General features: G+C 40.3%; 2 protein-coding genes and 1 non-coding gene across 7 annotated transcripts; 1 reads left to right on the top strand and 2 right to left on the bottom strand.

The window, feature by feature from the left end:
• The first annotated feature begins 6,719 nt into the window (after positions 1-6,719).
• On the top strand, positions 6,720-69,987 carry ppp4r3b (protein phosphatase 4, regulatory subunit 3B). Its single transcript, XM_043696022.2, has 16 exons — positions 6,720-7,169; positions 7,499-7,554; positions 7,897-7,995; positions 17,822-18,445; positions 27,535-27,612; positions 27,692-27,808; positions 34,066-34,182; positions 40,851-40,982; positions 42,353-42,458; positions 46,034-46,078; positions 47,894-48,052; positions 54,413-54,582; positions 54,723-54,865; positions 57,099-57,286; positions 60,369-60,574; positions 61,011-69,987. The coding sequence occupies exons 1-16, from the start codon at positions 7,028-7,030 to the stop codon at positions 61,104-61,106; spliced, it is 2,478 nt and encodes an 825-aa protein (XP_043551957.1). The 5' UTR covers positions 6,720-7,027; the 3' UTR covers positions 61,107-69,987.
• Positions 69,988-104,188: 34,201 nt separating this feature from the next.
• cfap36 (cilia and flagella associated protein 36) lies at positions 104,189-237,293 on the bottom strand. Of its 5 annotated transcripts, none has more exons than XR_015758453.1 (12): positions 237,080-237,293; positions 236,734-236,798; positions 210,469-210,570; positions 189,212-189,326; positions 182,168-182,255; positions 174,486-174,657; positions 154,385-154,459; positions 140,354-140,456; positions 136,692-136,864; positions 129,663-129,821; positions 105,287-105,393; positions 104,189-104,635 (listed from the first exon to the last, which is right to left on the bottom strand). XR_015758453.1 is itself a non-coding variant. In XM_043696015.2 (11 exons), the coding sequence occupies exons 1-11, from the start codon at positions 237,276-237,278 to the stop codon at positions 104,552-104,554; spliced, it is 1,335 nt and encodes a 444-aa protein (XP_043551950.2). In that variant the 5' UTR covers positions 237,279-237,293; the 3' UTR covers positions 104,189-104,551. The 5 variants fall into 5 exon arrangements, 3 of the variants coding, with proteins under 3 accessions (XP_043551950.2, XP_087847522.1, XP_087847523.1); XR_006312539.2 differs by having other exon boundaries at positions 105,294-105,393; XM_043696015.2 differs by lacking the exon at positions 105,287-105,393.
• LOC122553295 (U6 spliceosomal RNA) lies at positions 180,141-180,248 on the bottom strand. The gene has a single exon (XR_006312675.1). It is a non-coding gene; the product is annotated as a U6 spliceosomal RNA (small nuclear RNA).
• Positions 237,294-238,897: the final 1,604 nt, after the last annotated feature.

The following is a 238,897-nucleotide window of genomic DNA, read 5'->3' as shown; positions in this document are numbered from 1 at the left end:
AAGCAAGGGTGAATAGAGGAAAAAGTTTTTTCACACAGTGAGTAGTTAGGGTATGGAATGTACTCACTGGAAGAATGGTAGAAGCAAGTATAATTGAAGTATTTAACAGGACCCTGGATGATTATGTGAAGAAAAATAATGTGCAAAGGTATGGGGGAAAAGCAGGACATTGGCACTAAGTAATCATGCTAATTTGAAGAGTTTGTGCAGGCTTGACAGTTTGACTAGCATTCTACAGCATAAAACTAGCATTCTACAGCATATGATTCTGTAACTGAAAACATATCTGCCCCTCATTCACAGGCATTGTATGGTTCTTCTGAAGTATTAATCAATACTCTGAATTCTCCCAGATGTATCACTAATTTCTTCATTTTAAACTTGAGAAAAAGGCATAACACCCACAAAGCAAATTCTGTCACTTACATATTTGCAACATTTCGGCTGAGAATTTAAATCCAATGTAAGATGTTGACTGATGTTTTGTGAAATGCATAATGAATTTAGAAGAGAATAATGTAACTGAGCAAATTGATTTCATTATTATAATTCTGGCTCTGGTTAGATGCATTTTCTCTTGCTCTGTCCAAAGGATTATTCCTTTAAGCAAATCCTTGTTCAAAAGAACCAAAGTAATTTTCACGAAATCATGAGATTGCTTTAATCTTGGAATTCCCTAACAATTGGATAAAAAAGTCCAGCTGCTGGACATTGTCAACTTTGTCAAATGAGGTTTAATAGGAAATTGAAATGATCAGAATCATCAAGCACAGCAGATCTCACACAATTAGAAAATGATACTTGCAGATGCTATTCAAAAACAATACCATTTGGAAAATACAATTTTGCTTTCCACTGTTTTACATTTGTGTTATAAAGATTTGCATCAATTGACTAATCTTTTACTTCACGTCACCAATCCTAATAACTAACATGAACTGAATAAAAGTAAACCATTCAGGAAGCAGTAAATGTCAAGTGTCTGATCCCAACTGATCTTAACTCTGGTTTTGTCAGATCCCAGGGTAATATCTGGCTTGAGAGATCATAATTTTGTTCTTTATCGACCATGGAGATCAACTACTGGAAACATTCACTTGAGTCTGCAAATGTATGCAGAAATGTTCGCCCATTAAAAAAAAATCTGATTTTCCTGGACAGAAGAGGGAACAAGGAAGATTCTACTGAGTACCAACTGTTCTGGTTCTTTTGCCTCAACTTGATTTTGTAGCCTTGAGGGTAATTCCCTCCTTAAGGATATCATGGATCACCTGGACTGCAGCAGTTCAATAGGCATCTTACCCACCACCTTCTCAAGGGCAACTAGGGATGGGAAATATATGCTGGCAAGCGAATGACACCCACATACTATGAATGAATAAATAAAAATATCATTACACTGCTCAGGAAGAGAAACAGTGAAACTTATCAAAACTTAGTCAATGTTACAACTTCAACATTGAGCTGTGTTTCATGATCAAATTATCCTTTCAAAAAATATATAATGAAAGTGTACTACAATATGATACAATCAAAGTCCAGCTAAGAGGAAGTAGTGCCTTCTCTATAAACAATGACGACATTTGATTTTGATACAACAGTCCAAAGACAATTATTCCATCCAATATCATAGAATCTGGGCGATGTTACTAAGCCTAGTCCACATATTCCGGTTGATAAAGTACAATTTGAGATCAAGTTCAGTGGATAATAGTGAAGGCAAATTGCTGATCAGATGTTATTTTCCAAGGAATGGAGTTTAAAAATAGGGAGATCTTACAAAAGCTATGTAAGGCACTAGGCAGGCCACAACCGGACGACTGTGAACAATTTTGGTTCCCTTATCTAAGGACAGATATACAGTACTGGCATTAGAAGCAGTCCAGAGAAAGTTCATTCATGTAAAGACTGATTATAAATGTTTATTTTTAATTTTCAGTAGTTTTGGCTGTGGATTGTAGTATAAAAATGGCTATTTTAAAAACAAAAGATTGTGGAAGGGATTTCTCAACTTTTGAAAGCAAACTGTTTCTCATAATTTTGTAAACCTTATTCAGATAACCCCTCAGCATCCTTTGCTTCAAAGAAAACAAACCCAGCCTATTTAGTCTTTCTTTATAACTGAGACTATTCATCCCAGCACTTGGTGAATCTCCCTTGTACCCTCTTCATCCTTCTGATAGCATGGCGACCAGAACTGTACACAATATTCCATCTCTGGCCAAGCCCATGTTTATAAATTTGTAATAAGACTTCTTTGTTCCTATATTCTATACCCTTGCTAATGAAGGCAAATATCCTGTATGGAGGAGAAAGTAAGGACTGCAGATGCTGGAGATCAGAGCTGAAAATGTGTTGCTGGAAAAGCGCAGCAGGTCAGGCAGCATCCAAGGAACAGGAGAATCGATGTTTCGGGCATAAGCCCTTCTTCAGGAATGAGGAAAGTGTGTCCAGCAGGCTAAGATAAAAGGTAGGGAGGAGGGACTTGGGGAAGGGGCATTGGAAATGCGATAGGTGGAAGGAGGTCAAGGTGAGGTTGATAGGCCGGAGTGGGATGGGGGCGGAGAGGTCAGGAAGAAAATTGCAGGTTAGGAAGGCGGTGCTGAGTTCGAGGGATTTGACTGAGACAAGGTGGGGGGAGGAGAAATGAGGAAACTGGAGAAATCTGAGTTCATCTCTTGTAGTTGGAGGGTTCCTAGGTGGAAGATGAGACGCTCTTCCTCCAACCATCGTGTTGCTATGGTCTGGTGATGGAGGAGTCCAAGGACCTGCATGTCCTTGGTGGAGTGGGAGGGGGAGTTGAAGTGCTGAGCCACGGGGTGGTTGGGTTGATTGGTTCGGGTGTCCCAGAGGTGTTCTCTGAAACGTTCCGCAAGTAGGCGGCCTGTCTCCCCAATATAGAGGAGGCCACATCGGGTGCAGCGGATGCAATAAATGATGTGTGGAGGCGCAGGTGAATTTGTGGCGGATATGGAAATATCCCTCGGGGCGGTTTTGGAACTGGTCCTCCTGAGAGCAGATGCGGCGGAGATGAAGGAATTGGGAATATGGGATGGCGTTTTTACAGGGGGCAGGGTGGGAGGAGGTGTAGTCTAGGTAGCTGTGGGAGTCGGTCGGTTAAACCAGTTCCAAAACCGTACAACCCAGATGGCCTCCTTCTTCAAAGACCGCAATTACCCCCCAGACGTGGTCGACGATGCCCTCCACTGCATCTCCTCCACTTCCCGCTCCTCCGCCCTTGAGCACCACCCCTCCAACCGCCACCAGGACAGAACCCCACTGGTCCTCACCTACCACCCCACCAACCTCCATATACAGCGTATCATCCGCTGTCATTTCCGCCACCTCCAAACGGACCCCACCACCAGGGATATATTTCCCTCCCCTCCCCTATCAGCGTTCCGAAAAGACCACTCCCTCAGTGACTCTCTCGTCAGGTCCACACCCCCCACCAACCCAACCTCCACTCCCGGCACCTTCCCCTGCAACCGCAAGAAATGCAAAACTTGCGCCCACACCTCCCCCCTTACTTCCCTCCAAGGCCCCAAGGGATACTTCCATATCCGCCACAAATTCACCTGCGCCTCCACACGTCATTTATTGCATCCGCTGCACCCGATGTGGCCTCCTCTATATTGGGGAGACAGGCCGCCTACTTGCGGAACGTTTCAGAGAACACCTCTGGGACACCCGAACCAACCAACCCAACTACCCCGTGGCTCAGCACTTCAACTCCCCCTCCCACTCCACCAAGGACATACAGGTCCTTGGACTCCTCCATCGCCAGACCATAGCAACACGACGGTTGGAGGAAGAGCGCCTCATCTTCCGCCTAGGAACCCTCCAACCACAAGGGATGAACTCAGATTTCTCCAGTTTCCTCATTTCCTCTCCCCCCACCTTGTCTCAGTTAAATCCCTCGAACTCCACCGCCTTCCTAACCTGCAATCTTCTTCCTCACCTCGACCTCCTTCCACCTATCGCATTTCCAACGCCCCTCCCCCAAGTCCCTCTTCCCTACCTTTTATCTTAGCCTGCTGGACACACTTTCCTCATTCCTGAAGAAGGGCTTATGCCCGAAACGTCGATTCTTCTGTTCCTTGGATGCTGCCTGACCTGCTGCGCTTTTCCAGCAACACATTTTCAGCACAAATATCTTGTATGCCTTCTTCACTGAGTTAGTGGGAAACCTGGGCCTGTCAATGTGCAGAATTTTTGATCTGGGGAGGATTTGATGAGAGAGCCATATCCACAGATTTTGTTCCACTGACAATTTCTCCCTCCTGTTATTTTTCATGTAAATGAATGTTGAAAATGCTCGCTCACAGAGGTATTTTGTTGCAAAAATGGCAAGAGTACAGCAATAGGTTTAGAGATTGTCATTCAGCCAAAACACATATTACCCAGCTCTCCAAATTTTCTAGTCTAATGAAACCTATCCTGAATCAAGCAAATTTTGGAAAGTTAGCATCAATGCATGTATTAGTATGTTAGTTCTTTTAAGAGTTTAGGATAAAGTCCATCTGGACCTGGAGGCTTGTCAACTCATTGCTCTTTTAATTTGCTTAGTACTGCTTGCCTATGATTGGAATTTTACAACATTCCTCTCTTCCTTCAACCTCACAATTTACAGCTGTTGCTGGGATAATATTTATTTCCTCTGCAGAGAAGACATGAGTAAAATATTGTTCATATCATCTATTATTTTCTATTATGTACTATTAACTCCTAATTCTCACTCTCTGGTGACACTCAACTTATTTATTCTTTTCTTTTTTGAATACGTCCAGAAATCCCTTACCTTTATTCTGAGCTAACCTCCTCCTTACTCTAATTTCTTTCTCTTAATTAACCTTTAGTTATTCTGTGCTATTCTTTATATTTTGACCAATCATCTGATCTGACACTCAGCTTTCCACACTTACCTTTTTCCCTCAAGTTAGATGCTTTGCTTAATTTATGTTTGCCACAAATAGTGGATCCATCTCTTAGATTTTTTCTTTAAATTAAGGATATACCTAATCTGGGTATTTGAGGTATTCCCTTAAATGTTTGCCACCGCATCACTGTTGATCTACCTTTTAGCCTAGAATGCCAGTTCACATCAGCTGGTCCAGTTTTATATCCATGTAGTGCCCTTATTTAGGTTTAAAATACTGGCCTTCAGATTCAACTTCTCCCTTTCAAATTGGAAATAAAATTCAATCATCTTGTGGTTGCTGCTCTGAGAAATGTCTTTATTCTGATGTTATTAATTAATCTTGTCACAAGAAAAAATATTGGTTGCATGTGGTAAAGAGACAGCAATAATCATGGGTGATCTTTACCAGTCATCCTCATCTATCCCAACTTGTGACATCACTAACCCTGCATGCTCTATGCACTGCCAATTCATTCATTCAGAAAACGTTCCCACCTGCATCAGCTGTGCCACCCACTTTCATTTTCCATAATGCTGTTTCTCTTGCATTCCATGTGGAAAACTGCCCTAAATAAACAGCCAACATGAAAGGTGTTCTGCCTGTTAATCAGCTCCTCACTCATTTTGAGCAGAAGATCCTGACACTGCCTGTCCAGACAGGGCCTGGACTAGTATTGGACTTGTTGTGCTAAGCTATCCCCGTTGACTGGATTGAGGCCTGCTAACAACCATGACTAGTTTCCTGGTTTTGTGTCTGCAAGGCAGCAGTAATGTGACCTTGTCTGAGAGGGCAATATGCAAAAGGCAAGGGAGGGCAGGGATTTTGCAAGCATGTAGGTGGGCTCAAAGTGATATGACAGTAAGTGAAGAGCAGTTCTGGATCAGTGGTGCTGGAAGAGCACAGCAATTCAGGCAGCATCCGAGGACAAGCAAAATCGATGTTTCGGGCAAAAGCCCTTCATCAGGTTTTATTCCTGATGAAGGGCTTTAGCCCGAAACGTCGATTTTGCCTGTCCTCGGATGCTGCCTGAATTGCTGTGCTCTTCCAGCACCACTGATCCAGAATCTGGTTTCCAGCATCTGCAGTCATTGTTTTTACCTCAGTAAGAGCCCAGAGATATAGTCTGGTTCAGTTTATGGCTTTGATATATGCACCTGAGGGTAAGATTTCCTTGCAGCAGCATTACAATTATAGTTGCCAGTGCAGCAATGATGACTGTGAAACTATTGTCAATTGTTGAAAAAAAATCTAGTTTTCTAATGCCCTTGAGGGAAGGAAACTACACATCTTGTGGTTGACTCTTAACTGCCCTCTGGGCAATTATGGATGGGCAATAAATGCTGGCCTAGCCAGTGACACCCTCATCCTGTTAATGAATTTTTAAAAAGACTTTGGAGGAGGGAAAGAAAACTGCAGCCCCTGGAGAAAACGCATGCAAACTTTATACGTCACCCAGGGCAGAATTAAACCCAGGTCCCTTGTGCTGTGAGGCAGAATAGCCATTGTGCCGCCCCAAGCATCACTTGAAGCTTGTGGAGATGAATTGAGAGACTTGGAATATTTCCAGTTCGTGTATGAGCAATCCAAATCCAAAAATCCCCAAGCCGAATGGAAAGTGCCAAAGAAGTTCCCTTGTTCACCGGGAGCGTAACTGGTTTGGCCCCTTTAAGACAGTATGACAAACAGACTGCTATCTCTTTAAGTGTTAGTGACGTCAGTGTTTTGCGTGTGGACGCTGTGGCCCTGCGCTTGAGACTGGGGAACCCTGTACGTCGATTGAATGCCCGGATCGGGTTACAAGATGGCGGATGTTGTTCTGTGGTGAGGGCAATCGTTGAGGGGGAAAAGGAAGGCAGGCGGGCCTGGCCTACCTATCCAACATTAACCATTTCGCATTTAATGTGTTTTTCTTCCTTCCTTCTCCGTCACGGTCCTTTATTTATTTTTAATAACATGCCGCACGAGTCTTTACTAGCGTTTTTTAACGTTGTAAAATCACGGCGGTGACGGTGTAGAAAAAGAAAAGCGAAAGACTGAGAACGACGGCTGTGGCCCTCAGATAAAAAAAAAGCCAAGGAGAGATAAAGAAGCAGAGGGAGGTAAAGATGTCGGATACGCGGAGGAGGGTGAAAGTGTACACACTGAACGAGGACCGACAATGGGACGACCGGGGCACGGGGCATGTGTCTTCGACCTATGTCGATCGCCTGAATGGAATGTCCTTGTTGGTCCGGGCCGAGTCCGACGGTAAGAGGGGAACAGCTTCGGGCCGGATCGTGTCTGTATCTGTAATTGCATTCTCTTTTGTAGAATAAACTACCAGCTGGTTTGAAAGAAAAAAAAGCCTCCCCTTTTTGTTATGTTCCGAGGCGTTGTTTTGAGACACTAATTACGAGTTTCCAAATGACCCTGAATGAAATATGAGGCAAACGTTGTAATTGTGGAGAGTCCAGGAAATTGTGCCAATGTGACGTGCTGGAACGAGGAGGTGTAGATTTAAATAATATTTATTATAGAGGCTAATGTGTGTAGGACAGGTGGAAAATATGCTCATTCTTTGTGTTTCGTTCTACTAGGTTCGCTTCTACTGGAATCGAAAATCAATCCGAATACCGCTTACCAGAAGCAGCAAGTAAGCTCTGTGAACTATTGCACAAATTCAGATTTTTTTTTCACTTTTTATGCGTAGAGGGGAAGATGATAATTGGGAGCTACATTAAGGAATATTTTATAATTAAAATCATGTGCAGATATGCAGACTCAGTTGAGTTGTTTAGAGTTTTTGCTTATTTTTATTCATACAGTAATGGGTTCTAAGTGTGTTTAGTTTATTTCATTTTCTAAGGATGTAGCAAAGGAAAATCAATAGCATCCAGGTTGCTCACTGCATTTTGAATTGATTGATTTATGAAATATTATCTAAAGTATTTGCAGATGAACAATCAGTTATGATTTTGATCTTATTGTAAAACAGGATACGCTGATTGTTTGGTCAGAAGCAGACAATTACGATTTGGCACTCAGTTTCCAAGAAAAAGCTGGATGTGATGAAATCTGGGAGAAAATTTGTCAGGTACTGTTTACACTAAATTAACTGGTTATAGAATCCTAGAGATGTACAGCATGGAATCAAGCTCTTTGGTCCAACTCATCTATGCCAACCAGATATCCTAAATTAGTCTAGTCCCATTTGCTGCCACTTGGCCCATATCCCTCTAAATCCATCCAGATGCCTTTTAAATGTTGTAATTGTACCAGCCTCCCCACTTCCTCTGGCACATCATTCCATAGCTTCTGAATGACAAAGTTGCCCTTGGGTCCCTTTCAAATCTTTCCCCTGTCACCCTAAACTGATGCCCTTTAGTTTTGGACTCTCCCACCCAGGGAAAACACCATGTCTGCTTACCCTATCCACCTCTCTCATGATTTTATAAACCTCCATAAAGTCATCCCTCAGCCTCCGTGCTCCAGGGCAAACAGCTGCAGCTTATTCAGCCTCACCCTATAGCTCAAACCTCCAACCCCGGCAGCATTCTTGTGAAGAGACATGAGTTAAGCCATTTCAATTTGTGCTTTGTTTCAGAAATTGGAAGCTTGCAAACAACCTTTAAACAGATTGACATGGTGTATGTTGGGTGTTTTTGTTTAACCCAGTGCATAAAATCAGTAACATTAAGAGAAGGGTATTTACCTGTCATTTTTCTCGTTATTTGTAAAAACTGCATTATTGGAAGATTGCTATTTAATGGAAGATCTGTTGCATGGCCAAATATATTTCTAAACAATACCCACAGTTTAGAATGCTAAATATATTTTAACGTTCAAATTGGTATGGAAAGCAATTTTAAATAGAGTCATAGGGTTGTACAGCATGGAAGCAGACTTTTTGGTCCAATTTGTCCAAAGTGACTAGAAATCCCAGATTAATCTAGTCCCATTTGGCCTGTAAACTCTTCCTATTCATGTACCCATTCAGTTGCCTTTTAAATGTTGTAATTGTACCAGCCGCCATCACTTCTTCTGGCAGCTCATTTCATACATGCACCACTCTGGTGAAAAAAGTTGCCTCTTAGTCCCCTTTTAAATCTTTCCCCTTTCACCTTAAACCTATGCCCTCCAGTTTTGGACTTCCCAACCTTGAAGAAGACTATCTTGGCTCTTCACTCTATCCATACTCCTTCATGATTTTATAAACCTCCTGTAAGGTCTTCCTTGCCAGTGGTATCCACATTCTTAAACAGTTTAATTTTTTTGTCAAACATTGGCATTTTTTTAAATTTGAGAATGCCATCAGTTCCTGCTTTGCAATGTTAAGTGCACTTAAATTCTTTGGATATGAAGCACTTTGAGACCATGGTTGATTGCAAAAAGCACTAATAAATGTAAGTCTTCCATGTTAACTATGATACTTTGCAGGTAATTAAAAGTTTATTCTGCCAAACTATTAACTGCCATAGTTTTTACAATGATTAATAATCAGCATTGATTCTAAGTGTGCTAAATGAAAAGTTGAATTTTGATTTTCATTGGTGTTCCATTGTCTTAAAAACTTATGCAAATTTGTTTGGAGTTCTCCACTGGAAAATATTTAATTGTACATACTCATTTATCTTCCATGCTATTGGATACAATAAGGTAGAGAATATGGTATCACTATTTCTGTTGCACACTTCTGATGTTTCTCTCAGCCATCTTCTTCAACATTTTTCAGGTAGGAATTGGTGGTTGGTGTGGTGGATGAGGAACCAGTTATGGCCACAAGGTTGCTCATAATGTGGGTTTTCAACAAAAGTATTGCGCTCAGCTTCCATGCCATCTACTCTTCCTGTCCCTTCTTGTCACACTGATCCACTGATGTTTCACATTATTTATAACTTCTTTCTATCAGCATGTCACTGCGGTATAGCTTCCTCACCACCACCACACAAGCACAGTCATTTGCTGTCTGCTTATTTCATAAAACAATCGCACTCATAGCTCTGCAATGCTTTTTTTCAGAATGTGGGAAAACGTGAAGAATCTTTTGAGATTTATGCAAAATCTGATGATTAGGTTGTTTGTTTGCACTTCCATGCATTTTTTCAGTTAAATAGGTGCATTTGATTTATAATGGGGGAGGAGCTAACAAAATTTGGGCTTTATACACTCAGTTTTGTCCTTTTCACTCTTGCTGATGGATTTAAATGACCAGTTTTTGTTCAGATTTTTAATTTCTGTTCAAGCCAATGCATCTCTAGTTTATCAAATAACTTATCTAGGCAATAACTTTATATCTCTGATTTCATCTTAGTAAATCTTCATTGTACCACCTTAAAGGACTTCAGTTTATCTATAATAGTGTCCAAAACTTGTTGCTGTACTTCAGTTATGGCCTAACTATTTTTCATCATCATTAATACTGTTATATTCAGTGGCCCTATAAAACTAATGAGGATCATAATGCAGCACAATTCTGTAGATAACAATGTGCAGGTCTAAGTTATTTGAAATATAAATTACTTGCACCATAAATGCAATCAAACAGTGCAGTTCTTAGCAACGTGGTTCTTGTTTGTTCAAGATTGCCAGATTGTATTACAATTGGAGAAGATAACATGAAGATTGAGCCTACCCTCTTGAGTAGACCACTAGTAATCGGATTGCTGAGCTGTTTGCAATTAGGATGCAACTGCTTAATTTATGTAAATCCTTTAACCAAAAAAGTTAACCATTATTTAATATTAAATTTCAAAATTAGTCTCAACATAATGGTAGCAAGTTCAACTGTGCAGTCGATTTTTGTTCCATCTTTTATCTTTTGGTTTTTAAAAATGTGTTTCAGTGGAGTTCTCATATCTTTTTCAAAAAAAACACAAACTAAAAAGAATTGATCTGAATTCACTGTTTTCAGTCAAATTCAACTGTTAATAGTTGGTTGTTTGCTAAAGCTGGTTATTCCAGTACTTTTTTTTATATATATACTACTCATTGTAATGAGACTACACTACTCTACAGTGGACCTCTTTTCTCTCTGTCCACTGCATATTTAATTCACACAACCGATGGAGTATGTTTTCGCCTCAGACCACTTTTGTTTATGTGTTGGCATAGAAACCTCAGTGTACACAAGAGTTGTCAACAAAATGCTTTCAAAAACTTGGTTACATTCCGAACTTTCTTTTAAAAGAATGTTTAGTTGGTTTGTCCCCAATGTTATTGCTGTCCCCATGTCACCTACTCTAATCACATTTTCCAATTCTTATCAAAGCATGCTTCTTATTTGTGAAGTTTGGGAGGTATTAATTCCTTGTTGACTTGTTGTGATTAACTCTAATAGCTACTGAATTTTCAATCCTCTTGATGGCCATTCATTGACAGTGGAAATAACACAGCTCATTTTGAACACTTCTTTTCCTTTTAATCTCCCATTTAGTGAATGTAGATCTGTTTTTTAAAGTTTCTCATTTAGAAGGTATGCTGTCACCTTAATGTAATCGTAATAAAACAGCATTCGAATCTCCTCCTTTAGTGACCTTTTGATAAGATGTGTAGGACACTTTACAACAATCCAATTGTAGTTTGTCTCCTATTGTACATAACTCATCATTACCAATGCTATCATCTTCAGAGCCTTGTATAAAATAGACTTAAGTTATGCAGTTCTTAACCTTGCTGTGCCGTTCTAGCTAGATGGATTGTAAATTGTATTCCTGTTATAAGTTTTATGATATGCAATCTTGATTTCACAATCTTCGTAACTACTTGTATGGCAGACTGTTCCTATGCTCCTTTGAGAACTCTGCCATGTAGTCAGTTTTGTGCATGCTAATTCACTTTCTGTAGTCAAGCTAGTAATTTGGCAGTTTGGTTATATTGTTAAGTCATTTAGTTATGTTTATGAAGAAAGTGTTGCATTTATGGGTGGTGACTTTATTTCAAAGTGTCCTTGAAATTACGTCCATGGGTGGGAGTGGTGAAATAGAAAAGGAAGCAAATTGCTCATATATTAAATCATAGGATGTTATAAAGTGAGCATTTTTTACCCAGGACTTTTTATTTCTTTTTAAGAGGACAGTATATTTTAATTGTAAGGTATGCTACAAAAGCTGACTGCGATAGCAAGTTTGGCTAAATGTAATAACAGTAGTCTCATGGTAGATGTACGTTGATTGAATAAAGTCTGTCTGAAGTTTTGTTATAAACATGTCTTCTCGAAGAAGTAAACAAGTCTTCTGTGGTATTGTTTGATCTTGAAAAAAATATCTGAAACAGTGCTGCAAATAATGAGGAATGATGCATTTGCTTGTCTAAACTGAACAATAATACTTAAAATGTTGAAACCATGGAATAAAAGGGAAAAATGGCAGCGAGGATTTCGGTTTACCTGAGTTACAGTAGTGGTCAACGATTGTATTTTGGACTGGAGGAAAGAGTACCAAGGTATTGATACTAAGACCACTATATGTAATATACATAATATAAGTATATATATATTAATACCCTAGATGCAGTTTCAAAATTTGGATATAGTCAGGATGATGGATAGAGTGGACCCATTTCACATGTAAGTTAATGCAGAGGAATGTGATGTGGTATATTTTGGTAATAAGAATGGGGAGCGGCAACATAAAATAAAAGACACAGTTCCGAAGGGATTGCATAAGTAGCAAAACCCGAGGATGAAAATGCACCAATTTATTAGTAGCAAGGCAGGTTCAGAAAGTTTAATAAATATATGGGGTGCTGGATTTTATGAATAGAAGTCCAGTGTGGAAATTGAAAATTTAACTTAAGCTTTCTGTTTACAAACATTCAAAAGACTCTTTCTTTTGCAAATAGTTGACAAGTGCATGAATTCACATGTACTTTTAATATTATCCATCAATATAGTCCTACCTGAGGTGCTACTTTAGCCAAGACAGGTTGGAAAGTTTCAAGGAAATTTCTTTTTTAACTGTCCCCTCAAATGTGATTCTGTATCTTTACCTATCACTCTGTGGACCTTTACACGGAATTTGTAATTCATTGAGTTTGACCTCTTTTCTGGACTTGGATATTCACACGTTTGGCAAAAGGTATATTTTGTTCCAAGTTGAGGGGAAAAAGATATTCCTTACTAGGTGTTAAATGTTTGCACAGAAGATCTTACATTTGTGGGTGCACATTGAGCAGTTAGTCAAGACCGTTACCTGTGTTGCATTAAAAAGTCCTGTTTGGTAACTGAGACTTGTCCAAGAAGAAGCTTCATTCCCTCTGCTTTTGATTTTATTTCTACTCCCTTTTTATTTTTCTAATCAACCTGTTCAGAGAAATTACTGCACACCTCTAAAACAGATGGGGTTTTACCCAGACACCTCAGTCAAGGGGTAGATACACTATGACTCCATCACAAGAGGACCCCTGCCAAACTCAAACTTCTCTGCATGAAGAACAATAGATTCCAAAACAGATTCAGAGTTTATTTCACTAATATTCAAGTTATAATCCATTCAAATTTTAAGACCACTTATAGAGTCATAGAGATGTACAGCATGGAAACAGATCCATGCCAACCAGATATCCCAACCCAATCTAGTCCCACCTGCCAGCACCTGGCCCATATCCCTCCAAACCCTTCCTATTCATATACCCATCCAAATGCCTCTTAAATGTTGCAATTGTACCAACCTCCACCATTTCCTCATGCAGCTCATTCCATACACGTGCCGCCCTCTGCGTGAAAAAGTTGCCCCTTAGGTCTCTTTTATATCTTTCCCCTCTCACCCTAAAACTATGCCCTCTAGTTCTGGAAATCCCCAATGCCAGGGAAAAGACTTTGTCTATTTATCCTATCCATGCCCCTCATAATTTTGTAAACTTCTATAAGGTCACCCCTCAGCCACAGATGCTCCAGGGAAAACAGCCCCAGCCTGTTCAGCCTCTTCCTGTAGCTCAGATCCTCCAACCCTGGCAACATCCTTGTAAATCTTTTCTGAACCCTTTCAAGTTTCATAACATCTTTCCGATAGGAAGGAAACCAGAATTGGGATGCAGCTTGTGACAATCTGCATCCCTATTCAGACTGTTGTTATTGCATTTAGCTATCAGACTTGGATTATGCTGTCACAATAGTCTATTGTGGTATACCTTGAAAATTTACTGTCCTCTTAATAAAAATCCTGGGTGAGAAATGCTCATGTTAAAAACATCCAGTGATTTGATAGATGGTGAACTTGCATCATTTTCTATTTCATCATTCCCACCCTCATGGGTGTAATTTCAAGGACACTTTTCATCACCATAAAACCACATACAAATGCGTTACTTCCAACATAAAGATAACTGTAAATGACTAGCAATATAATCAAACCACCAAATTATTAGTTTGACAGCAGAAAGTGAATTAGTATACACAGGATTTATATAGCCTCCATGGCAGAATTTCCTATGCTTTGCATTGAAGGATGGTTCCACATAATTATCAATGCAATAAAAGTCCTCAGTTAAAATTGAGATTCACTGTTAAAACTCTATATTCTGTAGATTCTTACTTGTAGAAAAAATAAATATTAAAACATTATACCATCTTGTATTGAAATATTTCACACAGCTGTACTGGCAAATGGAATACCTTTTTAAAAATTTTGAAAGCATTGAGGAAAAATGAAAGTTCTTGCTACAATATCTTCTGTTTGTAGAAAATCCTGTTTCCTGAACTTGCCTTATCCACCTGGTTGCTACATACCATTCCCTCTTACCCCAACCCATCTTCTTTCTAAATCTTCCACTCGGTGGCTTTCACACTTGCCAATTCCTTCCTGGTTATCTGTTCTGGAGGCAAAGCTCCAGTGTTGCGGAGGTTTGAATCCTAAAACTTTAGAAGTGCTGAGCGGGAGGGTTTACAATCCATTTTTTTCAAATGCTCCTACTTGCTGTTAGTAAGGATTCAGAAGAAGAGCATTGAGACAGGATCAACTTTGAATTTTTTGTTTTAAAAACATGGACTATACATGCCTAGCTGGGAATTCTACAGCTTTGAATCTTACCTGGATCTTGAAAGGGAGCACAAATCTAAGAGGGGCAAGTAGTGAGAAGGATCGAAAAGTGTGGCACTGGAAACGCATGGCAGGTCAGGCAGCATCCAAGGAGCAGGAGAGTCGATGTTTTGGGCATTAGCGCTTGTCACATCCCTGCTGAAGAGCTTATGCCCAAAGCATCAACTCACCTGCTCCTTGGATGCTGTCTGACCTGATGTGCTTTTCTAGCGCCACACTTTTCAATTATGATCTCCAGCATCTGCAGTCCTCGCTTTCTCCCAAGTGGTGAGACAGGGAATGAGAGGCATGGGGAGAGGCCACTACAAAAATGCAGCAATCAAATCTTATAGAAAACAACATTAAATTTAACCTAATGCCACTCAAAAGACTAAGGGCCTCATTAACTTATCAATATTATCCCCATTAAACGTTCTTTTAATTTTAAAAGACCTTGCTGTTTGACGACAGTTATTAGTGACACAAATGACGGCTCCTCCGAGTATCTTAAAATTTGATCCAGACATGCATCATTTTGCATGCTTCAAAGCTGTGATTATCTAACTCACCAGTGTGAAATCCCTTGCTAATACTAGCACTTTTGCCTGTCATCTTCCTCTTGCCCCAATCCTAATTTTCAAAATACTGTCACTTACTCAAGGGAAACTCAAGTTATTATAGCTGGCAAACTTTGTGTACACTGCCAGTTATTAATGGTATATATAGAATGAAAATCTGAGGCTCAAAGCTTCAAAATTCCTAGAAAAGTATGTAGTATGTTGCAATTTTGGCACCTACAATTTTGAAATTTTCATTTTTGGGATTTGAATTAGTGTTTGCTCTTGTTTTTATGGAATGCGTGCACTATTAAATTTTTGTTGTGTGAGGTGCTGGAAAAGCACAGTACATCAGGCAGCATCCAAGGAGCAGGAGAATCAACTTTTTGGGTATAAGCCCTTCATCAGGAATGGAGTCCATATGGGATCAGTCGGTTCCGTAGGCAGGCATTGAGGAAGGAGGTGTGGTTATGATAGTGAGTCTGATTTAGGACGTGGCTGAAGAGGTTCAGGGCAGAGGAGATGACCGAGGGTTTGGGGGGAAGGAGGTGAGGGAGGTGCAGTGACAGAGAGACTCACTCGCATCCTTGTAGAGAGAGAGTAGGAGAACTTCTTCAAGATAGGCATCCTTGGAAGAGACTTCGCAGCCAGGTTGAAATCAACTAGGAGAAGGTGAGGACTGCAGATGCTGTAGATCAGAATCGAGAGTGTGGTGCTGGAAAAGCACAACAGATCAGACAACATCCAAGGAGCAGGAGAATCAACATTTCGGACATAAGCCCTTCATCAGGAATGAGGCTTGTGGACTGACAGATAAATAACCACACTCTTGACTCTGATCTCCAGTCATCATGTTCTCCCCATTAAGTTTTTGCATGGTAACAAGTGCATGATAACTTGAAGGGGCCAACTTATGTACAGCCTGCGTGGAAATTTCCAGACTATTGCACAGTTACATGGCTCTAGACCTGCTAGACTGCTTACCTGTTATATTAATGCAATCTGGTAGAGAACAATTTTATAGTTTTGCAGTCACAATGAAAAAATATTGCCAGAACTTATACCATTGAAGTCATAATTTTCTTTTAGCTGCCTTTGAACCTCCCCAAAGTGCAGGAGTGAAGTAGGTCTATAAATGTTTCAAGTCTTTCTTTTTGAGATGTGCAGTAAATGCTGTTACACCCAATTGGGCTGTGAGCTTGCATTGAGGATTGGTTAATGGACAAAAACTGGAATAAACAACTGACGTTTTGGTTCATAGACTGTAATTAGTGTTTCAGCTGTTTATAGTTTTCGCTGACTTTTTTGGGGGTCAAGTGTAATATATATTTACATTTGGTGGTTCAGTTAAGTGCAAAAATAAGATTTAGGAGGATGCAGAGGCTGCAAAATAATTTATACAAGTGAATATTTAAGAATGTAGCAGATGATTATGATGTTGAAAACATGAAGTTACCAATGCAAGGAAGATAAACATTATGCAGAAGGATCTGGTTTCCTGTGTATAAATCAAAGTAAATATGCATAAACAGCAAGCAGTTAGGGAACTAAATAGTATTATAATTCAATCCTTTTCTCTTGAAATCTAAAAGTAAAGGAATCAATAATTGCTATTACATTGGGCTTTGGTAAGACCACACCGAAAATGCTGTGTACAGGTTGGTTCACCAAACAAAAGGGAGCTTTTCCTAAGTTCACGAGACTGATTGCTTGACAGAGATCAGATTTTTTGATACTAAATGCTCAAGGCCAAAGTGATTTTTGGGTCAGAAGATAACCATGCATCTAATAGCAAAATAGGTTGGGATATCATTTGGCTTATTATTACTGCTGCTCTCTTTTTCTGATATCAGATGTGATTGAGTTTGTCATTTGAGCGGCATGCAAAGCTATTTAAAAGAAAAGCCTTGCTAGGTGGTTTATACCTTGCATTTTTGTTGGCATTTTGCTATAGTATGGTATTGTAAACATATGTTAACTGTTAAGGTGTGCTGTGCTCTAGCCAGTCAACTTTTGTGGACTGTACAAATGACCGTGGACGACAACATAGCAATGTACTGGTTATTTTAAATTAAATCATCTAATGACAAAAACCTGTCGTCTAAGTATAAAGCATCTGAGATTGCTGTACATGGTCTATTGTATTAACATTTTGAGAAATTGCTTATAATTTCTTTGAAAAGAAACATTGTTAAATATTATAAAAATCCTGCATACTTTGATCTTAATTGCCCCTAAGCATTCTTTCTGACAGGTTTGGAATGAACAATAGATAAATGTTAAATACATTTAATTTGCAGGTTGCAGTAATAGGATAAATCTCAACTGAACCATTTATTGGCATTCACAGGTGCAGGGACGAGACCCATCGCTAGATATCACTCAGGACATCATTGATGAGTCTGAAGAGGAGCGATTTGAAGAAATGCCTGAAACTACTCATACAGTTGATCTTCCACCATGTGAACTAAACAAACTGGAAGAGATTGCTGACTTGGTAACCTCAGTTCTCTCCTCTCCTATTCGCAGAGAGAAGTTGGCACTGGCTTTGGAAAATGAGGGCTATATTAAAAAACTGTTGCAGCTATTTCAAGTTTGTGAGGACCTGGAGAACACAGAAGGTCTACATCACTTGTATGAAATTATCAGAGGAATTTTGTTCCTCAATAAAGCAGCACTGTTTGAAGTAATGTTTTCAGATGAGTGCATTATGGACGTGGTGGGGTGTTTGGAATATGATCCTTCCTTACCTCATCCCAGAAAACACAGAGAATTTTTGACCAAAACAGCCAAATTTAAAGAGGTTATACCTATCACTGACACTGAACTGAAGCAAAAAATTCATCAAACATACCGGGTGCAATATATCCAGGATATAATTTTGCCTACCCCATCTGTATTTGAGGAAAACTTCCTATCCACGCTAACGTCATTTATATTCTTCAATAAAGTGGAGATTGTTAGCATGTTGCAGGTGAGTTAATTTTCAGCGATATTAACAATTTGATTTGCAGATTTAATGTCTCATCTATAGCAAGATTGGACCTTGCTCTGGATTCAGACAGAGAAGCCAGCATGTTCCCCCTTATGTAAAGGAATAAAGTACGCTTTGGAAATGAAAGATGATCGTGCAATAAAAACGGAACTTTATTTTTGCTACCTTTATGCTCTGAGTGATTTATGCCTTACCTCCTGTTGAGATTTGTTTACATTAACTTTCCTCTACTAACATAGTTGGAGTGTTTCAGAGCAATGTTTCCTGGTTGCTAGTCAAGTTAGATTTGGGAAATTTTGAGCTATGGATGTGTATCAAAAATTGATTCAATCCAAATGTATTTGACATTAAAAGGTTTTACAATGGAAAATGCAGTTCCAGCAGCCTGTCTTGAATTGTACCTTATTTGGGTGAGACCAGAAACTAGTGTAGGTTACAAGCAGGCTTTATATATGAATGAAAAGTAGATAGCTGAAACATTTAAAACTTTTTTTTTAACAGATCCTGAATTATCTGGGTAGTTTTTTTTTATTTTAGGTTTCCAGAATTTGTTGGGTTTTTTTGTCCATTTTTGTTTTTCCTTTCTAACATTACCTGGCTGAAACTTGAATTTCCTTTCCAGGAACAAATTTACTTTTTAGTGCGCAACTTCACCACACAGTCTAGCAGCATCGATGGAGTGAGAAGTAGAATTGGCATTTAGAGTGCGATGTGACTTCTTCAGAGGAAAACTCGCAATGGACTCAAAGCTAACACCTGTTTCTTTCTCTACGATGCTGCCCAAATACACTAAGTTTCTCCACAATTTTCTGATTGTTTCAGATTTCCAGCATCTACAGTATTTTGGTTTTATTGATTGTTTTAATGCTAAGTTTGTTTGTTTAATGGTGTTGTTAATGCCTACCCTATCTAAATGCTCTTAATTTGATTTCCATGTCAGTTTAAAAGTGTGCAGTAGTTGAATGAATTTCCTAACCTTCATGTTGACGCAGATGATGGGAGTCTGATTCTATATACAGGATGCACATTTAGTGTGATGGAAAGTTTTAAAAAAAAACTGATAATGTAGCCTAATTAGGATGAGTTGTACGACCCTGTTGAAATCTAGCTACTGGTAGCTATGCTTGGGAACATCTTAATTTGTAGAGGATGTGAACAGCAAGAAGTACATTAGAGTAATCATATCTATAGTGATGAGCATACTGGTGAAAGACATATATATTAACCTAAGTGCATAGTTACAAAGTAAAATGCAACCATTGATGAGACCACAGTTTATGTTGGGGGCTTAAATAATATTTTTGTTCTTCTTGATGAGTCAGATGATCTGCAGTTTTCAATGACTTTGTATCAGAAAGGTTGCCTGACTATGGAGCTGCATCAGGTGATAAGAAATTTTAGGTGTTGTCAGCATTCACAGAACAGCATGGTGACTCAGTGGTCAGCACTACTGCCTCACAGCACCAGGGACCTGGGTTCAGTTTTCCTTTGGGCGACTGCGTGGAGTTTGCACAATATCCCCATGTCTGCATGTGTTTGCTCCACAGTTCAAAGATGGCTGTGTTAAATTACCCATAGTGTGTAGGCTATGTGGATTAGCCATAGGAAATGCAGGGATAGAGAAGGGGGATGAGTCTGGGTGGGGTGCTCTTCAAAGAGTTGGTGTGGATCTGTTGGGCTGAATGGCCTGTTTCCATACTGTAAGGATTCTATCATCTATGACATGTATCGAACACTCAGCAACAAACAGGTTGAACCAGACCATGTGAAACACTGGTGTCCTTTTCAATTCATACTTTAATATCGCATCTCATTTCTTATCCATCAGAGACCACGTGGTATTAAGTACACTCTATGAATACTCTAATGCGTTCCCATTTTCTGTGAACTGTAATCTATCCAAAATGCAATTATATTTACCTTGCCCTTTCTTGCTGTTATGCAGGTGACTTGATCAAGAAAAAAAGTATAACTGGCTGTGATGCCAGTCTTTAAAATTTAAAAGCATATTTGTTATAGAATGTGGATTTCGTTGGTTAAGTCAATCCATAATTGCTCTTGAGAAAGGCAATTAGAGATGAACCACTGTGGTACTTGAGGGTTTAGGAAGAAAGTTTCTGGATGGTGTATGGCTGGAGGGCAACTTGCAAGTGATGGTTTTCCCATGTATCTCGTGTCCTTCACCAAGTTGTAGAGTTTGCTTGTTTGCAAGGTACATTTGATGAATTTGCTGCAGTGTATTGTGTTTATTGTACACTGCTGCTACTGTCAGGTTGTTGGTGTGACACCTAATTTTGGCACAAGCCCTCAGATCTTAAAGCCAGCTTTGCAGGGTTGATTGGGAAGGGTTGTTTTTGTTTCTGGTACTTAAGCTGATGCTGGCTGGTCGGTCCATTTTAATCCTTTTAGGAAATATTTCAGTGGTTTAGTACAATTAAATACCTTTCTGGGCTAATTCAGAAGGCATGAGAGAGTAAGGTGCATGAGTGTTGGTCGGGAGTCGCATAGGCCTGATTAAGTAAAGACAATAGATTTCCATGGAAATATTTTAACCAGATGTCTGTACTGATTGATAATGGTTTCACGGTCATCCTTGGACTAGGGTTAATTCCAAATTTTTAATAGAATAAATTTAACAATGGGATTTGGACCCTTGTCGCCAGATCATTTGCCTGAGCCTCTCCATTACTGGTTGAGTTCAATCATTTCAACACTGCCTCCCCTTAAATTTCCAGAACCTGCAGCTCAAGCAAACATAGAGATGGTCAGAGGTCATAATCTTGCTGCTCATGGTGAGGCTATGTTGAACATTCGTTGTCTTAGGTAGTGTCTTCAAAGAACAGTGCAGCACAGGATCAGACCCACCTCACCAAGCCTGCAATGACACATGCCCTTCTAAACTAAAAACCTCTTGTTTCTGCATGGTCAGTATCTCTCTATTCTCCGCCTATTCATATATCTGTCAAGATCCCTCTTAAACGTCACTTTTTTTAATGTGCTTCAACCACCACCTTACCAGCAAATTCCAGGCACTTTACACCCTCTGTAAATTAAAAAAAAAGCACTTGTCTCTCATATCTCCTCTGAACTTTCCACCTTTACTTTAAACCTATGTCCCCAAGTAATTGACATTTCTACTCTGGGAAAAGACTCAGACTATCCATTCTATCCTTGCCCCTCATAATTTTTCAAACTTCTTTCAGTTTTAATGATTTTTCTTAGTTTTACATCAGAAGATGGGCATAATAGCAGTGAAACAATGGGATCAATTTGGGGTGATTATCTATAAATATCTGACCAGGATTGTTACATTTTATTCCATTTGTTTGACTGTGATTTTCTTTATCCACATTTGTGTTGTCAGCAGGCATATGGAACATTGACTAACAACCAAAAATGGACTAAAGCACATTTGTATGTTTCAATAAGGTTGCAACTCAGACTTCTATATTCCAATAATTACAATACAATCTACTCAACCTCTCCTTGCAAGACAGCCTCTCCATAGCAGATATGAGCTTAGTCAATCTTCTCTGGACTGCCTCCAATGCAAGCGTCCTGTATATTCCCTTAGATTCACAGTATTCCACCTGTGGTCTGACTAGTGCCTTACATAAGACAGGAACAGGATTAGGTTGTTTGCTCCATCAAGTCTATGCCTCTATTTGATCATGGCTGTGTTTCTCAACCCCCGTTCTCCTACCTCTGGTATAATTTTAGCAAAATCTCTTGTTTTATTATTTACTTTTAAAAATAGCACCCACATTTTTAAAACAAGAGGGCTACATACACCAAGAACGGCAGTTCACATTTTATATACGCTGCATCAGTCGGCCAGTATTTTAGATGGATGTGAATATAGGAAGTGTAGTTGGTAAGTTTGCAAATGGCGCCAAAATTGGTGGTATCGTCGATAGTGAAGAAGGTTATCTAAGAGTACAGAGATTTTGATTAACTGAGCCAGTGGGCAGAGAGTGGAAGATAGAGTTTAATTTGGATAAATGTGAGGTGTTACATTTTGTTAAGAGGAGCAACAGCAGGACTTGTACAGTTGGTGGTAGGGCTGTGCGAAGTGCTGTCGAGCAGAGACACCTCGGGGTTCAGGTAGACAGGTTGGTAAAGAAGGCATTTTTGGCACATTTGCTTTCATTGGTCTGACCATTGAGTATATTAGTTGGGATGTCACTTTGCAGATGTATAGGGTGTTGGTGAGGCCACTTTTAGAGTACTGTGAACAGTTCTGATCACCTTTCTATAGGAAGGGTATTACTAAATTGGAAAAGGTGCAGAAAAGATTTGCAAGGATGTTAGCAGGACATGGTGAATAGCAAAATCTTTTGCCTAGGGTAGGGGAGTTCAAAACTAAATGTAAAATGGACTTGAGGGGCAACCTTTTCACACAGGATGGTTCCTATGTGGAATGCACTGCCAGAGGAAGTGGTACATATTGCAGCATTGAAAAGTCATTTGGGCAAGTGCACAAATAGGTAAGGTTTAAAGTATTATGGGCCAAACACAGGCAAATGGGACTAGTTTAGTTGAGGAAACCTGATCAACGTGGACATATTGGACTGAAGGGCTAGCTTCCATGCTATATGACTATTGGTATCAGTCAAAGAACCACAAATTGGGGAGCAGTATTTGGACTATCCTGTCTCTGAATGCTCTTTGAAAAAGCTGTGAACTTTATCCTGCTGTCTTGCCGCTTGCCTGTATTTCTGTTTGTACTTTTCAAATTTCCTTCTTTTAAATGTTATAATTGTATTAGACTCCACCACTTCCTCTGGCAGCTTATTCCATACATGCATCATCCCCTCCATGAAAAAGTTGCCCCGTAGGTTCCTTTTATATCTTTCCCCTCTCACCTTAAACTAATGCCCTCTGGTCCTGGACTCCCTCTCCCTGGGGAAGAGACCTTGTCTATTTATCCTGTGCATGCCCCTCATGATTTTATAAACCTCTAGAACATCAATCTCAGCCTCCTGTGCTCCAGTGAAGAAAGGTCCCAGGCTATTCAGCCCCTTCCAAAAGCCCAAACCATGCAACCCTGGCATCATCTTGTATCTGTGAGGTAGACAGCAATAATAGTTGAAGGTGACGATTTATAAAACTTTACCTATATGGCAAATAATTAATATGTTTGTACCTTTTCTGAGTAATTGAATATTAACATGTCACGTCAGTGAGTTGGACTCTTGGTTGCTTTTACAATGATATAGAGCAGACGCTAGAAAGTGGACACGTTTCTCTATGCATTCAACCTTCTAAATTTAACACATTTTCAATGTAAGCTGAGTTCAGCTCTTTTATTTTCAGAAATGGTAACATCAGGTGAACTAGAAAAGCACTAAGGTCAGTATGATTAGTAATGCTGCTATTACTTCCAGACTGATCTGTCTTGCATTCAAGATTAGAGTAGTGCTGGAAAAGCACAGCAGGTCAGGCAGTATCCAAGGAGCAGGAAAATCGACATTTCAGGCAAAAGCCCTTCATCGGGGATTCCTGGTAAAGGTCTTTTGCCCAAAGCGTCAATTTTCCTGCTCCTCAGATGCTACCTGACCTGCTGTGCTTTTCCAGCACGACTCTAATCTCCAGCTTCTGCAGTTAAGAAACTTTGAAACAGTTCGCAAGATTTATTTAATTCTAAACTTAGTTAGCTTTGCACCTTTCTTAAGTTAGCATTTAATTAACTGGCAAATATCTATCAAACATTTTGATTTGTATTCATTTCTACATTGGAAAGATGCAATGTCTGTCATATCCTCTAAGATTGGTAGTTCCTATCATGGTATCAATATGTTGCCTTTTATACAACTTAATTTTGTTTCAGTTTTATGGAATTTCATTGTATGTTGTTTTACGAAGATGTTGCTGCGTTTGAGTTATAAAGCAAGCCTAATAAGTTGGGACGTTTTTCACTGGAGCATAGGAGACTGAGAGGTGACCTTTTAGAGGTTTATAAAATCATGATGGGTATCTTTTCCAAAGGTTGGGGGATTTCAAGAGTAGGGGTGCATATTTTTAAGCTGAGAGGAGAGAGGTTTTAAAAAGACATGGGGGCAATTTTTTTACACACTGTGGGTAATGTGGAATGAATTTCCTGAGGACGTGGAGGGTGCAGGCATTTGGATAACTACATGAATACGAAAGGTTTAGAGGAATATGGGCTAGGAACAAGCAAATGGGACTAGTTCAGTTTGGGATTATGTTAGGCATGGACTGGTTGGAACAAAGGGTCTGTTTCCATGCTGTGGTTGTGAAACTTTGAAATTCTCTGTGCCAGAGGATTGTGGATGCTACATTATGTTCATGTAGAGCAAGAGTGGAGAATTGAAATAGAATACCAACCATGATCATCATGAATGACAAAGCACTCCTAAGAAGCCATATAGTCTGCCTCTTATTATTTTCAATCTCCTTAAATTCTTGGACTTATCCAGTTCAGCATAAAATCCCACTTGGTGTATTTTTCTAAATTGTTCTTATCTTTAGTTCAGTAGTCAATACAGCATAAAGAAAGGCTGTTTAGTCCATTGATTCCTTGCTCTCCTGAGGAGCAATTCACGTAATTGTCACTCACTTGCCCTCTCCCACATTCCCAGTACATTCCCCTTTCAGATATTTGTATTTAGAAAATGTTGAAATGTATAGGCAAAAACCATATTGAATCTAATCTTGATTGAGGGAGTGGAAAGATTAACTAATATAGCTGGTGAACATTTGGAGAATGATCACGGCAGTTATTTAGGAGTGTTCTGTTCGGCCTAAATGTTCTCAATAAGGAAAAAGGCCTCAACAGATTAAAAAGTGCACCAGTCGAGAAAAATTGGTAAATAAGAGTACAAATAATGAGATATGTAAGCAAGACATGATGAGGTATACACACAATTTTAAAAATACTTCTGAGAAACCTAGGCAAAAATAATTTTATGCATAATCTATGAACAAGGTCAAATAAAGATGAACATTAAATAGAAGTAATATTAAATTATCATTTTACCTAAGTTTCCAGAATGTACAAATAAATGGACATTAGAGAAGGAAATGGCCAATTTGATATCTCGATATGGCAGTAGTGTTGAAGAAAAATTAATATAATTGATGGCACCCTGTTCCATCAATGCTGGCAAAACTGGGAGATCAAATATCAAGAGGTTCTAACAATCTTCAGATCTTCTTTCATATGTAAATTTTGTCAGAATGTCAAGGGGTTTGTATTGTCTGATTTTAACTTTGGGTAAGCTTCTGCCACATAGAATCCAGGCTAGAAATACTGGTTAATTAAGGACAATCTTCATGAATTTGTGACAGCTAAATTACATCTGAGAAATTGAGCAAAACTCCTGATTTTGTTTTGATGGAAATACCATGTTTATCGGAATATAATTTTTAAATGCGTCTAAGGTTGCTTTTGGATTAAATTAATGCAAACTATAAAAGAGTGCAACAGTCTAACTGAAAAGATGATTTGAAGTCAGAAGAGTGGTAACTAACGTATCTTCAGACTATTAAGATCTAAATGATGGCCTGCAAATATCAATTTTTAGATCAGTGACCATTGTATTTGTGGTTTACTGAGAAGTGGATGGGCTGCCTGCAGGTGGATAAATAAGTTAGTCATGACGTTTATATCGGAGAAGTAAGTCATTTCGCTCCAAATTTGTATCAACCGAAGGAAAATGTACCACTCCCTACTTCCCAGTTATTGGTGGTTGTACTTCATGTTGCATGTACAATTACTTTTTTACGGATACCTCTGCTATCCATTGATACAGTAAGTTATTCTTTTCCAAACGCGCACACATATCTGTTAAAGTATGTGATATGTTGGAAAGACTGAAAAACGTGGAGGAAAGCAAGTCAGCCATCCTATCCATATGAATGCCAAAAATAGTAAAGAAATGGCCCAAGTCCATAAAAATGATTTTAGGTTTGAATATGAATCGAAAGAAGATAAATTCTGGATACTCCTCCAGCTGCATATTGTCAGATCAACAATAGTAAATAATATTAGAAAGAAAATTACAATTTCATGGGGAATTAGCATCAAATCTGGAAAGGTGGGAGGTATTCTACAAAATGCAATGCCCAAGTGAGGAGTAGGAAAACAAACTAATTCCAGTTTGGAAGGAAAATTGGAAAAATTAAAACAAAGTAGGAAGGTTGAAATAGTTGAGCTTAATAAGTAAAGACAGGGTGCATTAGGAATAAGGACAGTGGAGAAGGCAACACAAGTCGAGCAAAAATGCTCAAGAAAGTGTTAAATACAGGGAAAAAAGGTGGAGTGTGTGTACTGCAGTGATCAGGATGGAAGGGAAACAAGTTAGACAAGTAAAAGGATCATTAAGCACCCGAAAATGACTGGATTAGTAAAGATGGTATGCTTGCTGTTGAGAATATGTGACAGTGGTGATATGGCTAGAAATGAAAGATAAACAAAAAATTGTTACATTAGTGTGGTGCTAGAACCTTAATTGGACAGAAAGCTACTGACAAATCCAGGATTTTTGGAATAAGAAAATGATGTCATGAAAATTTTAGTTATTGACTGTAACCAGGATGGAATGAATAGAAAAATGAATCCCTAAAATATGTGTAGTGTTTGTTCCTTAAATATGCTTTGTCATTTTAACGCTAATATATTTTTCTTGAGTTGCAGCATCCAAAACTGAGTTCATTACTCTAAGTGGGCTGTAATGAAAGTTCTGTACAACTGAAACATTGCTCCCTTTGGTGTTTCAACCCTTGTGTTCCATTTGCCGTTTGATTACTTTCTGTACCTGAGATTTATGGTCATGGATAACCAAATTACTCTTCCACATTTCCTGAGGTCTTCCCTTGACATACCTGAGAATAATCTAATTTCTTTTTCGGGTGTGTTGAAAAATGTTGATATTAAAAAAAACTAAAAGATACAACGTTCTTAAAAGTTACTTCACATTTGTTGGGGAGCTCAAATAATTGACCTGTTGTGTTTAAACTGTAAATTCACAAGTTATTCAAATATATAGACTTTTATGCTAGCTACAACTGGTAAAATTGAAATACTGAAACTTATTTTTTTACAGGAAGATGAGAAATTTTTGACTGAACTCTTTGCACAGTTAACAGATGAAGCAACGGATGATGACAAAAGGCGTGAATTAGTAAGTTAACTGTTGAATTTCAAAAGTAGTGTATTTGTGTATAATGGTTTACTTCACACTTATTTTCTCTAAAACACAGGTGAACTTCTTTAAGGAATTTTGTGCATTTTCTCAAACACTGCAACCTCAGAACCGTGATGCATTTTTCAAAACGTTGGCGAATTTAGGAATACTTCCAGCCCTTGAAATAGTTCTGGTAAGAATGGACTTTTTTTTTTGGTAGTGATCACTTCATTAAAACATGGAGAAAAGGAAGTATCCATGCAGTTATTTGTTGTCTTTCTCAGAATTGAACCTCTACTCCCCTCATTGTTCAGGTGTTATTTTATCAAAAAAAAATCACTGGGCAATTTTGACTGCTCAGCAGTATATAAGCCTTGATTCCCCTCAATATGTGACTTTTGGTGGTGCCCATATTGATAAGAACATTGGTGTTCCCTAAGAAGAAAGAGGCGAAGATGCTTGCCTCTTTCTTCTTAGAAATTAGGATTGAATATCTTGCTATCTGATCCTTGACTATCACAAAACGTAATTGTGGTCCTTGATTTGAATGTGGAAAAGGCAATTTGTGTTCATACAACTTCACATGGTTCTTTTCAGATGAATGATTGGTTAGATCACAGGAAGCAAAGAATAAAGATATATGTCTATTTCAGATTGGCAACCTGTATTGAGAGGAGTTGCACAGGGATTATTCAGGGTGCTCACAACAATCTATTAATGATTTGGATGAGGGAACCACATATAGGGTATGTAAATTTGGTAAAGAAACACAATTCTAAACTCAAGTTGTTAAGCGGAGATAGTGTCTGCAAAATGATACAGATGGGTTAAATGAGTGGGCAAATGTTTGGAACATGGAGTACAATGTAGGTATGTGTGAACTTGTCCATTTTGGCACATGGAATTGAAAAACAGTGTAGTATTTTAAAATGGGAGAGATTACATATCTTTGTGCAAAGGGATATTGATGTTCTTGTACAGGAATCACAAAGTTACTATGCAAGTACACTAAGAAGTTTATTGCAAAGAGACTGGGATATACAAACAGGGAAGCTTTACTGCAGCTGTGCAGAGAAATGGTGAAACCATATTTGGAGCTCTGTAGCAATTTTGGTCTCATTTGAGAAAAAGATAATTGCTGTACAAATTCAGAAAAGGTTCACTGCCCTCATTTCTGGGGTGATGCGTTTATCTTATGAGAAAAGATTGAATAAGTTTAGGTCTATACCCATTGAAGAGTAGAAGAATGAAAAGTGATTTTGAACTAATAGATCCAGAGGGAACTTGTTAGGGTATCTCCTTTTTTCATGGAAGAGACTCAAATGAGGGTGCATATTTGAAGTGTGAGATCTCCCATAGGGACACATGAGGTTTTTTTCTGAGGGAGTTTAGCATGTGAAATTCTCTTCCTCAGAAGGTTGTGGAAACTGGGCCATTAAATTATTCAAGGCTGAGTTAAATTTTTAATACACGAGTGAGTTGAGAGTTATGGTGTGCAGTCAAAAAGGTGGATCCCTAATCATAACCAAATAAAATGATCTTTTTGAATGGCAGAGCAGTTTCAAAGGGACACTTACTATTTTGCTAGTTACTTGCTGAGGTTTGATCTTTGATTGGTGAGCCCCTCAAGTTTGCTCCTCATTTCTGCAGGTGTTTGCCTTCAGTTTTCTATCAATCACTTGTGAGATAGAAAGAAACTAGGTGATTTAATGCTTTTTTTTAAACTGGAGTGAGATTTTGGGCCTCCAAAATGATCACCAGCATTATGGTGCACAAATAATTTTAGAGCTTCATAGGGAGTGGTATTATTCATTATTTTCCATTGTACTTTTCATTCTTTAGACCAGCAATTTACTTAATTCCAAAATTACTTGTAAATGAGGAGCTGAAGCCCTGAAGTATTGCAGTTTTTGGTTAACTACAAAGATCAAAGAATAGATCATAGCTGCCTTGATCTTCTGGTAGTTTGTATGTAAGCCATCTACTAAGCCATTTCAGCACTCACATGAAGTATTCCTGTGTTGTATTCTTTTTGTCTTTCAGCCAGGAACAATTCGTTGATATCAATTAATTATTTCTCTTCAGTTTTTTTGCATTGTGTTCGCCTCAGAGTTTAGAGATTTTTTCAGCAACTGACAGGGTAATTTGTTTGACATGATGCTTGGGTCCATACATGAATCAGGTTGCAGTATCTGCATTTGGTTGGGCTTTGCCAGTAAGTTGCATCAGTTGTTTTCAATCAAAGTTATAATTTGTACATAAGTTTAACAAGTCGTATTAAAAGACCAAATTGCTAGACAATACTCAAAGGAAAGGTTAATTAAGCTTTGTGCACATTTTCAGTACATGGAAGCAGACTTAGACATTGAATCTGCACAACTTCCTAAAAATATTAAAAGTAGTTATCCCACGTGAGGTAGATTAGATTCAGCAATGGCCTATGAGATAATGCTAATTAAAAATACATAAAGTAGAGCAGGAAGAAATGGTCAGATACAAAAACAGAAATTGCTGGAAAAGCTCAACAGGTCTGGTTGCATCACCGTTGATAAATTGTGGAGCTGATAAAAGCACAGCAGGTCAAGCAACATCAGAGGTGCAGGAGTGTCTGGTCCTGGATTGGAGAGGGGGAAGGGGGCTGAGAAATGGCGGTGGGGGGGTTACTAGGGCTGCAGGAAAGATAGGTGGGATGGCAATAGATGGATGCTGGTAGGAGATGATTGTGATTGGTCAGTGGGAAGGGTAGCAGGACCGAGGAAATGACCATTGAGGTTGCAGTGGGAGAGAGAGACCCACTGAGATCTTTGCAGTGGGAGGGCAAAAACTTCTTCAAAGTGGGCATCCTTTGCAGAGGCTTCCCAGTAAGGTTTTCAGCAACTTGGAAGTAGCGAGGACTGCAGATTGTGGAAAGTCAGATTAGATAAAGGGTAGAGTTGGACAGCAGGTCAAGCAGCATTAGAGGAGCAGTAGAGTTGGCATTTCAGGTTGGGACCTTTCACCAGGGCTGTGAAGGGGGCTGAGAAATAAATACAGGTAGGGTGGAGAGATGGGGGGAAAGATAAGTGGGATGATGGGTGGATGCAGATTGTGATTTGTCAGTGGGAAGGGTGACAAGATGGATGCAATGACCAGGAGATTGCAGTGGGAGAGAGACTCACTGAGATCTTTGCCTGGTAGCATCACTGGACTCAGTGTGAACACTGCTTTCTTATCACAGATACTGCTGTACCTGGTGAGTTTCACCAGCAGGTTTTGTTTCAGATCTCCAGCAACCACAGCTCATTATTTTGTTATAGAAGTGGTTAGGTGATTCCAAAAGTTTGTTTATTTTGAGAGGAAGGAAATACAATTTTGTCATCAGTAAGTGATCTTCAGGATGGAGTTGTATCATTGCGATGGAAGTTTGGGAAACTTAGTATCGTGAGTTTTGGTGAGATCAATAGATATGGCAGAGGACAAATTAGTTTATGCATTGTACATCTTTTTGCATTTAGCATGGATCTCTGCTCTTAGTTCGCACACAATTAATGGGGGCTCTATCTAACTGCTATACATCTAGCTGCTGGAACGCTACTCTTAAAGCTTTATTGCATCAATACTGGTCAGATCAGTTTTTTTGCCTCATCCTAACAGTGTGTTTTAGCAAGAAATGCCACGTTGCACTTTTGCATTACTTGTTTCTATTCCAGTCATTGTTGGGGCTTTTAAGCAAGATCACCAGTTTGCTAAATTATGAGCACTTCTGTGTGAGATTGTGCAAACTTTGTCACCCATTTCCCTTAACAATTGTTTTGAAGCATTAAATGTTTGTGTTCTTACTGAGTCAACTTTATTTCTCAAGTATATTTTGTACATTGTATACTTATGTTCGAACTGTCGCATTTGATGTGGTTGGTCTACAGACTTTTGAACATTTGGATGTATGCTATTACAAACTTTTGTTATGTCAAACCTTGTTAACATTTCTTCAAAAATAATCAATTATTTTCAACATTATTGTACTCAGTAATAGTTTTGTGCTTTGTGGTACAAATTTGTTCAATATTTATGCATTTTTGGCAGAGGTACTGGATGGCACTCGATTCTTTTGTGTGATTTCCTTAACATTTTAGCAGAGGTAATGGCAGCCTGGATGTGCCGTGCCAGTCCTGGATCATGTAGCCAATAAGCTCTGGGGCATATGTTCAAGGATGCTCATCACTGTGAAGATTATCTGTTTTTCTGTACATCGTGGTTTTACACTTGAAATTTGAGTTCAGAAGTTTAAAAAGTATTCCTACTGGTGTTCATTAATGGATTGATCAATAACTGCATCAAGAACTGTGAAGCACCTTGACAAATTTAAAACTAATGGGATATTGATTCTATTTTTGGATCCCTCTTTCTATAATGTGTATATATTAAATCCAGAAAAGCTCAGTGCTTAACAAATTTCTTGAAAAGCTGGATAGCATGTTTGTTAAGAACAGTGTATTAAAGTTAAAGTAGCAAATTAGGATAGTCTAACATTGATGTTGCACTGCTTGATTTATGTCAGTGAGTTGATGTGTTTTGCTGCAAAATGCATTACATTTTCTGCAGTAACATTCAGAAGAACAAATGGTGAAAGTGGAAGTGCTACTCATCTGTTCGAGGAGATCAGTTGATTAAGAAGTCCTGAAAAGCCTTTTGGCAAATGAGCAGAATTGAGTAACTGTTAACATCTGTCAATATGGAATTGAAAATCTGCCTTTCCTTTTAAAATTGTAAGCAATTAAAAATATTTTTACTTCAGGATCATTAGGTTATGCAGGTCCTTTGAGTTATATATTCTCTCCTGTCACTTCATCCAGGGTTTGGAACCATTTAGAGAATCTATATCTGGAGCTCTATCTATATGTATGGATTTCAGTAAGGTATTCAACCAAGTTCCTCATGGTAGACTGGTTAGTAAGGTCAGATCTCATGAAAAACGGGGAGATTAAGCAATCTGGATACTGAACTGCCTCGAAGATAGAAAACAGAAGGTGGTTGTGGAGGGTTGTCTTTCAGACTGGAGGCTTGTGATCAGTGGTGTGCCACAAGGATCGGTGCTGGGCCCACTGATTTTCATCATTTGTATAAATAATTTGGATGTGAACATAGGTATAGTTAGTAACTTTGCAGATGACACCAAAATTAGAGGTGCAGTGGACAGCAAAGAAGGTTACCTGAGTGCAGTGGGATCTTGATCAGATGTGCCACTGGGCAGAGGAGTGGCAGGTGGCATTTAACTTAGAACAATGTGAGGTGCTGTATTTTGGAAAGGCAAATCAGAGCAGGATTTATACACTGGGAAGGTCTTGGGGAGTGTTGCTGCACAAAGAAACCTTGGAGTGCAGGTTCATAGTTGGTTGAAAGTGGAGTCTCAGGGAGATACGATAGTCAAGAAGGCATTCAGTATGCCTTCCTTTATTGGTCAGAGCATTGAGTAAAGGAGTTGGGAGGTCATGTTGCGGCTGTGTAGGACAATGGTTAGGCCACTTTTGGAATATTGTGTGGAATTCTGGTCACCCTTCTACTGGAAGGATGTTGTGAAACCTGAAAGGGTTCAGAAAAGATTTAAGGTTGTTACTAGGGTTGGAGGATTTGAGCTATGCAAAGAGGTTGAATAGGCTGGGCCTATTTCCCTGGAGTGTCATGGGCTGAGGGGTGACCTAGAGGTTTTATAAAATCATGAGCAGCATGGATAGGGTAAAGAGGGTGAGGTCCTTTTCCATGGGGTGGGGGAGTCCAGAACTAGAGGGTATAGGTTTAGGGTGAGAGGGATCTAAGGGGCAAATTTTTCACACAGAGGGTGATGCGTGTATGGAATGAGCTGCCAGAGGGAGTGGTGGAGGCTGATATAATTACAGCATTTAAAAGGCATCTGGATGGGTATATGAATAGGAAGGGTTTAAGAGGGATATGGACCAAATGCTGACAAATGAGACTAGATTAGGTTAGGATATCTGGTCGGCATGGACAAGTTGGACTGAAGCGTCTGTTTCCGTGCTGTACATCTGTATGACTTTATTCTTTTGTATAGTGGTAGTGAGAAGCTGTAGTTGAATTGTTCTTTTTTATTTGTCACATCTTTTCACTTCTAATAGTGGAAATGTTTGACCTTCCACTGTTGTCATGGGGGTGGAAATTATACATTAATGTGTTGCAAATGCTACAGCAGCTGTATCTTAGCTCTTGAATCATGTATGGCAATGTATAGTTGGGATGGTGCACTTTTTTTATTGGGGTGGGTATGTTGCTAACTTTGAAATGCTTCTTTGGTAAATTGTGTTATAAGAATAGTAATTTCTGTTGAATAGGTCACTTCGTATTTTCAGTTCATTTCTGCAATTAGTTTACTTCGTTGTAAGAATGCCCTATTTTTAACTGCTTGGTATGTAATTGTAATTTTCAATTAAATAGTGCATTTATCTTGCTACTTTACAGGGCATGGATGATGCACAGGTGCGAACTGCAGCTACAGACATATTCTCTTATCTAGTAGAATATAGTCCATCAATGGTACGTGAGTTTGTAATGCAGGAAGCTCAGCAGAGTGATGATGTAAGTATTTGTCCATTTGGAAATAAACTAATTCTGTTTCACAGTACAGCTGTAACTACACTAAACTGTTGACTTTCTTTTGGGGTGTTAAATGATTTATCATTTGTCTGTGTATGTTACCTTCACTGCACTTTTTATGTAAGTGAAAGTCACCCATGGTATTTTATGGGGTTAGGAATATCTGGTCAGAATGTCTTCCTGTTGTCCTGTGTAGTGTTTTGTGCAGTCCTTGCATGGGATTTTGTACACTACGTTGGTCTCATTCGATGTAACGGCACGGTTCACTTCTATCGACAAAACCCTAGCCAGAGAAACAATAGCCAAACTACTGGACGTACAGAACAGACAACAAGACGGGGAACCTATCAACAAAGACTGCATACTCAAACTACTGGACCTGTGCCTCACAACACACTTCACATTCAACAACCAAATATATGAACAAATCAACGGCACACCCATCGGCTCACCCATCTCTGGACTCATAGCAGAAGCTGTAATGCAAAGATTAGAACAAACAGTCTTACCGCAAATTCAACCCAAACTCTGGGTCAGTTATGTAGATGACACTTTGTAATAATTAAAAACACAGAAATAGAAAACACACACCTGATCATCAACGTCACACTCACAAGAATCAGATTCACTAGAGAGGAAGAAAAGGACAACCAACTCCCATTCCTGGACGTGATGGTACAGAGAACACCGAACGGATAATTCGCCACAAATGTATACAGGAAAGCCACACACACAGACCAAGTCCTGAACTACGAAAGCAACCACTCCAACACACACATAAGAAGTTGCATCAAGACACTGTTCAAAAGGGCCACAACACACTGCAGCACACCAGAACTGCAAAAAGAGGAAGAAGAACACCTCTACAATGTATTTGCCAAAAACAGATGCCCCTGCAATTTCATCAACAGATGCCTGAGGGAAAGACCACGGAATGAGGACATGCCACAACCCAAAGGACTAGCCACGTTACCATACATCAAGAACATTTCTAAACTGACAGCCAGACTACTACAACCACTAGGACTCATAACAGCACACAAACCAACAGCCACTCTCAGACAACATCTCACCAGGACAAAGGACCCGATACCCAGCATGAGCAAAACCAACATAGTGTACAAAATCCCATACAAGGACTGCACAAAACACTACATAGGACAAACAGGAAGACAGCTAACGATCCGTATCCAGGAACACCAACTAGCCACGAAACGACACGACCAGCTATCCTTAGTAGCCACACACGTAGATGACAAGCAACATGAGTTCAACTGGGACAACACTACTATTATAGGACAAGCCAAACAGAGAACAGCCAGGGAATTCCTAGAGGCATGGCACTCATCCACAGATTCTATCAACAAACACATCGACCTAGACCCAGTATACCGGCCACTGCAGCGGACAGCTGGAACTGACATCTGGAAGCGGCAGAGACAAACCACTATAAATGCCGGAGGAAACATCACAGAAGCGCTTCATAGGAGGCTCCCAAGCACTGAGGATGTCATCTAGACAGGGGACAAAACGTCAGCAACACAAATTCCCAGCTCGGTGAACAGAACTACAACAACGAGCATCCGAGCTACAAATCTTCTCACAAACTTTGAATACTTGTACATGATTCATTGGCATTGTGAAAAATATCTACTCTTAAATTATATTGTCAGGTGCAAGCTAAATTGGAGAAATGCTAGTTTTGACGGTATTAGGCAAGAACTTTCAAAAGCTGATTGGGGCAGATGTTCACAGGTAAAAGGACAGCTGGAAAATGGGAAACCTTCAGAAATGAGATAACGAGAGTGCAGAGACAGTATATTGCTGTTAGGGTGAAAGGAAAGGCCATTAGGTATAGACAATGATGGATGACTAAAGAAATTGAGGGTTGGGTTAAGAAAAAGAAAGAAGCATATGTCAGGTATAGACAGGATAGATCAAGTGAATCCTCAGAGTATAAAGGCAGTAGGAGTATACTTAAGAGGGAAATCAGGAGGGCAAAAAGGGGACATGAGTTAGCTTTGGCAAATAGAGTTAAGGAGAATCCAAAGGATTTTTACAAATACGTTAAGGACAAAAGGGTAACTAGGGAGAGAATAGGGCCTCTCAAAGATCAGCAAGGCGACCTTTGTGTGGAGCCGCAGGCAATGGCAGACATATCAAACAAATATTTTGCATCAGTTTACTGTGGAAAAGGACATGGAAGATATAGAATGTAGGGAAATAGATGGTGACAGAAAAATATCCATATTTCAGAGGAGGAAGTGCTGGATATCTTGAAACACTTAAAGATGAATAAATCCCCAGGATCTGATCAGGTGAATCTTAGAACTCTGTGAGAAGGGATTGCTGGGCCCCTTGCTGAGATATTTGTATCATCGATAGTCACCGATGAGTTGCCAGAAGACTGGAGGTTGGCTAATGTGCCACTATTTAAGAAAGGTGGTAAGGACAAGCCGGGGAACTACAGAACAGTGAGCCTGACATCGGTGGTGGGCAAGTTGTTGGAGGGAATCCTGATGGAGAGAAAGTACATGTATTTCGAAAGGCAAGGACTGATTAGGGATAGTCAACATGGCCTTGTGCATGGGAGGTCATGTCTCACAAACTTGATTGAGTTTTTTGAAGAAGTAACAAAGAGCCAGAGCGGTAGATGTGATCTATACATACTTCGTAAGGCGTTCAACAGGTTCCCCATGGGACACTGATTAGCAAAGTTAGATCACATGGAATACAGGGAGAACTGTAGGGTGGCACGGTGGCTCAATGGTTAGCACTGCTGCCTGACAGCGCCAGGGACCATGGTTCAATTCCCATCTCAAGAAACTGTCTGTGTGGAGTTTGTACATTCTCCCCGTGTCTGCGTGGGTTTCTCCGGGTGCTCCGGTTTCCTACCACAGTCCAAAGACGTGCAGGTTGGGTGAATTGGCCATGCTCTGTGTTAGGTGCATTAGTCAGGGGTAAATGGCTTTGGGTGGGATGCGCTTCGGACGGTCGGTGTGGACTTGTTCGACTGTTTCCACACTGTAGGGAATCTAAGCTAAACTAAAAACTAGCCATTTGGATACAGAACTAGCTCAAAGGTAGAAGACAGAGGGTGGTGGTGGAGGGCTGTTTTTCAGGCTGGAAGCCTGTGACCATTGGAATTCCACAAGGATCGGTCCTGGGTCCACTACTTTCCGTCATTTTATATAAATGACTTGGATGTGAGCACAAGAGGTACAGTTAGTAAGTTTGCAGATGACACCAAAATTGGAAGTGTAGTGGACAGCAAAGAAGGTTACCTGGGATTACAACGGGATCTTGATCAGATGACCCAATGGGCTGAGGAGTGCCAGATGGCGTTTAATTTAGGTAAATGTGAGGTGCTGCATATTGCAAAGCAAATCTTAGCAGGACTTGTACACTTAATGATAAGGTCCTAGGGAGTGTTGCTGAACAAAGAGGCCTTGAAATGCAGGTTCATAGCTCCTTGAAAGTAGAGTCACAGGTAGATAGGATAGTGAAGAAGGTGTTTAGTATGCATTCCTTTATTGGTCAGAGTATTGACTACAGGAGTTGTGGGGGCTGTACAGGTCATTGGTTAGACCACTTTTGGAATATTGTATGCAATTCTGGTCTCTTTCCTATCGGAAGAATGTTGTGAAATTTGAAAGGGTTCAGAAAAGATTTCCAAAGATGTTGTCAGGGTTGGAGGAATTGAACTACAGGGAGAAGTTGAATAGGCTAGGGCTGTTTTGCCTGGAGCGTCCGTGATTATGGGGTGACCTTATCGAGGTTTATAAAATCATGAGGTGCGTGGCTAGAGTAAATAGGCAAGGTCTTTTCCCTGGGGTGGGGGAGTCCAGAACTAGAGGGTATAGGTTTAGGGTGAGGAGGAAAGATATAAAAGTGACGTAAGAGGCAACTTTCTCATGCAGAGAGTGATGCGTGTGTGGAGTGGGCTGCCAGAGGATGTGGTGGAGGCTAGTACAATTTCAGCATTTAAAAGGCATCTGGGAATATGAATAGGAAGGGTTTGGAGGAATATGGGCTGGGTGCTGGTAGGTGGGACTAGATTGGGTTGGAATATCTAGTCGGCATAGGCGAGTTGGACCAAAAGGTCGTCTTCCGTGCTGTACGTCTCTATGACGCGATGACTATAAGTGCTTCTGTTAACAAACAAGTGGTAATATTTGGATGTGTTCACACTTCTGTTCATAAGATTTTGCTATCTAGTTTGTGCATTCATGTCTTAGTGTTTGTCATGTGTCAAATGCTGGGCAGAAACTGCATTGAAGAGTTCCTAGCCTTTTGAAAACTTTCCAGAAGTTAAACTGTTTGTGTGGAAAATTGGTCTGAGACTTCAATATCATTGCAAAAATTTAGAAGACAGAAGCCCAAGCTCTTTTTATAAAATGAGGCTGAATGTTGGTGGTTTACTTTGTGATGTGATAATTGCATCTGATTTTTTCAGTCTTTTGTTGCATTTTGTTTTTTAAAAAAAAGTAAAACCATAGCCCCATTGAACCATTGGACTGCTTTCTGTTTAGAGATTGATGACTGGTGGTGGTTTAACCTGATGATCACCATGCCTTGTGCAAGGGGAACAGGTTGAGAAGGAGAATCATTGATGGTAACCTCTGTCAATGTGGGGATAGAACCCATGCTGTTGTTGTTTTGTGCCACAAATCATGCTGTCCAGCCAGCTGAGCTAACTACATTATCTGTGACTAGTGGTTCTTCAGTTTTTCATGCTTCTGTATTGATATGACTGTAACTTCAAATCACAAAATGTCTCTGTACTAAAGGTTTGCTGACTTTTATGTTCTTATACAGTTATTTTGGTACATGCAGAAGTAACCAGCATATCTGTTGATGATATCAGATTCTCTTAAATTATGTCATTGACCAAATGTCGAATTGTGCTGCATTTTAAATGTAACTCTGTTGCTTTTTAAATGTAATTGTATACATGCTTCAGAAGTATTTTCGATGTAGCTTGGTCACATTAAGACCAGTCTCAAAAGTAATACTTAGATTTATAAAGTGTGTTTCATGACTACTGGACTTCTCAAAGCCCTTTATGATCAATAAAATACCTTTTGAAGCATAGTCACTATTGTAAAGCAACTTGAACCAAGCAGACTTTCTCAAACAAATGTCATAATTACCAGTCCACTGTTTTGTGAAAGGGGTATTACCAAGCCACAGAATAACTAACCTATTCATCACAGTAATGTCAGGATCTTGTAGTTACTTGAAAGGACATTTTCAGACCTCTATTTAACTTCTCATTGAAAAGGCATCATATCTCATAGTATATTACTCCTTCAGTAATGTATTGCAGTCATTGAATGAAAAAATGCTACAGTGCAGCCGGAGACCATTCAGCCCATCAAGTCACTGACCTTTTGAGGAGCACTGCCCCCCCCCCCTCCCCACTCCAACCAAATATCTCCAAATCCCCACAATTTAGCCTTGCCAATCCACCTGAAGTATCAGCTTTGATTTTCATGTTTTGTTAGCGTGCTACCAATTGAGATATAGCTGACAGATCTGAAATTGGATTCCACTTCCTCGTCATATCATGTTGAAATGTTAACTTGATCAGAAAGAGTTCTGATTCCATTCCCTAAAATTCATAATTTAGAGACAATAACAACTGACAAAATAGACATTAATGTTTTACTCTGAAATTCTGTTTATTCAAATGAATGTGTATCATTTGCAATGGAATTTATATTTGAACTTCTGAGATTCAACAAAAGAGCCACATTTCATTTAACTTTTTGCGAGCCCATTTGCAAAAACGTTTCCAAGCCACCCTGGAAGCTGACCAGAGTAATTTACATTTTCATAAACTATTGTCTTCAATCAGGCAAAGTAAGTTTCAATGATGCATTGAATTTACAATGCAGAAGGTGGCCGCCAGTACTTAAGCCACAAACCTCATAACTACTGCATCTAACCCTGTCAGCTCTTTCTTCCTCATGTACTTATCTAGTGTCCCTTTAAATGTCTCAAAGGATTTGATTATCAAATCTAGACATTTGAGAATAATAAAGAAAACAGGATGCTGGATTACTTTATCAAATCATTTTGACTTCAATACCCAGAAAGCTTGGATATAATGCAATGCTGTAACCAAATCATACCTGAAGTAGTGTATATGTGTTCACGATCACAATGATTAAGCTCTAAGGAGACTGCCTGTTCGTGACAGAGGAATCAACTGAGAGATATCCTGAGATTGAGCAGTGAACCCAAAGTACATACGATTTGTAATGGAATAGAAAGAATAGCTCTTGAATAATAATTTTCTGTGCTTAGGGAGTATTTCAAAAGGGCATAGATTTAAAAATTGTGAAAGTGAGGCTTAGGATAAAGTGATAAATTTAAAAATTACAAAACACCAGGATAGTCCAACAGGTTTAATCGAAAGCACAAGCTTTTGAAGCGCTGCTCCTTCATCAGGTTAGTGGGCCAAGATCATTTTAAGAATTGGATGAATATGATTAAAAATGGTTGGTATTTTGGAAGGATGTGATCAAATGAGAAATGTTTCCCGTGTGATTTCAATTAGGGCTTTATTTTGATACTAGCTATCACTTTATGGCAGCTATTTTATTGAATTTAATACTGACCGTTTTTCATTTCTTTCCATACAGGATATTCTTTTAATTAATGTAATCATTGAACAGATGATCTGTGATGCTGATCCTGAGCTTGGTGGAGCAGTTCAGCTAATGGGGCTACTGAGAACTTTAATTGACCCTGAGAATATGTTAGCTACAGCAAATGTAAGACATTTAAAATATTTTAGCAATCTTGGATAATAGAATTGTAAATATGAACACTGTATGCATTTTGGGATAATTTGATTTGCTGTTAGTGACCTTGTGCCTCCAACTGTTTTTCTAAAATTAAAGTTCAAACACATTTACTAATTTGATTTTGAAGATAATAGTACTCATATTAAGAATGCACTTGTATGATATGTTGCTATGTATTTCTATTTTAGAAAATCAATTATTTTAAAAGCAGTTGAGGTTGGTGTTTGAAAGAGCCTTTGAGTCTTAAACTCTTGATTACTCATTTACCTCTTCGCCCGTGTCTTGTTGGCATTATTGATGTACTCCCTTTGCTGAAGCCTGATCCTCCAATTACACCTCTCCACAAAATACCACCTCTTCCAACAACTACCTTTGAACTCTTCACCAGTTATTTCCAATTCACACTTTAGTTTAAATTCCTTTTGTCAGTGTTGCTCATCAAGACTGCTCTGTTACTCCCTGTTCATTCAGTGGAACACAGGAACAGGAGTGGCCTTCAGTCTGATCAAGCATGCTCCACAATTCAGTATATTTTTTAGGTTATATTGATTCACCACTCATTCTTCAAAACTCTAGACAGGCCCAGTTTCCCCAAAGTCTCTCCATTGGACAATCCTGTTACTTTGGGAACAGATATTGCAAACCTCCTTGCACTCCCTCCATGTGAGTAATATTCTCGCTCAGGTATAGGGACTAAAACTGCACACAGTGCTCCAGGTACAATCCAACCAAGATTCTCTACAATTAAATTAAGACATTGTCCTCTTGTGATTAAGGCTAACATACCATTAGACTTCCTAATTGCTTGCTGCACCTTCATGTTAGCCCTCGGCTACTTATCAAATCTTACTTCTCAAAACCCTTGAATCTTAGAAAACAACTTGCAATAGTATAGTCCCTTTAACATAACAGAACATGTTAAACGTACAGCACTGGGTGTTTATTGCTGGAGAAGGCTTAGCAAAGATTAACTTATTACGTGATATAATTCATGTATGTTCATTGAGCCCTAGTTTTTACAGATTACTGATATTTTATCACTACTGTTTCTGCTTTTGATTTTTGAAGGTTTTAAATCTATTTTTCAAATATTTTCCTTACTTGGGAATTGAAGTATTTACAAAGGTTTATCTTATTTGTGTGCTGAACCTCGATTTGAATTCAGAAGTTGGATTGTGCAATTGCATAATATCAAAGTATCGATATTCAATTTTTAAAATTTCAGAACTTCAATAATCTAATAGTTAGGGCGGGTTGGACTGAAGGGTCTGTTTCCATGCTGTACATCTCTATGACTCTATGTAATCTTGTCAGTAATCTAATCTAATCTTTTTTAGAAAACTGAGAAGACTGAGTTCCTTAGCTTTTTTTACAAGCATTGCATGCATGTTCTCAGTGCTCCTTTGCTGGCTAATACCACCGATGAAAAACGCAGTGGTAGAGGTGAGTTTCAAACTCATTCAATAAAGTCCATTTGTGTTTCCTTATGTAAATACTTATGAACTTCAGAATGTTGCTTGTGCCTATACTTCATGACATTTGTTATTTCCTGTGTGATTTGTAGGTGGTGCACTAGTTTTTCCATTTGGACCTCTTGAGCCTTTAGACACATTTTCCAGCCCAGTAATTCTGCCATTTCCCTACTTAAAAACTGGAGTGTTGATTGACACCACTGTCAGCCAATGAATTGGAGGCAAGGTGGGACATATGGCTACCGCATACTTTACATGAATAGCAAAACAATCCAAAATTTCACTTGAGCAAATGAAGCTGTTTGAATAAAAAGAGACTCCGCAGACTGCAGTCAACGGAACTCATTACCTCCTCTCAATAAAAATGCGGCAATTTCTCCAGGTAATTGTGGTACCTGGAGGATAGTTGCATGAGAATTGTCCATCCCAGTCACAAGACATTGCAGCCTCCAGATGTGTTGGAGGAAATAATTCAATCTTCTCTATTCTGTCTGGGAATTGTGGTGCTCAGGTATGCAGTGATTTTAAAACACTTGGGAGTAGATTTTCAACATTCAGTGTAATTAGTGATCGAGGTCAAATGTGCCCGTTTTCAGAAGTGTGCCCTCCACCAAAATTCTTCTCAAACCCATTTCCATACTGTGAGATGCAAACTCTACTGTAAACCTGAAAACAGGCAATACTTTCAAACTAAATTGATAATCTGCAAATATATGGGCATTACTCTGAACTTAGACATCTGAGAAATTCACCATTTTGATTTTAAAAATTAGATCCTTGATTTGTTTGAGTAGTAACTTCGACTAATTGAGTTGAAAATTGATTTATCTGTTGTAACCAGCTTTTTAATCCATGTCAATCCCATCTGCAAAATTTTAAAGTACTGAGCAATTTGCTAGTTATATTAGGGAATTTTAGATGGTTTCTTTAATTTGTTATCAAGTTTTTAAGACTTGGCTAATTATGTTCATTAGTGGCCAAAGGGGCAAGTTTAATTTATAGACCTTCTTCAAAGTCCTACAGGCAAGCTGTTAACAAATTCCAAATGATGATGATTTCTTACTGAGGGTGTGCTTAGTTTTTAGGTGGGCTCAGCTACAGAAGAAGTTGATTTACTTAATTCTTGGAATCTTTTCAATGCTCTGCTGAATTCGTGTGAACAGATCTGTGCAACTGACTAGAAATTCGACCCCTCGGTTTCAGTTGGATACAATTACACAAGACTGTGCGTTGCAACCCCCATGGAAACTGATAACTTATTTGAAAACAGGAACCCCTGCATTACCAACTAAGTTAACTTATGGACAAGATTTCACCATCTAGGATTTGTACTGTAGCTAGTTAATCTAGGATTTGTACTATAACTAGTAGATTAAACATTTGTGAATGAGCTACCAGTTTATTAAGCCTAAAGGATGAGTTAAGATTTTGCATTAATGGACTGACAAATATAGCCTACAAAGTGCTTTTGTTCTCTGTAATACTTCTGAAAAATATGTAGCATCAGATGAATGGTCCCAGTGTCTTTCCTAGCTCTTTTGCAAGCGTTCACCTCTTTTCACTATGCTAGCTTGAAACCTCAGAGTGTCTTTCAGCAGCGTTTCTATATAATCAGCGAAGCACACCTCGGAGTCTCTGTTCCCAGAATTTTCAAGAACCCTATTGGGTTTTTTCCACTTTCTTTTAAACATAAACTGAGCCCTAAAAGCTTTGCAACACACACAGTTTTCTCTGCTTCGTTGTGCACCTTTTGTGCTCTTTACTGCTTGTGTTTCTTCTCTGTGAGCCCCTCGGAAAGGTGTTTAAAGATTGCCACTTAACACTTTGATGGATTTAGATTAGATTACTTAGTGTGGAAACAGGCCCTTCAGCCCAACAAGTCCACACCGCCCCGCCGAAGTGCAACCCACCCATACTCCTACATTTACCCCTTACCTAACACTACGGGCAATTTAGCATGGCCAATTCACCTGACCTGCACATCTTTGGATTTCTTTCTGTTTTTCTCCTATGGCCATCTGGGATCACACAGGCATTACTCTGAATGCAGGTGTTTGAAGAATTCAACATACCTTTCTTAAAAATTCACATTTTTCCTTAAGTTCAATGGATATTTTAAGTATTTTTAAGAGATCAGCATTTGTTACATTTGAGAGCAAATTTGAACATGGAGCTAAACATTTAATTGCAATATCAATATTTTTAGACTCGCATATGGTTCTAAGCAAATTAAATTTAGAAAAGATGAGATTAAAATTATCCATTTAATATCTTATTATAGTACCTTAATTAGCATTTTGCAAAAGTCCCCTAAGTCTGGAATTGGGCAGTTACTTTTCTTGAACCTAGATACCTAGCAATATCTTTCCAGGGCATATTTTACTAGTCTTTAAGCCTGTAGCTGTTTATCCACTTGCCAAATGCTCCTAAATACATACAGAACAACCTCGATTATCTGAACGAGACGGGCAGGGTGTAGTTTGTTCAGATAACTGATGGTAAACAATCGGATCAGGTATCCAAACAAAGGAAGCATTTATGGTACCTTGAGATCTTGTTTGGATAATCCGAAATTCAGATAATTGATGTTCGGATAACTGAAATTGTTCTGTAGCTACCATACGTATTATTGTATATAGAAAATGGTTTGAGGCTTTTCTTATGTATCTCTGCTTGCCCTTCAAAACAGCTGAGCTCTTTAGACTGATTGGTCTATCTTGGTCAAAGGCTCTTCTTCGACCAGTGTCTGTAGAAAAAATGTCCTGAGATTAGGCCGTGGAGCCCATTCCAAAAGTAATATTTGAAAAATCTTTGCTCTTGATGACTTTGCAATGAGAAATGTTAAGATTAGAGCTCAATGTTTAGTAGTGGATTGGTAAATTTACATACCTGTTGTAGAACTTCAGGGTAGATTAAGTATCTTGAATCTTGAGCTTTAGTACATCACTGAATTTATTGCTGTCTTTTCAAAGTAATCTAGATTGACAGATTGTATATCAATCTGGAAGGGAGCAGCAAAAATCCAATGGCCTGGTGTCTTAGCCTTGTTGGCAACTATTAACAAAGTTGGCATAAACAGCACTTGCACATGCTAGTGTTAATTTAAGGATGGAACAATTTATCTGCAGATTTAACATAGCGAGGAGTCTGTTGGCAGTTCTACCCTCATTTGGCACATGAGGCCACTGAAATGATCTAAATGATGGTAGCTCGTTTTTAACTTAAGTAGTTAGTGATGCTTTATTACTGCTGAAAGGTTTTAAGTTGTTTTTTTGGGAAGTATGTTGATTTCTCGAGATGATATTTCAAATTAACAAAATAAATTCAGAGCAATATTAAATTTGCAGTAATTTGGCCTTTACATCACAAGGATTAGAGATATGAAAGTGAAAAATTGAAATAATTTAAACAATAAATACTACAGTGTGGGGACCTTCAGTGTTTTCTAAATTAATGAACTAGGATTGAATAGCTTCCTAATTTAGTATTGAACTGTATTAACAATAAATGTTTTTAACTTTATCCTGTACTTGATTTATTAATTAGATGCAGGAATAGATGAATCCAATAGGAATACTGCTTTTTGTTCTGGTAAGTTTCATGTTTATTTATTGAACTCGTGTATTTTATGTAAGTGAAAGGTGTCTCATCTGGATTTTAAACAGTAAAATTACTGAAAACTCTTGCTTTGTTTTGGAAGAAATGTGTTAAGTACCTGGGTAGCTATTGATGAGCCCACTTGAAAGCAGCTGTTAAACAATCATAATTAGTGATTGCCTTCGTAAAACATCTGTAGATTAATTTTCAATGTAGTTAGTTTTATAGAAAGTAGTTTTCAGCTATTATGCCACCTAGCTCATGTTGGCACTTAAATTTAAACAGCAAGAAATTTGTATTTTGATTTTAAAGCAGTCTTCTGATTTCATGTTTTGTTGGATAGCATGGATTGACTGTAATTAACTGCATTTTGTAGGGATGAGGCCTGATGAGCTGTGTAGAGTTACTGACAGTAACTAGCATGTTTTTGGAGTCCTAATATTTAGCTTCAGTGACTTTGAACAATGTAAGCAAAGAATTATCTAATTGCTCTTCCTCTTGATTGTTATCTTTCACCTGCATGAAAACGTGCTCATGTTTGTGTGGTGCTAGGCAGATCATAGAATGATACGCCATAGGAGGATGCACTTCATGCCTGTGCAAATACTTTGGTTGGCTGTCTTTAATTCTGATTCTTTATCCTTGTACATTATTGTAAATTGGGTATTTCCAAATGTTATTATTGAATCTATTTTCATCCACCTGTTTTGGATAGTGAATTTCAGATCATAGTTTGCTGGGTTTTTTTGAGGAACTTTGGTTCTTCTGTCAATAAACTTACACTTTACATTCTCTGATCACTGAACTTTCTACCACCAACAACAGTCTTCTCATTTATTCTATCAAATTTCCCCTTCACATTCTGCACTCTAAAGGATAAAGTCACAGCAACTGTAACCTCTTCATATGCGTCAGGTCTGCCATTCCTCACTTCATTATAGGAAATCTTTTCTGATTCTTTCCTGTGAACTTAAATATTTTTTTTCGTGTGAGGCCTAGAATTGAACACCATTTTCTAAATGAGGCATCTGGTTTATAAAGGTTTTATGTAACGTTTATGCTTTTCCACAAGCTAATGAAGTCATGTCTTGTATACTTAAACTGCCATTTGAATTTGTCTTGGCATCTTCAAAGATTGTTCACATACTTTCTTGAGTCTCTATCTATTCTTCCTTCAAAATTGTACTATGATCTACTCTTATCATATGATACGTAAAATATGTACTGCTAATCAGACTCTCTTTGAAAAGAATGAAGATGTGTTGAAAAGCATCTAGTACTTCTGAAACTACACTGCAAAAATATCTTTGGGAAAATGGAAGAAAGGAAAATCATGTTGGCATCTTTAATGAGAGCATAGCTTTAATCCTTACTGCATGAAATGCAATCTTAAGCTTAAGTAAGAGTAAAATGTAATTTTCACTTGCCCAACATGTTATGAAGTCAAACAAACTATCTCCTATTGTATCTGTCTAAAACGTATTTGCAAGATGTGTCTTTTCAACTGTTTGAGACTGCCAAAATCCAAATGTGTTCTGACTTTAACTTTAAGGTTAGTTTCTGTTTTGTGACTGCCCTAGTTTCCCACTGAGATCGAACACAGGCAGATGATTTCTTTGAGGATCATATTTTCTTCTAAAGAACAAAGATTTGCATTTCATAAGCCTGGTTCGGTTTTGAACCAAAAGGACAGAGGTTAAATGCAGTTTTAATCTTTTAATCCTTTCACCCTGTTTCTGACTAGTTCTCAAAATGAATCTAAAGATGTTAGCTTCAAATGCATGACAAAGTTTTATCTTTTGGTTTTAGATAACTTCCAGACAGCACAGCTGTTGGCCTTGATTCTAGAGCTACTCACTTTCTGTGTAGAACATCACACATATCACATCAAAAACTACATCATGAACAAAGATTTACTTCGAAGAGTTTTGGTATTGATGAATTCAAAGCATACTTTTCTCGCCTTATGTAAGTGAACACTTCTAAAACTAATTACAGTCTTGGTATTTATTTGTCTTTTGTAGATTCATAGAGACATATAGTGTAGAAACAGGCCTTTCAGCTCACCACATCGATGCTGACCATCTAGATGTTAACCAGTGTTTGCCACTTATTTTGTCTTGTTCTTTAATAGCTTATCAGATTTTCATCTCTTACATTAATTTGAAAAGCAAATTCTATGGCTGTCCAAGATAACTAGGTTACTCAGTCAAAACTATGATTGGAAGTCCCCTTCTAGGCCAGCGTCCTTTTTTCTGTGATATAGCAGTTTTCATAATTCACTCTGATACAGTGGAGATGGCAACTTGTTCCTATTGCCCCCAGAATAGGGTATTCTCTGTACACCTAATAAAGCTAGACTAGGATGCTTTCAAAATAGTCTAAATTTAGAAACAAAAAAGGTTCAAAGAGAATTGGCGGTCATGATACAGAGAACTTTATAATTACTCCATTCCTGCAGAATGTTATGAAAAAGATTAAGAATGGAATGCTTAATCAAGCATAAGAAATTATATTTTAACCATCAGTGCTCAGGTTAGACAGTACCTAAAGAATTTTGAGCAGTTCTGGAACCAAAGCTTAGGACACAATGGCCTTGGTGGATTGATAGATGGAAAAGATCATTTAAATGTCAGGATAAAATATGCATTCAAGGCATGTAGTGGAAAACAACATAGATATTTATAGCTGAATGTAAAATGTTGGATGAAATAAATGTAAGAGGTGCAAAATTCCTAGCGGGACCTTTGCGGCAACCTAGTCAAAATAATAAGGAAGAGCAATTTTTAATGAGGTGTGTGGATGAGAGTAGCGCAGTTGATGCATTTTATATGTTTTTTAGCAAAACCTTTAACAAGGTCCCACATAGAGACTAATAAAGAAGGTGGATAAGAAGCAGCTATTCCCCTTAGTTGAAGGGTCAATAATGAGGGGACATAATTCTGAGATGAAGGACAGGTGGTTTAGAGGGGATATATGAAAAATATCATTGAGGGTGTTATGGATTTGGAGTGCACTGTCTGGAAGAGTAACATCTCATTACTATTAAAAAGGCTGTGGTTGAGCACTTGAAATGTCATACAATCAGTGTTATGGGCCAAATGCTGAAAAGTGGAATTTGCATAGGTAGGTTAGTGCTGACCCAATTGATGAGAGGCTGCTTCTGTTTGTCTGAGACCAAAAAATAATAGTTACCAGATATTTTTGTGACTAAAAGACTGCTTCCATTTTTTTTTGGCACATATCAGTGATGTAGGATTAAATATGGGGGCAAGCTTGAGAAGTTTGCATGTGGTTTTTAAAAAAAAAAGGTGCTTGCTCATGAAGAAGAGTACTGCAACCTGGTCAGGTGGGCAGCAAGTGACAAATGAAATTCAATTCAGAGAATTGTGGTAAATACACCTGCTCTTGACAAACAGTACAAATGTGTATGTCAGAAATGTTCAGGGGAGAAGATAGCCAAACAAGTAAATAATGTGGTTAAGGGAACAGAATTGGAAACAATGAGATATCCAGGTAATATTATGGGGTCCCAGATTTGAATGGTGGAATTTGAATTCATTAGATTCTTAATTCCAGATTTCACTTTAATGATGACCATAGTGTTTTGTTGATTCGTCATTAAAAACCCATGTAATTCACTGATATAGAGACATCGAGATGTACAGCACGGAAACAGACCCTTTGGTCCAACTTGTCCATGCCGACTAGATATCCCAAACCAATCTGTTCCATCTGACAGCACCTGGCCCATATCCCTCCAAACCCTTCTATTCATATTGTCATCCAGATGCCTTTTAAATGTTGCAATTGTACCAGCCTCCACCACTTCCTCTGGCAGTTCATTCCATCCTCTGCGTGAGTATGTTGCCCCATAGGGGTCTCTTTTATATCTTTTCCCCCCCCTCACCTTAAACCTATGTCCTTTCGTTCTGGACTCCCTGACCCCAGGGAAAAGACTTTGTCTATTTATGCTATCCATGCCCCTCATGATTTTATAAATCTCTATAAGGTCACCCCTCAGCCTCCGACGCTCCAGGGAAAACCAGCCCTAGCTTATTAAACCTCTCCCTATAGCTCAAATCCACCAACCCTGGCAACATCCTTGGAAATCTTTTCTGAAAAATTTCACAACATCTTTCCGATAGGAAGGAAACCAGAATTGCACACCATATTCCAAAAATGGCCTAATCAATGTCCTGTACAGACACAACATGACCTCCCAACCCCTGTACTCAATACTCTGACCGATAAAGGAAAGCATACCAAATGCTGCCTTCACTATCCTATCTACTTGCGACTTTACTTTCAAGGAGCTATGAATCTGCAGTCCAAGGTCTCTTTATTCAGCAACTGTCCCTAGGACCTTACCATTAGGTGTATAAGGCTTTCCTTTCCCAAAATGCAACACCTCACATTTATCTAAATTAAACGCCATCTGCCACTCCTCAGCCCATTGGCCCATCAAATCAAGATCCCACTGTAATCCGGGGTAACCTTCTTTGCTGTCCACTGCACCTCCAGTTTTGGTGTTATCTGCAAACTTACTAACCATATGCTCACATCCAAATCATTTATATAAATGACAAAAAGTAGGGAACCCAGCACCAATCCTTGTGGCACTCCACTGGTCACAGGCCTCCAGTCTGAAAAGCAGCCCTCCACCACCACCCTCTGTCTATTATGTTTGAGCCAGTTCTGTATCCAAATAGCTAGTTCTCCCTGTATTCCATGAGATCTAACCTTGCTAACCAGTGTCCCATGGGGAACTTTGTCGAATGCCTTACTTAAGTCCATATAGATCACATCTACCACTCTGGCCTCATCAATCCTCTTTGTTACTTCAAAAAACTCAATGAAGTTTGTGAGACTTGATTTCCCATGCACAAAGCCATGTTGCAGTCCTTGCCTTTCCAAATACATGTACATCCTGTCCCTCAGGATTCCTTCCAACAACTTGCCCACCATCGACGTCAGGTTCACTGGTCTATAGCTCCCTGGCTTGTCCTTACCATCTTTCTTAAATGTTGACACCATTGGACACATTTCTTCATCTGCCTTCCCTGTTAGGCCCCTTGCATTGAAATAAATGCAGTTTAATTTCAGTCCTACCTTTTGTTTGTCCCTGCCTGCCCTATTTGACTTGCTTCTGTTCTCAACTGTACCAGTCTCAGATTGATCTCTTCCCTCACTATCTTCCTGGGTCCCAAACCCATCCACCTCCTCCCCCCCCCCCCAAGATTAAATCCTCCTGAGCAGCTCTAGCAAATCTCCCTGCCAGTATGTTAGTCCCCTTCCAATTTAGGTGCAATCTGTCCTTCTTGTACAGGTCACTTCTACCCCAAAATAGCTTCCAATGTATACTTCAGGAAAGGAAACTTTTGTCATTGCCTGGTCTACATGTGACTCCAGACTCTGCGCAATGTGATTGACCTTTAACTACTGTTTTGACAATTAGGAATGGAAAATAAATGCTGGCCCATTCAATGATAACCTGCATCCTGTAATTGATTTTTTTAAAAAAGGATACTTGTATTAGCTGAGGTAGTATAAAAAGGAAATTATGCTAAAAAGTATATTAGGTTGCAGTTAAAGTAACAGATCTCTCAGAAATTGCGTTGTACTAAAGAGATTAGAGGCCAGTTCTCTGTACTCTGGAATAGAGAATTGTCGCTCTGATTGGATGGGTTGGGTCTGTTTTCTTTGAAACCAGCAAAACTATAAAACAATTGAGGGGCCTACATAGAATGAACAAGTTTTTCTTTTTACCTGAGAATACAAGTCAGTCCCCCATTGAGCTTCGGTTTTACATAATTAGATTGACTAGAGGGGATTGAAATTTTTACTTTCCTCCAGATGTTGGTACTCACTGCTGAAAACGTGGTTGTGGCAGAAGCCCTCACCACTTTTTAAACAGCACCTGGATGCATTTTAAGTGTTGCAAACCACAGGGCTACACAGACTTAAGAGTTGGAATGTGGGATTAAGCTGCGGGACTCATTTTTGGCTGGCACTGTCGCCCAGAGGCCCACTGAAGATGTTACCTATTAGGATGATGAAACGTCTGGAAACAAACCTTCCAGCTCAGCGAGCAAGCCTACATCCACAATGGGCTGTCTCCTGTGTTGTGAATGATGAGTCTTAATGTAGTGGAGTACATCAGAATTATGCCTAGACTCCAAGGATTAAATTAAAATCAGGACTTGACCACAAAAATCAAAAATGACTTACCTGTCTTTCAAATGAGATTGTTTAGGTGGGCGTACAGATCATGTGGCATTATTTGGATGAAGAGTGGGGAGTTACCACTATATTCTGATTAACATTTATGGTTTGTGTTGGAAGGTGTTAAAAGCGCTTTGGTGAGTTGTTCCTGTATATTTTGTGGATGGTATGCACTGCTGCAACTGGGTGTAGGTGGTGGGTAGGTTTCCAATCACTCGATTGCTTTGTGGTGTCAAGCTTCTTCAGTGTTGTTGGAGTTGCACTTATCCAGGCAAGGGCAAATTTCATCAATTTCCTAAGTTAATCTTTATTGATGTGGACAGGAATTGAAGAGTCAGGTCGTGCATAAACTGTAGAATTCCTGGTCTGTAAATTGCCCTTCTAGCCCCAGTATTTGAGGCTAATCCAGTTCAGTTTCTAATCAGTGGTACTTTACAGGAGATATTGAGATATTCAGTGGTGATAATGCCCTCTATGAGGATGGTGCTGAATATTGTTCAAGCATCACTGCGCATCCCACTTGTAACCTTTTATGAAGAAGAGAATATCATTGGTTGGCCAAGGATCTTACCCCACATAGCTGAAGAACTGATGCATTTGTATCTTAGAACTGAGATGTTTGACTTCCAATAACCAAAGCCATTGGAGAGTTTTCTCTCTGTTCTCCACTGATTCCAGTTTTGCAAGGACATTGACGTCATACTCCATCAAATCCTGCCTTGATGTCAAGGGATTCATTCTTGCCTTGCTTCTGGAGTTTAGCTTTTTTGTCCATGTTTTTTTCCAAGGCATTGACTGAGTGACCTTGACAGAATCCAAACTGATAACATTATATGTAAGATCAACAACCGCACAATTCTGACTGCCATTGCTAGCAATGGCAAAGTTCATAATTAATGTTACTGCCTGCTTCACATCAAGTCCCAAATCCAGAGAGAGTTTGTGGGCAGTTTATTGCTGACTAACTGCCATTAGGCAATACCGTTAATCACTGAGCATCATTTTGCTGCTGATAGTGTAAATTGGTTGACATTGTCTTGCCTTTTGTGGACATTCTTGGACATGAAACATTTCTAAGCTAATAATATGTAAACAGAGTTTGAGTTTAAAAAAAAGTGCTATTAATGGAAAAGGGAGGGATGAAGGAAATGTGATTAGATGTTAAGCAAGGTCTTAAAGTTCTTCGCCACTGAAATTGTCCTAAGTGGGCAGCCAGTGATATTGAAATTGTTGCTCATGCTACATGTAGTCAAGAGCAGTTTCCAGCTTTAGAGGTATCGAGCTTAAAGGAATCCTGAGTCATCTGACCCTTGATGTTAAGTAGTCAGAGAATTTAAAAGCTTTGGAGTTGTTAGTAATGGGAGGGCTTTGTGTAATCAGTATATATATGGAAGCTGATCCTGTTAAAGATAATGTTGCTAAAGGTTGTTGTTTAAACAATAAATATCAGGAATCAAGAATGCATTCAAGCTCAATGCATAAACATGTGACTCAGGAAGAGAAATTTGAGTTATGCATTAGTAATAGACTAACCACAACGATGAGGTGCACTAAAGATGCTGAGAAGAAAATGCTGGGAAACAGAAAATAGCATCACACAGGTGAAGAGAGACCGTAACCTAGCAGCCTCAAGAATGTCACAATTTTAGGCTGAATGATGTGCAAGCTGGATCAGAGAAGTACATGCTGAATGTGTAATTGAATGACAATGCTTTTAAGGAACTTTGAGAGAAAAGGCAGTCTGAGAGAAATTGGAAATGAACCTGGGACTGATGGTTTTGAAGGAAGTAAAGATGGGGCAAGTGCTGTAGGATACAGATGATGTTGGTAACCATGAGGCCAAGCAAAAACTGCTCAGGAGCAGATTGTACAAGTAAATGTTAGGTTTTAGAGAGATGCAATTGAAAAGGGAGATTGTGTGCAAAGATAAAAAGTATGGCACACTGGAGACTAAACCTTGAAGGGCTGCTGGGAGGAGTTGAAGTGAATTTTGGTGTAATTGAAGGATTTGACCACAGAGCAAAACAAGCTATATTGGAAGTAGTTGAAACTAGTGAGAAGTACTGAGATCTAAGTAAGCAGTTACTTTTTTTCTGAAAATAGGTGCACTGCGTTTTATGAGGAGGATAATTGGACTAAAGGATGAATTCTATAATCGTTACATCACAAAAGGAAATCTCTTCGAACCAGTTATAAATGCCTTTTTAGATAATGGAACCAGATATAATCTACTTAATTCAGCAATAATTGAACTCTTTGAATTTATCAGAGTGGTAAGTTTCTGTTAGTGTAATAGTTTGTTTTAAAATTTATATTTATAGAAATTCCTCATTAAATCTTCCAAAAGTTACAATTTTCTACCATTCTGAAGTATGTCCTCAATACTTATTTGTTATCATGTTTGTTACTACAGGAGGATATCAAGTCACTTACAACACACATAGTTGACAACTTCTACAAAGCACTGGAACACATAGAATATGTGCAAACATTTAAAGGACTCAAGCTGAGATATGAGCAGGAAAGGGATAGACTTCAAAATCAGAAACTGAACAGGTAGGAGAATCAATTGAAGCTCCTTAATACATGTTCAACTCTATTTCACAGATCATTGCTTAAAAGTGTTGAATCTTAAAAAAAAAAGTTCAAGTTCAATATTTGTGTATACTCTAGTATATGGCTTGTATGATACAAACAGTATATGTTATAAATTATTAGACTTATTCTCACCAGGCATGTAATCAAATATTAGTTTTGAGATTCTCAGACTGTGATCTGACTTGAAGAATAGAACAGAGTTCCCATTTGGAATGGAGAGGAGCTGAAGGTAGGAATAAGAACATGAGCAAAGATTTGTTCAGGGTGTTTTAAACCTGACCAGTTGCAGGTGTAGTATGGAGAAGAATGGTTTGGATTACTGCATTTATGTCAAAGAATATTTGCTAGCTCACAACTCTCAATATGCTATTCTCAGTCAGTGATCTTGCTGGCTGCATGGCAAGCATTTTGTGTTTTGTCAAATTGCCAACTAAATCTATATAAAATCTATATAAACCTGATGTTTGATTGGTAAGTGCCTACTAACCAGTGAATAAAAACATTGTTGTGTAACAATATGCAAAAACAGAATGCTTCCTAATTTAAATTTGTTCATTTCAGTCAGAGCACAGTTCCTGCTGATCTAGGAAGTCCTTAATTTGACAGCAGAGGGCAACGATTAAATGGCAAGGCATATAGTGTTTGTACTTTTAAAACTATATAGCTCAGTTGGAGCTGGGAGAAGGTTATATGTTGAAATTAATTGAGAAAATACTGAGAATGCACAGCTATTGCATATATTGTGAGTTTCATGTGTTGTACTTAAATGTCACAGATTGAATATATTTTAATTTGATACCAAAAGACGGAGATTTTAATGTCACATACTGATTGTCCAGACTTGCAATGAACACTTACGATTTACAACTTGGGACTATTTAACTTATCACTGTTGATTTGCTCCGGTGTTTGCTAATGTTTTGGATTGGTATTCCACAATTTTGGATTGGTGTTGGAGTTGATACCTTGTTCTTGTCAAATGACGATATTTTAAAAATTAAGCACCTTGAACTACCTACAATTTGGTTCCATAAATTAGCAATATGTGCTACAGTGACTTATTAGTAAGGCTTTTTAAATTATATCAGCATAGGGCAATTGATAACACTTTGGTGAAGAATTTTCTCTCTAACTGAAAATGTTCTTATTTGGTGAGGGAAAGTATTTTCATCAGGATTGAATACAGACCTCTGCTGAGATTAATTTTTTATATTTCTTTTCACATTTATATTTAGTTTGTGGAGGAAATGTTTAAGTAACCGCTTCTAGTGTTTACTATTCTGTTTTGGGGAGTTTGTTTTTGGGTGAACATGCCAGATACTGGTCCATGACAGTGCTGTACTGAAATTTAACAGTGTAGGTATTTTATAATAAAAGTCTCGGTAGGGAAATGGACTTCACTATGCACTTATGTTTGTGGAGTTTTCTAAGGAAAATGGGAAGTGTTGGTTTGCATTCCTTTAGATAATGCTGTATTAATATATACAGTATTTACGAAAACTTGTCTTTGACCGGATGTTATAATTGACAGCAAAATTGTATAAAATATTTAAACAAACTTGACAGTGTTGGTGTTCTCTTTACTGGATGAAATTGCAATCTTGTGTAGTATTTCATGCAAATTATGAATTATACATTCGATTTCCAGTTCTATTTATCAATTGATTTCAGCAGAATCAACTTTGGAATGGTTCAGTTGGCTTTCAGGTCAAACCAGCAAGCGTTTCTGCTTCTCAATCTACTTACGAATTTAAGCTGCAAAGTGCTTGTTTGTCAACATCAGGTGAACCAAGGATCAGACTTGGCTCTGATGCCTCCTGTAATAGAATGTTTGCCAACGCATACTGTTTAGGTTCATGCATGAAGTATGACGACTTGGGCAATGTGTCAGAGGGCTGCAGCCATCCACAAAGCCAAGCCAGCTACCAGTAGAGATCAGCACCTTCTGGCGAAGGGAGCAAGGAGGGAAGAGGAGAAGGAGAAAATGATGAAAGGATTGTACGAAGAATAAAATTGGGGCTTGACAATTTGCATAACTCAGGTTAGCTGATGTGACTGTAAAATGTCTGTCTATAAACAATATATATCTACCTCAGTTTGGAAGTCGAAAAGAAATTCAGCATTCCAAATAACAATTTTTTGTTTCCTGTAAAACTTGCTGACCAATGGTTTATAATGTTTTTCAATTCAGTGTACCATCCATATTACGTAATAATCGGTACCGGAGAGATGCACGTGCATTGGAGGAAGATGAAGAGATGTGGTTTAATGAGGATGAGGACGACGAAGAAGGAGAGGCTCTGGTACCGCACGTAGAGAAATCCAAATCAGAGGATGATTATCCAGACAGTTATGGAAAATTTCTGGAAACTAAAAAGGGTACTGTAATTTTCAGCAATTTAGCAATACATTTTTGTTATACCGTACTTGAGTTTTAAAATCTGAATGCTAAATACCAATAGAAAAGGTTGTTGCACATGCTGCTTCTGTGTGCATTTGATTGTCTTGCCGTTTCCAAATCGTTGGTCTTGGACCCTCCACATTGTTAGCAGTATACAGTTAATGTGCTAGTGTTTGAACATTTCCATTTGGTTGTGAATATCTGTCAGCCTGTCACTGTCCATAAATGCTTAGAAATATAAAACCAAAAAAGCAACATGGAGAATTATTGTCCATGAAATTTTAGATATTAAATAGTTGAAGTGTCCTTGGCTTCCAAACTGAATCTTCTATCATATAACTTTCTGCAAATTTACAGAATCATAGAGTCATACATCACGGAAACAGATCCTTCAGTCCATGCCGAACATAGTTCCAAACTAAACCAGTCCAACCTGCCTGGTCCTGAACCATATCCCTCCCAAACCTTTGGCAATGTTAAATAATTGGGAAAGCTCAGTCATTGGTGGCAATTTTAAAAAAACATGTTTTAAAATAAAATAAAATCATATATTTTAAATTTTGAAGTAAAAATCTGTCATTCTAACCTTTTGATAGAAATGCATTCCTATCATATTTTTTGTTTACAAGGTGTTACAGCATGTCTTTGGTATTTCTTGCCTTAAAATCTTTAATCTGAGTAAGTATTAATGCATTATTTTGAATAAGTTGAAGTTATTGAAATATTGCCTCCCGACTGTTTAAATGTCAAAAATCTATGGTACTTAATTGTGCAAGCAGATTAAAAATGGAATTTCTTGCATTATTGATTGTGTGAATCATTAGATTACTGCTGTTTTTGTAACTGACAGAATTTATCTACAATTAAATTTTATTGTCAATATTTGCTGAATTCTTCAGTTTGTGCCCTTGCTAATGGGTTAGCAAGGGAGATTTTGCGAAGTATTCCAAAATAGATAATCAGAGAATGATGTACCATAAACACAGCATGCAGCAGCAAACAAGGCCACATAGTGATCTAGAGAAAAATTGTAAAAAAAGTGCAAGTTATTTTGAATGCATACGGCATGTATAACAAGATGGGTGAATTAATAACACATAAGTAAATGAGCATGATATATTAGGCATTACAGAGACAAGTTACAAAGCAACTATTGCCCACATGACTATTCAAAGGTATTTGAAATTTTAGATCATAAAAGTGGTGGAAATCGAAGTGGTGAGATGGCTCCTTTAGTAAAAGCCAAATCAATTTAGTGAGAATTCATAGTTCAGAGGATAAAAATGTGGAGTTGTTTTGGGTGGAGGCCTTTAAATTCTGTAAAGACTTCTCTGGATTGGAAACTTAAAAAAAACAGCAGAATTCAAGAAGAGAGGGAGATGCACTGCAGTAATTGACATAGGACAATTAATCTAACATCTGACATTGGGGAAAATGCTAGAATCCATTATTGAAGGAGAGAGTATCAGGACATTTAGAAAATCATATCATTATGTTTATTAGGTGACTTTGAAGAAATAAGATTTGATAAAGGGAAACCAAGTAGTAGTTTTGAATTTGGATTGACCAAAGTCATTCGATACAGTTTCATAAAAGCTCTTTGCACAAGATAAGTGCTCAGTGGTTATGATAACAGATTAGTATGGAAAAAGAGTTGGTTAACCAACTGAAAAGTTAGAATAATTTTTAATCAGCTTGTTCAGACAGGGAATGGCACTCCTCTGGGGTAAACCGGACTTAACTCAGACTTTCTGGCCCAGAGACAGGATCTGAATTACAGATACTGCATTATAATGGGTCATTTCAGGTCAGCAAACTCTCAAGCAGATTGCTGCAGGAATCTGTATTGGGTCCTCAATTATTTACTATCAGTCTTGGGTGAAGGGATTTGCCTATATTGTAACCAAATTTGCTGCTGATATAAAGAGAGGTGGGAGGGCAGTCTTCAGGGCAATAGATAGTTCAGTGAGTTGGCACATAAATTTACAAATGTGGGAAGATGGGTTTCACCATCAGAAAAGCAGAATGTTATTGAAATGGGAGAGAAACTTCCAAATGTCCCTGTGCAGAAGAATCTGGGTGTTCATGTTCTTGAAAGATGAGATTATTAAAACACAAGATTCTGATGGGCCTTGATAGGGTAGATGCTGGACAGATGTTTAAGACCAGGGCAAAGAGGAAATTCTTCTCCCCACAGAGCTGTAAAGTGGAGTTAGATTTTTGATTAACAAGGAAGTTGAGGTCACAGTCCAATCAGCCATTATCACATTAAACGATGGAAAAGACTCTGGATATAATGACCACCTCCTCTTAGTTTTATTTTCAAAAATATATTACATTTCCAAGTGTTATAATCAAATTTTATATTTTGTATACTGAAGCGCAAATCATTAATACGTCAAAAAGTGTGGTAATCATAACACTGATCTTTAGGGGAAACCACTGTCCACTTAACCTGAGTCTGAGAAACAAACCGTACATCCAATATACTTTGTATCTTAAGTAAAAACCGAAGAAGCTGGGTTTGCAGAAGCAAAAACAGAAATTGCTGGAAAAGCTCAACAGGTTTGGCAGCATCTTGGGAGAGAAATCAAGAGTTAACATTTCAGGTTGAGTTCTGAGGAAGGGTTACTTGACCTGAAATGTTAACTCTGATTTCTCTCCACTGAAGTTGCCAAACCTGTTAAGCCTTTCCAGCAATTTCTGTATCTCATTTTGTATCCTTCTACAATCTATTGAACTCCACGGGCTATGATTTTGCAAACACACTACTTGAACATCGTACCAGCTACATTACAAAGTTGGTGCAGAGTATTAATTTTTTTTTAAAACGCCCTATGTTTGTGTTCTTATTGAAAGATCTAATTCCAAACTCTCTTTGGGAAAGTCTGCCACTGAATGCAGCCTGCATGTTATGCATGTACCCATGTAAATTTTACCTAGAAAGCCGAGGAGTGCCAATCTATATAGATGCTGACGTATAAAACTTAAGATTACTGTTTAATTGAGATAAACACTTTAATTCGGTGTAATCTGAGCCCTTAAATGTTTTCTTTTTAGCTAAAGAAAGTGAGGACAAGGAAAACCTTCCGAAACGTTCTTCAAGTCCAAGCTTCAAATTTACGTTTTCACATACCTGTGCATCTGGTGCAGCAAATGGAACAAATGGCACTAATAGTAAATCAACGGCAGCTCAGACCGCTCCAGCCAGTTCCACTAGTTCTTCTGCAAAGCATACCAGTTCATCTGCTGCAATGACAGCAAAGGTTTGGGTTACCTTGTGTTCAAATGTCTATTTCAAGTCAGTCTAATGTAGTGTGTTTAATTTTTTTCAAGTATAAATTTGGAATCTGATAATTATTTCTAGACTATGAATTTAGATTCTTGTTTTACATACAGTTGGATGCAAGGATTTGAACTCTTGATCAAACTTGAACAAAATCTCCAGTAGGCTAATTTTGGTAGTACTGTTTTGTTAACTTTTTTTTTGACTTTGCTTTTAATTTTGTGGAACTATTTCAAACAAATGTTTAGCGCAATGTAGTGAAAATGCTATACATGTTGCTGTAGAGTTGTACTGCAACTTAAATTGTGTGTAAATGATCTACTTCAAATTGTGTCCTTGCCAATGATGTTTTAATATGTTTTCAGTAGGAAAGCTACATGCTTCTTTAAAGTTTTGTTTTTCCTGAATTTCTTTAGGGAGGTCTAGTGGGACTTGTAGATTATCCTGATGATGAGGAAGAGGAGGAGGAAGAAGAAGCATCACCAAGAAAACGACCTCGTCTAGGCTCATAATTGACGCATGTGATGGATGACTTCGGGGTCTGATACAATGGTGCATCTGTTCCTTAAGCTTGGGGTCTTAATCAGGAATGGCTGCTTCACTGTGATTACAGAAGATGCAATGCAAGGAGTAGCAAACAGTGTGCCAATGTTTCAACTAGAGGGCTTGAGTTCTGTGTGGCAGCACTATGCCACTGGGGAACTGGACCTCTCTGGAACAAACTTGGAAAGGAAAACCAGCCAATCAGGCTGGCAGGGCTAGCAGTTAGTGAATGGGAACCTGATTGACAGTTTCCCAAATGGGGAAGAGATTCAGATTTGGGGCGGGCTAGGGAAAGCTTGAGCAAGGGAGCAGGAACTGCACAAAAATGATGTTTGGGAATTCTTTGCCAGGAAACAAAAACTGGAATAGGCGTGCGAAGTATCAGTTGAAAATCCTTTCAGTCTGAAATGAATTAGGTGCTGTCCCATGTGTTAATCCTCATTTTTGTTTAGTTTGCCTCCAATTCCAAGTTTTAAATTGGAGAGAAGGAAACCTGTCAAAATCTAAGCAGAGGAATTCAACCTACTACTGGGACCATAATGATGAGACTGCCACCATGTTCACTGGATCTTTGAGCATCCAATGGGCCTGTTAAGCATTTTCTAATCAAAATGGTGAATGGTTGGAAAAGCACAGAAGTATATGCACCTCAGTCATGTGCTGTACTACAGATAGGCTTGTGAAATAGTCTATGTGTAAAAGCTGATGCTGGTGACTGCAGCAAGAGTGGTTTATGAGCAAGACTGTTGCTTTTATCTCATCTACTGTTATATGTTGTGGCAGTTCCCCAGGCCAAAAGTACCACTTAACAAAAACAACATCATCCCAATCTGATTTATATTTTTTTTTGGGTATTTTGTTGCAGGTTAATATTTCATTATAACTGTTAGGCAAGTTTCTTTTAGGGAACACTAATTTTAACAACTGACTGATAGTAACACTGGGGAGTTGTACCAGCTGCAACAAATGAGTCTTAACTAGTCTGCCTTTGCTCAGACAGTCAGTCAGTCATCTCTGTGCAGTAGTTAAGATCTAAGCACAGTAGAAGGCTCAAGTTAGGTTCCAGATGCTTTTATTGCACAGTGTGGTGTTCTGGTTCATTTTTAATACAGTGGTTAACGCAGGTTGTTAAACCAGCTGTAGCCAAATAGCCAACTGGCAATCTGTGTGTTACAAAATGAAATCAAAACTTTTTAAAGCTTTTTTTTTGAAGTCATCTGCATCCCTTGGTATTTTGGAGGTTTTGTAGCTCAACTTAAATATTCTTTGGAAAAAATGGGCCGTCTGTCATGTAGATATGAAGTATAGTTTTTCCATAAAACAGAAGTTTATTTTGTATGGATGAATAACCACCACTGTAACTGTTATTTTACACTGTTTGTATACGTGTTGATATTAATGAAGCAATGTAAGATTCAGGAATTAAAATGTGACCCTGTAATTCCATAAACAGAATGCTGTTGTGTCTATTTTCTGGTAAAGGTCAGAACTTTAATTTTAAAGGTGCTGAATTGTAAACTGAGAATCAACCAATTGATCAATTGAATTGTTTGTTTTAGGGCTTAGTTTTATTTATAGGATTACGCACAATGTTTTAAAAATAAACCAAAGCAGCAACTAAATGTGTCGTGCTAATCAGAGTTGATTTTCAGTTGTCATTTGGGTTAATTAAATTACTGTCTTAATATGGAGTTACTTTGTATAGAAGTGTGTAATTAACATGTATTTTGGTCTTTTTCTCTCATTGACATGTTGACATTCATTGCATTTCGCTTTAGAAGATATACCTGCAACCATGAACCCTTCCCCAAATGAGCATTAAACTTTTAAACTATGCAGAACTACATCAACTTTCCTCCCTCAAACAGATTTACATGTGCTGTACCAAACATTCAGTGTAACAAAAGCTAGAACCTACATATCACCTGCATCCTACCATACAGGTAACTATGTAACTATGTTAGTTTTGAAATGAGTGATTTTTGTGATCAACTGTTGCTGCTTGTGATTTAAATACAAGGTAGAAATTTTTAATCTCTACCTATTCAGCATTTATCTGTTTGATAATTTTAACTTTTTTTTCAAGCAATAATTTGATAATCCAAGATTTTCAATTAGTTTGGGTGAACATGGCATTTTTAACATGTCTCTGTTGTGGTTCTGTTCGCCAAGCTGGGAATTTGTGTTGCAAACGAGCACCCGAGCACCTCCACAACAACGAGCACCCGAGCTACAAATCTTCTCACGTCTACAACACAAATTCCCAGCTCAGCGAACAGAACCACAACAACGAGCACCCAAGCTACAAATCTTCTCAAACTTTTAACATGTCTCTCTTTCCTATCTTCCTGCTATACGTGACTGGAGGACCTATGTGCACTGGCCCTGGTCCATCACAATCTCTTTCACTGAGCCCAGGTGGTATCCCACGCTTGAAAATTCTCGTTAAATTTAGTTCCCCAGGTCAGTCTTTTCTGCCATACCATGTTGCATCTGGTGCTGTCCATTCAGTGCCACTCTGGAAGGGTGTTTCCAGATGAAAAAATGTGCCCTGCCTACCTCAGTTGCTTCTCTTTGTGTTGACCTTTTGGTCCTTTTGACTAGTGTCACACTACTTCACTTGCTAACGTCTTTCAAGTGATTTAACCTTGAATAATTTGAGTTTCTTGGCATCAGTTGAATTTGTCAAGTGGTCAGTAACATCATAGTTTTCAGACGTACAAAAAATAGTTATCATTTAGGTAATGCACTTTATCATTTCCAAAGTAGAATGATTCTCAAGCACCTGTTGCATTGAGAGATTCTGCACACCAGTTGTTGCGGACGCTGCTGTGAACAGCAGTTAAGTAGTAACTATTCAGTTGAATTATAAGCCTGATGTTAGAAATTCCTCTACCTAAGCTGCTTGATTTTGTTGTTTTTCCTGCTGGTGTCACTGACAGTCAGTTGAGTCATCCACATTCCTGTGGGTCTGGAGTCACATCGGTCGGCCCAGCTGAGGATGACAGGTTTACTTTCCTAAAGGACATTAGTGAACAAGATAGATTTTTATGAAAATTAATGTTAGTTTCTCAGTAACTGTTATAATTAGTCCTAGGACTAATTAAATAGGCTTAAATGCAATTCTAACTCATCATGTAGCCAGGTCTGGAATGGAAAAAGTTGAAAGAGAAGAATCCTCATTGCTGTTCTTATTTGGCTAGACTCATTGCAATGTTTCATGAATAGTATTTGGAGGAATTGTAAAAGTTGAGTTGAGCACTGCACTTCCCATTGCATTCCAGTGTAAAACTACTTTTTACATTGATCTTTCAGAATCACTGCACTTTATTGGAGGGATTTTGTGAGCATTGTTTACTTTATAGTTTGTCTTGTTTAAAGCAAGTCAGAATGTTGAAATCTAAGCAGTGATTTGAAATTTTAGCTCTGTTTTTGATTTAGATTTAACAAAATGTTGTGCATAATCCAATTAACCTCAAAGTGTTATAGCCTAAGTACCTGTAATTGTTTTGGGATGTTGTACTATAGTGCTACCTTTTTAGAATTGCCTGTTAAATATTCTTCATTAAATGATTTTATTACTTTTTGCTGTCACAGTGCCAATCTAACAATTGTAGGGATTTTTATTAAATTAAGAATAATTTAATTAAAACAATTTATTAAATTTGAGTAAATTGTTTCATAAACATACCTGAAAGACTCATTACTTTTAAAATTTATGAAAATGTGCATTTACATGTTGCATTTCAAATGTTTGAAAATGCATTATTAGCATGTTGCAGAAAAGATGCACTATTTTTAAAAAATATATAGGATGCTTGCATTTTTTGACAAATAAGTATACTCAATTAGTTATTTTATGGTCTTTCTGATAGTCTTATGAGGCCAAAGATACCTGGTATAATGTGTAGAATATCAGTATAATTTACTATATTGGGTGCTTTTGCATGATTTGTTTTAGGAATCATGGATTTCAAATTTTCCCCTGTGAATGTTTATCCTAGTTCATGTTGCTCAGGAAATTTAGTCAGTAAGTTTACATAGTTAATGGCAACAGTTCATTTGTAAATGCTAATGAGAAAATGTAAAAGTTCTAATTCACAGAAGCAGCAAACTATTCATTTGATTGAAGTCACCTCATCTTTAAGGCACATACACAGTCATAGAGTCATAGAGATGTACAATGTGGAAACAGACTCTTTGGCCCAACTCGTCCATGCTGACCAGATATTCCAACCTAATCCTTTCCTACTTGTCAGTACCTGGCCCATATCCTTCCAAACCCTTCCTATTCATATACCCATCCAGATGCCTTTTAAGCGTTGCAATTGTACAGCCTCCTCCACTTCCTCTGGCAGTTCAGTCCATACATGTACCACCCTCTACGTAAAAAAGTTGTCCCTTGTGTCTCTTTTATATCTTGTTCCTCTCACCCTAAACCTATGCCCTCTAGTCCTCGACTCCCCCAACCCAGGGAAAAGACTATCTATTTTTTGTGGTTCTGTTCACCGAGCTGGGAATTTGTGTTGCAGACGTTTCATCCCCTGTCAAGGTGACATCCTCAGTGCTTGGGAGCCTCCTGTGAAGCGCTTCTGTGATCTTTCCTCCGGCATTTGTAGTGGTTTGAATCTGCCGCTTCCGGTTGTCAGTTCCAGCTGTCCGCTGCAGTGGTCCGACCATGATTTTATAAACTTTTGTGAGGTCACCCCCTCAGCCTCGGACACTCAGGGAAAACAGCCCCAGCCAATTCAGCCTCTCCCTATAGCTCAAATCTTCCAACCCTGGCAATATCTTTGTAAATCTTTTCTGAACTCTTTCAAGTTTCACAATATCCTTCTGATAGGAAGGAGACCAGAATTGCGTGCAGTATTCCAAAAGTGGCCTAACCAATGTCCTGTACAGCTGCAACATGATCTCCCAACTCCTGTACTCAATACTCTGGCCATTAAAGGAAAGCTTACCAAACACCGCCTACACTATCCTTCCTGCATCTCTACTATCAAGTAACTATGAACCTGCACTCCAAGGTATCTTTGTTCAGCAACACTCTCTAGCACCTTACCATTAAGTGTGTATAAGTCTTGCTAAGATTTGCTTTCCCAAAATGCAGCACCTCACATTTATCTAAATTAAACTCCATCTGCTACTCTGCATCCTGAATATGACCTGCATTGCAAGCAAGTTGCAAATATATTGTAGATTCAGCAATCTAAAGTGGGCAATAGTATGAAGCTTGACTCAGGAAAAATCATATTTCTAAACTTGCTATCGGACCCAGTGCACTTCGATGCTGTGTGATATGTTCCTGTCAAGCAGTAATTTAGAGGCACAGAAGCAATACATCGTTCGCTTGGTTGTGTTTAACATTTCCTTCAACAAACTGCTGTCCCAGAGGAAGGTACTTGAATATCTTCCATTATGTACTACTATGAAAAATGTTGTTAAGCCTGAGAAGGTGCAGAAAACATTTGCAAGAATATTGCTGGGACAGTAGGGTTTGGGAGACATTTCTCCTGGAACGTCGAAGGCTAACAAGTAATAAAATCATGAGGGGCATGTTTAGAGTGATTAGCCAAGATCTTTTTCCTCAGATGGGGGAGTCCAAAACTAGAGGGCAGAGGTTTAAAGTGAGGGGGGAGATTTTTAAAAGGATCTGAGGGGCAACATTTTCAGGCAGTAGATAGTGAGTGTATAGAATGAGCTGCCAGAGGATGTGGTGGAGGCAGGTATCATTCTAACAACTAAAAGACATCTAGATAGGTATATGAAAAAGAAAGGTTTAGAGGGATATGGGCCAAATGGGACTAGGTCAGATTAGGTCTGCTCAGTGCAGATGAGTTGAACAAAAAAGTTTGTTCCTGTGCTGTATGTCTGAGAATATGCTTAGTTCATGAACCTTTTTCTAGATTCCAGTAGAGTCTTCAAGTATTGTTACCTGTCACAATTTATATACTTTTGAAAAGTTAATTTCCCTGGTGGAAAATATAATTCTTCACTTAATTATGCCGTTCTCTCGAGTATAATATAATTGAATTTGGAGCAGGTTGTATAATGAGGGAAATGTATATATTTACAATAAGACCAGAAATTCTGAACCACATACCTTCAGGAGTTATGAGGAGACATTATACAAATTAGGCCTTATTTCTCAAGAATTTAGAAGATTAAGGGGTGGGCTGATTGAAGTCTCAAGATATTATCAGGAAAAACATGGTATATAAACTATTTCCACTGGTTGGAGATTCTAGGAGTGGGGGATATAGTCTTAAAATTAGAGCCACACGATTCAAAAGAGATGTTAGGAAATGCACCTACAAGCACAAGCTAGTAGATGATTTGAGACTGTCTTCCATAATTGGCAGTGGATGCTAGATCAGTAGTTGATTATAAATCTGAGAGAGAAATTATTGTTAAGCAAGGTATTGTGGGATATGGGCCAAAGGCAGAAGTGGACCACTGATCTGCCATGATCTCATTGAATAGTGGAGCATGCTCAAGGGACTGAATGGCCTATTCCTGTTTCTACATCCCTAAATGTAATCTTTGGATTTCTGAGTCAAAAGGAAATTGCCTGGCATTGGTTAAGTAAGATGAGGGTTGAGTCTGTGGCTCAAAGATTGGAATGGGAGAAGTGGGTCTTGATTCATGGGCAGTGGCACCAATATCGGAATGAAGGGGAACTGTTTGGATGGTCCTCACTGCAACCATATTAGAACCATAGAGAAGAAAGAATGATTGATAGAACTAGGGCTATAGGGGGTATTTTAAAGTAGATTTGGGGAAAGTCTGAGTTTGAGAGAGGGGATTTGGGAACTGGAGAAAGGACCAGGTGATGACCTGGTCAATATAGGAATGGAGGGCATACGTTCACTGGTGCACTTGTGTGAGTTAATGTCATTGTCCCTTTATAATCATGCTTCCACAGAGTGAAAGGCTGTGTATCAGTAACAAGAAGGATAGATTGATGACCCAACCAATATGGGCTGTGTTTCCTGGCACCTGCGAAAGGCACATTGCACTGGCAGAAAGTTCTGCACAAACGTGTGAAATGCCCAGCAGTAAGAAACATGGATCGCAAAGAAATGCAATAAATATGAGTGAACCGTACAAGTCACTGGCAGGGCATTAACGTTTTGCACATGTGAACTGTGTGTGTTTTTGGGATGTCACAGGATATTTTCAAATAGGTATGATATCCTTTTCTGAAACATGGTTTTGGAGTGAGCACAGCTCGGGTATGAATATTTAAAGCATTACTTGACGTTTTGGAAGGATTGTAAGGAAAGGGGAAGTGGGAAGGCTCTGAATAAGGAAGTTATCAGTTCAAAAGTGATTTTGGTTCAGAGGAAAAGTAGAATCAGTTTGTAGGGAATTTTGTTTTAAAAGAAAAAATCACAATGCTTTATATTACTGCAGAAAAGAAAATAAGGTTATAAATAATGAATAATAGGGGCATGTAAGAAACGTACTACCACAATACTCAAAACAAGTGGGGATGGGGGGGGCACCGAATTCACCCGAAATCGCCCGGGAAAATACAATCGTTGACCACTTAGAGAAAACATTGCCTGGTAAATAAAATCAGTGTGAAACTAATTTGTTGAGGCTGGTAAGTGGATCCATACTGGAAGCACATATTTGTCAAATCTAGTAATGGCAGTTGAAAACTTGTTTACTGAGGTGGACATTTGCCTAACTGTTTCAAAGTGGGGTTTTAAAGTCAGACAATGGGTTTTCAAGGGGGTTAAGAGAGAGACTGCCTAAAAGGGAAGCACTTCAAACCTGCCAAGGAAGGAATACAGCAAACCAAGCTACTGAGGTAACAACTTGCATATTGTAGAATCCTTAGAGTGTGGAAACAGTCCATTCAGCTCATCATGTCCACACCAACCAACCAAAGGGCATCCCATCCAGACCTAACTTCAACCCTGTCCTTGTAACCCTACATTTCCCATGGCTAATCTACCTAACTACATCTGTGAACCATGGGAGGAAGCCCACAAAGACGTTTGGGATAATGTGTAAACGCCACAGAGACTGTCCCTGGTGCTGTAAGGTAACAGTGCTAACCACTGAGTGACCATGCTGTACTATGTTTAAAGCTGTATTTATTCAGGAACAATTCTATGCAGAAGATTATAGTGGATGCTATTGTAATAGGTACTATTGGGAATACATATTTATATTACAAGCTGTGGAAAAAGTGAAAGAAATTGGATGGATAGTTTCGAATTTGGAAATGATTCTTGACCATGTGGTTGTTTAGAAAATGAGGTCAACAGTTAAAATTACCTGTTACTTTTGATTTTGAAGAGATGGGGAAAGCTATTAGAGAGATTTAACTTATCATCCTTAAATACTGGGAAACTTGGCTTTTGGGAAAAAAAGAGGACTATACAAGAGGCCTGTGCTGATGGTTACCTAGCAATCATTTATGATATGTAATTTCTGTTTTCACAAGCCTAAGTGGTCAGTATGGGAGAAATTTAGACTATATGTCTCAGCATCGTTGGTAACCTGAAGGTGTTTACATATTTTTCAATTTTATAAATCTTGAATCTGAACTGTAGTCACTTTCTAAAGACTGAAACCAAGTTGGCTGACAATCTAAACTGAAGATCTTTGATCAGTAAATCTACAGATTTTAGTCAACAAGATACCACGTGAACTGCAGTCAACAATTTTTTTTTACATGCAAGAGTGGGCTTTTGTTTTTTTTAAACTTGATCTCTGCAAGTGTATTTTGGGATTCCAAAGAAATGCAGTTCTATTATAACTTGGTTGTGAACTATTTTGTTATTTTTAGAAGTATTGTTTTAAAATAAAGATGTATTTGAGTTCAACAAAAAACTGGTGCAAGTCTCCCTTCTGTTCTGAATAGTAGTACAAAATGATTGGCCATTTTGGTGATTGAATCAAAACAGCATTCAGATATTCCATCAGGAGTGACACAACCTAATGATGGTGTCATATGTACAATGCAGCAAAGATTAGTGGTAGCCCATGTGATTGTGAAATTGGTCACAGATGTTTTAACTCAATGTATTCTTTGTTTTGACAGAAAACTAGTAATTTTATTTTTGTTTTGAAAACTTCACACATTCAGTAAAAGTGTGAAGGAAAATATAGAACATGAGCATTGGTCCTTAAAGGGGGGGCAAGTAATGTGACCCAAGCAAATGGCAGAGACTTTGAACAAATATTTTGTTTGTTTTCATGATAAAAAAAACAAAGAAAACCTGTAAGATTAATTTTATGGCAGCATGGTGGCTGAGTGGTTAGCATTTCTGCCCCAGAGTGCCAGAGACCTCTAGCCTCAGGCCACTGTCTGTTTGGAGTTAGTACATTTGTCCCTGTGTCTATGTGGGCTTTCTCTGGGTGCTCCGGTTTCCTCCTACAGTCCAAAGATGTGCAGGTTAGGTGAATTGGCCATGCTAAATTTTCGATAATGTTCAGGGATGTGTAGGTTAGGTGCATTAGTCAGGGAAAATGTAGAGTAATTGGATAGGAGAATGTGTCTGGGTGGGTTACTCTTCAGAGGGTTGGTGTGGACTTGTTGGGCTAAATGGCCTGTTTCCACACTATGCAAGAGAGGGAGGAACCTAAAGCAGGTAAAAACAGTGACTGCAGATGCTGGAAACCAGATTCCGGATTAGTGGTGCTGGAAGAGCACAGCAGTTCAGGCAGCATCCAAGGAACAGTGAAATCGACGTTTCGGGCAAAAGCCCTTCATCAGGAATAAAGGCCTTTATTCCTGATGAAGGACTTTTGCCCGAAACGTCGATTTCGCTGCTCCTTGGAAGCTGCCTGAACTGCTGTGCTCTTCCAGCGCCACTAATTCGGAACCTAAAGCAATCACACTGAAAACCTGGCACTACGGGTGAATAAGTCTCCAGGACTCTAATTGCCAGCATGCAAAAGTATTTTTTTAAAGTAGGTAGCTGAAGAAGTAGAGAATGCGTTGTTTGCAAATTTTCAAAATTTCCTTGAGTTTGGAAAGGTTGCAGCAAATTGGAAAACACATTTCATACCATGTTTCAGGAAAGGAAGAGAAAGCATGAAACGAGAATTACCCAGATGTGCTTTTGGGAAATGCTATATTATAATATTGAGATAATAGCAGGACATATATGAAATCATAACCATGTTGACCATGTCCAATTGCAATTTGTGAAAGGAAAACTGGCAAATTTATTATCAGTTAACAGTGGGATAAATGAGGCATTATCAAATTGGCAATTGCTTTGATATCTCAACTATTTATAACCTGCATTAATGATTTGGATGAAAGAACTGAATTGTACTGTAACCAAATTCGCAGGTAGGGTAAAAGGAGTCTATAAAAGGATCTAGTTTGAAATACTTGGCAAAGTATACTTCAGGAAAAACACTTTCTGTTTGGGCAGGCAGAGTAAGAAAGCTATTGAAATGGGGAAGAGAATGTTGCAATACAGTGGGATGTGAGTGTCCTTGTGCATTTTTGTTCATTCATGGGATATAGGCATCACTATCTCGGCCACTATTGCTTATTCCTAATTGCTCTAGAGAAGGCCGCAGTGGGTTGCCATTATTGAATCGCTGGAATCCTTTGGGTGTATGGTCATACACAGTGTTTTTAGAAAGGCTTCCAGGATTTTGACCCAGTAACATTGAAAGCAAAGAAGTTCTATGGAGGAGAACTTTAAGTTGGTGTGCCAGTGTATCTGTTGCCTGTGTGGAGGGAGCAGAAGTTTCAGGTTTAGAAGGTGCTTTTGAAGAATCGTTGGTCAGTTACTATAGTTCATCTTGTGCACCATCAGGGAAGGGGTGAATATTTTTTAGGTGGTGGATGAAATGTCAATCAAGCAGGCTGCTTTGTCCTGGATAGTGTCAAGTTTCCTGAGTGTTATGGAGCTGCACCATCCAGGCAAGTGGAGATCATTCCATCATACTCCTCTCTTGCGTCTGTTGATTGGCATTGGTTAGAAAAAAGATTACTCACTGCAAAATCCTTAGTGACCTGCTGTTGTAGCTGCAGTGTTTTATGGCTAATTCGTACACCGGGCTTTGATGATGGGGGATTCAGTGATGGTGGCATCATTGAATATCATGGAGCAATAGTTAGATACCCCTTTGTTGGAGATGATCACTGTCCTATATGTACTGTGAACACTGTCTGCTCTTTAGTTGATAAATAACAAGCATTTGTCCAGATCTTGCCATATATAGGCAATGGCTACTTCACTATCTTGAGGTGTCACAAATAGTGCTGAACATGGTGTAATCATCAGAAACTATCCCACTTTCTGGCCTTTGAAGCAGGGAAGGTCATTGAAGCAGCTGAAGATGGTCGTGCCGAGGTTAATACTCTGGGGAACTGGGGTTGTTGTCTCTACCTTTTGAGACAGAGACAGAGGATCAAATCTCACCTGCTCCAGAAGTGTGTAATAGCTTCTCTTAACAGGTTGATTAGAAAATATGTAATCTGAGGAGTTAAATAACTCCAGAGAAGCTGGTATCCTGTCATTAAATCACCCTTTATTTACACATGCAGAGTCCTTGATGCTGATCCAGCTCCTTCAGAGCCAGCTCTTGATTGAATAGAAAGTCTGACATGTTTGTTTATATCTGTCAGCCAGGGCTCCCTGTTTGGACCAGGTTAACAACCCCAATCGGGCCATTCATTTGATGAGGTCCAGCTGGCTGAATTCATTGCAATTACTATATCTTCCCACCCCCGGGTCCGAGAACATAGGCTGATTTATTTTTTTGTTGTAGTTCCTCATGGTGCATTTTAGCACCAGGTCAGGTTCCTCCAACTCTGCCTCTGATACGGGTGCCCAGAGCATCTCGGAAGAAATTCAATCTCTTCTTCAGGTGGCAAATGCATCAAGGTGGTGACATCTGCTCAGTCCCACCTCAGATTCTAGGGATTTTTAATGCATGAGAGTGAGGGGGAGCCCCACAAGTTCCAATACAGTCAGAAAGGTTGTTGAGCCAGGCATGCTTTGCTCTCGCACCATTTGTAAGTTTGCAATTTTCATATGGTCCACGTGCTTGTTTAGGATCATTGCCACCTATCTGAATTTTGTACATTACTGGACCTGACCTTACGTGCTGGGCCATTCCCATGGTTCCTACATCAAATGTTGTCTCCTCAAGTAAACTGTCACTTAAAGGAATTTTGTGTCTGGTATTTGCGTTCTTGATGCCATTTCCCTCTTCTGCCCCCTCCTGGTCCAAGAAGATCATATTCTTCTCCCCATTATCAACTTTGCTGAAGCTATCCCTGTAGTTTCATGAGGGGTAGTCCTAACCGAACAGGGACAATTTGGTATCTAGTGAAACTGTAGGCTATTTCTTTAAGCCTGCCTTCAAAGCTTGTACTGTTCTTTCTGCCAGACCATGGGATGATGGATGGTATAGAGCTGTCTTTATTTGTCAAAACACCACTCAACTTCAAGAGATACTCAAACTCCCTGCTGGCCCTTCATCTGTGACCAACACTTCTAGGAGCTCATAAATCGCAAAGGATGTGCACCGATTTTCTATCACTGTCTCTGTGTTTGTCAAATGAGCTCACTAATGACTAAGAACATTGAGCCCATGAAAAGACCTGCACAGTTATTGTGTAATGGAGTCTACGGTTTACCTGGCCAATCCCGTGAATGTGGGGGAGCTGCTGGTGGTCGTTTTTGTCCTATTTGGCACTCTGAGCACTGCTTCACTGCGGTTATGTTTGCATCTGATCCTGACCATCGGGCATAACGTCTTGCCAACATCTTCATTCTGAAGACCTCTGGATGACCCTAGTGGAGTTCAGCCAGTATCTGTTGGCGATCTTTGTTCAGGACAATCACTCTTGCTCAACATAATAATATGTCATCGTTTACTCTGGTCTGTCTAGGTCAGCCCACAGCAAAATCCCAAAGCAAAGCCAAGCAATTAGAATTTCTTCAGGATCCAGGCCAGCAAACCATTGTAGTTGTTGCAGACTTGAGACAACAAAAGAATCACACTATACCTAAACTGAGTAAGAGAATTCATTGGCCGATATCCAGGAGAGTGCACACTCTGCAAAGTCCACCTACATCTGGTTTGGATCAGATAAATCGCTTAGCAACATCCAAATCAGAACTAATAAAACATCTGGTTAAACGGTCATCTAGCTCCAATGGAGGTCAATACCGGTGCATCCATTTCAGTGATCACAGGATGAGTCTTTAACAGATTTTGCTCTGGACTCGAACCCTTAGGTTTGTGAAAGATCTCGGCTAGACTGAGAACCTATACTAGGGAACCTTTATGGTTCTAGTCTCCTTTGAGAAGTACCTGGTTCAATTACCATTGATTGTTGTACAAAGCTCAGGCCCAAGCTTGATGGGGTGTAATTTGTTGAAAGATTCACCCAGATTAGCTCAACATTTTTTTGATTAGAAAGTGGTTGCCTGTTTTAAAAAATTCTCAAGGTCAGGTTCGTAGGAGAGTAGTCTGACACAGAACAAAGGACCAAGAGGCGAGTCTGCTAGAATATGAGCATTTTATTCCCCGCAGCGTCGCCACAACCAGGTCTCATACTTACAACGGGTCTGGCTTATACTCACTCTACATGTTACCGGAACTGGGAGCCGTCAGTTCTCGTAGAGCGGTTGCCAACAACCCACGCTCGGCGGTTAAACGTAACCCCGGAGCAGACTCCCGGGTCTGGCTTATACTCACTCTACATGTTACCGGAACTGGGAGCCGTCAGTTCTCGTAGAGCGGTTGCCAACAACCCACGCTCGGCGGTTAAACGTAACCCCGGAGCAGACTCCCGGGTCTGGCTTATACTCACTCTACATGTTACCGGAACTGGGAGCCGTCAGTTCTCGTAGAGCGGTTGCCAACAACCCACGCTCGGCGGTTAAACGTAACCCCGGAGCAGACTCACCGAACTGGAGACTTTTCCAGCTGATATACTCTTTTCCAGATATGTTACATACAGATAAGAAGATTCACACGGGGAGGTGTGTAATAAGATTCACACGGGACTAAGCAACACCTCCATTCCGGTTAGATTCACACATGTATTGGGACATAATTTTTAACCGTTTCACCACATTCCACTGTTTGGCCCAATACATGTGTTACATTATGATTCACACATGTATTGGGACATAATTTTACACCACATTCCACTGCTTGGCCCAATACATGTGTTACATTATGCTTAATTCAGTTCAATTCGTTTCAGTTAATTTCAGTTCAGTCAATTCAGTGTAGTTCAATTCAGCTCAGTTCAGGTCTGTTCAGTTCAATTCAATTGTGTTCAATTCAGTTCCGTCCATTTCAATTCAATTTAGCTCAGTTCCATTTTGTTCCGTTCAATTTGATTCACTTCAGTTCCACTCAGTTCAGTTCAGTTCAATCCCATTCAATTCTGTTAACTCCGCTTCAGCTTTTTGGACATGCCCACATCCTCCGCTGTACCCCAGGCAAGGGGTTCTTCGGCAGTACTGGGATCCTCTCAAGGGTGGACAGCAGCGACCCTGGGGTTCCTCCGGTCGCCCCCCACCATTTCTCAAACAAACTGCCACGTCATGCCACGGTCCATGCCATCCCGGGACGGTCGGGACCTCCACAGTTTGTTCTTCTGGTTTCTTAGTCTTTTTCCTAAACATTGTTCTGTATCAAAATCTCTCCTCAATTGCGATTGACCCTGCTCGCAGCGCCAAAATGTTTTAAAAAATTCTCAAGGTCAGGTTCGTAGGAGAGTAGTCTGACACAGAACAAACGACCAAGAGGCGAGTCTGCTAGAATATGAGCATTTTATTCCCCGCAGCGTCGCCACAACCAGGTCTCATACTTACAACGGGTCTGGCTTATACTCACTCTACATGTTACCGGAACTGGGAGCCGTCAGTTCTCGTAGAGCGGTTGCCAACAACCCACGCTCGGCGGTTAAACGTAACCCCGGAGCAGACTCCCGGGTCTGGCTTATACTCACTCTACATGTTACCGGAACTGGGAGCCGTCAGTTCTCGTAGAGCGGTTGCCAACAACCCACGCTCGGCGGTTAAACGTAACCCCGGAGCAGACTCACCGAACTGGAGACTTTTCCAGCTGATATACTCTTTTCCAGATATGTTACATACAGATAAGAAGATTCACACGGGGAGGTGTGTAATAAGATTCACACGGGACTAAGCAACACCTCCATTCCGGTTAGATTCACACGTATTGGGACATAATTTTTAACCGTTTCACCACATTGCCTGACCAAAGTCCTAATTAAATACCTAGAGGTTTTTCAGAAAGGTTTACGGACTGTCAAAGGAGCAATGACCACCTTGCATGTTGACCAGAAAGCAATTCCATGATTATGTCAAGGCCCACCCAATGTCATTTGCCTTATGGACAGAAGTACAGGCAGAAATCAAAAAACTAGAAAGCAAAGGAATCATCAAACTAATCTAGTTTGCGGAATGGGCAGTACCAGTTGTATCGATTGTGAAGTCCGATGGGTCAGTTGATATCAGAAGGTCTGTCCCCTAATGGAACCAAAGCTGCCCATTCCACAAAGGCTGCTTGATATCACTGTTGATGAACCCTTAAATCACTTTGCTGATGATAGACAGTAGATTTCTAGGGCAATAACTGGTCAGGCTGCATTTGTTCTGCTTTTGGTGTATTTATCTGAGCAATCTTCCACATTGTTGAATAGATGCCAATGTTGTAGCTGTGCTGAAGCAGTTTGACCAGAAGTGTAGCTGGCTGAAGAGCACAAGTCTTCAGTACTGTTGCTGGAATGTTATCAGGACCCAAAGTCTTTGCATATGCAGTGCCTTCAGCCACTTCTTGAAATAACCGGATTCCCATCAGTGATAAAAGCAACCACAGGAGGAGGGTGAGATTGATCATCCAGTCTACACTTCTGGCTGAAGGCTGATACAAATACTTCAGCTTTGGCTTTTGCACTGATCTTTGAGGATGGAGTATTTGTGAAAACTACACTACCTGTTAGTTTATTTGTCCACCACTAATCACGACTGGATGTGATAGGGTTGCAGAGCCTGGATCTAATTGTTCATTGTGACCCAACTATTTCATACTGCTTCTACCATTTGGCAAGTGTCACAAATCACAAAATATAGTGTAGAAGGAGTAATTAGGAAGACTAATGGAATTAGCCTTTATTGCACAGGCTTTGTGAGATCAGAGTTTTGAAGCAGTTGAACTGTTTTTTTTTAGATCACACCTGGTATACCTGAAATGTAGAAAATAATAGCAAAAGTAGGCCATTTGACCCATTGAGCCTTCTCTGTCATTTATTCATGATCATGGCTGACCTTCTGTTTCATTGCTGTACTCCTGTGCTCAGGGTGGCACAGTGGTTCAGTGGTTAGCACTGCTGCCTCACAGCACCAGGGTCCTAGGTTCAATTCCAGCCTCGGGCAACTGTCTGTGTAGAGTTTGCACATTCTCCCCGTGTCTGCGTGGGTTTCCTCTGGGTGTTTTGGTTTTCTCCCATAGTACAAAGATGTGCAGGTCAGGTGAACTGGCCATGCTGAATTGCCCATAATGCTAGGTGCATTAGTCAGAGGGAAATGGGTCTGGGTGGCTTACTCTTCGGAGGGTCGGTGTGGACTGGTTGGGCTGGAGGGCCTGTTTCCATACTGTAGGGAATTTAATCTGATCTTTTTAAGCCCTTTACTCCCCTGGACTCTGCAAATCCACCTCTTTCTTAAATATATTAGCAACTTGGCCCCATTACCTCATGCAGTAGAGAATTCCATGGGTTCACCACCTTCTGAGCAAAGAAATTTCTCATTTCAATTCTGAATGCTCTTCCCTGTTTACTGAGGCTTGTCCCAAACTAGGGGAACATCATCCCTTCATCAGTCTGTCGAGCCTGTTAAAATTTTCTACATTTTCAGTGAGGTGCCCTCTCATTTTTCTAAATTTCAGTGAATACAGGCCCAGTTGACCCAGTCTCTCCTCATGTGACATATCTGCCAATCCAGGAATCAATTTGATGAATGTTTCCTGCTCTCCCTGTTGGACAAATATATCTTTTCTCAGATGAGGAGATCAAAACTGGACACACAATTCCAAGTGTGTCTCGCCAAATTCTAAGCTGCAGCTTGCTCCTGTATTCAAATCCCCTTGCAATAAAAGCCAATACACCATTTGCTTACTTAACTGTTTGTTCTAGGTACATGTTTGCTTTCAGTGAATGATATACATGATAAAGATATGTCTATTGTTCCATGGTTTGTTTAGAAGTCACACTGGCTTTCAGAATAGATTGCCTCAGAGTCTCAAAGAAACCGCATAGTGAAGATTCGGATGATGATCTTCCTGGAGATGGAGAGTAGGAGGTTCCTTCGTAGTTTCTACAGTTCATTTTGTCTTCTTTCTTGAAAACAGTAGTGATGGCAGCATCTCTGAGATCAGCAGGGATTTCTTCTTTGTCCCAGATTTTCAGGAACAGTTGATGGAGCTGATAAATAAACTGAGCTCCTCCAAATTTGAAAATTTCTACTGGAATTCCATCCAGTCCTGTGGCTTTTTCATTCTGCGTATGTCTAATGGCAATTCAACTTCTGCCACACTGGTGGGAGCCCAAGATCAACTTTGGGGAGTTGGGGATTTTCTCAACACATCCACGGCAACGATTGTTTCACAGTTTGAGATCTTTAAAGTGCACTCTGCAGTGGGGGATGATGCTTTCTCTGTCTCTCAGAAGTATTCAATTCTTACTCCGCACTAGTTTGAGGCCAAGGATGATGGATCCATACACTGCCTCGGTGGCACAGGAGGAACCCGGGGACTGCCTCGGTGGCACAGGAGGAACCCGGGGACTGCCTCGGTGGCACAGGAGGAGCCCGAGGACTGCCTCGGTGGCACAGGAGGAACCCAGGGTGTCATACTTGTTGGCAAGGAGTTGCAGCTTCTTTCTCAGTCTACCACTGTTTCTTGACTTCCATCCTTCTTTGTACTCTGAGTTAGCTGTTCAATGGTTTCTCCTCTTTGCCTTGCTAGTGATATTGTACAGTTGGTTCTGCTATAATGCGCATTACTTCAGCGCCAATTGGCTTTAATGTGATTGACGGGTTTCCACTGTTCCACTGAACTTTCCTTACCTCTATTGGCTATAATGCAATTTTGGCCCCATTAGTTTAAAAGGCAGGGCTATTGCGTGATTTTCTTACAACACAAGATCGTAAAAGAATGGAACTATCGCGTTATTATCAGAACCAACTGTATTATCAACAAGGAGAAGTTTTCTCTTCTGTCAATGAGGTCTTGGATAATGTGGTCATTCTCATTGAAACAGTCTTGGAGTTTCCTGCTTTTGCAACTAATTATTTCTTTACAGCATGAGATAGTGGCTGTCTTCAGCTCTTTCCAGATTTCCTCCAGTCTGTTGAAATGAACTGTTTAAAGATTTTGGGAAAGACACTGTTAGAAGTTTGCTCGTCTGCTTAGCTCTTGAAGTCACTCAATGCTGAGCCTTTTGCTGAATTTCCTTTTCACACTCAGCTGCTTCTGGACACATTTGAGGGACATGGAGGAATGGATGAGCTGGCGGTCTGTCCAATAGTCATCTGCACTGATCATTACTTTGATTAGGACAACATTATTTTGGTCTCTGGACCTTTACCAGTCCATCTATCCATTAAGATCAATGGAGAAATCCTCCAAAACATGGAACATTTCCTCTATCTGGGAAGTTACTTCCTATCATCCAAGGTTAACAATGATGTAGAGATTCGACATTGCATCCAATTTGTAAATGCTGTTTTCAGATGCCTAAAGATGATTCTTTGGAGACAGTGACATCTATCCTGATACCAAGATCCTTGTGAATAAGGCAGCAATCATTCCGACTCTTCTATTTGGCTCTGAAACTTGGACTCCATATTGATGCCTCCTTAATGCCCTTGAGGAGAGTACCATCAGTGTTATTTAAGACAAATGCTCAATATCAGCTGGAAGGATAGGCATACTAACATCAATATCCTTTAAGCAGCCAATAGCACCACTGTCGAGACCATAAGCTTCAAACACCAACTCTGCTGGGCTGGGCGCATGTTTAGGATTGAAAATGTGTTGCTGGAAAAGCGCAGCAGGTCAGGCAGCATCCAGGGAACAGGAGAATCGACGTTTCGGGCATAAGCCCTTCTTCTGGAATGAGGAAAGTTTGTCCAGCAGGCTAAGATAAAAGGTAGGGAGGAGGGACTTGGGGGAGGGGCGTCAGAAATGCAATAGGTGGAAAGAGGTCAAGGTGAGGGTGATAGGTCAGACTGGGGTGGGGGCAGAGAGGGCAGGAAGAAGATTGCAGGTTAGGAAGGCGGTGCTGAGTTTGATGGATTTGACTGAGACAAGGTGGGGGGAGGGGAAATGAGGAAACTGGTGAAATCCGAGTTCATCCCTTGTGGTTGGAGAGTTCCTAGGCGGAAGATGAGGCGCTCTTCCTCCAACCGTCGTGTTGTTGTGGTCTGGCGATGGAGGAGTCCAAAGACCTGCATATCCTTGGTGGAGTGGGAGGGGGAGTTGAAGTGTTGAGCCACAGGGTGGTTGGATTGGTTGGTCTGGGTGTCCCAGAGGTGTTCTCTGAAACGCTCCGCAAGTAGGCGGCCTGTCTCCCCAATATAGAGGAGGCCACATCGGGTGCAGAGGATGCAATAGATGATGTGTGTGGAGGTGCAGGTGAATCTGTGGCAGATATGGAAGTTTCCTTTGGGGCCTTGGAGGGAGGTGAGGGGGGAGGTGTGGGCGCAAGTCTTGCACCTCCTGCGGTTGCAGGGGAAGGTGCCGGGAGTGGAGGTTGGGTTGGTGGGGGGTGTGGATCTGACGAGGGAGTCACGGAGGGAGTGGTCTTTACGGAATGCTGATAGGGGAGGGGAGGGAAATTTATCCTTGGTGGTGGGGTCCGTTTGGAGGTGGCGGAAATGACGGCGGATGATGTGCTGTACATGGAGATTGGTGGGGTGGTAGGTGAGGACCAGTGGCGTTCTGTCCTGGTGGCGGTTGGAGGGGCGGGGCTCAAGGGCGGAGGAGCAGGAAGTGGAAGAGATGCGGTGGAGGGCATCGTCGACCACGTCGGGGGGGGGGGGAATTGCAGTCCTTGAAGGAGGCCATCTGGGTTGTACGTTTTTGGAACTGGTCCTCCTGGGAGCAGATGCGGCGGAGACGAAGGAATTGGGAGAATGGGATGGCGTTTTTACAGGGGGCAGGGTGGGAGGAGGTGTAGTCCAGGTAGCTGTGGGAGTCGGTCGGTTTGTAGTAGATCTCCGTGTTGATTCGGTCGTCTGAGATAGAAATAGAAAGGTCGAGGAAGGGGAGGGAGGAATCTGAGACTGTCCAGGTGAATTTGAGGTCGGGGTGGAAGGTGTTGGTGAAGTGGATGAACTGTTCAACCTCCTCGTGGGAGCACGAGGCGGCGCCGATACAGTCATCGATGTAGCGTATTTTGCTTTTGGGCCTTGGAGGGAGGATCTTCCATATCCGCCACAGATTCACCTGCACCTCCACACACATCATCTATTGCATCCTCTACACCTGATGTGGCCTCCTCTATATTGGGGAGACAGGCCGCCTACTTGCGGAGCGTTTCAGAGAACACCTCTGGGACACCCGGACCAACCAACCCAACCACCCTGTGGCTCAACACTTCAACTCCCCCTCCCACTCCACCAAGGATATGCGGGTCTTTGGACTCCTCCATCGCCAGACCACAACAACACGACGGTTGGAGGAAGAGCGCCTCATCTTCCGCCTAGGAACCCTCCAACCACAAGGGATGAACTCGGATTTCACCAGTTTCCTCATTTCCCCTCCCCCCATCTTGTCTCAGTCAAATCCATCGAACTCAGCACTGCCTTCCTAACCTGCAATCTTCTTCCTGCCCTCTCTGCCCCCAGGAGAAAGTGAGGTCTGCAGATGCTGGAGATCAAAGTTGAAACTTTATTGCTGGAACAGCACAGCAGGTCAGGCAGCATCCAGGGAACAGGAGATTCGACGTTTCGGGCACAGGCCCTTCTTCAGGAATGAAGAAGGGCCTGTGCCCTTCTCTCTGCCCCCACCCCAGTCTGACCTATCACCCTACCTTGACCTCTTTCCACCTATTGCATTTCTGATGCCCCTCCTCCAAGTCCCTCCTCCCTACCTTTTATCTTAGCCTGCTGGACAAACTTTCCTCATTCCAGAAGAAGGGCTTATGCCCGAAACGTCGATTCTCCTGTTCCCTGGATGCTGCCTGACCTGCTGCGCTTTTCCAGCAACACATTTTCAGCTCTGATCTCCAGCATCTGCAGTCCTCGCTTTCTCCACATGTTCAGGATGCCTGTTAAAGCAAATCATCTTTGCCCAGCTCAAGGAAGGCGCTCAAACAAAAGGACAAAGGAAGCATTTCAAAGACTCCCTTCAGGCTTACCTCAAGAAATGCAACATGGATATCAATGCTAGTTAAAAAATTATTAACCATCAACTATAGGCGTTACTACTTCTACCTTAAACACTCATTAATATAAAGGTCAATTTTTACTTTTAAAAACTCAGTAGAAATAGCAAACGTATTGATTACTTGTCCTCTGCTCTACTCAAGCATTGAACCTATAGTTTTCTTGTAATGACACTCTATTTTCTTTTCAAGCTCTGCATTCTTCTGAGTAGAGATTTCTCCTGCAGGTCTAGTTCTCTGTTTACAAAGACAAGATGATGCTGATTTTCCCTGAGTGCTCCTTTCACCCATTCTTCAACTAGGTAAAGTTTTGGTCTCTTTACTTAAAATGGAATACAATTGTTCTGAAAGTCATGCAGAGCTGGTTCACTGGATTATTTCCTTTATAAAGAAGTTGCTTTATGAGGAAGTGTTGGGCCTATATCCAATTGAATTTAGAAAAATGAGATGATCTTATTGAAATGAACAAAATTCTGCGAGAGTAAGACCAAAGTAGTTGCTTCGTCTGTTGGGGAGTTTAGCACCAACGGCACAGTTTTAAGTGGTCTTCTTTTGAAGACTGGAGTGAAGAGGAATTTCTTCTGTAGATCTTTGAGTCTATGGAAATCTCTTCTAGATGAAAGCTATGGAGACTGGTTCACTGAATATATTCAAAGCTGAGTTAGATTGTTGACCAACAAGGGTTTTGGGAGTTCTGGCGGATAGAAAGGAATGTGAAATTAAAATCACAATCAAAATAGTTACGATCTTACAGAATGTAGATCAAACTCAATGGGCTGAATGGCGTGGTCGTATTTCTTATAATCTTAAAAATAGAGTTCAACTGGTCTATGGTCGGAATATTCAGTGGTGTGCAATTTTATTCTCCAAATAGAAACGTACATTCTACAATAAGTCTGAGTTCACAACTTTTTTTTAAAAACAATCATTTTTGACTAGAATAGCCTCAATCCTCAGTTGTGTATTTTTCTAATTGAAGGCTGACTCATATAGGATGTGCAGCACAAAAATAGACAACACTGTCTATGTACAAAACCCTATTCAGTTAGGGAGAAAGCAAGGAACTTGGTAACCTGGCAAAAATAACAGTGAAAATGCAAGAATCCATAAGACTAATGGTTAGAGAACAATTAGAAAATATCACTAAGACATGGGTTTTATGGTAGAAAAAATTGTTTGACAAACTGTTTCAGCGATAGTTTAATTAACAGGGTAAATGAGGACAAAGCTGTATGTAGATTTTCAGGAGACATCTGGTAAGATGCCATGTGTTTTTCTTCTTGTGCTTACTTTGTAGTGAAATATAAAGCATCAACCATATAAAAAATTGGTTAAGTCTAAGGTATGTAGGTTCATTCATTAAAGATTACAGAAGTTGACAGCAGAATTAAAGTTAAACTTGTACACATCTAAGCTCATAGCTTCATCAGTTTGGTTAACATGGTGTATTGCTTCATTTTCCCTCTAATGATGTGTATTGAAACCACAACTACACCCACTTAAAGACATACTGCAATATGTCTTCTTTTACAAATAAATAACTTTGCTTTACAAATAATGGTAACTATTTACAGTGGATGCAAATGCTTGGTTATATATTACAAAGTATCTAGCTAAGAAACTCAGCCTTAAGCATTGTAATAGTCTGTTCATACCTTATATGCCAACACCCTACTCAGTAACTAATATTCGCGTCATCTTGAATTTGCTCAGTGGTCTGATGGAGTTTTAACATTTGATGTTGTTTTGGATTTTACCTTGCATGGCATGGGAGCAGTGAAGTTGCATAATAGTGGTGTATTTGGTGCTTCATTAGTGTTGTTCTCAGTTCCATCTCTCAGTTGCACCATTGTGTGTGATGAACTTGGTTCTGGATAGACCCTTGTCAATTCAGCAGAATGTCAATACATAATTTAAAATGCTGAATCTGAACCAGTTGTCCACTCTTTAAATTTGGCAATCTCTTCACCTGTGTTCCTGTCATGCACACATCCTCCACCCTTTCCTGTTTCTTCAGGTGTAGATTGTTGAAAACGAGATTAATTCATTCACACTGCTCTGAAAAATTCCACTAGTGATGGAATGGTTGCACTTACATGTGTTGGCATAAGGTGTAACATTTGTTGGGACTTTTTTTTGTTTAATATTACACACCATAGTCTGACATTTCTGGTAATGATGCTGTGGGTAGAAATCATTAACTGACACACAAACATAGAGGCATAGCAGTAATGTCACTGGGCAAGTAATCCAGAGTCCTGTGCTCATGTTTTGAAAACATCGATTCAATTCCATACAGCAGACACTGAAATTTAATTTCAGTACAGATCCGGAATAAAAGAAAGCTCAACTAACAGTGACCATGTAACCAATGCACTGTCAAATATCATAAAAACCCATTTGGTTCACTCATGTTCCTTAAGAAAGGAAAACTGCCACCCTGACCTGGTCTGGTTTACATGTGACTCCAGATTCTCAACAGGATGGGTATAATCTTTAGTAATTAATCAAATTGTCATCTGCATTCATTGTAAGCCATATTCACTTGAGATAATTCTACCTTTTATATAACACTGATGTATTTACTGGAACCCTCTAACCAGTAATGTCTCCTCCTAACTTAGTTCTGGTAAAGTCAAATATGGTCGAGTAAATTTGAATTCTCCTTTAAGCATATTAACATTGCGAACTTAAGCATTTATTGTGGGATTTCTACTAATACATTGATCAAATGTTTGTTTTGAAATTTACATTGTTATAACATGGAATTTTTTGTTTTGTGTTTTTTATATGGCTAGTCTTGGCGACATTTGCTGGTAAATATATTTGTACAAAAATAAGTTTTGTCAAATCGGAAATAAGTAGTGGCTGAGCCAATGACTCCCACATTCCGAATGAATTTTAAAAAAGGTTGGATTTTGCAAATTTTATCGGATGACAAAAAGCATGCCAACAAACTGGTGTGTTATGTCACAAAGAGTTCACAGCATCTGTCTGTATGTCTCTCCTGTGGGTCTCAGGACCTGTACTGCCTTCTCTTGGCTGCTTGAACTGGTTGTTGTCTTAAATTCAGTAGCTTTAGTTCCTATAGATATATAAATTCTTCTCTAACTTTAAAATTTCAGCTTTAATTTCCTGGTTTACTTTTCCTGCTAGAATTCCCAGCCCACCTTAACTGCTGCAGCTGCATACTTTTCACTCTATCTTCTTTTCCCACCCCCTCTTTTCTCTCCCACACTCCTTTTCCCCCTTCCTCCACCATCTTTTCCCTCTCCCTCCACCCCTCCTTTGCCCTTTCTTTCTCTTACCTTGTTTCTTCAGTTATAACAGTTGCCTCTCTATCACAGCCTACTTATTTATGACAATTTATTTCGCTAAATGCCCCCATTAATTCTCCTGACTCAAGCTCTTCATTTAATGTTCCTCACTCAAACTCTGTCAGGAAGTGAGAGCACTTGCCTCATTTAGCAAGTGTTCACCTGAGGAGACAGTGAGCCCACCTCTGCCCGTGGCTTCCAGCCCCAGCCTAAACATATTGATGAGGTGACTAGTCACATCCCCTTTCTATTAACCTATCCTGTTAACCCAAGAGGCTTCACTCACCCTCAAGTCCCTCCCAGATCTAAGTTACTTTGCCACCCCTCCTCCCAGCCCCTGGCATATGAGATGACCATATCAGTTGTGGTCATTTACTACTGCCCATGAAGCCAAGATGCTTCTGGCTGAGGACCCGTCCAAATTTACCCCAGCCATACTTGACTATCTCGCTCCCATTGTAATCCTGCTGCCGTCTTAACAATCATCCTGCACCCCTGCCCAGAAACTACAGACTGCAATCCCAATGACAAATCTGCTGGGGCTTAGCCTCATGGCAACAGTTGTACTTGCCAACACCCTCCTTAATTCTTTGGGATGGACCAGATGGACTGCTACTGTGGAAAAGGACATGGAAGGTATTGAATGGAGGGAAATAGATGGTGACATCTTCAAAAATGTCCATATTACAGAGGAGGAAGCACTGGATGTCTTGAAATGCATAAAAGTGGATAAATCCCCAGGACCTGATCAGGTGTACCCTAGAACTCTGTGGGAAGTTAGGGAAGTGATTGCTGGGCCTCTTACTGAGATATTTGTATCATCAATAGTCACAGGTGAGGTGCTAGAAGACTGGAGGTTGGCTAACATGTTGACAGTGTTTAAGAGTGGTAAGGACAAGCCAGGGAACTATAGACCAGTGAGCCTGACGTTGGTGAGGGACAGGATGTACATGTATTTGGAAAGGCAGTGACTGATTAAGGATAGTCAACATGGCTTTGTGAATGGGAAATCATGTCTCACAAACGTGATTGAGTTTTTTGAAGAAGTAACAAAGAGGATTGATGAGGGCAGAGCGGTAGATGTGATCTATATGGACAAGGTTTCCCATGGGAGATTGGTTAGCAAGGTTAGATCTCATGGAATACAGGGAGAACTAGCCATTTGGATACAGAACTGGCTCAAAGGTAGAAGACAGATAGTGGTGGTGGAGGGTTGTTTTTCAGACTGGAGGCCTGTGACCAGTAGAGTGCCAAAAGGATCGGTGCTGGGTCCTTTACTTTTCGGCATTTATATAAATGATTTAGATGTGAGCATAAGAGGTATGGTTAGTAAGTTTGCAGGTGACACCAAAATTGGAGGTGTAGTGGACAGCGAAGTTACCTCAGATTACAACTGGATCTTGATCAGGTGGGCCAATGAGCTGAGAAGTGGCAGATGGAGCTTAATTCAGATAAATGTGTGAGGTGCTGCATTTTGGGAAAGCAAATCTTAGCAGGACTTATACACTCAGTGGTAAGGTGCTAGAGAGTGTTGCTGAACAAAGAGACCATAGAGTACAAGTTCATAGCTCCTTGAAAGTGGAGTCGCAGGTAGATAGGATAGTGAAGAAGGCATTTGGTACGCTTTCCTTTATTGGTCAGAGTACTGAGTACAGGAGTTGGGAGGTCATGTTGTGGTTTACAGGACATTGGTTAGACATCTGTTTGAATATTGCGTGCAATTCTGGTCTTCCTATCGGAAAGATGTTGTGAAACTTGAAAGTGTTCAGAAAAGATTTAGAAGGATGTTGCCAGGGTTGGAGGATTTGAGCTATAGGAAGAGATTGAATAGGCTAGAGCTGTTTTTCCTGGAACATTGGAGGCTGAGGGATGACCTTATAGAGGTTTATAAAATCAGAGGTGCACGTATAGGATAATTAGACAAAGTCTTTTCCGTGGGGTGGGGGAGTCCAGAACTAGAGGGCATAGGTTTAGGCAAAAGTGAGGACTGCAGATGCTGGAGATCAGAGTCTAGATTAGAGTGGTGCTGGAAAAGCGCAACAGGTGAGGCAGCATCCAAGGAGCAGGAAAATCGACATTTCGGGCTAAAGCCCTTCATCAGGAATGAAGGCAGGCAGCCTCCGGGGTGGAGAGATAAATGGGGGGTGGGGGTTGGGGCTGGGGAGAAGGTAGCCAAGAGGACAACAGGTGGATGGAGGTGAGGATGAAGGTGATTGGTCAGAGAGGAGGGTGGAGCGAATAGATGGGAGGGAAGATTGGCAGGTAGGACAGATCATGAAGATGGTGCTGAGCTGGAAGGTTGCAACTGGGGTAAGGTTGGGGGGGCTTGAGGAAACTGGTGAAATCCACATTGATGCCCTGGGGTTGAAGTGTTCCGAGATGGAAGATGAGGCGTTCTTCCTCAGGCGTCAGGTGGTGAGGGATTGACGGTGGAGGAGGCCCAGGACCTGCATGTCCTCGGCAGAGTGGGAGGGGGAGTTGAAATGTTGGGCCACATGGCATTGAGGTTGATTGGTGCGGATGTCCCAGAGATGTTCCCTGAAGCGATCTGCAAGAAGGCGTCCAGTCTCCGCAATGTAAAGGAGACCACATTGGGAGTAACAGATACAATAAATGACATTGGTGGATGTGCAGGTGAAACTTTGGATGTAGAAGGATCCTTTGGGGCCTTGGATGGAGGTGAAGGAGGAGGTGTGGGCGCAGGTTTTGCAATTCCTGTGGTGGCAGGGGAAGGTGCCGGAGGGAGGGTAGGCTGTTGGGGGGCATGGACCTGACCAGGTAGTCACGGAGGGAACGGTGTTTGCGGAAAGGGGTGGGGAGGGAAATATATCCCTGGTGGTGGGGTCCGTTTGGAGGTGGCGGAGATGTCGGCAGATGATGCGGTTTATGTGTTGGTTGGTAGGGTAAGGCATAGGTTTAGGGTGAGAGGGGAAAGATATAAAAGAGACCTAAGGGGCAACCTTTTCACACAGAGGGAGGTACATGTATGGAATGAGTGCCAGAGCAAGTGATGGAGGCTAGTATAAAAGGTATATGAATGGGAAGGGTTTGGAGGGATATGGGCCAGGTGCTGGCAGGTGGGACCAGATTGGGTTGGGATATCTGGTCAGCGTGGATGAGTTGGACAGGAAGTTCTGCTTTCGTGCTGAACACCTCTATGACTCTTTGACTGACGGTGGCCCACCGCCTTGATTGATATGACCAGACACTACGTGCATAGATCCCTGACTGTAGTCTATATATCAACCCCAGAACTTGATGCTATGGAGCCAATGGACTGCCTGTGACCCACTCGCTTTTCTGCAGAGGCACAGAGCCCCTGACCAAAAACACTCAAACCAGACATCTCACTGTGGCCAATTCCTTGGAGTGGTACAGGACACTGATCTTAACTTACTGTGTCTGAACTCCCTGACTAAGGGTGCCACTGTGGGTTTCAATGAGAACTATTCTCCAATGATTTTGAGATGTGGCTTGCTGCTCATGCAGTATGTTTGCTGTGTAAGCTGCTGGCAGGTAAGAATTTGGCGAAGCACACTGCTGGCATGCAAGGTGTGCGCTCCCTAGACTTAGATCTACTTAGCAGGAAGTCAAGCAGCCTGTGCTACTTGGTACAGCAAAGGAAACTGTGAGCTTGCAGGTTGGTACTAAGTAAGTGAGCATTAAGAAACCAAGCAAGCAGCGCTGAAATGTAGTCTAGTCCAGTTAATAAGATGAGTGCCTGTCTCTGTACTATAGTTTATTTGTAACAATATGGAGATCATTCAAAGCAGACAGAAATCTGAATTCACCAGGTACATGCTCTGGCTTCTTTATCGAGTTCTTGCCACATTGAGCTTGATTGGCAAATTTAGTAAAATGGGAGGCTGAATATTAATGAAGTGAGAGGGTTTTTAAGGCATTTTAATAAGTGTGATTCCTTATCAAATTGGCAATTCACTGCTGCCTAGTGAGAATCTCACTACACCACTTGTGAAAAGCATAAAGGTTGGAGCAAGAGCACCTTGATGTTGAGATGGGCCTCACTGAGTTTCTCATTCAATTCTGCTGCATTTCATACCTTAGGTTTCATTGCTGAAACCCCTACAAAATTCTGTCCATAGAAGCTTTTTGGCACAAAAGGGAAAGCCACTTGGCCAACCATGTGTTTGCCAACCAAAAAGAGCTCTTCAGCCTATCCCACTATTCAGCCAATGCCACTTTTGAGCTCTTGGTCCATAACTCTGTAAAATGTGGTATTTCACATGCATATCAGGTATTTTGAGATTTCAATTAAATTCTCTGCCTCTATAACCCTTTCCAGCTTCATATTCATACTACTTTCTGGGTAAATTTCTCAATTTCACTCACATCCTTTTGCAGTTTCTTAAATCCATACCCCATCGTCAATGGTTTTTCTATGGTAAGTAGATCTGATTTATCCATTCCAACCAAACACTTGATTTTTATGTTATAATTTGTATTAAACCTCCCTTCAGCCTCCTCTTTTCCAAAATGAACCCAGTTTATCTCAAAACTAATATTTTCTGTTCCTGGCAACTTTTTTTGTAATTTCTCACTCTTCACCATGCAGTTACCTATTTTTTGTAATGTGCTGACCCTAATTATACCCAGCACTCTGTCTGTAGTCTGACAAAAGTTTTAAATATTTCAAGTACAACTTGCATGCTACTTAACATTGTCTGTTCAGCTAATAAAGTATCCTGTATGCCTTTTTAACCACTTTGTCTACTTGACCTGCTACCTTCAAGGATCTGTGGGCATGCACACAGTTCAGCTACATTTCTCATTATTCTACCATTTATTGTACTTTCCCCTGTCATGCTTGCCCTCCCCAAATGTATTACTCATAATTTTAGACTTAACTGCATTTGCCACCTTGTGTCCCACCTGACCAGTCCACTGATACGTTCCTGGTACATGCAATTACTTCATGACATTTTATCAATTTCAGTAAACACATATGGCCTTTGGTCTTTCCTATTCCTACTAATTCACTATTATTTATTTCAACATTCTAAAGATGGTATCCCATGATTGAGTCTCCCAGACAAAGATTTACCCCAGTATGGTTTTATCAATTTTTACAACTCTCTTACTAACAATCTTGCATTTCTTGAGAGCTTTTCGTGTGAATGAGAGGTATTTTTATATTTTGTTAAGTGTTATTCAAGCAGTTGTGTCAGGAATGTCAAAGTATAAACCGTTCCTGATGCAGCTAACTTTCAAGGTTTTATGGATGTAATTATAGTCAGGTGCAGAGAGTCATAGAGGTGTACAGCATGGAAACAGATCCTTCGGCCCAACCCGTCCATGCCGACCAACTTTCCCAACCCAATCTAGTCCCACCTGCCAGCACCCGGCCCATATCCCTCCAAACCCTTCCTATTCATATACCCATCCAAATGTCTTTTAAATGCTGTAATTGTATCAGCCTCCACCACTTCCTCTGGCAGCTCATTCCATACACGTAACACCCACTGTGTGAAAAAGTTGCCCCATAGGTCTCTTTTATATCTTTCCCCATTTCCCCTAAACCTATGTCCTCTAGTCCTGGACTCCCTTACCCCAGGGAAAAGACTTTGTCTATTTATCTTATCCATGCCCCTCATAATTTTGTAAACCTCTATAAGATCAGCCTCCGACGCTCCAGTGAAAACAGCCCCAGACTATTCAGCTTCTCCCTTTAGCTCAAATCCGCCAACCCTGGCAACATTCTTGTAAATCTCGTTTAGTATCTCCCCCATTTTCTGTGGCTCTACACAAAGGCTGCCTTGCTGATCTTTGAGGGGCCCTATTCTCTCCCTAATTACTCTTTTGTCCTTAACGTATTTGTAAAAACCCTTTGGATTCTCCTTAACTCTATTTGCCAAAGCTATCTCATGTCCCCGTTTTGCCCTCTTAATTTTCCTCTTAAGTATACTCCTATTGCCTTTATACTCTTCTAAGGATTTACTCGATCTCTCCTGTCTGTACCAGACACATGCTTCCTTCTTTTCCCTAACCAAACCCTCAATTTCTTTAGTCATCCAGCATTTCCTTTACCTACCAGCTTTTCCTTTCACCCTACCAGGAATATACTTTCTCTGGATTCTATTATCTGATTTCTGAAGGCTTCCCATTTTCCAGCCGTCCCTTTATCTGCAAACACCTGCCTCCAATCAGCTTGTGAAAGTTCTTGCCTAATACCGTCAAAATTAGCCTTTCTCCGATTTAGAACTTCAACGTTTAGATCTGGTCTATCCTTTTCCATCACTATTTTAAATCTAATAGAATTATGGTCGCGTCTCCAAAGTGTTCCTCCACTGACACCTCAGTCACCTGCCCTGCCTTATTTCCCAAGAGTAGGTCAAGTTTTGCACCTTCTCTAGTAGGTACATCCACATGCTGAATCAGAAGATTTTCTTGTACACAATTAACAATTTCTCTTCATCTAAACGCTTAACACTATGGCAGTCCCAGTCTATGTTTGGCAAGTTAAAATCCCCTGCCATAACCACCCTATTATTCTTACAGACAGCTGAGATCTCCTTACAAGTTCGTTTCTCAATTTCCCTCTGACTATTTGGGGGTGTCTATAATACAATCCCAATCATGTGATCATCATTTCTTATTTCTCAGCTCCACCCAAATAACTTCCCTGAATGTATTTCTGGGAATATCCTCCCACAGCACAGCTGTAATGCTATCCCTTATCAAAAACACCACTCCACCACCTCTTTTGCCTCCCTTTCTATCCTTCCTGTCGCATTTGTATCCCGGAACATTAAGGTGCCAGTCCTGGCCATCCCAAAGCCATATTTCTGTAATTGCTATGATATCCCAGTCCCATGTTTCCAACCATGCCCTGAGTTCATCTGCCTTCCATGTTAGGCCCCTTGCATTGAATTAAATGCAGTTTAATTTATTAGTCCTACCTTGTCCCTTCCTGCCCTGACTGTTTGACTTGCTTCTGTTCTCAACTGTACCAGTTCCCCTTGAACTGCTGCATTTCTTGGAGTGTAAGTATACCCATGGTCCTGTTAGGAAGGGATTTCCAGGGGTTTGACTCCGTGACAGTGAACAAATGGGAATATAGTTCCAAATCAGGATGATGTGTGGCTTGGAGGGAAACCAGATCAGAAAGTTAGAGGGGAAATCAGACTGATTCCTGGGATGGCAGGACTGATGTATGAGGAGAGACTAGATTGGTTAGGATGGTATTCACAGAGTTTAGAAGAATAAGGGGAATTTCACAGGAACCTCTAAAATTTTAACAGAACCAGATAGGATAAATGCAGGAAAGATGCTCCCAATGACTAGGGCGTTCAGACAAGGGGTCACAGAATAAGGATATGGTGTAGGTCATTCATGACTGAGATAAGGAGAAAGGCCTTTCCCAGAGACTGGTGAGCCTATGGAATTTTCTGCCACAGAAAACAACTGAGGCTAAAACATTGGAGTTTGATATAGTACTTGGAACTTAAAAGATCCAAGAGTATGGGGAGAAAGCAGGAACAGGTACTGAATTGGATGATCAGCCATAAACATATTAAATGGTGGAATAGGCTGGAAAGTCAAATGGACTATTCCTGCTTCTATTTTTTATGTTTCCAGTTGGGGGTGTTCCCATGCACCTGCTGCTTCTCTATCTGTGGCGGACTTGGAAAATATCAGAGAACTCTTTGTGAATTATTACACTCTGTCTTGGAGATGGTACATAGTGCTGTGCCAATTGAAGACACAATCTTGGAAGTGGTGCCAATCAAGCAGATTGCTTTATACTGGATGGTGTGGAGCTTCATTAATGTTGTTGGAGTTGCATCCATCCAGGTAAGTGGAGAGCTTTCCAACGCACACCTGACTGCTGCCTTATGGATAGTGGCATAGAGAGACAGGAGACAAATTACATGCCACAGAATTCTCAGCCTCTGGCCTGCTCTTGAAGCCACAGTAACTATATATGGTTGTCCAAGATCAGTTTCTGGTTAATTCCCAGGATATTGAGAGTTAGCAACGGTAATGCCATTAAATGTTGAGGGGAGGTGGTTTGATGCTTTCTTGTTTGAGATGACCACTGCTTTAGTGGCATGAATGTCAGTTGCCACTTATCAGCCAGAGCCTCGATGTTTCCTTGACCTTGCTTCATTTGAACACAAGCTACTTCAGAAGTTGAGATGTTGTGAATAGTACTGTGTATTGTGTAATCAACATTGAACATTCCCATTTCTGACTTTATAATGAAAGGATGGTCATTGATTAATAACTAAAGATGGTTGAGTTTAAGACCCCATCTTGAGAAGCTAATGCAGTGATGTCCTCCAATCTCCAATAACCACAATGAACTTCCTTTGTGTTAGGTTTGACTCCAACAAATGCAGTCTTTTCCCTGATTCCTTTTGTTTCTAGTATTGCTGGATGACCTTGATCTCATACTCAGTGAAATATTGCCTGATGTCAAGGACAGTCACTCTTATCTCACAAGGCCACTTGTTAGCCTTATCGATGATTCCTTCCAATTCTGTGTTGATGATTGAGAATAAGGCAGTAACTAGCTAGGTTAGATTTTTTGTGTTTTTGGTGAGTAAGACATTTCTGGTCAATTTTCCATATCGTTAGGTAATTACCATAGATGTAGCTGGAGGGGTACAGCTTGGTGAGGGGGATCGGCTAATTTCAGAATGTAAATCTTTAATACTATTGCCAGAATGTTGTTAAGACCCATAGCCTTTGCAGTATCCAGTGCCTTCAGATGTTTCATGATATCATGCAGAGGGAATCAAACTGGTTGAAAGCTAACATATGTGATGATGGCACTTGAGAAGGAGGCCAAGATGGATCATCCACTCAGGACTGTGAGCTGAATATGGATGCATGTGCTTCAGTTTTATTATTTCCACTGATGTGTTCAGCTCCCCCAATGTCAAGGATGAGGATATTTGTGAAGCCTCCACCTTCTCGTAGTTAATTACCTATCACTATTCACAACTAGATGTGGCAGGATTGCAGAGCTTAGATTTGATCCATTGGTTGTGGATTGCTTAACACTGTATTTTGCACATGCCTTCCACGGTTTGTCTTGCAAATAGTCCTATGTTGTAACTTCACCAGGTTGACACCTCATTTTAGATATGTCTGGTGCTGTTCCTGGCATGCCCTCATCTACTCTGCCTTGATCCAGGATTGGTCACTAATTTGATGGTTTTCTATGGATTAAACTAATAGAATTTATTAACAAGTGAACTCCATTTTGTATGATTTGATTTTCAGCTGTAGCTCCTTTTGAGGACAGTTGCCTTCTAGCAAGTTCTTGGTTGAAGGGGATATTATTTTCAAATGATCTGTCAAACAGTTATGACAAAGAGAGCAAGGGTGGGTGACATGGGTACAGACTTTTGTGATGGAGCTTGTCATCAGGAGAGTTGTCTTTGTGTGAATCTATTTCTCAGGTTCAATTACCAGATCAGCTCAGGTTACCATGAAGGACTCTACTCCTTAACCTCTCCCCTTGTCTGAGGTATGGTGACCCTCTCTATTGGGAAAGCAGCCATGTGGTCTGATGAGTCTATGGTAACCTTTACCTTACCTGTTGCAGAGACCCAGTTTGCAGCAGTTAGACCAAAATGATAATGTAAAAACCCAGCCCATATTTAGTAAACTCCTGATTTGTTAAGCTGGAAAAATCAACAGTATTTAAAAATTCTGCTAATTTAACAGAACTGATCATAGACACCATAGTATATTGTACAATTTGTTTTTTTTAATTTGAAACAAATTGTTTGAATTAAATTACTTACACTGTGAAAATCTATTAAACACTTGCAAGAGCAATATCAAATACAGCACTATCACAAACGAACTAGTAACTAATGTTATTATGTCAATGTCTCCTGTATCCAATGTATCCCTTAGAACTTAGTTTTGCAAAAAATGCTGCCAGTTGCTTTTGTAGAATATTAACACTCACACTTTATAAAATCTAGGATAAAATAAATACAAAATAACCATGTTAATATAGATGAATGCTTTGTAGCTGTTTACAGGTTTTATTTTTAATAAGCTGTCACATTATGCATTGAAAGTGTAATGTCTATCAATTAGGTGAAATAAAATATACTTACAAATCATAATCAGATGAATACAATTGGTGTATAGCATGGCATACAGTTGTTAAATTATAGATAGGAATATTGCAACAGCAGTTTATGTCTCCTCTCTCAACCAATGCTGCTCTTATTAGTCTTCACTTGTACATCTTGGATAATATCAATGGGTTCCACCCCATTCTGCTGAATCATCTGTCCATATTTTTAACGGCTTCTTTCTGGAACCCTGGACTACCAGCATATAGATGAAATATATCTTCTTTTCTCACCTTCAGTTGCTAGCCTGTAACAAGCTGTAATTCAATGTAGCAAAATGTCACGCTCCATAAATCGCCCAAGTGAACTTTTCCAGTCATACTGTGCAAACTATTAAGACCAAACTGCTCAAATATGAAACATTTAGATGGTTTGATTAAGAAATTACAAATTAATTTTCAATTTTGACAATAATAAAGCAATGTCTAGGTTAGAAGAATAAATGGAACTTTAAACTAAATGGTATCAAGTCCACAGGATAAAGCAAAAAATAAAAGATTATAGACAATGATGTATGGCACTGATTTTTAAAAGATGGTAACTATTTCTTAGATCATATAGAGCAATAGTATAGAAGTCAGGATGCAACTAAAGTAGATTTCTCATTGGATGCTCCCAAAGAAAAATGGAAGTGACAAGAAATTATGGGCCTGCAGACCACAAATTCTATTAATTTCAATAGATAGAATCAAGATCTGTAAGACGGTGATTTCTGACATTTATAAAGGAGGTGTCTGATTAGGTATGCAATCCGACTATTGCCGCAATGTTGCTAAACACAAAGACCCTGAGAAAAAAAACCTACTCTGGCAGAGCCTCACAGCCAACCTGGCAACAACCAATGTCCCAAAGTGACAGAGTGCCCACAGCACTTGGTTCACCCTCAAAGCCAACAGCATCAGCACCTGTTTGGAGACACTCAGCCTCTTGAACAGGAAACATCAAGACGCAGCAACTTGTCAACAATTATTTTAGGGCATTCCTCCATCTTGGTCAAAATAACTTTGCTGAAATCCATAAATTCTTCATTGAAGTTATCAAATCAGATCTGAGCAATCCAGTAGTATGGTGTGTTGTTTAATATTTTCATCAATATAGTGATTTCATTCAGTAGTATTCAGTTTTATGTTTTGGCATCTTGGGATTATTTTTGCATGTCCCCAAAAAAAGTCTGCTTTAGAAACTCAGCTGCGAGTCCACAATGTTTATGTAGCAGGAAGTGCTGTATCTTCCATGCTATGTGGTTTAAGCTAGTTTATTTGTTCATATCTAAAGTCCAAGGGAAGCACGGTGGCTAGTGGTTAGCACTGCTGCCTCACAGCACGAGGGTTTGATTGCAGCCTGAGGTAACTTCTGTGTGGAGTTTGCACATGCTCCCTGCGTGTGCATGAGTTTCCTCCAGGTGCTTCAGTTTGTTCTCACAGTCCAGAGATGTGCAGATGAGGTGGCTTGGCCATGCTAAATTGCTCATAGTGACCAGGGATGTTTAGGTTAGGTAGATTAGCTGTGGGAATTACAGGGTTAGGGCGGGGCTGGGTGAGATGCTCTTTGGAGTGTTGGTGTGGGCTTGATGGGCCAAAAAGCCTGCTTCCACACTGCAGGGATTCTATGATCTATGAATCATGATGTGTAGGGCATTTTCACCATAATCAAAGCCATCTATGAATTAATGGCCCATGGACCTACTCCACTGACAGCCAAAAATATAGCCGCTTATCAAAGACTGAGAAGCAGTCAATGTCTGCTGGAGACAACTCTTCAAGGAGTACCTCAACCCAGATGCAACCTTCAATGCAAATGCTCTTCACACAATCGTGCATGACTCCACCAGCTCCTAGATCAGCTCACCTCCAACCTATCACAAAACTTAAAAAAACTATCTGACAACTGAAAAACAACAGGGCCTCTGCAGCAGTACTGAAATATGGTGGAAGAATCCACGACCTCATCACTCTTGACTGGAAGGAGGATTTCAGAGATGCCGTAATTGTGACCATCTTCAAGAAAGAAGATAGGTCCGACTGTAGAATGTAGAGGAAAGCTTATCATGAGAATCCTCCTCAATTGCCTCTTCCCTGGGTATCCAATGCAGTTTCCGTCCATCAACAGGTTCAATGGACATGAGGTTCAGTGCATGAAAAATTCAAGGAAAGTGCCAGGAAGTAGTACCAAACTCTTTACATGGCCTTCTTCAATCTCACAAAGGCCTTTGATTTTGTCAACAATGAGGGATCGTAGAACATTCTCCTCAAATTCGGCTGCCTACAGAAACTCATCACTCATCTGCTTCACAATAACATGCAAGCCATGATCCTCAGTAACAGACTCAATGTGAGTGCAAACTTGGCTAAGCAGAGCTGCATTATCTCCATCTTTCTCACTGCAACATTCCAGATCATCTCTATGAAGCTCCCCACTACAGTCGAGCTAACACAGGAAGAATGGGAAACTGTTCAATCTTCACCTCTCGGCCAGAAATAGAACCACCCCAACTTCTGTCATTGAGCTACCGCATGCAGATGATGCCTGCAAGTGTGCCCCCTCAGGCGCTGACAAGCAGGAGGCTGGAAGAAGACAGCAAGCCAAGCAGCATCAGAAGATGGAGAAGTCAACTTTCAGTATAACCTTTCTTCAGGACTGGGTTTGGAGGTAAGGGGATCTGCAGGTAAATGGGGTGGCTGGGGAGAGGGGTTGAGCGGTGAGGTAGTGTTAGGTGAACACAGGTAGAGGATACAGCCTGGTTGGTCGATGGGAGGAATGAATCCAGTTGGAAGCTGGAAGGAAGTGTTGCTCAGAGGAATGGAAGGGAGGGGGAGGGGCTGAAAAGGGAGTTGGGGGTTTGGAAGGGAGGTTATTTGAAATTGGAGAACTCAATGTTGACTCCTTCGGGCTGTAAGATGAGGTGTTGTTCCTCCAAATTGTGATCTGATCCACTGTGGCAATAGAGAAGGCCCAGGATGGTCACGTTGGAGAGGGAATGGGATGGGAAACTGAAATGAGCAGTGACCAGGATGAGCTGAGATGCTCGGCGAAATGTGCCCCTAGTTTATGTTTGTCTCACCAATGTGGACAAGACCACATCAGGAGAACTGGATACAGTAAACTAGATTGGAGGAGAAGCAGATGAACCTCTGTCTCATTTGGAAAGATGGTTTGGGGCTCTTGATGGAGGTGAGGGGGTGGTATTGGCAGGTTTTGCATCTTTTATGATTTCAGGGGAAGGTACCTGACCTTCTCAACATCGATAAGACCAAATGTAAACTAAGGGCATGTTTCACCGAGCATCTCCGTTATGCCTGTAAAGGCCAACTGGACTTCTCAGTCACTGCCCATTTCAATTTCCCATCCCATTCCCTCTCCGACATGACCATCCTCGGCCTCCTCCATTGCCACAGTGAAACAGACCACAAATTGGAGAAACACCTCATCTTCCACTTAGACAGCCTCCAACCCGGAGGACTCAACACTGAGTTCTCAATTTCAAATAACCTCCCTTCCCATCCCTGACTCCCTTGCCAGCCCCTCACCCTCCCTTCCATTCCTCTGACCGACCCTTCCTTCCAGCTACCAACCAGATTCATTCCTCCCATCGATCAACCAGGCCATACCCTCTTCCTGTGTTCACCTATCACTACCTCACCTGTCCGTCCCTCTCCCCACCCAAAACCCTCCCCCAACCTCCCATTTATCTGCAGCCTCCTTTACCCCCACTTCCAATCCTTAAAAAGGTTTATAGCTGAAACACTGACTTCTCCATCTCCTGATGCTGCCTGGTTTGCAGTATTCTTCCAGCCTCCCTCCTGCTTGTCTACTTTGGATTCCAGCATCTGCAGGTTTTTTGTCCCCTCAGAGACTGAGCTACAAACTATCACAGATCTGTTCACTGAAGCATATGATAAAATGCACCTCAGTCTAAAATCCTGAAAACAAAGGTTCTCTACCAGCTCGCTCCTGCCACGCAATACCATTCCCTGACCATAAAAATCCACAGCAAGTCTCTAGACAACATGAATCATGTCCTATACCTCTCAAGCCTCCTCTTGGTGCAAGTAGGTAATGACAATGAAAGCCAACATTGACTCCAATATGACAGTGCAGTCTTCAGATGCCTGAGGAACTATGTGTTTGAAATCTGAGACCTCAAACCCCAGCACCAAGCTCTAGGTTTACAGAACAATGTTGTCCCCACCCTAGTGTATGCAGCAGAACCATAAATCATGTACAGTAGACACTTCAAATTCTTGGGAAGTTATTGCCAACACTGATTTTGCAAAATCCTGCAAATCCACTGGCAGGGTAAAAATACCAAAGTGAGTGTCCTCTCCTAGGCCAATATCCCCAGTATCAAGGCAATGGTGTCACACATGATAGGCAGGCCACACAGTCTGCATGCCTGACACAAGACTCCCTAAACAAGTGCTCTACTCCAAGCTGCGCAATGTTAAGTGATCACTAGGAAGGCAGAGGAAATGCTACACAGACATCCTGAAAGCTTCCCTAAACAAATGCACATCTGCGGCTCCTGGATTAAACTATTCAGCCACCACAGAACCCACCCTGCCCCTGGAGTAGAAATAAGTCATTCTCAACTCTAACTGCTAAAGAAGAGCCCAACTCAACCTGAACAAAATATCATTTTATCACTTGTGCAGTTCTGATAGTCATCTTACAGGAAAAGCATCATTGTACCAGAAAAAGTGAAAAGTCGTTCTTTTCTAATACCTGCCATCAAATACCAAACTAAATTGAGAGAAGCTGAATTTGTTTACATTAAAAACAATATGTTTAAGAAAGTTTTGAGGAATTTAATATCCATTAGATTGTCTATAAGATGAACCTTGAAAGATAGTTTATCACAGGCCCTGAGGTTAGGGAACAGGAAGTTGAATGGTTCAGATAAAGCCAATTCACCATCAATGGTGAATACTTGAAAGTGAGCTAAGGAATGGTAATCGTGTTAATTTTATAAATGGTGAGAAAGTAAATTGTGATATTATAGATAGTAAATTATGAATTGTATTTTGAATTCTTGGGACTTACCAGATGGGTAGAATAGTAACTTCATTGTCATTCCTATGAAAGACACTACATGGTTTCTAGTGAGCCTGAATATGCAATTCATCGGCAATCTTGGTTTTCTAATTTAGTTAGTCATACTGTGTCCAGTTAAGATGAATACATACAAGAACAAGAAATAGTAAAGAATAGTTGTCAATGGGAGTAAACATTTCCTTGCTATATTTTCCATTATTTGACCCACAGAACTTGGACAGAATTTGCACAAACTAAAAGAAGTACAATTGGTTCTGTTATAATGCATGTTTCTTCAACACAAAGTGGCTTTTATGCGATTGAAGAATTTACACTGTTATTTGCAGAATGTAAACTTGTCTTACCTGTATTGGCTGTAAGTGATTCCGGCCCCGTTGGTTTAAATGACTATTGTGCGATTTTCTTATAATGTGAGATCACATGAGAACAGAACTATCATGTTATATCAGAATTGAAATATCTTGCATTCAGAACTAATCTAAAGAATAAGGGGCACAAAATTAGCATCCATCAGCCAGTTGCTATTTCCTGAACTGATATTGATATTTTTGCTATCAATAATAGCCCAAGCAACTTTATTTTGATCAATATCTGAACTATTCCAAAGGCTCAACTTAATTGGAAAAACTAAATTCTTACACCGAGTGCTCCTATGATACGTTGTTTGGTTTCAAAGCTATAATGGCTGGTGGCTGTCTCCATTCTACATTATGGCGCAGTTTGGAATTTAAAAAGGGAACTAATCTTAGAGTCATACAGAATGGAAAGTGATATCTCCAACTCACCTGTGCTGATTGGATATCCTAAACTGATTGTGTCCCATTTGCCAGCATTTGGTCCTTATTCCTCTAAACTCTTCCTATTCATATACCCATCCAGATACCTTTTAAATGCTGTAATTGTACTCACTTCCACCACCTCCTCTGGCAGCTCATGTTCAAGCAAATCAATTTGGCTTTGTTGCTAATACATTTCATAAACTCACAATATTAATGAAGATCTAGGATACATAAAGAATCATAACAATTAAGTGCCATGTTTTTGATATTATATTCATCTTTGTGTTTTAATCTATCAGATACAGAACAAGATTGCTCTGCTAATTGAATTATGTGGCACTTGCAATTTAAATCTACATTTGGCTGTTAGACTGATAGTGTATTTAAAATTTTCCCCAAACTAAGAAATGTAGCAGTGTCAATGGAAAGTGGCAAATATTTGAAATCTGACCCCTGCCCATTCTCAGTGTGCCAACCACTGGTTTAACCTTGGCACGTTTGGAGTAACTAAGTAACCTGCTGTGGCAAGGTGTGTCCACGATTGTAATACATTAATGAGGTTCCCTTGCTCAGAATTTGGTAACCAAAGGAATGGGTGCAGGTGGATTAGGTAGTGATATGCGGTTTACGGAACTGCTTCTGGGTTAAGAGGAGCAACAGAGTTGCCTCACAATTTGCTGATATTCCACTCTATCAAGTCCAACAAACTTCTAAACTCAACTCTAAGCCAACACATGCCTTGTTGACTATGCCTGATTTGTCCATCTCTCTTTGCTGCCTCAGATGGAGCTCCCTCCACTATTGCCTAATCTTTTTCAGTTGCCTTCTATTGCAGATTTTCCCACCTGGTAGTTGGTTAGCCTCCTACTGCTGGGTGGGAAATAGAGTAAAATATGTTAATAAGGTCCTAATAGTTCTGTCCCTGCAAATCTCACAATTAAATACCTTTTAACATCTGAATCACTATATGTTCCACAGCTTATTTTTTAAATTTGGTAAACAGTTAAATGGAGTTGGAACAGTGAAAACAACAAATATTTTCTTGTATGAAGCAATAATTTTCTAATAATTTAATTGCATAATTGACCTTGTTCCGGAATCTTTTTTCTTTGTGAAACCTTAGGACTTGTAGCTAGCCCCAAATGTGTTCATTTCTAAATCAAACATTAAAATCTAGAGAGACAAATCAGTAACATGTATTCTGGATGATGAATGTTGTATAAAACAATCAATTAGATGGGTGTAGATTATAAATTCATCCATAACTTTGCACAAATGCAACCTAAAATCAAGTTTTTCATACAATGAAGACCTCAACTTCACTCAAAACAGATTCTTCTTATCCAAGGAATAATGTTTTGACTTCTTATCCAAACTGCCTCTGTTGATCCATTTCAATAATTTGTGTATTAGACGCTTTGGCTTTTATTAAAACTGACTTGTTTCTCTCAAACTACCCACTTGAAATACTTTTTTTAAAATGAGAAGTGTTTGAAAATATTTGATGGGTGCCTAGACTGATAAAACTGAGGGATGTCTTCAACTAGCTGTTAAAAAAATGTACCTGCAGCACTTTTTTGTCCATTTTTTCACAACAGCCATCATGTAATTGCATTTGTAACTGGCACTAAAATGACATTTTATAAATAATGATGTGTTGTGATGCTCAAATAATAGATGAGGACTGAGTAAATTAACAGCAAATAGTAAAGAGAGACTTTGACCTGAACTAAGTTCAAAACCCTCTGCCCAATGAAAGGGCTGTATGTTAGCCAAGTGTGTCATATACTCTCTTTTTAGCTAAACTTTAAAGTCAATAAGAAAGAGATGAGCCCTGCAGCAAACAAAAACTAAGCTCTATTAAAGGAGCAGATAAACCAATAAATCACAAGGAGGGCAGCAATGAACGATATAACCCCTTAATGGACACCTTCAACAGATTTAGCTATTAAATCAGTTTTATGTTTATAATATTTAACTGTTATCCAGATTGCTTCATTTAACATTATTAAGAGAAGTCTGAGCAAAATATCACTATAAGATCTACAACAGTACTTCAGTTATGGAATCTGTTCCGGACAAAGACGGGGTAGAAATCACAAGCTGACTGCGTTTCATAGTTGAAACGATACTTGATGATTAGATCTCAGAGTATGCTTATATTTAAATTAGAAGTATCTTTGAATTTCATTTTTAACATGCAAGTTAAAAAATGAAAAAGTGAATATAGTTCCCAGAACTCATCCTATCAATAAGAACTGACAACTTCGCAGCATTTGCATAACACAAGTTTAGGTGTTCTAGACTCCATTTACCTGTTGTAGTTTACACATCAGTCCTAAACTGCATCAGAGGGTCTGGACAAATGAAGTTTATTATACAAGCACATAGTAAGTAATGAGACAGCTATTAATTCTGGCATTTCACAGGCAACAATAGTATTGATTTACAGCAAAACATTACAGCTGACAAGAATACAAAATTCAACCTTCATTGCACATTCATTTGCAAACAATTTAACTTTTCAGTTATAGCATGTAAATATTTTTAGTAGAATGGAAGTAGAAGACTACCACTATTGCTTTAGTATTTCATTATCCTCTGCAAACTATCATTGGTCATAGTCGCAAGTAAAACAGTTTTGTTAATTTTCAATTCAGTTAATCAAAGAATATCAGGTTTCAGTTCTTTCTTCTTTAACTTTACTGTCCACATATTTTATTTTTTGATAACTTCTTGTTTAAGTTTTTCTGCCAAATGTTTTCTTTTCTGAATTTTCTGCTTTTCTTCTTCAGAAATTTTCTTCAATTTAAAAAGAAAAGAGTGTAAGTTATTATTTATTTTGTTTCTTTATTATGCAGACTGTTATGCTAGTTGTTATTTTCTGTTACAACTATATAAACAGATTGATTTTCCTTTTATTTTATATGCAATTATCTTCTTCACATGCATCAGTGACTTCACAATGCTCTCCAGTACAGTCAGTGATGCTCTATAATCATCCAACTGAAGATATATCATAAGCTGGGAGAAGTAACTGTAAAATAATAAGCCTTTTCTTCTCTGCCTCCACCCACCCAACTTCACCGCATTTTCAAATCATTGCATTTACCAACTTGGTCGGGAGCTGATGAATATCTAGAGTTGATGAGCTACAGTTTAAATGACATGAAGCAGACTTGAACCTGTGCAAACATTAGCAAATGCATTTTGATCAATGATTTAATGATGATCATTAAATCATTACAATGGAGGTACACTATTTCTAAATATATCAAAATTTATTTCACCATCTCCTACTCTGCCAGCATAATATCCCACCTAAGTTTATAAAAATAGACATTCAAGCATATTTATAATACACTATGCTTCATATTGAAAAAAGATGTTGTCATATATATTAGAAAATGAACAAGACATGGACATAAGGCAGGACTGGGATAAAGAAATCACCTCAAACCTTTTCTACTAAGATGTGCTGAACACATCTGTTGCGTGCAATGCTTCTTCCAGTTGTGTTTCATTATTTGCTACAAAGTAGAATTTCTAGTACTTCCATTCTGCCAGCATGTAAAGGGAAATAAAGAATTGAATGGAAACTGAAATGATCAGATGAAATCAAGATTCATGTTAAAAGACTACAAAGAAGTGTTTAGAAAGAAAAATGCAAATGATTAAATAAAAGGTTATTTATATTCAATGCACTTCAGTCTTATTCCACAGTCAGGTTATCAAAAAACTGAAGTTAAAGGTGTGAATTTTTCAGTGATCATAACACTTAAAAATTCAGTTAAAAAATCTTTCCCCAACATTTACACCCTTCATCTCCTGAATTTTTACAAATTAATGATGGCATGCCCTCTATTTTTTCAATATTCTTTTGAAAAAGAATTCTTGAACTTATTACAATTAAATAGCTTTTACAAATGTGTACTATCTTTGACCAACTCATGTATTTTTAAATGCTTATAACGTGCTGTCAAATCATGGTTTCTAATAGTTTGCTCATAACTTATCAATATGCAAAGGCTTGATGACTTATATATCTTAGAATTTGCTACATTTTTAAATTTTAATTTGTTTTTGGTATTTAACTCTGACAACTCTTTCTGTAGTTGACTTACATTCTCATTTCCACTAATTGTAGGAACAAATAGAAGAATTTTACTTTTCACATACCTTGCATCCTATACACAGTAAGATATTTGAATTGTGTTAGACCGGATTTCAGAGCAAGGGTCTGGTGGCAAAATGATAGCATCCCTATCTCTGAGGCAGGAGATCTGTGTTCAAGAGGTGAGTTATAAAATGTCTGAATAAGTTGATTTAGATCAGTATACTGTCATAGAGTCATACAGCATGGAAACAGATTTTCATTCGTCCAATTGGTCCATGCCGACCATATTACTAAACTAAACCAGAACCACTTGCATGTATTAAGGATACTGATTAAGGATGATCAGACATGATCATATTGAATGGTGGTGCAGGCTCGAAAGGCAGAATGGCCTACTCCTGCACCTATTGTCTATTGTATTTGGTCCCTATCCCTCCAAATCTCTCCTATTCATGTCCACATCCAAATGCCTTTTAGATGTTGTAACTATACCTGCATACATCACTTTCTCTGGCAGCTCATTCCACACACAAACCACTCTGTGTAAAAATGTTTCCCCTCACATTAAAAATATTCCCCCTAGTTTTGAACTCCCCCACTCCTGCTATTCACCTTATCAATGCCCCTCATGGTTTTATAAACCTCTGTAAAGTCACCCCTCAACCTCCTACGCTCCAGTGAAAATGCCCCAGTTATCCAGCCGCTCCTTATAACTCAAACCTTCCATTCCTGGCAACATCCTGGTAAATCTTTTCTGAACCCTCTCCAATTTAATAATATCCTATCTCGAGCACAGCAACCAGAACTGCACACTCCAGAAGAGGCCTCACCAACATCTTGTACAAAGACAACATGACGTCTCAGTTCCTAAACTCAAAGATCTGAGCAACGAAGGCAATTGTGCTAATGTTTTCTTAACCACCTTGTCGACCTGCGACACAAATTTCAAAGAATTATGTACCTGAACTCCTAGGTCTCTGTTCTACAATATTACCTTGGGCCCTGCCATTAATCGTTGAAATCCTGCCCTTGCTCGTTTTACCAAAATGCAATACTTCACATTTATCCAAACTAAACTCCATCTTCCACTCCTCAGCCCATTTATCCAATTGATCAAGATCTTTTCGTAATCTTAGATAACTTTCCTCATTGTCCACTATCCCACCAATTTTGGTGTCATCTAGAGAATCAGGAGGTGTACCGACTCAGTTTCAGGACAGAATCATGATACCAAGTTTGAAAAATACCGTAGAACATAGAAAAATACAGCGCAGTACAGGCCCTTTGGCCCTCGATGTTGCGCCGATCCAAGCCCACCTAACCTACACTAGCCCACTATCCTCCATATGCCTGTCCAATGCCTGTTTAAATGCCCATAAAGAGGGAGAGTCCACCACTGCTACTGGCAGGGCATTCCATGAACTCACGACTCGCTGAGTAAAGAATCTACCCCTAACATCTGTCCTATACCTACCACCCCTCAATTTAAAGCTATGCCCCCTCGTAATAGCTGACTCCATACATGGAAAAAGTTCTCATGGTCAACCCTATCTAAACCCCTAATCATCTTGTACACCTCTATCAAGTCACCCCTAAACCTTCTTTTCTCCATTGAAAACAGCCCCAAGTACCTCAGCCTTTCCTCATACGATCTTCCTACCATACCAGGCAACATCCTGGTAAACCTCCTCTGCACCCGTTCCAGTGCCTCCACATCCTTCCTATAGTATGGCGACCAAAACTGCACACAATACTCCAGATGCGGCCGCACCAGAGTCTTATACAACTGCAACATGACCTCAGGACTCCGGAACTCAATTCCTCTACCAATAAAAGCCAGTACGCCATATGACTTCTTCACCGCACTATTTACCTGGGTGGCAACTTTCAGAGATCTGTGTACATGGACACCAAGATCCCTCTGCTCATCCACACTACCAAGTATCCGACCATTAGCCCAGTACCCCTTCTTTTTGTTACTCTTACCAAAGTGAATCACCTCACACTTATCTACATGGAACTCCATTTGCCACCTTTCTGCCCAGCTCTGCAACTTATCTATATCCCGCTGTAACCTGACACATCGTTCCTCACTGTCAACAACTCCACCGACTTTTGTATCATCCGCAAACTTGCTCACCCAACCTTCTAGCCCCTCCTCCAGGTCATTTATAAAAATGACAAACAGCAATGGTCCCAAAACAGATCCTTGCGAAACACCACTAGAAACTGCACTCCGCGATGAAACTTTACCATCAACTACTACCCTCTGTCTTCTTCCAGCCAGCCAATTCCTAATCCAAACCTCCAACTCACCCTCAATGCCATACCTCCGTATTTTTTGCAGTAGCCTACCATGGGGAACCTTATCAAACGCCTTACTAAAATCCATATACACCACATCTACCGCTTTACCCTTGTCTACCTCCTTAGTCACCTTCTCAAAGAATTCAATAAGGTTTGTGAGGCACGACCTGCCCTTCACAAAACCATGCTGACTATCCTTGATCACATTATTCCTATCCAGATGTTCATAAATCCTATCTGCCCACAACAGAGTGAGACTCACCAGCCTATAGTTACTAGGGTTATTCCTACTCCTGATTCCTGAAGAAGGGCTTATGCCCGAAACGTCGATTCTCCTGTTCCCTGGATGCTGCCTCACCTGCTGCGCTTTTCCAGCAACACATTTTCAGCGCTTATCCCTACTCCCCTTCTTGAACAAGGGAACCACATTTGCTATCCTCCAGTCTACTGGCACTATTCCTGTAGACAACGAGGACATAAAAATCAAGGCCAATGGCTCTGCAATCTCCTCCCTTGCTTCCGAGAGAATCCTAGGATAAATGCCATCAGGCCCAGGGGACTTATCTATTTTCACCCTTTCCAGAATTTCCAACACCTCTTCCCCACATACCTCAAAGCCGTCCATTCTAATTAATTGTGACTCAATATTCACATCGGCAACAATGTCCTGTTCCTGAGTGAATACTGACGAAAAGTATTCATTCAGTGTCTCCCCAATTTCTTCAGCCTCCACACGCAACTTCCCACTACTATCCTTGACTGGACCTATTCCTACCCTAGTCATTCTTATATTCCTGACATACCTATAGAAAGGAGAAAGTGAGGTCTGCAGATGCTGGAGATCAGAGCTGAAAATGTGTTGCTGGAGAAGCGCAGCAGGTCAGGCAGCATCCAGGGAACAGGAGAATCGACGTTTCGGGCATTTCTTCAGGAATGAGGAAAGTTTGTCCAGCAGGCTAAGATAAAAGGTAGGGAGGAGGGACTTGGGGGAGGGGCGTCAGAAATGTGATAGGTGGAAAGAGGTCAAGGTGAGGGTGATAGGTCAGACTGGGGTGGGGGCGGAGAGGTCAGGAAGAAGATTGCAGGTTAGGAAGGCGGTGCTGAATTCGATGGATTTGACTGAGACAAGGTGGGGGGAGGGGAAATGAGGAAACTGGTGAAATCCGAGTTCATCCCTTGTGGTTGGAGGGTTCCGAGGCGGAAGATGAGGCGCTCTTCCTCCAACCGTCGTGTTGTTGTGGTCTGGCGATGGAGGGGTCCAAAGACCTGCATATCCGTTTATATCCCCACGCCTATATCCGTCACCACGTCTAACCCCGCCCCCCACGCCTATATCCGTCACCACGTCTAACCCCGCCCCCCACGCCTATATCCGTCACCATGTCTAACCCCGACCCCACGCCTATATCCGTCACCACGTCTAACCCCGCCCCCACGCCTATATCCGTCACCACGTCTAACCCCGCCCCCACGCCTATATCCGTCACGTCTAACCCCGCCCCCACGCCTATATCCGTCACGTCTAACCCCGCTGCCCCACACCTATATCCGTCACCACGTCTAACCCCGCCCCTTCGCCGATCGCCATCACCACGCCCAACCCCGCCCCCACGCCGATCTCCGTCCCCGCCCCCAGGCCTAACCCCGCCCCCACACCCAGCTCCAGCCCCACACTAGGTCCTAGCTCCCAGCCCTGCCGTGTTTTCACCATCCCTCCAGACCTACCCCTCTCTGAGAATGAAAGATCAGTCCTCAGCAGAGGCCTCACCTTCATTCCCCTATGTTGTCGGATTAATGAGTTCAACACGTGGCGTGACATCGAACAATTCTTCCGCCGCCTTCGCCTCCGTGCCTACTTCTTTAACCAAGACTCTCGCCCACCCTCTGACGACCCCTTCTCACGCCTCCAACACACCCCATCCACCTGGACATCCCATGCTGGCCTCCTACCCGCCCTCGACCTCTGCATAGCCAACTGCCGCCGCGATATTAACCGCCACCTGAACTCTCCTACCCCTCTCACCCACTCCAACCTCTCACCCTCGGAACGTGCAGCCCTCCACTCCCTCCGTTGCAACCCCAACCTCACTATCAAACCAGCAGACAAGGGAGGCGCGGTAGTAGTTTGGCGCACCGACCTTTACACTGCTGAGGCCAAACGCCAGCTCGCAGATACCTCCTCCTACTGCCCCCTTGACCATGACCCCACCCCCCACCACCAAACCATCATCTCCCAGACAATCCATAACCTCATCACCTCGGGGGATCTCCCATCCACCGCCTCCAACCTCATAGTCCCACAACCCCGCACCGCCCGTTTCTACCTCCTGCCCAAAATCCACAAACCTGACTGCCCCAGCCGACCCATTGTCTCAACCTGCTCCTGCCCCACCGAACTCATCTCCGCATACCTTGACGCCTTATTTTCACCATGGACATCCAGTCCCTGTACACCTCCATCCCCCATCACGAAGGACTCAAAGCCCTCCGCTTCTTCCTTTCCCGCCGTACCGACCAGTACCCTTCCACTGACACCCTCCTTCGACCGACTGAACTGGTCCTCACCCTGAACAACTTCTCTTTCCAATCCTCCCACTTCTTCCAAACGAAAGGAGTAGCCATGGGCACACGCATGGGCCCGAGCTATGCCTGTCTCTTCGTAGGATATGTGGAACAGTCCATCTTCCGCAACTACACTGGCCCCACCCCCCACCTTTTCCTCCGCTACATCGATGACTGTATCGGCGCTGCCTCGTGCTCCCACGAGGAAGTTGAACAGTTCATCCACTTTACCAACACCTTCCACCCCGACCTCAAATTCACCTGGACAGTCTCAGATTCCTCCCTCCCGTTCCTCGACCTTTCTATTTCTATCTCAGGCGACCGAATCAATACAGACATCTACTACAAACCGACAGACTCCCACAGCTACCTGGACTACACCTCCTCCCACACTGCCCCCTGTAAAAATGCCATCCCTTTCTCCCAATTCCTTCGTCTCCGCCGCATCTGCTCCCAGGAGGACCAGTTCCAAAAACGTACAACCCAGATGGCCTCCTTCTTCAAGGACCGCAATTTCCCCCCCGACGTGGTCGACGATGCCCTCCACCGCATCTCTTCCACTTCCCGCTCCTCCGCCCTTGCGCCCCGCCCCTCCAACCGCCACCAGGACAGAACCCCACTGGTCCTCACCTACCACCCCACCAATCTCCATGTACAGCGCATCATCCTCCATCATTTCCGCCACCTCCAAACGGACCCCACCACCAAGGATATATTTCCCTCCCCTCCCCTATTAGCATTCCGTAAAGACCACTCCCTCTGTGACTCCCTCGTCAGATCCACACCCCCCACCAACCCAACCTCCACTCCCGGCACCTTCCCCTGCAACCGCAGGAGGTGCAAGACTTGCGCCCACACCTCCCCTCCTCACCTCCCTCCAAGGCCCCAAAGGAAACTTCCATATCCGCCACAGATTCACCTGCACCTCCACACACATCATCTATTGCATCCTCTGCACCCGATGTGGCCTCCTCTATATTGGGGAGACAGGTCGCCTACTTGCGGAGCGTTTCAGAGAACACCTCTGGGACACCCAGACCAACCAACCCAACCACCCTGTGGCTCAACACTTCAACTCCCCCTCCCACTCCACCAAGGATATGCAGGTCTTTGGACCCCTCCATCGCCAGACCACAACAACACGACGGTTGGAGGAAGAACGCCTCATCTTCCGCCTAGGAACCCTCCAACCACAAGGGATGAACTCGGATTTCACCAGTTTCCTCATTTCCCCTCCCCCCACCTTGTCTCAGTCAAATCCATCGAATTCAGCACCGCCTTCCTAACCTGCAATCTTCTTCCTGACCTCTCCGCCCCCACCCCAGTCTGACCTATCACCCTCACCTTGACCTCTTTCCACCTATCACATTTCCAACGCCCCTCCCCCAAGTCCCTCCTCCCTACCTTTTATCTTAGCCTGCTGGACAAACTTTCCTCATTCCTGAAGAAGGGCTTATGCCCTTATGTCGATTCTGCTGTTCCCTGGATGCTGCCTGACCTGCTGCGCTTCTCCAGCAACACATACCTATAGAAAGCCTTAGGGTTTTCCCTAATCCTACCAACTAAGGACCTTTCATGTCCCCTCCTTGCTGCTCTTAGCTCTCTCTTCAGATCCTTCCTGGCTACCTTGTAACTCTCAATCGCCCCAATTGAACCTTCACGCCTCATCTTTACATAGGCCGCCTTCTTCCATTTAACAAGGGATTCCAATTCCTTATTAAACCACGGCTCCCTCACACGACCCTTTCCTCCCTGCCTGACAGGTACATACTTATCAAGGACACTCAATAGTTGCTCCTTGAACAAGCTCCACATATCAATTGTGCCCATGCCTTGAAGCCTACTTTTCCAAGCCACGCATCCTAGGTCGTGCCTCACCGCATCATAATTTCCCTGCCCCCAGCTATAACTCTTATCCTGCAGTGCACACTTATCCCTCTCCATCACTAGAGTAAAAGTCACCGAATTGTGGTCACTGTCCCCAAAGTGCTCACCTACCTCCAATTCTAACACCTGGCCTGGTTCGTTACCCAGAACCAAATCCAGTATGGCCTCACCTCTTGTTGGCCTGTCCACACATTGTGTCAGGAAACCCTCCTGCACACATTGGACAAACACCGACCCATCTAACGAACTCGAGCTATAGCTTTCCCAGTCAATATCTGGAAAGTTAAAGTCCCCCATAACAACCATCCTATTACTTTCACTCTTCTCCTGAATCATCCTCGCAATCCTTTCTTCTACGTCTCTAAGACTATTAGGAGGCCTGTAGAAAACTCCTAACAGGGTGACCTCACCTTTCCTATTCCTAACCTCAGCCCAAACTACCTCAGATGGCGAGTCTTCATCCATTGTCCTTCCCACCGCTGTAATACTATCTTTGACAAGCAATGCCACACCTCCCACCTCTGACCCTACTAAAACATTTAAACCCTGGAACCTGCAACAGCCAATCCTGTCCCTGTTCTACCCATGTCTCTGTAATAGCCACAACATCAAAATCCCAGGTACCAACCCACGCTGCAAGTTCACCTACCTTATTTCGTATACTTCTTGTATTGAAGTATACACACTTCAAGCCACTTTCCTGTTTACAGGCACCCTCCTTTGAGATTGATGCCATGTTCCTAACCTCCCTACACTCCAGGTCCTGCAGTCTAGGTTCCCATGCCCCTGCAGAGTTAGCTTAAACCCCCCCCAAGAGCACTCGCAAACCTCCCCCCAAGGATACTGGTGCCCCTCAGGTTCAGGTGTAGACCATCCTGTTTATAGAGGTCCCACCTTCCCAGAAAGAACCCCAGTTATCCAGATACCGGAATCCCTCCCTCCTGCACCATCCCTGTAGCCACGCATTTAACTGTTCTCTCTCCCTATTCCTCGACTCTCTATCACGTGGCACCCGTAACAAACCAGACAACAACTCTGTTTGTTCTAACTCTGAGCTTCCAACCTAGCTCCCTGAAAGTCTGCCTAACATCCTCAGCCCTCCTCCTACCTATGTCATTGGTGCCAATGCGGACCACGACTTCGGGCTGCTCCCCCTCCCCCTTAAGGACCCGGAAAACACGATCAGAATAATCACGTACCCTTGCACCTGGGAGGCAACATACCAAACGTGAGTCTCTCTCGCCCCCACTGAACCGCCTATCTGTGCCCAGAACTATCGAGTCCCCAATAACTATTGCAAAAGCAGATAAAAGCCAAAAGCAGATAACAAAGATAACTGATCCTGATCTGCGAGGTGTATTGCGAACAGCACCACACTCCTCTATTCCTTTTCTCTTGTGACCGTATTTTATTATTCTTTGTTTAATTGATACCACCTATTGAACAAAATGTGCTGTGTGTTTTACTGTGGATCTTTTTCTCTCAATCTCTCAGGCTGTCCTTCAGGATACAGAGCTGAAAATGTGTTGCTGGAACAGCGCAGCAGGTCAGGCAGCATCCAGGGAACAGGAGAATCGACGTTTCGGGCATAAGCCCTTCTTCAGGAATGCCCAAAACATCGATTCTCCTGTTCCCTGGATGCTGCCTGACCTGCTGCGCTGTTCCAGCAACACATTTTCAGCTCTGATCTCCAGCATCTGCAGACCTCACTTTCTCCTTCAGGATACAGGATAATTTGCTTCCAATCTGATTAAGTGGGTTTGATATGGCTGCTTAACAGACCTGCAGACTGTGCCACAAGTTGTTCAGGTGTTGCTTGAACCCTTCAATACTACCTCTTTTGTGGGAATTTACAACAGATCACATCATAGCCTGATGCTCTCCTCCATTGGCATTTCCTCTATCTTAGAACATCTCACCCTGTTCCATTCCTCTCTCCCTCACTTTCAAAGTCATGACTTTGTCCTGCCTTGGCCTACTGTGGTAAAACTGTTATCACCAAGAACTTTTCCCTGCTTTGTTTGCTCAGCCTCTGCAGTGAATGATCTTCTCAGTCAAGATGTTATGACTCTGGTGAGAGGAATGTAGAGGTAATCAAGCCTCACAGTCCACAAACTATATTAAAAGTGTTTCATTCAATCACCAAGAATGGTTAATTTCTTTCTGTTTATTACTGTTAACTAGAACAAAAGAAATTTTCATCAGGCCTTTTAATAAACTGAAAACAAAAACACATTTATTCCTGGAAATGTATTCTTCATGCAATGGCAAAATGTTTACCAACTAGGTGATTATGCAAATTAAATTACACACACATACAAAAGTGGCATTTGGCTAAGTATCAAATTTAGGGAATGTCATGTAGGGCTTTTCTTCATCAACTCTAGCGGGTTTACTTATTGAGTATGCATGACCCCCCTCTATTGTACCATACTTGTGCTCGTCAGTGGCAGAAGTCCTCACCATTTTGAGATTTCTGCCACTAGTACTATGTTTAAAATCAGGCTGTGCATCAAGTCAATTGCTGCCAGCCACATATAGCTCTTCACAGTACATGTAGTAGCAGCAAAATGAAAAACAAAAGCTTCTGAAGGTATACTGGTGACATGGGTAACATTCATTGCAAATAGAATCTGACACTTGTAAATGTATTGCTATTCTAAATCATTATCTATCTGACTGATTGTCATTGAAATTGTAGCTATAAAAATGAAGCTACACAGGTTACCTTTTTTTAGTGTGATTTCATGTGAGAAACCTGGCTAAAGGAGTGTTACTTGCTACCGAACGTCCAGTGTAGCATGCCATTGTGTCATAGTTCAGGACTAACTATGGTATCAACTGACTTGGAAGGACAATCCCGATTAATGAGTAATCAGACACCTAACCGATTTCTGTGCAGTTCCTGACTGACTTATCACTAATATTTTGATGGTTGCATTGAATCTGAAGGACTGACCATGACCAATTCCCCAGACTAATGATACAGAAACTCTGACCATGACCATTGTGATGATACTATAGCTTAAGAAGTGAACTTTGTCCTGGTATATTTTATGAAGAAACGTTACGACAGAGATGACAAGCAGTCTGCTCAAAATAAATAAACAGTTTTGAAGGTGGAACAACAGAAGCACACTGAATGGGAGTTGTCTAACTCCCCAAAAACCAGGATTTTTAGTTTTAGCTTTCAGCAGTTGCTGGGGTCTTGAAGCTGGATGTGGCAGCTCTTATTCCTCCCCCTGTTACAGCTAAAAGCTGGCATTCTCTTCCTGATGCTAGAATTGCATGTGAGACAATATATTTTACTGAATTTACGTTTGCCAAGAATATGTGGGATATTACTATATTGGAACAATTAATTAGTTGTAGTTAATATATATATTATTTTGTTAAGCATTTTGATAGAGTTACTGTTAAGTCAATTCTTTTCTTTGAGTTCTATTTTGTCTGTACTTTAACTGTAATGTAAAAATAAAATGTGTGTTGCTTACCAAATTGAGTAGGTTGACCAATCGAATTTCATCTGGAACGCAACAGTTTACACTTAGCTTTAAAATAAGAAAAAGTTAGGATCTAGGCTATCTGCTTAATATACTTTGAGGGGGGGTTGGTCGAGTCCATAACACCATCCAAACATCCAATTGATCATGTCAAAGCCACTGGACTGATATGAACAATGCCCTTCACTTACTATGCAAATACCCTCGACTAATGAAGTTCCCCTTGATTGTACTGAGGACCACACCCCTTAGACTTTCAGATATGATCATTTGGTTGAAGTACATGCAGTGTGTTTGCCACGTAAGCTGCTGGCACATACTGTCGCATGGTGACATACAGCAACATGTCCACCATGTGTACTGATCACTGCTGACAACCATGACAAGCTGCATGACTTTGTGTCTGCATTAAAAGGCAAGGCAAGACAGAATTTCAATGAGTATGCAAGTTCTGAATGAGGCAACAAATTGCAAAAAGTCAAAGGTAAGGCAAGGCACTTTGCATCTAAGTAATTGCCAAGTGAATGACCATGAAGATAGCAAGCCCTGAAATGCTCCCTAATCTAAGCCATGAGATGGGCTCCTGTCCCTGCACACAAGTTACTTAGTAACAGTATTACAATGGAAGGCATTGGCATGTTCCAAAGTGCAGTGCTGCAGTGAAGAATTGCATTTTAAATGAACCGTGATGTGGCATATAGTTGCAATTTAATATTATAGTCATCAATGCATACTAACTGAGCAACTCCAAACTCATTGGAGTCATATTAAATGTATGCACTGTTATGATTCCAGCTGATGGTAATACTGGATAAGTCAGATCTCTGAACGAAACCAGGCCTGAAAGATTATACATTTAAGTTTTGCAGTTAATTCACATGCTAGTTAGTTAGTGAAATATTCACATGAGGCTGACGGTATTCTTCAACAATAGAATGTTAAATTATTACAAAATAAAATTACGGATCTAAGATAAAGTTAAAAAATCACACAACACCAGGTTATAGTCCAACAGGTTTATTTGAAAGCCCTAGCTTTTGGAACACTGCTGTGTCATCAGCCACAACCACCTGATGAAGGAGCAGCACTCCGAAAGCTAGTGTTTCCAGATAAACCTGTTGGACTATAATCTGGTGTTGTGTGATTTTTAACTTTGTACACCCCAGTCCAACACCAGCACATCTAAATCGTATCTAAGACAGTTAGAAAGATCTTAACACAAACAGTAAAATAAAGTTTTAAACTGCTTCCCAACACCCACCTTTTACAGATACTCAATTTCAGAGAAATGTCGCTCCTTTATCAACTCTAAGTTCCACTTAACTAATTCCACCCCATTACTTTTTATTCGACGTGGAGACAATTTTACAATTCCTTTCATAGTCTGCTGGCATGAACCTTTTACAACAATAGCCTAAACATTTTTGATTTATTTATTGCCATTGTATTTGTGACATGTACTTGTTACAAATACAGTGAAAGTGTTGTGAACATCGCCAATCTCCAGCACCATTTTAAAACACAGAAATAAACCACAGAGTACAAAGATAGAAAAGTTAAGTTGATATATAAAAATTAAACTACATCTAAAGGGTGGTAACTGTGATGGAAGGTATATAGTATTCTGGAATTTGGAGTTTAGAATAGAGGGAGATGGATGTGGTTTAGTTAGCTGAAAGTAATTTTTAAACTTGCAGAAAGTCATTTATAATAGTCACCTAAGTGCATCAAATCCAAAAAAAGCATGTGACTGCAGTCAAGTGCCTGGGAGAACACGTGTAGTAATAATGGATGGAGTATTTACATATTTCAGTTTACAATCGAAAGCCATTAGGTTACTTTTGATACCAGAACGGAAGAGTTAAAGTCTCAGTTCAGGAGTTTGGTTCAGCAGGATAATTCATTTTTAGTTCAGGTGAGTAAGTCACCATAGTTGAAGAGTTTTTAGGTTTAGTTGAAATTTCCGAGTCAGGAGAATTTGGACAGAAATCAAAGTTGTTGGAACTGTGAGTTAACAAATCCCCAGGTTCTGATGGGTTTCATCTAGGGGGTTAAAAAAAGTGCCCAGTAAATTAGCTGAAGCGTTGGTTTTAATTCTCCAAAGCCCATTAGATTCAGGTTAAGATTGCTTTAGATTGAAAATAACTAATGTGCATTACGGAATACTCTGGCTGTGGCACATTGTTCTGGTACAGCGAGTGTTAGAATGGGGCAAGAATCAGACGAGAGTGTTACTGGGTGGGATAGTTACTTACTGAAGTGGATTTTTTTTGCCTCAAGAAGTAAAACCTTCTGTGAAACTCAACCAAGACTAAGCCAAAAAAAGATACATACAGCCAAATGTATAGCAGTCACTTTGTCAAGAGAAAGTACAAATGAAACCAAATGCCGTGATCAGAATACACTTGTGCAGAATATACTTGTTATTAAAATCAGATGAAAGTGAGGACTGCAGATGCTGGATATTAAGAGTCGAAAGTGTGGTGCTGGAAAGCACAACAGGTCATGCAGCATCAGAGGAAAAGAAAAATCAATGTTTCGGGCAAAAGCCCTTCATCATCAGTCTGTTTAATGTAAACATATGAATAGAATTATTCATAGAATCCCTACGTTATGGAAGCAGGCCACATGGTCCATTGAGTACACACTGACCCTCAGTATTACTTCCTTGGTAATTGTAATTGAGTTCCTCCCTCCCTTCAATTCTGATTTACAGCTATTTCTGGGTTGCTATCTGTATCCTCTCTAGTGAAGACAGTGCAAAATATCTGTTCAATTTATTTGCAAGTCTTTATCCTCCATTACTAATTCCCCAGATTCATTTTTTATTGGACCAACACTTACTTTGCTAATATATTTTTTTAAAAATCTGAAAACCCTTTTCCTTTCTGTTATATTTTTGGATAATTTTCTCTCATATTCTATTCTTATCTCTTTATTAATCATTTAGTAATTCTTTACTGCTTTTTGCAAGATAGGGAAGATAACCTCTCTGTCCTCAAAAGAAGCATCCAAGACCGTAACTATACTAATGGGATTCAACGGCTACTTGACCTCGCTTGTTGGAGAAGGATTTAGTTTTCCCTTCAGAGAGTTAATTGATAGCCAAATTGATGGTAAATTAGATGGGTGGAGAGTATGTTCCAAATCCATTGTATAAAGTCCAATTGGAATGTGACTTGTTAGTGGGACTAGTAGTAGTCAGGGAAATATTAAAAATTATCTATGGATAGAGCTGATCTATTTCTGAGGAATGATTTGGCAGGAGTGAAAGTCACAGCTTCATCTGTAATAAATCTGGATTATAAGAAAGATCTGTTGAGGAATAATTTCCTAAATACGTATTTTTCCATTGTGTAGTGACCAGCGCAATAACTAAACAAAGTTCATCATCAGAAATCACAGTAATACTACAAGCAGTCATTAAGATAGCTGAAACTCTATTTTTTAGAATGTGTATACTTGAAAAGGACTATTTGGCATGTCTTCATTAATTGAGGCTTAGAAAGTAAATGGAGAGTTAAACATAAATAGCTTCACATTGAAGTTGAGATTGAAGGGATTTCAGAGTGTTATTATATTGGAAATTGAGTTTCTATGAGGAAATAGAGAATGCAGATCAGCAGACGAAGAATGGACAGTTGTGCATTGAATAGTGATACAGAACTCCAGAAGGCAGACTAGGAACACCTATTCAAAGGATTTATACAAATCCCCAAGGGTACCCCAAGAGCACTATCTTCCGGTACTTATGAGACAAACCCAAAGAAGAAAACACTACATGACCAGACACAATAGCGACCACAGCATACATCAAAGACATGTCAGAGATAATTATCGATTACTCAGACCCCTGGGAATCTTAGTGGCTCAGAAACCAGTAAACACCTTCCACCAGCTCGTCTCAAAGTTTAAAGACCCGACACCCACATCCAATTGGATGAACGTTATCTATAAGATACCCTACATGTTTGGCAAACCAGCACTCTCCCTTCCAACCACTCAGGAACGAAGGATACAAATTCAACTGGGATAATGTAACTATTCCAGTAACAGGCAAACAGAGGCACGCTAGACACTCCAGCCGAGCACTCCAATCAGAACTCAATCAATAGGCACATTGTACTGGACCCCATATACAAACTACTCAGATACAAAACTGGAAGTGCCAACAACAGAGACATAAATACAAGGCGGGACAGACCACCAACACCTTATTAAAGATGTCATCTAGCAAGGGGACGAAACGTTTGCAGAAAAACACACCAGCTTGACAAACGAATCCACAACTTCATCCACAACCCAAGCTACAAACCTTCTCAAGAATGTGTTATGGACTAGGCCGGATCCCCTCAAAACATTTAAAGAAAGTAGCCCAGACCCTAACGTTGCTTGTTATTTTAAGCAGGTGTAAGGCGGATATTCCAGGAGTAATGCAGCTGGCCCAACCACTTAGTTTTAAATAAAACAGAATTTATTTACAAGAATTACCAAATGAAACATAAACAAAAGAGAACTGAATATAGAATAACTTAACCTCTGGATGTAGGTTTGCTCGCTGAGCTGGAAGGTTCGCTTTCACAAACGTTTTCATGAAACAAACCTTCCAGCTCTGCGAGCAAACCTATATCCAGAACCTCAACCTGTGCTACAAATCTTCTCGAAACTTGCGAATAACTTAACCTGTCTGAAAACCCAACAGATTATCCCAGCTGAATGATACTGTTTCAAATCTCCATAAACATCCCTTGGCACAAAAGGTAAAATAAAACATAGGGTCTTACAGGAGAGAGAGAGAGAGAGAGAGAGAGAGAGAGAGAGATGGCAGAGAGATTCAGCATGGAACCCTTCTTCCATGTAGCTGTTTTTTGGACCAGCAGCCTCACTGACTGCTTTCAGTGAACAGCCAGACTGCTAAAAACCAAACTAAAAAATAGCTGAGCTGGGAGGACTGGCCACTCCCCTTTCAGTTGCCCCTTAGGTTCCTTTTATATCTTTCCCCTCTCACCCTAAACCTATGCTACCCCAGGGAAAAGACCTTGTCTATTTATCCTATCCATGCCCCTCATGATTTTATAAACCTCTATAAGGTCACCTCTCAGCCTCCGATGTTCCAGGGAAAACAGCCTCAGCCTATTAAGCCTCTCCCTGTAGCTCAAACCCTACAATCCTGGCATCATCCTTGTAAATCTTTTTTGAAACCTTTCAAGTTTCATAACATCTTTCTGAAAGAAGGGAGACCAGAATTGCACACAATATTCCAAATGTGGCCTAACCAATGTCCTGTACAGCCACAACATGACCTCACAACTCCTAAACTCAATGGTCTGACCAATAAAGGAAAGCATACCAGACGCCTTCTTCACTATCCTATCTATCTGCAACTCTACTTTCAAGTAACTATGAACCTGCACTCAAAGGTCTCTTTGTTCAGCAACACTCCTCTTACCATTAATTGTATAAGTCCCGCTCTGATTTGCTTTTCCAAACTGCAGCACTCGCATTCATCTAAATTAACCTCTACCTACCACTCTTCAGCCCACTGGCCCATCTGATCAAGATCCTGTTGTACTCTGATCAAGATCCTGTACTCCACTACACCTCCAATTTTGGTGTCATCTGCAAATTTACTAACTATACCTCCTACGTTCACATCCAAATCATTTATATAAATGATGAAAAGTAGTGGACCCAGCACCGCTCCTTGTGGCCCACCACTGGTCACAGGCCTCCAGTCTAAAAAGCAACCCTCCACCACCATCCTCTGTCTTCTACTTTGAGCCAGTCCTGTATCCAAATGGCTAGTCTCCCTGTATTCCATGAGATCTAACCTTACTAACCAGTCTCCCATGAGGAACCTTGTCAAACACCTCACTGAAGTCCATATAGATCATGTCCATTATTCTGCCCTCATCAATCCTCTTTGTTACTTCTTCAAAAAATTCAATCAAGTTCATGAGACATGATTTCCCGTGCACAAAGCCATGCTGACTATCCCTAATCAGTCCTTGCCTTTCCAAATACATAAAAAGGATCTGGATGGGTATATAAGTAAGAAGGGTTTTGCAGGATATGGACCAAGTGCTGGCAAATGCGACTAGATTAAGTTAGGATATCTGGTTAGATGGACGGGTTGGACTGAAGGGTCTGCTTCTGTGCTCTCTATTACCAAATGAAACACAAACAAAAGAGAACAGAATATAGAATAACCTAACCTCTCCGAAAACCCAACAGATTATCCCAACCTAATGATGCTGTTCCAAGTACTTGCAACAATGTCAATAAACATTCCTTGGCACAAAAGGCAGAAGCAAACACAGAGTTTTACAGGAGAGAGACAGATGACAAACAGATTCAGCACAGAACATCTTCTTCCATGTATCTTTCTTGGACATGCAGCCTCAAAAACTGACTGACTGCTCTCAGTGGACAGCCAGACTGCTAAAGACCAGACCAAACCAAACCAAAGAAAGCTGAGCTGGGAAAACTGGCTGCTCCCCTTTCATTGTACAAGTGTTTTTTTTAATTTGAAAGCCTTTTGGTTGAGGTAGTATATGTTAACTATAATCAAATTGGCGCTAAAATCCTTCAAGCCTAGACCTTTCAGAATTGCTGCTTTTAAGACCTCTCTGAAAAAAAAAGCCAAGGACAGCATAACATTGTTAAAGGAGCAGCATCACCATAAACTCTAAATCGTGATACTGTCCAGAGATCTTAAGGATATATTGCGAGTATCACATGATGCTCTTACTGCATGGCATAAAGGGATATGGAAAATGCAAGTATCTATAAACTGGCATTTTACTTGGCCAGAACTTCATAAATAAATGTCAACATGTAATCAAACCAACACCTTTCATACCCAAACCAGCTTTTGAAGAACTGTTTAGTCAAGTGGCTAGCAGATTGTGTGGGACCATTAACAAAACTGAGAGCAGTTCTACTATTTGGTACCAGAGATTCACCAAATGAATCTACTGGAGTTCTCTCCTTTTAAATTAGTTTATGGTCATGAGATCTGAGGTCCATTCAAATTGAATTAGGAATCCTTCTTAAATGAGAAGGACAAGCCTTCAATGTTGAATTATATGTCCATGTTTCTAGAAAGACACTAAAGAACATGCAAGGTACTATAAAAACCTTTAAAAGTCTCACAGGCAAAAGTGAAAATTTGGACAGATAACTCTTCAACTGGAAAGTTCCAAGTGGGAGATGAAGTATTGGTATTGTTGCCATTACAAGGTGAACCTGAAAAGTGAAATTCAGTGGTCCATTTAACGTAGTTAGAAGGTTTAGTAAAATGACTTTAGATTAGATTAGATTCCTTACAGTGTGGAAACAGGCCCTTTGGCCCAACCAGTCTCCACACCGACTCTCTGAAGAGTAACCCACCCAGATCCAGTTTTTTTCCCCTCTGACTAATGTACCTAACACTATGGGGAATTTAGCATGGCCAATTCACCTTAGCCCGCACATCTTCAGACTATGGGAGGAAACCGGAGCACCCGGAGGAAACCCACACAGACACAGGGAGAATGTGCAAACTCCACACAGACAGTTGCCCGAGGCTGAAATCGAACCTGGGACCCTGATGCTGTGAGGCAGCAGTGCTAACCAGACTTATCTGATAAATACTCCTGATTGTGGGAAGAATTGGTTATGTCAAAAAAATGCTGAAAATGTATCATTGTAGGGAAGAGGATAAGGAGGAACAAGTGTGTAAGATGGTAAAAGTAGTAGAAGATGACAGAAATAATGAGAATGTAGTAAGTTTCCAAAGTGAACCTCCTACAATTCAGAACCTCCTATAGAAGGACAATGGAAGAATCTTGTAAGACAACTGAGAAGATATGAGGTAATCTGTAGAGACACATCTGAATGCATACATTGACTAGACATAATCTGGATGAAGGAGAGTTAGAACTTATAAAATAACATCTTCATCGGTTCAAACGGAAGACCAAACTCAGGTGGAAAGAGACTCAGTATACGCTATAGAACCATATGATTGAAGGTAGTTAAAGAAGCTAGAATTCACCAACAGTGTTAGCTCCTAAACTTAATGAACTAATTAGACTTTTGCTAGATTACAGAAAAGCGAGGTCACAAAAATAAAATTGTACCCAATTCCATGACGAGAACACTGCACTGATAGGATTGGCAGTGCATCATTCCTTTCTAAGACTCAATTATTGAAGGGATACTGGCACATGGTGGCTCAGTGGTTAGCACTGCTGCCTCACAGCACCAGAGACCCAAGTTCGATTCCAGCCTCAGGTGACTGTGTGGAGTTTGCACATTCTCCCCGTGTCTGCGTGGGTTTCCTCTGGGTGCTCCAGTTTCCTCCCACAGTCCAAAGATGTGCATGTCAGGTGAACTGGCCATGTTAAATTTCCCCATAATGTTAGGTGAATTAGTCAGAGGGAAATGGATCTGGGCGGGTTACTCTTCGGAGGGCCGGTGTGGACTGCTTGGGCCGAAGGGCCTGTTTCCACGCTGTAGGGAATCTAATCTTAAAAAAAAATGTATTTACATCAGGGCTAAAGAACTTTCCACTTTTGTTACACTGAGTAGGTTATCAGGTGATACCATTTGGGTTAAATAATGCCTCCAGAGACTTATGAATCAAGTTGTAACTGAAGTTTGTAACTGCATAGTGTACTTGGATAATATTGTATTATATAGTAGCACTTGCGAAGAGCATGCAAGACAGTCAAAGATCTATTTAAGTATTACAGTTGGCTGGTTTAGTGACAAATGAAGCCAAATGTTAATTGAAAGCAAGAGTAACTTACTTGGGATATGTTGTTGCCCATGGACAATAAAAGTGAAGATTTCAATAGAATTCCCTGATCCTAAATCTCAACAAACCATCATGAGGTTTTTTTGTGAATGTGTGGATTTTACCAGACATCTGTACATAATTTCAGTACGATAACTATGCCTTTAATCATCTGTTAAAGAAACGGGCAAAAGTTGTATGGTCAGCAGAATGCCAAGCATCATTTGAGAAGCTGAAGGCAATTCTGATAAATGAGCTAGTGTTCCTCCTCCATGTACTTCTACTGTTGTTTTTCTATGACCCTCAGTGTGGCAAATGTTATTTAACAGCCAAATCATTGTGCAAGATAAAAGCAATTCCTTCTCTAAGTATTCGTTTCATGATTCCATCAATAACTTTTCTATTTACTAAGTCACTCTTTAATTACACTCTGTATAATGGAACTAATATATAAGGACCATCTAAGCCAATAAATAATATTTTCTCTATCATAAGCCCTCTGGAAGACAAATAGCTTTATGAGCCAACATCAGAGACTGACTTCCTCCAAAGCCTCTCAATATCTATAATTTGGTTTCTCTGCTTGAATTGAATCACACTGAAATATCTATCCTTTTGAAATAAACTACACAGAACCTCCAGCAGTTTGATACTCTTAATCAATACTTGAGGAAGACGTCTTTTTAACTGTCCTCTCTACCTTCCTACAGATTCAAAGGAAACATGCTGCCTTTGCACTGCAGATACAGTTCTAATAGCCATTTCAGTCCTGATGCCCCATTTTCTGAGGATTCATTTTGCATTTTACCACTGCATTTCATCTCCCATTTAACTTTTAGCAACCAACTTTGCTACGTCCAGTCTTATTACAGTAGAAGCTATTTTCTTTCCATCTTTTATAGGTTCTTATCTTTGACCTTCATCACCTTGGCATGCTTATGTTAGTTCCCAAAAACCTCTTCCCTCCAAGGAGAAATACCTCTTCCATTCAGAGATTTCCTGTTCCTCCAATTTCCTCTGGATTCCTATATGACCACTTCTTCACATATAATTACCAAGGTGTGATATCATACATACCTGCTAATACTTGATACTCATCTTGTATTAAGTCTTAAGGTTTATGAGAATACTACTTCTGAATTCTTCCATAACTATGATTTCCTTAACATGTTCAAGGTGTTTTGTTAACTTCAGGGGATTGAAACCACTGATCTCACACCATATCTTTTTCTCTTGCAAATTCTGCAGAAATCTTATTTCAAAGATATTTCATTCCGATTTTAACTCTTTAGGTTCTACTTATCTAACACCTTCCAATTGTTTTTAAAAAAGAACAAAAGAACTGTGGATGCTGTAAATCAGAGACAAAAACAGAAATTGCTGGAAAAGCTCAGCAGGTCTGGCAGAACCTGTGAAGAGAAATCAGAATTAAAGTTTCGGGTCGAATGACTCTTCCTCAGAACAGCTTTTCCAGCTATTTCTATTTTTGCCTCAATTTCTTTTTCTTAAACGATTTCTTTCCAATTACACAGGCATAAACCTTTCATAATTCTGATGGTATACATTTTTTCAGTTTTAACAACTTGAAGATTTCTTCCCAAACTCTCCTGGCTTCAAACTTCCACAAAATGAAAAATGATTATTTTCCTCTACCTTTTGAACCAAATTCCTGTTTTCTGAATTGAAATTTATTGTAATTTAGGAACAGCATGGTGGCAGTATATGGCAATGCTGCTTCACAGCACTAGGGACCCGGGTTTAATTCCAGCTTTGGGCGACTGTCTGTGTGGAGTTTGCACATTCTCCCAATGTCTATGCAAGTTTCCTATGGGTGCTCCGGCTTCCCCCCACAGTCCAAAAAAGTACAGATCAGGTGGATTGGCCATGCTAAATTGCCCATAGTGTCCAGGGATGTGTAGGCTAGGTGGATGAGCCAGTAATCTAAGTGCATCAATTCCAAGAAAGCTTGAGACTGTAGTCAAGTTACTGAGAGAACTCCTGAGATTATAATGGAGGAATATTTATGAGCCATGGGAAATGCAGGATTACAGTGATAGGCTGTGGGGCTGGGGCTGGCTGGAATGGTCTTCAGAGGGTCAGTGCAAACTCAATGAGTCGAATGGACTCTTTCCACACTGTAGGGATCTTATGAAACCTTAAACCTTCAGTTCTGATGCCAAAATTAATCTAATAGGTTTCTGGTCTGTTGGAAACTCAACAATATAAATGTCCCTCTATTAACAGCTCAGGAGTTCTCTCAGTAACCTGACTACAGTCACAAGCTTTCTTGGAATTGATGCACTTAGATTACTGTTCCAAATGACTTTCGGGCCTGTTCAAAAAACACTTCACAGAACTGACGCACATCCATCTGCCTCTATTCAAAAATGTAAGTACCAAAATATCTCACACTTTCCATCTCAGCATGCTCAACTATGGTTGAATTAAATCTTAAACAAAATGTGCCCCAATCCTCTCCTTTATATTCTGGATGGTTAAATTTTAAACATCTTTATTTCTGCAAGGGTAGTTTCTCAAAGCTCATCATTCCAAGATGTGACTAATTATACACTGTCTGTCATGAATTCTCACTTTTCCACCACATCTACCCTTGCTGACCTTTACTGGTTCTGTGATTTCCAATGCATTAAATTTAGATCATCTCCCATCTTAAACCCTTCCACCAGCTTCTCCCCCATGCCATCCTCAGTTGGTACCTCTTCTCATACCATTCAAATTCTACCTTTCTGTGCAACACTTGTTATTTTGCAGCATAAAAAAAATTAATTGATAAATAACTACCAACCTAGTTAAGGCAGAAGCAAGTAAATAAATAGATGGGATAAGCAAATAGCATAGATTTCATGCAGTTATATGCTGAGCAGAAGGAAAATATTCCATATAATTTGATGTTCATACATATTTTGTTAAACAATTAGATATTGGGGGACTTATTTAGACTCACCATACCATGTTTTAGAGTCATAGTCATACACCCTGGAAACAGACCCTTCGGTCCAACTAGCCCATGCCAACCATGTTCCTAAACTAAACCAGTCCCACTTGCCTGCATTTGGCCCATATCCCTCCAAACCTTTCCTATTCATGTACTTATCCAAATCCACTTTTGGGCGGCATGGTGGCACAGTGGTTAGCACTGCTGCCTCACAGTGCCAGAGATCCGGGTTCAATTCCCGCCTCGGGCAACTGTCTGTGTGGAGTTTGCACATTCTCCCCGTGTCTGCGTGGGTTTCCTCCGGGTGCTCTGGTTTCCTCCCACAGTCCAAAATGTGCAGGTTAGGTGAATTGGCCATGCTAAATTGCCTGTAGTGTTAGGTGAATGGGGTAAATGTAGGGGAATGGGTCTGGGTGGGTTGCTCTTCGAAGGGTCGGTGTGGACTTGCTGGGCCGAAGGGCCTGTTTCCACACCGTAGGTAATCTAATCTAATCTAAATGTCTTTTAAATGTTGTAACTATACCTGCATCCATCATTTCTTACGGCAGTTCATTCCTGATACAAACCACACTGTAAAAAAATGTTGCCCCTCATGTCCTTTTCGAAACTTTCTTCTCTCACCTTATAAATTTGCTTCCTACCTTTAAACTTCCCTACCCCAGGGAAAAGACCTTTGCTATTCACTTTATCAATGCCCCTCATGATTTTATAAACCTCAATAAAGTCATCTTCAACCTCCTATGCTCCAGTGAAAATGCCCCAGCCTATTCAACCTATTTTTTTTAAACTCAAACCCTCCATTTCTGGCAAAATTCTGGCAATCTTTTCTGAACCTTCTCCAATTTAATAATATCTGTGTTCCAGCAAGGTGACCAGAATTGCACACAGCACTTTGGAAGAGCTTCATCAACATCTGAACTCCTATGCTCAAAGGTCTGAGCATTGAAGGCAAGTGTGCTAAATGCCTTCTTAACTGGTCTGTTTACCTGCGATGCAAATTTCAAAGCATTATATATCGGAACCCCCAGGTCTCTCTGCTCTACAACACTACCCAGGGGCCTATTAATAATTGTGTAAGTCCTGCCCTTGTTTGTTTTACCAAAATGCAATACCTTGCAGTTGTGCAAATTGAAATTCTATCTGCCATTCCTCAGCCCATTGACTTAATTGATCTAGATCTCTTTGTATCTTAGATAATCTTCTTCACTGTCCAACATTTCACCAATTTTGGTGTCATCTGCAAACTTAGTAACCATGCCTCTTATATTCTTATCCAAATCATTCACATAAATGAAAAACAAAATTTTAATTTCTTCCCAGCTTTGTGGAACTTTTATGCGATTATTAAAACTTCGACAATACCCAGTTTTTATTTTAAGAAAGGGAAAAAGATCCTAATGTTAAGGTGAAGTTGCCATAGTCCTACCAGATCATAAGGTTGCTCTCTCATTAGGGAGAAATGACTGCAAGGGGAAATGTTAACAAGGAGAGCCCTCATGGTAACTGATTGGTAATACTCTGTATAACAAACCAGCCAATCAACCAATGGAGCTACCTGACCCACTGATCTGATTATAGATCAATGCTAATCATGAAGTTCTACATTTGAGAGAGTACACCTCTTTTCTACTCTTCCAAAGATGTTTCCACTCTCATGTCAAGCACACTACAGTCTACACATGAATTTGCTTGACAGGTTTATCAACTACCAGTACCTCTTTAGTTTCTAGTATGGGTTGTGGTTTCTGGCTTTCTGGATTTTTCGGTAGATGTTTCTCCCTTTGTTCTTTCTTCATAGCCACTAATTTATCACGCTGTTCCTTTAGATATGCTGCTCGTTCTTGAAGCTTCCTCCTGTCACTCTCAGAAAGTTCCTGCCACGAAGATTAAACAGAAGATTTAATTATTGTCCCATTATTGAGTTGGAATCTCATATGCAACTTTGATAGAATTGGCAGGTTCCTTTCTGAACAAGTATACTGGTTAGCTTTGTAGATAGCAGTAGAGTTTTAATGATCAATTACGTGAATGGAGAGTGAAATTTGAAATCAAAAACAGCAGTTGTTGTACCTTAAAGGTGTGAAGGACTTAATTTTCTTCATCTCTATTCAGTCACTTTATTCTAATCAATTCTATCTTAATTTAGAGCTGGAGGCTGAAGTAAGGTATCCAAAAATATATTTGATGAAAGATTGAAATTAATCTTTGGAGAAATAAAGGGTTCACTAATATGCACCATAAAGTGAAATGCTTAAGAAAAGCTCATCAAAACCTTTTGAGTATTGGTCCATAGATAAGAATTTCAACAGTTTCCTTTATTTTTAATCAATCCTCTGTATTAATGTTGTTCAATTTGCTATAATGAAAATTCCAAATGATTTTTTAAAACAAATCATCAACAATGACAGTAATTACATGCCTCTTAACATATAGGAATAGCTCGTATAGTTGAACAAAAGGTCACCTATTCTCCACGTTCTAAAGTTTCTACAATATAATGACAAAATTAAATTGCACAGTAATATAAGTAATTGTTTAAATTTAATTATAATCAATTCATACAGAAAATCAGTGAAAAATCAATTTTTTAAAAAAGGACTAAAGTCTGCAGTTTATGAAAAGTGAAGTTTTCCATAATAAATCAATCAGTTCTTTCTGTTCTAAAGAAATATAATAGTAAAAGCTAATGTTAATAATATCAGCTTCTACATCTCCAAAGTTAATTTTTTCACATCTAAGAACTTACACTTGAACATATCATAATGAGAACACCTTCAATTGCGCAATGATTATGTATAACATACAGTGAAAGGAACATAGCCAAAGAGTCAAAGAAGTTTGACGTTTGGCCCTATTTAATGCTACATCTCAGTTAGGGTGACAGCATGTTAAATCGAACATATTAACTTGGATTTTCTTTGTTCCCCACTTTCAGGATAGGACAGAAGTGGACTGGCAGATCTGTTGAACCTCTACCTCAAAAACACTCCCCACAATTCACTTCCTGTGGCAGTCTTGTAATTCTGATTTGGCTGCAGAAACCCAACGCCAATGCAAGCAAATAAAATTGGGATATAGGGGACAACCTTAGTGCTCTGTTGTACATTTGATCTCTTTCAATTAACTCATCTATAAAATACCATCATTGTTAGTTCCAAATATGTTTCAAGGGCAGGAAAGAAAACTGGAAAGGTCCAAAGAATTAGACAGGAAAAGGTAGGGTCAATTAAAAAAAAGAGATATGATGAGGAAAATCTATTATTGGATACAGTTTCCAAAATGTAAATAAAATGAATGAAAGTAAAGAGAATGAGACTGACACGCTTAGCCCATCTTCTTTAATGCAACAAACATATTGAATTGAAGAGTTTATAGTGATAGAGCCTACTCAGAAACTGAATCAGAACCATACCCAACAGTTATTATTTGAAAGATAAGGTAATAGTGTGGAAATGGAGATGATCTCAAATACCAGCCAACAACAAATGGGCAACAGTCCATCAGGTTGTAGTCCGTCTGAATATGATGACAAAATTTCATGAGTGGGTCATGAAATTCCACTGGCAGGTCACTTACTTGTTTGAAAAATGTTAATGCATTGAAATATAGAAACATTTTTATGGGCTAGGATTACATAAACACATGTCCACATTTTGTCAGACATGCCACACGTCAGGTGGTGGGCAAATTGCAACTGCAAACTAAATCTACATCTTTAATTCCAATACCAACTTTCAAAGATTCAGTTGTGCTGATGATCTGCTTATGAGCAAACTCAATAATCCCATTTAATCCCTAAGAACCGAGCGAGAATGTGCTTCAGAGCATTAGTGAAACCAGTCGCTGCTGCCACTTTGAAAGTAACAATTGCCCTTGGACATCTGGATGCTACTGAGTTTTTCTTGAAAGTATGATGCACCAGTATGTTCTTCAAATTATGTTCTACATCATTTAGGCATTGCAGGTGTGGTTCAAAGAATTATCCAATTTATCCAACATCTGAAATACTGAGAACAGACTGCCCCAATGTACGAACATCAATTCTCTGCCCAAGGAATCATTGACTCTGACAACATAGATGGGTACTTTTAAGGAGTAATATAAAACATTACACTATTCCAGAGATTATTGATTGGTTGATTGTACCAGCACAAGTCAGCTTCTTTGATCAATGAATCTAAGTACGACCTCAAACTCAGCTGCAAGTGAAGACCGATGGTTGATATTGAATAATGTGGGCCCTGAAGGCCCTGCTGTTTTCTTGATAAGAACAGTTTCTTCATCATTTCCTCCCAGCTGCTCCTGCTTATTGGTGCACTATGATTCATTCCACAATACACCCTTCCTTTCACAAGTTACTTACTCCTTAGTGGATTTTCTAGGCTTGTTCTTTAATGAGTATTGTGTCATGGTGAAACATGTAAATGAGGTACTTTAGAACTATCAAGCTACTCAGTAATATTTTAAAATTTTTAATGGTCCAGTACTTGTGAGGGGCACAAAGGATACTCCTTCACCTGTGGTACTTATTTGCCTTTAGTCATGCACATATTTCTCCTTTGCGGGACTAATTTATGCAGACTAATTCCTACTTTCATTTCATCCAGGTATCTGTAATAATGGTTTTAAAATAAAAGAAATTCAATGTCTTTTTTAATCAGGAGCCAAAAAGTCCCTATGATCTACTTCCACTTTGCTACCTTAACTTCATCAGAAGATTAGAGATTTCAAAGATATTGCATTTGTAAATTGCTTTTTAATACATGTTCTTTGATGATGTTAGAGTAAGTAATATCTGCAGCATTATTTCAGCATTTTCATGGATATTCATGCCTTCAAGCACCTTGGTAGGCTCATGAAAAACTCTACAGCACTGTTTGATGTACTACTGAGGTAGCCTGACCTACATGCCTCTAAACTTTCTGAATCTTCTTTAACTGGCAAGCACTTTCTTGAGTGTGGAAAAGCACTTCTGTTATAGATAATATATTTTCCCACTTTGGGTAGAATCATCGCAGACCCTGAAAGTCAGTTGTGAGAGTACGGTGAGATAAGCAAAATTAGATTCTCAACATTAAAAAAAAGTCTGATTCTGCAATCAGGATTTGAATGGCGAGATGAGAAACTTACTGTTGAGTGGTGAGGTCGATTTGCATCCATTTGCAGGAATTAGAATGCAATTATTACCTAATCTTGCTTTATTAAAATGCAGTTCCCTACTTTCCCACCTGCTGGATAGAAACTAGATAGCGACAATATCTGACATGAAAGTCAGAGCAGATACCTGGTGACCCCCAGTTTGCCGCTTGGTCCTCTGGGGGTCAATCTTCGGCAGTAGACCTCACCATCTCAGGGCATGTTACATGCATTGTGACTGTCTGGACTCACCATCCAAGGAGGTTGAATATGACATGTACTAACCTAATGGCACATCCTTGACCCACAAAATTGTTTTCCACTTCAGTGATGCACTTTAGAGTACACTGGCACCTATCATTGTTATGCTGCTTCAAGACCTCTTTCTGCACAGGGACAAGTGCTCACCCATGGGTGCACCTCAGAGCTCTTCACTTTCTTAGCGTACATTCACTTTGCACCTACTTAAATGCTCATAGCATTTCCACCTTGCCTTGTCCTCTTAGCCAGGGGTTAAAGGTTCAAAATATTTCTGTCTTGCCTTGTCTAGTAATGCAGACATAAAGCTGGGCAGCTTGGTAGCGTCATGAAAAACTCATGGTTATCAATAGTCACCAATCAAAGGAGTGGACATATTGCTCTACAACATGACACAAAGTCAATTTATAATCAGCAGTGTATGGGGCAAGGAAATTGCTTGAACATACGGCCATATCTCAAAATCTCTGGGGAGTAGTGCTCAATCAAGTAAAATGAGACCACCTTCAGTCAGGGATCGCAATGCAGTAAATCAAGGGCAGCATCCACTATCAGTTCAGGGACTTGGGTAAAGTCAGTCCTGCAGTTTCAGTGTAATCAGTATGGGGAGTCGCGGAAAATCAGTCAAGAAGCTGCACAAACATATTAAGAGTCATACCACCATACATACATACAGCGCAGAAACAGATCCTTCAGCCTAACTCATCCATGCCCATAAGGTTTCCTAAACTGAACTAGTCCCAATTGCCTACGTTTAGCTCATATTTCTCTAAACCTTGCCTATCCATATACCTTTCCAAATGTCTTTTAAATGTAACAGTACTCGCCTCTACCACTTCTTCTGGCTGTTCGTTTCACATACACACCACACTCTTTGTGAAAAAGTTGCCCCACAGGTCCCTTTTAAATCTTTCCCCTCTCACCTTAAACTTATGCCCTACAGTCTTGGACCCACAGCTTAGGAAAAGACCTAAACTATACACCTTACCTATTTTTCTCATAACCTTATAAACCTCTGTCAGGTCACCTGTTGAGTTTGAAGATTGCATAACAAATCACACATGAGACCACCAGGGATTGATAATTTTTAAAAATTATTTATTGGTTGAACTTCAAAAAAAAATTACATGAGCGGTAGATCTCTACCGCTTTCCTTCCGATTCCAACTGCCCATGTGGGAGTCACATACTCGTAGTTTTATACCCGCTTCCACCCCCTCACTTTCTTCCAATCATCTTACTTAAGCAGCGGGGTGCTTGACATTGTAGTGGTCAGCCCTGCCTTTTGCGAGAACATTCTGTCCTTGCTTTCTGCAGCTACACAGTTTCTACTTATTATTTCCCACTCAAGTAACTTGTACAATATGCATTCAACTTCAGACATTTTGTTTAAACATAATCATTTCAACTGCAGACATTTTGTTTAAACTTAATCAAGATTTCTGTCTCAGCCTCCTACATTCCAGGCAAAAAGAAGTCCCAGCCTATCCAGTTTCTCCCTCTAATTCAAGCCTTCCATCCAGGTAACATTCTTGTGAATCTTCTCTGTACCCTTTCCATTTTAGTAAATACTTCCTATAGCAGAGTGACTAGAATTGTACACAGTACTCCAAAGTGGCCTTGCCAGTGTCTTGTACAGCCACAACATGACATTCCAATTCCTGTACTCAATGATCTGACCAATGAACGCAAGCATGCCAAATGCTTTCTTCACTGTCCTGTCTACCTGTGACGCCACTTTCAGCGAGCTATGTACCTCCACTCCTAGGTCTTTTTGTTCAAACAATACTCCCCAAGGCCCTCCAATTAATTGTGTAAGTCCTGCTCTGGTTTGTGTCACTAAAATGCAACACTTCACATTTATTTAAATTAAATTACATCTGCCACTCCCCGTCCATTGGCCCAGCTGATCAAGATCTCATTGTACTCTTAGATAACCTTTTTTACTGTTCATTATACCATTAACTTTGGTGTCATCCACAAACCAAGCCTCCTAAATTCTCATCTAAATCATTTATATAAATGACAAACAACAGTGGAGCTAGCACCAATCCTTGTGGCACTTTGCTGGTCATGATCTCCAGTCCAAACAAAAATCTTCTACCACCACCCTGTCTCTGGTGGTATTTGTCTCTGGTCACTCATTAGACATCCATATCGGGAGGGAGCCACCTAGGTGTCCTCAGAAGCATTTCAATTTGGCTCCCCTCACACTTCATGCACATTGAAGGGCAACTCCTGGTTAGTAGTGTGTGACCTAGCGCACAATTAAGTTTTAAAAATGGTGCTGGCATCATAAATCCTGGAAGGTGCGGGCAGTTGGGATTACTTCTGCCTCTGACAAGAGGGAAGATAATGCACCCGAGGGAAGCGACGAGTGTTCATGGAAGAATCATGCACATCTAATGAGATGAGTGGTGGAGAATATTCTAAGAAGCCCCACTATTAAAAAAATGACATGCTTTAGTAGCATTACGTAGCAGGTTTGCCTCCTCTCTCACTATTTCTTCAATGATACCAGTGTAATAGCCCAAGAGCTTTTGCAGAAAAAAAATGCATGTTTCATGATGGGACAATGGTCCCTTTAAAAACTAGGTTTTTCTGAAATATTTATTGTAAAAGAAAAAATGCTTGCTTCCAGTAACTGATCGTGTGACTGAGTTGTCTGGAAAATAAACAAAATGGAAAATGGTCTACCAAAAATTAATTATTGAGGTGAGTGAATATGAATCTGTGTTTTAGTTTAGGAAAGGCTGGTTAGAATGAAAATTTACTTTAAACAAGATTCAGATGAAATTGTCAGTGTTGCCTAAAACCATTGAACTGAAGAACTACACTAACAATGTGTTAGACAGAAAGAGAAAGAATTTATAGATATGACACCCCAGAATTTTAAAAATCACTAAAATCAGGACAGTTCTTTCCCAAGGTTGCTTTTCTTAACATGCTAGAAATGCCTGTGTTGAACAGTGAGTCAACAACCTTTAAATGCAAATCAACAAAATTCTAGAACAAACTGACAATAATTTCTTGGCATCATTATTTGACAAGCTGGTGCAACAGCATTAAATCATATCTGTAATACTTGAAAATGAAGCCAGAAAGGGAAATTGTGGTAATGGTGTAGGGATGAAACATAGTCAGGCAACTAAAGAAAAGTTGTGCAAGTTCTGGTCAAAATAACTGGTTTTACTCTCTCAGATATCAAATTCAAACCACCCACTATAAACAGAATATAATGTGAAGAAAATAAAACTTTCTGGGAAACAGTAGAAAAATTAGGTGAACGGATTTATCTGGTTTCTAATATTTATAACAATATTAAATTGAATTCAGCTCTCCTGCACTTACCATAACAGAGCCTGAAATGCCCGCTTCTTTTTTTGCCTGTTGTAGCCAGGTCTCTGCTGCATCACTTTGGTGTATCCTTTTTCCTACTGATTCTGAAGGTAATCGTTGCTCTTCTCCTTTTACTGGAACCCGCACTGGTCCTAATGTTTTTCTGGAAACTCCATTACTTTGTTCTAATAAGTAACCAATAAATCAAAATGAAAAAAGGAAGTGACAATGAGGAAAATACGAACAACAATTTACTCTTTGAATACTGAGGTGACCTTTCTGCCAAAAATATCAAGTATCACTGACTTCATAAATGACATGAATTATTATACCACTTTGAAAGGGGGATGTGTGAATGTACTAGATTTTAATTTCAAAAAGCATGAAGGAAAAGCATTTTTTCCAACAAACTTAGAGGAAACCTTAAGGAAACGATTGACATGTGCACTAATGTCCCTCTGATTCTCAGTTCTTCCCAGGGTCCTACCATTCATCATGTGTTCCTTTACCTTTATTGTTCTGCCCAAGTGCATCACCTCACACTTATCTGGACTGAATTCCATTTGCCACTGATAGCCCACCTGACTAGTCTGTCTATATTTTCTGTAATCTAAGGCTATCCTCCTCACTATTTATCACCCCCACCAATTTTCATAACATCTGCAAACTTCCTGATAAACTCTCTTACATTCTAGTCTAAATTGCTTACTTATACCACAAACAGCAAGGGCCCCAAATCTGATCCTACAGAATCCCACTGGACACAGGCTTCCAGTCATAAAAACACACTTCAATCATCAGTGTCTGCTTCCTGCCACACAATTCATTCAGGATCTAATTGGTCCAATTTCCTCGGAATCCCCTAGGCGCTTATCTTTACTATCAGTCTCCCATGCTGACCTCTAAAAGGAAAAAATCACGCAACACCGGGTTATAGTCTAACAGGTTTATTTTGGAAGTGCTAGCTTTCAGAGCACTGCTCCTTCATCAGGTGCTCCTTCATCCACCTGAGGAAGGAGCAGCGCTCCGAAAGCTAGCGCTTCCAAATAAACCTGTTGGACTATAACCTGGTGTTGTGTGATTTTTAACCTTGTACAACCCAGTTCAACACCGGCACCTCCAAATCATGACCTTTAAAAAAGCCTTGAAGAAGTCCAAGTAGACTATGTCAACACATTGCTCTCATTTATACACCTGGTTACCTCTTTGAAAAATTTAATCAAGTTCATCAACATGACCTCCTCTTAACAAAACCATGCTGATTGTTCTTGACTAATCTCTGCCTCTCCAAGTGCAGATTACTTCTGTCCTTCAGAATTGCTTCCAATCATTTCCCCACCACTGAGGTTAACTGATTTGCCTGCTGTTTCCTGACAGCAGCTCGGATAGTTACACTTGCAAAAATAATGCCGCTTCCTTTTTTTCATGATTTGGAGATGCCAGTGTTGGACTGGGGTGTACAAAGTTAAAAATCACACAACACCAGGTTATAGTCCAACAGGTTTAATTGGAAGCACCAGCTTTCGGAGCGCTGCTCCTTCATCCACCTGATGAAGGAGCAGCGCTCCGAAAGCTAGTGCTTCCAATTAAACCTGTTGGACTATAACCTGGTGTTGTGTCCTTTTTTTCAGATTGTATAATGTTCTTACAGATTGGTAACAACCAAGGGTGAGGAATCCTAAATAATGTAATGTTATGCTAGAGTTTAATCATCAAAATTATACAGCTTATTAGTACACTTAAGCTTATCACTGTTTGGTATAAATCAACCTAACAGTTATTTGGAGGCAAGTGAGAAGAATCGCAGCCTCAGATGTTTACCCCCCAAGATCTTATCAATTGATCAAATACTGATGCATAATTCAGAACAAAACTTTCATTGCAGTTGGGGGAGACTTGCACTGTCAGAGCTGCAGACATTTGGATTGGACTTCAAGTCAGAAGACCCCTTTTTCTTTTCATATGGATTGAAAAATTCAATTCTTCAAATTGAGGAAGAAGCAAACAATAGCTCCATTTATTATAACCAATATATATTCTGAAACCTGCATCACCAATAAACCGAATATCAAGTCAGTTACCTGTCATTTGTAGCACGTTATTGTGTACTAATCGGCTGTAATGTTTCTCTATTTTATAATAGTGACTAGAATCAAAGTAATTAAATAAGTGCATTATGTAAAAGCTAATCCTCTTTCTCGTAGTCATCAGCTGCAGTTTCAATAACAACTGCGTGCCTCTGCCATCCAAATCATTGTAGATGCCACATTGTAGCTACATAATGTGCATTATAGAATGCCTGAAGTTATCTTGCTGCTTTCAGTAGCACTGCTGTAGTTCTGCTATCTTTTCCATTAGAAATGTTCAGCACTGCTCCTCTATACTCTTACTAAAATCTTTCGCTGAATATTGAATATGTTTCATTATTTTAAATTTGTTCCTGCTGCATCAGATGCTGATGATAATAGGTAAATGTTTAAACTTCTGCAAAGAACAACAACGTGAACTTACAAGCAGAAAGTAGTGAAAAAAAAAGTCAGGCTCTAATACATCTCAAAAGACATGTAAGAAATATTGTGAAGTGATAGCTAGGTTAATTAGATTGCGGGGGTTATTCAAAGGACAAACAAGTATGAGACAAAGCATATTATTTTGTTTGGATACAAACCGTTGATCAGCGCTTACTTGGTCCTGTTTTGGTCTCCTCACATGCTGGATGATGCGAAGACTTTGGAAAGAATGCAGAGGAAGGTCACTTGACTAACCCCCAGTGTGAAAAATATTAGGTATCAATATAAGGTAAAAGATTTGTGATTCTATATTTTAGAAAAGCACAGATATGTGTGATCAGACTGAGTTGTACAATGAGGGGACAGAGTCTGTCGCAGTTCCAAAGGTCACATTTCGAATTGTGTAAGACGAGATCTATGTGAAATGCCTGGTTGAGGTGGACATTAAAGTGCATTAAAGGTGTATTAAAGGTGTATTTCAGGTGCAGATTGATCAACTGCACTCGTTTTGATTACCCAGATAAGAATTACCCAGATTCAAGTTCTGCTCCAGGACTTATTAGCCACAGCAGTGTGCATCATTTGGCCAAACAGATTGATAATCAATCTACTAACCCTTTCAATACCTCCATGGAGATTATAACTGCTTAATGTGGAACGGTATTATTTAACCTATAACACTTGTCTCCCTCTTGCCAGCAGAGGTCTAGTACCTGTAGTGCCTATAGCTAACACAAAAAAATGAAGAAAATAGATCAGAAATAAATTTTCCAGATTATTTTCTCCAGATGAGTTTTCAATCTGTTATTTCTGCCATTCACTGGCATTCTCCTGATTTTGGATTGAATAAGGAGAGTATATGTTATGCTGTATCAAGTTTGTAATTATAGGGAGTAGGCTGGATGGCTCAGAACTGTCATTATTCTTATGTCATACCTGTCAAACTTAATTCACAAAAGCGTAATCAATCATTGAAAGGGAGATTATAGAAGTATCACATTTAATTCCTGGAAAAACATGAACAAATTTTATTCTTTACAGTCAAATGTAATTCAATTTTTCCATTAAATATGATCCATATTCAACTACGTTGCAATCAGTCTCCAAAATCATCAATTACATCAATATTGCCTTTGGGTTTGCATTTGTTGTTTTGGTAGATACCTGATAAGGTCTTTTCTTGATCATTGCCCATCTTGTTTCCCGTTTTACACGAAGGTAACGCTTCAATAACTTTCTCTGATACTTTTTTTGACTTCATAACATTCTGAAAAAACATCAGATAATTAAAGCTTGGTAATTCAGAACACAGTATTTTCTTTACCCTCTCAATACTTCCATGTCTTGGAGTTTTGGTTCTACACAATCATTTTTGTGTCTATCATTCCAGGACATTTACTTGTCAACCTTTAGTACGCAATCACCATTTATTTTAATGCTGGTGCTAACCTACCTATTCTTCATGAATTCTTGACCATTAAAATAACAACTATTGGAAAATTCAGCTATTTTCAGTGGTTTGCCTGACTTTCTAGCTGAAGATTTCTTTCTCATGGTAATTCATAACACAGTAGTTCCTCTAACCTCTCAATACTTCCATGTCTTGCTTGGAATTTTAGTTCTACACTATTTGTGTTCATTTTTGTGTCTACCATTCCAGGATATTGACTTGTCATCCTGTAGTTTGCAATTATCATTTATTTTAATGATTGTGATAACCTACCTGTTCTTCACAAATTCTCGGCCGTTAAAATAACACCAATTGGAAAACTCAGCCATTTTCAGTGATTTGTCTGACTTTCTAACTGAAGATGTAGAACAAGTCATCTGCTGAGTGTGGTACTATGAGTTTCACTTTCTCAAAATTGTTAGATCCAATTTATTTTGCATTGACAAGTCTCTAGTCATTAGAGTGGTGGTCAGATCAAATCAATTCAAATAATGGTTTTAATATTCATTCAAATATCAGCATTACAACTTCTACAAAACATTACATGTTCAAAGTTTTAAAAACATCACATGTTCAAAGTTTTAAAAAACTTTACATGTTGAAAGTTTTATTTTAAAATAAACTCATGGTATGAAAAGTATTTAGTTATTAAATGAATTATGATTTTATATACAGAAGACAGAACATAGAACAGTAGAGCACAAGAACTGGTTCTTCAGTCCAAGATGTTGTGCTAAACATGACACCAAATTAAACTAATCCGTTCTGCCTCCTCTTGGTCCATTCCTTGCATAATCATGTCCTTATCTAAAAGCCCCTTAAAAGCCCTATTATATAGGCCTCCACCAGCAACCCTGGCAGCATGTTCCAGACTCCTACCACTTTCTGTGTAGAAAACTTGCCCCTCACATCTCCTTTGAACTTTCCATCTCTTGCCTTAAGTACATGTCCCTAGTATTAGATATTTCAAATGGGAAAACGATTCTGACATCAACCTTATTTATGTATCTCATAATTTTATAGACTTCTATCAAGTCTCCCCTCAGCCTCCAATGCTCCATCTGAGTTTTTCTTACAGTTCATACCATCTAATCCAGGCAGCATATCCTCTCCAAAGCCTCTATATCCTTTTTGTAATGTGATACTCTAAGTGTAGCCTAACCAAAATCTTATAAAGCTGCAACATCACTTCCTGACTCTTGTACTGAATTTCTTGATCAATAAAGGCAAACATGCCATACGCCTTCTTTACTATCCTATCTACTTGCATGACATTTTCAGGGAGCTACGGACTTGAATGCCAAGATCCCTCCATATATCAATGGTGTTCAGGGTCCTGCCATTAACCATATACGTTTCCTTAACATTTGATCTCCCAAAGTGCAGCATCTCACACTTACCCAGATTAAACTCCACCTGCCATTTCTCCACTCATATCTGCAACTGATCTATATCCCACTGTATCCTTTGACAACCTTCTATACTGTCCACAACTCCACCCATCTTTGTATCATCTGCAAACTTACTAACCCACCTATCCACATTTGCATCCAAGCCACTTTTTATATATATATATATATATATCACAAACAGCAGAGGTCCCAGTAAAGATCCCGTGGAACACCTCTAGACATGGATCTCAAGCCAGAAAAGCACTCTTCCACCACCACTTTCTGCCTTCTATGGGCAAGCCAATTCTGAATCCATGTGGTCAAGTCACCATGGATCCCATGCATCTTAATCTTCTGGATATTTGCATTCAAAAACATAGAAATTATTCTCTGTTTAAAAAGTAGCTTATGTTTAGCTTACACAGAAGAAGAGAGTGAATTCAGAGTTTTAAATTGCTACTGTCAGGTGGGAGCAAAATGTGAAAGTCTTCCAATGAAGGCAAAGGCAAAATCTGTGCTGTCTACTCATTCAAATAATGGTATTACAAAGTCAGAATGGAACATGCTTTTGAGTGTCTCCAAATCTCAGCAAGGGTCTAAGTTAATGTAAGGCTTGAACCACTGAGCGATACCTGCAGTACTTTAAACTAATTTGCACCACTTAAAAGGGTTGGTTAAGAGAATATGAGCAGGAAGAAATGTGACAGAGAGGGAATGGTCCAAGTTTTGCAAACACCCTGCTGGCCTATGGTCAATGTGCATGGAGGAGTCTGACACTAACTTGGTAAAGATCTTTGTACTGAGCTTGAATAATGAAATCTGAACTATGTAAGTGGTGATCAACTCAATCAAAACCCATTCATAATTGAGCCTCCATTGGAAATGTCTCAGCTTTCGCTGCTGCACAAACAGAAGCTATCGGATAACTGGGTGCTGCAGTAGAAGCACAAACTAGTCTCATGCAGGCTCAGGCTATTCTCATGCAAGCTTAACTTGCTATCATGCAAGCTCAGACTGTCCATATCATAGCTATGATTACTAGCATTCAAAAGGGCTTGTACAGCAGTCTAGCAAACTGTCATCTGACACATCACTAGGATTGCTGAGGCACTGCCTGGGAAGAGTGGCAGTGTTTTCGTGGAGCATAAATCTTTGTTTTTAAATTAATTCATGAGATTTTGACATTGTTGACATTACCCACCCTTTAATTGACCTTGAGAATAGAATAGAAATTTATTGTAGCATGTATTTTTACATGAAAAATACAGTGAAAAGTTTTATAAGTCACTTTTGGGCAGCATGGTGGCACAGTGGTTAGCACTGCTGCCTCACAGCGCCAGAGACATGGGTTCAATTCCCGACTCAGGTGACTGACTGTGGAGTTTGCACATTCTCCCCGTGTCTGCGTGGGTTTCCCCCGGGTGCTCCGGTTTCCTCCCACAGTCCAAAGATGTGCACGTCAGGTGAATTGGCCATGCTAAATTGCCCGTAGTGTTAGGTAAATGTACGGGAATGGGTGGGTTACGCTTCAGTGGGTCGGTGTGGACTTGTTAGGCCGAAGGGTCTGTTTCCACACTGTAGGTAATTGAATCTAATCTTTACCAAGGTACCTATATTAATGGCAGAAGTCAACATAATAAAAAAACGTAAAATTAAGACAAAGTTCATCATAATTCAGTTAATGGCTCCAGGGCTTGTGGAAAGCTGATTAAGGAAACAATTGAAAAACCCAGAAGACGTAGCCAGGACGAGACCACCATTCCAGGGTGAGAACGCCATATCGGGCTGCTGGAATATTGAGCTGGAAACCTCCGCCAAAGAAGACCGCCATGCCAGACCAAGACCACCTACCGGGCCATTGGAATACCTGGAAGCTGAAGATGAAGAAAACCTCTACACTGGGACAAGACCGCAATGCTGAGCTGATATTGCCACTTCTTCATCACTTTCAGGTGCCCAGGCCAACTTGTAATTCTGGGCTGGTGTGTCAGCTTGGGACCTACTCCTCACTCGCAGGGAGACCCCAGGCCAGATCAGAGCCATGTCTGGATTGTCCTTGCATTGCTGCCACTGCTGCCGAAAGCCTCTTCTGTCAACTGCTATTCTTCAGGTTTTAAGATAAAAAATTATGGGAAAACAAAAATTTTTAAAAAAGCAAAAGTTAAAAGAAGAAAAAAAAGAAAGCCGATGGGAGCAGATGAACTCTCAGCTCTGCCCCCTAATCTGTCGCCAACTTTTAAGGTGATAATGAGCCACCATCTTGAATATGTAAGTGGCTAACTAAACTCTTTAAGATGCAAATTTACAGTGAATTATATTGTTGTGGGTCTGGAGTCACTGTTGTGTTATAACAAGGTCAGCCAGATTGACCTCAGAATATAAATTCCTTAATTGTGGCTGTTAATCTGGTCCATTCAGGTAGCCTTGGCTGACAGATATACATAGGAGTTCCAGACATTCTGTTCACTTTCAGAGCTGGCTCTGAGGAAGCTGAATCAGTTTCAAGGACTCTTCATGTGTAAATAAAGTGTGACTTGGTGCTGGGGTACCATGCTCTGTGGAGTTATTTCAGCGACAATAAGTGGGATTTATGATGAAACCATGCAAAAGTGTCTACAAGCTGAAACCCAACTGAACTCCAACGGCACTACAATTGGCTGTACTATTGGATAATGCGGCAAGTGAAGCATGTAAGTTGATGGGTATTCTGATGGAAGTGGACACCCTCACCAGTCCAACTGAGCTTGGGGAACACCACTTGAGTGAAGACAGTTGCATAGGCTAACTCAGGACATATCCTGAACAGAGGGACTCTAGGTCAGCCCACAGCAAAATTCCAGAACAAAGCCAAGCTTTGGCCAAATAGTTAAAATTTTCCTCAGAATCCGGGCCAACAAGCCATTGTAGTTGCTGCTGTTATGTAGACTCGAGACAATAAGAGAGTCCCATTAGACCTAAATTGAATAAGAAAACTCATAGGCCAATATGCAGTAAAGTGCACACCCTGGAAAGTCCACCTATATTTGGTTTGGAACAGTTAAATTGCTTAGCAACATCCAAATCAGAACTAATCAAAATAAATATCTGGTTAAATGTCACCTGGTTCGAATGGAGGTCGATACTGGCATGGCCATTTCAATGATCGCAGAACCAATCTTTAAGAAAATTTGCTCTGGACTCCAACCTTTAAGTTTGCATAAGACCTTGGCTAGACTGAGAACCTATACCAGGGAAGCTTTACAATTTAAAGGTACAACTTTGGTTCCAGTCTCTTATGAGAAGCAGCTGATTCAGTTACCACTGATCATAGTAAAAATCTTGGGCCCAAGTTTGATGGGGTGAAGTCCTAATTAAATACATGAATGTTCTTCAGAAAGGTCAAGGGACTATTAAAGAAGCTGTCAGAGGTCCTGTTCACTTTGAGAGCTGACTGTGAGAAAGCTACATCAGTGTCAAGGACTCTCCACGTATAAATAAAAGTTGACTTGGTGATGGGATACCAGTCACTCTGGAGTTATTCCAGTCACGTTCAGGCTATGCAAGGTAGGGGTGGTAATTTCTTTCCCAAAAGGACGTAGGTAAATCAGATGGATTTCTACAATAATCTAGTAGTTTTGCAGTCATTAAAGCCGATACTAGTTAGTTATTCCAGATTCATTTAATTAACAGAATTCAAATTTCACCTATCATGGTGGAATTTTGACCCGTTTCTGTGGATCGTTCATCCAGATCTTTATCATATTGGTCCAGTAATGTTACTTTTTGGCCAGTAATGTTACCACATCTTACAACATGCAGCATTCATTGCCTAATCATTCACATTCTAATGTTACCTGCCAGTTAATCAGGACTGCTGTCACCTCTGCCAAAGTGTTTTATTTAAGTTTCAGTAGAACACATTCTTCGCTTTTTATGTACTTTCTCATCTCCTAATTTCTCTATCCGCCACTGCCACTCACTCTAATCCTTATGCAATATGATATGTCTGTCTTCTCATCATGTTCACCAAATGGACTCCATCAAATGAGACTTTCAGTCATTCACAGGCTTTGTTTATCTTAGAAAATATTTTTAAAAATCAAAGGAAGAGGCCAGTCACAAATTTTGAAATGATCAAATGGAGAGGATAGCAATGAAGTTAAGTGAAGTTAAGAGTTGAAGAGATTGGGAACTTTCAAAAGGCTGGAGACAGTATTAAAAGCATTTCTGACACACATCTTTCTCCATAAATAACTGAACTATGAGAGACAAGATTATGATGATTGTTACATTGCCACAACTAATTCCTTTATTTTTCTTTTGCCTTCCTGAACTTTTGCATATATAGCAAGTATTACTGGAGATGCACAAGAGCAATTCTCTGAAAGATTCCTTTCCATTTGGGCGGCACAGTGGCTCAGTGGTTAGCACTGCTGCCTCAAAGCGCCAGTGACCCGGATTATATTCCAGCCTCGGGTGACTGTGTGTGGAGTTTGCACATTCTCCCTGTGTCTGCATGGGTTTCCTCTGGGTGCTCCAGTTTCCTTCCACAATCCAACGATGCACAGGTTAGGTGAATTGGCCAAGCTAAATTGCCCATAATGTTCAGGGATGTGTAGGTTAGGTACATTAGTCAGAGGAATGTAGCGTAATAGGTCTGGGTGGGATACTCTTCGGAGGGTCAGTGTGGACTTGTTGTGCCAAAGGGCCTGTTTCCACACTGTGGGGATTCTAAAAATTCTATAAATTTGAGGTTGCCAAGCTACAGAACTTGCAATGAAAATATTCCTGTTTCTCTTAGCCCAGTTAGAGATGTCATTGAATATTCATCTTGTGATTCATAATTGACAAGTAGACATGAACAGAAATTGCTTGGAGGTACAGCTATGAAGAGCTTTTTATTATAAGGCACATTCAATGAGATCCTGGCTGATAATCTGATAATCCTCGACTCTACATTCCTTCTTTTTCCCCATAACCCTCAATTCCCTTACTAATTAAGAATCTGTCTATTTCACCTTGAATATATTTGATGTCCTAGTCTCTACAGCTTTGATAAAGAATTCCACAGATTCACTACACTTCAAGAAGAAATTCCTCCTCATCTTTGTCTTAAATGGGCAATTTCTTGTTCTGAGATTATGGTTTCTGATCCTAGGCTCTCACTAGGGGAAACGCCTTCCCATTCCTTCGGAATCTTCTATATTTCAATTTAACTTATTCTTCCAAACTCCAGGCCCAACTTACTCAACTTCTCCTCATAAGACAATTTTTCCATACCTGGGATCAACCTCGTGAACATTCTCTGAATTGCCTCTGACTTCAGGATATATTTCCTGAGCTAAGGGGACCAAAACTGTGTAATTGTGGTCTGACTAGTGCCTTGTATAGTTTAAATGATAAAATATTCCGTCCGCTTTGAAATGAAGGTCAACATTCCATTCTAATGCCTGAAATTATTAGATTAGATTACTTAGTGTGGAAACAGGCCCTTTGGCCCAACAAGTCCACACCGCCCCGCCGAAGCGCAACCCACCCATACCCCTACATGTACCCCTTACCTAACACTAGGAGCAATTTAGCATGGCCAATTCACCTAACCTGCACATCTTTGGACTGTGGGAGGAAACCGGAGCACCCGGAGGAAACCCACGCAGACACAGGGAGAACGTGCAAATTCCACACAGTCAGTCGCCTGAGGCGGGAATTGAACCCGTGTCTCTGGCACTGTGAGGCAGCAGTGCTAACCACTGTGCCACCGTGCCGCCCACTCCATTATATGCTAGCTTTTTGTGACTTGTGCTCAAGGACCCCTACAGCCCTCTAGTTCTCTAGCTTTCTGCAGTCTTCCTCCATTTACGTAATAGTTAGCTCCTCTATTCTTCCTAACAAAGTGCATAACCTCATATTTTCCAGCGTTATATTCCATCTACCAAGTTTTTTGCCCACTCACTTAACCTGTGTATATTCCTCTGCAAACTCTTTGTGTCATCCTCACCATTTGCCTTCCCACCTATTTTTGTGTCTTCTGCAAACTTGGCTCCAGTATATTCACTTTCCTCACCCAGGTCGCTGATATATATTGTAAATAATTGTAACCCCAGCACTATTCCTGTGGCATTCGGCTAGTTGCAGGTTGTTGTCCTGAAAATGACGCCCCTTTCCCAACACTATCTGCAATTAGTTAGCCATTCATCTATCCATGCAGATATACTACCTTCAGAACCATGGGCACTTACCTTATTAAGTAGTCTAGCAGAAGGTATCCTTATCAACTGTTTCACTTTTAAAAAGTCACCAGGAGCTTTGTTTCTAGCAGAAAAAATAATTACCTTCTGCTTTCTATGCCTTCCAATCTGAAGAGGTCAAGGTTACCATGTTTCATACATCAATATCCATTTGTTCAAAAAGGTGCAAAATATTTTCAAAGATTTACGGAAGTTTTACTACAAAGATATAGTTTAGCACAGATATCTTTCCTTTCTGAACCCTTTCTCTATCCAGAAACTAATTCCCTGGGGAAACTCAAAAAGTCTAATAAGCTTTATCTACCCTCAACCAACTCTGGTGCTGTTCTGCTTAAGCATTAAAGGGTCTTACATTTCTAACTCTGAAACCCTGAACCTGCTAGACTGTAAGTCATGGAGGCAATTGAGATTGTCTGCTCATTCTAACTATCATTATAATGCAAGACTCCTCTGACGTCAACTCCTCTGTCAGTCTGACTAGTAGCTGGCTCTCAGTTACAAATCTTGACCTAGAATCTTGTTCTTATCCATCTAACTATTAATCAGGCCTGATTATATGGGTGGTGTGGTTCTCTTATGGGAGGGAGGGATGGGATAAAGTGGGGGGAGGGGAGATCAGGAAACTGGTGAAATCAACATTGATCCTGTGTGTGGATGGAGGAAAATGACAACTTTCAAATCTTCTACCATTAGCCCTCCAAATCTACTATTAAGAAACACATTTGCTGCCTGTTTTGTTCATTGAGATTAGGTGTAAAAGCTTATTCGGGATGAATAAGGTTTTAAAAATACAGTCTTCGCGATGAAACCGTGTTAATCCACAACATTCACAAAACATCAAGGTGAAACAAATGGTTTTAGTCAACTGTTTATTGTCAGTGGGTCAGTCTATGCCCATCAATTTTAACAGCATCATATTTTTCACTACCCTTCGACAACAAGCTTCACTGTAATGTTGAGGGAGCCTCAGACATTGAGGTTGTACTATTCAATCCAGATAAAGGGTGGGACTAACAAATCTAGCAATCCCTGGAAAATAAGGGATATATAGACTTGGATAAAGGGAAAAAGGGAGGAATACGGCAGATACTAAGGGCTCAAAATAGCAGAAGCCTGACAGGAGTATAGAATATGGGTCGAAATGTGTGGCACTAGAAAAGCACAGCAGGTCAGGCAGCATCCGAGGAGCAGGAAAGTCGAGGTTTCGGACATAAGCCCTTCATCAGGAAAGTGGGGTTGGGGTAGCTGGAAAGGCGATAAGTAGATGCAGGTGGGGTGATGGTGATAAGGCAGAGGTGAGGGTGGAGCAGATAGGTGGGTAGGAAGATGGGCAGTTAGGACAGTTTAAGTGGTGGTGAGTTGGAGGATTGGATCTCGGATGAGGTGGGGGGAGGTGAGATTTGGAAAGTGATGAGGTCACCATTGATGCTGTGTGGTTGAAGGATCCCAAAGCAGAAGATGAGGCTTTCTTCCTATCCTTGTTGTGGGTGGAGGGGTGGGGCTTAAGGGTGGAGATATTGGAAGTGGAAGAGATGCGCTGGAAGGCACTGTTGATCACAAGAAGCCATCTGGGATGCCCTGGAATGGAATTGCTTCTCCTGGGAGCAGATACAGCGGATGCGGAGGAATTGGGAGTAAGGGATGGCATTTTTACAGGAGAGGGAGTGGTAGGAGGTGAGTTTGAAGTAGATGTCCTTGTTAAAATATGCAATACTATAGAATATGCAAGGGGGATCTTAAAAAGTAAATTAGGAGAGCAAAAGGGAACTTGAAAGGATTATGGCAGGCAAAATAAAGGAAAATTCTAAGTTATTTTACATGTACATTAAGGCTAAAAGAATAACTAGGAAAAGAGTTGGGTCCATTAAGGATCATAATAGTAATCTCTGCATGGAGCTGGAGGATGTAGACAGGGTTCTAAGTGGATACTTTCTGTCAGTCAATATTCCTACCTACCTAACCACTCCACCCTCCTCTCTGACCTATCACCTTCATCCCCACTCCCATCCACCCATTGTACTCTTTGCTACCTTCCCCCACCCTCCTCTCTGACCTATCAACTTTATCCCCACTATCCATCAATTGTACTCTTTGCTACCTTCTCCCCCCCACCTCCTCTCCCCCCTCCCATTTATCCCTCCATCCTGTAGGCTCCCTGCCTTCAGTCCTAATGAAGGGCTTTTGCCCGAAATGTCGATTTTCCTACTCCTCGGATGCTGTCTGACCTGCTGTGCTTTTCCAGCACCACTCTAATCTAGACTCTGATTTCCAGCATCTGCAGTCCTCACTTTTGCCTACTTTCTGTCAGTGTTCACTAATGAGAGGGTCAATGTCAATATAGTTATCAGGGAAAGTGACTGTGATATAATGAAATAAATTAGCATACAGAGTGTTCTACATGGTTTGGCAGGCTTAAGTGGGGGTAAATATCCAGGACCAGATGAAATATATCCCATGCTGTTGACTGAGGCAGGGGATGAAGTAGCAAGGGCAGAAGAATAGTTTTCAATTTCTCCCTGGCCACAAGTGAGGTGCCAGAGGACTGGAGGACAGCCAATCAGGTCAACTTTTAAAGAAGGGATCAAGGGATAAACTGAGAAACTACAGGCCAGTCTGTCTAACCTGAGTGGTGGGGAAACTACAGGAATCAATTCTGAGAGTCAGAAATTATCTCTGCACTTTGAGAGGCAGAGATTAATCAAGAACAGTTAGCGTGGTTTTGTTAAAGTCTGACCAACTTAAGAGTCATAAAGGTGTACAGCACGGAAAAAGACCCTTCAGTCCAACTCGTCCATGCCCACCAGACATCCCAACCTAATCTAGCCCCTTTTGCCAGCACTTGGCCCATATCCCTCCAAGCCCTTCCTATTCATACACCCATCCAGATGCCTTTTAAATGTTGTAATTGTACAAGTCTCCACCACTTCCTCTGGCAGCTCATTCCATACACGCACCATCCTTTGCGTGAAAACGTTGTCTCTTATGTCCCTATGAAGTTTTTCCCCTTTCATCATAAACCTATGTCCTCTACTTCTGGACTCCCCCACCCCAGGGAAAAGACTTTGTCTATTCACCCTATCCATGACCCTTATGATTTTAGAAACCTCTATAAGGTCACCCCTCAGCCTGTGATGCTCGAGGGAAAACAGCCCAAGTCTGTTCTGTCTCTCCCTACAGCTCAAATCCTCCATCCTTGTAAATCTTTTCTGAAACCTTTCAAGTTTCACGACATCCTTTCAGTCGGAGGGAGACCAGAACTGCACATAATATTCCAAATGTGTCCTGTACCAATGTCTTGTACAGCCGCAACATGGCCTCCCAACTCCAATACTCACTGCTCTGACCAATAAAGGAAAGCATACCAAACGCCTTCTTTACTATCTATCTTCGACTACACTTTCAAGGAACTATGAACCTGCACTCCAAGGACTCTTTGTTCAGCAACACTCCCCAGGACCTTACCATTAAGTTTATAAGTCCTGCTCTGATGTGCCTTTCCAAAATGCAGCATTCACAACCTGAATAATTTTTTTGAAGTAGTGATGAGGTGTATAGATGAGAACATTGCATTAGGCACAGTCTACTTGGACTTCAAAACCATTTTCGATAAGGTCCACGTGGGTGACTAATAGCTATGGTAAGAGCTCAGGGGAACCAAGGAAATTTGGCTGACAGGATCCAGAACTAGCTGACTGGCACGATGCAGAGGGTGATGGTTAAGAAGTGATTTTGTGACTAGATGCCTGTGTCCAGTTGGGTTCCACAGGGATCAGCATTGAGGCCCTTGCTGTTTGTGATGTAAATAAATGACTTAGGCTTGAATGTAGGAGGGTTGATCAGTAATTTTTTGGATGATACAAAAATTGGTGGGTGGTAAATAGTGAGGAGGATAGCCTTAGATTACAAGATGATATAGACAGTCAAATGGGCTGATGAGTGACATATGGAATTCAATCAGGATATGCTGGAGGTGATGCACTTAAGCAGGACAAACTAGGCAAAGGAACACATTATGAACAGTCGAACCCTGGGAAGCACCAAGGATCAGACACACCTTGGTGTGTAAGTCCATCTGTCCATTAAGCTAGCGGGACAAATAGATAAAGTGGTTAAGAAGGCATATGGGATTCCGGCCTTTAGTAGCCGAGGCACAGAGGTTAAGAACAGCAAAGTTATGGTCAAACTGTTCAAAATGTTGGTTAGGCAACAGCTAGGTTATTCCATTCTGGAATCAACATAATAGGAGGGGGGGGGGGGGGGGGTGATTGCTTTGGAGAGGGTGCAGAGAACATTTACCAAGATGTTGCAGAGTTTTAATCATGAAGACCAATCAGATAAACTGGAGATTCATGGAAAGAGTTAGTCCCCTAGAGCAGAGTAGACTAGTGGGGACATGATTGAGATGTTTAAAATTGAGGGGCATTACCAGGGTAGACAGGAAAGAACCTTTCACCTTGTTGGCAGGATCAATGATTAGGGCAGTGATTGAAGGTAAAGGGCAATGTTTACTGGCAATGTGTGGAATCCGGGACTCACTGCCACTAAGAGCGGTAGATGCAGAAACCCTCATAAGATTTAAGAAATATTTAGGTTGACATTTGCAAAATCAAGAGGTACAAGGCTATGGGTCAGGTACTAGAAAATGGGATTAAATAGGTGATTGTTTTTAACAAGTGCAGTCTTGTTGGGCTGAAGGGCCTTTAATTGTCATGTGTTTCTTTGTAAATCATGATTCTGTGTATCATAAATACCACAAACAAAAGGACAACCAAACCATATCAGCCCAAATAGAGATACCTTCAGATAGCTTCTGGTTCAATGTCACTAATGTAAATTTAGATCTTTAAGGTTTAAGGTTTGAAAAGCAAATGCAGGTATTCATAATTTGAAGAATCTTTCAGCACTAAAATCAATATCACAAGACAGCTGGAGATTACTTTCAAAGAAAATGAAACCAAATCAGTTTTTTTGATTGGTATTGCATATAAATATATGAATTATCAAATGGATGTTGAGATGAGAGTGTAAAAACAAAAACAGAATTAGTTCCAAGAGATCATGCTAGCAATTGGGAAAGCATAAAACAATTTACATGTTGGATTTTAGATACAGCAGGATATAGAGAAGCTGCAGAGCTGGGCAGAAAGGTGGCAGATGGAATTCAATGTAGCTAAGTGCGAGGTGATTCACTTTGGGAAGAATAACAAAAAGATGGGGTACTGGGCTAATGGTCGGATACTTGGTAGTGTGGATGAGCAGAGGGATCTTGGTGTCCATGTACACAGATCTCTGAAAGTTGCCACCCAGGTAAATAGTGCGGTGAGGAAGGCATATGGCGTACTGGCTTTTATTGGTAGAGGAATTGAGTTCCGGAGTCCTGAGGTCATGATGCAGTTGTATAAGACTCTGGTACGGCCGCATCTGGAATATTGTGTGCAGTTTTGGTCGCCATACTATAGGAAGGATGTGGAGGCATTGGAACGGGTGCAGAGGAGGTTTACCAGGATGTTGCCTGGTATGGAAGGAAAATCGTATGAGGAAAGACTGAGGCACTTGGGGCTGTTTTCACTAGAGAAAAGAAGGTTTAGGGGTGACTTGATTGAGGTGTACAAGATGATTAGGGGGTTAGATAGGGTCGACAGTATGAACCTTTTCCCGCGTATTGAGTCGGGTATTACAAGGGGGCATAGCTTTAAATTAAGGGGGGCTAGATATCGGACTGATGTTAGGGGTAGGTTCTTCACTCAGCGAGTCGTTAGTTCATGGAATGCCCTGCCAGTAACAGTGGTGGACTCTCCCTCTTTATGGGCATTTAAGAGGGCATTGGATAGGTATATGGAGGATAGTGGGTTAGTGTAGTTTAGGTGGGCTTGGATCGGCGCAACATCGAGGGCCCAAGGGCCTGTACTGCGCTGTATTCTTCTATGTTCTATGTTCTATACACTGTCCTACAATGTTGATATTTAAAAGAATCCAGGACCAGATTTTAGATTCTTGCACTTATGTGAAGCGCAAGAGATCATTGTTATCGCAGAGAAACTTTCATGTTTAAAATAGTCTGAATTTTTCAAAGAACACTTAGTAACTAATTTATCAAAGACTAAAAATTTACAAACACGTCTACTACCTCATCTAGGTTACTTGTGGATGCAACTGCATCTTCTTTCGCTGATGTTCTCTTTTGTAAAGATTTTTGAACAGCCTGTAAAAAATTTGGCATGTTAAAACAGTCATACTTACTACACTACAAAGCAACAGGTTCCTCAAAATCTCCACATAATTTATTACTTCAATTTCAGATAAGAAAATGGAAACCATCCACCTGAACTGGGATAAATTCTGAAGCGAACAGCACAAGGGATTTCAAAATTATCTGCTCTCTCAACGTTGCTCCAATTTATTGAGCCTTAACTTACCTTCACCTCTAAATGTTAACCACGGCTCCTCTTTCAGCTTGATTGCTGCCCACCGCCGCTCCTCCCCCCCTACCCCCCTAATCTATAACTACCATCTTGGGCGGCACGGTGGCACAGTGGTTAGCACTGCTGCCTCGCAGCGCCAGAGACCCGGGTTCAATTCCCGCCTCAGGCGACTGACTGTGTGGAGTTTGCACATTCTCCCCGTGTCTGCGTGGGTTTCCTCCGGGTGCTCCGGTTTCCTCCCACAGTCCAAAGATGTGCAGGTCAGGTGAATTGGCCATGTTAAATTGTCCGTAGTGTTAGGTAAGGGGTAAATGTAGGGGTATGGGTGGGTTGCGCTTAGGCGGGTCGGTGTAGACTTGTTGGGCCGAAGGGCCTGTTTCCACACTGTAAAGTAATCTAAAGTAATCTAATCTAATCCTAAAGTCGATCCTGTTAACTCTGAGGCAAGCTTGAGAAGAAGAAAAAGGAAACCCAACTCAAATGAAGAGAAAGGCTCCAAGCGGACATATGAGCTGAAAGTTCTAATTTAATGTTTCATCACATCAGCATTCAGCTCAGTTCAAGTAATGATGTGTCAATACTTATTCATCACCTTAGTTACAATTTTATTGTAAAATACAAGCTTGAGCTACAAGCTTGTGTTGCAGTAGCATTTTGTTTAGTGAAGCTTGAGATTTTCCAACATGTTAGTAACAATCCTTATGATCAGTGCACTATCACAGATTATTCAGAAATGTCAATAACTTAATCAAATGAATGGTATACATAAAATGATTATTCAAAACACACTCATTTATATTTCAATAATCGGCATGATCATCATTGTTCCTATCACATTATAATGCCAAGCAATAGTAAAATACTGACACAGAGCCTTCAATTTTTTTTCACAAATCATAAACAACGCAGTGCTACAAAATAAAAATTCCTCGTTAATAAGGTGATGAACGAGGAATATGATACTACTACAGACAGTAGTAGTAAAGATATCAAAATGGTAGAGTGAATACAAGTAGAGTGATAATTACAAACTAAAAGGATCCAATTTCAAAACAACATTGGCCTATCATAATTTGGGATTTAATTCCATTTTCTTGATAAAGAATAAGATAAGTTGGATGTTTCAATAATGCCTCACACAAGATTAGTAAACGAAATTAAAGCCTATGGGACTGGGGGCAATATATTTGAATGGACTGGGAATTGGTTAATGGACAAAAAATAGGAGGGAGAAATAAACAGGTCATTCTCAGGATAGCTGGATATATATTACTATTGGGGTACTGCAAAGATCAATGTTGAGGCCATAGCTGTTCACAATCATATAAATGATTTTGATGTTGGGACAAAATGTAATATTTCCAAAATTACTGGTGATATAAAAATAGGAGAAAATGTGAGATGTGAGGAAGATGCAAAGCAGGTTCAAGGCGATTTGGAGGAGCTAAGTGAATGGGCAAGGATATGGCAGATGGATTCAAATGTGAAGAAGTTTAGGAAAAACAGAAAAACAAAGTTCTATTCATAATGAGAGAGTTTGGCAAGAACTGATGCCCAAAAAGACCTGGTGTCCTTGTTCATGAGTCATTTAATGCTGATAAGCAAGTGCAGCAAGCAATTAGGAAGGCAAATGGTACATTGGCTGGCATCATAAGGGGACTGAGCACAGGGGTAAAGATGCCTTACTGCAACTGTAATGAGCTTTGGTGAGACTAAACCAATAGTACTGTGTGCAGTTTTGGTCTCCTTTTCTAAAGATGGACTTGGCAAAGAAGGATTATAACACAGTTTAGGATAGTGGAATTGCCTTATGAGAAAGATGATAAAAACATTGAGCCAGTATTCAAAGAAGTTTCAAAGAATGAAACTTTCAAAATATTTACAGGATGTGGCAGGATGAATGCAGTTTAATTCCATTTTCTTGATAAAGAATAAGATAAGTTGGATGTTTCAATAATGCCTCACACTAGATTAGTAAACGAAATTAAAGCCTATGGGACTGGGGGCAATATATTTGAATGGACTGGGAATTGGTTAATGGACAAAAAATAGGAGGGAGAGACCTTCCACCTTACCAACCTTCGCATAAACCAAATCATCCGCCGACATTTCCGCCACCTCCAAACAGACCCCACCACCAGGGATATATTTCCCTCCCCACCCCTCTCCACCTTCCGCAAAGACCGTTCCCTCTGTGACTACCTGGTCAGGTCCACGCCCCCCTACGACCCACCCTCCCATCCTGGCACTTTCCCCTGCCACCGCAGGAACTGTAAAACCTGCGCCCACACCTCCTCCCTCACCTCTATCCAAGGCCCCAAAGGAGCTTTCCACATCCATCAAAGTTTTACCTGCACATCCACTAATATCATCTATTGTATCCGTTGCTCCCGATGCAGTCTCCTCTACATTGGGGAGACTGGGCGCCTCCTAGCAGAACGCTTTAGGGAACATCTCCGAGACACCCGCACCAATCAACCAAATCGCCCAGTGGCTCAACATTTCAACTCCCCCTCCCACTCTGCCGAGGATATGGAGGTGCTGGGCCTCCTCCACCGCCGCTCCCTCACCACCAGACGCCTGGAGGAAAAACGCCTCATCTTCCGCCTCGGAACACTTCAACCCCAGGGCATCAATGTGGATTTCAACAGTTTCCTCATTTCCCCTTCCCCCACCTCATCCTAGCTTCTAACCTCCAGAAACTCGATCCCCTGACCTGTCCGGACTTGTCCGACCTGCCCAGCTCCTTTTCCACCTATCCACTCCACCCTCTCCTCCCTGACCTATCACCTTCATCTCCTTCCCCACTGACCTATTGTACTCTATGCCACTCTCTCCCCACCCCCACCCTCCTCTAGCTTATCTCTCCACGCTTCAGGCTCTCTGCCTTTATTCCTGATGAAGGGCTTTTGCCCGAAACGTCGATTTTGCCTGTCCTCGGATGCTGCCTGAATTGCTGTGCTCTTCCAGCACCACTGATCCAGAATCTGGTTTCCAGCATCTGCAGGCATTGTTTTTACCTCGTTGCTTCTCCTAGCTGGTGAGTTTAGAATAAGAGGAAGGCTGTTTAAGACAGAGATGAGGCAACATTTCTTCATTCAGAACATGATCTATTTGAATGGCGAACAGCCTTGATGGGATGAATAGCCTACTTCGGCACCCATTTCTTTCCCTGTTCAGGTCAATATACACTTTGCACAATTAATAAGCATGTTGTAATTTTTTGCCATGGTTCAATTAGAATGGAATTGGGGTATTTTAAACCCAAGAAAATGTGAGTTGGGACAGGACAGGATAACATTTTAAAACTCTCGAATCTGTTGTGCATTTCTGGAAGTATGTTGTAGAGTCACCTTAATAGTATGATCACCTGGCATGATGGTGACATCTTTGGCCATTTTGGAGGTAAACAATTCAATCTAGCTTATTGCCATATTGAGTGAACACTTCCTGATAAAAGCTCGTCATTTTAAATTTTACAGTCCCTGGTCTATCTTGAAACATAACACAATCAGAACAGGATAAAATCTGCTTCAAGATCCACCAGGGCAATCCAGGGATTCATCAAAAAACAATTGTGGTCCTCATTACAAATGCGAGTAATGAGCATGCTACAAGGATGGGAATGTTTTGAGCTAGTGGTGGAGAGAAAAATTAACAAACAACAAAATTCACAGCTAACCTTGGAGGAACCTGTGTGGGAGAACTCACAGCATAGGAACAGGTAAGTGCATGGTTTTTAAATGTAACCTTGCTGTCTTTATTTAATAGTGAGTAGAGTAGATTCTTTTTTATTATATATCTTATTGAGATCTGTCCCTTGATTAAAATTTAAAAATATAAAACACAGGTACTAAGTTAGCCTGGAGCAGTATTTTTTCGAGTAAGACTGCGTTATTTTCTGTAGATTGTTAAGGTGGAAAGATGGCCTTTAATAGAGTGATGTACTCTTCATGTTGGACATGGAAGATTAGGGAGAGTATCCATGTTACTAATGATTAAGTCTGCAGTAAGTGTGTTTGGTTGTGAATCCTATCAGATCACATGGATCGGTTGAGTGGCAGTTAGAGGCAATGAGGAATTTACAGGAGCTAGGTGATGTGATGGATACCAGTTAGAGGAAAGGAGAAAAACGACAGAAACAGTAAGATAGATGGGTTACCGCCAATAAAGGTAGGAGAGGGAGGCAGGTAGTGCAGGAGTCTCCTGTGGTTATCCTCATCTCAAACAAGTATGCTATTTTGGAAAACATAGAGGGTGATGATCTCTCAGGGGAATGTAGCACGAACAGCCAAGTTTCTGGTACCGAGGTTGGCTCTAATGTAACAAGGGGTACATCAGGCTCCAAGTGATCAATTGTGATAGGGACTCTCGAGTCAGAGGCACAGACAGGCGTTTCTGTGGCCCACAGTGAGAAATCATAATGGTGTGTTGTCTCCTTGGTGCCAGATCAAGGATGACTCGAAAACAGTGCAGAATATTCGCAAAGGGAAGAGAGACCAGCAGGAAATCATGCACATTGGAACTAATGACATAGGGAGGAAAAAGGATGAGATTCTGAAGGAAAAATACAGGAAGTTAGACAGGAATTTATAAAGGAGGACCTTGAGGGTAGTAATGTCTGGATTACTCCCAGTGCTATGAGCTAGTGAGGATAGAAATAGGAGGATAGAGCAGATTAATGTGTGACTGAGGAGCTGGTGCAGTGGATAAGGTTCACATTTATGGATTGTTGGAATTTCTTCTGGGATAGAAGTGATTTGTATAAGAAGGACAGATTGAACTTGAATTGGAAGGGAGATTTACTAGAGCTGCTTGGGGGGGATTTAAATTAATAAGGTGGGGAAGTGAGATCAGGGAGATAATGAGGAAAGAGATCCGTCTGAGACTGGTACTGGGAAAAGGAGCAAGTCAAACAGTCAGGGTAGGCAGAAACAAAGCAGAGAACAAGGTAAATTAAACTGCATTTATATCAATGCAAGAGGCCTAATAGGGAAGAGAGATGAACTCAGGGCATGGTTAGGAACATGGGACTGGGATATCATAGCAATGACAGAGACATGGCTCAGGGATGAGGACTGGCAGCTTAATGTTCCGGGATACAAATGCTACACAAACGATCGAAAGGGGGGGGCAAGAGAGAAGGGGGAGTGGCGTTTTTGAGAAGGGATAACATTACAGCTGTACTAAGGGAGGACATTCCTGGGAATAGATCCAGAGAGGCTATTTGGGTGGAACTGAGAAATAAGAAAAAGATGATCACTTTTTTGAGATTGTACTATAGAAGCCTCAAAAGTCAGCGGGAAATTGAGAAACAAATTTGTAAGGAGATACCAGTTATCTATAAGAATAATAGGGTGCTTATGATAGGGGATTTTAACTTTCCAATCACAGACTTGAACTGCCATGGTGTTAAGGGTTTAGATGGAGAGGAATTTGTTAGTGTATACAAGAACATTTTCTGATTCAGTATATGGATGTACCTACAAGAGAAGATGCAAAACTTGACCTACTCTTGGGAAATAAGGCAGAGCAAGTGACTAAGGCATCTGTTGGGGAGCACTATGGGGCCAGCAATCATTATTCTATTTGTTTAAAATAGTAATGGCGAAGGATCTAAAAGTTGAAGTTCTAAATTGGAGGAAGGCCAATTTTGACAGTATTAGGCAAAAACTTTCAAAGAGTTGGTTAGGTGCGGATGTTCACAGGTAAAGGGACAGATGGAAAGTGGCAAGCCTTCAAAAATAAGATAAGGAGAGTCCAGAATCAATATGTCCCTGTTAGGATGAAAAGCAAGGCTGGTAGGTGTAGGGAATGCTCAATGACTGGAGAAATTGAGGTTTTGGTCAAGAAAAAGAAGGAAGCACATGTCAGGTATAGACAGCAGAGATCGAGTGAATCCTTCGAAGAGTATAAAAGCAGTAGGAGTATACTTCAGAGGAAAATCAGTAGGGCAAAAACGGGACAGAAGATAGCTTTGGTAAATAAGGTTAAGGAGAATCCAAAGGAATTTTAAAATTCATTAAGGACAAAAAGGTAACTAGGGAGTGATCAGAACCCCACAAAGATCAGCAAGGCAGCCTATCTGTGGAACCGCAGGAGATGGGGGAGATACTAAACAAGTATTTTGCATCAGTGTTTATTGTGGAAGAGGACTTGGAAGATACAGAATGTGGGGGAAATAGATGATGACATCTTGAAAAATGTCCATATTACAGAGAAGTTGCTGGATGTTTTAAAATACATAAAAGTGGATAAATCCCCAAGACCTGATCAGGTGTACCCTAGCACTCCATGGGAAGGATTGTTGGGACCCTTGCTGAGATATTTGGATCATCGATAGTCACAGGTGAGGTAGCAAAAGATTGGAGGTTGGTTAATGTGATGCCACTATTTAAGAAAGGTGGTAATGAAAATCCAGGGAACTATAGATCGGCGAGCCTGACATCGGTGGTGGGCAAGTTGTTGGAGGGAATCCTGAGGGACAGGATTTACATGTATTTGGATAAGCAAGAACAGATTAGGGATAGTCAACATGGCTCTGTGTGGGAAATCATGTCTCACTAACTTGATTAAATTTTTTGACGAAGTAATAAAGAGGATTGATGAGGGCAGAGCCATGCACGTAACCTATATGGACTTCAGTAAGGCGTTCGACAAGGTTCCTCATAATAGATTAGTTAGCAAGGTTACATCACATGGAATACAGGGAGAACTAGCCATTTGGATACAGAACTGGAAGACAGAGGGTGGTGGTAGACGGTTGCTTTTCAGACTGGAGGCCTGTGACCAGTGTATGCCCAAAGGATCCATGCAGGGTCCACTGCTTTTCGTCATTTATGTAAATGATTTGGATGTGAACATAGGAGGTATAGTTTGTAAGTTTGCAGATAACACCAAAATTGGAGGTGTAGTGGACAGTGAAAAACGTTACCTCAGAGTACAACAGGATCTTGATCAGATGGGCCAATGGGCTGAGGAGTGGCAGGTACAGTTGAATTTAGACAAATGCGAGGTACTGAATTTTGGAAAGGTAAATCAGGGCAGGACTTTTACACTTAATGGTAAGGCCCTGGGGAATGTTGTTGAACAAAGAGACCTTGGAGTGAAGATTCATATTCCCTTGAAACTGAAGTCACAGGTCGATAGGATAGTGAAGAAGGCATTTGGTATGCTTTCCTTTATTGGTAAGAGCATTAGGTATAGGAGTTGGGAGGTCATAATATTGTGTACAATTCTGGTCTCTGTCCTATAGGAAGGATGTTGTGAAACGTTACAAGGATATTGCCAAGTTTTGGAGGGTTTGAGGTATAGGGAGAGGCCTTACATGCTGAGGCTGTTTTCCCTGGAGCGTCAGAGGCTGAATGATGACTTTACGGGTTTATAAAATCACGAGGGGCATGGATAGGGTGAACAGACAAGGTCTATTCCCTGGGTTGGGGAAGTCCAGAACTAGAGGGCACAGGTTTAGGGTGAGGGGAGAAAGATTCAGCAGGGACCTAAGCTTAGGGCAACTTTTTCAAGCATGTATGGAATCAGCTGCCAAAGAAAGTGATGGAGGCTGGTACAATTACAACATTTAAAAGGCATCTGGATTGGTACCCGAATAGGAAGGGTTTAGAGGGAAATGGGCCAAGTGCTGGCAAATGGGACTAGATTAATTTAGGATATATGGTTGGCATGGACGAGTTGGATCGAAGGGTCTGTTTCCATTCTGTACATCTCTACGACTCTGTGACTTGAAAGAAACAGGCAACTTCAGCAATACCTTATTTTAAACAGCAAGAAGCAAAATTTTCATGGCACATCGTACTGTGCAGGCCCTATTTTTGTAAGAATTACAAAATTTTGGTGACATAGGACTGTATAGGATTTCTACACAAATTCCATTATTTTGTACAAGATTACATAATTGAAGCAGGTATAGTTGTCCCTGCATTCCTCATACTGTGAGGGGAGAAACTCCTAACCTTCACAGGAGTTTGGTACAGCCAGAAAATCCAAGTTCCAAACTTTATGACAAAATAGTAGGAATCCTACAAGAATAATTTTTCACTAAAAGCATTACTTATTACCGAAAGCTTCAGATTCCAGAAAGGCAAACAGCTTGATGGTGAATCTATCTCCCAGTTCATAGCAATTTTAAACAAGTTAGTAGAATATCATGAATGCAGAGACAACTTAAATGATCCTATCAGAGACAGACTGATGTGTGGTTTAAGATGTGAGACAATCCAGAAGAAATTACTGACAGAAAGGCCTAAAAAAAGCATATGAAATTGTAATCTCGGCAGAACTAACAGGCAAGGACGCTCAATGGCAAGAGCCCAGCCTCTGAGTCCAAACAGGGGCTATTATTAAAACATAACGGTCATTACTGGAGACACCAACTGATACTGATACTGGGTCATTCCCTTAATGAATGGCAAACCAGTAAGAATGGAGGTGGACACCGAGAAATGGCTTCATTGATACCTGAAAGTATGTATCAAAGCAGCTGAGTCACATTGTGTTGCAACCCGCAAAAATTGTACTAAGAACTTATTTGGTGAAGTGGTATCTTTAAGGAATTGTATGAATGTTCAGTAATTCAATCAATCAGAAGATTTGTCCATGCATGTTATCAAAGGAAATCTTCTAGCTCCAAAGGGAAGAACATGGTTGGAGATAACCAAACTCTATTGGGCTGAAGTAAATCATTTGTCAGATTCTGAGACTGAGCTAATCACAAATTCTAAAGAAACATTCCATTATTTTCAATGGGGACCTAGGAAGCTTTGACAAGGTCTCTGTCAAACTGAAAATCAAGGATGAGAATCAAACAAAATATTCCAAGTCTAGATCAGTGTGTTAGGCAATCAAAACAAAAAGTTGAAGCAAAATCAGAGAGGCTGGTCAAGTCAGGAGACCCTGAATCCGTGAGTGAGAGTGATTGGGCAATGCCTAGTATACCAGTGATGAATTAAAATGGATAGGTATGCATCTGGGGAGATCTTAACATCAGTATAAATCTGAGACTGCGTGCTGAGCAGTTTCTTTTGCCTATAATCAATGATCTATTTGCTGCATTAGCTGGAGGTCAGCTTCTTAGTAAAATGAACCTCGGTCAAGCTTATCTCCAGATGAACCTGAGAGATGCTAAGTCACAGAAATTCTTAATGATTGTTACATATAAACAACTATTCAAATACAAGAGACTTCCAACTGGAATTACATCAGCACCTGCATGATTCCAACGTGTCATTGAACAGATTTTAAGTAAAAACATGTGGTGCTGGAAAAGCACAGCAGGTCAGGCAGCATCTGAGAAGCAGGAGAGTCGACGTTTTGGGTATTAGCCCTTAATCAGCAATGTGGATAGGGAAGGGGGCTGACAGATGAATAAGGGAGTTGGGGTGGGCATGGGGGGAAGGTAGGTGGGATGGTGATAGGTGGATGCAGGTGGGAGGTAATTGTGATAGGTCAGTTTGGAAGGTGGAGCGGATAGGTGGGAAGGAAGATGGACAGGTAGGACAGGTCAAGGGGGCAGTGCCAAGTTGGAAGGGTAGGATCTGGGATGAGGTGGGGAGAGGGGACATTTGGAAACTGATGAAGTCAATGTTAATGCCATGTGGTTGTAGGGTCCTGAGATAGAAGATGAGGTGTTCTTCCTCCACTGGGCAGGTGGCATTGAAGGAGGCCCAGGATTTGCATGTCAATGGGAACGTGTGACAGGGGTGTTGAAGTAGTTGGTTATAGGGCAGTGGGGTTGTCTGGTGTGTGCGTACCAGAAATGTTCCCTGAACTGCTTCGTGAGTTGGCTCTTGTCTCCCCAATGTAGAAGACACCACATCCAGAACAACGGATGCAGTAAATGAGGTGGGTAGATGTTCAGGAAAATCTCCAATGGATTTGAAATTATCTTTTAGGGCCTTGGATAGAGGCGAGGGGCCAGTTGCGAGTGCAGATTTTGCACCTCGTGTGGTGGCAGGGGAAGGTGCCATGTGTAGAGGGTGGGTTGGGGGGGAACACAAATAGGTGTGGAGAGGGAAACATATTTTTGGTAGTGAAGTCTGACTGTAGGTTTCGAAAATGGCGGAGGATAATGTGCTGTATCCGGAGACCCATGGGGTGGAAGGTGAGAACCAGGCGGTTCTATCTTTGTTGCAGTTTGAGGTGTGGGTTCGAGGGTGGAGGTCCAGGAAGTTGAGGGGATGCGATGGAGGCATTGTGGATTACGTGGGAGGGGAAATTGTGGTCCTTGGAATAGGAGGACCTCCTATTTCAAGGACTGCAATTTCCCCTCCCAGGTGATCAACAATGCCCTCCATCGCATCTCTTCCACTTCCTGCACCTCTGCCCTTGAACCCTCCTCCTCCAACCGCAACAAGGATAGAATCTGCCTGATCCTCACCTTCATCCCATGAATCTTCAGATATAGCGTATTATCCTCCACCATTTTCACCACCTACACTCAGATCTCACCACCAAAATATATTTCCCTCTCCATCCATATTTGCGTTCAACAGAGACCATTCCCTCTGCGATGCTATTGTTACAGCCATGCCAACCATCAACTTACCCTCTACACCTGGCATCTTCCCCTGCCACCACACGAGTTGCAAAACCTGTGCCTACACCTCTCCCCTCACCTCCATCCAAGGCCCTAAAGGATCATTTCAAATCCATTGGAAATTTTCCTGCACATCTACCCACCTCATCTACTGCATCCATTACTCTCGATGTGATCTCTCTACATCAGGGAGACAGGTTGACAACTCGTAGAGTGGTTCAGGTAACGTCTTGGTCCGCACGTACCAATTCTTATTACCAATGCTTTACTTACATTGATTTTACTCAATCTCAGTTTCCCTGTAATATTAATTTGTTCGGAATTCCACTAAGCTATCTCCCCACCGCCCTCTGGCCAACCACTTCAATTCCACCTCACACTCCCCAAGGACAAGCAACTCCTGGGCCTCCTCCACTGCCAAATCAAAGCCACCCGCCAAATGGAGGAAAAATGGCTCACTATTTGCCTTGGGACCCTACAACCACATGGTATCAACACTGACTTCACCAGTTTCCAAATCTCCCCTCCCCTACCCCCATCTTATCCCAGATCCAACTCTCCCAACTTGGCACCATCCTCTTGACCTATCCTACCTGTCCATCTTCCTTCCCACCTATCCGTTCCACCTTCTGCAATGACCTATCATAATTACCTCCCACCTGTGTCCACCTATCACCATCCCACCTACCTTCCCCCTACCCCCACCCCAACCCCCTCATTCATCTCTTAGCCCCCTTCCCCTTTACATTGCTGATGAAGGGCTTATGCCCAAAACGTCAGGTCCCCTGTTCCTCAGATACTCTCTGACCTGCAGTGCTTTTCCAGCATCACACTTTTTGACTGACTCTCCAGAGTCTGCAGTCCTCACTTTCTCTGTTTTTAAGTGAATTGGAAGGAGTCCAGAGCTACATAGGTGGTACTTTAGTCATGGGGAGAAATGGAAAGGAACATCTCCACAATTCAGATGCTTCTCTGTAGAGGTTTGAAGATTATGGTCCAAGAGTGAGGAAAGACTGACAGAAATTTTTAAAATCGTCTATTCACTACTTAACCTATGTCATTGGTGCTAAGAGATGATACAAATCACCTTCAAAAGTAAAGATTGTAACTGAGTGTTGAAATTGAAGTTGAAGGCGTGTACTGTACTTTTAAGAGTGAGTGAAAGCTGGCAAGTCATGTCACAGAGTTTGCTGTAAAATTGAAAGATGTAACATTTTGGCTGTAACATAGATACCAGTTGTTTTCACATGAGTTCAAATTTAATTTGAATTCGAATTTTACTGTTTGACAACATTATACCAATGAGACGATCCAATGTTTGGGGGATAAAAACTGTCATTTTGGACAGTTAGCCAGAAAGAGCACTACCTGCCATTGCCAGACAAACTGCCTGAAAACACTCTCTATCAACAGTACCTTTTTCATATGAAGCACCTTTGCAGCAGATGACCAAAGATGACCCAGGGAAGACGGACACCAGAGATGACAGCCGCTGTCTGGTTCTGAAAAATTAAGTTTCTGTAAATTTAATAGGGGCTTTATTGGATCAGTATATTGTTATAGAATGGGAGGTAGATAACAAATATTTAAGAGAAAGGAGGCTTAGAGTTTAATGTTCATTTTAGAGTTAAAGAATAAAATTGATATTTTTTTTTAAGTAGTAGAATTTGGGTAATTCTCTGTCACTCATACTTTTAACAGATAATGAGGTGAGGTGAGCTTTTCTGTCTGTTTGGTTTAATTAGCAGAAGGCTTTACTGCCACATTGTAACACTGAATCATAAACACCTAAAAATATAAACTATAGTCATTTTTGGGTTTGCTAAATTACTATGGAAGGTATTTCTTTCCAACCTTGCAACCAGTCTTAAGTGATTACACAATTTATTATGCCAATAACAAGAATATGAAATGTGAAGATCAATATAAAAGGCCCTTTAAACAAGCCAAAGAGCATTTATTAAATGCAGAAATCCTGACAATTTTGACCCAAAGTTACCACTGCAATCAAACAAAGATAGCTTTTCTAGTAGTGAGCCATATTGCAGAGGTAGACATTGTTGCTATCAGCTCACACTTAGACAATTAAGTATCAGCAATCCAACTGACATGGGAATGCTCATGGGTTTTCTAGATTACCATTGCCAAAGGGTCCTTACTTCGAGCATGTGGATAGCACTGTGGTAATGGCAGGACAAGTTAAAAAGTACTCCAGAAATGATCCAAAACGATCAAATGTGTTGAATGTGATACTTCGCAGCAAGAACACAGGAACAATCGCAGAAATGAAGCAATATGAGGGAATGTAGGAACAGGAGTAGGCATTCCGCCCCTAAGCTTGTTCCTCCATTCGATGAGATCATGGCTCACTCAATATATCTACCATTGTTCCATATCCCTTAATGCCTTTGCTTAACAAAAGTTTATCTATTTCAGATTTAAAATTAACAACTGATCCAGCATTGACTGCTGTTTTTTGAAGAAGGTTCCAAGCACCTACCACCCTTATACATAGAAGTGCTTCCTAACATGTCTACTGAATGATCTGGCGCTAATTCTCAGACTAAGTCCCCTAGTTTTAGAATCCTCAACCAGTGAAGTTTAGTTTTGACTATTTTGTCTTTTCCTGTTAATATTGTGAAGACTTTGATCAGGTCACCCTTTAACCTTCTAAACTATACAGAAAACAGGCCTAATTGGTATAATTGCTCCTCACAGCTTAACCCCTGAAATCCAGTTAGCAGTCTTGTAAACCTACGTTGTACTCCCTCCAAGGCTAATATATCCATACAAAGTTGTGGTGCCAGATCTGCTCACTGTACTTCAATTGGCACCTAACCAGGGTTTTGTGTAACTTCTGCATCCTTGTACTCCAGTCCTCTAGATATAAAGGCCAGCATACCATTAGCTTTCTGCACTTGTTCATGACATTTTAAACATCTATGCACCTGAACCGCCAAGTCTCTTTGTACATTCACAGTATTTAACTTCACATCATCTAGAAGTAACCAGATGCATGCTTTCTCAGTCCAAAATGGATAATCTCACACTTGCTTACATTGAATTCCATCTGCTAGTTAAGCCCATTCACTACGTCTATCGATACCCCTTTGTAATTTTATACTATCATCATCTACACTGTCTACAATGCTGCCTAACTTTGCATCCGCAACTAATTTGGTTTTATGCCATTAGCCAAATCGGTAAAATAATGTGTATAAATTTGGCCTGAACATAAATCATTGTGGGAACCCACTGGTCACATCCTACCAATTTGAGTACCTATTAAGTACCTACTCAATCCATTTCCCAGCCATGTCAATAATTTTCTCTCAGTTTGGGCTTCTACATTAGTTAACAGTTTCTTATGTGGGACTTTATCAAATGAATTCTGGAAGTCGATATAAATGACATTCACAGACATCCCCTGTGCACTGTCTGTGTCACCTATTCTCACAATTCAATGGAGGTTTGTTAGGCATGACCTAACTGTCATGATTCCATGTTAGCTCTCCCTGATTAACTAAAAATGTTCAAAGAATTCAGTTACTTCATTCTTGATTATAGATTCCAACAATTTCCCACCACATATTTTAGGCTAACTGGTCTGTAATTCCCAGGTTTTCCTCTTTCGCCTTTCTAAAATGCAGGAACAGGAGTAACCAGGGAACTCTGAAAGATTATAGTTAGGGTGTCTAAAATGTGCTCTCATACTTCCTTTAACACCTTTGCATGGAAGAATCAGCTCCTGGGGATTTATCACTCTTCAATTCCATTAATTTCCTTATTACTGATGCTTTACTTACATTAATTTTATTCAATCTCAGTTTCCCTTTAATAGTAACTTCCTCGGACTTCTACTAAGCTATCCCTTTTCTATCGTAAATACGGAGGCAAAGTAATTATTCAACATGTCTGCCATTTCCCCATAGTTATTAAGAGTATTCTCACTTTCAGTCTTTAGTGGGCCAACATGTTATACGGAAGCTAGAACTATCTGTATAAACAGGACATCTCCTATGAGGAATGAAAGTCATCATTAGTGTGCCCTCTCATTTCCTTACTGGCTGGATAAGCCTCTAAAGTCCGTGAACAGCAGCAACTTGCAGTAACAGAAGTCGGTGCCACAATGCGCAGAATATTGGAGCAGGTGCACATTTGCAGCTTCGAGGAAATGATGGTCATCGTTCCATCACAATTCAATCAACTATACATTCCACATTGGTCATAGAAAAGAATCCATATATTGCGCTTTTTACATAGCGATGTTTTCATAGTGGTTGACACACGTACTAAATGGCCTGAAATGATCATCATGAAGAGGACTGCTTCAGAGAATACCATTGAAAGACCAGAGGAGATCTTTGTGTGGTTTGGTTATCCAAAACAACTTATTAGTGATAATAGTCCACAGGTCTTATCACAAGAGTTTACAGACTAGAAGTAATCTGTACAAGAAGTACAGGTCTTATCACAACAGTTTACAGACTAGAAGTAATCTGTACAAGAACAATAGATTGTACCTGAATTGGAAGGGGACTAATATATTGGCAGAGAGATTTGCTGGAGCTGCTTGGGAGAATTTAAGTAGCAAGGTGGAGAAAGTGAGGAAAGCGATCAGTCTGACACTGGTACAGTTGAGAAAAGGAGCAAGTCAAACAGTCAGTGCAGGCAGGAACAAAGCAGAGAAAGAGGTAGGACTGATAAATTAAACTGTATTTATTTTCAATACAAGAGGCCTAACAGGGAAGGCAGATTAACTCAGGGCGTGGCGAGGAACATGGGACTGGATATCAGAGCAATTACAGAGACTTGGCTCAGGAATAGACAGGGAGAAAGTGAGGACTGCAGATGCTGGAGACCAGAGTTGAAAAGTGTGGTGCTGGAAAAGCGCAGCAGGCCAGGCAGCATCCGAGGAGCAGGAGAATCAACGTTTCGGGCATAAGCCCTTCTTCAGGAATAGACAGGACTGGCAGCTTAATATTCCAAGATACAAATGCTACAGGAAGGATAATGGAGGGTGGCAAGAGAGGAGGGGAGTGGCATTTTTGAGAAAGGATAGCATTGCTGTTGTACGTAGGGAGGATATTCCTGGGAATACATCCAGGGAAGTTATTTGGGTGGAACTGAGAAATGAGAAAGAGATAATCACCTAATTGGGATTGTATTATAGACCCCCCAATAGTCAGCAGGAAATTGAGAAACAAATTATTAAGGAGATCTCAGCTATCTGTAAGAATAAAACGGTGGTCATGGTAGGGGATTGTAACTTTCCAAACATTGACTTGGACTAACATAGTGTTAAGGGTTTAGATGGAGAGGAATTTGTTAAGTGTGTACAAGAAAATATTCTAATTCAGTGTGTGGTTGTACCGACTAGAGAAGGCGCAAAACGTGACCTAGTCTTGGGAAATACAGCAGGGCAAAGATTGAGATGTCGGGGTGGGGGGGGAGCACTTTGGGGCCAGTGACCATAATTCTATTAGTTTTAAAATAGTGATGGAACAGGACAAACAGGATCTAAAGTTGAAGTTTTAAATTGGAGGAAGGCCAATTTTGACAGTATTAGGCAAGAACTTTCAAACGTTGATTGGGAGCGGATGTTCACAGGTAAAGAAATGGATGAAAAATGGGAAGACTTCAAAAACGACATAACGAGAGTCCAGAGACAGTTTATTTCTGTAGGGTGAATGGCAAGGCTGGTTAGGTGGAGGGAATACTGGATAACTAGAGAAATTGAGATTTGGTTAAGAAAAAGAAGGAACCATATGTCAGGTATAGACAGCAGAGATTGAGTCAATCCTTAGAAGAGTATAAAGGCAGTAGGAGTATACTTAAGAGGGAAATCAGGAGGGCAAAAAGGGGACATGAGATAGCTTTGGCAAATAGGGTCAAGGAAAATCCAAAGGGATTTTATAAATACATTAAGGACAAAAGGGTAACTAGGGACAGAATAGGGCCCCTCAAAGATCAGCAAGGCAGCCTATGTGTGAAATCGCAGGAGAAGGGGGGAGATACTAAACGAGTATTTTTCATCAGTGTTTACTGTAGAGAAGGACATGGAAGATACAGATTGTGGGGAAATAGATGATAATATCTTGAAAAATGTCCATATTACCGAGGAGGTGGTGCTAGATATCTTAAGGTGGCTAAATCCCCAGGATCTGATCAGGCGTACCTCAATATCTGTGGGAAGCTAGGGAAGTGGTTGCATTGCAGGAAGACTGGATGTTGGCTAATGTGGTGCCACTATTTAAGAAAAGTTGTAAGCAAAAGCCAGGTGAGACTGACATCAATGGTGGACAAGTTGTTGGAGAGAATCATGAGTGACAGGATTTACATTTGGAAAGGCAAGAACTGATTCAGGATAGTTAACATGGCTTTGTACCTGGGAAATCATGTCTCACTAACTTGATTGAGTTTTTTGAAGAAGTAACAAAGAGGACTGATGAGGGCAGAGCACTGGACGTGATCTATATGGACTTCAGCAAGGCGTTTGACAATGTTCCTCATGGTAGACTGCTTAGCAAGGTTAGATTTCATGGAATACAGAGAAAATTAGCCATTTTGATACAGAACTGGCTCAAAGGTACAAGACAGAGGATGGTGGTGGAGGGTTGCTTTTCAGACTGGAGGCCTGTGACCAGTGGTGTGCCACAAGAATTGGTGTTGGGTCCACTGCTTATCATCATTTATATAAATGATTTGGATGTGACCATAGGAGGTATAAGTTAGTAAGTTTGCAGATGACACCAAAATTGGAGGTGTAGTGGACAGTGAAACAACACAGTGGGATCTTGATCAATTTGGCCAATGGGTCGAGGAGTGGCAGAAGGAGTTTAATTTAGCTAAATGTGAGGTGCTGCATTTCGCAAAGGCAAATCAGAGCATGGCTTATACACTTAATCGTAAGGTCTGGGGAAGGTTGCTGAACAAAGAGATCTTGGAGTTTTTCATTCCTTGAAAGTGGAGTCTCAGGTAGATAGGATAGTGAAGATGGCGTTTGGTATGCTTTCCTTTATTGGTCAGAGCATCGAGTGTAGGAGTTGGGAGGTCATGAGGACATTGGTTAGGCCACTTTTGGAACATTGTGTGCAATTCTGGTTTGCCCTCCTATCGGAAGGATGTTGTGGAACTTGAAAGGGTTCAGAAAGAATTTACAACGATGTTGCCAGTATTGGAGGATTTGAGCTACATGAAGAGGCTGAATAGGCTGGGGTTGTTTTCCTTGGAGGGTTGGAGGCAGAGGGGTGATCTTATAGAAGTTTATAAAATCCTGAGGGCATGGAGAGGGTATATAGACAAGGTCCTCTCTCTGGGGTGGGGGAGTCAAGAAATAGAGGGCATAGGTTTAAGGTGAGAGGGGAAAAATTTAAAGGGGACCTAAGTAACAACATTTTCATACAGAGAGTGGTACATGTATGGAAGGGCCAGAGGATGTGGTGGTGGCTGGTACAATTACAAGATTTAAAAGGCATCTGGATGGGTATATTAATAGGAAGGGTTTAGAGGAATATGGGCCAAATGCTGGCAAATGTGACTAGATTTGTTTATAATATCTGGTCGGCATGGACGGGTTTGACTGAAGGATCTGTTTCCGTGCTATATATCCTAATGACTCTATGACTCGAAGTCTAAACGTTTTGGAGAGTTAGACATTTTTAAAAAATTTCTTCTATTTTAAATTTTCAAAGTTTAATAAATTGCCTTCATCAGTATAACTCAGTATTTTTTTTTAACTATTTAAAATCTGAGAAACAACAAAGTTAGCTAATTAGTATCATAAGAAAAGCCATGATCTTATGTTCCTCAATTAAAACATTCACAAATACACTACACTTTTCAAAAAGTCACTTTTTGTAATAATCCTTTCTGTGAAATATGGTCAATTGTTCCAACATGACAGTACACAATTTCCTTCCTACCCAAACTGAAATGAGAAAAAGAAATAGAAACATCAAAACAGATAAAGGTGAACAGACTGTTGGAAATCAGGAGCTAACCAGAGAAGTGCATACAAACAGGGTTACCAGGAAGAGAATGAGCATGGGCAAGGTAGACATTAATTAGTCTTAACTTCTACATAGCACATTGAAGTTTCAAGAAGCTTTAAATAATTTGATGTTTGTTGCCAAATTAATTGGGGTTAAAAGAGGGTTCAGCTCAGCATTTGTTCTATGTACAATTCTTGAAAACATTTCTTAACACTTGTTAATGTGCTCAAATTAGATCTTGTGGTGACAAATACAGATTCTCGAGATTGAAACAAAAGTAGAAACAAAACTCTATTGTAAGGTAAGGTCAGAAACAATGTTCAAGCACAAACTGGTAGTGCCATATTGAACAAGGTGCTGGGCTGATTGCGATAATTAATGGTTCGGAATACTCCAAGACTATTTTGTATAATATGTATGATTTTATACAAGTAACTGCTCAGTAGCCAGTAGATATGTAAAAGCTTTGGTACAAAAGAACCTATTGCCTGAAATTAACCTGTTATTAGTTTCTGTCAGTATTATCAGTCAACAGGCTTCATATACTGGCTTTTAGGCTTGTTTGTAGAAGTGACACTAAGAACACCACGCTTTGTGGTTAAATGTGTATTGTAGACCAGGATCAGTCCAGATTCAATCAATGGTCTATGTGATGCTGTTACCATGCACTTGCACAGTTAATTTGGAGATCTGAAAGTTATTATCAGTGATATTCTGCACAACCACAGCTTTTACTGACGGAATCTATACAGACATTACTTTATTGTCATAAACCCAGGATAATAAACATTGCAAAGGCATCAAAACACTCAGGTAGACAAATCAGGAGTAAGTTAATTCTCAATAGATAGTAGTAATAAATGCTACTCAAAATTGACCCGAAAAGTTAATTTTATAAGTGTGGAATCTCATCTTTAAAAAAATTAATGTTTCAGATTTGTTTACATGCTTCAATGCGGATTCTTTAAATTCACCAGGTGAAGAACCTCCATACTGTTCACAAATATCACATATCATCTGTAGAGGGCTCCATATTAGATTAGATGTCTGAAACCAGAAATCTTTGCTGAAAGACTATGAACAGCATCTGGACAATCATATCTGAAATAAATAATGAAGTCCATTCCTTTGATACTCAGCCCAGAATTCGGGTTTATAATCCTATTCAATATTACAACAGAATTTCTAAATGTTGAAACTTAGATGTAGAGGATGGCATTTTATCACAAATTTAAGTACCATCTTAAATGATTTTATTACCCGTTGTAAATTTTCCTTTCCTTGTTCGTGTTGTCTGGAAAGCCGAGCTTCCTCCTGTTGTGCATTCTCCACAATTGCTTTCTCTAAGTCACTTTGTGTTGATCCAGCTTTGGCTCCTGCCTCAGTAGCATATCTCTTTGCTACCTCCCGTTCATACTCATCTTTTGATTGTCTGATGAACGCATGAAAATGCATATGTCAAAAAAAAAATGCAGATTACTGAGGTAGCAGTTGTTGCCAAACATCAAATTAGGTTTTCAACAAGGCATTTAAGTCTTGCGGATGGGAAGAATGAAATTGCAAAGGATTTTCATCCTGTGCTTTATGGCTTCCACCTGGATTGTACAAATAATACATCAAATTCAGTTTTTGACAGAAGACATCAAAAATAGTAAGAGTTAAACATGAAAAAAAGATTTACACTTTTGTCTTTAGGGCACGAGATTTTTCAAAATAATTCTTCTCTAGGATACCTAAATATTGAAATGGGCCAAATTTTATATGGCCAAATCCCAACATTGAGCAAATCCATCTGGCGGCTGAAAATATAGGTAGGGACACAGTAATTTAAACTACCCAGTTGATTCTCTCCAGCCATTTCAACCAGTGCAGAAAAAGTGGAAGATTACAACCTGACAGATATCGAAAGTGACACCAGGTTCAGCCCTTAAATAACTGCCTCAATTTTAAATTTTACTGAGTTTTGTTGTTTACACTTAGCATTATTGCTGGTCAGCATTTATGGACTGTTTCTAGTAATCCTTGAGAAGGTGGTGGTCAGCTGCCTTAGAATCATAGAAGAATCAAAAAATCCCTACAGTGTGGAAACAGGTCATTTGGCACATCGAGTCCATACCGACTCTCTGAAAAGCATCCCATCCAAACCCACCCCTCTACACGATCCCTGTAACCCCACATTTCCCATGACTAATCCACTTAGCCTGCACATTACTGGATACTGTAGGTAATTTAGCATTGGCAATCCACATAACCTGCACATCTTTGGACTGTGGGAGGAAACCGGGGCCACCTGGAGGAAACCCACACAGACACAAGGAGAATGTGCAAATTCCACACAGTTACCCAAGGGTGGAATCAAACCCAGGTCTCTGGTGCTGTGAGGCAGCAGTGTTAACCATTGAATCACAGTGCTGCCTTGAACTGCTGCAGTCCATGTGTTTTAGGTTGACTCACAATGCACTTAGGGAGAAAATTCCAAGATTTTGACCCATCGACAGTGAAGGAACAGCAATATATCTTCAAGTCAAGATGGTGAATGGCTTGGAGGGGAACTTGGGCAATGTTCCCATGTATCTGCTGCCCTTGTCCTTCTAGATGGAAGTAGTCTTGAGTTTGGAAGATGCTGTCGAAAGACCTTTGGTGAATTTCACTGAGTTAAAGATCTTCAGTAAGGTGGGTGGATACATGAAGCCTGCATGAAACTTGAGGAGGAACTCTTTTGTGGAGTTAGGAATCTTTTAGTAAGTATGTTTAAAAGATGTTGCCAACTTCAAATCTCTTAGTTAGATGAAGGATTTTTGTTTGCATTAAATGATTGATAGTAATGAAGAGCATTCTGTAAGAATATGACCTTCAGGATAAACTGAAGATTTTGACTCTTTCAATAGTTGGTGACATTGATTTTTTTAAAAATTCATTCATAGGATGAGGGTGTCATTGGCTAGGCCAGCATTTATTGCCCAGTCCCTAACTGCCCAGAGGGCAGTTATGCATCAACCACACTTCTGTGGGTCTGCAGTCACATGTAGGCCAGACCAGGTGAGGATGGCAGATTTCCTTCTCTAAAGGATATTAATGAACCAACTTCCAATTCTGACAACTGGAAACAGTTTCATGGTCACCATTAGTCTCTTATTTCCAGATTATTCTCGGAATTCAAATTCCACCATTTGCCATGGTGAGATTTGAATCTGGGTCCCCAGAATCTTACTGGGTCTCTGAATTAATAGTCCAGTGATAATACCACTAGGCTATCGCCTTCCGACCTATTCCACCCCGCAACAGTGGGGGGGCTTATTGCAAGGTTTTCAATAGGTCACCGAGGATGGTTCAGGTTTTACTGACGAGCAGTTGAAAGGTTATATGCAGTCAGTGAAGATGTCAGACAGAGACAGAAGTAGACACCTTCTTAGGAATTCTGGAGTTAGTGTACCACTGAGAAGGCTGTTAAAATATATATGTTCTATGTAGGCGATTGGGGAAGGGGGGGTGTCAAGAACAGTAAGAATGGCTCTGTGTTGTTATAACTCAGGAAAAGGTTCCATGTAATAATAGATACTTAATTGTTGGAGTCAGGACACAAGGTAGACCTGGGGAACTGAGAAGTGAAAGGGTGCCTACTCTTTGTTAGTGGAAGACTGATAGATTTATGAGTACCAAAGAGCAGCAATTTTTTTTTAACCATGTAATATTTCTGATTGACAATTTTTTGATCTACGGAGAGTTTTTTTCCTCAAGTGGAGCTTGAATGATTGATTGCTTATTTAATAACTGCACATGCACTTGAAAGAATTCCCAGTGTTAATATATGATTAATGATCTCTGTCTACTGGGGATAATAGAGTACTAAATTTTGTAAGCTGTTGAGACTCTTTGGCTAAGTGGACAAACCAAAAGCTCTGCTTCATGTTGAGCTTTGAAAAATACTTTGCACCAGTAAACTCAAGGTTTAACTCAAAGGTGAGATCATATGCAGACAAATGCTTCAGGCCACTGAATGAAGGTGTTACATTTGTTACTTCCTATTCACTGGAACTGTTCCAGCATCGAAGGAATTTTTGAAGATTACAACCAATGCCTCTACAATGTCTTTTGAACCCAAATCTACTAAACGTACAATATCTCCAATTTCAAAATGACTATTGGCTCTCCTCACAACTGCATATTTAAAGTTAAAGAAATTTTTTTCTTCACAAAGTTTGTGTAACATCAAAGTACATGGGCTTATTCTGATTTTATTGGAAGATTATGGAAGACTACAATGTTATATAAAGACAATATCTTTTTATTTTTCTGCATTTTCGATTGTGGGTTGAAATGGGAGAAGACATGTTCTAAAAACCAAGGCTTGTTGAGGTGCTGACGCACTTTTTGAAAGCAAGTAGAGTGAAACTCATTGCAAATGTTATTTACACAGCTGCTGGTTCAAGCAGTAGTGAATGGTTTGCAGATGAGCTAGAGCCAAGGGCTGTGTACAAATGGAAATTCAACTGGCAAATAGCTGACTGGTCTGTGGATTAGTATCCAATTATCAATGACAAAGGCCCTTCTGCCTACCAATAATGTGATCAGCTTCCAGGCCTGCGAACAAGCTAGTAAGAAGCCACCTGCTCTCTAATCCCAGGAGCTGTCTCTCTCTGTAGTAATAAACACTTCAAGGTTGAAAAAAAGTTTATTTTTCCTTCACCTGTTGCTGTAAGATATGACTTTTAATTAATAAGTTAGAGACTTTTTTAAATGTGAACCAGTCATCAGTGTCTCCTGCAAACAAGTGAAAGCATCTGGAGATAGAAATTATCTGTGCATAGGAACCATGAAATTGCCTTCCCAGTGTTTCCCTCTGCTCATAACACCCACCATTTTTCCCGCCTGTGCCTGTCTGTATGTGTGTAAAGGGAGTGAAATGTGCACAAAGTGCTCCAATTGGGGCAATATAAAATATGACCAGGCCAATACAACAATTCCAAAAACAATATCAATAATAAGCAGGCAATTCAGGCTCTCTTAAGGTTGCTGCCATAAATTTGGAAGTTCCCATTTATTTATAATTGTTCCTAGCAGCTGACTGCAAGTGTGAATCTTCACACTTAGATTCATACTTTTACAGTTTATTTATTTTCGTAAAATTGGCAGCTATTAAATTATTCTGTGGAACGAATGAAAATCTAAACTTTCTATTTATATGCATGCAAACAGCCAAAAGGAACTAGCCATTTGAGAAAATAACTCATTTCAATCTTGCCTAACATTTGAGAAAATGTAATCATTAGCTTCAGCAAATCGCAGATACAATGGCAACGTTTAAGAGGTATTTAGACAGACACATGAACAGGCAGAGAATACAGGAATATTGACCATGTGCAAGTAGATCAATTTAGCTTAGAAAAGCACCATGGTCAGTATAAACATGGTAGGTGAAGGGCCTTTTCCTGCGTTGTACTGTTTTATGTTTTATATCAATTTTTTACTTAAGACCATAGTGTAGGAGAAATAGTACACCATGTGGTTCAGCCATGTGTATGTTTTTAAGATGAGAGGAGAAAAATTAAAGAGGGACCTGAGGGGGAACCTTTTCCACAAACAGGGTGGAATGCAGGAATGGTAGATGCAGATACAGTTACAACATTTAAAAGACATTTGGACAGCTACATGAATGGGAAAAATTTAGATGGATATGGGCCAAACACAGGCAAGTGGGACAAGTTTAGTTTGGGAAACTTAGTTGGCATGAACAAGTTGGACCAAAGTATCTGTTTCCGTGCTTTATTCAACAAGGTCATTGTTAATCTGATCCTTAATTCCACTTTCTTTCCTTTTTCTTACAACCCTTGAATTCCTTACTGTTTAAAAATCTGTTTAGACCAGCCTTGAATATACTTAGTAACTCCTATGTAACACAATGCAAGTCTTTTAACAATTTAACCCTAAATATTGATACTAATTACTCAGATGGATAAATCTTAAATCATCCAATAAAATGCTTATCATTGCTAAAATCTGCTTACATTTCATGGCACACATAATTATTTTACTATTCTAGATATATTACCACCATTTTGGTCATCAAAATGATCAATTCTAATCTTGTGACACAATTGATAGCAACACCTCTGAAATTCCAACTCAGTAACTGTGTTTTAACTCACAGGGAGAAGCAACAGCAGGCACCCCAGCAGCTTCTTCTCAGAACACTCCAAAGGTGCCCTACAAGCTTTAGCAGCTCAGACCAAGGAGGGTGAACCCGCCTCTGTGAAGGAAATTCTCAGCAGGCTGTGCCCTCAAAGTCTATGTCAAGGGACATCTGTCGAAGACTTCAAAGTCAGCAAGGGTAGACAAGTCAGCAGGATTGCTCAACACCAGTGTGGAAGTTGAGCAGTGAGAATGTAAAATAAATCTTCCAAGGGCTCATTCAGGACATGGATTTTCAATTATTGGATATTTGTTTTTCTATTTACTCATGAGTCGTAAGCATTGCTTGTTAACTAGCTAGCCGGTATTTATTGCCTATCCCTCATTGTCCTTGGGAAAGCGGTGGTGACCTGTCTTCTTGAACTACTGCAGTTCCTCCAACTCACAATGCCCTTAGGGAGAGAATTCCAGAATTTTGACCGAGCAACAAGAACCCCAATATACTTTCAAGTCAGGATGATGAGTGGCTTGAAGGGGACCTTGCAGGTGGTGGGGTGTTCTGCACTTCTGTCACTATCTATTTACTTGCCTCCTCTAATGTCTGGTGCTGAAGTGAGCACAACTGAACCAAGGAACTTTAGATCGTCAGTCAAACACTCTCGCAACTGAGCTAACTGTACAGACAAGTAATGACACACCCCTGTGGCCATCACTTCTTGAGATAGGACTTGAACTCGGATCTTTGTACCCAGCAGTAGGAATGCCACTACTGCATCATAAGACCTTAAAAATGCATAAGACGTCAAAAATGTGCATGTTATCCTGGCATAGGAGCCATGCAAATATTCCCTGTAACATTTCAATATTTTTGTATTTGTGCTGATGAAGGTACAATTGGTCAAGAGAGATTTAGATCTTCCATTAGTCTCCCACCAAACAGCTTTTCCCATCACCAAATTACCCATGATTTTTTTCACCATCAGTAAATTACCTGTATTTCCCATTATTCAATTTATGTGCACATTCCATTAGGACAAGGCAGTAACACCAAAGGAGAAGGAAAGGTAGGGATAGAGGGAGAAGACTAAATCAAAATGGAGTTGGAATGATACAGAAGGCACCCTACACTTTGGTGCATTGATTTGCTGATTAAATGGGAATTGAAAGGACATGGTTAGCATTGATTAATCACTGGATTAGTACTATAGATCACCTTATTTTACAGCCATTAGCTCCATCCCTTTTCAATGAAAGTTTGACTTATTCCTCCCATTTTGATATCAGAAACTTTTTGATTTTCAGATCCATATGATAAACATTTGCTGCAAGCTTCCCCATGACTCACAATATCCCCAAATTCTTCACCATCCTTATTGTAGGTTATCCCTGATTTCCCAATGACCCTCATGACCACCACCATACCCTTGACTACAATCATGCGTGATGTTGAAGCTTGCCGACTTTGAAACTTTATGACTTGCCAGTGCAGACAGAAGGTTAGGCTGATTGATCCACTATGAGCATAAGGCAAAGCGATGCCTTTGCTGTCCCTGTACTCTCCACATGTTGCAGCCAGAGTGAACATGATTTACCTTGATAACTCCTTTCAGGCAATCTAGTCTCCTTCCCCAACCTACCAGATTCCTTCCCTGTTATATTCAACTGCTCCCTAGAATTACACAATTCCTCAGCTATCAAATACAATCAGGCCAATCCCAAGACTTGAATCTGTGGACAGATTAACATGACAAAAGTCAGACCCCAAAACACCCCAGATTATATAAAACTGAGCCCCTGATTGTCTAGGTCCATTTCCCAGTGTTTTGCAGGACATTGCTGACTGGCCCTGGTCCTCTCCTGACTGATTGTGCAAGATGACTGATCTGAATTGATTTTGCTCAATTCCTAGTGGTGATGATAGTCCAGTGCCCAGACTAAAATGTGTTAATCACTGGACTTGAACTGGACCAATCATCTGACTGACCATGGCCAAGTCCCCAGACCAGAAGTGGCTCATAGTCTGGGCTAACCACAGAAATACATTCTAACTACCTGAAGCCTTGGCTTCCTAAGTATGCCTCTCCTTTCTCGTTCACGCATCTCTATGCTCTTCATGCACACACAGTGTTTGCCACATAAAGTGCAGGCACATGCATCACCTCTGATGTTGATGTTGATGTAGCACTGTGGCACATTTCAGTGACATGTGCACCTTCACAAGATGCTTCACTGCTTCCTAAATCCACATGCTAGTACCATGGCCTCTGTGCCAAAATATCCCTATATGGGCAAGTAAGCTGCTTACTTGCCTCAGGGTTTGGAAAATTGTGCTCTAAATATTGGGTTGTTGTAATCAATAATCAGCTCAAAATACACAAGCCACTACAAATAAGATGCATGGTTTTCATCCAAAGAACTTAAGACATTGTTTATATCCAAACTCTCTAAGAATATATGTTCAACTCCAAATATTTACCACAGCAACTTGCTTTGAGCTACATATTGTCATTTAAACTGGACTAGGTTTGAGAGGTAAGAATTGAATTCATGCACAGATTGTAATAAATAAAGTGGTGAGCTGCAGCAACCTTACTTATGACTCTTGTGCTTTTACAGAATGGTTTGATCAATTTATTAGTCTGTGTGAAAAAATGCACCAGTGAAGAAAAACGTATTATCCTTTAGCAATTAGTAATTATATATTAGAATCTGACAACTATTTATGTTAATGCTTTACCTCATCTAAATTAGTACATTTTAATAAGTGCTGAGTAGCATAGAATGATCCGGAATGTAATCTAACAACTACTCACCTCAGCACCTCTCTCAATATCCTAAGTTCTTGTTGTTCCAGTTCACTGATTTTGTCCTCTCCATCTGTCAAACATTCAGGGAGAACTCCTGCAAAGGAAAAAAACAAAGACTTTTTACAATCAAGTTGTAAACATCTTACTATGAACTATTTTGCCACTAAAATGTCAAGTTTTCGATAAAATAAAAAACAATTCAGGTGAGAAAATTAATTACAGCAGTGATTTGTCACATTAAAATATTTCAATCAAATGAAAACACAAACTGCTTGGTATTATTTGACCACATTAGTAGATAAGATCTAATACATGATTACTATAAATTATAAATTGCCTTTTCATATTACATGCTGGTTTTCTATTTTAAGGAGTGACTCATTCCCTCCTTTACCCTCTTGGAGGATAAAATGGGTTCAGAAGCTAGAGATCAGAGATTGGTGATGCAAGACACAGAGAGCAAAATGATTTGGGAAGGCGGTCAAAAAGCCATGGTGGGAGGAAGAAAGATATACATGGGGGAAGGGGAATCAGATTGGAAAGGTCAGCAGGGAGAACTGAAAGGTAGAGAGGCTATGTAATCAGAGTCCAGGAGATTAAAATTTGCAGCTGGGGAACACAGAGGGAGGTAAGGATCAGAAAGGCATGGGTGAAGGCCAGATCACTGAAAGATCAGATGGCAGGAGGGATCTCATCACCAAGGTGAGAAAGGTGTTACTGTTGACCAAGAACAAGTTATGTTTGGTGGGCTAGAGACAGTGGCAGAAGCAATCGTGACTCTTGTGGTCCATAAGCAGCACTGGAAACCTCTTATATGGGAGATTGATTAGTCCTCCCTTTTCTTTATATGCTATGTTTCCAAAAGCCAAGGAAACATGCTGCATACAGCAGAATTTAATCTAGTGCTTGGAAAAACTAATCTGTAACCTAGGAGCTTGGTTGCTGGCCTCTGTCATGTGTGATCCATGAAAACTGGACGTAGATGGACTATGTATGCATTTGAGATTTTTACTATTTTAACATCCCATGCAACTCAAACATTCTATAGGTTAAAATATCTTCCTCCATCTCTTCTGATTCCAGTAACTTACTCACATTATGTTAAACTGACAGGTCTATAATTACCAAGATTTCCTCTGTCTTCCTACATATATAATGGAATGAAATTTGCAAGCCAGAGGCACATATCCCAAAGCTAAACAGCTTTAGAAAATTAAGATTAATGAAGCTGTGTATCCTGGAAATTTATCAATCAAGAAGTAACAAAAATTTATATAAAGCTTTTGTTAGTACATAGTTTGGAATATTGCATGCATCTTTGGGAAACATTTTAAAAAGGACATTAGAACTGTAGAAGACATATAAGGTAGACACATGGAATTGATGCCTAAGTTGGAAACTGTGGGCAGCACAGTAGTACAGTGGTTAGCACTGCTGCCTCACAGCGCCAGAGACCCGGGTTCAATTCCCACCTCAGGCAACTGTCTATGTGGAGTTTGCACGTTCTTCCCATGTGTCTGCATGGGTTTCCTCCGGGTGCTCCGGTTTCTTCCCACAGTCCAAAAGTGTGCAGGTTAGGTGAACTGGCTATGCTAAATTGCCTGGTTAGGTGAAAGGGTGAATGTAGGGGAGCGAGTCTGGGTGGGTTGCTCTTCGGAGGGTCCATGTGGACTTGTTGGGCCAAAGGGCCTGTTTCCACACTAAGTAATCTAATCTAATCAATAGTTGCAAAGAGATTTAGATACCAGAATTACTCTCATGGAAGAAAGAAAGCAAAAAGGAAGATCTACGAAGGTCTAGGTCCAGCAGGGTGTATCACTGGCTCAGGCAGTGAACGATAAAAGGTAATTGAAATAAGACTGCCACGAGGAAAGGACTAAATGGCTTATCACAGGGGAGATAGTGTATCTTATCATTTTTGAAGTAGAGGAAGATGTCCATCAACAGGTTGATAGGAAGAGAGATGTTAGTTTTGGATTACTCTGGGAATGGGCCAAATGAAGAGACCTAAAATTTAAAGCGTTGTTCGATATTTTTTCCTTAAACGTTTATCAGTTTTAATTTAGAAATATTTAAATTAGCATGCTTTGTTTAGCTACAGCTACAATCTAATGTTCATGATAATGAACTGTGAACCTTAGAACTGAGATATTTGACAAATGCAGTTCACAGGGACTTTTGCAGAAACAGTTTGTTGTGCATTTAATTTACTTTTGATATTTGTTTTGTTCATCTTTAATCATGATATTTATTGCATATGCAAAAATATAACTTTATACATCACTTAAAGTTCACAATATCTAATATCATCAGATTATCATCTTGAAACATTTAGTCAGTTTATCTCTTTAGAAGTGCTGCCTGGGTATTTTACCATTTCCTGTTTATATTTCAAGGTGTCTGTGGACATTCTTACATGGACTTCCAGAAGCATATGATAAAGTTCCATCAAGACACTGCCAGCAAAAATGAGAGCAAATGGAATTGGATACAAACTTGTGATCTGGGTTGCCAACTAATTGTGAGGTAGAAAGCCAAGAGTCAGTATAAAAGAAATGTAGTCTAATCAGTGCAACATGAAAAATTATGTTTGTTAAATTTCAGGGCTGGAGTATCGTTTCGCACTATATATATTAGCAGTTCAAATGAAGGAACAAAGATTTATCCTCTCAAATTTGCAGTTGACTCAAAAATTAGGAAGAACATTAAATTGCATAAATGGGAACAGAAAGTTACAAAGAGGGACTAATAAAATAACTTACTTATTATGTAGCATCTTTAATGTAGTAACATATCTCAAACTCTTCACAGGAATATCATTACATTAAATCTGACACCAAATCACAGAAGGTGAAGGGCACATTGTCAAAACATTTTGTTAAGGAGCATCTTAAAGGAGGAAATAGGCAAAGAATCAGACAGGTTTAGTGCAGGATTCCCAGAGTTGAGGACCATGGCATCTGGAAAGATGGCCACCAATGACGCAGCTATTAAAACCAAGAATGCGCAAGGTACCAGAACTGGAAGACTACCAAGACTTCAGGCAGTTGTATGGTTGGAGGAGCTTAAACAACAGGGAGGGACAAGTTCATGGAGGGACTTGATGAGAATTTTAAAATGAATATGTTGCTTAAGTGGGAGCTAATGAAGGTAAATGAATACAGAATGATTGGAGAACAAGTTTTGATCTAAATTAAAAAATGGATAGAAGAGGTTCAGATGAGGTTTAAGTTCATTGATATTAAAATAGCATGGAGAGAAGGGAGTGACCTAAAAACAATGCCAAGAGAGGGGACGAATCTCAAAACAGCAAAGAAAGAGAGGACAGACCTCAAAATAACAGAGGAGAGGGGGGAACGGACCTCAAAACCGTGCAGACGGAGCAAGGTGAGACCTCAAACAGCACAGAAAGAGGGGCAAAGTCATAAAACAGTGAGGAGAGAGGGGAATGACCTCATAAAACAGCATGGAGAGAAGCTAGGATTGACAAACAGTGCAGAGGAGATAAGGATTCATAAAACAACAGACAGAAAGGTAAGGATTCAAAACAGCAGAGAAAGGTAAGGATTCACAAAACAGCAGAGAGAGAGGTTTAAGCATTTATAAAACAGCAATAGGAGCGGTAAGAATTTATAAAACAGCAGAGAGAGAGAGATTGGGATTTATAAAACTGCAGAGAGAAAGAAGTGAGGATTTATAAGACAGCAGGGAGAGAGACAGAGAGAAAGAGGTAAGGATTTATGAAACAGTAGAGAGGGATTAATATTTATAAAACAGCACAGCGAGATAAGGATTTATAATCCAGTATATAGAGAGAGAGAGATTAGGATTTATAAAACTGCATAGACAGAAATAAGGGATTATAAACCATTTATAAAACATTTAACCTGCCAATTTGCATCATGCATCACCTCACACTTGTCCAGATTAAACTCCATATGTCATTTCTCTACCCAACTTCCCAACTGATCTATATCCTGCTGGTCCTCACCTCTGATCAATTGGCCTTTAAAAGACACCCACATGTCAGATGTGGATTTACCTTCAAACAATCATTCCAAATCTAATTTCTCCAGTTGCTGCCTACTACTGTTGCAATTAGCCTTCTCCCAGTTTTGTACTTTCACCCGAGGACCTGTCTTATCCTGATCCAAAACTACCTTAAAACTTACAGAATTATGATCACTGTTCCCAAAATGCTTATGCACTGAAACTTCAATCACCTGGTCAGGCTCAATCCCCAGAACAAGGTCTTGTACAGCACACTCCCTGGTTGGACTATTTACATGTTGTTTCAAAGAAGCCCTCCTGAATGCACCGAACAAATTCTGTGCATCTGAGCCTTTAGCACTATTGAGCCCCTGTCAGTATCGAGGAAGTTAAAATTCCCTGCTACAACAACCCTGATGTTTTTACATATTTCCACGATTTGCTTACATATCTGTTCCTCTATCTCCATTGGCTATTGGGAGGCCGATAGTATAACTCCAACATAATGACTGCACTTTTCTTATCTCCGAGTTCTATTACTGATTGATGTTCTCCTTAATCAGTAATGCAACTCCCCCACCCCTTTTGTACCCCTATCTATCATACCTAAAACTCTAAACACTGGAACATTTAGCCGCCAGTCCCACCCATCTCAACTAAGTTTCTGTAATGTCTACAACATCATAGCTCTATGAACTAATCCAAGCTCTAAGATCACCTGCCTTATCTATTAGATTCCTTGCATTAAAATAAATACAGTTCAGACCACGAGACCCACCATGTTCATTAACATGGCCCTGCCTGTTCATCATATTAGACTTACTGACTTAAACTCTACCTTCGCCTCAATCACCACATACTGACCTACTGGGTTGAAATGCTGAGGAAGAAAGAATGTTAATAGTTCAGATTAAGTGATCAGAATGGTTATGAAGGCTTAGAGGTCTACAGTACCTTTAAAAGAGTTGAAGGACTTAGCAAGCACACAAGAGTGCTGGAAAATTTACAATGTAACATTTAGTCCAGCAGTTAGCAGTACCTGGGTTGCTGTGAGACAAAAACAAATTCAAATTTGGCCAATCAATTTGTTATGCCCAAAGATTCTAAACTCCAATCAAGTTCAAATTTAGTATTTTGACAATATTGAAATCAATGAAATGATCCAATGCTTTGGGGTATAAAGCTGAAAAATTAAACAGATGGAGGAGAACTGGCAAGCCGCCAACATATGCAGACTGCCCACAGAATAGCTCTCTTAAAGGTAACTTTATCTATCAGTGACCTGTGAAACAGAAACCCTAAGAAGACGACAAGAAAGGAAGATACAAAGAGAAGATTCGACAGCTGGCTGGTTTTGAAATTTGAATTTCTGGTAAATCTTAATCGGGGGTTTTATCGGACCAATATTATAGAAGGGGAAGTGAAAGTTAGTTTAGAGAAAGGAGTTGTAAATAGTTGTTAGCTAATTATTCTCTGTTAAACTTTTTTAAAAAAATAAAGTTGTTAATTCTTACTTTAAATAGTAACCTTTTGGATTGTTCTTGGCCTCTCAAATTTTAACAGATTACAGCACGGGTTAAATCTTGTCTGTGTTGCTGGTTTAAATTAGCAGGGGGGTTTACCCCGTGTCGTAACAAAATGTGATAATGGCAGAACAATGGTGTGTGTTTCTCCTGCAATGTTACAACCTCCCCCACCCACTCCTACTATTGCATAAATGCTGTCCCCTCCACACTTCACGCAGCTCTGATGAAGACTCATCTAGATTCAAAATCTAAGTTTGCTCTTTCTCCATGGATGCTACCTGATGCACTGCAGTAATTTGCTCCTACATCGAGAAACTAGGCTAGAATGCAGGACAGTAGACTTGCAGTATTAGACCTTAAAGGAGATAATTAATAGGCTGCGGGCAACATGGCTTTATTCATGTATGCACATTTCAACGGATGTAGGCTCAGATTTAAAAAGGGGCTGCATCTACTAACACCATAACTCTCAGCAAAGTTTCATCTTAACATTAACATTCTTGGAGAAGGATACGTCACCTGTGGTGAAATAAGGAAGTTAAAGATTGTATCAAGTTGGAAGAGAAAGTACAAACACTAGTGATAAGTTTAGATGTTTGGCCAGATTTGATGAGCTAACAAAGAGTGACTCAACCAATAATAGAAGGAGAAAGGAACATGTGAGAGAAAGATAACGAGAAATATAAAAACAGGGAGCAAGAATTTATGCAAACTTTTAAATAGGAAAAGACTAACTAAAGCTGGATTTGATCCTCTACAGATTGAGCCTGGGAATTTATAATAGAAAACAATGAAATGGTAGATGTATTAAATAGGTATTTTGTACATTTTCTACATAGAAAATTTTCCCAAGACATTTGAAAATCAAAAGGTAAAAGAAAGGGACAGACTTAAAACAATTAAACACCACCAGGGAAAAGAAGTTGAGAAATTTATTGGATCTAAAGGCTGACAAGTCCTCAGAACAAGTGGCCTGCATCACAGGAATTTTAAATAAGTAGCGGCAGAGATAATAGAGGCATTGCTTGTAATCTTTTGAAGATTCCTTAAACTCTGGAAGAGTCCCTGCAGATTGGGGAAAGAAACAAATGGAACATTTATTCAAGAAAGAAGGGAGATGGAAAGCGGGAAGCTGTAAGTCAATTAGCCTTGCATCTGCAACAGGGAAATTGCTCGTATCTATTATTTGGGAGTGTATGATGGAATATTTAGAAAATCATGCTAGCATCAGGCAGAATCAACATGGCTTTTTGAAGGGGAAGTTATGTTTTAATTAATTCTTAGTGAAAGTAACAAGCATGTATTTGGTTCCTTCACAGATTTTTGTAGGGAGACCAAACCCAGTGTTTTGACAGATATTATAAATTGCCTTCCTAACATCATCCAAAATCCAAACACTAACAATATCGCCTTTCAGTAAAATGTGTCTATTGAGGCAAGGTATTGATTATTATCAACAGACCTGACAACATAGTGATTTAGTAATTAATAATGCTATTTATGAATTAATTAAACAATTACTTTCTCTCATTACCATTTCTCTCTTGAATCATACGGAGAGCTTGTAATTGCAGTTCAATGTTTTTCTGTAACATCAGTGACTTAAAGACTTGAAAATCTTCTGCAGCTAGAACTGGTTGGAAAACGGGCTGTGAAGGGAAAAAAAACTTATTTTGAAATAATAATATAAACAAAACAAATTATATTTGTACAGGACCTTTAACCTAGTAAAATGTCTCAAGGTGCTTTACTGGAGCATTATAAAACAAAGTATGACATTGAGCCTCAAAATGAAGATGTTAAATCAGATGATAGAAAGCTGGGCTAAAGAGGCTATACTTAAGGATTATCTTAAATAAAACGAGAAACTGAGGTAGTGAAGTTAAAGCAACACATTTCATTACATTATTTAATAGTTACACAAAACCCAGTCCTTCAATGACTCAAATCATACGTAACTGTAAAAATTACTCAATACATAAACTATCTCTTCAAACCTGTGTTTTTGTAAAACAAATTAAAAATGTAAAAAGAATAATTTGTTTTCATAAATCATCTAAGAGGAACTAAAACTGAGACTGAGATTGGAAACCAAACTTCTGGAGAAAGTAAAACTGGATGAAACCAGAAAAAAAAAGGACAGACAGCTGTGCAAGTTCAGATGATGATCAAGCAGTGCAGTACAAGCAAGCTGAAAAAAAAAGAAGCTAGTTCCAGGAGCTAGGAGTGCCAATGACACCATTGCTGCAGCTGTTTCTGTGACTTGAAGAATATATCAATGGATCAATACCATTAATCATTTTTCTTAACCAAATATACAGATGTAAAACTTGAACTTTGTGGCTAATATTTCAGGCCAAATGTGGGGTCCACTTTCACACAGGTACTGTTTGGGGAGTTGACAGGAATGTTTTTAATTGGGTCCAAAAATGATAGTTGCAATGGATAAAAAGTAATTGCTAATAACACTAAAGAACCTATTAACATTCTTACATAACTTTATCATTTAATTTTTTTTGTGGATCTGCAATCACAACTATGCCAGACCAGGTAAGGATGGAAGATTTCCTTCCCAAAAGGACATGAGTGAACCATGTTGTTTTTTCCTGACAATCAGCAACGGTTTCATGGTCATAATTTAGATGTTATAATTATAAAATAGCTATTGCGGCCACACACCCTGAAAGATGTTTGTTGGGAAACCCTCAGATGTCCCAATGTACTGGAGATTTAAACTTTTGATGGGCAATTATCATGTGTCTAGAAGCCTCTGAAAAAAATTACCAACTCTGAAGCAAAGGCAGATATTTTGAAGAGTTCTGACTTAATTACCTGAATCACCACCTGGGAAAAATTAACTAGCTATAAAACTGAAGGCCATCCCCACCCCTGACATCTTCCCAATTCCTCAACATTGACCAGACCCCTATATCCAATTTTACCTCCCCAATTTGCCCCTCCAATTCTCTCGAACTATTTTGATGCTTTCTCAACTCTAAACAAATTGATTAATGTTTACCTTGTAAAGAACGTTCTTTCCAACATTACAGTATCATTCCTATTCGGTGCTACCACCTTACCTCCTTTTGTCCATCTTTCTCTGTACATTGTGTATCATGGTATATTAAGCACTCAAGTCCTTCACATTTTAAAGCCATTTTTCTATTAACACAACATCATAATCTGGAGATGCCAGTGTTGGGCTGGGGTGTACAAAGTCAAAAATCACACAACACCAGGTTATAGTGCAACAGGTTTATTTGGAAGCACTAGCTTTCGGGGTGCTGCTCCTTTACAACCACCTGATGAAGGAGCAACACTCCGATAGCTAGTGCTTCCAAATAAACCTGTTGGACTATAACCTGGTTTTGTGTTATTTTTAACTTTGTCCAACCCAGTCCAACACCGGCACCTCCAAATCAAATCGTAGAAGATGGGGTACAGTCAGAATCAAATTGCGGTGAGTCACCGTACATAAGTGGGCTGGATCCAAGCCATGGGAAGTGATATCTTGTATGCCCAGGTCATGGAGGATAAGATCACAGACAGGTTTTTCAACAGGAAACACAGATGATGATTGCAATGAACTAGCATGTAAAAGGATGCTGACAGCCATACAAACAACATCATATATCACTTCAACATGAAGCCATCCATGAATTTAATATTTTGTATTCTACTGGTTTGTGAATGGCTGGCAGGACTCCACAACAGTTTAACTTACTTGACTCAAGAAGGTATAAGGTTTAAATGTCCCATACAAAGGAATACGTCAGAAAATTCACAGAAATGGCTATTTACCACAAGATGGAGTTAGTGTCACAGGCCCAAACAAATCCACTGTGGGATGATAAAGACTGGACTGTTGAAAAATAGGGGGTGGTGGGAGAATTAGTGCCTTGAAGTGAATGAAAAGAACAGCAGGCACTGTATAAATGAACTCTGCTAATTTGCTGTGAGTCCTGTATTCCTGATGCAGGGCTTTTGCCCGAAACGTCGATTTTACTGCTCCTCGGATGGTGCCTGAACTGCTGTGCTTTTCCAGCACCATTCTAACCAGACTCTGGTTTCCAGCATCTGCAGTCATTGTTTTTACCACATTACTACTGAAGCCCTATTTCAACCTTAATAACTGCTTATGTCATTCTTGTATGCTACAAAGACAGCAAATTCTGCACTGATTGTAAGAAACATCATTGGGCCACTTCCATTAATAATGTTGTAAACATTATACTGGAAGTTAAAGAAAGGTGGAGATTGGTCCATTTAGTTGGTTAGATGGTTTGCATGTAGTTCAGAATATCACCACCAATGTGGTTGACCTCCACTGACTTGGGACCCAGCCCTTCCTAAAAGCGGAATGCAATGGTAAACCACCACTGACAAGAATTTCCAATAACACATCTCAAGATCAAGTATCAGTAGACAATGAAACAAAGACCTGCCTTTGAGCAAAGCATTCATTGCCAGTAGCAAAAAAGTCACACAAGACTCCAAGATTTCACCTTCCCAAGTAAAAGACTTACAATTGTTCAAACTTGTAGAGGCCGAATGTAATTTTAAAAATTGGTTAGATGTTCCTACCAGGTACTGGAGAATTCAGGCTTTTTTAGAAAAGTACAGAATATCCCAATTTAACAGAGCCTCATTCCTCCCTATAAACTTTACAGTAAGTCAATAATATCTATGTTGATAGAATGACTGACTGGATTCCAGAGCAATAAGGCAGGCTTGACAACACTTCCTACTTAAGATTAAATTGTTATTGTCTCATTACAAGTACTGCTCTCATCTGTTTCCCAGATGTTCTCTCTACCCAAGGGAAATAAATTCATGGGAGCTACGAAAAGGGAATATTTAGTAAATTACTCTTTGAAATCTTTGTCTCTAATCTCGCCCTGTAGGCACAGCCACATCAGTTGAGCCAAAGCTGTCTTACCAACTAATTCATTTCAAGGATATCCTGTTTAGCCTGACATTTGGGACTACAAACTTTACATGTGTTATAAAAACCAGAGTTTTACAATTATATTTTAGGTATGATTAACATGGAATACATGCATTACCTCTAAGTGCTCTGAGCACAACAGTCCAAACTGTTGATAATTTGGCAGGGATGTAAATTGTACTTCTACAGAAAGATCAGGAAGTCCAACTAGGAAAGGTCACAAGGCTGGATGTCTACCCAGTTCAGTTTCTCTCAAGTGTATGTATCAGAATGCACCAAATAAGGTAGATAATACAAATCTTTCAATTACAGGTAAATAATGATAATCAACAGACACTTTGTAAGGCATTCAGAACTAAGTTTAAGATAGAGGCTTAAAACTCATTACTGGTAGCAATGTCTAATCAACGGAGTATTGAAAAAAGTTGACTTCATACAAATATCAGTCTTTTACAGCTGTGACTCGTATCAAAAGATCTAGCTAACATTAAGTAAAATAATTACATAAAAACATATCCAAGTGCAGAGGTAGCGATCTTTTGGGAGATTATAGAAATCCAGACATTTTCTCATCTTCCTTTGTTTTGGCTCCATAGGAGATGAATATTGACTGATACTATTCCCTATTGCACCTTGAATCTGGATTATGAAGAGTGAACAAGGTTCAATTCTGTGGCTATCAAGTGAAAAGTGCTGTTAGCACCTGAATGTTCAAATGAATTGACTAGTTTTGAAAGATGATCATGACTAATGTTATCCAAAACATTAAATTAACTCCCTATTGAAAAAAAGCATTAAAAACCAAAATGAGATATTTGATAAAATATGCTTGAGAATTACAAAGTATTGGCTGACAGAAATGGGATTTGGACATCACTGCCATTTGTTGGCCATTCCTAACTGTTACGACATGGGGTAAACTCTCCTGCTTAATTTAAAAACCAGCAACACAGAAAAGATTTACCCCATGCAGTAATCTGTGAAAATTCGATAGGTCAAGAACTTGTTAAAGTAAAAATTAACAACTTTACTTCTTGAAGTATAAGAGAATAATTAACTAACAACTGTTTACAAGTCCTTCCTCTAACCTATCTTTTACCTTCCCTTCTAGAATACTAGTCCGATAAAACTCCCAATTAAGATTTACAAAACAACGCTTCTTATTTCAAAACCAGGCTGCTCTCAGTTTTCTCTGAATTCCTGCCTTTTTCTTCTTGGGAAGTCTGCTTCACAGGTTACTGATCGTTTAAGGTATCTTTTAAGAGAGTTATTTTCTGGGCAGTGTGCAGATGTCGCTGGCTTGGCAGTTCTTCTCCCAACTGTTCAATTTTCTCTGGTCTTATACCCCAAACCATCTGATTGTGTCATTGGCTTTTAAGATTGTCAATATACTCAAGTCAAACTTGATTGGAATTTGGTATTTTTCAGGATATAATTTAAACTGATTGGCCTAATTTGAATGTTTTGTCGTTTCCAGGCAACCAGCTACCGCAGTAGCTGGATCACATGTTACATTGTGTTTTATTTAGAATACTTGGTGCTATCACTGCTATCTTTTAGTCTCCTTAAAGGTATAGTACATCCACGAGTGCTTGCCAAGCAATTTCAGAGGGAAATTAAGAGCCAACCACTTTGCTGAGGATGTGCTGTCACATGTAGGCCAGATCACATAAGAATAAATTCCCTCCCTTGAAAGGAAATTAGTGAACCAGATGAGTTTTTGCAACAATTGACAATGATTCTGGGATCGTTATTGATGAAGACAGCTTTTAACTCTAGATTTATTATTCGGAATTAAATTCCATCCACTGCCATGAATCTGTGTTTCCAAAGCATTAACTTATGTACAGTGATATTATCACTACACTGCCTCCTCCAAAAACACTACGTGTAGAAATAAAGTAATTTACATGTTCTTGTTTGGAGTGGGGAACAACACAAAAAAAATCCACAAAGGAATCCATCAATTTCCAGTGATGAATTGCCTCGATAATAGGAGATAGCAAATAATCAGAACAAGAGCTTGGGTCAGTAAGCTGTGACGAAAATGAAATATCTTTTATTCCCCTTTTATGTCAAGAGATCTTTTTCTTCAGAAAAGACTATGCTCAAAATGAACATTGTGTAATAAATTCCAGGGCTGAACTAGCTGACTACAAAGGATCAATTCTCACTTGTAAAAATAACTGAAATGCATGCAGGCGGGAACAGAGGGTGAGTGAATAGCGAGCAGGCAAATTTTGAAGGAGGGGATGAGAAAATGAAAGAAAGTGGACATGACCTTTTCTGTGTATATCAATTACTAAAATATTATTGTGTGCTGCCATGTGATTCTTCTAAGTTCAATAAGTGAAATGATTTGTGCTATTAGCTAATTAAGATATAGATTATGAGGCCAGTTAATGGCTTCCCTTACATTAATACAGATGAATAAGCTACTTTAGACTAAACAAAAGTGAAATATACATTTCACTATTGTCCATATATTAGAAAATAAAGCTACCACTTGTTGCCTCTCTAAATACAAAGCAGTTCTTTATTTCCTATAGTATCCATCTGACCTAGATTCCCTACTAATCTGACACAAAACAGTTGTTAGCCTCCTGGTTAAAATATTGCTTTCTCAGTCAAACCTATGTACAAAAATATTATCTAAACCCCTGTGGTATTTTGCCAAAACAAAAGGAACCAATTTTACTGCATCTTACATTACTACTTCAGATTACAGCCATTTACAACCGAACACATGGAATGCTTGTTTACCCAAACACAAACAGCTCACACAGACTTGCTTAATGAGAGTCAGATTACAAAGTGTCAAACAGATAGATTGTACAAAACAACACTCAAGGAGTAAGAGGTCACGATGTACTTCTGAGGAATAATCCAAACTTGGTGTAAACCAACAAAATCTATCAGAAGAATGCTACCTAAAACAGATTTATATCTTAATTGAGTTGGCTTCAATAACATTGTAAGAATATTTTTAGAAATAAGGGATTTCAGATGAAAAATCTAAGAAGAGTGTTTTACCATAATATTTCAACAGATCATTTCTTGCATTAATTTATAGTTACTTGTCTTTTAAATAAATCACACTGCTTGCTTGTCATTTTATGTCCGAGTAATTCAATTAAGCAAATTCCTCTGGCAAAACTCAGGAGTACTGTCCAAAGGAGTACTCTGGGGAAATAATTTATGTCATCAAAGATAACCAGTATAAGGAACATCATATACCTTTTAATTTAAATTACTGATTTTTTTTCTGTTATTAAGGTTATTAAGGCTGGAGTTTTGTTTTTAAGAGTTGTTTTGAGCAGTTGGTGGAGGGGAGATCTGTAAACCTGTTGGTACACATACTTTTTAATGATATTTTACAACCCTTGGAAGTTGATGGATTAGTATATTAAAGGTAGAGAAAAAAACTATGTTGTTGTCTAACGACAGGGATCCAGGAACATACAGAGATAGAAAAATTCAGGAGACGCCAGAATGTAGATATGCCAGACATCAGAAGTAGGGAAGTTAAACTCATGAGAAAGAAATCCAATACTGCTGACAAGTAAGTACAGTGGAACCTCGATTATCCAAACGAGATGGGCGGGCAGTATTTCATTCAGATAATTGATTATTTGGTTAATTGATTCAATGCCTCTCCTCTGGGGTTCGGAGTTTTCTGAAGTTTCCTTTTTCCTCGCTCTGCCAGTCTTGCTCCCTCTCTCTGTCTCAGGGTTTGTTTCTGAGCAGACACACACCTGTGTGTAAGGGACCTGCAGCATTGCTGAAGCCTCCTTCTCCGCCCCGCAATCAGTTCAATGGGACTGGCACAGTGAGCACTTGTAAGTCCGCTTCCCGTTCAGGAGACTAGGCAGCAGCACCCGTCCCTGCCTCCCCATTTGCCCCCAACCCCGTGCTCCCTCTGGCCCCCCAATCCTACCACCATCTGCCCCCACCTCCAACCACACACCCCATGCGCTCCAACCCCCTCTGGGGCAGCCAGACTAGAGGGCTGGTGGTCAGTCATTTGGAGACGGTGCCTGGGCTCCCATCATGTCCAGAATGGTTGTCGGCAGCATTTCAGTAAGCCGAGTTCATTTTTAATTATTGTAAACAAAAGACGCGATCAGTGTTGGAAACACCTCTTTGATGTAATGTTTCTATCGGGACCTTGAGACCTTCTTTGGATAATCCGAAATTTAGATAATTGATATTCAGATAATTGAGGTTCCTCTGTATACGGAACTTGCATTAGTTTGAAAGTTAAGTTTATTGTCAGTTTGTTTTAGGTGTGTCAGGAAGAGATACAACGGACAAAACATCTGGAGAATGTACAAAGAATTGCCAGAACAAAACTCGAACAGCTGAGGTAGTAACTGGAGCTTAGTGGTTAGCACTGCTGCCTCACAGCACCAGGGTCTAAGGTTCGATTCCAGCCTTGGGGTGCTCCGGTTTCCTCCTACAGTCCAAAGATGTGCAAGTCAGGTGAATTAGCCATGCTAAATTACCCGTAGTGTTAGGTGCATTAGTCAGAGGGAAATGGATCTGGGTGGGTTACTCTTCGGGAGGGTCGGTGTGGACTGGTTGGGCCGAAGGGCCTATTTCTACACTGTAGGGAATCTAATCTAAGCCAGTTTGAGCAATGGCTTGAGGAATCTTCACTGGGGTTTCGTATTTTTAAGGATATTACTGGGATAAAAGAAATAATGAACGTACTGAAATACTTCCAATCCTTTTGCTTAGTGTGAGAGAGTTCATGCTTTTCTTGATTAAGGCATGTTTTATTATGTGTGTTAAAAGTAGAGATTGGGTCCTAAATATTGGGGGATATTTGACATTAAAGAAGAATAGCAATCTAAGTAAAAGTAGTGAGGTACTTTGGCATTGGTACAACAATAGAGATAACCTTAGTTCAGGAGATTCGGACATAGAATTGGCTTGGGTGAAAAATTAATTATCTCAGAGTAAAGCCAAACCTATGTGGCAGGGACCCCAATATGACTGAATTTTAAATCTGGCTTGAAAAGAAGAAAAGTGGTCTAAGAGCAGTATTTTAAGCTTAAATACAGGCAACAATGAAGGCATGAAGGCTGAGCCAGCTGAAATGCACAATAATATGAGGCTTGGGGATAGACCAATAAAGATGAAGGGGCAGACATTTAAGGGAATATTTCAGAATACTCAAAATAAGTATATTCCTATGGCAAAGAAAAATTTAAGGGATGGCTCAAGAGGTGGAAGTTAGTTAGTTAAGGGTTAAAGTTTTAGTCAGATTGGAAAAGCAAATGGGAAACACAGAAATGCAAAGTCAAGCTATAAGTGGAGGAGCTGTAATATCAAAAAGATACTGAGAGACTTGGCTGAAATACAGACTATACCTGTGGGAAAACAGAAAACGTAACATGGCAGCATCCATGAAGTATAATACAGAGTTAACTGTTCAAGTCCGATATGACACTTCATCAGGACTTCAAAGCTTTGGAAAATGGTGTCATTTGTAGTTTAGACAGAAAGCAGATGAAGAGCGAGGGGAACAGATGATGCAGCAGGCCAGTGCAGAAAAAAAGACTCCTAACTGGGGTAAAAGAGAAATAGATAATAAAATGGGTCTAAATTAAGATGTAGAAGGATGAAAGTGGGTATTCTTAACTGATAGCAAAGTAAACAAGGCATAAACAAGACAAGCATATTTGCTGTGGGATAGTAATGGGAAAATGTAAGTGAAATGGAGGACAGACCTCATGAGTTCAGGTCTAAAGTTGTGAAATTCAATACTCAGTCTTAGGGGCTATAAGGTTCTTAACAAGAAAATGAGGAGTCATTTTTCAGGTTTTTCTTTGATTCAGTGGGAGGGATTAAATAGAATAGATTGATTTCAATTTTAAGAATATTGTAAGCATCTTTTATTGGACAATAAAAGTTCTCTGAGACTTGTGAATGATATATAATGGTAATGAGGTGTCTGATGTCGAAGTGAAAATCAATTTTTTTTTGTGACTTGGAAATAATCTATCAGGGTTTAACTCGACTGACTACATGAATTTGGAATTTATATGTTTATAATTAAGGGAATGGCAGATAAAATAACTAGTATATATGGGATTAAGTTTGGATTGGAACAATTAAATGTTTGGGAACTCTAAGAGGAATAATAAGAAATATCCACAAATCAAATACAGTTTAAGGAAAAGTGAACTACTGGATATTATAAGTTAATTTCATTTGTTAGTTGAAGCCTTTGTGTCTAAATGCTAATCGTAAAGGATTAGCAATAACTTCTGTTATAGAATGTTACTGAGCAAAGTAATTTGTAGGTGGGCAATGACATCACAGATAGGTAGTGACTATCTCCATCATTAGGTGCGGTGGAGAGAAGAATACAACCTTGAAAACAGTTGAAATGTTAGGTCAAGATTATTACATAATGTGATAACAATCTAGCATTTATATAGACAGTAGGTAAGCCTTTGGATTTTACATGTTTACATGATAACATGAAATTGAAGGAGGTCTGTCACCTCAGGAGGAGGGTATATACAGAATGACAAAGTAATTAAAGAATTAGTGGAGGCTATTAGACTACCAATATAGGCAGCACTGACAAAGGTTTAAGCAATCAAAAAGGAATAGACTTTAATCAATTAAGTAACTAAGGCAGCTAAGAAGGCAATACAACAGACTGAGCATCAGGTGGCAGCAGTAACAATTTGTTTGGAGTAAGTAAGCATGATACATTTACAAAGGTATAAAGAATAGGAGGAAACAAGTGTTGGAAAGAATAAGGAGTGGTAAAAGGTGCCAATAACATCTGGTGAAAATAGGAAAGGGTGGTAGCATCACACTGTATTCAGCATTACTTTGTGAAAATATACCATGGAAGTGAACACCTTACGTAGGAAGCCATGTTTGGGAACTTAGGCTGATGCTTGTATTGGTAAGCAATGGGAAGAAACAAAACACTGTCAGCAATGCCTGGTGTGTGCCCAAAGTAACTCGGAAAAATCAGTCAAAATTCTCAAATTGCAACAACCCTGACCAAAGGGGCCATGGAAGCAGCTACAAATAGGTTTCACAAGATCACTCCTACCATGTTGGAGAAAAACTTAGTTTAGTTATTATTGACCATCCTACAAGGTAGGTGCAAGTCTATCCCACATGAAACTGTTCAGTGACAGATGTTGCTGGGATAATGTTAGAAGAGATATTCCAAGATGGGAATACTGATACTGATGAATTGAGATTAGGGAATACATTTTACAGGATGACTGACTAAGAATTAAGGAGTAATTAATTTGCAGCAAGTAATTAAGAAGTCACCTTTATTACTAGGAAGTTTAAAAATAGCAAAGTCATATTACAGCAGTATATGTTGTTGATGAGCTACACTTGGAATACCATGTACAGTTTTGGTCCCTGAATTTAATATATATATACTGGCATTGGAGGCGGTTCATAAGAGATTCAACAAGCTGACAAGGATTAACTTATCAAAAAAGCTAAACAGGCTAGGTCTTTATTCATTGGCATTTAGAACAACAAGGAATGACCTTACTGAAATATAAAGATTCTGAAGGAATTTGACAGAGTAGATGCTTCTACTTGTAAACTATGTCCATGAACTGTGCGGACATAGTTATAGAATAAGGGGCATTCATTTAAAAGAGATACAATTGTATTTTTCTCCCAGAGAACAGTCTATGTCTGGAATTCAGTATTTGAAGTGGAGGTAGATACCTTTGAAAGATCAAAAAGTTGAGGCCTGAGGCTGAATGGCCTATCCTCCTACCTCTTATATATTTATGAAGTAAATTGAAGTAGGTTGCTAGGAATCAAATGAAATTTCACATCCCCTACCTTTCACAAAGCTTAGGTATGGTACAGCAAATCAATTGAACATTAACCAGAACATTAGCTGAAGCCATCCAGGTGATGGCACAGGGATGGTCAGCTCTGTTGTCTAATATCCTGATGTGACTTTGGATAACATCCAGTATCAAATGGATCAACACTATCTGGGTTCATGACAGTTCGTGATACAATGAAATTGCAAGGGTTGGTGTGACTGGTAGCGAAGAAGTAAGACCTGCAAGTGAACGAGTTAAATGATTGGTAAGAAAGCCATGCAAGTAGCTGCACAAACTGAGAAAAGAAACTTGGGACCAGCCACTCACATAACAGATAAGTAGAGGCAGGAATGGAACAGGCTGAGATATCCACTGTAGAAGATAAGATCATGGTAAAGATCATGGTAAAGATCATGTTGGAGGAGCTACAATTTGTGCTACAATGGATAGGATACTATAGTGATCATAATTAACAATATGTGTGTTCGTAGACATAAAAGAAATGATCACCAGCTGCAACTGGAGCAATTCACTGATTGATTTATATTTTCCAGAATACTGATTAATGGAAGTAATTGAATCATGCTAACCTTGGTAGTGCTATGTGTTGTGGGAACTGTGCTTTCCAAGTATCTCCCAAGGACGGATACATATACAATGGAACTGCTCGCTGTATGGACTAAGAGCAATTTGTCTAATAGAGAAACATCCATTATGCATGATTTGGGATGATTTCCTCAGTGCTAGTGTAGAAGAAGGAATGAGCAACAAGGTTATTGTATTATGATGAAACTTATGACTTCACATGTAATTGTTGTCTGCATGGCCACCGCATTTCTCTACAACTGGTAATGTAAAAACAATGGTATGTGATAATGTACACCATGAGCTGATACCTGTAATGATGCACCATGTTGACTGGCCTGAGAATGTTTGGTTCAGCATTGCATAAGCTTTGGTAAAACAAGTGATAACACAGGTGGCTTGGTTCAATGGTGGTGGGTGGTTATTGGCTGCACACCCACAGTTCAGAATAAAGCTCGACTGAAATGCAAACTGGTCAATGATGTCGCTATTGCATCCAATATGGAGAACTCAGTAGTAAATTCTATTGATTTGGTAATGTGGACCAAACATTAAGGACTTCTTGGAAAACAGACAGACAATGCTCCAAGGCAGACAGCGTAGTGTAGACCAAGATCTGACATAGGTAAATCAGAGCAATGACTGGACGATTAATAATTTGATCAATCTGTAATTAAATCTCTCAAATTAGAAATGATGACTGCAGTACCAATGGATCATCAATACTTTGGCAGATACGGGAAAACTTAAGATACATTTATGAGGGCGAGATAACCTTACCACAAACGAATGTACAATTGTCAAATGGCACAGGCAGCATGGCCTAACTAGCTGCCCAGCTTAAGGTCTTAACATGTATAAGACTCATGTGGAATATGTTATACATAATATGTTAATCAGCATTGTTCTTGGCAATCCCAGTTACACCAGTATCAACACTCTGGAAGACATAAGGTTAAGTGAATTGGCCATGTTAAATCACCCCATAGTGTCCAGGATGTGCAGACTAAGTGGATTTACCATGATGGGTGTAGGATTATGGAGTTAGGATATGGGGCTGGGACTGAGAGGGACTGGGTTGTTGACTTGTTCACTGAGTTGTTAAGTTTGTTCGCAGACATTTCATCACCATTCTAGGGTAACATCATCAGTGCACCTCCAGTGAAGCACTGGTGTTCTGTCCTGCTTACTATTTATGTGACTCGGTCTGCTAGAGTTGGTTGTGTCATTTCCAGGTGGAGCTATTAGAGATTCCTGCTCGACTCCCATCTTGACTTCTATTTTGCCATATGACCTTTGGTGTACACTGTTGTAGATATCTTGTCATGGAGGAGATAGAGGATGTTGATGAATTTCACCGGACAGCCAGCCTTTGACGGGGGCTTCCATAGCACGTTCTGACTCACTGAGTCAAAAGCCTTGGTCAGATTGATGAAGGTCAACTCCTAGCACTTCTCTTGGAGTTGCCGAGCAATGAAAATCATGTCCATTGTTCCACGGTTTGGTTGGAAGCCACACTGGCTTTCAGGATGGATTTCCTCAGAGTGTCAGAGAAGCAGCCCAGCGAGGATTCTTCTTTGCCCCAGATTTTCAGAAACAGTTGATAGAGATTAGCACTGCTCCTCCAAGTTTGAACATCTCTGCTGGAATCCCATCCATGTCTGTCGCTTTTACATTCTTTGATGTATATAATATCATCTTTGATGGTGAGTTGGAGATTCCTCAACACGTCCATGGCAGGAATTCTATCATGACTTAGGAGTTCTTTAAAGAGGTCTCTCTATTGGAGGATGATGTTTTCTCTGTCTCTCAAAAGGGTTCAATTCTTACTCTGAACTATTTTGAGGTCAAGGGTGAGGAGTCCAAAAATTGCCTTGGTATCAATGAAGAAGCCTCAGGTGTCATTCTTACCAACAAGGACTTGCAGCTTCTTAGCTTTCTCAATCCACCATTGGTTCTTGATTTATCTCATTCTTCTTTGTACTCTGACTTAGCTATTTGATGGTTTCTCCTTTTTGCCTTGCTGTTGATGTTTTATTGCTGACATGGAGAACTTTCCTCTTTTTGTTGATGAGATCTTGGATAATGTCGTCATTCTCATCTTGGTGAATCCTGGGCTTTTAACTGATGGTTTCTTCACAGCATGAGACAATGGCTGGTTTCAGCACTTCCCACATTTCTTCAACTCAATTAAAGTGAAGTCCTTGGAAATTTGATGAAGTCATTATTCAAAGTTCACTAGTCTGCTGGCTCTTAAAGCTTTTTTTTTAAACTGTTTCTTCATCTTCAGCTGTTTCTGGATTCATTTGATGAACATTGAGGACAGATGAGCTGGTGGTCTATTCAGCTGTTGTCTGAACTGGTCATTGGCTTGGTGTTGAGGGCATCCCTTGTGTCTCAGGATCGAACAATGATGTAGTTGATCATATGCCAGTGCTTTGATCATGGATGCCTCCAGGACATCATGAACTTCTCTCTTTGACAGAACAGTGTGTTAGTGATGACCAACTGGTGTTCCACACATTTGATGAGCAGGACAATCCCGTTAAGAGTTGGAATTCCTGATTCCTTCCTTTTTCATGGTTCCTTTAAAATGTTGGGCATTGTTTCCAACTCTGACATTGAAGTCCCCAAGTTTGAAAATACTATGTTCCTTAGGGATGCTGGTGAGTATGGTGTCCAGGATTAAGTAAAAGCCTTCGTTGGACTCATCTATGGCATCAAGGATTGGAGTAACCATTGCCTGCTTGTTCTTGGCAAGTTGTAGATGGAGAGTCATGAAGTGATCGTTGATACGGATTCTGAAAGTCAGCTGACAGGTTTGTTTGTGATAGTGAATCCAGTTCCATGTGTTGTGGGTTAATCTGGGTTTTCTTCTCCAGAAGATATAAGCATCACCTTCTTCCCTCAATTGCCCTTCACCTGCTCTTCATGTCTCCAGCAGGGCAGTGATATCAATGTTAAAGTGCCTGAGTTCATGGGCAACAACACCAGTTCTTCATTTTGGAAGATTATTTTGCTTATTATCCATGAGGTTCATATACAGCGGGTTCTAAGATTGAGTTTGAATTTAGTTTTCAGACTGCAAGTAGATGAACCCACTGGATATGGGTTTCCAGCCAGGTTGGTAATGGAACACACTATTTTTTTGGGCATTCTGTCTTTCTCATGTGAGGTGAGCCGAGTAGATCCTGAAGAGACTTAGTCATGAAGTAATGGAAGTGATGTAATTGAATACTTTTAAGGCAGAAGTAGACAGATTATTGTTAAATAAAAGATTTTTAGGGTAGATGGGAATATAGAATTCGAAACGCAAAGCTATGATCTTATTGAATGTTGGAACAGTTAGGGGCTGAATGACCTACTTCTGCTCTTAATCCATATGTTTGTACATATTATAACAATGGATCATAATGCTCAATTACTTACCAATGTACAGAACTTCTAAGGTTTTTGTTCATAAAAAATTCAAAGATGACTAAGAAATTAAATTCGGAGAATGCACATTAGTGACTGTCTGGAAAATTACTGTGTGGATTGTATTTAGTCCCGAGAGGACCTATGGAATGTTGGACATAGAGAATGTCAAAGAACTTCAGACTGAGAGACTTCAAAAAAAAAAGATGCAAAAATTGAACTGCAATCTCTTTAGATTGCAGTGATAATTGGATCATTTACCACCTCAGCAGAAACCATCCCCTTGTGAATTATATCCCAAACCGTGGGCATGGTATAAGATAAAAGAAAACAGTTCTGCACAAAAGAAATGTTTGTGTTTTGCCCTTATAAGAATACACAACATAAAGACATTAGAAGCAAAAATTTCTGGAGAAACTGTTTCCATTTTAGATTTCCAGTATTTGACGTTCTTTGTTTTTTAATAAGAACATAAGAAATTGGAGCAGGAATAGACAATTCATCCTTTTGAGCATACCATTTAATACAATCATGGCTGATCTTATCTCAGCTTAACCTCCACTTTCCTTCTTGCTCTCCATAACCCTTCAACTCATTATGTATTAAAAATCTGTCTATCTCCTCCTTAAATTTACTCAGTGTCCCATCATCTATTGTATTTTGAGGTAGTGAATTCCACAGATTCATGACTCTTTGAGGGAAGTAATTTCTCCACACATCTGTTTAGAATCTGCTACCCCTTATCCTAAAATTATGACCCCTTTGTCTGGAGGCTCACTGAAGACGTTACCTGGTATGGTGACGAAACATCTGAAAACGAACCTCCCAGCTCAGTAAGCAAACCTACAATCATTATGACCCCTTGTGCTAGACAGCCCCAAATGAGGAAACATCCTTTCTATATCTACTTGTTCAACCCCCTTCAGCATCTTATATACTTCAATTAGATCTCCTCACATTCTTCTAAACTAGACAGAACAAGCCTTTGCTCTCATTCCCTCTCTTCATGTGAAAAACACCACCAGCCCCCACCGGCCATCTGGAATCAATCGAGTAAGCCTCCTTTGAACTACCTCCAATACAATTACATCCCTCTTTAATTAAGGGGACCAAAATTATTCCAGGTGCGGTCTCACTAATGCCTTGTACAGTTGCAGTAACACTCGCCTATTTTTATACTCCTTTAACAATAAATTCTAAACTTTAACTTGCCTTCCTTATTGCCTGCTGTATCTGCATACTAGTTTTCTGCAATTCATGCACGAAGACACCCAGATTCATCTGCACCAAAACACTATAAAGTTCTCACCATTTTGTTCTTAAGTTCCTTTTACATTTGACAAGACTTTGCAAGCATTTCTAAGAGACGGAATTCCAAAACCAACTGCAATGCAGACCTCAGTGTGCTAGTCTAGTGTTTTAGTTCAAATGGGCTGGTTTATGCTGTGAATTCACAGCTGAAGAACATTCACTAGGCACTCCATACTTGCAAGCAAAAGAAAAAGTCCCTCTTGCTGATTGCTAGAAGCAAGTCTAAAAGTTGAAGTTCTAATTTGGATAAAGGACAATTTTGACGGTATTAGGCAAGAACTTTCAAAAGCTCATTGGGGGCAGACGTTCAAAGGTAAAGGGATGGCTGGAAATTGGGAAACCTTCAGAAATCAGGTAATGAGAGTCCAGAGAAAGTATATTCCTGTTAGGGTGAGAGGAAAGGCTGGTAGGTGTAGGGAATGTTGGATGACAAAAGAAATTGAGGAAAAAATAGAAAGCATATGTCAGGTTTAGGCAAGATAGATTGAGTGAGTCCTTAGACGAATATAAAGGCAATAGGAGTGTACTTAAGAGGGAAATCAGGAGGGCAAATCAGGAGAGATAGCTTTGGCAAGTAGAGTTAAGGAGAATCCAAAGGATTTTTACTAATACATTAAGGACAAAAAGGTAACTAGAGAAAGAATAGGGCCCCTCAAAGATCAGCAAGGCGGCCTTTGTGTGGAGCTGCAGGAGATGGGGGAGATACTAAACAAATATTTTGCATTTGTGTTTATTGTGAAAAAGGACATAGAAGATATAGAACGTCGGGAAATAGATGGTGACATCTTGAAAAATGTCCATATTACAGAGGAGGAAGTGCTGGATGTCTTGAAATGCATAAAAGTGGATAAATCCCCAGGACCTGATCAGGTGTACTCTAGACCTCTGTGGGAAGCTAGGGAAGTGATTGCTTGGCCTTTTGCTGAGATATTTGTATCATCGGTAGTCACAGGTGAGGTGCCGAAAGTCTGGAGGTTGGCTAACGTGGTGCCACTACTTTAAAAAGTTGGTAAGGACAAACCAGGGAACTATAGACCAACGAGCCTGACATCAGTGGTGGGCAAGTTGTTGGAGGAAATCGTGAGTGTCAGGATTTACATGTATTTGAAAAGGCAAGGACTGATTAGGGATAGATAACATGGCTTTGCACGTGGGAAATCATGTCTAACAAACTTGTTTGAGTTTTTTGAAAAAGTATCAAAGAGGATTCATGAGGTTAGAGCGGTAGATATGATTTGTATGGAGCTGAAAATGTGTTGCTGGAACAGCGCAGCAGGTCAGGCAGCATCCATGGAACAGGAGAATCGACGTTTTGGGCATAAGCCCTTCTTCAGGAAGAAGGGCTTATGCCCGAAACATCGATTCTCCTGTTCCCTGGATGCTGCCTGACCTGCTGCGCTGTTCCAGCAACACATTTTTAGCTCTGATCTCCAGCATCTGCAGACCTCACTTTCTCCTCCATGATCTATATGGACTTCAGTAAGGCGTTCGACAAGGTTCCCCATGGGAGGCTGGTTAACAAAGTTAGATCTCAGGGAGAACCACCCATTTGGATACTGAACTGACTCAAAGCTGGAAGACAGAGGATGGTGGCGGAGGATTGTTTTTCAGACCCGAGCCCTGTGGCCAGTGCAGTGCCACAAGGATCAGTGCAGGGTCCATCACATCTCATCATTTATATAAATGATTTGGATGTGAGCATAAGAGGTATAGTTAGTAAGTTTGCAGATGACACCAAAATTGGAGGTGTAGTGGATGGTGAAGAAGATTACCTCAGATTACAACGGGATCTTGATCAGATGGGCCAAAGGGTGTGGCAGATGGAGTTGAATTTAGATAAATGCAAGGTGCTGCATTTTGGGAAAACAAATCTTAGCAGGACTTATATACTTAATGGTAAGGTCCTAGGGAGTGTTGCTGAACAAAGAGACCTTGGAGTGCAGGTTCATAGCTCCTTGAAAGTGGAGTCATAGGTAGATAGGATAGTGAAGAAGGCGTTTGATGCTTTCATTTATTGGGAGTTTGGGAGGTCATGTTGAGGCCGTACAGGACATTGGTTAGGCCACTTTTGGAATATTGCGTGCAATTCTGGTCTCCGTCCTATTGGAAGGATGTTGTGAAACTTGGAATAGTTCAAAAAAGGTTTACAGGGATGTTGCCAGGATTGGAGGATTTGAGCTATAGGGAAAGGTTGAATAAGCTAGGGCTGTTTTCCCTGGAGAAAGTGAGGACTGCAGATGCTGGAGATCAGAGCTGAAAATGTGTTACTAGAAAAGCGCAGCAGGTCAGGCAGCATCCAAGGAGCAGGAGAATCGACGTTTCGGGCATGAGCCCTTCTTCAGGAATCCAACATTCCTGAAGAAGGGCTCATGCCTGAAATGTCGATTCTCCTGCTCCTTGGATGCTGCCTGACCTGCTGCGCTTTTCCAGCAACACATTTTCAGCTGTTTTCTCTGGAGCATCATAGGCTGAGGGGTGACCTTATAGTGGTTTACAAAATCATGAGGGGCATGGATAGAGTAAATAGACAAAGCCTTTTCCTTGGAGGTGGGGGTGACGGCTGGGGTCCAGAACTAGAGTGTATGGGTTTAGGGTGAGAGGATAAAGATATAAGAGAGACCTAAGGGGCCAATGTTTCATGCAGAGGGTGGTGCGTCTGTGGAATGGGTTGGCAGAGGAAGTGGTGAAGGCTAGTACAATTGCAACATTTAAAAGGCACCCATATGAATAGATGAATAGGAAGAGTTTGGAGGGTGATGGGCTGAGTGCTGACAGGTGGGACTGCATTGGGTTGAGATATCTGATCGGTATGGATGAGTTGGACCGAAGGGTCTGTTTCCATGCTGTACAGCTCTATGACTCTTGAGTCACAAATCAGCAAAGCACCACTGAAAAGGGAAAAGGACAACTCTTTTGTGTAAATTGGAGAACCAACAATCTTCACACCAAATGCTCAACTGCTGAGGTTAGCACGAATGGAATGACCTAACTTAATGCAGCAACATTTCTCCACCTATTCTTCATGGATAAGCCAAAGTTTGATTCATATATCTTTTTTCTAACTATTATGTATTTCCTCATTCCTCGTTTCTGTGTTCCATATTATTATCTTTTTCTTGTATTTTATTAAACTCATTCCTTCCTTAACCCAAGAAAGACACAGTGGCTCAATAGTTAGCACTGCTGCTTCACAGGGACCCAGGTTCAATTCCAGCCTCGGGCAACTGTCTGTGTGGAGTTCGCACATGCTTGCCATGTCTTTGTTGGTTTCCTCTGGGTACTCCGGTTTCCTCCCACAGTCCAAAGACGTGCAAGTAAGGTGAATTGGCCAAGCTAAATTGCCCATAGTGTTCAGGTTAGGTGCATTAGTCAGGGTAAATGTAGAATAACAGGGTAGGGGAATGGGTCTGAATGGTTACTCTTCAGAGGGTCAGTGTGGACTTGTTGGGCCAAAGGAAAAAAAAAGGCTGGTTAGATTGGCTCTTTAGAAAGCATAACTACACTGGAACTGGATAAGCTATCCATGAGGAATGGACTCCCTGTGACCAACAAAGGTGAGAAGAGAACGAATAAAAAATATAGCCAGTTCAATCTACTCACACAGGGGTATAATGATTTGTGGGTATTCTGTCAGAATCTTAATGAACTGAGGTTTCTCATCTGAGTGGGCAGTCATTACAATGTTTTTTTTATTCACTTATGTGATGTGGACATTATTGGCTGGTCAGCATTTATTGCCTATCCCTTGTTGCCCTAGATGGTGTTGAGCTGCCTTTTTGAACCACTGCAATCCATGTTCTGACAGTTTACCCACAATGCCGTAAAGGGAAGGATTACCCTCAAGGCTACAAAGTCGAGTTCAGACAAAAAAAAAACCCAAAACAGTTCGTACGCATCAGAATCTTCCCTGTTTCCCTCTTCCATCCTGGAATGTCAGAATCTTTCTTTACTGGGTGAATATTTCCTTAAATATTTACAGACTTGTGAATGTGTTCAGTTATTGACTTCCATAGTAGATAAGTAACAATGTTAGGATCCATCAAGCCAGGCTTTGTTCTGGGATCTGACAAATCCAGAGTTAAGATTAGCCTGCGATCACATACTTGGCTGGATGATGTGGTGAAGTGAAGGATTAGCCAATTGATGCATAATTTTTGTAACACAGATGTCATACAATGGAAAGCAAACGGCATTTCCAAATAGTATTGTTTCTGAATAGCATCTGCAAGCATAATGTTTAATTGTTTAATTGAGATCTGCTCTGTTTGCTGATTCTGAACATTTCAATATCCTGTTAAACTTCATTTCGCAAAGCTGGCAACGTCCGACAGTCAGGCGTTTAGTCCAGTTGTGAGGGTGTTTCATGATCAAAGCAATTTCTGTGAACTAATCAACAGAATAAAAAGTTGCTTATTCACACCAGCAGATATTTTGTGAAAATCATGCTTCAGTTCTCTGGGACAAGGGTTTTCTTAAAGGAGTAATCCTTTGCACAGAGCAAGAGAAAATGTATTTAATGAAAACCAAAATTATAATAATGAAAAAATGTGCCAATTACTTCATGTTCTTACCATCTTACAGAAAATGTGCATTTCACAAAATATCAGTCCTAGCAGTCAACGTATTACCTTGAAACATTTAGGCTGAGAATTTTAATCCAAATATGTGACTGAGAATTTGCTTCTTTACCTGAAATGATTCAGACTGTGCAAGTGGGGAATTGCAGGCTTCCAAAAACTGGTCCTCCTGGATCCCAACATCTTGAAGATAGCTCTCTAACAATTGTTCTACCTGAAGAATAAAATAAATTGAACATGCAAATTGAGGAATCCCCAAAAATAAACAACTGAAATTGCAAATTTGAAAATTTCAGACAAATTCAAAACAAATTATACTGAAAAGGCAGACAGTATTTTCCTTTTTTAAATTCATTCATAGGATGTGGGAATCACTGGCTGGATACTAAATGGTTTTTGCAGGCCATTTCAGAAGGGATTAAAATCAGCTCTTAGAAGAACATTTTAGAATTACTGCAGTGTGGAAACAGGCTATTTGACCCAAGAAGTCCACACCGACCCTCCAAACAGTATCCAACCCAGACCCATTCCCCTACCATATTACTATACATTTCCCCTGACTAATGCACCTAGCCTACACATCCCTGAACATTATGGGCAATTTAGCACGGTCAATTCACCTAAACTGCACAACTTTGGACTGTGGGAGGAAACCAGAGCACCTGGAGGAAACCCATACAGACATGAGGAAAATGTGAACCTTCACACAGACAGCTTGACCAAAAGCGTCCTGGGACCAGATTCAAAGGTATAGCTTGCATCCCCAGAAGGGAATAAAGCATTCCTCCAGCCCTCACCTCTCTTACCATCATCACACTGACAAGTACCCTATGCCCCACCCTTGTAACCTAATACCCTATTGCCCATTAATTCTCAAATCCCTATGCTAACTTATTTCCCACTTCCACCCGCTGCCCTTTTCCTCTTCAATGCCAATGTGTAAAAGAGATGGGCAGAAAGTGTGCTAGAGAGAGGGGGAGAGCACCAGGGAGAGAGGGAAGGTGTGAGAGTGCATGTATGGGATGATAACATTAACCCATAACCAATGGATCAGATCCAAACTCTGCAGTTCTGTAACATTCATTCACATGATTGTGAACATTTAAACAACTCACAACTAACTGAAAATATATTACCATCTTTGATCATGGCAAAGCCCAGTACAACACCACAAAAGGCTGAAGCATTTGCATCCATACTCAGTCAGATGAGCCAAATAGATGATCAATCCCAGCTTCCTCTTTTTGAGATCCCTGACATCACAGTTACCAGTCTTCGATCATTTTTATAAATCTAACATGGATAGTGCAAAGGCTGTGGATCCTGACAATATTCTGGCATTGGTACTAAAAAGAGTTGTTCACCAATGCTAGCTGCACCCTAAATCACTCTGACCCAGTGCAGCTACAACTCTGGCATCTACCCAATAATGTGGAAAATTGCTCATTATGCCCTGTGAGAAAAAGACAAAGAATGTACCAGTAGTCAAGACTACATGCTTAAAAAAATAACAAAAGAAGCTGAAGGTTTTGCATCTGAATACATGAACTATTCACAACTAAATTGATAGCACATGCAGTGCTGAATGAATATGGATCTGATAGCCAGACATTTCGTTACCCTACTAGGTAACATCTTCAGTGAGCCTCAGGAGAAGCAATGCTGAAAATTCCTGCTTTCTATTTATATGTTTGGGTTTCTTTGGGTTGGTGATGTCATCTCCTGTGGTGAAGTCATTTCCTGTTCCTTTTCTCAGGGGGTGGTAGGTGGGGTCTAACTCGATATGTTTATTGATAGAGTTCGTTGGAATGCCATGCTTATAGGAATTCTCGTGCGTGTCTTTGTTTGGCTTGTCCGAGGATGGATGTGTTGTCCCAGTCGAAATGGTGTCCTTCCTCATTAGTATGTGAGGATACTAGTGAGAGAGGGTCATGTCTTTTTGTGGCTAGTTGGTGTTCATGTATCCTGGTGGCTAGTTTTCTGCCTGTTTATCCAATGTTGTGTTTGTTACAGTCCTTGCACGGTATTTTGTAAATGACATTAGTTTTGTTCATTGTCTGTATAAGATCTTTCAAGTTCATTAGCTGCTGTTTTAGTGTGTTGGTAGGTTTGTGGGTTACCATGATGCCAAGGGGTCTGAGTAGTCTGGCAGTCATTTCCGAGATTTCTTTGGTGTAGGGGAGAGTGGCTAGGGTTTCTGGACGAGATTTGTCTGCTTGATCCAGCAACTTAACTATGGAGCTGTTCCAATTCCCATACTATCCCATAAACAATTGGCAAAAGGTAAATTAAAAAAACAGATCTTACAGGCAGGAGAGATTTCAGAGAGAAAAGTCAGTCAATGATCATTGACTGAAGTATGGAACCTTTTTTGACTGCAGCAGCTTCTGCTAGAGCTACCAGCAGCTGCTGCAAGTAAACCAAACTAGAAAAAACCTGAACTGAGAGAACTGGCCACTCCCCTGCCATTACTAAAGTAGACATTTTGGCAGAAAGAAAACCTAAGAACAAAATAACCTTGATAAAGTTACAGCACCGTCACATTTGGTATTGTGTAATGTGACAGGATTGATTAACAACCTCAATGCCAAGGCATCTCTTGGTTGAATTTCACATCTAGTTGACAGTGGAGAAGTGGTTTAACACTAGTATTTTAAACTTTTAAAAAAGGGCAATTATGTTGACATGAAAGCTGATATTAAGCTAGAGATAGGTCAGTAGAGAAGCAGTGACATTTTAAAGGATATTTCAGAGTAGTACATTCCTACTATAAAGAAAAATTCCAATGGTGATCCATTATCTATGGTTAACTAAACAGATTAGGGAGAGCATCAAACTTAAGGAAAAAAACAGATAATTGTACAAAGGTGAGTGGCATTTCAGATGATTAGTCGGAATACAATGAACAGCATTGTTAAACAGTGTTAAACAGAAGAAATAAACTGGAAAATAAGAGAAAGCTCGCTATCTGTTTTATGTTTCTAGCAACAGGTTCTTTGGATCTCTAGAAGGTAAAAACAGTTGGTTAATACCAAAAAATAAAGAAATGGAGGATGCGATCATGCTTCAATTTTCACTTTAGAGGTGCAAAAACATTGCAGCAATTCTTGTGAGCTAGGAGCTTAAAGGAAGCAAGGAACATGGTAAAATTATAATCACTGGGATGCAATACTGAGCAAATTCATAGAACTGTTGGTTGATAAGTCTGTAGTTCCTAGTGGACTTTATCCTGGAATCTTAAAAGAGGTGGTTAATCAAGTAATGGGTGTGTTGATGTTAATTTTCCAGTTGGTTTGATACTGATAAAATTTTGTTAGACTGGCAAGAAGGTTCATTTGACATCTGTCATGGGAAAGATGTTAGAATCAACATTAGAGTTTATAAATGAGCACTTATAAAAATTCAAGACAATCGAATCAGCATGGCTCTGCGAAAGAGAAATCAAGTTTAACCAATTCATTTGCAGTGGTTAGCAGGGAGCCGATTGATGTACTGCACTTGGATTTTAGCAAGGATTTGACAAGATGCCAGACAAAAAGTTCTTAGTGCTCAAAGTAGGAGCTCATGCTATTGGAGGTAACATCTTGGGAAGGATAAAAGTTTGACTGACTGTCAGAAAACAGACAGTATGCAATTTAAGCAAGAGATAGACAGATTTTTAATTAAGAATAGTCAAAAGGTTACGGAGACCGGGCAGGAAAGTGAATTTGAAGGTGACAAAAGATTAGCCATCATTCAAATGGTAGAGCAGACTCAGAAGGCTGAACTGCCGCCTACTGCCCCGAGTTCTTATGCTCATATGCATAAACGGTTCTTTATTTGATCAGCAGGCTGTGGTGAGTTGGGTCTTGCAGGGATCTGTGCTGCACCCTCTATTTGATACTAAATACTCTCTCAATTATATAAATTGTATGTGGAATGAGCTGCCAGAGGAAGGGGTGGATGCAGGTACAGTTACAATGTTTAAAAGACATTTAGATAAGTAAATGAATAGGAAAGGTTTGGAGGGACATGGGCCAAATGGAGGCAGCTGGGACTAGTTTATTTTGGGAACATGATGGGCGCAGACTAGTTGGACCAAAGGGTCTGTTTCCATGCTGTATGACTCTATGACTTAGATGAGGAATCAGAGTAGCTAGATTTGTACATGATGCCAAGATAGTTATAAAGTATGTTATGGGGAAAACATAAGAAGGATGCAGATGGATTATAGATAGATTGAGTGAGTAGGTAGAAACCTACAGACGGAGTAGTATTATGTGAGAAAATGTGAAATTATTTACTTTGGCAGGAGCAATTCAAAAAAAGTATTATTTAAATAGTGAAAACTTACAGAATTGAAAGGTGCAGAGGGATCTAGGTGTTCTAGTGCATGAGTTGTTAAAGGTTAGAATGCTTGTACAGCAAATAATTAAGAAGGCTAATGGAATACATCTTCTATTATGCATAAAACATAGAACGGTTTAGCACAGTACAAGCCCTTTGGACCTCGATGTTGTGCAAGCCTACTCGAAGATCAGGCAAACCTACATATCCTTTATTGTACTAACTTCCTTGTGCCTATCCAATAGTTGCTTAGATATCCCTAATGTGTCTGACTCTACTACTACCGCTGACAGTGCATTCCACACACCCACCATTCTCTGAGTAAAGAACTTACCTCTGAACATCTCCCCTAAACTTTCCCCCAATTACCTGAAAATTATGCCCGCTCATGATAGACATTTCCGCCATGGGAAAAAGTCTCTGGCTCTCCACTCTATCTCTGCCTCTCAATATCTTGTACACCTCTATCAAGTCACCTCTCATTCTTCTTCACTCCAATGAAAAAAACCCTAGTTCTCTCAATCTTTTTTCATAAGACATGTCCTCCAGTCCAGGCAGCACCCTGGTACATCTCCTCTGCACCCTCTCTAAAGCTTCCACATCTTTCCTATAACGAGGCGACCAGAACTAAACACAATATTCTAATTGCGGTCTAATCAGGACTCTACAGAGTTGCAGCATAACCTCGCCGCTCTTAAACGCAATCCCCCTGCTAATGAAAACCAACACACTATATGCAACCTTAATAACCTTATCAACCTGGGGTGGCAATTTTGGGGGTTCTATGGACAGGGTTCCCAAGATCCCTCTATTCCTCCACACTGTCAAGAATCCTGCCTTTCACCCTGTATTCTGCACTCAAATTCGATCTTACAAAGTAAATGACTTCACACCTTTCCAAGTTGAACTCCATCTGCCACTTCTCAGTCCAGTTCTGCATCCTGTTAATGTCAAGTTGTAACCTACAACAGCCCTCCACACTATCCACCGCTACACTAACCTTCGTGTCATTGGCAAACTTACTAACCCACCCTTCCACTTCCTCATCCAAGTCATTTATAAAAATTACAAACAGCAAAGTTCCCAGAACTGATCCCTGCAAACACCACTAGTCACCAAGCTCCAGACTGAATATGTTTCATCTACCATCACCTTCTGTCTTCTATGGGCCAGCCAATTCCGTATCCAGACTGACAGGTTTCCCTGTATCTCATGCTTCCCATATAGAGGAACTGAACATAAGAATAAGGATGTTATGCTTCAATTATGCAGGTTATTGGTGAGGCCATATCTTAAATACTATGTGCGGTTTTGATCGCCTTATTTAAAGAAGGATATAATGCTTTGAAGGCAGCTCAGAGGAAATTTACTAGATTGATAACTGAAATGAGTAGATTGTCTTTTGAGGAAAGATTGGATGGGAGGTGGGGCTTGTTTTCACTAGAATTCAACAGAGCAACAGATGATTTGATTAAGTTTATACAATCCTGAATGGTCTTGACAAGGTGATCGTGGAAAGGATTTTTAATCTTGTGGGTAAGTCCAAAACTGGAGAATTTACTTTAAAATCAGCAGTTCCCCATTTAGGCCAGAGGTAAGGGGATTTTAGTTTCTCAGGGGGTTTGCAACTTTGGAACTCTCTGCCTCAAAAAGCAATGGGTTGTTGGTTGCTGAATAATAATTTTAAAATAGAGGTAAATAGATTCTTGTTAGGTGAGGGAATTTAAAGTTATGGAAGGCAGAAAGCAATGTGGAACCAATCAGCCATGACCTTACTGAACAGTGAAGCAGATTAGAATTAACTACTAATTCATCAGCTCCTAAGTTTGCTCGCAACGACATTCTAGAGATTCATCTCAAATTCCTGGATACTTCAGGGCAATGTAATAGGGTTGGAATCCCAGGGAGTACAAAATGGAGGAATACAAAATGGAGGAATACAAAGTGGGAAAATCCGCCATATCTCCTTTGCAAATCTCCCCTTACCATACATCTAATATCTGTTGCTCTTCTCTCCTATTCGTTTGCTCCTTAACTTTGTAATGACAGTCTTGACTCTTGTCAAGCACCTGTCATTAAAATGAACTGTATTCATTGAAAAAGAAAGTCGACTCCTGGAAGACTTAAAGTGAATGCTTGATATTAGTGCTTATTCCATTTACCAATGATTAGCACTCAGGACTTGGTCTCAAAGGATAAAATCTTTGCAACAAATACTGGCTCTATGATCACATTTTATTTTCCCTTCAAAGCTTTTAGAGTGATTCCTATTTGCTGCATTGAGCAGAATAAAAAAGGTTTGATTTGATTTATTATCATCACATGTACCTAAGTACAATGAAATGTTTTGTTTGAGTGCAACCAAGGCAGTTCATAACATACAAAGATCACACAGTGACGAAACAGAGCAATGAAAATGAAGTTACAGCTGTCCAAAAAGCAGGATCAACAGTAGATTTGAAATTTGAGCGGTCCATTTAGAAGTCCAAGAACAGCTTCTTCCCCAATGTTATTATACGCGTGCTTAAGCTTTTGTATCTTCTACCAGACGGAAGAGGTTGAAAGAGATTATAACCAGGGTGGGAGGGGTCTTTGATAATGTTGACTGCCTTCCGAGGCATCGAGAAGTGTAGATGACATCAATGGATGGAAGGTTCGCTTGCATGATGGACTGGGCTGTGTTCACAATTCTCTGTAGTTTCTTACAGTCCTGGGCAGAGCAATTGCTGTACCAAGCCGTGATGCATCCATATAGAATGCTTTCTATGGTGCAACTACAAAAATTGGTGAGAGTCCTTATGGACATGTTGAATTTCCTTAGCCTCCTGAGAAAGAAGTGGCATTATTGTATCTCCTTGACCGTTGCATCAATGTCAGTAGTCCAGGACAGACTATTGGTGATCGTTACTCCCAAGAACTTGAGACTTTTGATAAAAACAACAAATACACTAAAGAAGGCAAGCCACCAGTTGCTGATTCAATCAGTCTAGACTTGTGCTCCACTGTTCTATCCTCCCCTGGTCTTGCCATACCCGAGCTGTGTTGCTTCCTTCTAATTGTCACAGTTCTACCAAATCCCACATTTCCATCAAGTAGCTAGGAGCATGGCATGATCTCCTAGTGTGATAAGTGATGTCTCCCCTGCGTTCGCTTCTAGCCTTTGTTAATTGTAGAAATTTCCTGGGTTTTTTGGGAATCTCTCTTCCTTTCACATATTCAGATGCAATCATATGGGATGTAAGGCAGGATTTCAGGGTGCTAGGGTGGAAGCTGAGAGCTAGAACAAACAAAGTTGTTACCTCTGGTTGTTAACCGTGCCAAGGGATAGTGAGTCAAGGAATAGGGAGAGATATCAGCTGAACATGTGGCTGCAAGGATGGTGCAGAAGGGAGGGTTTCAGGTACATGGATAATTGGGGCTCATTCTGGAGAAGGTGGGACATGTACAAACAGGACGGTCTTCATTTGAACCAGAGGGGTACTAATATCCTGGGTGGTAAATTTGCTGGTGCTAGTCGGGTGAGTTTAAACTAGCTCAGCAGGGGGATGGGAACCTGAAGTGTAGTTGCAGTGCACAGGAGGATGAGAGTAGGGAGGACAGGGACAGGATTTCAGGGTCACAGGAATGTGCTGGCAGACAGCAAACTGGTTTGAAGTGTGTCTATTTCAATGCCAGAAGTATCCGAAATAAGGTAGGTGAGCTAGCAGTATGGATAGGTACCTGGGACTTCGATGTTGTGGCCATTTCGGAGACATGGAAAGGTGAGAAGTGGATGTTGCAGGTTCCAGGGTTTAGATCTTTCATTAAGAACAGGCAAGGTGGTAAAAGAGGGGGAGGCATGGCCTTGTTAGTCAAGGATACTATAATGGTGGCTGAGAGAACTTTTGACGAGGACTCATCTACTGAGATAGTGTGGGCTGAGGTTAGAAACAGGAGAGGAGAGGTCACACTGCTTGGAGTTTTCTATAGACCTCCACAGAGTTCCAGGGAGGTGGAAGAGAGGATTGGCAAAATTATTCTGGGTAGGAGTGAAAGAAACAGAGTGGTCATTTTGGGGGACTTTAACTTCCCCAACATTGACTGGAAATCCCATAAATCCAGTACGTCAGATGGATCAGTTTTTGTCCAATGTGTACAGGAGGATTTCCTGACAGTATGTCGAAGGGCCAACAAGAGAGAGGCCACCCTGGATCTGGTGCTTGGCAATGAACCAGGCCAGGTGTTTCATTTAGTTGTAGGTGATCACTTTGGAGAGAGTAACCATAATTCAGTTATGTTTAGTTTAGCGGTGGAAAGAGATAGGTACATGCCACAGGTTATCGATGGGGCAAGGGCAATTATAATGTGATTAGGCAAGAATTAGGAAGCAAAGAATGGGGTAGCAAAATGCAGGGGATGCAGACAATGGAAATGTGGAGCTGGTTTAAGGAACAGATATTGCGTGTCCTTGATAGGTATGTCTCTGTCAAGCAGGGAGGAAGTGATAAGGTAAGGGAACCGTGGTTTACTACAGAAATTGCATTTCTTGTTAAGCAGAAGAAGGAGGCTTATATGTTGATGAGGCAATGGAGAGTTACAGATCAGCTGGGAAGAATTTTAAGTGAGAGTTAAGAGAAGCAAAGAGAGGACGCGAGCAGTCTTTAGCGAACAGAATAAAGGAGAACCCTAAAGCTTTCTATAGGTATGTGAGGAATAAAAAGATGACTAAGGTAGGAATAGGGCCATCAAAGGCAGAAGTGGGAAGTTGAAAGTGGACCCTGTGGAGATCGGAAAGGTGCTAAGCAAACATTTCTCATCGGTTTTCACTCAGGAAAAGGAGAATATTGTAGAGGAGAGGAAGGAGGTATGAGATATTAGATTAGAAAGGATTGAGGTTACTTACGATCAGGTGTTTTCAATTCTAGAAGGAGTTAAGTAGACAAGTCCCCTGGGCCAGATGGGATTTATCTAAGGATTCTCTGGGAAGCTAGGGAGGAGATAGCAGAGCCTTTGGTTTGGATATTTAAGTCATCATTGTCAACAGGTTTAGTACCAGAGGACTGGAGGATTGCAAATGTTGTTCCCTTGTTCAAGCTCAGTGGTTAGCACTGCTGCCTCACAGCGCCAGGGACCCAGGTTCAATTCTCGCCTCGGGCAGCTGTCTGTGTGGAGTTTGCATGTTCTCCCAGTGTCTGCGTGGGTTTCCTCTGGGTGCTCCGGTTTCCTCCCACAATCCAAAGCTGTGCATGTTAGGTGAATTGACCATGCTAAATTGCCCATAGTGTTAGGTGCAGGGGTAAATTTAAGGGAATGGGTCTGGGTGGGTTGCTTTTCGGAGGGTCAATGTGGACTTGTTGGGTTGAAGGGCCTGTTTCCACACTGTAGGGAATCTAAGAATCTAAGAAGAAAAAGAAGGGCAGTAGAGATGACCCAGGTAATTATAGACCAGTGAGCCTTACTTCTGTTGTAGGAAAGGTTTTGGAAAGGATTGTAAAAGATAAGATTTCTAATCATCTAGCAAGCAACAATTTGATTTCAGATAGTCAACATGGTTTCATCAAGGGCAGGTCGTGTCTCACAAGCCTCATTGAGTTTTTTGAGAAGGTGACCAAGCATGTAGATGAGGGTAGGGCAGTTGACGTGGTATACATGGACTTCAGTAAAGCCTTTGATCAGGTTACACATGGTTGGCTGTTGGAGAAAATGCAGAGGCATGGAATTGAGGGTGATTTAGTAGTTTGGATTAGAAACTGGCTTTCTGAAAGAAGGCAGCAAATGGTGGTTGATGGAAAATATTCAGCCTCGAGTCCAGTTACTAGTGCTGTGCCACAAGAATCTGTTTTGGGACCACTGCTGTTTGTCATTTTTATAAACGACTTAGACACAGGCATAGGTGGATGGATTAGTAAATTTACAGACCTCAAAAGTTGGTGGATTAGTGGACAATTTGGAAGAATGTTACAGGTTGCAGGGGGACTTGGATAAACTGCGGAATTGGGCTGAGAGGTGGCAAATGAAGTTCAACGCAGCTAAATGTGAGGTGATGCGCTTTGGGAAGAATAACAGGAAGGCAGAGTACTGGGTCAATGGAAAGATTCTTGGTAGCGTGGATGTGCAGAGGAATCTTAGAGTCCATGTACGTAGATCCATGAAAGTTGCCACCCAGGTTGATAGTGCTGTTAAGAAGGCATACAGTGTTCACTCATAGAGGGATTGCGTTCTGGAGCAGTAATATCATGCTGCAACTATACAAAACACTAGTGCGGCCATACTTGGAATATTGTGTACAGTCCTAGTCGCCATTTTTCGGGAAGGATGTGGAAGCATTGGAAAAGGTGCAGAGGAGATTTACCAGGATGTTGCCTAGTCTGGAGGGAAGGTCTTATGAGGAAAGGCTGAGAGACTTAGTCTGTTCTCATTGGAAAGAAGAGGGCTAAGAGTGGATTTGATAGAGGCATACAAGATGACCAGAGGATTAGATAGGGTAGACAGTGAAAGTCTTTTTCCTAGGATGATGATGTCAGCTTGTACAAGTGGGCATAACTACAAATTGAGGGGTGATAGATTTAAGACAGACATCAGAGGCAGGTTCTTTACGCAGAGAGTGGTAAGGGCGTGGAATGCCCTTCCTGCTAATGTAGTCAACTCAGCCACATGAGGGAGGTTTAAACAATCCTTAGATAAGCACATGGATGATGAGAGGATAGCGTAGGGGGATGAGCTGAGAATAGTTCACGGGTCGGCGCAACATCGAGAGCCAAAGGGCCTGTTCTGCGCTGTATTGTTCTATTTTTTTATGTTCCATATTCAAGGGAGACAACGGTCAAAACAAAATTAAAGTTTAGAATTCCATTATTCAAAATTCAGAACTCCATCAAACAGCAGAAATTTCTCATCGCTGGTATTCCTTAAAGGTCTCCATGTGACTAGTGGACACAATTGATCTGTTGCTTAAGGCACAAGACTATTAGTAAACATACCACCATGGATGCATATTCTCATAATAAGTAGTTCCCATTTCTATATGAATTATAAGGAAATTATAAATTTACTGTGAGAAGACAACCTGATTCCTATGCCTTCAAAATACACATTATACCAAACAATTTAGTTGATCATAACACAGAAGGGCCTAGGATTGCCATCTAAACTAGAACAAAGATAGCTGGAACATGAATCCAGTGAAGGTAGTTGTACAATATAAATAGACCTAGGTTGGTAATTATTACATAACAATTGGTGAATTAAGAATATTAGAATGGAAAGATATAGTAAATTACAAAACAATTACAATACACAGCAGCGAAGTACCACGAATATCAGTCAACTGAAATAAATATTCAAACATCTTTATTTTTAGAGAGAAATTAAAGACATTTCTTTAAAAAAACTTAATGGTGCAGATCTTCATTGAATCAGGATAACTCAGCAGACATTCAAAAATGGTTTGGCGTGACTTGAATGAGGAAACCCCAAGTCCATTTCCAGCAGATACCAGGTGGGAGACAGAGACAGGGCAAGAAAGAAATGGCGCAGTCACAAAATACTAATCTACAGTACCTATTTTTGAAATTAGTCTATGCAAACAAACCCAACATTTGCTCTTCCGATAGCCTTAATCTGCAATGTGGGATCCAGAAGTTTATGATGGAGACACAACTGCTCCTGAAGGCTTAAGTTAAATTGTCTGCAGAGACCACCAACCTAAAAATCTGAGAAGTGTGAAAGAAGAAGTCAGATCTATGTGAGCTTTCTAGGATTCTTTGGTGCATTGGCAGTCAATGCTTTGGTGCATTGGCAGGATATGCTGTCAGGCTCACTGGAAGAAGAATGTTTCAAAGGAAGGAAGTTTAAAAAAATTACAGGTGCTGAAGTCTCCCACATATGGGCAAAAGAGGAAGGGCAGCAGAATCATTATGTGACCAAAGCCAGTATACCCTGGCAGAAGAATCAAAGCACGCAGTCAGGAAGAGAAAGAGGAGATATTACCCTGAATGACGGGTGTACCTTTGCCAAAAAAGTTGCTTCAACCATGACGGACAGAAAGTGAAAATGAAGGTTGTGAGGTAAAATAGAAATAATTAGAGATATTAGAATCGGTGGAGGAAGACATTGCACCTTGATTAACTGATCTCCATACTCCACCTGTTGCACTCAAAGTCACCATGGCCCTCAATTTCTATGCAACCAACTTCCTCAATGATGTACTCTTTGGTTGGTGAGACCTACACTAGCTCTTGCTGCCTCAGCCTCAGAAAAATGGCTGGCTATTGGGATAAAGGATACCCATTAAGAAAGGGGCTGTTTACTTCCTTGTGGCAACCAGCAAAAAAGTTGCAACGTCACTACAACATTAGCCACTTACAGACAAGGACCGATATCAAGTCAGTATTGGTGTTGAAAATGCAGTGAGCAACACTCTAGAACTCAGTAGAAAGAGTTTTGAGCATGGTGGTAACTTGATGCACAATATGACAGAGCAGAGAGATATTCAAACGGAGGGTCCAGATGCTGCCAAAGGAGCCACCTTATCAGATAATGAGATGACAAAGGGCAGCCTGTCACCTCAGATAGAGATGCCACCAAAATAAAAAGAGGGAGACCTCCTTGGGAATAGGTCCAGGTGTTAATGGTGTGATCTACATAGAACTTTATCATCATGAATACAGAGGCAGTTCACCTAAGCAAATTTGTTAACCTCACAGCATTAAATGCTTGGGGAGTTCCTGACCAGGTAAGTGTCCATTTACATAAGCATCGCTTCTCCAAGAGATGCTTAATCCCAACAAGACAAAATGCCAATACCTAACTTTGTCATTCATTTGCATCCCTGTGGCTGAATCAGGCACCATCAGTACTTTAGGTTTCATCAGTATCGAGAGACTAACTTTGTGACGCCCTTTAAAATGGAGGCCTGCACTTCTAAGTTGGAGGCTAGCAATTAACCAGACACAATTTCAACTCATCTCTCGCCAGGTGAAGAACACATGTCAGCAGTGTAATGCAAGACTCTGCATATGTAAGCATGAGAGTTAGGCTAAGAGAACAGCAGCAACTTGATATTGTTCAGGACAAAATAATGTACTTCTTTAATAGGAAATTATTGTACAAATCCAGAAACTTCTTAAAAATAATAGGGAGGTCAAGGGTGAGGTGTCACTTGTGCAAAGCAAAGAGTGAAGTGATGGAAGGAGGAGAAAGTGAGGACTGCAGATGCTGGAGATCAGAGCTGAAAATGTGTTGCTGGAAAAGCACAGCAGGTCAGGCAGCATCCAAGGAGCAGGAGAATCGACATTTCGGGCATGAGCCTGAAGAAGTGAAGTGATGGAAGTCAATCAGCCAATTCTAGAGATTCATAAACTCATGGTATGTCCCTTAGCCATCTGAACTTGCAGATCAATTATTTTTTCACCAGGATCTGTTGCATTGTCTTTTAACACAGAAAAATATTCAAAGATATTGCATGTTGTGCTATTAGAAATAAATTTATGTCAAGCTAAAACCAAAGAAGTGTTAAAAGGTGAGATTAAATCTTGAATAAATAAGTGGATTTTAAGACAGGTATCACGGGAACAGAACTTGAAAGGCAGATGCGCTCACCAAGAAATTCCAAAACATGCCTGAGTGAAATCTAAACATTTTAGGTGGCTCAAGAATGTTCACCAATTGTCAGGCGGGAGAGCCTACAGGCCAGCATCAAGTATCAAAAAACAGATCAGCACATAACCATCAGAAGTTCTGGAGATTCACACTCATGAACTGTCTTATAGACCCCTAAGTTTACCAGCTGATGCACACATTTAAAAAAGCAATGGCAGTTAGCATGCCATTAATTTTCCAGCAAATGACGTAGCATATTCTAATTGTGTGAAATGGACTTGAATTATAGATGGTCGCTGGAAGATTGACACTGTGCAGCATCTTTCATTTGATCATTTAAAACTGATTTTTAAGAAAATACCATTTTCAACAAGACATACAAGTATTTTTATTGTAAATTTAATGGAAATTCCACAGCACAAAACTTGCAAAGTTGTTTAATTCTTACATTTTGGCAAAAGAAATTGGATACCAATAAAAAGTGAACGTATCCTTTATACCCATTAACCCAAGGCTGATCTGATTACTCCTCATTTCCATCTATCCCAATTAAACTTTCACCTCCTTAATCATCAAAAATCTATCCACCTCAGCCTTAACATATTAAAATACTACCTTCCGTCACATTTTGAGGAAGAGCATTCCAAAGATTCATGACTCCCTGTGAGAAAGAAAATGATCATTTTCTCAGTTTTAATTGGAAACCCCTTATTTTGAAACAGTGATGCATAGTTCTAGACTTTCCCACAAGAGAACACATCCTTTCCACACCACCTTATCAAGACCTCTCAGGATCTTATCTGTTTCAACAAAGCTGCCTCATACTATTTTAAACTCCAGCAAATACAAACCTAGCCTGAACAACCTTTCCTCATTAGACAATCTATCCATTCCACAATTAGAAAATGCTACATCATTTGCTGATGGTACATGCTAGCTAACTTCCTCTGAACTGATTCCAAAGTATTTACATCCTTAACTAAAAAAGCCAACACTGTACACAGTATTTCAGATTTGATCTCATCAATGCCCTACGTATCTGAAGCATAACCTCCCTATTTTTGTATTCAATTCCCCTCACAGTGACACATTATTTTCTATCTTAATTACTTGCTGTATCTGCAGACCTTTTGCAATTTGTGCACTAGGCCACCCAGATTCCTCTACATCTCAGAGCTCTGCAATTTCTCGCCATTTACATAAAATGTTTCTTTTATATTCTTCTTTGCAAGTTCACATTTTTCCAGATTTACTCCATTTAAGACCCTGGATAGAGGGTCCAATATCTGGGGTACGAGGGTCCTGTGTTTCAGTAGGGAATGGAGCTGTGGTCCTCTGGTCCAAGGATGGCTGCTGTACTTGGGACAGGGCAGGGTCACTATGTATGAGTTAGGGCGGAGCTGATGTATGCAGGTCAGGAGCCAGGATAGAGCAATTGTTAGACACTGGAGGTTGGAGGTAAAAACAATTACTGCAGATGCTGGAAACCAGATTCTGGATCAGTGGTGCTGGAAGAGTACAGCAATTCAGGCAGCATCCAACGAGCAGCGAAATCGACGTTTCGGGCAAAAGCCCTTCATCAGGAATAAAGGCAGAGAGCCTGAAGCGTGGAGAGATAAGCAAGGGGAGGGTGGGGGTGGGGAGAGAGTAGCATAGAGTACAATGGGTGAGTGGGGGAGGAGATGAAGGTGATAGGTCAGGGAGGAGAGGGTGGAGTGGATAGGTGGAAAAGGAGCTAGGCAGGTCGGACAAGTCCGAACAAGTCAAGGGGACAGTGCGGTGCTGGAAGTTTGAAACTAGGATGAGGTGGGGGAAGGGGAAATGAGGAAGCTGTTGAAGTCCACATTGATGCCCTGGGGTTGAAGTGTTCCAAGGCGGAAGATGAGGCGTTCTTCCTCCAGGCGTCTGGTGGTGAGGGAGCGGCGGTGAAGGAGGCCCAGGACCTCCATGTCCTCGGCAGAGTGGGAGGGGGAGTTGAAATGTTGGGCCACGGGGCGGTTTGGTTGATTGGTGCGGGTGTCTCGGAGATGTTCCCTAAAGCGCTCTGCTAGGAGGCGCCCAGTCTCCCCAATGTAGAGGAGACCGCATCGGGAGCAACGGATACAATAAATGATATTAGTGGATGTGCAGGTAAAACTTTGATGGATGTGGAAGGCTCCTTTAGGGCCTTGGATAGAGGTGAGGGAGGAGGTGTGGGCACAGGTTTTGCAGTTCCTGCGGTGGCAGGGGAAAGTGCCAGGATGGGAGGGTGGGTCGTGGGGGGGCGTGGACCTGACCAGGTAGTCACGGAGGGAATGGTCTTTGCGGAAGGCGGAAAGGGGTGGGGAGGGAAATATATCCCTGGTGGTGGGGTCTTTTTGGAGGTGGCGGAAATGTCGGCGGATGATTTGGTTTATGCGGAGGTTTGTAGGGTGGAAGGTGAGCACCAGGGGCGTTCTGTCCTTGTTATGGTTGGAGGGGTGGAGGTGTGGGATGTGGATGAGATGCGTTGGAGGGCATCTTTAACCACGTGGGAAGGGAAATTGCGGTCTCTAAAGAAGGAGGCCATCTGGTATGTTCTATAGTGGAACTGGTCCTCCTGGGAGCAGATACGGCGGAGGCGGAGGAATTGGGAATACGGGATGGCATTTTTGCATCTTTAGAGACCGCAATTTCCCTTCCCACGTGGTTAAAGATGCCCTCCAATGCATCTCATCCACATCCCGCACCTCCACCCTCAGACCCCACCCCTCCAACCATAACAAGGACAGAACGCCCCTGGTGCTCACCTTCCACCCTACAAACCTCAGCATAAACCAAATCATCCGCCGACATTTCCGCCACCTCCAAAAAGACCCCACCACCAGGGATATATTTCCCTCCCCACCCCTTTTCGCCTTCCGCAAAGACCGTTCCCTCCGTGACTACCTGGTCAGGTCCACGCCCCCCCACGACCCACCCTCCCATCCTGGCACTTTCCCTTGCCACCGCAGGAACTGCAAAACCTGTGCCCACACCTCCTCCCTCACCTCTATCCAAGGCCCTAAAGGAGCCTTCCACATCCATCAACGTTTTACCTGCACATCCACTAATATCATTTATTGTATCCGTTGCTCCCGATGCGGTCTCCTCTACATTGGGGAGACTGGGCGTCTCCTAGCAGAGCGCTTTAGGGAACATCTCCGAAACACCCGCACCACTCAACCAAACCGCCCCGTGGCCCAACATTTCAACTCCCCCTCCCACTCTGCCGAGGACATGGAGGTCCTGGGCCTCCTTCACCGCCGCTCCCTCACCACCAGACGCCTGGAGGAAGAACGCCTCATCTTCCGCCTCGGAACACTTCAACCCCAGGGCATCAATGTGGACTTCAACAGCTTCCTCATTTCCCCTTCCCCCACCTCATCCTAGTTTCAAACTTCCAGCTCCGCACTGTCCCCTTGACTTGTTCGGACTTGTCCGACCTGCCTAGCTCCTTTTCCACCTATCCACTCCACCCTCTCCTCCCTGACCTATCACCTTCATCTCCTCCCCCACTCACCCATTGTACTCTATGCTACTCTCTCCCCACTCCCACCCTCCCCTAGCTTATCTCTCCACGCTTCAGGCTCTCTGCCTTTATTCCTGATGAAGGGCTTTTGCCCGAAACGTCGATTTCGCTGCTCGTTGGATGCTGCCTGAATTGCTATGCTCTTCCAGCACCACTGATCCAGAAACAGGAGGTTGGAGACTGGGCAGTGGACCTGCTGTGCGTGGATGAAGTGCCCAAGCCAGTAGCACTTGTGGATTTCCATCCTTCCCCTAATTCCATTTCCCAAATCTTTGCCCACTCACTTAACCCATCTATATTCCTCTTTAATATCTGAAAGTGCTCTTCACAACTTACCCTCCTATCTATTTTTGCATCATCAGTAAATTCAGCAACCATATCTTCAGGCCTTTCATCAAGTAATTTATTTAAGTAATAAAACATTTGAAGTTCCAGCACTGAGCCCTGGTGCATCATTCTTAGCATCAAAAGGTAACAAGAAAATTACTAGATACCAATAAATCATCAAAAGTTGTGAGTCGTGGCCCAAAATCCCTAATCAGGGTCAGAAATTTTATTTCTGATGTTGATCAGATTAAACAAAAAACTCTTACATTTTGATAATTTCTGGACTGGAGATTTCTAAATAAAGGCCTTCTATTACAACCTGTCCAAGTATTCCCAAATCCAGCACAGGAGATAAATCGCATAAAATCACACATGCTTTTACAGCACTGAGTGCCCATATTCGTAGAATTTAAATGCCCAGCAGACACTTTGAATGCTACTGTAAAAAGGCAAGTATGTAAGTTAAGTGAGGGTTAGGGTTGGAGGTGGGTGGGAGAGGCTAAGGTGCAGGAGGGTAAGAGGATAGGGTGCTAAATTGAAAGGAGGCTTTAGAGACTAAATGGACAAGGTGCCTGTGGTCCAAATTAAATGGATGGGTATGAAGTTTGACTGGGAGTGTTAGGTCAGATTTGGGAGTGGCTTTTTGGTTTGGAGTTTGTGGAGTGTCAGGTCCTATGATGTTGAATCATAGAGGGGTGGATCCTGCCAGGTCAGGGAGAGCAGGAGGTTTGGGTGATCAGTGTAAAGCGATATAGTAGTGTCGGGTTGAGGCTGGTGAGTGTCAGAGATCGAGGAATGTCAAGAATTGGTGGGGAATTTAGTTGTGGGGTGTCAGTGGTAAGTCAATGGTTTAATTTAATTTGCCATGAATTAGAGCACATTTATAATTATTTAACTTTTCTTGAGTGATGTTAAGTTTAAGAAAGACAGAATACTCTGTCTTGTTTTTGAGGTCCAGACTGACCTCAAAATTGGAGTGTTGCATTTGTTGGGGTTAGAAGTTGGGGTTAGAAACCAGGCAAAAATTGAGGGGACTGCAAGGTTTCAAGGTGGATTAGGCAGAAAGTCTACCTGCGGACTCCAACACTATATCCAAAAATTACATAAAAAGAATAAAACAGAAAAAAATTCTTCTGCAGTCTGCACTATATCCCCATTGCCTCCAAACAGGCCCCATATTGATCAATGCCAACTTAATGCTTTCTATCCATTTCCATAATGCTTAATATCCTTGCTACCCGTCTACCCATTTTCTATGGCAACTCAAACCACCTACATCATCCTATCCTCCTCTACTCATCCCACAAACTGCCTCATATCCCCTATTCTAACTTACTGTCTACTCAAGCCAATGCATGTTTTTTCCTACTATCCTTTTCCCTTCACCATGGCAAATCAGCCAGCATCCATTTGTACCAGTGCACACAAAAGAAAAAAAAAGTTCTATATATTAAAATTCCATAATGCAGACTACATTGAGAAACTTATTTCTCATTTATAAAATTTACTTTTATACTTCTTCTCACTCAGTTCTCATACTTCTCAACAGCCCTTGACACATCTAACAGACGTTTACACACATTTTACAGTACAATCTTCTCTACTATTAATAATCCATTAGAAACCAAATGTCCTCCCCCACAAAGTTACCCAACCCTTTAAGTGTACCTTAATTCCCCACAAAGAGTACCCTGTCACTGCAAAGTATACCAGACACCTTCTGCAAAGGTGTCTCAGGACCACATCCATCGGGGTCTTTATTTGGCTATCCAATCAAACCCACAAAATTTAGACATGCTCTTCACAGCTCTATGTGCACGTTCCAGGTTCCCTGCCATAGTATTGCTAAAATCCTAATTCAGTGGTCAGCTGCCGCCATAAAACTTGCATACAAATGTATGAAATAGGGGCAGAAGGAGATAATTTAAGCCTTCTCAACTTAAGTCTTCTCCAAAGTTTAATAAGATCATGGCTGATTTGTTTGTGTTTTGAATTTCAAATTACCATATTACTCCAACAGCCTGAAATGCTTGTTAGATAAAGGAATAAATCTATCTCTGCCTTAAAAACAATAGTAAATAATCTTTTCTCCACTGCTTTGAGGCTGAGAGTTCTAAATTGACACTACCTTTTGACAGAAAAACTTCTCCTTAACTCTGCCCTAAAAGAGAGGTGCCTAATTTTAAAATATGACTCCTCATTCTGAACTTACCCACAAGTCTCATAATCCCTACATCCATTTTGTCAAGGCCAGTCAGGATATATTACACTTCAATGAGTCACCTCTTCTTCATCACAACATACTTATGGGCGGCACGGTGGCACAGTGGTTAGCACTGCTGCCTCGCAGCGCCAGAGACCCGGGTTCAATTCCCGACTCAGGCGACTGACTGTGTGGAGTTTGCACGTTCTCCCCGTGTCTGCGTGGGTTTCCTCCGGGGGCTCCGGTTTCCTCCCACAGTCACAAAGATGTGCAAGTCAGGTGAATTGGCCATGCTAAATTGCCCGTAGTGTTAGGTAAAAGGGGTAAATGTAGGGGTATGGGTGGGTTACGCTTCGGCGGGTCGGTGTGCACTTGTTGGGCCGAAGGGCCTGTTTCCACACTGTAAGTAATCTAATCTAATCTAATACTTTCTTACCTGTTTTGGTACCGTCAGAAAACTTTGCCACCATGTCTTCCCTTCCCTCATCTAAGTATTGAGATAAATTTTAAGAAGTTGAGGCCCAGCAAGGACTTCCATTCATTACATCTTGTCAATCAGACAATGACTAGTTTTATAACCCGTCTGCTTGGCCAGCAGAAAACAATCTTCTATCCACATGAGTCATAAACCCAACCATATGCTTTACATGCGCAATTCCCAGCCTGATTCCATCGCTGTCGCCAAGAAAATGTGAAATGTCATATTCAGGAGCAGAACTTCTGATTTCAGGCTACTTCGAATCATACTTCCTCACCACAATAAGAAAAATTCAACCTAAATGTCAATAATGCAGAGTTATCTGTATTGCTAGAAAATTGAAATCATCAGCTACTTGTGATGTTGCAATATGGAAAAAGAACTGAACTGCTTTGACACTTATTTCATAGTCTTTCAAAAATGACAGCTACCATTAAAAAGGCAGATTAAGTTATATGCAGGTTAATAATAAATGAATAAACTTTTTTCAAGCAAATACCACCTTCTTAGTGAACACAGCTATTACTGTGAACCTACTAAAGCCATAAATAACTGAATGGTGCAATTATCCTTGTGTCCAATGGTTTCCCTCTTTCTTTTGATGTGTACCAACGTCAAGTATTGATTGATTGACCGCTTCTTGGCCAGTGTGATGAAGAGCTTATGCTCAAAATGTCGATTCTCCTGTTCCTCAGGTGCTGACTGAGCAGCTGTGCTTTTCCAGCATGACACTTTTTGACAGTGTGCTGTTAAACTTAACATTTTCAAAGTAGATGCCTTCAAAACAATTTCAATTGAGATTATTGGCGTGGATTGCCCTAGTTTCACATCGCTGAAAATGTGTTGCTGGAAAAGCGCAGCAGGTCAGGCAGCATCGAGGGAACAGGAGAATCGACGTTTCGGGCATAAGCCCTTCTTCAGTTCACATGTCAAATATTGACACTGGTTTGAATCATCTAAAAGAATAATCATTTGCACTAATATAAAATGTTATTAAAACTCTGAATTTTAATGGTGGCTTATTAGCTTGCAAGTTCATAAAAATATCTATTGTCATGTTTTTTCAGTGGAATATGCCTACTTATCAAGATACTAAAAATGGATGTTGTATCTTGATGAAAAAATTGAAATCTTGAAACCATCATAAAATCACAAATCTAAAAGCTGAAATCAGAAATCTCTTTCATGTTAAATAGTCTCAAATTTTGAAACATGACAATCTTCATTAAAGTTTTACTGTAAAGGCTCAGATAAGTGACCTGATAGAGGTTTATAAAATTATGAGGGGCATGGATAGGATAAATAAGTATTTTTCCCTGGGGTGAGGGAGTCCAGAACTAGAGGGCATAGGTTAGGGTGAGAGGGGAAAGATATAAAAGAGACCTAAGGGCCAACTTTTTCACGCAGAGGATGATATGTGTATGGAATGAGCTGCCAGAGGAAGTGGTGGAGGCTAGTACAATTGCAACATTTAAAAGGCATCTGGATGGATATATGAATAGGAAGGGTTTGGAGGGAAAGGGGTCGGGTGCTGGCAGCTGGGACTAGATTGGGTTGGGAAATCTGGTCGGTATGGACGAGTTGGACCGAAGGGTCTGTTTCCATGCTGTACATCTCCACGACTCTTTGACTCTAAGTTTTGACAGAATATTGTTACGACAGGAAGACAGAAAGCCAAATCAAACCAGCCTCCCTATTCCTGTATTCACAACATTGTTAAAATTAAAACATTCAAATGACCTTAAAACTGACCCTAATGGCTCCTAACCAGTTGTACAAATTGTACAAATAACTGGTACCAGACTTTGTGAATAATCAATTCCAGACACCAGGTTTATGTAGCTTTAAAAAATTTATATTTTATAAATAAGACAGTAGCTTGAGTGGAGCAAGGTTTAATGACAAGGTAAACTGATTAATGTCAATGATTTAAACCAAAACGTCTTTGATTCTACCCTCCCCCAACACACACAACGTCAGACAGACAGGTATGGTTAAGGGATAAACTTAAAGACAAAAAAGAGATTAGACAGCCAAGTTCACTTAAGCAGACTCCATGATCCATGGTGGCATGTGAACCCAGGACCCCAGAACATTATCTGAGTCTCTGGATTAACAGTCCAGCAATAATATCACTTCTCTCCATGGCAAATAAAATTTTAAGCAAAGTAGAGTGGAGTCATAACTTTTAATCGAAAGAATAAGCAATATAAAATAAAGGATTCTATAAGTGGCGCAGTAGTAGAGGCCTGAAGATAAATGTGTGTAAATTGCTGAATGTGGAAAAGCAGGATTCCAGAATTTTCTGGATTGGAGCATAGCATAAAAAAGTAAAATCATGATGTACCTTTATACAACATTTGCCATATTAACATTTAGGTTTATGGCTGTTTTGGTCTATGTGAAATTGAACATATACAATAAATTTGTTCTGGCTACATAATTTCATAAAGAAATAAAACAAATTACATTACAGGGAATTTCATTTGATTTGCCTTGGGATGTTCTTTTTAATTACAATTGCTAGAAACGCACAGTCTATATCTACTGAAGTGCATTGTGCCAAAAAAATAACTTGGGAAGAAGAGCACTTTGGTGAAGAGCATAAACAATTATTGAACAAGTATTGTCAGTAAGGACAAATTTCAATCGTATGTTTGACCTTACTTTGATCACATCACTGCAAGGTTACTATTAGCTACCAGGCAACTCAAGGAAATGTCACAAAGGGCTCCTCTACTTGTCAACAATTGTCAAAAAGATTTGTCATACAATGGCAGGATTTTTTTATTATGACTCCATATGACCCCATTCTTAACAGCTGAATAACAATATTATTAATTTTCCCCTGAAGTATCTATGCATACTTTTTAACAAGTTAAAAACAAACACGACATCAAAAGAACATTTGTGTGTTTTTATAGTCATGTCCACGAACACATGTTCAACATACATATAAAAATTGTCCTTACTTTATAAATGCACAAAAAAAAAGGTTTTAACAAATACAAAAGCAAAATAGTGCCTTTGAGGGAAATCTGAAACTATAAATACAAAATGCTGTTAGCGAATCATCACAAGCCTGAAACATTAATAATTCCACAGAGTACCAGAACCCCCAACCCATCAAGAATTACTACATGTATCCAGGTGTCTTGGGTCAATAAGTACAGAGGTACCTCAGCTCTTTGAAGAGTTACCCTGGCTATCCAAAATAAATTTATGAAGAATTGACCTCCACAGATGCTGCCTGAACAGCTGAGTATTTAGAGCATTTTCTATTTCTTAGATGTACCACAATTTAACTAGAAAAGTATTTTATGTTATGTTATTTAACTATTACTACACCATGAACAATTTAACTTGTTTATGAGATTGAACTGCAGAATGTATAGTTAAATACTATAAACAAATCACCTTATCATTTCAAAAACTGTATTTTCAAAAAGAAGTTACTGTTAGTGGATTTTTAGTGGAAGTATAAAATGAAATACTTGAAATTAGAGCATTCTGAAACAAAACCATAAAGAGAAAAAAACAGCTATTATCTGAAGAATCTTTCCTGCTTAAAGATACTGTTTGAGCAGTTATATACTTCCAGCATTTCCATTCATACAATCTTTTATTTTAGAAATTTGCCTATTATCTAAACTATCATTAGGATGAGGAGAAAAATAAACAGGAGAGTATGCTTTAATATTAGTAATCAAATTAAAATAATGTAATATATATTACATTATACAAGGTATTCACCAAAAACGGATACCCGCGCAACTTCATCAACAGATGCCTAAGAGAAAGACCACGGAACGAGGACATACCACAACCAAAAGGACTAGCCACACTACCATACATCAGGAGCATCTCGGAACTGACTGCCAGACTACTACGACCCCTAGGACTCATAACGGCACACAAACCAACAGCCACGCTCAGACAACAACTCACCAGAACGAAGGACCCGATACCCAACATGAGCAAGACGAATGTAGTGTACAAAATACCATGCAAGGACTGCACTAAACACTATATAGGACAAACAGGAAGACAGCTAGCAATCCGCATACATGAACATCAACTAGCCACGAAACGACACGACCAGCTATTCTTAGTATCCACACACGCAGACAACAAGCAACATGAATTCGACTGGGACAACACTACTATCGTGGGGCAAGCCAGACAGAGAACAGCCAGGGAATTCCTAGAGGCATGGCATTCATCCACAAACTCCATCAACAAACACATCGACCTGGACCCAATATACCAACCACTACAGCGGACAGCTGAAACTGACAACCGAAGCGGCAGGGACAGACCACTATAAACACTGGAGGAAACATCAAAGAAGCGCTTCGCAGGAGGCTCCCAAGCACTGATGATGTCGCCTAGCCAGGGGACGAAACGTTTGCAACAAAAACTTCCAGCTCGGCGAACAGAACCACAACAATATATATTAACATATATTTATATGGTAAAGTCAAAGCTGTAAAATATTCGAAGATGCTTCACAGAAATTTTAGCAGACTAAATAACAACAATGACAAACAGATGATGATATTGGAACAGGTGACCAAAAGAGTTGGTCAGTATTGAGGAGTTTCTTATAAGAGGACAGAATTTGAGAGAGACATTCGGCAAGAAACTTCCAGAACATTGAGCCCTTTGTAGACACAAAATATTTAAATGAAGAAAATTTCAGTTAATCAAATTCACTGGATGACAGAGATTATACAATGCAGTGGAGGAAGATAAGAAAGGTAGCAATGAGACAGAACTGGATATCACCAGTACATACATAAAATTTGAAATAGTATTTTCGATCATACCATCCATTTGCAGTACTTGGTGTAAAATTAGAAGAGGCTAAGGATAGACTCCAGAAAGTAACTATTCCAAAGTAGGAAAATAAACCATTGCTGTAAATTCAATTGCTACAACTGGATGGATAAGAATGGAGCTGAAAATGTGTTGCTGGAAAAGTGCAGCAGGTCAGGAATGAAGAAGGGCTTATGCCCGAAACTTCGATTCTCCTGTTCCTTGGATGCTGCCTGACCTGCTGCGCTTTTCCAGCAACACATTTTCAGCTCTGATCTCCAGCATCTGCAGTCCTCACTTTCTCCTTGGATAAGAATGGAACCTCACTCAACTTTGTAGAAGAGAAGGGAGGCATTGGAGAAGGCTGTTGTGAATGTCGAAGACTGTCCACTGGTCAAGAGGATGAGGAGGGATATCACACAACAGTGTATTTTTTGCATTCTGATAAGGATTATTTCAGTGTTGTAATAGGGGCAGAAGATGTTTAGAGAGCATCAAACAGGACATTCTTTACAATATCAAAGGAAGCTACATGATCAGCAGTGTAATTAGAGGAAATATCAGAAATTTACTGGAAATAGTGTAACAGCTAAAGGTAGATCAGAAGGTTGCAGGGCAGTTGAGAGAAACTATAAATGTCAGAAGTGAGAAACAAGGGAATAAAGAATGTAGGATGATCATAGAATCTGCTATTTTGGTTAAATATGTCTGCATTGTTTGTTCACTTTTGCAGATCACTATCATGTTTATTTTATTTGTAATATTTTTAAAAGGATAGTCCAATAATATTTCCCATAATCAGTTCGCAATCTAAGGATGAGATTGCGTAATATTTTAATGGATTAAAGCACACAGTGAAAAGTTTGAATAAGTACTTAATTTTAAAGTATAGGAAGTCTTTGCCATTCGTGCCCCAAAGGAAATTTTCACCAAGTTATCTTTACACTTCAGCAAGAAAGTCGCATTTTCCATAAGAAATGCCACTTATTTTCTGACAGCTGATTTATTCTGTTGGACTCTGCTTTTTTGAAACGTCGGGGGACTGCAACAAGGAAATCACAACAGGTAATTTCACAAATTGTAGTAAACTGCACCTGATGCAAACAAACGAACTCACCAAATCCTTGTAATCCTGATGGATTTCTGTATAAGATAATTTATTTTCCTCTTCATCATCAAAAACTGAAATAAAAAAACAAGTATTTACCCCAGTTTCCCTGAAATCATGACCCCTATAAAATCTGCTATTTCAGTGTTCGCAGTAAAGGCTTTAAGATTGAGTAAATACGTCAGCATATATTAAAACGATGATAACGCAGATTAACCCCAAGCAGCACATCACCGTGAACGAGAAAATCTGTTGACACATCGCAGAAGGCCTAAAGCCCTAAATCACAACCCGCTAAAACAATCTTTAAAACCCACCAACGAAAGAAAATAACCGGAAATGTATAGCTTCTCACCTGCACAGTTTTGTTCGATGAAATCGGTGATTGGAATAGTCCAACATGAACTGCTGAGAAAGCCAGCAATTCCCTCCACCATCCACTCTTCCATTTTCCCAAAGCCGAAAGGAAGGCGGCTCAGCTGAGCAGCAGGACGCCCATGTCCCCGGATGCAAACTATTCCAAGTCTGTTTCCATGACAACCAACGAGCCTCATCGCTGACAGTAACTTGATTTTTTTTTCAACGTCAATCGGGAGGCACGTCATCTCATTGTAGAAGCCCGAGATGATCTTGTGCGGTACCAATCTGAAGTCGTCTTTCTGAACATTAGCCAGGAAAGCCCATGGTCATAGTGCTGATTATGACATATTGTATAAATACGTTGTTATTCTGTTAACCATATTGCCGGCCTTAATATTAAAGGTGGCATTTCTCTGGATATTGCTCTCGTTACGTCAAAAATGTTTTTAGATACATATGGATTTAGGAGTGGGAGCAGGCTATTCGGCCCCTCGTACTGCTGGGCCTTTGAATAAAGTCATGGTTAGATTTGGACATGGTCTTATAACTCAATTTTTCTGTCTGACCACATAGGTCTTGGCTGCCTTGACCGTCAAGATCTATCGAATTCTGTCTTGAATAACTTAAATGATCAAGCGTTCACTGCTTTGTACAGAAGAGAAATCCACATACTAATGACCCTCTGAAAGGAACTAGTGTCCTTAGCTGTGTCTCAAAAAGGGCACCTGGTTATTACATATGTATTATTATTGGCTTTATTCCTTTCAGTGGACATGTTGGACATGTGAACATGCAACCAGAAGGATAATCCTAATTTCAAATATTGTTAAATACCTTGAGATATTTTAGTACCATATCAATGCAAACATATTTTAGAAAAGCTCCACTTTCAACACTGAAATAAATAAAACATTTTTCTTTCATTCAACCACTTGAAAATTGCTGTGCTAGATTTTGTTTGGATCACTAAATAGATTTTTTTAACTTGATGAATCTTTGAACTTACTTATGGAGTCGTAGAGTCACAAGGCACAGAAACAGACCCTTCAGTACAACTTGTCCATGCTAACCAAGTTTCCCAAAGTAAACAAGTCCCATTTGTCTGCATTTGACACTTATCCTTCTAAACCTTTCCTATTCATGTACTTGCCCAAATGTCTTTTAAATGTTGTAACTGTACCTACATCTTTCATTTCCTCTGGCACTTCATTCCACATACAAACCACTCTCTTTGTGAAAAAGCTGTCCCTCAGGTCCCTTTTAAATCTTTCTCCCCTCACCTTAAAATTATGCCCTAGGGATAAGAGCTGTGCTATTCACCTTATCTGTGCCCCACATGATTTTATAAACCTATATAAGTTCTTAAAAATCTTGTAATCACATCCCACTGCCAAAGAGTACTTGGTTCCCTCATTCTGCAAACGATGCATGACACGCCCCAAGGTGTCCTTGGACCAGATCCAAAGGGGAACCCTGACTCCTAAAGTGGATCGTGGCCATCTAAAAAAAATTGCACTGAAAACAACCTGAGGTGTCCTGTGCATTCTGGGTTCTGTACAAACAGGATTTAAAAGGACACATTGATCATTTTGATGGCCATCAGTCTTGTGGAACTATGCATACATGAAGTGTGGGCTATTTGTCTCGGGAGACAGCCCTGCAAACATTGGAAAAGAAGTATGGGAAGGGTAGGACTTCCGTGTCCAGGGATTTTCTATGTTTGTACCACAACACAGTGGATCTCCAAATTGGCTGAAATCTGGGCCCATTTTGATATCCCTGCTTTGTAGAGTCGAAAGTGTGTAAAATAGGG

This window comes from Chiloscyllium plagiosum, unplaced genomic scaffold (genome assembly GCF_037043375.1).
Source record: "Chiloscyllium plagiosum isolate Xiang-an unplaced genomic scaffold, Cpla_swu_hap1 HiC_scaffold_10, whole genome shotgun sequence".
In the NCBI taxonomy this organism is placed as follows: Eukaryota; Metazoa; Chordata; class Chondrichthyes; order Orectolobiformes; family Hemiscylliidae; genus Chiloscyllium; species Chiloscyllium plagiosum.
This window is presented reverse-complemented; position numbering and strand designations above follow the sequence as displayed.

Coding starts and splice junctions, on each gene's coding strand:
- cfap36 (XM_043696015.2), bottom strand. CDS start 237,278: ATGAGGCTCGTTGGTTGTCATGGAAACAGACTTGGAATAGTTTGCATC. Junction 189,327..210,468: donor CACAGTCTGAATCATTTCAG/GTAAAGAAGCAA, acceptor TTCCCTTCACAG/CCCGTTTTCCAACCAGTTCT. Junction 104,636..129,662: donor CCATACTAGAAACTAAAGAG/GTACTGGTAGTT, acceptor TTTAAATTGAAG/AAAATTTCTGAAGAAGAAAA.
- ppp4r3b (XM_043696022.2), top strand. CDS start 7,028: ATGTCGGATACGCGGAGGAGGGTGAAAGTGTACACACTGAACGAGGAC. Junction 40,983..42,352: donor ATATGTTAGCTACAGCAAAT/GTAAGACATTTA, acceptor AATCTTTTTTAG/AAAACTGAGAAGACTGAGTT. Junction 48,053..54,412: donor GCATACTTTTCTCGCCTTAT/GTAAGTGAACAC, acceptor TTCTGAAAATAG/GTGCACTGCGTTTTATGAGG.